The sequence below is a fragment of the Colius striatus genome, chromosome 10, assembly GCF_028858725.1.
Source record: "Colius striatus isolate bColStr4 chromosome 10, bColStr4.1.hap1, whole genome shotgun sequence".
NCBI classification, from domain to species: Eukaryota; Metazoa; Chordata; class Aves; order Coliiformes; family Coliidae; genus Colius; species Colius striatus.
The window spans coordinates 9,751,022-10,039,379 of record NC_084768.1 but is presented as its reverse complement, the minus strand read 5'-3'; the positions used below and the strand labels follow the sequence as shown (position 1 = coordinate 10,039,379).

General features: G+C 36.7%; 5 protein-coding genes across 10 annotated transcripts; 3 read left to right on the top strand and 2 right to left on the bottom strand.

The window, feature by feature from the left end:
* Window positions 1–140,706: 140,706 nt before the first annotated feature.
* Window positions 140,707–242,007, bottom strand: CDC73 (cell division cycle 73). The gene is made up of 17 exons (XM_062003856.1): window positions 241,768–242,007; window positions 236,159–236,264; window positions 235,186–235,255; window positions 234,187–234,249; window positions 234,045–234,097; window positions 232,231–232,319; window positions 229,815–230,031; window positions 219,081–219,179; window positions 217,388–217,466; window positions 207,820–207,884; window positions 155,908–155,965; window positions 153,024–153,059; window positions 152,562–152,649; window positions 146,386–146,547; window positions 144,432–144,532; window positions 142,951–143,092; window positions 140,707–141,678 (listed from the first exon to the last, which is right to left on the bottom strand). The coding sequence occupies exons 1-17, from the start codon at window positions 241,896–241,898 to the stop codon at window positions 141,642–141,644; spliced, it is 1,596 nt and encodes a 531-aa protein (XP_061859840.1). The 5' UTR covers window positions 241,899–242,007; the 3' UTR covers window positions 140,707–141,641.
* B3GALT2 (beta-1,3-galactosyltransferase 2) lies at window positions 182,737–184,116 on the top strand. The gene has a single exon (XM_010205609.2). It carries the CDS (start codon window positions 182,827–182,829, stop codon window positions 184,093–184,095), a length of 1,269 nt encoding a protein of 422 aa, XP_010203911.1. The 5' UTR covers window positions 182,737–182,826; the 3' UTR covers window positions 184,096–184,116.
* A 115-nt stretch (window positions 242,008–242,122) lies between the features above and the next one.
* Window positions 242,123–247,995, top strand: GLRX2 (glutaredoxin 2). Of its 4 annotated transcripts, none has more exons than XM_062004001.1 (4): window positions 242,123–242,260; window positions 244,856–244,925; window positions 245,703–245,879; window positions 246,428–247,995. In XM_062004001.1, the coding sequence occupies exons 1-4, from the start codon at window positions 242,256–242,258 to the stop codon at window positions 246,545–246,547; spliced, it is 372 nt and encodes a 123-aa protein (XP_061859985.1). In that variant the 5' UTR covers window positions 242,123–242,255; the 3' UTR covers window positions 246,548–247,995. The 4 variants fall into 4 exon arrangements, with proteins under 4 accessions (XP_061859985.1, XP_061859983.1, XP_061859986.1 ...); XM_062003999.1 differs by lacking the exon at window positions 242,123–242,260 and adding an exon at window positions 244,296–244,366; XM_062004002.1 differs by lacking the exon at window positions 242,123–242,260 and adding an exon at window positions 244,403–244,509.
* A 2,250-nt stretch (window positions 247,996–250,245) lies between these two features.
* On the bottom strand, window positions 250,246–265,819 carry RO60 (Ro60, Y RNA binding protein). Of its 2 annotated transcripts, XM_062003995.1 has the most exons (9): window positions 265,365–265,818; window positions 259,945–260,544; window positions 259,237–259,457; window positions 258,850–258,996; window positions 257,239–257,376; window positions 256,809–256,925; window positions 256,129–256,242; window positions 255,559–255,705; window positions 250,246–254,273 (listed from the first exon to the last, which is right to left on the bottom strand). In XM_062003995.1, the coding sequence occupies exons 2-9, from the start codon at window positions 260,522–260,524 to the stop codon at window positions 254,121–254,123; spliced, it is 1,617 nt and encodes a 538-aa protein (XP_061859979.1). In that variant the 5' UTR covers window positions 260,525–260,544; window positions 265,365–265,818; the 3' UTR covers window positions 250,246–254,120. The 2 variants fall into 2 exon arrangements, with proteins under 2 accessions (XP_061859979.1, XP_061859980.1); XM_062003996.1 differs by lacking the exon at window positions 250,246–254,273 and having other exon boundaries at window positions 256,136–256,242; window positions 265,365–265,819.
* On the top strand, window positions 265,651–283,903 carry UCHL5 (ubiquitin C-terminal hydrolase L5). Of its 2 annotated transcripts, XM_062003997.1 has the most exons (11): window positions 265,651–266,064; window positions 267,563–267,626; window positions 268,975–269,080; window positions 276,628–276,753; window positions 276,840–276,901; window positions 276,979–277,109; window positions 278,140–278,203; window positions 279,296–279,398; window positions 279,867–279,980; window positions 281,873–281,971; window positions 283,776–283,903. In XM_062003997.1, exons 1-11 carry the CDS (start codon window positions 265,983–265,985, stop codon window positions 283,818–283,820), a joined length of 996 nt encoding a protein of 331 aa, XP_061859981.1. In that variant the 5' UTR covers window positions 265,651–265,982; the 3' UTR covers window positions 283,821–283,903. The 2 variants fall into 2 exon arrangements, with proteins under 2 accessions (XP_061859981.1, XP_061859982.1); XM_062003998.1 differs by lacking the exons at window positions 265,651–266,064; window positions 267,563–267,626 and adding an exon at window positions 272,526–272,609 and having other exon boundaries at window positions 268,999–269,080.
* The last annotated feature ends 4,455 nt before the right edge of the window (window positions 283,904–288,358 follow it).

The window sequence follows — 288,358 nt, the reverse complement described above, 5'->3', positions numbered from 1 at the left end:
AAGTACTCTCCTTATGTTTCAGTCTTTCAGGCAAAGACATGAATAAATAAAAATACTTTTTTCAAAACACAAATGAGATCTCATCTGAGCTATCACACATCTTTTTGATCACTACACTCAAAGCTTATGAATTCAGACTGGAACATGGAACAGGTCAGAGGAATATCTATCTCATAAGAAGAGACAGAGAGCTTTGCTTATTTAGGCTAGCAAAGTAAACACTGAGAAGGAAAAGCTGCTCATCAGGTGGGTAAATGTTAGGTGAAAAAGCTATATAAAACAAATCACAACTCTGGTTCATTCAAGATGAGTACTTAGGAGATTTGGATCCTACACTAAGACTTAAAAATAATTACTGTTAACTGCACCAAAAGTCATAATAAAAAAGGTATGCAGTATTTGTCCCTGCCTATCAAACAGTTACAATTCAGTCCCAAACGAGATTTCCACATTTCTGAACATGAATTAGATGATTTGGGAAAACTGGTTTCGGTCATGGGTACAAGTTGTTTGAAAACAGTCCTTAATTAGACTCATAATATTACTTTATTTCTTTATTCCAATCAATCCCAAGTTATTTCTAAACTTTTATCCTAATGGTACTTAAGATCCAACACTGTACACGTTGGGGAAAATAAGAGAGGGAAATCCTCTCATTTTAAAAGTGACCTTTTATCTTTTCTAGGTCGCTTGTGTTCTACTCAATTAACAGATTCTTTCAGAAACAATGTTTTCTCCTGTTCTGAAACAGGAGCAGGTGCTTCAGGCGATGCCATTTTTGTACAGCGGTCGGCAGGCAGCCCAGAGGCTATGGAGGCTCATTTTAATTACTTGGCACCTCACTGCAATTAAAGTGTACCATAAAGGTTGCCTGTCAGAAGGAAAATTTGGTGCAACTTACCTAAACCACTACCCCTAACCCCTGAACCTTTTACAAATATTTAAGGTGTTTTACTTACATTTGAGACTATGTGAGAATGTCATTCATGATTAATACTCTTCAACTATTTCTTTTCATGAAATTCAGGTCATCATTCACTATTAAGCTAAAAGCATACCATAATGTCGTTTCTTTTTCTATATAGTGCAAAGTTATGTGATTTTTCCCATGGGCTTGGAGACCAAAGCCATTTTTCTTAGACCATAGGAAAAGGGAAGCAAATGGATTTATCCTGGATAGACTTGACTTTTGATTTTCCATGTTATTTCTTGACTTCCATTAATCTCAATTAAAATCAACTTGGGGTATATTGTGCAAGACACATTAACTTCTTGCCTTCCACAGGCTGAGTGCAGTGATCTGCATTTTCTTTTGCATGACATCGCTATGAATGAAAACAAGTGGAATTTACAACATTGTTTTCAAACTTTTTAGTATCCTTAGTCCTTCCAGGAAAGGAAAAGTTCTTGTAAAGCCAGGAGTGAAATAGGAAAGGCAAATATTGCCAACTAACTTTTAAAGTTCTAGGTTCTTGTTCACATACGTATTCTGCTTATAATCAGAAACAACTGCACAAAGTGATTTAAATGCCAGCATTTATCCTTTCACTAATTATGATGTAAGACACCTCTATTTAAAACCCATGGAAATTATTCACTATTCATATTATTATGAACTCTACAGTAAATTATGAGTTCACGAATGTTTTCTAAAAATATGGCCCAACTGAATATCAAACACAAATGTTGCCTGTGGACATTGTTACTATCTCCAGACATAGAAGTGTTACATGCATTAATTTTTTTTTATAAATACTTTAAAATATATTGGTTTATCATCACATTTTTAGCAATAAGACTAGTACACACAAAATTTAACACAACTGGCTGTATTCTCCCTACCAGTCAGGAGATTATAAGTTCAAAGTTCACCTTGAGGCTTCCAATTATTGTTCTTAGAATCATAAAATGGTAGGGATTGGAAGAGACCTTTAGAGATCATCCAGTCCAATCCTCCTGCTAGAAATAAGTCTGCCTAGATCAGGTTGCCCAGGTGAGTTTCCAGAGAAGGAGCCACACTCTCCCTGGGAAGCCTTTGCCAGGGCTCCTTCACCTGCACAGTAAAATATTTTTTCCTGATGTTTAAACAGAACTTTGTGTTGCAGCTTTTTCCCCATCACCCCTTGTCCTGTCACTACACACAACAGAAAAAAGGTGATGCCCCAACCTCCTGACACAACATTTATGTGTCTGTAAATAAATAAAAAGTCTCCTCTTCTCCAGTCTAAACAGCCCCAGTTCTGGCAGTCTTTCCTCATAAGAAAGATGCTTCAGTCCCCTGATCATCTTGGCAGCCCTGTGCTGGACTCTCTCCAGCAGTTCCACATCCTTCTTGAGCTGGGGAGCCCAGAACTGGACAGAGGACTCCAGGTGAGGCCTCATGAGTGCAGAGGAGAGAGGGAGGAAGACCTCTCTCAACCTGCTGCCCACAGTCTTCTTGATCAAATAAATGACAGTGACCATATAAGAATATTAATTGCAAGTGTTATTGGTATCCATGGGATGAGTATTTGTCCCACACATTGCAGAACATAATTTTCATTCAACCCTTAGAACTTTGTTTTCTTTTTTCTTAAAAATCATCTCAAAAATCTCCTTTAGAATGAAGTACTGACAGAGTGATTATTGTCCTGGTTTAAACAATCTGCAAGCTACAATCACACAGCACATTCATTACAACGACAATTCAAGTCTCTTTAATTTTGCTACTGAAAGCTGCATTCTGAAGTACGGAAATATATGGGAAGTTATCTAATAGATAACTTCTGAAAGTATTAAAATGTCCAAAACATTTCCCAACCTCTTTATTACTACTGTGAGTAAATTGTAGTGGGTCTGGAATGGTAGTGATTTCCCACAGCAGCTTTTGCAGTGCTGTGCTTACTGTTGATATCAACATTATGACTGTTGCTTGCACAGCATCAGGTCTGTCCCTCCAGCGTTCCTTCCCCCACCTTCACCAATAGCTGTGGGTGGGCACAATCTTGGGAGGGACCATGGCCAGAACAGCTAACCCAGACTGACCAAGGAGATATTCCATACCATATGACATCAGGTCAGTAATATAAACTGGGGGAGAGGAGCAGGAAGGGGAGGCGAGATTCATTTCTGGCCTTCCAAAAGCAACTGCTACGCGTACTGAAGCCCTGCTTCTCGGGAGGTGGCCGGACATCGCTGCTGATGGGGAGTAACAGCTTTATCTGCTTTTGCTTCACTTCCCGTACACGTGGCTTTGCTGCTTCTTTATTAAACTGCTTTTATCTCAACCCACAAGACTCTCATTTTCTCCCCTTCTCTGGCTTGCTGAGGAGCTGGGAGATAGAGCGGTGTGGTGGGCACCTGGCATCCAGCCAGGGTTAAACTACTGCAACTGTCCATTAAAATACAGATTAATCCAATAGGAAAACAAATACAAATGAGAAAAACATAGAAGAATCCTCAAGAATTTTTAAAGCCACTTACTGGGTTCAAAAGAAACCGAAGTATTATTAGAAGAAATTTACTACTGTAGGTATTGATACCCATATATTTGGTTAACATGTAGAATGTTAGTAACAGCTTGAATTTTGTAAATAAAGACTTGCAACACTCAAGGGCAGAAGTGATAGAGAAATAATGTGTCAAAAATTCAAGTAACAATTAAGGACATGAACAGAAAACTTGACACAAAAAAGGTCCATGTTTTTTTAAGGCCATAATCAGAAGTGCTGCTGTACATGATAAAAGAAAAGCATTTTGCCTGTGGCAAACTAAATTCAAATAATTATATAAGTTTCAGCTCTCTAAATCAAGCTACAGGCATACTTAGGTATGTTCATTATCATCATAGGTTTTTGTCTAATAGTTCCAAAATTTTAAAGCCCTTGGGTTGTTTCCAGGAAAGTTATCACTTCACTCTATTTTGAAGGAGGAGATCAGAAGGAGAATTATCTCTGCCAGGAATCAAACAAATAAAAGGAAATCATGCAGGGAAGGAAAAAAATGCATTAAAAATTCTGTCATATGATATTTTATCGAAATTATTTTCACGGAACATGACAGATGTCAGAAAAGAATCAATAAAGTGAAAGTTACTGATTACTCATAGTTAAGTGAAATCTCACTGTTGCTTTTGGAATGAAAAGTGATCTGTTCATACATATGTTAGTATGTGGTTACCTTGATGCTCTCAATCTCTTTCTCACATTCTGTTACATGCCAAAAAATTATTGAACACCTGCTACTGGGACATGGCTCTCCCAGATTGATACCCTAAATCTTACCAGAGATCCTAACAAAAAAATCAAATCACTACTTCCTTGGTTTGTTAAATCCCATCTTACAGTAAGTTGATTTCTGCCCCATATACAAGTTTACCATTCCCTTTGGAAAGAAGTAACAAGATTTTAGAAAGTTGAAATCACTCAATACCAAATAAGCATTGAAAAAAAGCAATAAATTGACATTATTCTAAGCAAGAAGGAACAAAATTCATTTAAAGTCAGTTCATAGAATCATAGAATTGTAGGCGTTGGAAGGGACCTTTAGCGATCATCTAGTCCAACCCCCCTGGTGAAGCAGGTTCACCTAGATCAGGTCACATAGGAACATGTCCAGGTGGGTCTTGAAGATCTCCAAGGAAGGAGACTCCACAATCCCTCTGGGCAGCCTGTGCCAGGGCTCCCTCACCTGAACAGTGAAACAGTTTTTTCTTATTGTACAAAAATAATTTAAGAAGACAACAATTAATAGGCAGTTTTCACTCAATTTCAAGAAAGAGATTTCACCCAACCAAAGATAACTTGGGATGCTTGCAGAGCTCTGATCTGAAATCAAACCCTTTATCAAAATCCTCACTGCCTTCTGCTTTCCCAAAGAAGGAACAAGCAAGTTACCATGTTCCTCTTTCAGGAAGCATCCATTCACCTTTAAGCATCTCTGTAATCACTTCTGGCTTTCCTTTAACATGTCCTAAATATCTTCTCAGCTTTTGCTTGATTTTAAAACTACTAAAAGTCAGACAGGAATGATTGGACAGAGTTATATCCTTGTCAGGCAATGAACACTTGCTTCTTCCTAGTACTGCCTCCAGTTCTTGAGTCCCCAGTACTAGAAAGGCATGGACGTGTTAGAGCAGATGCAAGATTGCCTTCACAATGGAAAAAATCTAAACATGTTTTCACTGAGGTCTTATGTTTATTTTCTCATCTAGCAGTTAGTTCCCTGTAGTTAACAAATTTTAAGTGTTCTGAAGTTCTGACGTGGCATTAACTACTTCCTCAGCATTTATTCTTTAATCTAGGTATACTCTTGCTTTTCACCTAAACTAAATTCAACAATATTTACTGCCTTCATTTTACATTTTGCTACAAAATAAAAGATCAGTTACATTCCTCCTATACCTATGTTGTCTATTGACCGATTTAATCAATGATGGTTTGAGATGTGCAAAGTACTTGACAAAACATTAAACAAAGAAAAAAACAAATGTTTATGTTCACCTCTGTAGTTTGTTGTTAAAGACGTAAAACACAAACAGCATAAAGCTACTGCAAGCTTCGAACTCTATACCTTCCTGACATCCTTTATTTCTCTTGGTAAAGTTCATCGTTCAATACAAGATAGATATTTCTTATTCTTGTCACCATTTCTGTATGGCAGTTTTCCTCCAGTAGTTTTTTGCTTCATCTGAGTAAGCAGTCAAACTCACTTAGAGCAGCCGCCAGCACCAAAAAGCTCCATTTTAAACAAACCTTTTGTTTGAAGTCCTCCGTTCAGCATTTCAATCCCTATGGGACATCTCAGATTTATGTCATTTTGGATTAGTTTCTTTCCATGATTACATGACAGTTGATAGGTCGTAGCTGTATCTATCACAAAACTTTGCTGATAAACATATTTCCACTACTTTGCAAAGTTCTTTGCAACTCTCTGCTGTATCAGAGCAAGTAACAAAATTCCTACAGCAACTGCCACTCAGTCTTACTTCAATTCATGTAAATTTTCAAAGGATTTGAGGTTTTTGTGTTTTAAAATAAAAGCTGTTGTTCTAGAAGTTCATACTGTATTCTAATTAATGGTATATCTCAGTATTTTCCATATGACAAGTATAACCAGTATATTATTTTTCCTTCAATAAATGCATATGTATGTACACAAAGAAAACCTGAATGTTTTTCCAGTATTGGGTTCACCATACACAATATCTCCACATTTGCTTTTTCAGCAGTTCACAATATTCTTAACTCTTAATAGAAAACTATTACTAGAAATCATTAGAAATTATTTTAGAGTCCTTGCTATGACTTTAATATAATCATTTTTATATTACTTACAATGGGGAGATAAATATTAAATTTGTGTGTAGACTTCTTCCCCTCATTACACTGCAAGGGATATTTCTGGAAGTTATATGCATGTTCACATTTTAAAGAATAGCTGCTTTTAAATTTCCTGGGCATATCCATAATGTTCAAGTCTGTGCTACACTGATCAAAGTGATTTGCTTACTATTGGGCACAGCAAGATGTGACAGTGAGATAACACAGTAGGTAGGACAGTGGCCTTGCCACCCAATGTCCATGCTACCAAACCCAAGCAAAGTGAGCAGAGCATTACATTTTCAGAAGAGCTGTCCTTATCAGCACCAGCCATATGGCCTTTACCCCAGGCAGCCAGAGTCCCCCAAACAAGGACATGAACTTGAGGAGGCCCTGACACAAAGGAACATGACCTCTGACAACAGGCTTTGCTTTCTTCTCTCTTACTAATCTCTTGTCAGTCTGTCATTCTTGGGTTCATTGACCTGTCATGGGAACTAGGGCTTACTGTGTTCTTTCCTTTACCTCAATATCCTTGGACTGGAGGTCAAGCTGCCAGCAGTATTTTTCAGCTCACAGCAAAAGCAGAAAAATTAGTTAATTGAGGTAAAAAAGTGAAACTGATACTTCTACTCCACTGTAGGTAATAATTGGTCATGCTATTAAAGGGTAGATTTTTTATTTAATTTTTATAATATATCTTCCTTTAATAAGGCTTTGTGAAACAAGATAAACAATAATGTCATCACAGCTACAGTCAATGTCCATGAAAAACATTACATCTTCATTACTAAAAGCATCCCTCTTCACAGTAATTCAAACATATGTGCATAAAATTCACTTCCTACTCCTAAAACTGAGTGCAGGTTTGCATCTACTAACTCTCACAGACACACAAATCAAGATAGTTCTTGTTATTAAGTAAAACCAAAAAGAAAGCTTACTGATAATACTCTAAGACCTCACAATGTCTCTTTACTTTTCTTCTGTTTGGATTTTTCCCTAGAAACAATAATTTCATGTGTTACAAGTTGAATATAAATTTTACAGAAGTTAGAAATGATGCACTTGTATACTAGTCCTCAATTATTTTTCCTTAAACAACCTCAGTTCACTGTCCAAAGCAAATGTTGCTATCAGTTATCATATCTGAAAATACTCAGAGTTATTGCTAATAACAGGTTTATGCTTTGTCCTTGAGACCCAAACATGTCTGTTAGTTGGAATATGAAACCAGCGTGCTATGCGGTTTACATTTTGACATGATGAATGTCTGTATTTCACCATGAAATATCAGAAGACAATGTGAATCCTGCCACTGTCTCCTGTGTATCCTTTTAACAATTTCTTGTGGGAAGCACATGGAATGTCCTTAATTTAGAAGCAGCATACTTAAATGTCATTAATTCAAGCATATTATTTCTACAGATTTAACTTTTAATTCTACAATCAATAGCCTCACGATTCCATACAAACTGATATTTTTTATACAAAGTGCAGTTACAAATCTCCAGTCTGTGTTTTCATTCTGTCTTGCATGAAAGAGAGAAATCAAATCTGTAAAAACATATTATAGTAGGAGTTGTTACAGTCTGGATGTTAGGAATCTGCGGCAGTCACTATGTAGCCATCATGTTAGGAGACTACATACTGTGAGGCGGTCTAGAACTTGCTGTTAGAGAACCACAGGTCTCGTCTGTAGAAAAATATGTAGGAATATATCAGAATTCATTCTTTCAAGTCAAATTTATTAAGTTCTCTGCAATTTTGGAAAGTCTCAGTATTTGAATGTTAGAGAAACATTGCAATTGCTAAAAATTCAGTGATTTTGAGACATAAGTGTAACTTTAATAGTGCTGCCAAAGTGTCTGAAACGAAGACAGAGATAACATGGTCCTGAATATGTCTACATATCAGTTCTCATGCAAAATAGTTATTCTGCTTCTTGTAGACAGGTATAGATGAAAAGATTTACAGTGCTATTACATTTGGTTTTGTACACTGGCTAAGATTACTGTTCAGTATTGCAGCACTCCCAATGTTTGCATGATTTCATTGCTTTCAAAAAACTCTCCTGTGGGGGTAGGTATTTCCATGTCTAGTCTCAAAGGTTAATTTGTTTGGAAAGCTGCTGTGAAATACTGTTTAGTTATTTCTCAGAAGCAAGATTTTTGATGGGTTTCAGGAAAGAAAGAATAAAAATAAAAGTTTACAAGCAATTTGAACATCATCTCTGCAGGCTCAGAAGCATCTGCTAAGACTTTAGCAGCTTTTAATGAATCTCCCACTGCTTAGGACATTGCAATGATGATTTCCAGCCTGTCTTGGCAAACCCATGAGACAAAGCTAAAAAAAAACCCCAGATAGACAGGCATTACCAATATAAATAATAATATTAAATCAATCTTTCAAAAATGTAGATTAAAGACTCAACTAACATTCATTACTAAGATTTGTTTTAAATTCTCAGCTGGTGTCTTCAGTTTTAGGTAAGCGAAGAATCTGGCCTGTAGTGCTTACCACTGGGAGTAGTAACATTGATTTCTGTTATTTCACAGAAATCAATTGGACTGCTCCCAGCAGTAAGTGCTGTTCTTAGCCGTAAGCACTTACAGACTCCGTCCTTACAAGTCTATGTTTCTATATTATTTTTATGCCATTGTTCTCACCTTTATTTCAGCCTTGAAAGGTATGTCTCTAGGTAAACAACAAAAGTAGGAATGTATAAAACTTACACTCACGCTGTATCATCTACCTGGATGGGTTGTCATTCCCCTGAAAGACTATGTATCTTAAATGTCATGTCAGCTTCAAACACATATATAATCACAGAAATTATTTCAATTAATCAGTCTTGATCAGGGCTATCCTAGGGTCCCAGACTGCATTAGGAGAACGAGTGATGTTTTTAAAACCTATTTATTGATGCTAGCTGTAGCCTGGAAGAAGTTACATCACATCTCTTTTTGTGCAAGTACTGCAAGAAATTTAGCCAAGGCATTCAAATACTAAGAACTAACTGCCTTATGGATGTGGAAAAGAAGCTGTAGCCCACAGAAGGAATAACATTTTATCCCTAACAAAAGACTTAGTTACAGTCAGATACTTTTCAGACTGCCTTGTTGCCTGCTGTTACTAAAACGCATCAACTGTTACTTGTATCTACAACAATACCTACCTTAAAATTACCTTGAGTATGGCAGCTTGAGCTATACTCACACAGTCATTTTGAATATACATATCCTATCATCACAAGGTCATAGGACAGCTCAGGTTGATCAGAACCTAAGCAGGTTGGTAGTCCACACTCTTGCAGAAAGCAGTGTTAAATCACGTTGCTTACAGCTTTATCCAGTTGGGTCTGGAAAACTTGCAAGAGTTGAGACTGTGCAACCTCTCTTGACAATGTGTTCAAATGTTTGAGTTTCCTTTGGAGTTTCCTTGAACCCAGCCCAAATCTCTCCTGTTTCAGATTATGTCCCTACTTCCTACCATTGTCCTCCGGAGAGCACTAGACTCCATCTTTTTCATAACCTCCTGACAGGTATTGCAGGGCTGCTATGCAGTATGGGTCTCATGTAACAAAGATATAGCAAGCAGGAGGTTTTCACATTAAAGAATCATTTGAGAAATTATCTTTTCATCTGCATTCTCTTGATTAAAGAGATCAAGACTTATAGTATTGAAGGTCTACTCTTGGGATCCACAAAGCAACCCAACTCAGCATGTTGGGTAACAATTTTTTCAATAACGTAATGCAGAGTGTCTGCAGAAGTATAAATCACATACACAGTGAAAGTGGACCAAGAGAGTTGCCTCTGTAAAGAGACATTTGTGTAAAGCACATGCTGTTAAGTGTGTTGTCTTGTAGACTCAAGTTATTTCCAAGTTCATAAATCCTGAAGATAAAAACTCTTCATTCAGTTTTTCATTGCTCTTAGTGAAATCCAGCACTGCCCAGGAGAGAAGCAGGAGTATATATATGACTTAATGTCTTAGAGATTAGGAGCACACCTACATGGCTTAATTTGATGCTAAATTTAAGGTACTTGACATAGCTTGACATTCTCTGCATGGTGCAGTCTAGTGTTATGTGTGCTATAACTGCACAGGTATTAGGTCTGGTCTTTGGAAAAGCATTCCTACAGTTCAGGCTAGTCTGGAGATCCCTGCACTATACGTTATGGGGACATGGTACCCTAAAGCTTTTATATTAACTGAAGAAATGTGAACAAAGCAGAAGACTGAATACCAATGGATTCTTCATATAAAAGGTAGCTGCAACCAGTAGAAACATCGTGTCTAAAGAAGCTGAAATATTGATGTCTTTGCCAATGTATCCAGTTTTGGGCTTCCCAGCTCAAAAAGGACCGGGAACTTCTAGAGAGAGTCCAGTTTAGGACCACTAAGATGATCAGGGGACTGGAGCATCTTTCTTATGAGGAAAGGCTGCAGGACCTGGGACAGTTCAGCCTGGAGGAGACTAAGTGGAGGATCTCATCAATACTCACAATTATTTGAAAAGTGTATGTCTAGGGGATGGGGCAATACTTTTTTTCTGTAGTCTTCAATGGTAAGACTAGGGGTAAAGGGCAAAAGCTGGAACACAAAAGTTCCACTTAAAGAAAAATTTCTTTACTCTTCAGGTGAGAGAGCCCAGGCACAGGCTGCCCAGGAAAGGTGTGGAGTCTCCTTCTCTGGAGGTTTCCAAACCCACCTGGATGAGTCCCTGAGTGACCCAATCTAGATGGATCTGTTTGAGCAAGGGTATTGGGCTAGATGATGTTCAGAGGTCCCTTACAACCCCTATTATTCTGTGACTCTGTATCAACAATTGCACTTTTGTAAATATAACAAAAGGAGACAGGAGGAATTACTCTGCAATTAGCTAACCTGGTCATATTTTAGGAAATGTGCCTTAATTTCCCATTTTTTGTCACCATGTGCAATCACAAGCAGGTCAATTGATCTTCAATCACAACCTTTAGTGCCTTTGTTTCTGATTGTTCAGTCTTGAGATCTGCCCCTCACTCAGGATCTTACATAATGAAATTATTCAAGGTTTGCTAAAGCATAAAATTGTAATTATCATTTGAGAGCTCTAGAATGAAGTAGTGTAACAACTTATAACTACAGAATGAGAAAGCACATTCCACCATTCCCCTACTTAAATTGAAGGATCTGATCCTTTCGGATAACTTCACTTTCCTTGCTACAAATAAATCAGAAGGTCTAGCAGGTGAACTAAAATAAGAACCTTCCTTTTGACTCAGAAAGAGTTGTGATAAACTTGTCTAGTGTGGGTCATTTCTTGTAATTCTTACATCCACACACTGTCAGGTTAGATTGAAAGCTCTGGTTTAGGAAGGGAAACAAGAAAAAGATAAATGAGAGAACTGTGCAGATGAAATGTAGTGGCACAGAACACAGGCAGAGATGGCTTACACATGGAGAGATATATTCAGAGAATCTGACAGAGTTACGCAGTCAAACGAGTTCCAGTGGATATAAGCAAAGTGTTTTACTGTGTGACTTTTATGTCATACTTTTTCCATTTCTGGTCAAAATAAGCTTACTGCTATTCCTAGCCCACAGGCAAGAGTAAATCAAATTGTCCTCCAGTTTTAAATCAGCGACTTGCATATTACAGTTGGATTTGCATAATTTCCACCATTCCAACTTAAAGTAGCCATTCCATGCCTTTTATGATTTCTAATATAACCATACCTGGTTTCTCCAGAGCTATTTATAGTTCACCTTTTTCCCATAAGCAGTATTTTTAAAAAGTAAAAAATTCATTTCACTGTATACCATTGAATTTCAATAAACCTGAACATTCATCAGACATCTATCTAAACCAGTCACTTAAAAGGAGAATAACTTCCCGTTGTTAAACGTGAAAGTAGAAAAATTCAGTAACAGTTGGCAGTGTACACATATTCTTATAGAATTGGAATAATATATCTGCATGTGCCAATACATATATTTTATTTGTTTATACAAAAAGACCAGACAATGACAAATGTGCATTGCAGTAAATACAGCATGTTAGAAGATCCAAGTATCTTCTAGTTCAAATACTGTCCTGAGGTACAGAACAGTCATTCTGTGCAAGAAAGTAGTTTGTCCACTCTTACCATACATGAATGAAAAAATAGTTCTTGTCTAGCTAGAAACTATGATGGATAGAAGGCTATTCACTAGCTAATCATCTACTAATCATCTACAAAAGGTAGTATTAGTGGCAATGAAAATAAATATGACTAAAATTTCAGGTATTAAAGCTAACAGGGAAAACAGAGCAGAAGGACCTAACGGCTAATAACAGGCTTCTGTGTAGACCATTACATGTCCAAACAGTCAATATTCTGCTTCAATTCATAATTATGATTGACAGACAGTACACTTAACCTATCACCCTATTACAAGGCTTTTCACATTTGTTAGCATTACCCTAAGAACCAGCACTGTGTGAACATTCAGGCTGACTTGTATTAATTCTCTTTCAAAGGTACATCAATGGCCTAATTATTTATTCCATTCTAATTTTTAAAAAATATATCTGATTGTGCCCAGAAGTGATAACTTATTAGCCCAGACATACATAATTTTACAACTAGTAATTATAATCTCATGGAATACTACTATAAGCCTCCAATATAAGTGCTTCCTTCTTTTGATGAAGTTGCCGTACTTTCCTACTGTGGTTTTCAGTGCAATTAACATACACATATTAGTTGTAAGAGGAAAACCCAACAGCATTACCCTGGCAAAGTTGGACAAGATGAAATAGAAGTGTTATCGCTTGCTTTATAATGATGAGTTTGCATTTTATCTAATGAAATCTAAAATTTTCAGAGATCACATAGAAACTAATTGTCAGGAAAATTAGGACCAAGTGACTTCCAATAGAGACCTAACAGACAAATCTAAGTTAGCTTTACAGAGCAAAGGTTCAAACAAATTCTAGTTTGTTACAACATGTGGCTTATTTTCCAAAACGAAAAGAAATATTGCTCTATGCTAAATGTTATAAGCTAACCAGATGGCTACTTGATAAATGTCTGTATTAGAGGAACTGCACTGAACCCTTTGATATGATAAAAGGAGAATATGTGTTTCATTTGGATTCCAATCAATTTTAATTCATTTTTACCAGACAATACAGGCAACTAATGATTACTCAGTTAACCTCAGAGCACCATAGTAACCAGTGAATCCCTAAGAAACATGACATAAATGCATTCTGAACCAAGTGAATAACATGGATCAAACTCCATTAAAATAAAATAAGAGCAAGAATAGCAAATTCCCAATGCTATGTATCTTGCCAGCTTCTTTTAACAATAGTTTGCAAAGAAATTGAAAACAAAGAGTGTAATTTTGTGCTAGCGTCTAACTAATAATGCAATGTCTAAAAGAGCCTTGACTTTTTACAGTGTATAAAATGTATGTAATGATTTAAGATGCATCTGGATGTATGTAAACTATGAAACTAAAGTAAAACCCAATTACATTAGCAAAATGTCTGTGGGAGAGAACACAGCAGATAATAAAAGAATCCAACTTCAGGAAAAGGCTGGAGTGACAGATACTCAGTGTCAATTAAACAAAATTAGACAAACAGTAGAGATAACTCACAAGAACAGAAGACTCTTCACTAAAGGCATATGGTTCTGTCAGCTGATTGGGAATAATCTTTTTTTATTAAATCATTAACTACCTGTGAATAGCTTCACTATCAGGCTTTCATGCACCATTTCCTTTCTATGATGACCTTTTAAATTTATTACCTTGAGAAACAGTTGCTTAACCAAGATTACTTTTGCTAGTTTGCTTCCTTCCCCCTTATTCTTCAAAAAAATCTCTCTAATGGCAAGACAGACACGTGGTAAAAGGGATGATAAACTTCAAACCACTTGCAGAGAATTTCACACTAGAGTATTGAACAAAACACAGTCAAAGACAAGGCTAACTCATTTACAAACTGGAGTACAAAATGTGTTGTTTTGTCATTCCTGGGTTCTATGAGGCAGTCCAAAATACATACATGATTATTGTAATACTACAATTAAAATTAATATAGTTAAAATAATATACACCAGACATGGAAAGTTATCTTTGAGTGGTTTAAATTAAAAAGTATTTATTTCCATGTAAAATGCAGGTGGGATAACTTGGAAACAAATGAAAACAGACACAGTCATAGGAGGGAAAAGAAACAATCCAAGGAGATCAATTCGTGTGAGGGGACTGAAGGAGCAAACAAAGTCATTTTCTTAAGGACTCACAAAAAAGCCCCATGGACTTGAAAGGAGAATTCTGATTCTTTCATTATACAGAGAAATAGCTAAAGATTCAGTTGGATTTAGAGCCCTTAGATACACAAATTCACATTCAAGCTGAAATCACTGAGATATGAACATGTTTTCAAAAGGTGACAATATTTTTGGGCCTAATCATCTTCAAATACAGTGATTTCAAGGAGATAATAAAAAAGTGAAAACATAAATATACATCACAAAGTTTGTTCCCTCACTCATTCCTACCACCATTAGGACTTTGAAACTTAAACAATTTTAAGATGACAATTTAGTTATTTTTCCTGATAATAGAAACTTAATTTTCATCTTTCATTAAATGTTTGTTGATTCAAATCTCATTTGTGAACATCATCTCTCAAAGAGCACACTGCTCTTTGTCATCCTTTCCCAAATTTTCAGCAGCTTTCCAGGATGTATCTCTCATCAGCTACCTACTACTACTTCACTGTCTTTTTCAAATATATCTCATAAAAAGAACACAGACTAATACTTCCTTACCTCACAGCTCTAGCAGTTTTCACAGTGACATTTTTCAGAGCATTACTGTAGTTGGTTAGGAAAATTTTAAAAGTTCACACAAACTCACGTATCTTTTGAAGCCTTCCAGACAGAGCAGACATCTCTGTATTTTGTACCTTCTGTTTCAGCAGTTATCAGATATTCATTTAACTGCCTTGGAAAAAAATACAGAAGGTATTCTTTTAAAAGCCTAAATATGTAATAATACACTTAAAAGTCTTTTCATTTCAGGCTTCAAAAGAAGGTTCTTTCTGAGTCACAGAGCAGCATCCAATAAAGACAAGTATCTTTTCTGGCATTTGCAAGCACTGGCAATGGGGATAAAATTCTCTATTTAGACTCGTCAGGTATCACTGCAGGATTTCTGTCTAGAGTTCAAGAAAGATTTATTAAATATTAATATTTTTTCTTCTGTTCCAGCAATCAATCTGCTGTCATCTGTTGACTGTGTCATACCATGTGACTGATCTGTACCATACAAAACTAAAGTTATAAAACTGCTATCATCCTCAGAAATCCTGGATACATGACTTCCATTTCTAGTTCTAGTTCATAGGAGAGATCCAGCTAGTCTTTCCTACCCTCTCCTCTCAACACTCTCCTGTTAGCAGATTGCAGCAGTGAAGATATTCAACATATTTAACCTACAAACAGTTGGTTCTTGCATAGACAGCTAGAAACGCATGAGCAAGGATCTTAAAATATTCAGGTTCCTATTTGAATGTGTGTGGACCCACAAAAGAGTATCAAGATGAGCTGGAACAGATAGGAAGTCTCTCAGCAAGCTATGTATAGACTTTGTCTCAATACACCTCCCTAAACAGCTTTTAAACATTCCAGACTGGCACTATCTCACTAGGACATGGCATTGCTGATCCTGGGCTCAGAAAATACCTCTTCTTCTGCAGTACTTCATGAATTTTGTAATTTGTTAGAAATCATGAAAACAAAGAGTATTTTTAACATGTTGCTGACTACAGGAAGTTACAGTAACAGCTGTGAGGAGTGATAAATGGATGGAATTCAAGAGAACTTTTCTTCCTTACTATTTGCTGTATACTAAGCTCCTACCTACAACTCCACAGTACTTTTATTTGAAGACAGCTTGTTTGGGAAACTAAAGCTGTTTTTTTTAAAGAACTACACTTTTCACCTTCTTACACTATATGAACTTAAAGGCTGTAGTGGTCTTGGTTTTGGTAATGGGGGGCCTCAGGGACAGCTTCTTTAAAGATCTGCCAGAAGCTTCCACTGTAGCTGATAGGGCTAATGCCAGTCAATTCTCAGATGGACCCATAGCCTGACCAATTAGTGACTGAAGTAACACCTCTATGATTAATGTATCCGAGAAGGGGAAGAAGTTACTGGGCAGCTGCTAAACTGCAGCAGCAATGGGGAGTGAGAATATCTCTCCGGACACCAAGGTCAGTGGAGAAGGAGGGGGAGGAGAGTGCTTAGGTCCTGAAAGAAACCATCACCAGGGACCTGTGGTGAAGACCACGGTGAGGCAACTGTGTCCCTGCAGCCCGCGGAAGCCATTGGAGAGCAGAGATCCACTCGCAGCCCATGGAGAACCCCACGCTGGAGCAGGTGGATGCCTGAAAGAGCCTGTGACTCTGTGGGAAGCTCACGCCGGAGCAAGTTCCTGGCGGGACTTGGAAGTTTGTGGGGAGAAAGGAGCCCACATCAGAGCACATTTGCTGACAGGACTAGTGAGGGACTTTTGTTCCTGTGAAGGACTCAGGGTGGAGCAGTCAGTACCTGAAAGACTGTTCTCCTGGTGAGTGACCCACATTGGAGTGTGAGGAGCTGCCCCCATGGGAGGCCCCAGCCCAGAGCAGTTCATGAGGAACGGCAGCCCATCGGAAAGACCCACATTAGAGAAGTTCATGGAGGACAGTCTGCGGTGGGAGGGAACCCACAGTGTAGCAGAGGGAAGTGTGAGGAGGCCTCCCTCTGAGAAGAAGCAGCAGCAAAGTCCATCTGTAATGAACTGATCATAGCCCCCATCCCCTGAGCCACTGGGGAAGAAGGAAAAAGAGTCTTGGGAAGAGGGAGGGACGGGAGAAATGTTTTAAGACTCAGTTTTATTTCTCATCTCCATGTTCTGATGGTTCATTAACTAATCAAACCTTTTTCTCCCCAAGTTGAGTCTGTTTGGCCCATGATGTTAATTGCTGAATGATCTTCCTGTCCTTATCTCAACTCACAAACCGTCCATTATATTTCTCTCTGTCTCTTTTGTCTAGTTTAGGAAGGGGAGTTATATTACAACTTGGTGGACATCTGGCACCCAGCCAGGGCTAAACAATCACAAAGGTTTTCTGCTAACACATTTAAATTATAATCTATCCATCTTTAAAACCTTCAGTAAAAAAGTAATAAAACCAGATCTTATCCCTACCATAATGCAGAACCATGAGACCCATTTAACATATCTCCCATTCTTAACTGCTTCAGAGACTATTTTGGACAAGTCACTATGCAAAATTATCATTCTATTCCCATACCTTATGCACTATAAATACACACTTGAGACTAACTTTGAATTTCATGCTAACTTGATAAAAAAATTATTTCAATATCAGAATCTCAGCCCTAATCAGCCTATACCCATACTACACCTGTTGAGAAAGCAGGAAAGAGAACCTATACCACAATTCAATCCCCTCCAGCCTAGGCAGCCAAATACCATAAAGATACTTTGCATAATTAAAAAAAAAAATCCCTGAAGCCTGCTCTAAATAACAGTAGGAATACAGAGAAACTGCTGGATCAGGTGAAGCTTGCCACTGGCTCGACTCCAGTTTCATTCATCGAACTCTGCAGTGTTATGCTGCATGTAGGAGGTATTTGAATACTGAAAATTGTGTGCTGCAAAGCATACCTGAGGAGTCCTTTTGCATCACTTAAGTAGAGATCAACCGGAAAAACCCCTCCCTCTAAAGTCCATAAACTAAGCATCAGCTCTGTTGTAAGACAACTGCATTGCTGAGGTGAAGCTGCACTGCTGTTAGCAGTCCCTCAGAGCCTGGCTCATCAAAACAGAAAAGCTGACTTTTTCTAGAGCATATATTAAGCAAAGCAACTCACCCAAATCTAATTTAATCCATGCACCTTGCTTTTTGCTACCAAATGAGAGCATAGAGGATTAATTTAGTTCTTTGTTCAGTCCTGAAAGCAGTTATTGAAAACTATAATTTTTACTCAGGTCATCCTACTGCATTAATTTCCACAGTTTTGTCTTAAAACATTTGACACAACGCTTCCTTACATGACCCAAAGGAATGTAATAGAACCTAGCCTCACTGAAAATAGGAAAAGACAAAAAGCCTTATTCTTCTGAGACATTCCCTAAAGGGAAGACTGAAGGAATTGTCTTTGTACATTAGATATTTGTTAATCAAGAGTACATCACAACTCAAAACCAGTACTTGCTGATAAGACACTGAGAAGCTGTAGATCTTCAGTTCGACGTGATGCAAAATCTGACACTCCTGGGTGATATCATAAAAAAAAAATTTACCAGTGCCACAACTTCTGGAAAAATAGCACTTGTCTAGGATTTCAGGGGATTAATTTTTAGTAGGAACTGATGCTGACATGGGAACATGACTAATGGTAATATGCACTTGAATTTGTGCTGTTATATTCACAGTTTCAGTGCATTCAGGCTTAAACGTGTCTTGAGGAGAAAAAAGAAACAAGAGTACCTTAGAACTGTAGGGTGATCGACTGGACAGCATTCCTTGTGACCAACTGATGCACACAGCTGGAAGTGATACTTCTAAAACTGTTTATAGGAGGCAGTGAAGAATAAATGCAAACAGGCAACAAGTTCAGCAAGGCAAGCAACAGAATAAGTGTAAACTCAAATAGACTGCATGAATATTTTGAATCAGTCAAAATCCTGATTAGCCGAGACAACGTGAAATCTCCTTTTTCAGTTTGACAATGACTGAAATTAAATTTAAAGAAAAAAAAAACAAAACAAAAAATGAAAGTTTTAAAACTGTTACTGGAGCTGGGATTCTTTTAGTCAGTCTGTCTTCTGTATCTAAGTTTGCTACACTGTTACCCTGAGAATCCCACTTATTTTTTTGGCTGCCAACATATGTAAAAGAAGCCATTCTTGTGGATTTCACATCCCTTGCTCATTTCAGCTCTAGGTACACTTTGACTTTTGCAACTCTATCTCTGAACACTCATGAGGTGTTTCCATATTCCTCCCAAGCAGCCCTGTCACTCCCTCCTCCTGCGCTCTTGCTTTATGCATTGAAGCTGAGTCAGGAGTGTTCAGTTCATTCATAGCCTTTCTGCCACACTTGATTAACCTTCTACATGTTGAAATGAACTGTTCTTGTGCTCTGAGGAGGCTGTCCTGGAAGATTACACAGTTCTCCTGGATCTCCTTAAGCCCTCCAGTCCTGTTCACCATGAGATCCCACCAAGAAGTCATCCAAATAAGACAAAAGAGTGCTTTCCTGAAATCTAGCACTATAATTCAGCTATTTGTCTTGCACTCCCACTGCCTGACTAGTATCCTGTCAGAGAGAGGTTTCTTAAATGTGCATTTGTTGTAAAAAGACTCAGCTAATGTGAGTTGTTAGATTACAGACAGAAAGAAATATGGAAGAAAAAAACATATTTCTTTTTCATTTGCTTTTTCCACTATAACAATCTCAGACATAATTCAATCTAGAAATGTGATTTATGAGTTTTACATTTCTCATATTTCTTCCCAGCACTACAAAACCTTAGAAAGCAATAGAAAATGCTTAGAAACAAATAGCTTCAAAAATCAATTCCAAGTCCTGGATGCTACAGGAGAGTTAAATTTTCCAATAAGAGCATTAAGGAGATGCATCTGAGAGAGTAAACAGCAGTTGTGCATTGTATTTCTGATGAGACTCGTAGACAAAGCATCAGCTTTCTTATGGAAGTTGCTACTTGTTTAACATCTTAGTGTGTAGGTTTAATAATATCAGGGCTTTATATTATAAATGTCACACGAATAATTTAAAAACTTCAATTACTAGTGAAGAAAATAAAAAAAGAGTTTAAAAAATATATTCAATTATCCATAGCTAAAAGGAGTATGATGCCCACTTCACAGTAGAAGTGGCTCTGGTTTTAAGATAGGGCTCCATAAAATATGCATTGACATGCGCATAGAAGGAAGATCAAACCGCATTACAAATACCACCCAAGAGGAACTATACCTTAAAATTTGATTTCTATCCAAGCTAAAAAAATAATACCCATCGTCCTGGGACTAGAAGGGGCTACAGGCAAACAAAAGCTTTTCACATAGTTATTCAGAAATAAGATGGCAGTTGCAGCTAAATCACCAAATGCCTCAGTAACTGACAACAAAACCACAAGGTAAGTTACATATTAGTCCTAATTATTTTTTTGTACATATAGAAATGTACAACATTTGTTCACTTCACATGTCACTAAAAACATACAAACTTACTCTTGGTCTCAGTCCTTTCCAAAACTGAGGATTAGCCATCATGTTTAACTAGCTGATGAATAAAACTAAAATCAAGTCTTTCAAAGCCAAAGTAGTTTCATTAACTTCAAAATGAAAACCTGAACCAAAGAGAAGAGCTGTAAGGCAAAGTGGGAATTCGCAGGGCCCAGAGACAGATCAACACAATATGTTCACATTCGGTTTCTTAGCTGATTAGCTGGCTTTTAAAAACAGACAAGCTTCACTACTGCTTCTGTCTCCTCAGAGCTACGTTGCCCATGCTTGATTCCTCAAGTAGAAGAACTGTTTTTCTGCAGGTGTTTGGAATCAAGTTAACGGAGACAGACATCCCTGCATCACCTCTGGGATCCCAAGTGATCTAACTAGAGATCCAGATTTTTAATTCATGGAAAGTAAAATGGCACAAACATTGACAATAGACATACTGTATCTTTAAATATGAAAGCATACAAGCACATGAGAAGAAAATTAAATGAGATGCTTTTCGGGAGAGGGACGGGGAAAGCTTTGTCCTGGTTTTAAACACTACAGAGTTTAAGATTTTGTGGTAAATGAGAGTTATTCATAAGTTGTTTACATGATTTCCTGAATAGAACTCAAGAAAGTACAACACAGAATTTTTTTGCTTAAGAAGTTGAGAGAATCCCTGAGAGTGCATCACTTAGAAAGAGGCTTTCTCTACATGAATGAAATTGGAAGGATCAGTAAGCATTTTTACTGACCTTAGAGGAAAATGAGAGTTATATTACAAACATTGACCCTAGGATGCCAGCATAGCAAAATAGGGATTTTAAGCTTACTAACCCCATGTTTAGATGAGGATGATAAACCTAGAAATGTGAATGAATCATGAAAGCCATTATATACGTAATTATACAATAAGGTACCAAGCCCTGAATTTTTCTGTTTGCAGTAGCACGTGCTTGTGAAGTAATGCTTTGGAAAGTCCTGGGGTATCTTTCTTCTCAAATCTATGGCTGCATAGTAAGTTTTCCCATAATTTTCTTTGAGAAAAGTCTTTTAAAATAGTCATCCAAAATTAGCACAAGAAATAATTAGCCTGTAGCAAGCATTGGACCTGCTAGATTTAATACTTAATAATATTAAGCACTTTACTGACTGCTTTCTCATCTTAATTCCAAAAAATTCTTTTCCTCATGTACTAAGAGAAATCTGAGAAAACACTAAAAATAAGATACACTTGAGATAAAACTACTTATAGATTAAAACAACAGAAATCTTATTTTCATCATTTTCACTTACTCAGGTCATATTACCACAGCTGAAAGACTCAAATAATCTAGCCGGCTAGATTAGTTGGCTAGATTTTCTAATAGTTTCTTTAATAGCCTGAAACTTAGACTAGCTTGGCAATGATCAAGAACTAGGCATCTTCCTTAAAAAAATAGGCATATCTTATATTCTCTGCTTAGAATCTGGTACTACTAGGGAACACGCATAGGGAACTACTAAAATTAATAGTATAAATGTTTAAAAAGAGAGTTTCCTATTTCATAACATCCAGTAATTGAATACTGAACAACCAAACAAATACTGCTCCAGATATCTGAGTCTGATAGATGAGCAGAGCTTGACTTTGTGAACTACATGTTGCAGCTGAAGGTTTAGATTACCCCCATGTCTCTCTAAAGATATTACCTCCCTTGCTACTGAGCCATCTAATCCCTTCCCCGTCTTACTGCAACACCTCCTTGTCCCATTCTTAACAAAACAATCAGCTCTTAAAAAATAATGACCCTATGTGGGCTACAGCTATTGACTGGAAACATGTTTCATACTCTTACCTGGTCAACAAATGATATAAGAGTCTCCCTTTCTTCCTATAAAGACACTTCAGAAGTATATAGCCCTGAAGCTTTTAATTTCTGTTTTATCCGAAGCAAAGGACAGAGGTTTTCTTAAAAGATAAATAAAAGTTTCATATTACTCAGTGAAACCCCCTAGCCTATGTCCATCAGGGCACAGAGAACTCACCGGTGGGTGCAGCCTGGGGAGCTCAGGCCAGGCCAGCAGGTCCCCAAAACCAACAGGCTCCAGGCATAGGTCTTGCACTCTTCAGGCAAAACCAGGGAAACAAGTCAGAGACAATCCTGACCCCAGTAATAAACAACAGGGAAAAAGCCTGAGAAGAGGCACACCTGCAGCACAGCTTGGAAAGCAAAGAGAACCCTCACACCTGGGCTTCAACGGAGCTGGCCCTTGGGCAGCAGGTGTGGGGGGGCAGCGTGAGGGCAATCAGAGCTGAGCGCTTCTTATGGCCCAGGAGGAGCACTAAAGTGCTGGAGCAGTTGGTTGTATTTATTCTACTGCTGAATATTAATACATTTTGAAAATATCTATTTGAGAATTAAAAAAATGAAAATAATTAGTCCATGTGAAAGAACCACTGAATGACAGTTATCTGTTCTCCATCAAGAGAGGTGAAACTTGTTAATTTGTCTTATTTTAATCAAGATCAAGTACATATAACAAACTGTTTCAAATCATTGCTACTCGGGGGGTTGATGACAGTCTCCCAGATACATCTGTTCTTTAGTTCATTAGTAAGCTTCCGAAAAAAGTAAAAAAAACAGATCCATTTTCATTTGCTTAAAAGAGACAGTTTCTCTATCAATATATATATATCTACACGCAGAACTGTCCTCTTCATTCCTTTCTTTGATCCTATTTCCCCAGACACAAGAACTCCATTTGTCCAAGGACATTATTCAGCACGGACTCTGTAAAAAGCAGAATATGTCTCCTGGCCCTGCTCATGTCTGAAGCTGCAGCATGTATGTGTAAATAGTGTTAAAAATATCTTAACAATATCAGAAAACTAAAATTCAAGATCCTTCCCAAGAGATGTAGATCTAAGTCATGCAACTTCCTGGCCTTCTGCGGAAGAAACCTCCTAGACTTATCCTTGTGTTTTTCTTAAAACTTCTTATTACCACGTCCCTTGATTTTCATTCTGTATGCCTGTTCTGAAGTCTCACCTGTATTTGACTGAATTCACAATTGTTTTCTTTTACCCTTTCGTCACTTCTATTATTTTCTGATATAATTCAACATATGCCCAGCTTCAATGAAGATTTCTGTACATCTCCTCACAATATCTGGCTTCTGGAATAGAGGCTGAAATAAGTGGCAAAATGCTTTTTGCTTGTTTCTGGTTGTGAACCCGATGTGTGCTGCTGTATATCACTCATATAGAATAAAGGAAACAAACATGTGAACAGAGGATTTTATGCAAAATATTTACTTGCACTTACTGTATTTGTGTTCAGAGTTAGAAGCCAGAAGACATACACACAGCCTTTTTTCAGTTATTAGACTATCTCTGAAAATATGATTTCTTCTACTAATACTGTCCCACAATCTCTCACTTTCATTTTTGTTATGAATTTGCCAAAGTAAAATGGGATGGAGACCAGTCTGGTTGCAAAATTAAGAAAGTTTCTTCTGAAACTGCTGCAAGTTGTGTACTGGGTGATCAAGTACCTCAGAGAAACAAGAATGAAGCAAGAGTCATCTGGTCAAAGCAAAGAGCTGGGTCTCAAAAGGTTGTTCAATTTCTCAATGCATTTAGAGGTTTTTTTCCTGGATGTTTTAATTTAGTCTTTCTGTCACTGTTTCAATTACAGAAGACTAATACTTCCTTTCTTCTGCCTTTAAGATTTTCTTTTTTATTTGGTAAGCTCTTTAAGGTAAGGACTTTTCATACAATATCTAGTACAAAAAGCTTCTTTTCTGGCTTCTGAAGTACTGTTGTAATACAAATGATGATGCTAATCATATTGGTTGAACTACCAGCAACAGGGCATAACGGGGATATAAATCAAAGGAGGGGGGGAAAAAACAACCTTACAAATATGATAGTCTTAAATAAAAAGCTATTCACTTTTTATTCCTCTTTGGATGCCCCATTTAGTTGGTAATGACTGGCAAACTAATAGATGACTTTCAAAGAAAGCCTTTGCATCACTCAATTCTTCATAAATCTTTAGCCAGGTTAGAGGATTTTTGTCTCATTTTTTCTTTTTTTCCCTTTTCCTTAAAACATTATAAATATTTATTTTGCTCTCCCACTGCTTTAAACATTGAGATGGTTATATCATAATACAAAATGACTGGTGTGAGGTTATAGATACACGCAAGAACAAAAGGGCTGATGACTGAAATGAGAGACTGCTTTAAATTATTCAGAGAGATTCTTTTTCCTTCCTTCAGTTTGTGAAAGCAATTGAAAATAGTGATGAATTAATATGAACACTGCATGAGCAATCTGATAGTGTCAGATCCAGCTTTAGTGCCATGTGCATTTTCCTCTTTTGATCACTCAGTTCAAAACTTGCTCAGTTCTTCAATAGTTTACCTCTTTGTGTTTAAATGCAGAACTTTAAGATTGTCCTCTAATTCCACTTCAGACGTTCTTGCAGCAGTACATGGGAATACCTCCATGGTACATACCCATGAGAATCAATGTTTCCCAAACTTTTTTTTCTAATCTAGATAGTATTGTAAAAGACAAGCTGCTATCTTCAAAGTACTGAGAAACCCAGGAGTAAACCCAGAAGTTTTCAGTTCCTCCCTTTTATTTCTTGAATTAAAAAAAAAGTATTTTTTTTTCCTTGGATGTACTATCAGAGTAATACAGCAACCAAAAAGATTGTAAAACATAACGTTAATAACGCCCTTAAAGATGTCATGTCATCCAGAATCCTCAGTTTCTTGAACAAGAAAAAAAAAAGAGGGATAAAGATGTATGGGGAGCGTGCACATGTTCTTACTCAGGTAGAGTTACACATTATGTGATTTGTAGGAGCATAGATAATGAGCTCTTCTTGCTATATGCTCCCTTCCACAAGCAGAGCACTGTGGATATTCCTCTTCTTTTTGTTGGAGACCAGAAAGCAACACTCACTGTATTTGTTCCATACAAATACGTACAGCTTATTCGTACAAGACATACAACTTCCAAAAAAGTTTATTGCGATCACATTCATGTCTCTCTTCTCATGTAGCCATGCCTTCAGAACACAGGAAACATTGGGGCAGTATCAGTTGCCAGAGCTAATCTGCAGAAATGGAGAAAGCCTTTCTTTTACCTGACTGGTAACTGGAGAGAGTCCAAGGATAAGAAGAAGGTTTGAAGCTGGCAGAAACTAGCCCATTAGCAAACAAATGCACTTTAGGGGACATTTTCCAAAGCTTACAGGTTGCTGAGGCACTTTATTCTCCCTGATTTCTTGAATCAGCTGTTCATAAGCTGTTCGAAACTATTTCAGATAGAATAGGAAAGAGAAAGATATCTGTTTAAAGAAACAGGATTATAGAATATTTTTCCTGCCAGTCATATATAAATGCCATTTTCTACATCACAAAAACCAAACAAAAAACCTACAACAAAACAAATCTTAACTGTTACCATTAGATCATAGCAGTGAGTAGAGGGCAAAGGAAAACTGGAGAAACAAAGGATAGAGACAGATATATATATATATATATAAATACAACTGAACATATATGACCAGAAATAATATCTACGAAAGCATTAAAACTGTTACTTATTTTCACTGATGTGGCTAAGGCCACTCAAGCTCAAAGAAAAATGCTCAATTTATAATCCCAGTGTTCCTCCTTTGACTTTTAAGGTTTCTTCTGTATTCCCAACAATGCTATGGCTCAGCATTGAGATGGAAGAGAGATGGAAGGGGTTAAGTTTTCTTCTTAGCTCAGTTTAAAATCAGCACATAATTTGATAAAGAGTATGACTATTAATTTGTTTAGTCTTGTAATATAGTTTTGATACCAGATTAATTTACTTGCTGAAGTTATTTCCTCCCTTCTATCGGAGTATTCTAGTAATACTTTTGGATTTTACTTTCTCTCTGTGCTCTTTAACTGGTTGGCATGGATGGTTATAAGGCATACTGATAGCTTTTGACAACAATTTTCTACCTAGTTTACACAAATACAGTTACATACTTAAGTTGCAAAGAAGCGTAAAGTCAGTCCTTCAGTGGGTCTTGTGATCCCTCCAAAAACACACAGTGATGTTAATTTCTCAGCCCTTTAGGAGTTTGAACTCTTCTCTATTTCTACTTCTGCTTTCAGTTTACTCTCTTGAATCACTGATTGTGCTATGAACCAGATCAGTGGAATGAGCCTAGCCTAGGAAAAATATCTGTTAGCACTGAATAGTAGGTTAGAATCCCTAAAGGAATTTCCATTCATTGTCAATGTGCCTGTAAAGTTTATGAAATGAAAGCATAATGCAAGAGATACCATCTGTGTGTAACAGACAGCCTCAGGACTGCATGCTATAAAGAACACTGTATGCAAAGAAATGTCCATAAATAAACTGTTGGCCTCTGTCTTTTCCTTGTCACACACAGATCATACAGTTGTCTCTTTTTCACGTTATCAGTCCCTGGTAGTCATCACTTACAGCAACTTGCTATTCATCTTATTTAATGTGACTTTGGATCCAGTGCTCAGTGGAAACAAAGAAAAGAATTATCTATACTTCCATGGTTTTGGGTAAGACCTTCTCAGCTGGAAAATAAGATATAGCACGTAACATAGGAAGTACCAGAAGTTTATCCTGCAACAATATTCTGCCTGTATTTGTTGAACTAGTGTCTTTCTGACTCTGGCTTAGCTCTTACGATAATATTTTGTTCCTTCTGGCAAAAAATGTGAATCAAATCCCACCACAATGAAAAGATGAAAACATTGTTGGCTAAAATAACTATAGTTTTGTAGCATTTTTCACTGATAAATCAGTGTAATTTTATTTCTTTTTTCAAGGCAAAAAGTGAGGCACAGTGAAGACTATCCAAATGGCTGACTGCAGAGGCAAAGAATTCCAGAGTTTAAATCCAGGGCTCAAAGGATTGTTTCCTCAGTATGGGACAATCTGTCAATCAGGTGAGGTACTCTTTTGGTTTATCTTTTACCCACTATATTTTCTAGCATAATTTTCATTCATGTTTTATAATATTACAGAAATTATTGCAGTATAAATGATCCGAGCACTAGTGTCTTTTTCCCTTATACAAGTTTTCCTGCCAGAAGATCAATTTTCTTCAAAACCTGTCAAATGCTACCACAATAGTAAGCTGTGAAGACAAAGCTCTTTTCAAGCCCAGGCTAGGATTATTCAGTCAAAAATTACCAGGTTACAAATGAATCTTTCTGCTTACACTTCTTTCCATTTGTTGTTTTGGCTTCATTTTACTTCACAAAGTGTGATTTTGATTGGTAAAGGAGTTTATAAAGGGATAGTTGCTCATTTTACTACTGCATGTAGGATACATGTGTATGTTTCTGAAACATAATTTCTAGGCAGATCACTGACACCTAAGGTATAACTGTATTTTTATATAGAGTACATGCATACTGAAACATCTCATGGGGGCTACATTTCTCAAAATCTATAATTTAATTGAAACGATGACTCTCTGTACAATTCTTTAATCATAAAGCAATTTAACCCAGTAGCTCATTTATCACAGCAACCAGGAATTCGCGCCATTGTTACTCCCCTAAAATTGTCTGATTTCACAGAACATCATTTCAATTCAAGCTCTACCTAACTGTGATTTCTCCAGTTTCTGTCCTTTAAGAGATTTGATTTATGTTAGGAATGACGTTATTCTTTTCTATTTAATGTTTACTTTTAGTACCTATTATTACCCTTTTTGCAACAACTTGAAATCATGCTTGATTAATCATTCTCATGGTTTTTTAAATGATTGCCTGGTGCATACATGTCAGATTCAGGGCACTGCAGAAGGTCAAAGCAATGATAGCCTTCAGGGCTCTGCCAGTGAATGCTAAATTGCCCACTCATCACTCATCACTACCACAAGTTCGTCCAGAAAATACAGCCATAGCATAATGGAAGCAGTGGTTGAATAAGCTTCAGACCTCCTTTTCACCACTCACAGCTTTCCAAATTTTACAGTTAAGGCCTGATTTTCTCAGCAGTAAGTATTCTCTCCTCACCTTGACTTTCAGAGAAATTGCTGTTCGGGAATATAGCTCCTATAATTCCTACTTCTCCTCCCATAACAAAAAAGGCCTGTTACTGGACAGCCTCAAGGCACAGTATTCAGCAGTGCTGTGCATGGAAGCAGAGTATTATAGGGTGAGGGAAAGGAATGCATGGAAACCAAGCTCTAAAATAGTTCATTGTTTTAGTAGTATTCTAAACAGCAGCATCTCTTAGAGTCCCTTACCAGCATAGAAGAGAATTCTTCCATTTGCTCCAGCTTAGGATCCTGAAATAGAAAGTTTGCAGTGTTAAATCTGAAGATATATTGTTCCTTGTGATACTTTTGTTTCCCTTGTTATGAAAACAAGCAACACACTATTTGTTCTCTATGTTTATGCCTGCCACAAAATAAATCATTCTTTTAGTGATCTCCTGCTTTCCAGTGTTGGAGGTGCCCAAAAGAGGTATGCTACAGCAATACAGATAAATAACAAGACCTTTACATCCTTAAATTAAGTTTGTGCTTACACTCTTTAAAATGTAATCTGTTGGAAAAATGTGAAGTTGAAAATGCATACGTGTGAGTGTACATATGTACTATGTATCTCTGATTTCTATATTTCCTTTATCCACATTCTAAAACTTTCTTCACATTAAGCAGCACCTTACTTCACTAAAATAAGCAAGATACTGCCCAGCTTGAACGAGTGTTTCTGAATCTGGCCATATATATAAACAATATTTTCCTTAAACTATGAGTTCCACAAAAATAACTAGACTCTGACAAATGAAGGGAGTTCTTATCACTTAATGCCTAATTACCAGCTCTGAAAATATTGCTGTGCAACTTTCATTCTACAGTGGAGGAGAGAAATCCCATTAGCTTCAGATGCTGCTTCTGGTGACAATGACATGTAGCACTGAGAGGCTAATGGAATTGCGCAGGTGTCACTACAGGCATCATCTGAGACACATGAAGTTGTGAAAGTGTAGCTGAGAGCATAATTTAGCCCACAGAGCATTTGTGGTGAGCATGTACACGATAGAAGAAGCCTGTATGACTGGTAAGATCTAAACTGAGCTTGAAGTGTTGGCAGTTAAAAACTGCAAAGCGCATCATGCTGACATAAGGTATGGAACTTCACAAGACTTGGTGATCCACATCTATCTATGTCAATATGTCATACCACTTTGTGCCTCTTCTCATGATTGAACTATATTTTAAACAATTAAATAGGTGATTTAAAGGGCCAAACATGGAAGTTTAACCAAAACTATAAAAAACATTTAAAATAAGAATTAAGAGTTTTCTTACTTTGTTCATGATTCTAAGACAGTGCTGCTTTCATATTGACAGATATCAATTTGCTCAATGGTTTTTGGATACTTGTTGAAAAAGGAGACATTTCTCCTTTCTGTCTATCCACATATATGTGTATCTCAGAGAACCTAAACTGTAAAACAAAGCCTCCATGGTTTCTTCATTCACAGAATCATCAACTGTACCAAGAGAGTTGCATAAGCAGACATCACACAGTCCCTGCCACGCAACAGATTATTGTGCTGAAATGCTGGAGCAATCCTGGAAGGTTTGCTTCACTGTTTTTCTGTTACCTTCTACTCAAGCTTTAACTTTTGGGTTTGCACTGCAGCATGCTGGTCATCAATTTAAAATTCTATGGGCTCCTTTATGGGACATTTTATTTTTCAGACAAGTGGTAGTAAATGTTCTGGAAATGCACCTACTGTATAACTGATATTACAGGAAACAGCACATATGTGAAAAACAAAAGAGCAATCCCAGAGATTTTTCTTTTGAAAACAGTAAGACAACCCCTCCTTCCTACAATAAGCTAGTAAAATAGTCATTGAAATGTGTTTTTTAAGCTCTTCATCTCTGTGTATCAATTAATTTGCATTTAATCCCATTAATATTTCACTTAGAATTGAATATTTCAGCTTTTGTGGTTGAGAGGGAGCTGTCACTTCAGTGAAGATTTTTTTCAAAACGAAGGTTCAAAGCTGCTGTGCACACTGAACACTTTAATGCAAGCACTGCACTGTAGCAAGTTGAAAGGAAATCTCATTAGGAGAGGATTCCAGGACAAAAAAAAAAAGCATCATCACTGTTAGTGCTAATTAGCAGCTTTTTCTGCTGTTTCAAAGAAGTTCCAAAAGCTGAATGAGCAGACGGATTATTTCACCCCAGCGGTATTCTTCCAGGTCAGGGGTGAAGCATCTTATAAGAGTGGTGGTAGTTCTTGTTCTGATCCACCAGCTTTGCACACAGTTAGTTTTCAGTTCATGTCCAAAGCTGTTGGTCAGAACTTTAAATTCTGACATGAATTTTAAAAATAGTCTGTGTGATATCCTAAAACAATAATCCATTTTAAACACAGTTAGGAATTAACATGCCAGCTACACAGGCAGAACATACACCTACTAGCCACGAGACAACTGAAAGGATGTTGCTGCATGCTGGACTCATAAGATGCAAGGAACAAAGACATCCGTGAGTCTTTGCAAAGGACACTCCCATATCATAGAATCATAGAATCATAGAATCACAGAATCATAGAATCACAGAATCATAGAATCATAGAATCATAGAATCACAGAATCATAGAATCATAGAATGGAAGGCGTTGGAAAGAAAAATACTAGTTTAAACCACCGTCACCTCTTCCTCTGATTCATTTCTGCTGAGGCTATAGAATGGTATAGACAAATAATCAAATTCACAGTATGCACAAAGACACCCACAAATATCAGAAACTACATAATCCATTCAATCTATCAGGGTGCTTGTACCCTGACAGTACAGTAAGAACGTACCTACCACATCTGTTTATGTCAATTTGTTTTCTTAAATCATGTTCAAGATAGCCTATGATAATTGATAAGTCTTGATTTCAAAATCACATACTAACAATAACCATTTGCTCAGTCTTTCTCAGCCTCTTTTGCCTGTACTCAGCACCTTTAAGAAGCACACCAAAGTACTTCCAGGTAATCATTCTACACAGAATCTACAGACTTAAAAGTGCAAAGCACTCCTGTACTACATGAAAATATCTGTAGTTCTTGGAGAGAGAAAACCAGTAAGTCAATGCATCATATTTAATCATGTGTAAATGCTTGTTCAAAAGAAAATGTACAATCAGTACTCCTGTGTTGCAGATGGTTGGTTCCCTAGTCAAAGAAATGGGATGTAGGAAACTGAAAACTCTCTACGTTTTAGTTAAAATCTTTTAGCTATCTTTCCTGTGAATGTCCATGATTTCAGACAATATAAGTCCTTTTCGGTTTGGCTACATTTTTTCTAGCAGGCTTTATCAGATGTAGAGTTCCTTTCAGGAGCTCTTACCTTAAACTTCCCTAATGGGAAACGAGAAGACAGAAGAGCTCTTTATGGCTGTTACATTTTGTAGACAAAAGTTTGAAAGACATTTGCTCCTATATGAAAAACAAATGTGTATTCATCCAAATAAAATATCCTATATTGTTTAGTGAAAACCTTTGATAATGGCATTTAAATGCTCCAATATTTTCTTGGCTATCTTTCACCTTGACAGTAATGCACTTGAGCTGTCAGAGTCCTTATAAGAGCAGCTGCTCTGATATTACTGGAACTTAATTATTGTCAATGTTCAATTAAAAGAAAACAAAATATAACGGTAGGTAAAGGAATGCTCTAAGTTTCACTGAAGTTGATAGAAAAACTTCTACTGGGCTAGAGTGAAAGCAGGTGATGAGATCCTCGTGAGACCTGGAGGTTAGAAACATATTGTGCTATATACAGTTCTCATTTGTTAAGTGCTCTAAGCTGCTTTTAATGGGATTTCTGTCCATCATGTTCTTTAACCTCTTTCTTTTTCATGTGTTTCACAAACTGCAACATATTTACAGGTATATGTTGTTCTGAAATAATGAAGCCATTTAACTATTCAGTTCATTATTGCCTTTTGATTACTCCAGTAACTGCCACAGCCATGCTCTTCCTGAGTGCTGTTGCCAGGGACGGGATAGGTGTAAATGTTTGAAAGATAGAAGACATGAGTGCATTGATTTTAACAGACATAATCAGTAGGGGCAATAAAATGCCAGTTTTGATTAGGAGTTTGAAAGCCAAAGAAAAATCTGCTGAGGCAAGCTGAATATTTCTGCTACTCATAATGCAGCACAGCACTTGTGCATGGTGAGATGTTATAAGAGAGGATTAGCATGACCTTTTCTTAATGAACAGGACTGTAAGTGTTTAGGGACTGCGTGGTAAACAAAGCAAAGAGATGGAAAAGAACAGAAATCACATAACTTTTAATAAAACTTCCTTTGTTTAGCTTTGATTTTTTAAATCTCTGTTATCACTGACATTTGATGTCAATTGTGTGTCCCAAAGCTAGGAACCAAATTTATCGTGTGATCTCATTCATATTGCTTGGACTGAACTCATTTTAACTACTGAAAAAGTAAAAGCAGAAAGCTCAATGCACATAGTCAACTCAGTATATGAAAATACAGTAGAAGATTAGACCATTGGATATGAAATCTGAGATAAAATTTTAATACTTCACGTATCTAAAGATCTAGTTAATTGCATCATTAATTCTCTCTGTGTCATTTGACTAATTACTTTCATATGTCTCTGTTTCTGTGCATTGCAGCTACTGTAACTTGAATGAAAAAAATCAAAATGGCATCTTCAGTCCTTTCTGTAAGGTTTTCAGGCTTCCATACTTCTCTTTTCTCATAGAGAAGGGTGTCTGAGCCATTGCATTGGAGCATGTATCAAATGGAAATTTTTTACACTTCCAAGGGAAATTGATTTCAGAGGTATTTCATAACAATATCCTCCAAATCTCCAACTTTGTGCAGTCTTCCTTGTTCCTGAGCCAAAAAGGAATTTCTTTCCTATCTCTATGCTCCGTATTTAGCCCAAACACCAATGGCACTCAAGGGAACTATTTGCACTTTCTCAGAATTGCACTGTTTGGGCAGAGAAAGCCAGTATTGCCAAAGTTATTGCAGAATGTGCTTGGAAAATCTGACAGTAGAGAGAAATTGTTTTGCAGTGTCTTTCAACAAAGTAGCAGTTTATTTGAAATTTTCAGGACTAACTACAGAAACACTCTGAAGAGATGCTTGACTTAATCGTTTCATCCTTTATATATTTTGTATTGCAAAATGAAGCATAACAAGCAGTTTTGTGAACAGGCATATATGCTTCATGGGAGGCTGTAATGAATGAAAGCATTGTAAAGATATCTTTCATTAAGCAATATAGGATCCTAACATGAGAAAAAAAAATAACAGATATACTGAATTCTCTATTTTAAAAGAAAATATTGGAAAAATAATAAAGGGAATAAAACAAAAATTAAAAAATACTTACATTAAACTCTTTCTGAGATTGGTGCATTCCTAAATTTTTCCTCAACGTAGATTCTGTGGTATGCAACATACAATGATTTCAAACTTCACACTTCCCTTTAAAGAGGTCATTTTGCAGGGTATTTCACAAAATTTGTGGGAATTTAATATTCCGGAATCATTTCAAAATACAGTTAAAAGTCACCAATAAGTTAAAAAATCATTTACAGGCTGATGATTAACATATATCCTTAGGAAACCGGGATAAAAGGTGTAGTGATACTATCAAAAGCACTGCAGGAAGGAATCATTATTTCCAATGATGCTGCCACAGCAGAGTTAATGAGGTCCAAATTAAATGTCCTCCTTTGGGGAAAAAAAGGAGAAAGATTTCAAACAAATTCAGAATTTTAAGTGCAATTTGTAATTTACAAATTTTTTGGAGGGAGATTATTTACAAATTGTTTTTGAAGGGAGGCTATTCAAGTCCTTCAGTATTACTTTTGAGAGATCTAGTTACTGAACCTGATCATACATTTTGCTTCTTCCATCATTTTGTGTCTTATGTTGTGTCTAAAGTTGTCTTTATCTCTAAAACAAAATCTTATACTTTAAACATCAATTTAACCTGCCTTTCTCCTCCAGCAGCATCTCTATTATTTATGGCATTAAAAAATGTATTATTTAGGTAGTAAAATAAATAATATATACATATGTGCTTGCTTTTCTAAAGGCCTCAGACTAATTCATAGATAAATCACCATATGTCCACAAACAGGAAGGAAGGAGAAGATAAGAGATCTACTTATCCACACTTTGGACAACAACAGAATTCAAATCAAGATTTTGTAATTCCTCAACTCTTGCTTTAGCTACTAGACTGGAAAATCACTGGGGAAGAGATCATAGTCCATAGAGAAGTTGTACTTTTCCTTCACCATCTTTGGGAGGAATATCATACCTCTCCATCATAGTGTCCAGGTAAGCATTCATTTCATCTTATATTAATGTTTTTCAGTAAAATAAAAATAATCCTCACAGAACAAGCAGTCAGCAGGTGGCATTTGTTTCTACAAATGGAGCTAATAATAAAAATTAAATTTGAAGCATTTTTATCCCAAAAGGATGGTGCATGCACTTCTTACCGTGCTTTTGTTATACTGCATTAAGGGTGGATGTCAAGCAAATGCTTCTGAAGAACTGCAGAGGACCCTGGACAGTAAGTTTCTTAGTGAGGAAGTCATAGATAAAATTCTATGCAGGTAGGTGAAGAAGATGCCGCCAGGAGAAAAACTATCCTCATGTTATTAAACAATCATAGCCTTTCATCTGACAGTTACATAGGTATGACTTTTTCATATTATAATATATATCTCCATGAAAAGATCATCTCAGTGGTCAGCAGTGGTTAGAAAACAAATCTAGTGTTAGAAATATTTGAAAAGCAATAAAGACTAGAACAGACAATGTTGTTATGCCCCTGCATAAATTGGAGCCTGCTTCTTCTCAAAAACTAGGAAAAACCAGGAATGATCAAATGTGTGGAACAGTTTTTTTCTGTTTGAAAAAAGAGACAACTGAAGGCTGAATAGAAAGAGGTCTGTGATATTGTGAGTGGAAAGCAGATAGTGAATAAATGTTGATTGTTCAGTGCTTCTTCCAATAAAAACAGGGAAGGGAGTGAGAGAGGGGAAGAAATCAAATAAAATTGCAGGGGTAGGATCAGCGCAAATGCCTTTCCACAAGGTAGAATGGTGAAATATTTCTTCATATGAAATGTATTTAAGTTTAGTAGTAGTTCAGTTGCAAATTACTTTCCCAAGAACTCAGTAGATGCTAAAAGACCTCATGGGTTGAAAGAAACATTGGCTGAAATCGCTAAGGAATTTCTGAGTCATATTAAAAACTAAGATCTCTGCCCCAGGACATGTGTGAGACAGAAACCACTCAAAGCTAGAAGAATATTCAGAGGACATCCTGCTACATGCTTGCTCAGGCCTCTAGTCTACCCCAGTACTCCTGCATAGGTTGATGGCCACCATCACTGCACAGGATGCTAGAGCAGACTGACTGGTCTGACTCTCTCCTTGTTTCTAGATAGAAGTTCTTCCAAGATCCACAGGCACTGCACAGCTAGAAGCTGTCTAGTTCTCTTTTTTCCTCATAGTTCAGATTTCCAACAATTATCTCTGACAATTAGTCTTTAAGAGTAAATAAGGTGATAAAAATGTTCAGTAAAACAGTTTTTCTGTCATTTTGTATGTGAAAGAGAGGGGAAAAAAGAGAGAGAGAGAAAAAACCAAACAAAGTGTCCTGGTTTTGGCTGGGACACGGTTAATTTTCAACTAGATGCTACCAGTGCTGTGGCCAGGCCATTCCATACCATACTGATACCACACTGAGCATATGCAGGGAGCTGCTGCGGTGAGGCTCCACATGGGAACTGCAGCTGTTTCACCAGGCTCCAGGCGGTGAGCAGTTCCCTCAGGTAGTGCTCACTTTGTGTATTCCTTCGCTGCTGTTAGGGTTCTTTCCTTGTGCTGTTCTATTAAATTGTCCTTATCTCAACCCATGAGGTTTTACTTTTTCCTCTCATCCCCATCCTTCCAAGGTAGGGAGGAGTGAGTGGTTGGCTGCCTGGTTTGGTTGTTGCCAGCTGGGTTTAAACCACGATAGAAAGAAAGAAAGGGAGAGAAGTGTTTGATGCTTTCTGTAGAATAAAAGTGTGTGTGATCTCCTTTACCAGGAAAAACTGTAAGTCAGATCATCAACTGGGTAAACTGGAACAGTCCTGTTGCAATCAATGGAATGGTACTATTTAGCCTAGCAGCGGATTTAACCTGAGTTTCTTAAGCCTCAGAATTGCTCTTAGATTTCAAAAGAATGTTGCTGACACATAGGACACTGCAAAATTTTTCAGTTTGTGCAGCTGTTTATACTGATTGTAAGTCAAACCTCAGATTCATCTACTCTCTTACCCATTAACTCTGCTCTAAACCCGACTTTCTTTGTCCCTTGACCTGGTTTTGCCACTGTTCACAGTACTTCTTTTTCTCATGCAGCTCCATCTATTTTACAATCTCTGCCTCCTTTCTTACTTCAGTCTATATGTACTATAAAAAAATCCACTAAACTTTCATGTGCTTCATAATGTGCCAAGTTACTTCATGAAGGATGCTTCATAAAATGCTGTTCTGACAACAGTATCAAAGATACTACATAGTTTATATCAGACTAACTTTCTGCTTCAACACATGAACATCAATCCCTACAAACAAGATCATTTTAATTAAGATTTTTATCTCAAGAAATAAAAATAGAATTTGGGTCAAAACAAAAACTGGTGTTGCCAAGGTTGATGCTGTACTGAAGAAGTCCTGAGAAAAATCAACAAGCAACCATTGTGTTAATGGCTTTGCAAACAAGCAGTTAACAACGGAAGGCAGTAAAGCAGCCTTCAGACACTGTCAGTTTACATCTTAAGATCTCATGTACTCGAAATTTTCTTTATGTAAGTCAATGTGTTTTCTACATCTATTTATCACATTTTACTTTGGGAGAAGGTGGTAACTGGAAAGTTTAGTTGATTTGAAATACTTCCTCTGCATCATTCCTAATGTACAAAATACAACTGTACAGTCCTACAGGTTATTATTTTCTACCCACTACATGAGATTTTAAGGTGAGTAAATCACTAAACCAAATTGCTTTGAAATCCACCACAATGATCCTCGTTCTAACGGTGCCTTTTTCAAGGACAGTTAAGGTTTTTAAGGAGTGATGTTATACTAGGTATGTAGTTCTGTATAAGATGTGGCTAAAGAAGATTTGATTTATGGTCCTAATAGGATTAACAAATTTAATTTTAAGTCCAATTGCTGTGTACATCTTCAGTGAATACCATTAGATTCAGTAGTTTTTAGCTAAGAAGCAGGATTAGCTGTTCTAAGAGGCAACAACTACACATTATGACTAGAGCTAGAATGAGGAAATGGGGTGGGAGACAGGGGGATGGGAGAGCAAACTGCACTGCCTGTGAGTACAGCTAAAGAAAATGCAGTCCCAGGGAAAAGAGAGTCCTTTAGCACAAGGGCTGTCACAGTCATCAGGCCAATTGCATTGCTGCCTTTTCACAGGGTCCTGCGGTGCAGCACCATGTCAACTCTCAAGACCTTCTCTTTCTGGTGTGAAAATTTAGTCATTCACTCACTTGTGATTTCATTCCCTTCAAAGTACAACCCTGTAGCATGCCTAAACTGTATACCACAGGGAAGCATACACAGACCCAGGAGGACAGCAGCAGAAGTAGTCCAGATAACAGAAATAGTGTAACTGCTTCAGCAGTGAGAAATGCATGAGCTAATTAATCCTGTTGCTTCTCAGTAGGATAAATTGACCTTTGCAGAGCTCCTGCAGCTAGACTGCACCTCATATCAGGATAGCTTGTGTAGGTGAAGCCTGGTTCAGCAGGTCCAGCAGAGGGTAGGCCCTGTAATAGATTCATTGTGATTTCATACAGTATAAAGCAGCTTCTCTGAAACTCAAGATTAATCTCTGAAAAATATAAAGTCTCTTTTAAAAGCACTGAAACAAGAATAGCTTCTTATTCTTTTAAGTCCTCACTTGCCACCCTAAACATAATTCTGAAACATCCCATTCTGCTTGTAGTTTCTGCCCATTCTGGGAGTTGGATAAAGCATCCTACCTAAACTTTGTCATTGAAGGTCAGTATTTGCTTTCCTATCTATGTTGTTGTTTCCCCCTTTTCTTTTATTTCTGTACCTACATTTTAAGAGCTATCTTTCAGTCAAAATGCACGCTGCAGCACACTGATGTGTTACATGTGCACTATGGAGGGCACTGTCAGTTGTTTTTTAAATTTCCAGATATCTTTCAGGCATTCAACTTCCTGGACAAATGGACAGTTTTCTCTTCTTCCAACATATTTCATTGGAAAAGGTAATCATGTTTACAGAATTCCAATTACATGGTAGCCAGTATCTGACATCCATCATTATTATCCTTTTCAGACTTACTAGGAACACTTCCACTAGCAAAAAACCCCACTGGTTTCAGAGAAAATAGAATGAGCCAGATTGTTACTAGCTGGTAATAAAGACCAGTAAACCAGGGAAGAAAATGAAGTTGTTATCACAGACAGTAGCTCACCATCAAGCCCTTACACTTCTGAATGATTCTAAAGAATATTTAAGATGCAAATATAAACTTCTTTTGCTGCTTGATATTATGAGTCTTCTCAACAGCACATTAGTGAGTTCTTTGTCTAGGTATAGCACACTGCAAAACAAGTTCTACATATTACAAGCGATGTGGAAGTTGAGATAACATCTATTGAGATGCACTAATGACCTATTCTGTGTTTACCATATGTTATCATTCCCTCTGAATGTTTTACAAGTTTCTCCAAATTGACAGTCTTTAGCAGCTACTAAATGCCATGTATGTTTGAAACAAGGATAATGGAATTGCATTTACATCTCAGAAAGAGTGGTATATTATAATAGCCAAACAAGGAATAATGGCAGCTTCAGTTACTGGTAAACACAAGTCTAAACACAAACAAAATCTTATTGTTTCAATAAGATTTTGTTTACCTTTCCCTATGCTATATAGAGGGAAAAATAATATACAAATGTAGGGATCTTAGATTTTCCAGTGCTAATGTGGCAGAGACTTCATTCTGTCCCAGGTCTCCTTGAGGGAAGAGAGGATGGAAGGGCAGAAAAACCTCTCAGAGTTTACCCAACTTGGGCTGGATGGCAAACTCAGCTCGAGGCATGTGTTGTGACTCCAGTGGATCCTGTATGAAGCATCAGTTTAATACCTAAATTCAATTACAAGATTAAATGGGGTTTATTTTTAGTCAACTGATGAAAATACCTGGGGCCAGGTAATATTTTAAAGCGAGTTTTGCCAGCAGTAGGAAGCTTCATACTAACTCAAATATCCCATGCCCCAGAGATTTGACTCACACCTGTTTTGTTTCATGTAGGTTGTCGAGAAGAAAGAGGAAAATAAATAAAATAATATACTTCAGAGTTTAACCCCTGGGTCAGATTACAGGAGAGAAGGAGAAAAAAAATTCAGCAGGTTTAAACAGTACAATAAATCTGTTCTGACAGATATTTGACAGCTATTTTTTTACTTTCTGTTTGAGGAGATGGGAAGGAAAGCAGTGTTTATTGAAGGTCATTTTGGAACAAATAAGTAATAAAAACAATCAGAAAATTGACATGATTGTGTTGCACCAGCTAAGGGCCCATCTGTGTGTTTAATAAGATATGAGTTTAGCTTACTGTGTTTACCTTTCAAGTCTGGCAGACTACTCGCCTACATTTACTACAAATCAAGAGACTTTTAAATACATATTCTATTTTAAATAATTTCTTTCTCTACTAATGAATATGATTATTAAAATACTCCTGAAATACAGTGCCTGGAAGCATTTCTAAGACGCATTTTCTATGTCAGGCAATTACCAACAGGAGTACATTTTAATCCTATATCATTCTAATTGAATATAGCTCCTGAACGTTTCAACAAGCTCGAAACAAACATGGCATTCAAAGAAAAGACTCTGCTCCTGTGAAGCTGTACATCTCATTAAGGAAACATAAATAGAATCTCCCTGTCAGGACTGTTGGTGCGTGTCAGTTGAAGACTATGAAGCGGTAACGATTTATATCAGCTGATGTAAATCCAGATCCTGATCCAGATCCTTAAGAATTTCTTTTTATTTTAGTTTTTGCCAGCTGCATAATTTTAGGTAAAAAAAAAAAAAACACACTGAAAAAGAAATATTAAGTCATGACAGGAGAGAAAAAAATTAAAAGTCATGGTGTATTCACTCTTTTAGTACTTTAGGTAACACTGTAGCTTTACTGTGTCAGTTACAGGATGGAAGATTAAACAACCAGGAAAAAATGTTCTTTTAAAAAATTCCTTGTATTTGTAGATGCAAGGAAAACATAAATGAAGAAGACAAGAATAATCCCACTGGGCCAAAACAAAGGTCCAATTAACATCAGACACAATCCCCTTACAGTTAACAAGAAAAATATACTGAACATAAAAGAGTGAGAGAAGTTTATTTGAATCATAAGTACTCTCCAGCCTACAATTTCCAGCTCAAGGACTTCCTGATTTGAACACAAGCTTTACCAGTTTTCCATTGCATCTATAGCAAGAAGAAAAGACAGCAAATATTTTAGGAACCTATAGCCATATGGCCTTACTGAACAATAGAGTCTAAAAGACAAGGGAATCCTAACGATTCTGGAACACTGACTTTAGCTCCATAACATGAGGAAATAAGAACTTATCTAAGATACCACATATGAAACAACACTGCAGTTTTACAAGATTCCAAGAAAATTAGATACTCAGATTTTGGAGAGCTTTAGGACATCTACCCCTCATTGAAGTATTTTTAAATAGTATTTCTGACACTTCTTATATTTTTTCAGGACAGGAATATACACACCTGACTCTGCTGATAATTTCTGAATCATTTTGCAAACTCAATGTCAAAGACATGTCAAAAAGTAAATTAACATGGAAAAGCCACAACCTCTTTTTCTTAGTAATGGTCCTTCCTTCTTCAGTTTGGAGCTCATTTGTGGGACAGTGGAAGTTTGCACTACAGTAACCATTCTAAAATTTTATGCAAAAATTACCTTTCTGATATTATCAAGCCATCACTTATATGCAGAAATTCTTTCTTTTTTCCTTCCTTTGGTAAAGAATTTTTAGATTCCCAGGAGATCACAGAATCTACAGTACAGAACCCAGAATGACAGAGTAGGAAATATTCCCACAAGGTAAGATTCTTTTGTAAGTATTGTTCTTTAACTGTTATATAAATAGAAGATGTATTTTTTCTAATATCTTTAGATTAAAGTCAGTCTGAAATCTAGGTAGACTTTTTCTAACTGTAGTCTCTTATGGAATATTCTAATAGGTATTATTAAAAAAAAGGCATATATGAGTACAATAAAAGCTATTTTTGTCTCAATTAAATATGAACGAATACTACAATTTCTTTTTGTCTTAACACTGCTCTTTCAATATTTATATCTGAAATTCCTTTAAAACCTATCACTTTGCAGTAAAAACTGACAGATTTAAGAATAGCAAATTATACCGTAATTTGTATAGCTTGTTTAGAGGAGCAAAATCATTAGGTTATAGAGTGTAAGAATTTGGTTACCTAAATCTTACTCTTCAGTCTTGGATAAAGGGGAGAAATTAATCCATATTTGAAAAGTTTTGTATTTTGAGTTGCTTTGTCAGCATCACATTGACATGTAGGACATCAATCAGTTATTTAACAACAGAAATAGTTCTTGATTTTCCAAAATTATGTTTTCAAACTTACTACACAAGTTTCTTCAAAGACTCATTAGAGGATTTGTGATGGATGCAATTTCATTTTGCTGTACTCCAAAGGCTGAAAATTAGATACAAGTGCTCCTTATGCCACATTTCAAAAAAAAGATGGAACACCTCAGGGGATTATTCTGTATCAGGCTACAGTTTATTGTATAATTGTAGCTTGTCAACTTTTTGTCATCATTTGCAGTACTTAATTTTCAGCTTGCACATTTCATTATATATAGCTTACTGTAACCTAGATGACTCTATTCACTTTCTGTCGATGGTTCTTGAGCAGCTTGTAGCATAACTAAAACCACAGTACATGATAAATATTTTATAAAGGCATCTATTGTCGCCTATTTATCATTCATAATGTGTTGTGAATGCACCATCAAATATGTATGAATATTTTACAGACATTGTGTTACTACTAACATATATTTATACACATTTTTAATCCTTTGTAAGTCATACCCCATTTCACCAGTGTAAAAAAAATACTCAGAAAGTTGGTGCATGTTCACAGGATTGGGTCACAAAGCCATCAGTCATTTGAAACTCCCATGCACACCCATTTTGGTTGATAACAAAGTCACAGCATAAGGGAATAGTAAATCTGTACTATGAGACTCACAGGAAGGTGTGATTATATTGTATAAAATCCTGACTGATATACTCTGTGGGGCTCTGTCAGGCTGTGAGACTACAGTATGCCCTCAAGAAAAAGTTTGTAAATCAAATATCAGCTGTGTATGATTTTCACTCTTCTCCTGTTAAAGAAACTTTTTAAGGCTTGATTTAATTCAATTTCAAAGCTTTGTTTTAAATCAATCATACAGCTACATTTGAAATGTCTGTAACTGGGGAAAAAAGCAATTACTGAAACACAGAAATTCCGGACACAAGAGCACACAGAATAGAAAGATTCAATATTATTTAGAAAAAATAAAATAAAATAAGAGAGTAAAAGCAAATGAGTAGAAAGAGTAGAGAAAGATATATTTTTACTGTATGATCTTACTTTTTTGTACAAATATCAAGAGAATTTTCAAATGTAATATATGCAATTAGGACAAAGATACGAAAAAGATAATCCTTGAGAAGATTTTTGTCAAAAACTTCTGACTACTATTCACCTCTCCACTCAAAGTCATGGGATCTAAAGTTATATGAATAATTGATGCTTCAGGTCAGAGTTCTTACTTTCTCTATTTTTCTCGTCCAATGAATTATTCATTATTTTTACAAAGTGGAACACTTTAAATAGGAAAGATTAAGAGAAAGACATCTTCAAATACTCCCTAACACTTGACTAGGAAAAGTAATATACCTATGTTCCCGTCCCTCTTCTGAATTTGGCAGACAGTAGAGCTGAATCCATGTTTCTCAGGTACTGAGAAGGTGCATGAGTAGAAGGAACACCAGTACCTCCACTGTAGTTCTAGGAACTAGAGCTAAGACTCTTAGACAACCAACTGTCAAAAAAAATAAAAATTTTTTAAGTAGTGCTGCTTCAATATTTTCTAGATGTATTACTTTCCTTTTGCCTAAATTTGTTCCTTGAAGTTGGGTCAAGATGGCAAAGAGTTTGTACTGCACCAAAATTCAATTTTTTAATGAATAAATGATTTCTATAAAGATTTTTGCTAGCTCTGATGTGATTATATATTCATTATGAACTGGACTACAGGTGCTGTAATCTTTAAAAATGCTTCATCTAGTAGTGATTTTACATATCTGTTAGCATACTACCCATACTGCTTCCCAATATTTCTTATGAGAAATTACAATACTTTTGTCAGGATGACTAAATGTTGCAGTCCTTAGACTTCTAGTATTCATTATTATCTGAAATCTTAATAAATCCATATGATAGATTAATTTCTAGGGCATTCAGAAAGATAAGATGGAAGATACTGCCTCTTAGATCAGACAGTACGTTGTCTGAATGCTCCTCAAGACCTTCAAAAACAGTGTCTGCTTTAATCATGAGTTTTAATTTATATTTTGGTTTATTTTAAAAATATTACTTGGATCTTTCATGCCTCAGATCTACATTACCTTTAAATATCTTCTTTTTGATAGCAAAGCTGTAATTTCCAGATAACTGGAAATGGAACCACTTAGCATAAATCGTAGTTATTCTCTGAGTGCTATATTTATACACAATGAAACAGTTTTAATAGGAAGAATCAGAAAGGTCCATCACAGAATACTTAGAGACCACAGTCTGTACATTATTTTTAATGAGCAAGTAACAGTAGCTTCAAATGCCTAACGTATATAAATTTAATACTGGTTTAAAATACCCATTGCATTCATTTGCTGACAGGTGGCCAAACTGAATCCTATAAAATTGTCAGCATATTCCTACTTTTTTTTTAGTGACAAATGGCATCCTTACTATCCTAAACCTTTCATTCCTGTTATACTAAAGTTTAAGTGACTATGTTGTCAGAATACAACAGCTCATAATGTATTTTATTACTACATTAAACCTTCTTCAATCTTATCTAAATGGGTAGCAAGGGAATTTCTCTTTCTTTCTCTCTTACTTTATCTTCCCACTCTCAAGCCCCTCCTGCTTCTTTTTTCAGATTAACTCTATGGCAAAGGTCTGTGAATCTTTAAACGTCTTCTAGTAAGTGTAAAACTAAAATGTTCTATCTACTCAAGAAAATTTTTAACTTTTCTCAAAGTTTCACAGTTTACAATGAGCACTTGAACAGTGACAGACTGTATACTGTATCTAGAGAAATACCAGGAACAGAAGATGCCAAAAGAAGGCCAGTGGGCTCTGTAACATCATACTTGGCTGCTTAGCTGTCCAAAATAATATGCATTACCATTTAATTAGCCAGTTTATTTAACATATGCCTTTAAATATTCACCTATGGCAAGTCATCACAATAGCTCAGCTCAGTCTGAGATGTATCACTGCAATATTGCTGCTGCTTTTGAGCATGTAATTAATATTCATCTCCTGAATGGCTCTTTATGAAGATTCACAGCAGCCAGTCTGGACAAGGGACTCCTCCTGAGCTTTCAAGTACTCTTTTATTGTGCAAGTTTACACATGTCATTCACACTGTGAAACTCTGCTAGGAGGGAAAATGTGCAGGAAAATTCCTAACTTTCTGAAATGTTCCTGGTTGTTAATTGAGTATAACTCTAAATAAAAATCTACTTAAATTAATGAAGCCCATTTTATCAAGTTCAACATATTGACTATAAAATAGATAATGCCCTTTAAGTCTACACGTTTGTGCCTTTCCTGATGTGAACCTCTTTCCTCCTCCTCCTCCTGTTAAACTCAAGAACTCAGCAACTTGAAAGAATGGAAACCACATCAAGAAGACAAAAAATATTATTTTATTCCTCTTTCCTCTGTCTTCCTTCCTTGGCAGAACTCACTGAATAGGAAAGTATATTTAATGTTAATGTAATTTTCTCTTCTTCCTTCCAGAACATTACATAGTATGCTCAGCTATGCTTCCATTAACAGGAAACATTTCCTAGGCACAAAAAAAAACCCTATTTTTTAAGGTATTGCTAAAGCTCATCTAAACTACTCTGTTATGTGAGCATGTTATTGAAGTGCTTCAGATTCTGTCATATAGTTATTTTCTTGGCACCCTGTGCTTCAGGGTTACCATTTTCTTCCTTTTACACAGAGGAACTGTTGTAAATTCAAGTTCAAGCAGTGTAAGGAAATGTGGGGCAGTACAGATTTCCGTCCTCAAGCCTGCTTTAGAAGGTTATAGCAATCTGTAATTGTAACAGACTTAGTAAATAACAACCATTTAGCCTAAAGATTTTATTATAAAATCATAGCTTCAGGCTCTGAACTTCATTATGTAGTTTTCATATTACTGACTGTTATTAACTAACACTTATTAAACACACTTCTAGACAGAACACCTGACAACCTATAAAAATCCTACCAATTTTATTCTCCATATGCCTCCAGGAGAAATTATGAGTGAAATAACAAATGTTTCTCTTTCAGAAGACAAAACGAAGCATACTCCTATTCACCTAACACAAGTTACAAATAGTTCAGAAGAGAAAGACATATCCTTTTGCTTTAAAATGGACATAGTAGTGATATACACAGATCTAAGCTTCAGAACAGGAGTGTTTTCTCTGATTTTTTTTCTAGGAGTTACCCGAGTATCTGACTTTCTTTCTTTCTCTACAGGATCTCCTAAGAAACCTATCCATGAGTTTACTGATTCCATCAATTAAACTAGGAGTCTTCTTTGAAGAAGTCACACCCAGACATTGATCATTTGTGTTATCTGTGCTCTAAAACAGTGTCCATCTTCTCATGCACATGCATAATCCGTAGTATAATCCTTTTTACCCCCTCTACATGCTCCACTGCAGACGGGGTTTTTTTCATTCTACTGTAACACAAATTTGTGATAAGAGTGATGAATGTGACTAGTTTCATGGTGCTGCTGTCAGATTGCACATCTCCAAATTCTCCACATTCATTTATAAAAGACTAAGATCCTGTTACTATAGTAACTGCAGTTTTACATGCCCTGACTGTTCTGTCTTTAAAAGCTTTGCCACAATGCTGCTTTTTTTCTCTTTCTTTAATGCTATAAATCATGAGTTCCTCACCAAGCAGTCATATATAAACATTTCCAAACATTTCTTTCATAAAAAAAAACCCTACTCTTTAATCCTGTCTCTCCTGAAAGAGCCAAAACAGTAGGGGAGTGATTTGAATCAGTGATTTTAAATAGCTAGATTTAAAACTGTGTTGGGTCTAAGCTTTATAAAAATAATGTGAAAAAAAATTGCTCCCACAACTTTCAATTTCAATTTATAATGCACCAAATTATAATTTTTAACCTGGCACAACTGATAAGGAATCTTATTTAAATTTTATAAAATTGCCATAAGCAAGATCCATTGCATTAAAAAATGAGACCCAAATCCTTCACAATCTTCATCTAGAAAAAAAGTACATATGTCTAAAGACAAGAACTTCTATAAATCTTGCAGAGTATTAGGAACAAACTTATTTTCATTAGTGACTTTTTGAAGTCTAAACTGGATGCCATTCCAATTCCCACTTCAAAGAAATTCCTTTGGTGTTAATATTTTTTAAATTGTTAACTTTGATACATTTAAACACATGTATGTTATACTATGGGTAGGTAGGAGACTTTGCTCTGTGGCAGGAGCTCACTACTCATCAGCATCAGACTTGCTAGGTATGAGCACAAATGACATTTGCCTGGGAATTCTCCATTGCTTTCCTGATCCTACTATGTAGTATCGACATGTTCTATGCTATGGCATTATCTTTGTCTCCAATGCTACTGCTTGGAGGCTTTTTCCATACCATACAGTGTTAGGAAAAAACACAGAATTCCTGTCTTGCAAGAGGGTGTATGTCAGCACGAATAAACAGAGGGAGTTCTTCACAAATATAGAGAGATAAAATTGCTAAAATCAAAAGAACCATCTCAGAAAAGAACTCAAGGTTCTCCATCATTTCTGTCATTTGGTTTGCTGACTAGTCAGTCTGTATATCTGATAGTGGATAAACATTTCAAGCTCTGGATCCTTTCCTGTTATTTTTGCCTTTTCCATCAGTTCTTAGATTCTCTATGCTGATAAAACTGGCTTCCCATTTACTTCATCAGCACATCAGAGAAACCATGCAGTAATGCAATCTCTTATTGTTTGAACATGGAAACACAGGAACATGGCAGCCTAAAATGAAAAACGAGCCCCTCCGTTTCCATATCACACCTCTGACTTGTGAGAAACGACTTTAAAATTCCTGACATTAAGAGAAGAGGTGCTGAGCAAGTTTTTTTTGCTGTTATCAATCACTGTACACCAATTCTTCCCTCCAAAACAGTCAAATAAAGGTTACACATTCAATATTCCAATAGTTCTTCCTATCACTATAAACTAAACCACTGAGCAATTGCAGCATCTTTTTGGTACTGCTAGGTGCTTTTGGACCAGAGATGACTTATGCTCTGCCTGAAAATTCTCTTCCCACCACAAAGCAATTGATCCAGCTTGCAAGTGTTACAGAGGTAAAATGAGGCCATTTATGTCCTGAGATACTCTGTCTTTATTTGTTCTGGTACATAGTTTAATCACATGGTTTTAGGATACTTTAGGAACCATGACTCATTTTATTATGCCCTACAGAAATTAATCTTTTTCAAACATCCTTATACTTTGTTAAAATTTTAGAAAAGCACAATAGGGATTCCTCTTCTCTCTAGCTGAGATTATTTTGGAGTCACAGTGTGATCAAGTGCCTTGTTTTGCACTATCCTATTGCACAGAAATTGTAGATTCTTACACCTATGTCAACTACTGTATATTTTAGATGTAAAATGTCTTGTGGAGTTTTGGGTCTATCTCTCCTCAACTTCACAAAATAAACTGATTTACTCTCACGTAAATCTAGGCCAGATGGCACTTTTTGCATGGCACTAGATTTGCAAACACAGGGTCTAATTTTGAAGTTATTTTTTAAAGCTTAACAGATGCTACGGCTGATGGAAGTTTTGTTAGCTTGCTTGCACTGCTTAGCAATGACAGAGGATAAATACACAATAGCCCATAAATTCTATTCCTGGTATCACAATTGCTGTGGCAAGTTTTCTTGGGTAGAAGGCTAGAACATCTTGTTTTTGAGCCAGCTATTACTGTCTCAAAGTCAGGCAGCATAGTCACCTCCATAGTCACCTTCTCAAAGAAAATTCTGGGGACACAAGAGGAAGACATTTGAGTAGATGAAAGCCCTGACACTATCTCTTTTTTTTTTTTTTTTTTTTTTGCTTAATAATTTTAATAAATGAAAGATGAGAGAAAATATAAGCACTCCTGAGTGTTGAAACTCTGTTCACTATTCAACTTGTGAGGGATAGTGTACCCTAATTTCATTAATTCTACCTTCACTTTTCCTAGGAATTTTTTGCAGAACTAATACAGAAGAGTTGTTTAGAGGTTAGGAGAAGTACTCTGATATTATGCTGTCTGCTGGTTTTTGTTTATTTCAAATGGAAGAGAGATCTTCAGTCAAAAAAAAAGGCTAAATTGCAGATGGTGGCATAGAGAGATGTTAGCAGCAGCACAATTAGCCCAGCATACAATCTGCAGTTACTCTATCTCTGCGTGCAGAAGCCAGTAGTACACTACATACATAATTTCCAGATATCATAAACTTCATATAAAGCTCATAAAATAGTTTTTACTGCAAATAAAATGTTCACAAAGTTACAAGTGAAGACAGACTTTTACCATATTGAGAATCACAAGCAGGAAACTTGAGTGAAGGAAGAACAAGGTGCATGAGTCATAAACACCTCCCTTGCTTTCTCCTGTTGCCCCAGAAAAATCTTAAATGTTGGAGCTTGTTTTAGGAATAAAATTCCTATTTTTCTCCTCATAATGCTTCCCACATATCAGTTAAATGCAACTGAGTGCACACAGCACTATCAGTTCGGTAACCTTTTATTTCAATGTAGGACAAACTAACCACAGGAAAAAACCCTCAGTTTGTTTGAATCTTATTTCTAAGATTCTTTTAATCTAAATTTCCACTCAAAGCATCCAATTGAGTTGTCAGTTAACTAGGTATGAGAAAACGACATGAAACAAAGGAAGCTGCAGAAGTCTTCATTAATTCTTCACTGTGAATCCAGACTAAATCTCTTAAGAAGGTAAAAAATCTAATTCCTTTTTTTTATATCCATGCATTACTTGTACTTTTTGGTTTCAGATACAATTATTTGCAAAATATAATTCTTCTAGCAGTAACCACAGAAAACAAATTTGAATAAAGGTGTATGTATGAGTTGTCCAAATCGGACATTTGAATTACAACTTAGAGCCATATGTAACTCATGAGTACAAAAACATGAATGTCAAATTGCTATATATAAATTTCTTATCATTTTATATGTAAATGTATCATTAACTAGAGAGTACTATTTGTTTGACGTTTGTGTCCAGAAAGAAGTTAGCATTTATATTTAGAAAGACAAATAAAGTTCTGGGATTGAGGGCAAAGAAGGTAGGTTTGGCCTGGCAATATGAAAGTTTGAGGTAGGAAAAGGTATTTTTGTGCTTTCTTTAATGATTAACTGTCTGATAATTAGCATGTGCAAAATAAAGGTGTATGAAAACTTACCTGAGACACACGCATAACACTTACAAAAATGTGATACTAGTAATTCACAAGGTTTTGGTTGATGGAAACTTTAAACTTTTGAAGATTTACCTAATCCAGACACATCTGCTTATAAAATTGCACTAGTGATTCCACAGCATCAGCTTTTCCCACAGTCGTTTAAGGTTTTCAGTATGTATATTCTAGGACTCACAATACAATTTTCACATCAGTTTGTCCACTTCATAGGCTATTCTTCCAATACTTCATAAAGGGGCGGAAAGACCACTCTCCAGTACACTGACATTTTGTACCCACTTTAATCAGTCTTTCAAAGCTCCTGAGACTTGCTCTTGAATCTAACTAAATAGAAAACCTCCACTTCAACAGCTCGTTCAGAGAGATGAAATTCTGCCTACTACATGATTGAACACATTCCTGATCAAAAAGTAGCAATCACTGAACACATCAATGAACAATGTCATTGTGGAGGGCATTGTTCTTCGTCCTGTCCAACAGACCATGGCAAAACACCTCTTTCATATCAGAGATTGCTACTGAGCGAATCAGCATTAGAAAAGCATCTGGTCTTGTATTCTTTTTCCTACGTGTAAAAATGATTGGGAAAAAAATGAACTTTGGCAACATTCTGCCTTAGAAGTAGAAAATTGATTTAAATTCTCATTTCATTTTATATGGCATTAATGTTCTTTGAATGTTGGGATTGATCATCTTGTAAGCTCTACCATTAGGCCGCTCTTCAGATGCATCCATTGGGAACGTGGTGAGAAAAGTACCAGGGTGATTGCTTCTCTCACATATAGGCAGCCTCATAAAATGAACTGATAAACAAATACATGTAAGTTTGAGTAGAGCTTTTAGACACATCCTCAGGGCTGTTGTCTGCTAAAAAAAAAAAAAAAAAAAAAAAAAGCTATAGTTACATGTTTCCAGAGATTTGAAAAAGCCACATTGTAATAGTTGGGGATCCTATTGTTCTCTACAACTACCTAATGGCAGGGCACAGAGAAGATGGTGCCAGACTCTTCTCAGATATGCAGGGAGATGCTTCTCAGAGTGGAAAGACAAGATTTGGTACACATGGGAAATGAAACTCCATACAATAACTTTTTGTTTTTAAATATATGAGTGAGTTTTTTAACTCGTGTAAGTTCAAAACTGCAACACGTTGCTCAGGGAGGTTGGACAATCTCCACCGTTGAAGACACACAGCATTTGACTAGCCAAGGCACTGAACAGCCCTACTCTAATTAGCCCTGCTTTGAGTGGAAGGTTGAATGAAGTAACCTCTGGAGATGTTTTCCTACCTGGTGATTCTGGGTCTGGCTTTTAAATTTCCTACTTTTCACTCAAATTGTATGTTTCCCCAGTTTCACCACTGAGCACCATTCATGTTAGAAATAAAGACTGATAGTATTCAATTTATGGTGAGAATAATTTATACAAAAAAAAAGAACAAATACCTTGCATTTGTTAGGTCTGGATCTGCCACATTTCAAGTAACTGTTAAGAACTGCATGTTGCTGTGGAGCCTTAGCATGGTTATGGGGACACATTTGAAATTAGAGTCTTAGCCAACTATCACTATTCAATAGCTCTCTGCTCTAGGATTTCCTGCTATGCAGGAAGCTGGAATGTTAATGTCACTTTTCCATTTCTCAAATAGTACTTCCTCATACTAAAGGATCCTTAACAGAGTTACACCACTGTGTGTCTCTTGGTATTCCACACAAAAAGTCCTAAATTGCAAATACTGCATATTTAAGTACTCTAACCACAAGTTAGCATCTTAAAAAGCATAAGGAAACATGATATATAAACGTTACAGTGTTAGCAACTCTCATATTTAGCACTGACTAAAAACATCATGAAAAGGTTAAATCTGGCTCCTGAAATCTACTACTTGTATTATCATTTTCTAGTCTGCCAAATTGGAATTGGAATTTAGCTCCAATGCAATAATATCAACTCTCAAAAAAAACACTTTAAAATGTTTTCACTTTTTCTTCTGCAGCCTACTTTTTTCTTGGATGAATAACTTGCTACACATGAATTATGCAGCTCTCATTGGCATATGGAAGGAGGTAATAACTACCAAAGGATTTAATACTTCTGGTGCCATGGGTAAAACACAATTTTAAGGGGTTGGTTTTTTTCCCTTTTTCTTAAAGAGTGGAAGACGAAGAAAAAAGCAAAATAAAAAAATATCCACGATCTCAAATTAGTTTTGAAGCATCATCATTTCATTTTCTTAGATAATAGTTTAAGACAAGAGAAACTTTAAAAAACCCACAGAATCTTGATTTTCCCCAATGGCTAAAGGAAAGAAAAAGAGATATAATCATGAAAGACTGAGAGGAAAAAAACCCCACAGATGAGAAATGAAAATTGCATGAAAACAAAAATGTTTTGTGGCAGGCTCCAGACCACATCTTTACTTATATAAATTATTGTCTCTACAGTGAATTCAGTGAAACTACTCCAGTTGACTTTACCCAAGGATTCAGCTCTCCCTTTTCACTAGGTTATTTCCCCTCATCTCGCCCAAGGTCAAAGAATTAACAAGTGTCATGGTGTACCGAAACCTCAGCTATATCAAAAAGTCAGGGTCTGACCCAGTAGTGAATTGGCTTGTGTTTATTACTTTGCCTGACGTAATATTTTAGAGAATAATTTTGAGAGTTACTTTTAATGAAAACATTAACTGACTTATTAAATATATGCACTGATGATGCATATTTCCCAGGTTGTATATGACTTTATTAAATATATATGTGTAGATATTACCCCTACGTTTTCTTATGAGAGAATGTAATTGATCAAGTGGGAATATACTTAGTCATTTTCATGGCTTTTCTGGACATCTTAATCCTCATAGGTATAAATTAGAGTGGCAGATATACTGGAGGTTTTCCAAGTTTGTCTTCTAAATTATGAGCTGCTTAGCAAAAGCTATGCTGCTGACTGCTTTTGCACAGAATATATAGTAGAGAGAAAGACCCAAGAAGAGCAGAAGATTGAAATTAAACATATGTGAGTCCACCCTCCCTGCTACTGTCCTCTCTATCTCTATCTCAAACACATATATCGTATACACAGATTACAGTGTAATTTTTAGTGCCTTTATTTTATTTTACTTTTCACTAAGCAAATCTCCAAAAATTATCTTAGATGCAGAGTGAAAAATAAGCATAGACACCTTTAACATAAAATGAGTCATTAATGGTTTGTAGAGCCCATGAACCCTCTCCTAAGCAATCACGTGAAACCTTGCAGAGAGCAAAGTGGCTTACTATGCTAGCAATGGAATAATTTCCCCACCAGTTTTCCTGATGTGAGAAGATGATTCACAGTGGAAAAAAGATGTAAATAATCACTGATCATCATTTGAACTTTTGATATGAAGCAAGGACAGATAAAGAAAAAAAAAAAAGACAATACAATCTGGAGCAAGTAAAACTTCTAAGGTTATGATAAAAGGTAAAACAGAAAGAGAAACGGACCTATGAAAACCTCAGAACTAGTTTGCTATTCTATCTTGTTGTGGAAGAGTAAATAAAATCTCTCATGAGAACTTTTTTTAAAAGCAAGAGGGCTTGACTTAGAAAAGTCTTACTGTAAGCCAAGGCCCTACTTCCCCTGAGCTTTCAAACTTCATGTTAAATCCACTAAGTGGAATATTAGACTTCAAGGGAGAAAAGAAGCACGGGCAAAAAAAAAAAAAAGGAGCAGATAAAGTGGATAATGCCTCCACCACTATCTGATAACCTCTTTGTGAAAAAAGAAAGCTCATGTTTCAGTAAAGAATACCCTAAATACAGAGAAAGAATCATTGCCTTTTGAAGGTCTGAGCTGATGGGTTTGGCTGCATTGTGACTCACACACCTATTTATGTGCTATTTAAATATGTGTTCAGTAATTTTGCCTGCTGCAGGATTGTTGTTGGTTCCGTTTGAGCCAATCAATCAAAAATACAATAAAACATTTGATGAAAGGGCAAGAAATAACCTTTCATGACATCATCTTGGTCACATATGATCTGTTTCCTGAAATTGAGGTCCTAAGTGGCAATTCTGTTCTTGACCTTCTATTCATTCCAGGCTGGACGCTTGTTGTAATAGGCTGCTTTTCTGTCTCTTTGACAGGTCATTACCATTTTCTAGATTTTTTCTGTCCTCACTTCCTGATGCAATAGAAGTCATTCCTTAAATCAGACTGCAGTTATCTGCTGCCAGTGAGTTTGCAACTTATGAAAATGTATTCAAAACCTGTTACTTCCTGCCTTTAAAAAGGAATTGGAATTGAGGGATTTTGAGAAGCAGAATTACTTCTGGAAACACATGGAATACATGGGTCATTTGAAAATAGCACAGAAATACCAGACACAAAAGAATTTCACATATTCTATAGCTGAAAAGGGCTCTAATGAAAGTGTTCAAGAAAAACAGGCATATCCAAGGCTAATGATATAAAATATAATTATCATATATTGTTATGAAATCTTACATGGCCCTTTTCTTGAATTTCCTTTGAAATACAACGATGTTATCTACATCCAGCTTTTGCACAGGGCATTAAGAAGGCAGAAAGGTAGTACTCAGAAATAATAAGACAACTAATTTATAATTCTGTACTTGTGTACAGAAAACTTAGAATTTTAATATTAAATAAACATATAGATACATTTCCCCTTTCACTCTATTTGAGCTTTAGTTCAACTGCAGTACAAGGTCTGGAACTTCCAGTTTCTGAAAACTTGCTAAGATCTAAACAGGAAAAAGATAAAGATAGGGCAAGTGGGTGAACAAATACTTCTCTCTTCTTTCAGACATGTTAGTCAGTGGGAATGAGAAAATGTAGGAGATTATTTGATTTTCTAGGGAGCAGCAGGATGACTGAAGTAGAATGCAGTTGCTACTCCTCTCCTGGACCATCTCTTTAGTTGTGCTTTGCTCAAGCAGAAGCATACTTAGAAGTAGATGGACAAAGACCTAGTCCTTCCTTAGCAAGACAAGGATGTGGTAAACAGCTTTAACAATGCCAGCACATCTTGCCAATCATGTGACGGGAAAATCATAAAGAAAACATCTGCAAAATGTCTTCTTTATGACTGCAACTTGCTTTAACTGTCAGACTTCAAAAATTGATATTTAGATGAACCATAGAACTCAGTAAAGGCCACAAAGCCAAAAAGAAGCCCAGTTAGTTCCTATGCATGTACACAGCTAGATTTCAACTTCATCTCATGTTTAGAAAGAGCTGCCAGACTCATTGAGGGAATCTTGGCATTTAAAATGTTTATAATGTTATGTTTGTTTTCCTTTATGTTCATTCCTAAAGTTACAGAAAAGCTTTTCAAACGTACACACTCCATGGCTGACACACCTACACACCTATCACTTACTCACTATGAGTACAATTGGTATTTAGCCTAGTTGAAGTTTCCAAGAGTTACCTAATGGAAAGCTATAACACAATCCAAGCCTGTTTGTGTATATAAATCTCAAACTATTAAATTCTACATTATTTCACAGAAGTAAATTAGTCCTAGAGTACAGATGAAGTGCAGAGTAACACCAATTCATGCAGATACATATATTCAGCTCAAAGGCCTATACACTACATATATGCAATATTGAACACACAAATATTTGCAGGTTGAAGTCAGATTTGAAGTAATCAGAGTAGCTTTAAAAAACCATTGCTTGTCACAACTTTTCCAGAGTTTCAGTAAGCAGCACAAATGTAAGGTGTGTTTTGCTAGTTAGGTGTGATGGGTGTGATAAATTGGTGTGATTTGTTAGACAGACGTGATAAAAACTCTTCAGAATAAAGACTTGTGAGTTTGGATGCTGAGCACTTAACTGTACCCTCTGGGCTATAGTCCATACCAAATAAAGCACACTGCATTGCCTTGGGGGGCAAAAACTGCTGACCTAAGAGCTGCTCATGTCACTACCATAACTGGAGCTGATCCTTAGGAAGGATTTTATTGCCTGTGGCTGATATATACACAGCATGTCAATAACTGTAGGAAAAATTCGCTTGCTCAGTATTCATTTAGGTATAATTCTTCTACCTAAATTTCTTTCTTAATATGGTGTTAGATAAACATAGGATATTTGTTTACAGAAGGAAAATGCTGCAAAATTCTCAAAAATAATAGTAAGCAGATGTACATTTTAATCATCCTAGATTTTTTTTTTCTGGAGAAAAGTAGCTTAATTAATTTATATCATCAGGATATGTGGAGTACTGTTGCTGATTTTGCAGCTCCTGTATGTAACCTAATTTTGAAGAAATATCTAAAGAACAGATTTCACCTGAATTACTGAGAGCAACTTGGCTTAGTTAGTGCTAAAATGTTACCATAACAGCCAGAATATGTTGCTGGGTTTCCATTTTATATCGAAGCTTTTCAAATCATCATCTTAAATAGAGATTATAATGTCTCCAACTGTGTTAATTTAATGGTAAATTTAATCCTAAATATGCAGAGCAGTGCAGTTCTACAGAAAAAAAATATCCCTAGAGACTCACCTTGGGTGTCTCTTTTAAAATATTATCACATTAAAGTTGCTAGAAAGTTAATCTAAATGGACACACAGCTAAACAAATGCATGTCTGTATCAACACACAGCCCAAATCCATAAAAAAAATAGGTTTTGGTGACTGCAATATATCCATGCATTGAACAGTGACAGTTTTTACTATATTATGTATTTCAGACAGTGGCTTTTTGGCATACTGTTAGATACTGTTCTTGTGTCATAAGAAAAACATTCTGAGTGCAAATAAAGATAAAAACATGAAACCTCATTATCCATCTGATCCATGACGTTGTAATGATTATTAGTCTTGCAAAGCTAAGTGAGAAAAATTCTTATTAATTTTGCATCTGTTTTTGTGAACTGAGATACTGATACCTTATTAAACAAAATAAAATCTTAAGAACAGGACCAACATATAAAATAACAATGTCTGTTTCTTCTTCATCATGTACTCCTAGGAACCAATCATCATCTACTTCCTGTTACTGGGATTAGTTTACAGTTAATAAACTTGAGAAAATATTCATGTCCTGTTTATGTTCCTGGTAATAACATCTCATGTATTTCAATGGCTTACAAAAGCAGTGAAGCACTTTGAAACGTCAAGTTAAGCATCATCAGAGTAGTATATTGGAAAGTTTGAGCCTTCTTCTAAGATAATCTACTTTCCTCTGTGAAAATAATAACTTCTTTTCACCCTAAAAGACCATATTTTATTCAGAAATTGTTTCACTGGTTAAGTGATCTATAGTATTTTTTTTTTATGTAATCATGTTGTACATATTATGTACACAGAGTGACATTTGACAGCAAACAGTAAGAAATAACCACAAAAGCAAATACTGGAAAAGAACAGAAATAATGGATACCTATTTCAGGAAGAAGTGTAAAACATAATAGTGGTTACAGCTCTTCTTAAATAAGATGACATTGCCTTGCACTAGAGAGTCAGTGGACAGTCATGGGGTTACACGACAAGTGCAACCCTCCAGACAAATTAACCAGATCCTGATCTATGTTTTATCTAACAGATTTCCCCCAAATGAAGCTGGAAATAGCATTTCCTATCAACTCCAAAGATATTAATTCTGGACCTGGAGGCAATGCATATACTCACTCAGCAGAAAGCAGCACACTCAAGTAAGAAGAGTTATTGATATCCTTATCAAGATTATGTGAAGAAAAAGACTCCAGGTGCAGTGAGATCTTGAGACAAGGACAATAAGACAGAGGCATCTTAGTGAGTGGGTGTTTTACTTGAGAGCAGAGTCTCCACTGTAAGGGGTAGGTGAATCATCTGAACTCAAGATTGAAAGGTAGAGGTTAGAACTGAAGAAGAGCTGAGGTTAAAAATGGAATGTGAGGAATAGTAAGGATCGAGTCCTGGGGAAGTTCTGTGGAATCAACAGTAAGCTGAAAATATTGAGGTAGAAGTGGAAGAGTTTCCCACTTATATATTTAGTAATGGTAATTCTAAGAACATAAAAATCCTAAAACTGTACAGACTATGAAATATTTAGGTATAATGTTGAAGGTTTTTTATTTACCTTTCTTGTTAGGGATTTATTTCAGCTAGTACAAGCTCAGAGATTCTCCACTTCAGTGTAGATTAAGATGTGGATAATCAAGCTGTATATTTCTTTAGAAGATGCCACGTTCAAAGCCCGCAGCAAAAAAATGCTTCTGAAAGACAGGGGAAAAAAAAGATTACTTAAAAATTCTGCCTTAGAAAAACTAAGAATAATAAAAACAATAATATCCTCTTCATTTAGTAATACAAAAACACACCTAAAATGTTCAAATTTGAACCAAACACAAAATTCAAGCTCACAAAAATTCATAATCCTAGCAATTCCTTCCAAACTGAACAATGAGCTTAAAAACTCAGTCAGTCCCAAAATTATGTGTGCAATACTAGAATACTATAGGTGTACAATATATTGCACGGCATCCAAAAAAAGCAAACGTTGTCATGAAAACTGCATTTCACATTTACAAAATAATCCTATAAGTTAGCAAATGGAAGGTATGGAGTAGTTTAGAATGATGTACAGTACAGCAGGCATGAGTAAATCAAAGTATGTGTCAAATAATCTCTCTTAAAAGAAATCATTCCAATTGATTTGTTCATGAGCACAGACTGAAAACTGACTAAGGGACTATAAACAAAGAGAGAATGATAAATGACAGAGTAGCAGTATCAAGGTACCCAGACATTATTAGACTGAGGCTTTTGCTGGACTTCTTTTAACTTTGTTAGCCAAGATAGAAAATGGCATGAAAAAATTATTCGGTGTAGAGTAGTAAAGTTTTGCATTCTGCTTACCTGCAGAACCTTGTAACAAAAAGCAAACAGCACTTTCATAAAACACATTAAGAAAATAAAACTATATTTTTAATAGAGTTAAAAAGAAAATGTAGTGTTTCTATAAAGACATTATTTTCTTGGGAGAACTGAAGATGTAAACAGAATTCATTCTTGTTTTATCCCAGATTTTCCACACTGAATCAGAAGAAGAGAGGATGGAAAATGAGAATATGTAAGCTGTCATTGCTTCACATAGGTAAATTGAGTACATACAGCTGTGGAGATCACAAAAGCTGTTTCACAGGGTACTAGAGAATACTGCTATTTCGAGTCTGTTTTGGACCTGCTGCTTGTCCGTATTTTCACTATGGCTCCGTTTCACTGCAGGGAAAATGAATAGAAATATAATGTTTCTAAATGAACAAGTATCCTGAACTTTTATGTCTAACTGTCTATAGCTGGGAGTGGAGAATACGAATAAGAGACCCCCTCAGCAATGCATTTTAATTAGGGATGCTAGAGTAAGCACAATCCAGGTAAAATGAAACACAGTTACGGCCACTAAAATGAAACACAGTTATGGCCACTAAAATGAAAAGTGTTGTACCTAAATTCACATTCAGTTGTTTGCATGTTGGGAAAGAAGCGTTAATCATACAGCAAGTACCTTGTTTAGCTAAAGCTACACAAAGAGAAGAACACAGAATATGTAATGCTCTTTGATCTTGAGACAAGCAACCCTAAGTACGAATGCTAAGCTCCCTCTATCACCACTGTGGCAAAATCCCAAGGCTGTCCTGGAAGGACGTATGTCCTAGAACATGAGAACCTATTCTGCCTTCATACTGGCTTATCTCTGCAAGAGATCTGGACTGATTAGGCGGGACACAATCTGTCAAATGCCATCCTCTAAAGTATTTCAGTGGTTCTGACTTCAAAATAAAAAGCAAATGTGAACTATCAAGTCATCCCATGTTACAACATAGGTCTCATTTGTAAGGTGTGCATTAATACCCACAGTAATGACATCTAGTCCTCATTTTTAATGAAAAGATTGACTTTATGTTTTCTGAGAGCTGACTGGAAGTACAGAAACTTTGAAATTTTCCTTAGCACTAATTTTACAGTTTTTTATAAAATCTTCACAATTTTTCCAGCATGTGTAAACCCCATATTTGCATCCACATCTGTGCCTGAAATTTGCAGATGACTTTCGGGATCTCGGTAGTAGTAGGATACTGAGATTCTGACTAGCAACACTAACATACGTGAAAGTATAAGACTGTGTACCAACTCATCATATGATTTTCTATATTACATTGTGCAACAGCAAAACTTTTCAGTAATAATTTATCTGAGGGCTTTTTCCAAAGGAGCTAGCAATAATGTTGATTTGTTTCCATTCGTAATCTTTAAATATTAACGTATTCAGTAGTAAAATGTTGCAGTTTAAGCACAAAGTCAAACACCACAGATCATTTTTGTTGTATTTTAGATAAATATTTTCATTCCAAACTGAGCAGCAGTTTAAAAATGCAAAATAAACATCATGATAGGTCGTAGACTGTGGGATATAATCAGAATTAATTATATTTCCAGTTGAAATACATGAAGCACTATTAGACTATTTCTTGAAAACTTTATTTTTTAAATGCATCAGAAAGAATATCTTTTCCCCAATGTTGCATTAAACATCTTCCTGAAATACAAGTAACTTATAAAAAGCAACTATTTTGCCTCAGCTGACTATAATCAGTGAAATGCAAATTGATGTGTAAAAATTGCCTACAGTGCTTGATGTAAATTGAAATTACTCTTATAAAGTCAGTGTTCAAATTATCTGACAACTGCCGTTGTATTAATTTTACTGCTGCATACATTAAACAACTGCAAATTCATTTTCTCACTCACATCACAATTACTTCAGGTGTTGGTCAGGAAGAACTGCTAAATATACCAATAATCATTTAATATTTAAAGCTGGTTTAAAAGGAGATTAATCTGAAGTGAATGACCTTCCTAGTGTTGATATTTCTCTTCGAAATTTAAAAAACCTTAATGACAAAACCTTCTATAACGTGAGGAAGGTGTATTTCTTTACTAGAAAACACCAACCTGAGCCAAAAGAAGCCTTTGCAATTGCTTACAGGAGTGCAAGAATATTTCCAAACTGCAAGTTAGGGCAACCTCACAAAGACATACATGTACACTCATGCAAATTAAAACAGGTGCATGGTCAAGGCCATGTGGGCAAGGATTAGATACATAAAATGAACAGCAGATCACAGAGGAAGACAGTAAAAGAATTAACATTCAAGTCTCTGAACTGCTACAGTAGAGCCCAGGCTTCTAAGCTAACAATTTTTTCTAGATAGTTGCAAGGACTCTTGCAAGTGAAATTAAAATCACTTCACCCTTTTCATCCCCTTTTACTCTGAAATTTTGAAGAAGCACTTAGAATGTGTCTCCTACTTTTGAGTGTTTATCCTGATTTAACACTAGTTCAGTTCTGCTGCTCAAAATAGTCATCTGTGAAACACTTACTGTATTTAAATGCTGTATTTTTAAAAAACATAGCTAAAAAGTATGTATTTCCAAGGTAATTTTATGCCTAGCTAGTACTAATTCATGGATTTTTGTTTTGCTTAGCAGCCCCTGTGTCAGGGTGCTGCATGGAGAGGTGCTACCAGCACAGGTAGGAAAGAGCAGCTAAATATGACCATAAGGTGGGCAGGGCTGTGCCCCCATCATATGAGGACCCAATCCTACAGCTCTTGAGGGAGGTGAGCACAGGATGCCCAGTGCCAGAAGCAGGTTCAACCATGTTCCAGTGATGGCCAGATAAGTCCACACTAAGGAGACACAGAACTGATGTGCTAAGTAGAGGGAGAGGTGCTTTGACCAAACAAGGGGAGCAATTTTATTGCTAAGTTCTATTGCCATCCCACAATCTGTCCTGGCTGTTAAATTAGGCTTAATGTCAGGTTTCTTGCAAATGTATGTTCTCAGACACTCAGATAAAAGCTGGAGACAAGACACATTCTCTTTCATTTTCTTTTAGCCACAGGGCATTTGAGGAAGAACTGTCAGTAGAAACGTGTTAACTTTTCACCAAAACTGTGTAAATAAAACATTTCATTCAATTATTAAAAAATATATATTTTAACAATTTTTTTCATGTAAACTTCATTTTTCCAGTTTTCCCTTCTTTCAATTTTGTTTTGCTGTTTTTATTGGAAAGATCGGGACAAAATATTTTCTGATGATTTTTCACTATCCCTAACAGTGTTTACGTGCTTACAAATAACTATCATAAGGTTCTTCATTGCTTTGCAATTTTGAACCTTTAGACTGGATAAGATTTATTTACATTATTTCTAGAACTGCATTTCCTCTTTCTTTCCATACCATACCCTACGTTTCTCACATGCATATAGGGTCAGAGATAGTAAAAGCCTTTAGGTTCAGAAACAGATTTTCTACTGAGATTACATATAACATCAAATCATTTCACAGAAAAAAATTGGTTTGCTAATTTCAGTCCTTATGTTCAAGAGGTACCAAATTGCAAATTACTTTTTATGTTTAATAAGTTAATGCAACTTCAGGATTTCTTCAAATATTAACACCTTCCATCATGTGTCTATTTCCTGCTAAAGAAGACAGAAAGCTGTTGATGGAGGTATTTTACATGTATAGTCTTGCATCTCTTTCACAGCCTGTCTGAGAAAGTCTTGCCTTTAACTAAAGAATTCATCCAGCTCACAAAAGAATTTAACACAAATTCTTCAGTCTCAACTGATTTCAGAAGTTTTATTGAAACTGCAGAAAATTACAAAGTCAAGTCACATACCTAATTCTCCACATTTCTCCACCTTACTTCATTTTGGTGCCAAAACTTGTTTACAACAAGATAACCCTGTTTAAAGTGGGGAGAAAAAATTCTATATTCACTATAGGAAGTGAGTGACAAGTAGAGAAATAGACATTAGATTCTTTTTTTTCCCCAGGATCTATCACTGAGTATCAGCAAAGTACTTAACTTTCCAAACCACAAGTTCTTTCTTTTGGACTTTTGTAAATGTTTATGGGGGCATTTGATTATATTTGCTTCTAGTCTCTTACCAATCTCTTCTGCCAGCTGTCTGTCCTTCCACCAACAAATGTTTTTCATCTCTTGTTATCTCAGAATAATCAACTTCAAGGTATATTTGTTGTAACTGCCAATATTGACTCTCTCCTCCCTTCTTTGTCACTGTTATCACACACTCACACCCTTAACACTCCCTCAAATAATTTTAAAAAGCTATAAGTACCAATTACAATCTGTTTCCTAATTGTTGGGAGGGAAACACAACTTCCTTATTGAAGCTTGTTTCCTGTCAATCTTGACAGACTGGTTCTCCTTCTTTTAAATACTGATAAGATTTTTAAGACCTTTGTAGCCTGTGGCTTGCAAACTTCTAAATTCCCACATGCTAAGCTCTCTGCTGGCATAATTCCCTTGATTTCTCTGGATTTAGCTTAGTAGCAAATTTGCCTTTTGTATGTCTTTGTACATTACTCAAGCTATTTTAAAAGACTAGAGCATATGGGTGAACCTGCCAGGATTTCGTAACTGGTCATAATCTGGGGAAACATAAAAGAATCTGCACTTGAAAGGGTAGAAGCAATTTTGACCTGGTGAAAATCAGTAGAGTCAAGTATTCAGAGTTTAAATGTTAAGACTGTTTGCTGAGTTGGTATGATTTAAATGGCAGAGTGAAGGTTTGAACAAATATTGTTATTATCCATTTTCCACAAAGAAAAGTTTACATTCTTATTGCATTTAAACTTAAGTAATACCTCTAATTTCAACAGTATGTCTAAAGTTGTTATTCTGAAAACGCTGCTACTCTTTTCTATTTCTATTCTTTAAAAAGTCTTTTGGCTTAATTTAACAATGCTAGTGAAACAAACCAAGCAATTAGTTCCCGGTTGCTGTAAATCAACATGGACCTTCTGAAGACAGAGAAGTAACATCATTTAGGTAACACTGCTGACTTCCCTTCTTTTTTAGATTTTCAGGAAATTCTATCATGATGTTGGGGCAGAAATTTCTAGATATTCAGTTTTCCCCTCTTTGACACAAGCTTTGCATTTCAATAATGAAAACTGGGGGAACAAAAAAGATACAAGTGTTTTGTATGTAGGGTTGGTTTTGGATTTTTTTTTTCAATACCACACACACCATATTTATCTTCTAAATGTCAAGGTAGATTTTAAATGTGTTGTAATATATACTAAGTTTTTTAAGGATGAACAAATTAGTAATTATCTTTCCTAATGAAATGTGCTGTAATTTCAGTTGGATTTTAAATGGAGCATGACTCATTTGAAAGGACCATTGCATAAAAGCCTATTAGTTGCAGTTTAATGAGTTAGTGCCGAACTCACATTTTTTCCTGTCTTTTTCGACATGATTCTTATAAGTTTTTCCAATACAAGGGATCAATTTGGTTTTTTCAGATTAACATGAACCATTATAAAATGAAATTATTGATCATTGTAAACAGCAGTGTATTTCTTGCTAGTCCCTGCCTGTAATTGAATGCAAATAAGAAGATTGGAAACATGAAAGCAGCAGAACCACACAGAATTTACCAGTTGCTACCCAAAAATAATTACATTGTTATCCTGGTAGTGGTAAAGTGCAAGTCTTCATTGTTAATAAATCTCACAGGGCCCTTATCTTTACAGGGACCATTGCTTTTAAGTCATTCATGTATATTGTATTTGCAATGGTGAGTAAACAGGATCAATCCCATTCTGCGTCATATGTTACCCTTTGCACCAGAAACTGCCTGTGTTTAATGGCTTTCCTCTTCCAGTGGCGTAGAAAGCACTTTGCTTCTCAGTTAATTACTGTGTCCCTTGGTTTGCTTGATTTGTAATGCATAATGTCTCACATAAAAAAGTGAGAGTTTGAATACATGTCCAAAGGACTTAAAACAGAAATGGACTTCAGTCTATGTGTGTTTAGTTGAATTGTATCTATAGTACTTGTTGAAGGGTAGGTGCTTGACGTTTGCCTGTCTGTCCCTCCTGGGGACTTGTATTCAAACTAGTTTTGCAGAGTCAGGGGTTAGGATTTGGTTTATGAGCCACAATTTCAGAAGGCTTAAAAAATAGATAACGTATTAAGGCAACAGAGAACAGATTGGAGGCTGCCATTAATAAATGCACGCACTGCAGTAGTGCTCATATGTGATAAAAAGGCAGCAACACTGATGCCAGGGATCCTTTGCCAAAGAGCAACAAAGGACAGTTCTTACCAAGAAAGTATCCCTGTCTTGGGGGAGAAAGAGGAGTACAGTCCATTCACTGTTTCCTCTAGGTCTCCAGTCTCTTTCTCACATGTCTATCTCTGAGTCAACTTGAGAAGAAGTAGAGGGAAAGTGCTCAAATGGCTAAAAGCTAAAATCTTTATCTACCTCTCCTAGGGGCCTTTTATACTTGAAACCTCTCTGCCTCCTCCGTGGGGTGACTTTTGACATGATTTGGATGGAGAGTTGAGAAGCTTAATAATATATGTTTAGCATATACTTCTTTTTGGTCATTATCATATTTAGAGGTGTCAAAGGGGTGTTAACTTCAATATTAATATTACAGTTAATTATGAAAAGTTCTCACTCTGGGCAATGTGGCCATGCTGAAACTGTTTTGAACATATTTTTCTGCTTGGTCCCACAATTTATAGCCAAAACAGGACTGTCCTGCCTCCTTGACTCTGCAAGGCTCCCTCCCTCTTGTGCTTCTCATGCTGATCTCTCAAGCCTCCATCTCCCAGGTCTGCACAAGATATAAGATGACACTAGCACTTTTAACCCTGCACGTGCAATTCCCACTGTATTACATCCCTGTAAGAAAGTAGGAGAGAAAACAGGTAAGGGTGGTTAAGGTATTTCCAGTATAGCAATGTTTTGGAGCCATGATGCACATTCTTTCTAAACTTCTACTTTATTGTTATTACTATTTTTTTATTCTTCACTGACTCACAAAACTGTAACAAAAGGAAAAAGTTCATGACAGCAAAATCAAGCCTTAAGTGCATTCATCATACAAACAACTTTATCCCTTGCTATTTTATGCTCTAATTCAAACAACACATCTGTTCATAATTGCGTGCATGACTCAGTAAGATTACTACAGGCTATAAATTTATGTCAATGAGTACTGCAAATATTGTAGGAAGACAAGGACAAAGCATTTGAAATGGGAGGGCTTTCTAAATAGTACATAGAAAATACAGTTTTAGATGTTAAAATATATCTTCACATTTTCTTTTCTTGTTCAAAGCCGAGACATTTCTGTACCTAAGTCTGTACTGATGTACTATCACACAAGCACAGTAAAGAATTATTCCCTTAAAAACCTGGAATTTTAATCTCCAAGTAATCAATAAATAGATAATCACCATAAATTCCAGCTTCCATAACAATTTATGTCCAACTCCCTCTGGAATAATCCTAGTCCATTTTTTTTCCTACTAAAAAAAACCCAATAACCTTTAATATGTACATCTTAGGTCTACCAATTCAAAGTTTATTCTATCTCATCTTAAGGCTGAGAAATAGATTATTTATTTCAAAATACTTAAATATTGATGAATTTACAGGTCTTCCATTAGCACTCTCAAAATCCTCCTTCCCCCATGAAATTACATACTCCTCCCAAGATCTAGTGGCACCAGTATGCAAATGGCAGCTGTGCCACATCATACACTTCCTGAAAAGATTAAGTAAAACAGAATAAAACTAGTGGAAAGCAGCTTGCACGCAAAGTATCATGAATATCCTGAAGAAAGAGTGAGATGGGAACTATGTCAGGCAATGGAGCATAAACTTTGTGCCTATGACTCAAAAGGAAAACTACCAACAACTTTCAACAAGGGCTCTGTTTTGACCAAAGAACTCAATATTGTGAAGCTTCATTGCATTTATCATTCTCTCCTTTACTGCAAATCTGCTAAGTTTATATTAATGCACAAGGAGGAATTTACAGGGCTCATACACTCCTGAAAATTATGTCTGTAAATGAAACATAACTATTTGATGTCAGAGCAGTGCTATTGGTTAATATAGCCCTGAGCACACCCGAAAGTGTGTCACCAAAAAACAAAAAGAAAAAGCCATACTATAAAACTGTAATGTGTCATTTTTTCACTTTTGTAAATGTCTTGGAGTGTATATTCTTCCACATTATGCCTCTAATACCTCCTCCATCATAACAAACTTTCTGACTGAACTGCTGACCCATTATGTGGCACAAAATAAAGTTATTTCAGCAGAATGAAAAATGAAACTCCTGTCTTTTGTTTTGTATCTGTATGTAGCTTTCCAGCCACTTACAGGAGTAAGTTTCAATTGAGTGAGATCCCTTTTTCCTTGTGCAACTGTCACGCTCACAGCTTCACTTAAAGCAAGGACATTCTTGTGTGTAATAGACTGTAAAGAACAGAAAATGTCTATCCATTACCATTTCCTGATGACAATTCCAGATATAATAATTTTTAACTTGACATTACAATGAACCCAGGGGGTCTCTAAACACCTTTTTCCAATTTTACAGGACCAACTGAATTTGCTGAACCAAATAGAGATACCTACCATCATCTAACATTAGACTGACTTACATGGCGTATTCACAAGAAGTAACAAGAGGTCCCAAGGAACAAGGAGTCCCTGGTCCTGGAAGGAGTGCTATTTCCCTGTTAATTTTTACCTATATATTGATAAGGAGTCAAGTAAATTACAAATGGTCCTGCTATATCTAAACTAAAACCAAAAAATTCTCTTGGAGAAAAAAGTTGGGAAAATATTTAGAAAAAAGAGAAAGCTCTTAAAATTAAAATTCCAGAGCATCTGTTAATAAATAAAAACATTTATAAAAAGATTTTTCATGGAAAACATTGTTCTCTTAACAATTCTGTGAGGCCCTGTAGGGTAGCTCAAGGTATAAAGCTGATTTTCTCAAGGAGGAATTGGAACCTCATTACTTTTATTCTACCTACACCTTACTCTGTTTCCTTGGAAGAGAATGGAATAACAGAAAATTAAAGCTAAAAATTAGCTTAAGAATCCTACAGAGATCAGAGATTGATTTTTTTTCAAGGCAGTTAAGTCTAAAATTGAAAAATCTGCAGAAAACTTGAGAAGTTTAGAAGCCTAATAAAACACTTCCACTCAGGGCTGAAGTTTTTATGTCCTTGAAAACGCTTTTGTAATGAGATAGATAGCTTTTCCATTTGAGCAACAGTATCTGACCTTTCAGTTAGCTTTGTCAAGGATTTTTTTTATTCCCAAACACTGTACTAATCAATAGTTGTTCAATAATATACATGATTAGTGCAGTACATACAACACTGTTTTCTACCTTCTAATGTAATAAAAAGCAAGTATAAGGAAAGATTTGTTAACCTCTTTTGGACACTATTCCATGAAGAATTTTATTAACCCTTTTAAGCTTTATATGTTTTAATTTATAAAGCTCAACTATCTAAACATGAAAGTGATGTTTTTCTGATTTCTTCAAATATCAAGAGGTGCATCACTGAGTTACTGAATGTCCCAAGGAGTCATTAATAAATTACAAACAAAAAATTTAAAAATCAAATTCCTTACATGCAACTTATTTTTCATAAGAAATCATTACTTTTAAATAGATAAAAGGCATTTTGGAATCATATGAGAGAATAATTTCCACAACTAATAATAACTTTTCTTAGGACTTTGTCTACTTCTGTAACTTGGATATCCCAGAACTCTTCCTAAAAACACGCATTAGACTCATAACTTTATGAGATTAGTAATATCAGTCCTTTTATAGTAAGATGTTTAAACATTTGCATTCACAGGTATAAAGTTAATCAGTTACTTGATTATTTGGATCCACTACCTTCATTTTACCAACTGCAAGTAACGCAGGAAAGATACACGGTGTTTATAAAACCAATCTATGTCAGAGAAAGATGAATTCAAGACATCTAATTCCAGGACTCCTTCTGGAAGTTCCTCACTTCTTGTTAATAAAAGTCAAATAAGATAATTTCAGCTCTTTCTTCCTCTTAGACATTTTATGCATTGCTTTCCAGGGTGCAGAGCCTATAAAATAATCAAGTACAAGGTATTCCACATGGTTTATCTAAAATGAGTGCTAAATCAATGCTGAAGTTGTCATATAACCTTGTGCACCTTCAGTCAGAAAGTTTACACTGAAATAATGTCTCTAAGATGCCTGGAAAAACAAATGGATACTATCTAGAAGTCAATGAAGCTCCTGAACTGAAAGGGCAACCTTCAAGATTGGATCAATGTATCATGTGGTGTTATAAACATGATGGTTGTTGCCTTTCTGTTTGAGATAGGACTGTATTAATCAGAAACAGGAAAACAAATAAGCAACTATTTAGTAGCACAGAATCTTTTTTTGAGAAAAAAAAATATCCACTTTTGATTAAACACTTGTTATTAACCAGCAGTAACAGAAGTGGAGATCAGACTTACAAAAAGTGACTGATTATATACGCACACTCCCACAAATGTTTCAAAAGGCTTAATTGACTTTTAAGAAATTAATATTATAGGAAATCGAGAGAGAGGCTGAATTACAAAAATAAGGCAATGTTTGGAGAATACATTCTAATCCTAATGTGAACTTTTTTCATCTCTAAGGTGTTATGCATCCTAGGCTATATACCATGAAACTAAATTAATATCCATCAGAGTCAATGAGACCACTTCTTCCAACATATATGAATTTTGGTTCAGGCTCTGTTTTCAGTGCAGAATGTGACAATGGATAAAAACACAAGAAAAACTATTCAGACATCCAGTGTCTGTTCCTACTTTAGTGGTCACTCCTAGGTACTCCTTCCTTCATTATGCTTTAGTTTCCCCAACAATTAAGCATTTCATCAACTGGGGAATGTAAGGCACAACAAACCCACAAATAAGTGTAGAGGCTCATGTGATAACTTCTCTTTGAACTGGGTTACTTGGAGATAACATTACCATACATAGCGATGAAAGGACAAGCATTTCAAATTTTCACAATGAATAAGAACCAGCTTGTAAATAAAATCCTTGCTACCAATTAATCAGCTCTTGCAGACACAGTAAAACTATGAGGTTGCTGAGTCTAACTTCCACGCCAATATTTTCATCTCAGCATTTAAAATACTTTTGACTCCCAGTCATGTCAAAAATAATAAAAAAAAATATTGCTAAATATTTGCAATGACAATCACATTCTGCTTCCCTGAAAATGTTCAATTAATTCAATTTTAGCAGAATTTAAATTATTAATTTCAGGTTAGTTAGATTTACCATAGGTACAGAACCGTCTCTCTAGTTATTGCCAAACTCATACACCAAATCAGACTGTCTGATCTAGAGACCAAACACTAATCACATAAAGAAGTAATTAATCTTGCTTTTGGTGATTGCCAGTTCCCTTTATATATGCCTGTACCTATATTTGGGAAACTTGCAATATATCACTGAAGCACATGAAATATTTCACATATTCTCCTCTCCAGTCACAATTAATTGTACATAATTCATGGATAAAGCCCTGAGCTTCAAGTAGTCAAATCTCTCTCCTGTCAACAAGAGAAAGCAGCGTCTCTCCTGCAGAAATGTACTGGCCTACAGCATTGCTCTGAGCCGTCTAAGCAAGTCATTTCGGCCGGAGGAACACAGCAACAAACAACATGCTTACATTTTTAAAAGTTTCAACGTATCACTGAAGCATGTGAAACATTTTATTCATTTTCCTCTCCAGTAACAACTGTACAAAATTCATGTGTAAAATCCATTTTAATTCCTCTTGGTCTTTGTAAAAATCTGATAAAAATTGATAATCATATGTACTGTTGTCTGTATGAGCCCTCAAGCATCTCTTTTCCCTTCTGATTTAGTTTTGTTTTTCTTTTCTGTTGTACAAATGTGTTAAAGACTCACCAGTGCATGGGCAGCCCCAGATAGTCAACATAAGAAAAATACTCCTCAGACACCCTCAGGAAGAATTACAGAAGTTCTGATTTTCAAAAGTGTTAGGCATTGGCCATTTCAGCTACAGTCATCTAAAGAGTATATACACTAGAGAATGCTGCGTCCTGCCATTGCCACCTCTCATTATCATTATCTTTGCAAAAGGCACAGAATTTTTTTAAAAAACAATCAATTAACACAAGTTCAAATGGATGCACTGACATGTGCAAATGGACAACTTTTAAATTGTGATTGATCTCTCCTATATGTCTATGTGCCCCCACAGGACCAGCACTAATGCATTGTCAACAAGTGTTTCATCATTTGATTTTAAGCTCAGTGAGAAACCAGATGATGAGTCCTGACTCTATCCATCTTTCTTTGCAAATGTAACAAAATTGTTCAGATTAAAAAATTGTAGGTAGTTAATTTCCTTAAATCATTTGTCTAATTGTAAACATGGACATTTTTATTGTTTCAAGCTGATTTGCTGACACTTCTTCCTTTGCTAGTCTTTAAAAGTAGAAAGCACTCACCATCTTATGAGTGGGTCTGCTTGTATCTGCAGAGTGAAGAGAACAAAAGTTCTCATTGATTGTTATTATTACAAAATAAAGAACAAGTAAAACCTTTGTGAATTTGTGAATTACAATCTGAAAATAGCAGTAAGGTCCGAAACAAGTAACAGGTTCTGTCTAAGGACTCTGTTCCACTCAGTTGTTTACATATGCAACACCATTCACACTTTTTGACATTAAAGAATTGAGTGGACAAACATACATAGTTGATGCAAATAGAAAGTTTACTGTCAAAACATTATTTCACAAGCAATGTTAAGATCTATACTAAAGATGTTGAAATTTATAACTGTCAATATCAAAAAAAAGAACCAAACAAAAAGCTCACAACAACCATCCAATTAATGACAGAGATCAGCTTTGTCACTTCAAGCATCGATTAAGTCAAAAATATCTGTTAGCACTGAAAATGATCTTCTGCCACAAAAAAACCCATATTTAGTGTGATTAGACTTCAGTAAATAGATGCATACTGAGCAAGGCATACTGAGAACACAAGCTCAAAACCTAGGGGTCATATTTTGACAGAAAGAGCTGAATAATTCCAAAAGCTTTAGTTTTTCAGGTACTAAAAGTAACCTGATCTCAGAGCATTTCATGGGGTTAGGATGCACAGTCTTCTGAATAAGAAGCTTTTGGCAAATTTGGTTTGGAAGTACAGCTCTTCTGGTTTTTAATCTCTTTCTGTACACATCAGCTTAATTACACATAGTCTATTGTGAGCAAGCCTCTTTTGCTCAAAAAAAAGCTCCACTGTGACTGCCAATTTCCTCTTGCCTTACCCACCCATTCAGCACAGCACAAGATGGCAGCCAGATTTCTCTCTCTTTTTTATTGTCAACAAGAGACAGCAGAACCTCTCTTGCAGAAATGTACTGGCCCACAGCATTGCTCTGAGCCATCTAAGCAAATCATTTCAGCCAGAGAAACAAAGCTCTTAAACACAGCAACAAACAATATTTCACAGAGAGAGGAAACCTGCCGAGGACAACAATGTGAGCATTTGTGATAGTGCCAGCTTATGCAGCAGTGAAAAAGACAAAAATTCATCCATAAAATAGAGTGCAGGAAAGATGCTCTGTATGGGATGAAACAGAGAGGTAGAACTTGAATGCAAGAAAGCAACATGCTATAGTGGTTGGTTATTCATACTAATATAAAGAGCACATGAAACAAACTGAGGCAAGATGTTTCTGAAAATATTACTGTACTCGTTTCCCTTACAAACTGACAACTAGTCTTGTGTTAATGTTTCATCCTGAGTAGTGCAACTGTTTCCTTAAATAAAAATACTGACCTCTATATGGCCCTGCTCATACTCTTTAAAACTTCTTTTGATGTGCAAGCTTTCTGATGAGCAATTCAATATACATGCAAGATCCTGAATTTCTGTATCATCAGAAATATAATATAAGAATTCATTCTAAATAGTAAGGTCATGGTAGAGGTAAGAATACACATCCACTAATTTTGCACAGCCAATATCACAGGTAAAACTATCTAATCAGACAGTAGACTAAAGCACCTACTCTGTTTTCATCATCTCATAATATATTCCTTCCATGAAGAAAGGAGCTCTCAAAATCTTCTTCATTCTGATCTGACATTTGAATCATGTGTTTTTGCACTAATTAAGTCTGCCTACATATCAATGACTTCATCACATAACCACATTCAACCTGTATGCTTATGACATATTTCTTACTCATGTATTTTTTTCATCTCAATCTGTTTTAAGGATGGCCTCTTTGAACACATAGACTTTAATAGACTTCAACAGACTTGTAGTGTTGATGCCACTTTCATGTGTGTGTATATAAGAAACATGTGATTACAAGATCATATTTTTAAATCACCATTTTATATCTTTTCTATGCTTAACTTGATCCTGTTAGCAACATTTTGTGTAGTGTTACTCTTGCACTGATATCACTGTGTGTCAGGTCTTGCCATGATCACATGGATGCAGTTATCTCCTTCCCTCATCTAGGTCATAAATTTATTCATTCCAGACAGTGGTGGCCAGGTAGTTATGCTTTAAAAGTTCTATCTCAAGATATGTTCTCTTGAGGAAAAGAGACATCTATTTCTTTCAATACTGTAAAGAACACTAACAACACAGAGTCATTCATCTCTCTCTCACACTTTGGAATTTCTACCCACCAGTGGTTTACAGATCCAAATCTGAAATATTTCTAAGTCAAAAACACTAATAAATATTTCTACAATATCCAAGAGCTTGTTTATTGTACAAAAATCAAATAAAATCTATGCTGTTTATAGAAAGGCTGACCTACAGAAATGTCACTTGTATTCTCAGTGCTTCTAGTAAACATAAGCTGCTCTCTGAACAATCTTTTTTCATTATATGAATAAATACGTCTCTGCCTTTCATTGTGAAGCAAGGGCAACTTAACTATGTGCAACAATGTCTTTCTTACTAGAAGCAAATGAGAAGAGTAGGAAATGTTTCATTTGCATTGTCTCCTTTTCCTGCAGGCTAATTTTCTTCTCTATGAGTCTAATGTGGGGTAGTGAGCAAGCTCTGAACATACACAAATACACAGTTATAATTCTCTTTCAGATTTCCTGAGCCAGAAGCATTATGGAGAAAGTTGCAGTTCTTACATCTCTCCAGCCCTCTATGAGAGAAAAAATATGAAATTGTATTGTTTAAAAGGTAGTACAAAGGATGAACTTAACAAAACAGAGAAGAGTCTCTCAGGCATCATAGAAAACATGTTGAGCAGAAGTTCTAAACATTCCCAAGGATGTCCATATCTGCTGCTCTTAGATACAAACTAGTATGGACACTGAAATCAGAACTAAATTGATTAAAAGAGAAAAAAAGAACAAAAAAAAAAAAAAAAAGAGTGTCACATTTGCAGAGCCAACATGAAAGTGAGGGATTCAAAAGAAAAAAAAATAACTGCAATGACAGTTTGTGCTTAGGAAAAGCATTATTAATTATAAATCATGTCTCATGACATCCCTAACCAACATAACCTTGTTGGAACAAATCTGAATACTAGATGGATTCCTAAGGTGAACAGAAGCACTTTGGGCTCTATATATCTTCTTCCATTCCTTTACCAAAATACTCCCACTCACACTAGGTAATATCTTATTCAGCGCATAAAATTACCATCTCCAATGGGTCTCCTTCACACTACATGAGACATACTAACAAGGCAGGAAGATTCACACAACAGCCCCTAAAACTCTAAGGAGAGATATCCAACTGATGTAAAATGTCACAGCTCCATTGACTTCAAATAGAGCTATGCCACTATATCCTAGCTGAGGATGTGGTCTGCAAGCCTTTAGCTATCCAGCAGGCTAACTTATCACTCAGACAAAGCATTAATGTCATCTGTTAGGTTTGCTCTGAAGAGTATATGGAAATTGCAGCCTGTAAGCCAGCAGGAAATCCGTGTTTTTACAAGCATGAATTCATAGCAGAACTGCTGAAATGAAGCACTGAGTTCAGAACAGATCCCTCCATCAGAAATGATACCGCTTGGAACATGCTGCAAAACCAGCTCCTCCAGGGCTTCTCTCAGGAGGACAGGCTGAAGGGGTAAGAGGCAGTGTGAGGAATACAGGTGAAAAAAATCCAGTAGTTTCTGAGAGACCTTTTTTCTCAAGAAGTATCAGACATAAAAAGGAAAATAGATTAACTGTCAAAACAGTCTTTTAAACATAAAAGGGTAAGAGATACAGCCCTACGGAAAGGTATTAGGAAAGTATGTGCAGGGGCTACTTGAAGAGCACTTTTAAAGATTAGTTGGCCATAAAAAAATCCCATTCAAAAACAACAGGTTTCTATCTAATATTGTTCTTAATAATGCTTCAAATTATGTAACAGTAATTTCAGGCAATGATTCATGGAAGGAAAAAAGATAATCAAATTTCTCAGTTTATTTTATGTGCTTTGTGGTGAAACTTGCTTGGCTGTTCTCCATGTGTAGTCAGTTTGGCATCAGTCTCATGAAACTGAGGTTATTTAGCTAATAGGAAGCTAAGACATGAAGTCTACAAATGCATGAAGGCGTAGGTACTTTTAGAAAGAATATACAATAACTAAGAGACAATTCTGGGCCATGAAAAAATGACTGTACACTGGCCATTACATTGAGGATCAGAATTATTGATAGGTTTGTAACCATGAAAGGAGAAACATCCTGGAACTGTCTTCCATTTGGATTATCAGGAAGAAAATTTAGCTTGCTTTCCATTTAAAAAAAAAATGCTTCCATTTCAGCTGTTCAGCATTTTTGGAAAAAATGCTGCTTGTTCTTAAATTCATCACTATCTGAAGCTTATTTTATCTGAAAAATAAATTTCTCTAAGGATATTTTAAAATTCCAGGGTAAATACAAAACAATATTAAGCACAAAAAGACAATTGGATTACATACAGGTGTCTATAATATAGACTAACACATGTAGCCTCATCTCAATGCCTCTGACACTTCAGTCACATTTTCTAGAGTCATCAAGTCTCTAGTTAGATATGTCTGCCTTGTAACTTAGGCAGGTTTGTTTCACACTGTGCATTCTTAAGTAAAACTATTACTAATCGAGGCAATTGAGTGTTTTTAATTTCACGTGGAATTTAGTACTTCTCTAAGTATGTTTAGGTTTGCTTGACAACAGATTAGTCAAATATTTACAATTAATACATTTTAAATAATGTGTATGTTCCTAATTTCAGGTAAATTGCTTGCAAATACAATTATTGCTTCAATTAAAGTACAGCAATTGAATAGAAAATGCATGAATGCTGATGGATAACTTGTCATGATCCCTTTGGCCAAAACTATTGTAACTTGCTTTTATTCTCAACCAAAAGTTTGTTTGGGTTCTACCAATGACCAATAGAACATGCCTCTAATGTAATATGGCACAATCAAATATTTCTATGAATTAAAATGCAGGGACTTAGAACACCTCCAGCATCTTAGTACAGTTTAAGGCACAAATTCTGAAAGAACATTTAAAGTGAATTCTCCAGGGATTTGGCATATATCAGAGAAGATACTTGTGACATCATTTCTGGGATTAAAATCTTACAGAAGGCACATGTGCCCACACAGAGATACTTCCTGGCATCTGGTCTAGTCAAGACCAAATAATTCTAATATTGCTAGCTTTTTTTTTCCAGTTACCTCTGATTTTTTACTAATAGATTTTTATTTTCAGAAACATATTACCAAATAAGCTTGAGTTTCACTCCAGACTTGTAACAAAGTTTGCTACACAGTACATTAAATAAGAAAAATGGCAGAAAGTCTCAACTGAAATATAAGTGGAAATGCCAGAAAGGGACAAAGGAAAGAATTCCAGGCAAAATATCCATTGCAATTCAGTGGATATAGTACAGAGAAAATGGTAGCCTTGGTTGTTGGAATCCTACACTGATTATTTTGTTCCCAGACTCCATTTTTGCTTCCATCAGATATCTTTTAAATAATTGAACAAAACAAAAATTTACCCTGGAAGAAAATTCAATGTTCAACTTTTACAGCAGAGGCCTTTCCACAATCACACTTCTGAGATATTTTAATTGTATAGGAACCAAATCAATAACATCAGCCTCAACAGTTTTATTCACTACAAAGAAACAGGATAAGGCCAAGGGGAAGAGGCAGTATTTGTCTTACAAAATAAGCAGGGAATTTTTCAACAAACATTTAACGTAAAGAAGAGGAAAAAAAATCTGGATTTGAGCTTTTAATTTTTCTTTTTTCCCCAGTTGAAAATAACAGAAGAATCACTTCTATGTCTGCAAAGTGTTAGCAATATTTGTCAATAGCAATTCTAAGGCTTGTATGACTGGAAATCTCTTTAGTAACACATTGTTTCCTAATATTTTTACCACCTAGATTAGTACTGATGTATTTCAATTCTAGGCACAGACAGTACAGCTTACAAGCAGATACTGATTAAACTCTATGAAAAGTCACCAATTAGGTAAACAACCACCACCTTAGCCAGTATTTTTAAGGAAGGTTAGGATGACGATGTCCAAGGTAAATGTGCTGGGCAGAATGGGAGTCAAACTTCAGATTTTACTTATTCCTTTCAGCCTGATTGATTCATGTCACCTATTTATTTTCACAGAAAGTAGTAACTGTCTTTTTCAATGGTTAGCTCTCAGGAAAACATAAGATCTCTCAGTATTCTGTACTATAATTATTGTATGTACCTCAGAAATAACAAGTTCGGTATTTTCATTCATGGTAATTTGAAAGAAATACCTAAAGAATAATGTTATATCTTGTGCTTGCATGTCAAAAAATAAAGGTGTATGAACAGTGAAATTCATCCTGGTCCTAGGAGTTTTTTGGTGCAATGTTGTAGTGTAGACTCCTTATTATGAAGTTAAGAGATTATTTGCAAGCCAACTCAAGTCCAGAATGAGGCCTGGATTTCAAATTATAGCACATTTTGGTAGTGTTTTCGTCAGAGAATATCTTAACCTTTATATACAAAATTAAATAGATTCTAGAAAGAACATAGCACAATTATTTTGCCCCTACAGTATATCAGCTTGGAGATTTCTCAAAAATCAATTACTCTTTCCCCCCCCCCCCCCCCCTTATTCTTTAGGCAAAGCAAGAGAATAATCAAATGACATACAAATACAAATGCATAGACTTCTATTCAGTCCAAAGCAAGAACGGGAGACTGAGTGGGTCATAAATAATTTTACCTGTTCCATATTCCATGAAGCTAAATCTGAGTAGCTCAGAATGAGCTGGCTGCAGCTGCCTCTTATGAAACGGCAATATATTTGGTAATTTAGGTCAAAATATCTTCAGGCACAGATTAAATCCAAACACAAGGACATATATCATTTAAGTTTGTCTTTAATCTTCCATATTGCTTCCATGCATATTATTGCAGTGCAAGAATTTGAAGCCTGTCTGTATAATACCTGTGAAAGACCTTGAGAAAGCCAAAATAATGGGAAATTTTATGCCTCAATATTAACTATAAATCAATGCACAGAAGAGAGAGACATTTTCCAGTATTAGGAAGTGGGCGCAAAGGCATGACTTAAGTAGGGACTAAGTGAAGAGGATGAAAGTTATAAGGGTGCTCCATAATCAACACAGCTGTGCAATAATTAGATTTCCATTATAGTGACACTATTTAAACATGTCCTGCATATTGAAGATTGAGCACAGTACATAATTATTGATTAGTTATAAACCATTTGTGGTTTATGTTTATTTCATCTGACAATAATTATCATACATTTGCAATAATTAATTCATCATCTTTTATTACTGGAGCTGAAAAGGTAAGCAGCATGAAACAGCGAAAAGGGCATTGAGAAGAAAAGTAGGAGGCCCTGAAAACCAACAGCACTATTTACAATATAATACTACAATGATGTTCTTTGCTTTTTCATTTTTAGAACATAAATAGGGGCCACTGATTTGCTACTTGAAATTTACTTGAAATCACTAGGAAATTGCTCTCTAAATCATGTTGAAGTGAAATTCATCAAATATGCTGATGAGACCTATCATTCATTGTTAATGTTCTTTTTTTCATGAGGGTCTGTGAAACCATTGGTCATTTTGGAATACGTTAGAAATTGTGCAGAAGACTGGCTGGCTTTGGGAGCAGAAGTCCTTACACTATACACCTCATACAACAGCATATTGAAAAGTTTATAAAATGAAGCAGCATAGTGTTTTACGAACTAATGTTAACTCCCTAAATAAGAAAGCTTGCATTTTTACTGATGGATGGCTTCAATTTGTATTACCATTAGTGTGCAGCACTGATATAAAAACACTGTGCAACACCGTGTGGTGCAAACAGCCCTAAGCCAGAGCACAATGAGAGATGGTAGATAAGCAGACATGCATCAGCATAGCATTGCAGCTGAGCCTTATCAAGAGATGGAATATATTAAATAGCAATACTAAACTGGTTTTATTTGCAAAATCCGAGCTTGTAACAAAGCAGCATTGCTGTACAGAAGAAAGGTACAAACTGGCCTATAGCTACACTGAAGATACATGACGCTTCATTGCAGCTTGTGAATACCTCTAAAAACTATCAAGTCAGCAATAAATAAATTAGAAGGTATGTAAAGGTATTTGAACTTTTCCTCTTTGTATGTATACATAGTATGATGGAAAGCCATATGCAAAGAGCCACCATGCTCTTCGGAGGCCCATATGCCCATTCCTTTGGAGATATGCCCAGATGACAGTGAAATTAAACATTACTCTGTTGAGCTCTCCATGGTGTGGAAAAGCCAAGGGCAGGCAATGATGTGAAAGTTTCTGTTAAATACATGCTGGAGGGATGGTGAGCATGATAAACAGCATGCAGGGTGCAACCCAGAGCTCTTATATGGGTTATCACTGGAGATTTGGCTAGCAAAGCCATACACTTGCTGTTATTAATTATATGCACCACATATATTTAGTCTACATCTTCCTACTCTGTTGGTTGCTGTATGTTTTCAAAATGTGAAAGACTCTGCAGAAGTGTATAGTGCAGTTCCTCTAAATTACATTTCTGTTACTGGCTGATGATTGAAACAAACTTCAAAATTATGTTTATTGCAAAATACATCCATTGTGTATTTTACTAACTAATGTAATGCCTTTTCACAGACTATAGTAGTAAACCTATCGTGTTATGCGAGAGAGGTGCATACTGAACTGGAAGAGTTCACATTACTGAAGTGAGGGAAAGGCAATTTCAGACCACTGATCAATAAGAATTTGTGGTGATGAAAAGAAGTGGTCAAAAAAGTTTCACTCTATCGAACTCATACGGTCCTAGAAAAGATTTTTCTACTTTTATATCACCTTTTTTCTCAGCACATCAGTCAGGCAGACTGTGGTGTTCTTAAGCATCAGAAAGCAAACAAATTACAAGAATTTTGTATAAAACCTTAACACTCTAGAAACAGCAAGCAATTCTTCTCACGCTTAAATTTGATCTTTAGGGAGCAATAGGATAAACTCTCACAGAACAGTCTGATAACAACAAACAGAACCCTTGAATAAATGGAATTTTGAAGATAAGACTCACAGAAAAGCCAGAAATCATGCAGCAAAATGCTACTGAATAAGTATCTAAACGTTTGAGATAGCCTCAGAGAAATATACATCACAACAATTGTCACTTTCCTTTTTTGTTTTGGTTTTTTGTGGCAGTTTCACCCAATTTAAACACATTCTAAAGATTATTTTAAGTCCCAGAGCTTGGTTCAATACTTTTGTATTTAGGATATTCAAAGGCATACTTATGGTACCCCATTTATTGCGACTGATGAGACACTAGTGTTTTCTTAAGCACACACAAACAAGGCAGTGATGAATAGATCACTTATGTAAAACAAGAAATGTGACTTAATCACTTGTTCCAGCCCTCAAGTTGTGAATGATGCTGTACCTCTTTTACATACATTCACCTCCCTTTCTGCCATTTTTCTCTCTATCAATCTATCGCTGACAAAAAGCTTCATCTAATACCTGACAGCCATTCGTGTTCCACTGATTTCTCATTTAAATTCCCAGGCAACTCCTCTTTCTTCATACTTTCACCTCCCTCACCAATGATTTCTCCTACAAACTTGCTGACATTCCTGGTTTATACACTGATCACCTCTGGAGACACAAACAAAGCAGCTGTCCCACATAAATTTCCTAGGTAAACATGAGACTAAGTCCAGGAAGCATTAAACATCATTTTATCCAGGGTGATTTAGGAGCTCACTGGTATCAAAGGCAGTAGCTGACTTATCACCTGGAACTGATTCAGAACAGTCTTTATCTTCACGTGCGCTACAAGGTTAAGGCAATGTGTTATTGTCCCCGTAACTGACAAAAAAGTCCTAAAATGGAAAAGTGCTTCTTCCAATGGTGTTAGAAGTAATGACTTATAAAAAAATCATATTTGCTTTTGAAGTCTACTTAACACAATGAAGAAATTAAGGTGCTGTTGTTTCCAGTGATTGTTTCTTTTCAATGGTACAAAAAGAGAATATGGCTACATTGATTCTTTCATTCATTTATTATTGATTTTCACACTGGGAACTCCTGTAGCAGTATGTGAAATGTCATTCACTAAAAGACATACTCAGAGGTGCTACTTTCTAAGCTCTTTGTGTAAGCATGCAGATTTCATTCTTGGATATTTAATATTCTCTGGAAAAGGCTTGTTTCACCCCATCATAAACAGAATGTGTAAGACAGAATAACCATGTTGTCATCAGAATATTTGCTATATTTGCAGATATTCTTGTTTCATAGTCAGAGTAGATATCCAGCATAATACTAAATATTTCCTTATAAAGTACATTTGTTCCAGGATAAAACCCAACATAATTCAGCAAAATGTCTGAGAGAAGGGGTTTGCAAATTCTTCAAAATTTTCATCAGTCTCCTCAGTGCTGATATTTTCTGTGTATCTTTTCACCACTCTAGAAAGAGGCAGTGAGTCACATACCCTACTACACAAATACCATCACCCTGATGTAGAGGGTTAATGACAATCAAAGCACAGTATAGCACGACTGAAAAATGCATTCATCCTTCCCATTATTATAATCAGCAAGTTGATTATCAATAGCAGAAAGACCACTGGAGAATGCTTACCTGATATTAGCTGGGCAAAGATAAAATCTAGACAACCATTATTTCTCATTTTTCCATCAGACACTCTGACATTCCTAAAATATAATGACATTTATTTTTGCTTCAGAACTCTGCCCTCATGAAAAGGAATTGTGCTATGCTAAACGCACATGTAAACACACACTTGAAAACAACTAGAGGTGTACAACATGACAAAGCAGCACAGTAATGGGAAACACATCATATTGTTGACTTCATTTTTACACCCGAACACAGAAGTCAAAAAGGAATTAATTGATTCATGCATAATCAAACAAGACATTTCTGGCAGTCTTTCCCTAAAATGAAACCTAACTGAGCTGTAATTACAAGCCATTTCAGATCCAACTGAGAGCTAACACGCATCATCTTCTAAATTAACTGTTTGTAATGCTGTTCAGTTCTTTTAAAAGAAACTGGATGTGGCTGTCTGGAATGGCTGAATTATGTCTTCTGTTGACCCTCCTGCAACCCTGACTTCTCTTACCAGATTCCCTGACACAGTTTCACTGAAAGTGCTGTGTACACAAATTCAATAAGTGAAATTTTTAAAAGTGATTGGTTTATTTTATGGTTAACTTATGGAAAATCAAACAAGAAGCTGTTGATACATCATAAATTGGATCACAATTTCTAAGCTATTACTAAATAATAATAGTTAATGAATTGTTTGACGGTTAAATGTCAAGAGTAAAAGGCCAGTGAGTTTAATGCTATGATAGATTGCTGTTAACTATATCAGCAAATAATTTTGCTGTTAGAACTTATCATTACCAAGTAAACAATAACCAGTTTTCAAAAGAAAAATACTACAGCTGACCTATTTGTGGCAGGATGAGAGCCAGGGATTGTATCTAATCTTACAAATAAAAATAACTGTGGTACAACACATGTACATTTAGCTGTTCTGCAATAGACAGTTTCTCTCTACATCTACCAAATCAATGAAAAGATGGTTATTCTAGCTTAAAAAAAACCATAACCTTAAAGTATCTTTTTGTCTTCCCTCTGTTGCTTGATATTATGCAATGTATCATTGTTTTTATATGCTACAACTAACCTGGTATAAACTAAGCTCTTCTGGAGAAAATTCTCTAGAAGAAGTTCAGACACAAGGAATCTGCACCAGAAGTTTGTATGGAGTACATTTACCACCACTATAATTTGATACAGTATTTAAATACACCAGAATTCTATGAACCCTGGGCTCTGTCACTACTTCTGTGTACCTTCACGCCAAACAAAATAATTGCATGTTAATGTGCACTGCAAAGATAACCAAGGCAATTCTGACTTAAATTGTTTCTTCTACTGTGTGAAGATCAAAATCAGTATTAGAAAGAATAAAACTTTTAAACTTGTTCAAAATGCTTGTATAACAAAAGCTAAAGTTATTGAGTTTATAGAAACACATGAATAGTTCATACAAAGTATTGACAAAGCCCTTACTAGATTACTGAGAGTGGCTCACTGGTTCCAACCTCTTTTCACATATGTAGCTGATAGGAAATGATATCATATCACACACAGCATAAGGATGAAGCCAGCTCTAACATTGCCTTTCAACTGCTTTCCTTATAACAGTCAACTGCTTTTGTCCCTCTTTTCCCCAGGTAACTATGTGCAGAATCTCTTATGTGTATATCCTTAGAACTTGTCTGTAAATTGAAGCAATTCAGTAGGATATTGGGGAAAATTATTCATTCACCATCTCCTCACCTAGGGTTATCCAGTAATTACTTTCCCTAGGGATTAAACACAGAAGTGCTTCAGAGCCAACTAGTCACACCTTTGCCCTGAGACACAGGGAAGTGCTGTCCAGCAACAACCCAGTCTGCCCTTTTGCTTCAATAAGGCGAGTATGGATTTATTTTAATGCAGCTGCAACCAGTCAGGCCCTGAGGTCCATTAGTGATTAAAAAACAATCATGCAGTGTGCACCCAGCGTAAAATTCTTTGAAAAGTGAGAAGAATGTTGGTATTTTACTACAGTTGCAAAGTCAAGCCTACTATAAATACCTTTGTCAAATAAACTGTTATTGGAAAAATACTATATTCAAAGATGAATTGAATATCTGTTATCCTGCTTGTAAGCCTGAATTTTTAAAATGTAATTTCATGAAACTCAAAACATTTTACAAAGTGAGGCTTTATGGAATTCAATTTGACTTACACTTGACTTTGATCAGTCAGCACACTTATGGTGATTGCCTCCATTGTCATGCTACCTTCCTATTTGACAGTCTTCTGGACTAAATGTAGTCTAAAACATTCAATCTCCAACACTAGCTTGCTAATACAGAATTAAACAGAAAAGTAATGTTTAATTGCACATAAATTGGATCATTCTGCACTCCATAAGGGATTATGAAATAATCACTTCTCTTCCTTGTCCTCAGGGGGTGAAAAGGAAAATGCACAAAGTTTGCAAATTCCATTTGCCAGACATAAAGAATATTCTAACAGATGTGGAGCACTCGGGTTTGCAGTAACTGCAGTATGTACAGAGTGGATTGCAGTATCTGGCTTTACTGACCAAAGAGAACTACCAGCAGCTTTGCAACTGCCCTTCCTGGTCCAGTTCTGTAGTGAAAAGTCCACAGATATATTGTAGTGGAAAATACAGCTACGCACTAATGCATGTGTGTATTTCATGGAACGAGCAATGAAGACTAGAAGCTGAGCTAACAGTTAAAATTATAAAAAGCAGTTCTCCAGTTGTCCAAATGAAGCTCTGGAAAATGCTAAATAAATGTCCAGTTTAGCAGACTCTAGTGATTAGAAACAGGAGGCTTCGGCTTCCTTTAAGATACTCAGTTTCAGCCATGTTAAATATAGGGTTCCAAAAAGGATGTTTTGGTTTTTTTTTAATTCTCATAAAATAGGTTTTTTTATAAGGTGATTTTATAAAAATACAAATTGTATAGTAATATCATCAGATCACGTATTTCTGATTAATAGTTTAAAGAATTTAGCTTATCTAGACATAAATAAAAAGTGAGTCTTAAATATTTTTACTGTGACAGGATGAAGGAGCTTTTTATCTTTTTTGAAATGTATTACTCGAAAAGTAATCAAGTATTCCTTTAAGTAAAGAGTCAAATAAAGTTTTTTAAAGTTAAAACCAATCTTTTTATTTACTACTTCTTTTGTAGCATCTAGCAGGTTTTACTCTGAGATTTATCTGGTCATTGAAGAATAATGGATGAAAGCCTGCTTTACACAAATTTTATCAACTGAAAAACATTCCTAATTCACATAATACATTGCACACTATTTGCAAGTGCAACTATTGACTGTGCCATTGCAAGTTTATTATCTTATTAAAGTTAATGCTGTAATTGCTTCTGGGCCATTGCTTTTTAAAAACTAATATAGGGCAATGGTGTAATGAACTGTGTGCAATCCAAAGAAGCCCAAGTGAATCCTTAGAGCTTCAGGATTAGTGGCATATGTTTGTAAAAAACGACTTGGAAGTTTAGATTTGAGTAATCTGATACATATGGGAGCAAAAATATTTATATGCAGTAAGACAGCAGAGAAAGAGGATGGATTTTTCTCATAGGTAGCTTGTAGGTAAGGTAAAATCAAGAGTAAATACAGCTTATTTTGAGATTATTTTGAAGATGTTACCATCCAAAAAACAGAAAAATGTTAAAAAAGAATAAAACTCCATTTCACCAGCTGCCTTTGCCACAGCTTCATTTGGACCCAATACTTCCAGAGTTGAAACTAGAAGAGGAGACATTCTCAATATGCCTGCAAGTGTAGAACCTCATTCCAGCTTGTCACAACAGAAAGAAAGGCAGCATTATTCCCAAGAATGGTTGAGAAAGGACAGTGTTCCCACGTTTATCTTCACATAAAGATTTCACTCAGTACTCTCAGTTGTAGCACTACTCAAAATTGAACAGTGAAAAAAATCCGGTGAAAATTTATCAAGTCAGGTCTAATACATAAATATGTCAACAAAAACTAAACAGCATCAGCAAGGATTTTGTCTCCCTTTAAGAATTTACCAGTTACTCAAGTGATTGTGTAAGGTGTTCAGACTAACTTCTGGTCACACAAGTAGATTGTTATACCAAAATTGCTCTTTTCACCCAGGCAGTTGATGGGAAACATGACAATGCAGCACACATAGCATAAGGATGAGACCAGCTCCAACATTGCCTTTCAACTGCCATCCTCACAACAGTCATCTCCACTTTTCCTCAGGAAAAAACAAAAGCTTTGCAAATGTTACTGGATTTTTTTGCCTGTAGGAAAACATAAAGATAGGCAGGGAAATGCTTTTTCCAGAAAAAAAAGGGTGGCAGTCAAATATCCTTTTGCAGGTCAGATGGGTAACTTAAGTAAAAAGTACAAACTATCAAGGTTTTTACCTTCTTCTAATTCATTCAGGTTACCATTTTTTGACCTCACTGCTCAGACACAGCAGAACATTTTATTCCACAGAGAAGCAGCGTAGATTTCCTTCCCTCTGTCGCTGGTTATTCAAGTGACCAGACTTCCAAGCACCTGAGAAGGTGAATACTTCTTATCAGCTACTATTTAGATAACCTCCAAAATCTCATTTCATGACGGATTACATATTTAAAACAATGGGATTACTAAAATGAATACACACTTGGCAGCTGAATAAAGTATCCAGAATCTGGGCTAAATTTTATAACAATAAATTTTATAATTTTATATCACTTTAAAAGTTTACCTTCCAGATTTACATGTTTGGGAAATTTAAATTTACCTTAGCTTAATTTTTTTTTTTTAAGTGTTATTGTGAGTATTTTTACCACAATGCAAGAATTTAATGTCTTCCTTTACCCCTCTAGGGTGAAGCATGAATTTGCCAGGGGTACAGAACAAGTAAGTGAAGATGCATTAGCTCTTGTATGACGCTAAAACAGTAGCACAGCTCCCTTTTGCACATCCCTGACACCAAGAATTACTCTCGTTTTAACATCACTGACAATAGTTAGGTCTCTACTGCGGGAGTAACAGTTTAAATAAACACTGCACAGAAGAGATTTTAATTCAGAGTCAAGATACTCCACTTATAGAGAGAGGGTTGGCACCAATAATTTAAACAAGCATGTACAGAGTTGTAATAAGTGCAAGTGTAGCATAACATACGAGCTTACTGCAGGACATCCTTGTGACTTTGTCCTTTCATTTTAAGAGCATATTCCCGAGTGGATTGCTTCTTGGAGACTCTAACAAGGAGGTCAACCAAGCCCACTTACTATTCTAAAACATGTCCTTACAAATATATTTCCACTGTCAGGTTCAGCCTTGCTGAATCCTGTGCTTGAATCAAATTAAATCATTTCAAACAGAAGAAGCCATTATCAGGAATATTTCATTTTTCTGCTCAGTCTAGTCCTACATTAGAGCAGACAGGCATTCAGTGAGTGTTTAATCAAGGAATGTTTATTAATCTACAAGTTTGTGCAGTTTCCAGGGAAAATATAAGAATAGAAACATACTCTACCTGTCAGTCAAGACAATTATTTTAATGATGCCACTCTTAGTTTAAAAAAGTTAGAAGCAGCTGAGTTCAAGTATGTACACTCTATGTCTCTTCACTATACTTCCATACCATATTAATCTTTTGCATCACACTCTGTCTAAACTTTCATACTGAAATTGCAATTTTTATTGTCCTACATCTACAATGCCTTCAGTAATTTTGTCCATAGACTTCAGCAGACTGATTATTCTTGTAAACAAAGAAAGGTTGGAGTAGTTCCTTTTTTCTTATTTTTTTCTAAGAATTTCTTAACAATAAGTGAACTCAGAGTTGGAATTTCATGGGTCTTATGTAACAGTATCAAAGAATAAGAATAGCTGAGCTCTGCATTTTGTTTTTTAACTTTGAAGGGAGACAAGAGAAGATTTGTCACTAGAACAAAACAAGCACAAGGTAAAGGCTGGACTGAGGGGGAAAATTAAGAGAAGCTCTGGTGCAGAAAACCAGGATACAATAGCAGATAAAGTAATTTATATGAATTAGCTTGCTTCCTTTTTTCTTCTTCCACCATAAAAAGAATCAAGAAAATAGTCATAACTGAGCCATAATTTGTTCTGTGGTTCACACCTGAGTTATTGCGATTATCTGCCGTCACACCTTCCCACCAGGCAGATTGCAAGGCTACAGATTAAGCCCCAGGATGAGATGTTCTGCACCTCTCAGTGGATACAAATTCACTGTACCTGAATACTCCATATGGCCAGCAATGTGGAAGAACAACCACCAAGTCACAGGAGTTTGGGAAAAAAAAAAAAAAACAAAACACCAAACCACTTTTGAGATAATTAGGCAGGGAGAAGCTCACATTGTATGCTTAACACTAAATGACATTTACTGTATGCCAAAATTAACCTCTGAAGACAATAGTGATGGTCAGCTATTTACCAATAAAAGAATTTTTCACAGAAGAATGCATTTAATTGAAGTTTTGATGACATATTTATTGAACATTGTTCCTTGGATCCAGAATGGAATGTCTGGTCAAACAATAAATGCAAAACAGAAAGATCAGTTTTAAAGGGGATCTTAACAGATTGAGAAGGTCTAACATTAGGATCACATTCATTCCCGTTGAACCTCAGAATATGAACTCTAGTTTCCTATAGCAGATCAGGGCAGCAGACTAGAGAGAGCAATCCTCTGTAGCACAACGTTCATCCAGCTACAAAATTGCTCTGGCAGGATCAAAGCTACCTACCTCACAGAAAAGGTAACCTCCTGGTCCCAAACATTCCTGTCTCAGGGAGGTAGGGGAAGGAGAGAAGCAGGGGTGTGTGGAAAATTTGGAACAGAGTTAGATTCACACCTGTACAGAGCAGGAAAAGTTTAAATCTCAAAAAAATTCACAGAACAGGAAAATCATTCATCTCTAACCTCAGCAAGAGTTATTTTTATTTTATCACAAATGTTTATATACAACAAATGTAAGGATAAACTCCAGTTTTAGTATAGGTAAAAAACTGTGCATAAGGCCTAAAGTCCAATTTACAGGGGATTTTTTTTATATTGGATTAAAATAATTAAATTATCATCTAGAATATCAATTAATGGTCAACCCAATATTCTGATAAAAACCCAAAACTTGCATTAATCAAAACTACACTGAATTAGTTGTAAAATATTCTAAAAGAACATGAAGTTAAACTCGAATGAAGAAAAACAGTATAATATAATTTACAATGAGTAAATTTCTTGTTCACCCTCATATTGGCATATCTAAATATCACTCAAGACATGACTTTGAAAGCATCCATATATTCATGGTGTAGTAGTGTCATATAAAAAAACAGAAGTATTGTAGGAGTACTATTATAGAAATCTCTTTGAATACTTCATTTCCTTACGTTATCTGAGCCTCAATACATCAAATATAGATGGGAAAAATAGCCTAATGAAGGACAAATAGAAGAAGTCATAATGCCAGCTGGCATGAAGAGGTTGCAGACTTCAGTTTCATTCCAGAAAACTGAGAAGAAATAACAGGAGGATACATCTTAATATTTATACATTCTCATAAATCCATGTACTTCTACTCAAGTTCACAACTGCTGAACTTTTGCACAATTCAACACAATGAATAAAAAAGTCTGAAGTTATTCATTGCTCTATCAAAGATGACAAAATCACTTTTCATTCAGTATTTCACTCCATAGTGAAAAACTAAAGACTCTTGAGACTTTTGGCCTGTGCAACCCTACAAGAGTTAAAACCAAGAAAGGACAAGGTCTAAATAAATCATAAAATCCGCTTTCTTTTTACAATGAGATCTGCTCTAAAGAACTGAGATTGGAAATAACTACTAAAATAAATATTCTTACTTTTTCATCAGTTAAAGTACATTAGAGTGCAGTTTAAAATGATTTGCACTTCTTCGCAAAATGAAATGTTCACCAGCTACTTGCCCTTCTCTTGCTGGAAAATCCGTTCTTCTGCTCTTCGCACGTAGAGACATCATTAATATCCCCTAATGTCTTGTCAGGTATTCAGCATGTTCAGGCAGGTTCTGAAAACTGAACTGTCAAGTTCTCTAGGTTTCAGCCAACTGACTAAAATCAAAGATCAAACACAACAGAAGGAATCAAAGTTCCTTCAGCAGCAAAATTTCCAAATCCTCGTTTCCCATGTTTTTCCTCTTTGCAGGTTCTCTGCTATCTAACCATATGCTTGAGCTCTTGCTTCTCTTTCCTTCCTGAGAAAATCAAGGTAAAAATCCAAACCTCATTGACAACAGAAATAGAGATTTGCAATGGATCTTGAGATTATCCAGTAGGGTATCTGCAGCTGGTACACATCTCATGTCCTTTCCCTGGACTGTGCTCAGAAGGAAATTTCCAGATTCAGTAGCTTCATCTAGAGCCCAACCATTTTACATTAGATCTCATATTGTAATTGCTCCTTCAGAGAAAAGGTCTGAATTCTATTCCAGACCTCTACTGTGCCTCAGCACTGATGTGGAGTGTCTTCACCATGACTAGAGAGATACAGCTTGCAAGAAGATGAGCAAAGCATGTATGAGGAGAAGGTACTAAGGAGCTAAAAAGGAACTAGGGATCAATGAAAAAGGGTCAAAAAAATAATCAAAAGACCCCCCACAAAACCAATACCAAGAGATCTGAACCAGAATAATTCCAAAATATGCAAATCTGCTCTCTCCTTTATGGACTTTCACGTTTCTGCTTCCAAATCACAGTAACTCCAGGTCCGTATTTAAAAGCTAACTGCTATCCAGAAGTTCTTTTTTTTTTCCTCCCTAGAATGTTAAACTGTTGTTTAACTGGGCACTCAAATACCCTTTTTGTTTTCTTCTTCATTAAAAAGTAGTTTTAGGGTTTCTGGTAAACACAAGAAAGGATGTCTAGCAGAGTACTGGCATCAATATATTTCTTAAACGTTGTTTTCTCATAAAAGCATTTTCATTTGCAGCACTTTCTTTCCAGTACAGATAAGCTGCTTCTAAGCCATAGCAACTGAATTGGGATTTACACATTTCACTCTATAATTTTAACTATCCAAGCTTGACTACTTGCTGCTCAGAGTCAACACACACTAAATAGGATTATTTAAAAAAAATAAAGTATACAGGATAATTGCTGGAGTTTACACAAGGCATTCTTTTCTTTATTGAAACTGTAAGCAAGGTAAATAGTGCTATACTTTCCAATGCTAAGATTACAATCCATTTGCAGTTAACCACTACAAGGAAAATATACTCTAAAGACTTTTGACTAGCCTAGAAATGTAGCACTGTTACATTAAACCCACCAGTGTGTCCATCACAGTGGTTCAATAACTAAGCCACTAGCTGTGGAATTTGATTCTAGGCCAAGCCAGCTTCTGTCTAAAGGTAGTGTAAAGTTTCTTACTGTTACAGTTATGGAAGGAAAACTTGAATCTATAGCTCAGATGACAACCCAATATAATAGCAGATTAAACTATGAGAGTTTGGGTTCATTTTATTTCATTATGCCTGAGCACTTGGATTGGCCATGATGTACCCAAGAGGTTTAAGGTTCAAGAATGATGAAAGATCAATGCTGAAATTACAGAAGCTAGGTTCAAAATATGTCTGGATCAACAAAATGAGATTCATTGGTAAGGACACATGCACAAAATAGCAATCTAGACAGGAAAAATAAAGCTCCAAAAAGATGACAGGCAATTTTAAACTCAAGATAGAGTACAAAACAAAAACATTAAAGTACTGCTTTTCTCTACATTTTCCCACTGTGAATGAATGCACTCTGAACTTAAATATATTCTGTGTACCTCATTAGTACAAAGAGATTAGTAAATCTAAGACAGAGAAGAACAGCAAAGTTTAGATATGTAACTTAGAATTAATAATAAAGGATAAGAAAGAAGCAATATACACACAGTGATTGCTTGGCAATGTACTCAGAAAGGGAATAGGAGAGGGGAAGAAGATTGTTTACAAATATTTTAAAGTAGCAGGAGAGAAGGATAATTAGAAGTAAGAGAACAAAGGAAATTCAGTTGTGATGGATATCATGAAACACAGTTGAACAGGGATTCTCTTTAGCTCTTGGAGATTTTTTATTTAATTGGGTTTTGTCCACTTTTTCTTACTCTTACAATGAGGTGAATTTTACCATAATTTCCAGGCAAGAAGAAAAAGTATAGATTCTGGAAAGGGGAGGGGGAGAAAAAGCACCTTAGCTAACCTTGCAAGTGAGCTAATTAGTGGATGTCCTTCACTTCAGAGTAAATCTGCCAACAATATTAACTTACAATGCAAACATACTTCAAGCAGGCTGAAGAGTTAAAAGTAAGCAGCTATGAAAATATTGAGGGCGACTGCCTCTCTCATCTCTGAAGAATCAGTCAAGTTCAAAAGATGCTAACATTTTTACTTTTAATTAGTTGCCATTTTGATGTCAGCCTCTAGATAGCATGAAAGAGAACAGAGCCTTGATGGGTGGATGTGACAAAATCCAAGATATCGCCTTTCTTTCCAGATTTTCTAATAACCTTTGTTACTTTCAGAACAGTGCTGAGATTCAAGAAAGTTACAAGCTCAAAAAATCCCCAACCTCCTTCAGTACACGTCTTTTTTCTTCTTTACAGCTGCAGTGAGGTTGTTCGCTAAATAGCAATTCAGGCTCTAGGGAATAAGCACCACACTAAGCGTCGCTTGGAAAGGAACACAAACTCCCTAAGGTGTGCCCCATAGGCTCAGATAAGAAACACAAGACTGCAAGCTGCCAGTGTTCTGTTGGTTTTTTCCCAGGAAATGAAGTAAGTCAAGGAGAAATAACATCTGTCTGAGGCAAGAACACACACACATTTAAGTGCTTTTTGAGGGTGGAGAATGAAAGAAAGGGGTTCTTTCCTTTTGACTTATTTAAGCTCTCTGTGGGTTTGTATACTGTTCAAGCTTTTAAAAGAGAGTCTGAGAAAAACAGCAATCAATAGTGTCAGCTAAAGGTGACAAACAGAGCAGAGGGTGGCTACTGGAGGGACACACTGTGAAGACAGTGGCTGGGCAGTGATCAATTGCATTAGGAGATGAAGAAAGACAGAGGGAGCAAAAAGAGGAATCGATCCGGTCTACTACATCTGCAGATATAGGCATCTAGAGCAGATAGCATGTGACAGACAAGGGTTAGTCTGTCAATAATTCATACTGCTTCACTGCATAACTTTTAGCAAGAGTCTGCCTTGAAAGCAACAGTATTGACATATGTTGTATGGTTGAGTTTTACTACAGCCTGGCATCTCCAGTCAAGAGCAATTCAAAACGCAATACTCAGGATCCGGTCACCTTAGTGAGTCTTTCTGCCCAGTGAGTCTTAGGACCAACTAAAAAGCCATTTCAAATACTGATTTGGACAAAAAAAACCCCAAAAACAACAGAGAAGCACTTCCAAAACTAGACAGACAGGGGAAATAAAAAAAACAATCTTTCTCTTTTAAATGGGTCATTCAATCCAGCTCTATGCTGTTGAAAATGCCATTGTTCCATTTGGCCAGTATGCCTGATGTGGTATGTTAATGAAATGACCATGATGTGATATACTAATGAATTCAGCTGATTCTAAAGGCCTGGAAATTGGAATGGGAAGAATTATCTAAAACATCTAAAAGCAGAGGCTGCAACTGCAAGATGATTCCTGGGCCAAGGGAAAGAAAGATGCTACCCACAGCTTGGATTATACACAGTAGCTTAAAGGAACAGCCTGTATTACTGACTTGTCACTAGTGGTCTAGTACTTAAAAGTGGCTATTTCTCCATAACCTAGATATTCAACTATACCAACTGTAAATTAATATGAAAAATAGAACTTTAATACTCTCAGAAGAGCACAGGAATAAGTCATCCATAGGTGAGTAATAAGCATCATAACAAAAAGTTGATTTCATTTGTAAAAAGGCAATTGAGCTAACTTTTTAATAAACCCTTTACTGTATTTTCTCAAGTTCCTGGATTTATTTACTAACTTCAATATAACCATTCTTGGGAGAAAAGATTGGTCCTTTGGTCAAATGATGTCATAATTGTCAATCTTTTACTAATTTATTTCAAATCTTTGAAGTAACATTCAGTTGGTACTTTATTTATTGTCGTAGTCAAGTAGCCAATGTTATTCAAGGTCAAGCCTTTTATTAATTGCATCTTCACTGCTGAAGATGGAGAAAAACAACTAGTGGTATCTATTATAACAAAATCCATACAGATCACTACAAAGTCTTAGTGAAAACTACCTTTACTTTTTTCCATAATTTAAATCTTGGGCATTTATGAAATCACTCCTAAAGATTCTGAATTATCCTTCCACATAAATACTGACATATTTAAAGGTAAGAGTTTGGGTCAAGGAGGCATACACATTTTAGCCCTGGTGACATCCATTCCTGAGTGTATTTTAAATAACATCAGTCATTTCTGCAAGAAGCTGTCATCGTGGTGTGAATTGTCTTTCAAACCATAAGACTTTTCTTCCTGGCTGCTGACAAAGGCTCTGGTAAATTTTGTGACCCTCAACTGAGAACACTACATTAGATGCATCTAAATTTGGTTTCTCTAAGAAACTGTTTCAAACTGCTGTATTGAAGAGTTTCTAAATCATTTGTCCACTGCTTCTTTTAAGTCTGATGTATGGTGATTAATTTCGGACATGGTTAGTAATTTAGAACACGTTTTAGTTCTCTGCATATGCTAAGTCCATGTTACACCACCTCTCTCAGGTGAGCATGCTAGACACAAGTCATTAATTTGGTGGAGGAAAGTTCAGACTACACTGAGCCACAGGTCTCTCAGGCCACTTGGCTGCTATAGTGAAGTCTCTAGAAGAAAGAAATTATTCCGCATTCAGCAGAGCCCTAAATGTTTCAGAAATCTGTTTTCCAAAGCCATTGCTGGTATCCTGACACTAATACTTAGGCTTTATACAATGCCTACAGATAAGTATATTTCCAGTCTCATTACAGTGCTATCAACAGAAGCCAAGCATTTAAAATGTTTTATGCATTGGCTGAACCATATTTTAGTTTAGAAAAAACAGGTAAGATTTGTTTCATTACAAATAGGCTAGACATTAAAGTAAACAGATCAACATTATTCTATGCTGTAAGATCAAAGCAAGTATCGATTGCAACATTCCACTGCTGCTTACCAATATTTCATGAAATTAAACAGGTTGATTTTCTCACTTTTATTTTTTGCAATTATCCATCCTTTCATTAGCCCCAAATGTAAAAGCATCATGTTTAAGCCATGATGCCTGTCAAAACAAGAGATAGAAATAACAGTCCCTTGCCCTCAGATGAGCACAGCAGGTTTTCATCTCCTCAAAAATAAAGGCAGATGCAATAAAGACTGCTTGTGGTGTTCATGTGGTATGGTACATAAATCTTAAAATGTTCCATGTCATAGCCAATCTATAATGAGTTAAACCTGCTTCATTAAGTTTCAGATGCTCAGTTACTCTGATCATTTCTGGGTGTTCATTTGCAGTTTTCATATCTCCCCTCTCCAAATCAGACCTGTCATAGAATGGTTTCAGCTGGAAGAGACCTTTAAGATCATCAAATCCAGCCTTTGTCCCAGCCCTATCAACCACTAGACCATTTCCCTAAGTGCAACATTCACCCGCCTCTTAAACCCCTCCAGGGACAGTGACTCTAGCACAACCTGAACCTGAACCCTGGTGCAACTTGAGGCCATTTCTTCTTGTTTTATTACTTGTTACTAGGGTGAACAGACCAACCCACAACTTTCTACAACTTCCTTTCAGGTAGTTGTAGAGTGCGATAAGGTCTCCTCTGAGCCTTCTTTTCTCCAGGCTAAACAGCCTCAGATCCCTCAGCCATATGAGACATACTCCAAATCCGTTACTAGCTTGGTAAAATCCAAAGTGTCACTTTTTTACCATTCAGAAATTGAGATTCATGTCCAAAATTACTAGGCATTAAAAAAAAAAAAAAAGAAAAAAGAGTAGAGATGCTCAGTGCTCATTTCACAGGACCAAAGTGAGTGGGAATGGCACGACTTACATAAAGGCTGTATAAGAACTGAGCTGCATAAACTTCTGATATCCTCATAAGAATTCAATAATTAGCTATTCTTCATTTATCACTTGCAGTATTGTCTCTCCAGATTTGTTTCTTTTTTTTTGAAAAATATACTTTTGTGGCCAGATTTTTTTTTTAAATCTCTCTTACAGAAATCTTCTCTGAACAGAACAAGTTTTTCCCCAAGTAATTCAGTGTCTGTGCCTGCAAAAAAGGGGGAAAAAAATGGACAGGAATCTTACAAGTTGAAATAATTACCCTGGAACACAAAAATTAGCCTGTCATGTACAGAACAAAATTGTGTAAAATGCATTTCTGCAAGTTGCACTCTGATAAGACAGGCTTTTAAAGGACAGAATTTGTTCTAATGATTCACCTGAAAAGTATTTTTAATTCAAAATTAGAACTTTTATAGAGAAGTAATGGAGTATTTCTTTTTGATAAGCCACTTCACAGAACAGGGATCAGAATGCAAATTACTGTTATTTGCTCTAAGCGATTTTCCATTAGAATGGCATTAATATGAAACATTTTCTTTTTCCATTTCATCAAGACATTTCACAGTATTTCTGCTACCTTTAAGACATGGTGTATTAATTTAACAAAATTATATATAATCTTGGGTGTATTATGTATGCTTCATTTACTTGTTGTAACATTCATTATCTTATTTTTCATGTTTGAACCTGTCATTTGATACACAGCTACATCTCCTTTCAGAAGATCAGGTTTCAGATCAGAGAAGCAAAGTATAATTACAATAGTAATTTGTGAAAAATTGAGGGTTTTATTAAATAAAAGGATGACATAAGCCCTTGTGTTTAATAGTCCAAAATCTTGTAGGTAAAAGCTTTCTCTCTTCTTTTTTGTAATCTAACTGATAAATGTTTGGGGCTTATTATTCTAGTGCAAACAAAGGGTACTGGCACAAAGATGCTCTAGTATGAGTGGTCTTTCTCTCCAAGGATATACATAGAAATTATTGAAGATGTAAAAGCAAGAACTAACAAACTTACCCATGGCTTTTTCCACAATGACTATTCAAAGATAATTACACAAACTGTCTGTGAACAGTGGGACATCACTCGACAACGGGTAATCTCAAAGAACATGTATGATCAGCAGAGCACATACCGCATCACCCTTTCCTAATGCCTGAAAATTGAGGTTTACCAGCTGTAGTTTTAGCTGCAGCACTTGTGAAAATTACTTCAATTCCCATCCCACAAAGTATATTCTTTCCTATTTCTTACTTGAACAACAATTTCTGTGGTTGTGCAATGAAAATAGATTTGTAATAGATCTAGGTTAACCTTTTTCTCTGGCTTGCTTTCTGTTAACCTCAATTTTTTCCCATATGTGTTTTCAAATACAGCTGCACAAACTACACTATGTGTACATACTAAACGTGTGCAAGCTGTACTAGCACAGCTCAGAAGGTCAAAACATGCATGCACATACAAATTCTACTTAAGCTGATTCTCCTATAAAAAGGTATGCTCATTAAATAATGTAACCATGAGAAATGGTTCACATTAAGGATTCCTTTACAGTCTTCATATTCCAGGCCACTAGAAAGGTCATTGAGTAACCTGTGTCAGTGAAGCTTTGAACCCTTTGCTTTCTTCACACCAAAGCATCAGAAAAGCTTGTTTTCCTTACTCCTCTAATCTCTAATACTTTCCAAGAATGGGGACCCACCTACAGCCTATAGCAAAGAAAAACTCAATAAACAAACAAAACCATAAAAAAACACCACCCAAAACTCACTGGGTGCCACCTCAAAGATTACATAAGCTTTTTGTCTTCCACAACAGCATACACAACGTGTCCTACATAGGCATAAAAGCTAGGGGAAATATACAAAATATAGAAAGATATATATATATTTCCCCTATATATAGAAATATAGGGGGAAAATATAGAATCAATTACCTGTCTTGTTATTTATGAAAATACGAAAAAGAGGGAAGTTATTTTTCATTTTTCACCGTGCCAAGTGCAATCACTTCCACAGTAATGCGCAGAAGTCTGCACTTGTAAACAGAGCACTTCGCACTTCTGGATTCAATTACTAAAAGGAAGCTTTTCATTTTGTGATGTTATAATTTTTGTTGCCTAGCCTCAACCCTCTGGCTTTGTGGAGAAAACTAAGAACAGCCCAGTGGAAATTTCAAGCACACACTGTGAATCACAGTCCTACAGGTCTAATATAGGTCCCAGCAAAGTCTACAAATAAAGATTTTATAACACAGTACTCTTCAAAAAAAACGCACACACTGGAAAAAGGGAAGAGATATCCAGCAACACATCTGTGGTAATTACCTGCCACAAAAAGTTGTGACAACTATTGGTGAATACAGAGAAAAGACAGCAACAGCAAATGTTCTATTGGAAGAGGTGGACAAGCAACAGCACTATAGCATGGAGATAATGTCAAATGAAGGAAGAGACTAGTGGAAACTTGTGTTCTCTATAAAAAAATGTAGAAAAATTAAGACAGCAAGTGGAATGAAGAAAAAGGAGTAGAACAAATATTCAGGATGATGAGTAAAGAGCATGTTATTAATAATTGAAGTGGAAATCCCTGCATTAGTGGCCATCACAGACATTTAACTACTGGTTTATTATTTATTTCAATTACCTGACCAGAAGGCAAGCCACATTAAAAAAATCATTATACGTCTTAACATTAGGTTTCAAGGGGATTAGCTCTTTTATAACCTGTGTAACTAGTTTACAACAGCCATAATGTGTTTTATATATATTGATTCTGTGGCTGCTATGGAATTGGTCTTTCTTCATCAGTTGGCTATTGATTTCTTATCAATCTAAACACCATACCATTTCTCCATTTCTCTCACATGTTTTCCATTATGTTTTAAGATCATCTCAGACATATAGTGGGCAAAAATTGGCTTTTTTTTTTTCCTACATGTAGTGGCTGCTACCTATATAACTCAGTCTTTCTTCCAAGAAATCTACCAGAGTCAAATCCTCCAACTGCCTTATGTTTCTCAAGTCATTTGTACCACTGTGATCTATACATAAAACATCATGAAATCAGAAAATGAAAGATAAGTAAAAGAATCATGTCTGAGATGGCAAGTTCTGAGCTGAAATACTTTCGATCACTCTTGTCACAAAACATTTTCTGTATCATATTTGTTTCAGTGAAAGAAATGGTCATGTATTTCAAAATGCAGCCCATAAATATTAAATCCAAAATAAACTCATAAAATACAATCTTTGCAGTGTCTAATTTGCCTCAGACAGTGAAGCAGGGATCAGTACAAATCCCTATGGCAGGCAACAAGTGTAAAAGGCCAACCTTCCTCAGTGAAGAGTTCGACTTTATCTCAGTTATCATCCATTGCTGTCAGCTGGTCTCAGCAACTCACCTAGGCTTAAACATCTTGATAGACTCTCTACAGCCTTGGGCTATGGGTATCATTCATTCACACTATCATCATGTAATAGGTAGACTGAAAAATTCTCCAGCAGATGCAGTCAGATTCAGGAGAATGATTTTATTTCAACAGCTTAAGTTATAACTTATTTTAAAGCCCTCTCTTGTTCTAGTTCTTCAGTAGTGTGGTTGTGCTCATAAGGCAGCCTCACCAAAATTCCCACGCAACAGCGTAGAAAAGGAAGGTATAAATGTAAGTAAAAAGTCCCATTTCTTATGCAACATTTAAGAAGAACCAGAAAAAGCAATGTCAATTAGCAGTCTCATGTAAAGATGTGCCTTTCTAGGTGTTACCATAAATGAACCTCAAATTATTCTGGATGCAGCCACAAAAATGTAACTGGACAGGATAGACTTAAAAGCAGAAAGATAACAGAAAAAAAAAGCCATATTTCTGCATTGAGAAAAATATGAAACTTCAGACCAGTACAGAGTTGCAAATTTTGAGAGAAATATGTGCCATTTTATGGCATTTCATAGATTCAGAATCTATTTATAGGCCAGAATCATTTAACTATCTCAGAAAATTATATTTTCCTGCACTAAACTGGCCTCATCACTGAAAAGATTAAGGAAGAATACATCTGAAATATAAGTGTTTCTTTTATTGGAACAGAACCGAGATCATTAAAAAATGTCATATAAAAAAAGTCTATCAATCAAGTTCTCTTACATGTCTGGTTAAGGTTATAATCAAACCTTTTTAGAGCCAAAGCTCTCTAGTCAAATAATTGTTTATTTATATAAAATAGGGCCATGCTAATAGGAGATACTACATGAAAGAGATCAGCAGACTTTCAAAATGATATCTCACTTCTAAATCCAATGATTTGCTGCTGCCAAAGGGGAAATCCACCTTCCCAAACCTCCCAGGCCCAAACTGCCCCCTTTTCCTTTCCAAGAACTCTGGCACTGTTCAGTGAGTCCATTCAAATACATAATTTATTTTTTTTACAATGTCTTTGTCTTCTAGCTTAGGAAGACTTGCAGGCTCTCCAAGGAGTCAGTTGAACACCAGAGTTCACATAATAGATTAGGTTCATAGAAACAGGAGAAGAAAGACCAGCCCTATCTTCAGTCATGGACTGTCAGTTATCTCTTGAAAACTTCACGTTAGTTATACTGCCCTGAGAAAAATGCAGCGTACAGACTGAAGTCTCTATTTTAATTAGACAGAACCACCATCTATATCCCAGGAAGGTGTTCTTCCTACTACAGATCCCTTCTGCAGTGAATTAGTCTGTTTCTTCTTGAATTTAAGAAATGCCTCCAGTAAAACATTAACGAAATTGTGCATTTCTGCAAAAAGATTTGATCGTACTTTATCAACAACTTTCACCTCTCAAACATAATATATAAGCAAAACGACATAGCTAGTTATCTATGGGATTTTTCCTTCATCCTGTGGAGTAATTTGTGGGGAACATATGACAGCAATTAGCTCAAATATATGTCATGCAGTAGGGCTGAAATAGTATTTCTATAGAAAGACGGTAAATTTGACATTACTGTTAAACTCTGAAGTCCTTCTAGGACCTGGAAATTGCTCTTTAAAAGGAGGTTGAATGGCTGATTAAACAGGGTGGAATTTCATTACCTTCTAGACATAATTGTCCCATCATCATTATACTCCTTTGCCCACTTTGAAATAATTATGGCACCTAAGAATGTTGGTTTAGTACATCATCCTTTTCCTGTTTGTCTGTCACTGCTTCTTACTAAGCTGCCTCTAATAGCAATAACTATACCATACACTCTAATTCTGCACTCCTCCAGACAAATTCTGTCTTGTAATGATAGATAAGCAAAGATGTTCCAATTATCCCTATTTATTAACCGTAGGAAGATGCCCTTTTAAGTTGGGAGGCAGCCTAAATTCAAGACTCTGTAATTGTCTGGACTGATCTGCTTGCAAAAGAGGAAGATGTGGATTTTAATGAAGCCAGAAAAGCAACCAGTGTTCTGTTGAAGGGTCCTAGAGAGTGACTGACCATCTCATCCAGGCATCAAAAATACATGTCCTTCTAAGTCTTGTGACAATTTTCAACATGCTAAAAAGGGAACTAGGTTTTAAGCATGCTAAATTGTTTCTTCTTCTGTGTCTAAAAATAAAAAAGAAGCATTTATTTCTCACTGTTCAAAAGGATTTAATTTATATGCTGCTTCTGAGGTGGTTTCCACAAGAAACTACCACAATTCCAGTCCTAAGATCATTATCAATGTTAACATATAACGTATGCTTTGCTTCATGAATATATTAAAAGTATTAAATATGCAGAAGTGTGCTCAAAATATTGCTGCTAGAATCTATGATTGGTTTTGCGCTGTTGGACACAGTCCTCAAGCTCAAAAAATGGGAAATGATGCATTTAGATACACTAGTTTGTGTGGGTGACCCAAGCATCCATCCATCAGGAAGGAAAGATCATATAAAAACAGACTAATTCTCTCCCAGATAATTCTACTTACATCAGAATCAGACCATAAATATAAATGTGAGTGCATTTCAAGTCAGAATCCAAATACTACTACTAAGAACAAGTGGAAACAGGAAAAACAATCGGCTCCTTTGCAAAGGAAAATACTCCTTGGGGAAATTTTGTATTCTTTTATCAGAAATATATGAAAATTTATAATTAAAAAAATCTCTTTTGCCTGGTTCTATAGGACAGAGTTCCCTAGTGTAATAGCTCACAGGGCTCGTGTGGGGGGAAGAAAATATCTGCAGCCATACTATATCTCTCAGTGTCTGGAGACTGAGAAAGTGAGATGAGAACAAATGGGTACTTTGCACATCAGTACATGTAATTGTATTGCTTTTGCAATATCATGCACTTTGTTACCGTTTTCATGACACACCAATGAGGTTTTGACAGTAGCCAAGAGTTTGATGCCAACTACGTGCCAATAGCTATCTATTCACTGCACTGCTTTGCATGCATATTTCAAGACTTTTTGTGGTCCTGCAGATCTCCTTTTGAGGTTTTACATCCACTCACAGCACACACGGTCTGCTTCTGCATGTGGCTCTCTGCTCCCTCTTGTTCAATAAAGATCAGTTTTACCTGTGATATCTCAAGCAGACACATGACTGCACTGTTCTTAACTTTCAAGGACAGATTTCTGTCCCTTAGAAATCATAAAAGCTTCCTGTTGAACTGCATTTCCTTTTATGTAATTTGAGTTTATTCCTTCTTGTCACAGACCTGGACACCTGTGTTTTACCTGCAATTTCTTCAGTTTAGATTTTATAAGATTCATTAAGATTTTTCTCTTTAAACACTCCTAGATTGTCCTCCTGATTTTTTTGCCAAAATTCCATTACTCCTCCTAGGTAATGTACTATTTGTATCAGTGACAATAAAAACCACATTTTAATCCAATATTCGTTTTCACTCATAACAAGGTTTTCAACAAAAAACAGGTTTAGTAAATTCTGAACCATGTGATATTCATCAAGGAACTCAAAGATTAAATTTTTGAACAACTGACAATAACCTTTTCATTAAAACTGTCTCTGAGTCACAGAATATCTTGAGAAGGGTCTCAGTCTGTTACAGAGAATGGATCAGCTGAAAAGACTGATAGCCTTAATGGGGAAAGGGGTAGGAAATGAAATACACAATATCTTGCCCATGGACATATGGACAAAGGTGATACCTGAAAGGAGTAAGTTATTGGCAAAATCTTGCCTCACAAGTACATTGGAGCTACTTGAATGAGTCTATAGGTGTAAAAGGCGATACAGCCTGAATTTCTGAAAGGCTTTAAGTAACACATTATGAAAGTTGGTCTTTCCAGGTAGATAACTTGTTAAGAAACCATGAGAGTATACTATGCAAAGTTATGGTATTTGCACTGCTCTGGCAGGAAGCTCTATGTCTGAATTTTCAAAGGTTTCCTTCGAGATTCACTGGACCTCCATTAGATTAAGTGAATACCTCCTCCACCTTATTTCAGAAGCCAGTAAATTCTCATTCTTTATATGAACTTAGTTCCACCACAGTTCTTGGGAAAACTGATTTTTAAAAGATTCAGAGAAGGCAGCAGTCCTTTTTTCTTAAGAATGCTTGATAAATGTCAGGAGGTCGGGGCATCTCTTTTTTCTATTGTATCTAGCAACAGGACAAGAGATAATGGGATGAAGCTGGAACACAAAAAGTTCCATTTAAACATAAGAAAAAACTATTTTACTGTGAGGGTGAGGGAGTCCTGGCGCAGGCTGCCCAGAAAGGGTGTGGAGACTCCTTCCTTGGAGGACTTCAAGACCCCTCTGGACACATTCTTGTGTGACCTGATCTTGGTGGGACCTGCTTCTGTAGGAGGGTTGGACTAGATGACCTCTAAAGGTCCTTTCCAACTCCTATCATTCTATGATTCCATGATTCTATTTAGAACTCACACTACAAGACAGGGATTTACCATCAAACATACTGAAAAAAATCAGCAGACGTTAAAAACACCACCCATACTAATTGCTGAGAAGCACAGGTCCCCAGTTTAAGAGAAATGCTTCAATGATTAACAGGAATCTTGCCTTCTGACTCATTTCATTTTAATTATCCTCCACCCATAGTCTTGCATTTGAGTCTGCATGTAACTCCAGTGTTTACTCAGTTATAAAAATTTAGGCTTACTTAAACAGACGACACTAAACAGTGAGGAGTTACTAATATTATCACCTGCCTCATCTTACAGTAAAGCACTTTAAACTACAATTATTTTTATAGATCATAAAATTAGGATCTCTTGGGACTTAGAGGCAGTTCTATACAAACCTTAGAGATCTCAAGATCAGGGTTAACTAGTACAAAAGACATGTGTATGAGTAAACAAGTAACCTGTAGTTCATCTGCAAAGCGCAAATTAGTATATTAAAGCAGATTAGGTTGTTTTCTTAGTTTAGTATCCTTAGAGTTTTTTATTTTAAACTTATTTTTATACTGTGTTTCTTTCATCTGAAAGCTTTGTACTAGCAATTCAGCTAGTATTATGCATGTATACTGGATGATCTCTAAAGGTCCCTTCCAACCCCTACCATTCCATGATTCTGTATTAATAAAACTCTATAAAAAGTGTAATGGTACATTATAAATACATACTGGAATATGCAAACCTTGAGAAAAGGTCACCTTTGGGTGTTGGGTTTTTTTTTTAAACTTGCCATCAGGCAATTTTTTTTATCTTTGTGAATAACATTTGATATATGCTCTTTCTGAAAAATAAGGTATTTCTAAACAGTAATTGATGTTACTGAGAATTTTCCTCCCCAAAGTCAGCTCATTTGGATCCTTTTCCAAGCGATCAGCAAAGTTGGAAGGTAATTGAACTGTCTACACAGGGAAGAATCTTTACCCTGCCTCTTTCCTGATTTTCTGAGCAGATAAAATCTCTTACCAAAAAAGTTTATTTCCAAGCTAGGTTGTTTTGTTCTTTTTTCCTTTCAATTGTCACAGAAATAGATTTTATATAAATTACTAACATAACAGTACTTATAATTTTGAAAAGGTTATATGGAAATTGTACTAACATCAAAAGTCACATTTGGCAAACTTTATGACAGCTTTTACTATGTTGTTGGCTGATTCAAATTTTCTTGCAGAATAGCAATCACATTCCTACATTTGTAAAATAAAATATGAATAAAATATGAAAGTTTGACATTAATAAATATTAATTTACAAGCCTTTCTTCAGTTTTAGTCCATTTCTGGCAAGTTCTAAGTAAAATGCTAGTAGGCTCACTTCATAAAGTTCCATTGACCTCTAATGTTAATGGTGAAATTTGCTTTTCATAATGCTCTTTCACGAGCAGTCCATATGAATTTTATGTTGAATAAGGTTTACATTTAGCATGTGAACTGCCTTTATGACAGCTACATAAAATGTTTATAAAAATTAACTTAGTAAGGAAAGAAAACATAAAAGATGTAATCAGGCCTTTGCAATATGGTTTTTAAATTACAATTGTAAATTTAATTGGTGATAATGACATTATTTCAATACAACTTCAGTGTATTTTGTTATTAAAACTAAGTGCAAAACATGGTAATGAGAATTGTTTCTGTTTTCAATGACAATTATACTCTGAGAACTAATAGGCTGAAAATCATTCATCATGTAGTAGAAGTGCAGGCACTATATGAACAGTAAGAATAAAACAAGATGGCCAAAAATTTGTGTATGAAAAACTGAATATTGACAGAATGTCAGATGGTACAAAAATACACAGCAAATATTAGGGAAACTGAGTTATCACTTTTCTGTACCTAGTGATTCCCAAAATACATCAATGAATTTATACACACTCCTTTCTACATTATTTTTCCTATGCAGCAATTGGACACCATGTTGAAAATGGAGTATATCACATTATGAAAATATAACCTTACTGAAATATTCAAAATCAGCTAATGTTTTTTAAATGTGACTGCATTAAATGAAATCATTTCTTCTTTCAATATTTTTTTCTCATATAATTCATTCATTTTAACAACAACAAAAAAATCTTTACAGTCATGTTTTAGCATTCAATGTTATTGGAAATGTAACATTTTTACACTTTTAGATTATTCCTTTTAGTATTTGTGTTGTGAAATGCAGTAGAAATGTTGAGCAACATCTTTCAGAATAATATAAGGTAGCAGATCTACCCTTCTAATTTCTACTGAAAAAAATGAAGGTTAAATAAAATGAATCTGAATTGAAAGAATCTACTGATTCTGTAATGAAGAATGGACAAATAATTAATAATTAATAAGCCACACTGAAAATTCCTTGTGCTGTTATGTACCTTGTAAAGTAACAGACAGATTCACAAGCTTGTCAGACATAGTTCAAGGCCAAAAATATCCAAACTTGAGGGCTGGCAACAGAAGTGAGCTAAGTCATCCTCTTGCTCTAATTTCTGCTAAGCAATGATAAAATGATAACCAATTATGTCAGCCTGCACAATCGTTTTTGTTACCATTCTATGTGATTTGCTTCCATTCTATGTGCTTTTGGACTTCTGACAAATGGTGAAGTTTGATTGTCAGAAGCAAAAAAAGGAACGGTGACAAGATGAAAACCTGAATTCTGCTAGTTCAAAATAGAAATTAAGATATAAGCGAAAGGTTGGGGGGTTTTTTTAAATGTAAAATTGAAATTAAGCATTAAATCAACATAGCCAATAAAGAAATCTGTCCCTAATGGAATGCTTCAGAGGAATAAAGACAGCTCTGAAAAAGATTGACCTTAAAAATTAATTTTACTAAAACAAGCTAGCATTGGCTGGAGACTATTTTTTTCCTCAGCTTTGTATGAAGGTCAGTCTCACACTGACAAATTAAACCCCAGGTAGCATAATAAAATTTCAGGATGCCAGTCTTCAGAGGTCAGCTTGGGATAACATTACAATGCTAAGAAAATACAGTTTATGATAAGAAGGGAACAAAGAAATCAAGATGTCAGGATATTGAAGATTGTTGCTTCTCTTTTTGATTAGAAACAAAAATTTCCACTCGAAAGTAAATACTCATTAAATGATTTGAGTTATGAGTTTCCCTGATGATGACAAATTTTCCTTCCACATTATATTGAGGTTATCATCCTGAATATGACAAGGGAGTGGAAGAAGTATGGACAGAGGTTTACTAACTCTCCAAGACAGAGGAATATTCATCAGAGTCTTTCATACCTGTTGGTGTTTCCAAAGCAGTAGTAACTCACTTTCTGCTTGGCTGTCAAAAGAGCTACTTTTAACAAAGAATAAGGGATATTTTTATTCATATTACGTATCCCTACATGAAATAAAATAGTGATGTAGAATTGCATAGGCTCAGGAGAGTGTTATAAACTCAACAGAATTTTTAGATTTACTCTAATATTTTCAAAGTTTAAATACATCCAGATACTGAAAAAAAACCCCAATGTGGGCACTCAACCTAAATTTCTTTTCACAGCTCACATTTCCTCACAGGTGATAGTCTAAAATTTCCTAGCAGAATAGGACACAGAATTCAATTATTGTTAGTAGCAACTGCCTCTTTACTCTGTCACTAAAACATAAGATTAATTCTCATTGACCCTGGCTTTTCCTGTGTAATGAAAGCTACAAAGAGCAATAGCTAGTGGAGCAGCCAAGGAAGATTGTGCTATGCTGTCATCACTAGAGATTATAGATTTTTCTACATTCACGTTTGATTACAGAATAGCCTACCTTCAAGAAGCAGAAAGTCCAGAAGAATCAACATTTAACAGCAGAAATAACACCTGATAGAAAGACAAAACTAATTAGTTACTGTCCAGGACTTTTCATGTTCCTTTCCTCCTTATCAATACAAAACTGCATAGGTCCACTGTAATTGTAAATCAAACAAAACTTGCAATGTTTGTTTAACAAAGCAACTGTTCACATGCAATTTACAATCAAACAGGCAAAAAAGCAAAAGTTAGCAGGAAGGTAAACTATATGTTAAGAGAAAGCTCCTTTTCCCCCATTTTATAGCATTTCTACACAGAACTTGTCACACTTCTCACTGCATCCTGATACATTTGTTTGATTTACATATAGACATACTGTCAATTAGAAATACATTTAATTACACAGATAAAGTCTGGTTTTTGCTCCTGTACTTGAGACATACTTGAATAATAAAGCAATCTCCAAATTTATCTTTCAGACAAAGAAAGCTCAGAAGTTCCTGAAGGAAAAAGAAAACCTTTCCTTCAAATCACTAGGCTTATACAGAAGTTGTTTTCTCCTAAAATATCCAGCTTCTTTTGCAATGGGTTGTGTCTGTTCATATCTCATTGAGTGAGGTAATCAGGTAAAACTGGTGTAACCCAGTATGAATCATCACAAAACACATCGGTTAGAAAGCCATGTAAGAAACTGTTCCTGTCATGGATAATAAACATATAAAAGTATAATACGTTACAGAACTTGCAACGATGCAGCCAGTGGCAAGATGACACAGGGCATTTCAGCAAAGTGCCACCTTCATCCTTTCCTTTCTGACAAGTTTCACTGATCATTTCATAACAGAAGCCATTTTACTCCAACATCTAGTAACTTCTGGTTACTTTAAACTTAAACAATATTTTCTAATTCCTAAAATCAATAATATTTGTATCTCTACAGAACAGTAAAAGTAAATTCATCCACGTCCAAGTTTAAGATGAAATACACATCCACTTTAAAAAGACCATCTGCATGCCTGTTTAACAAAGAACTCCAACATGCAATAATTTTTCACTAACGCTTTTGCCTTTGCTAGTCTCAGGCTGATTTAAACACAGGGCATTACTACAAACAGACTCCTGGAAAATCTTTCATTTGAGTTACCTGCACAAAAGATTGCATCATCATCTGAGATGTTCTTCAAGACCTGGTTGTAATGTCTGTGCAAGTTACTCTTAGGTGAACTAATATGATCTATAATGCAATTCCCCAAAAAGATGGCACTGTACAGAGTGCAAATTCACTAAAATGCTTCTATCAAATAAGCCCTGACCATAAGCCAGGCTCATAAGCTTACTTTTTTCCTTTCATTTGTTAATCATGCCAGAAAGCCTCACTCTTCCAGCTTGGAAAAAAAAAAAAGTTAAAAAAAAGTCAACAACAAAAATTCAACTCACACCAACAAAACCAAAAGTAGTTCTCACAGGGCAGTCCTGAAACTGATATCTCACTGTATACCTCTGTAAAAACTGAAAGCCTTAGATAATCAATTATAAAGATAACAGTAGTGGGTAATAGCTATCTTTGCATCCCTTAAAAATCCTGGATTAATATATGTACCAAATCAATCTCACAATACATACCATCTGTAAACAGGCTACAGTTCAGACAAAAAAGTGAAGACTGCAGTATCGGTCTTCAGTAGCAAATAGTGATCTGTCTTAATGGACCATAAAGCAAACTTAAATGAAAGAAAATGAAAGAGCAGTTTAACATTGTTTTTTGCAAAGCCTTTTAACAACTACAATATTTGCAGCCCACATACAGAAACACAGATGTGTAGAATATTAATCTGCCAAGATAACTTTCCCCAAACTTGTGGTGGACTTGTTTGAATTAAGGTTTTGTTATGATATGATTAATAATGCTATCCAGGAGTACAGGGTCAAACAGTGGCATGGCAGTAAAGACATGGGTAAAATTATTTATTCAGCAGTGTAAAGATGTAGATTACTCTTTTTTCACAAACAGGAAGCCCAGACATCACTACATATAGTTTTATATCATCTGTCAACTCTTTCTACTGAAGCGATGGACTTATAAGCTACATTAAAAAATTATCCTGACTGAAAGACCTGATGTACTACAAATATCAAAGAGTTTAGTGATACTGCAATGGATTTGTGTTAATTTCCACAGTAGGATGAGGGGAAATTGGTGCTTCTTTGTGCTGTTTTTCAATAAACTAGTTTTTATGCTTCATAGGTCAGTTATTTCTAGCAATTAAAATTAATTTTGGAAGGTAGCGGTTTCCCTCCTCAACACATTTCCCTTGTTGTGCCATATCAGATATTTCAAATTCTCAGAATAAAGTACAAATTCCTTCCACTATTTGTTCCTGTTGTGCAACCGAGACTCAATCTTACACCTGTTTACAATTATGTTTACAAATGGTTATCCTAGCAAATTCCACTTAAAGATACAAAAGCTTGACGCAAGCCGTTTACGTGAGTTTTAGAAGAACTGTTTCCTGGTTTAAATTATTATAATGCACTCCAATATTTTCCTCTATAACCATCTGATAATCTGTTTTATAAACTCTTCCTCAAACATGGCTCCAACTTATTGAAACACAAGGTAAAGGCCATACCACACAGAGTTTAGGTCATTCTCTTAAGCCAAAAAATCTATGATTACCAGAGATGTTTTCAGCTGTATGGTGTCGAGGTTCAGAATTCCTGGGGTAAAAAGTAAAATGCAAGATTTTTATTGTCTATTTCAAAGGATGCAGTAATTAATTGTTTTTACAGTACAGTAATGTTCTTCATGGATGTTGTTGTTACAGTGACTGTTAAAGGATTGCTTTAATGTGAAAATGAAGGCAGCTTGACTAGAAACTTCAGAGGAATATTTTTCTACAAGGGTCGGAGATAGCAAGCGAAATATAGGATAAAGCAGAAACTGTTGTTGTAGCCGAGAGAGATTTTTCTTTTCTTTCCCTTTCTACCTTCTTTCTTTTTCATCCTTCTCTTGATAATAATCTCTTGAATAAAACTGTTACAGTGCAAATTTCAACATATCAAACACCTTGAAATGTTTTAGGATGTCAAAGTAACCTTGAAAAATTTGATACTATTTCCTTTTTGTCTTCCCTACATGTCTTTTACTCACAGTGAGATTTGAGGCAGAAAAGCTAGAAAATGGGAGGGAGGAATACTTAATGATAAACTTTGATCAGTGAGAGACTTCAACAGTAAAAATATAAGAAACAAAGCAATGATGGTAACTATAACTCTAAATAATGTGTCTCATTTCTATGTTAAATTTGAACTTCAGGATGAAACTTCATGTGCTTAAAGCATATACTTCAACTCCTGGCTGGGTCAAGAAATTTATTTGTAAATTAAATTTTTCCTGGAACAAGAACTGCTACAATAGTTTCTAACATTTCTTGGTGCCCAGATGGAGAATAATGTGTTTGAATAGCAACATCACGCTTAGATTTTTCTGAACAAGCAATAGGATGCTCAGTTTTAGATTGTGGTTTCTGTGGATGCAAATAATATAATATGTTTTTATAAGCAATATGGTTCTCACAATGGTGCTATTGAAAGCACTATCAATAGAATATAACAGATCTGTATCTAAGTCATACACTCTACTTCTACTTTTAAAAAATGGCATATTTTACTCTTTTTTTTGGTCTTATTTAGGAAGACTACATTTCTTAGCTCAGACAACAAATTTATACTTTCAGGTCATTCAGTCTTTGCTGTCAATGATCCAATTAGATCCAAAATTTAAATACACTGAACTACTAATGTGATAATAATTATCAATAATTAACAGTGGTTGTATATATATATCAGTATATCAATAATTATCAGTATATACATCTATATATCTCAATTATCAGTATTATAAAAAATTGTATATTATTCTTTCTTTTCTATGAGCTGTTTCATACTTTTCCTTCTACATTCATGCGGTAATATCTCCATTTCCTCATTCAGAGCTTTGATTTTAACTTGGCACTGAATGTTTGCATTGAGATAATTAGTGTCTGCTTAAACATTCTGAAGATTGTTGTCCTCCTCCACATTTTTACTATTAAAAAAAAAAAATTTAAAAAGAAATAAAAAATAAAACCTTGGGAAAAAAAGATCTTTCTGAATGCTGTTAGTATTTTATAATTATTCTTTCTTACATTCTTGTACAAAGAAGTGAGATCCCTATGGACAATCAAACATCAAATGTTGATTGTGCTTAAAATATTATTTGCCTTAGGCTCTGTCAGCAAAATTAGCCCCTCTCGATGATTTCCTGACTTTTGAAGCTAGAAGGGTTTACACACGTTTTCATTAGAGGAAACCAGCTGCCTCTTTACCCTTAAAGATTCTTGCTCTACAATGCCTGGGCAGAGATTCTGCACGAACACAAAAGTCCCTCAAGATGAATTCAGTTGAGATTGAGTTTATAGCAGTAGACAACAATCTATAATTTTTCTTATACTTTCTTTAAGATAATAAACACCATCACGTGGAAATAAAACAAACATGAAGGTGCTCCAAATGTACCAGGGAAGTCTGCAATGCTCTGGGTAGGTACACCTACGTGAAAGTATTCCTAACAAAGTTGCCTGGTGACCCTGAGAAAGAAAAAATGTGACTACAAACTGAATTTATTCCCCATAGGACACAAATAGGACATACAAATACAAGTATGAATACATTCCTCAGTTTAAATAGCTGGCAAGAAACACAGTTTTCATCTATTCTAGAATTTCTCTGACCTAGCTTTCCCCTCATATATTTAAAATCCATTTTTAGAGCTTTATTCTGATTTCAGACATTCAGTCATGCATGTCATGATATTGCCTGGAACAGGAACTATTACAGATTTTGGCAGTAGATTCTATACCATTCATTTACTTCCACAATTAAAGGCAGTAATCATTAAGTCCCTAGTTTTCATAGACAATAATAGCCAGGGCAGCCGAACAAGCTAGGCAAAAAACGTGTCAGCAGACGTGAGACCAGAATAATACAAGATATTTGTACCAAGCTGTGAAGAGTATGAATTATGGTTATGAAGTATGGAGTTAGGAAGAGTATGAATTATGGTTATGAAGTATGGTTAGTTTCTGCCTCCTGAAAAAAGTATTGTGTTTGAACATTCTTGAACTTATGACTTCAAAGCCCATGGCTGGCAGGCTCAGTTGCGTGGTCAGATCCACCCAATACTTTTTTGGGTTTTTTTAAAAAAAGGACTAAAAAAGGACTTTTTTTCCAAACACAGGACTTGGGGTGGGGGACACATTGTTTCTTCAAAATATACACAAAAAACTACAATAAAAGCTTTAACCTAATATTTAGAAAGACCTAGATTAAAAGTATTACACTGTCTCAAATTGTCATCATGATCTTGGGCATTCCTTTCCTAAGGGCTTAATAAATTGAGTATTGTATCACTTCTCTGCCTCACAGTGGAAGCCATAATATTAGAACAGCTGTGCCAAAGCCCTGAATCCTGACTGGAACCACAGCAGAAGATGCTTAAGGAATATGTTTCACCACTGTATTTTGCCCGTTTTAATCAGTCTGCTGAATCAATTTATTTCATCTTCCTTAGATCTTGTATGGTGAGAAAGAGTAAATCATTTTCTCTACTCAGTCTCTCCAGGCAATTCATAACATTGCATTATTTGCCCTCTGGTTTTGTTTTTTTTTTTTTTTTCCCAAGCTGGAAATTCTGTACATGTTTAAATTCTTCCAGCAGAGAAGCTATTCCACACATTCCACTGCTTTATTGTCCTTCTCTCTACACTGTACAAATTATACTACTACAGATTGTCGATATTGTCCACATTTTGAGCTGGTAGATTAAGCCAGATTTATACAATAACATGAGAACTATTTGCTGTTCTCTTCTCCATTACTTCCAAATAATTTCTAACATTGTATTGGCCTTGTTGATTGTATTAGCAAAATACTTGAGTCACATCAGAAAATCTGATTTTTCTTAAACACATGCTCAAATATTCTGTCAAATGCCACTGCTAGCAGAATGCATTACTATCCCTGTGTTGCACCTCAAAGGTCCCAATATGCTGAATGACCTGAATGATTTCATTAAAAAAAAAAAAGAAACCTATTAGTAAATTAGTCACTCAGATAGCCTCAGGATAATTATGGTATTAAAAGGCAGAAATTAAATTAGAAAAGTGAAGGACTAGTTTGAGACTTAGCAGCATTCAGCAATGCTAAATGTCAGTTCAGGTCAGGAAATTAAAAACACTATGGTCAGCTGAAACAGAGAGAGTGGCACAGATAGATAAAGCAGGCTCAAAATCGACTCTTCTAAGGCACAATCAGGTATTGATTGACTTCATCTAGTCAAAGCCTCATAATTTGAAAAGATACATGAAAATAGTATCTTTGTTAGCACAGGCACTTCTGACATCAGAGAAGTACTATGAGTTCTGCTTTGTTTTAATGGTCTCAAAGAGAAAAACATTGTCTGATACCACACACTGGACTTCACTCTTTTTATACTTTTCATGCTTCATATACCTGCCATTTCTGAGGTGTGAAGATGTCACAACCTAACGTAAGAAGGCAACGAGTAACTTAGGTATTATCACCAAAACTTCACACAGTTCTGGATCACAAATGTTCACAGTGTGCAACTAGTTATTCCACATGTACTTGTGAATGTGCTGATACTGAAAAACTATTAATAAAAATACATATAATTTAGGACAAACACTCAAGAATTTTTACTCCTCAGTGGATTCTCAATTGGAAATAAAAGAATATAAGCCCATTTCTTTACTCATTCAGAAAGCACTTCCCAGAAGATAAAGATAGTGGGTTGTGCAGGCAACATATTTCAGAGTAAGGAACTACTCTCTGACTCACTCTTCCTTCTAGTACCACATGCTCACAACTGTCATGAGGAGTGAGAACCAGCTAATGCCATGAACTTTGCCTACCGATCAGACACCAGCACGATTCCTGGCAGAGCAGGCCCCAATGGTAATTTTCTGAGACAACACAGTAATTTGTGTCTAAATTAAAAAAAAAAAAAAAAAAAAACAACTGATTGGGACATAATTGAAATTTTTTGTTTACATTTAGGATTGAGAAAACATATTTCTAAATAATAACAAAATTTCATGGTCAGTTTCCTGCTGAAGTCATCAGGCAACCTACCATCACACACTGTAGAGAGACCATTTTAGTCGTTATGAACACTTCATTTATGTCATAAAGCTAACTTCAGTTGAATTAACATTCTGACTTTACTTTTCATTATTAAAGTTACAGTAAACTTGTATTTTAAAGTTCAAGTATTGTACTTATTCAAAAGCAGAACTACACAAAAGCTCATTAATTAAAAAAATACTGATTGAAAATAAACTCCAGCCATTACCAATGACATTCTAACCCCCGCATTGTCAATCTCATAACTTCTTCCTTTTTATTCACTCATCTGAGAACTTCTGATATATAACAATGTCCAAGCACAATCAGAATTAGTCCATTCATTGACACGCTAATAAATTCATAGTTGATCTAATTAATCAGTTGCCAAAATAGCTAGATGATACAATATTATTGCTTGGATATCATCATTTTATTCTGTGAAGGCAGTTAATTTCTAATCTCTGCACAGATCCTTCTGTATGCACAGTCACCAGTTTGGCATGCTGGCCTCATTAGCCCTGTTGCCTTGCTTCTCCAACCCTAATGTCATTCACTTCTGGGAGAGTCCTCCTGTGTATTGACACTGTTTTGTTCCTGTTTAGTTCTATTGTATGGCTTCAAGTTTCCAAAAGACAAACAGACTGAGGAAGGGTGAATGTTTAAATTGTCCTGAAGATGGATGTCATCTGGTAACCTTTTCAGATGGGTAAGCAGAGCTAAAACATCATCAGCCAGTACAGATAGCACTGAATCCCATTCAGTTAAGGTGTGGATGATGTTCAGATCTTTTCTTCCCCATTTTCCTTTCTCCAACACAATTGTCATCCTGAGGCTCACAACTAGGGCAGAGTTGAAATTTGCACCAATGACACTGCTTCAGTGTTCTTTTCTTTTAGCCTCCCATTCTCCAGGAGAAATTAAAAAAAAATAAATGCATCTGTTCTTTTACAAGTTGTTTTCAAAATACATAAGTAGGCTACTCAAACTCACTACTTGTTTATATTTATAACTCATATGGTATGTTTGGATTAAGTGATATTTTCTTGCGACCACTTGTTGTAACACAGTTAGCAGCAGCAGCAAAACTGAAGAAAAATTGTTTAGAAACAACTACCTGCTTTTGATGCTTTCTACTAAAAGGAATCTGAAAACTTACTGCTTTAACCTCTTCTTTTTGCCTCTTTCTGTCTGTCCCTCCCCTTCGTAATCCAATTTTTGGATTTCACAAAGACAGCTTGACTTCACTCCTATGAGTGGTAGGAAAGGGAACCTTAATATTTGAAGTTAATGTCATACAGTATGGAATTGAACTTTCTGGTTATTAAATGATTAATGAGAGGAAACATAAGATTGGGTACCATAAAAATGCCTACTGTAATAAGTTCATATTTATTTTAAAGGTATGTTTACCTTTAGATTTTCTGAGCTTAGTACTTTTTTTTGTGGACAGTTGAAAAAGATTTGAGATTACTGTTGTTCTTAAATTTATTTTTATGAAACAAATTGTATTAAAAAGGGAATTAAAATTACCCTGAAGTAGGAAGGAGATTATTTTAGAATTTGTAAGATTTGTGTTCCCTCTTTATGTTTTTTTACTTAAAATATGATTTTGCAGCAAGGAAAAAAAATGACCCATTTCAGGACCTTCTTCACTCAAAGCAAAAGTATCTGACAGTCTGAAGACAACTTTTGGATGGGTTGAAAAAGTCAAATGAAAATAGATTCAAGTGAAATACATCAGACTGACTCTCATATCTTATTAACAGTGAATTTTAAAAAGAACATGAAAGCTTTGTAAAAGCTAGGAAATCTTTTAGCAATCTAAAGAAACAAAGCACTGAGTTTTTCCAATGAAAAGGCTTATTTAACCTAGGAGATAATATTCAGCATCATTGCAACAATCAGCATCCTCAGAGTCCACAATATTTAGCATCCGCAAAGCTAATGACTAGAAGGTTACACTTTCTTTACCCCTGAGAATAAAATAGCTGCTGAAACACCTCACCAAAGCATACACTGGCATCTCCATTATTCAGAATTTTAAATCAAGTCTGGGTTTCTTTGTGAAAATATGTTCCAGTTTACCCCCTAGACTAATTGAAGGTAAATTCTAGGGCTTAAGTTGCCCTGTGGATTAGCTTAGATACAAATAACAGTCTTTATATGCCTTAAACACCAGAAACAAAACATCTCATTGTTACTAATGGTAATAAAGTGGTCAAAATTCAAGGACACAGAGGGAAACACGCTACTTCTCAACTATGTTACAGTTACACTAATACTTAAGAACTTAGTACAACATAGTTGGAAACACTCTGCTGACAGGTTTTGAAACAGTTTTCTATCAGTGTTATATGTGCACAAATCCATGAGAAAAAGTACAGGTGTATGGATATTCAGGAGTTTTTTCTGAATAGCTGATACTTAAAGCATAAGACACAGTAAGACTGGAGTACAGATTTTGTTAGACTTTAAAATCATACTTTGTAAGTTATTCAAAGCATGTTGTGATCCCGACATGTTTGAGAATATTTGGAAACAGATGAGAATTAGAACTGACAAACCATGCAAAGAATCTAAGTGGACTGTCATTTTTATTTATAGTGTCAAAAAGGACCTCTTCCTATGTTACTGACATTATGATTAGGAAGCCTGAGTACTGCTACTCTGTGCATTTAACAAGTTGCATTGTAGCACTGAATGACCTACAATTACTGTCCCTTAAGTTTTAGGATGGATGGAGTAATCCTAACAGAATTACAAGCATTAGCCTTCTTACTCATCATCTTCCAGTTCACAAATAAAAGGCTTTAGTTAACGGATATCCAAATGTTTTGCTTTAAGTCTAAAAACAAGTCTTTCACAAAGGCAAGAATAAATCTTATCTCTATTAAATCCCCTCACTGCAAAAGAAAGCAAAGGTATTATTTCGGTTCTCCAACTAGGATATTGGGGCATGTTTAACAAGTCCCCAGTTCTTTATGATGTTTGAGTAACAAACACATAACATAACATCTTCAGGTGAATTAAACAAGGGAAATAAGAAGAGTAGCCTTGGATCTGAGATTTAGTGTGTTTTGCACATGCATTTGGAACAAGCTTCAGACCTGCTAACCATGCAGTGCATTAATGGAGATTTTTGATGCTTAGGACACATAAAATTATGAGAGAAAATATTTGGCATTGCCCAGCGCTAACGACTCTAATTCACCTGCCTTCCAAATCTCCATAATCTGTTTCTGCTGTTCTTGCATGCCATCCTCTCCCAAACTTATACATTGTTTGAGCCCCAGTCTCTCTCCCCTCTTCAGGAGACCTCCTTTCTCTGTCTATACAGCACTCACCATAGCACACCTACCTGCCTCCACAACTCACTTCTGGTGGCACTTATCACCTCCAGCACACTAAGACGTTTCTCTCTGAGTCATGCCTGTGCCATACTGAAAAGAGGTCCTTAAGCAATCTGTCTCTAACAGGAGTCCTTTCAAACTCCTTCTGACTGGTGACACAGACAGCAACAGCAGAAAATGACTCTGCCTGTGGCTGGCTGCCCTGAAGAGTTGAGCTGAGGCTTCTCTGTCACACCTGTGCACCCAGCTGCAAGAATTTGACTTCCTGGAGGGGAGGGAGGGGAGCTATTTCTGTAACCTGTCATGGCAATCACTATTGATGCATGCAGCACGCTGTCCAAGGAGACGGGAAATTTACTGGGGGATGGTTATTCACATTTAATCCTACCCTGTCTACACAACATGCTACATTTTCCCTGCAGCAAAGTGATGGTGAGTCTGAAGTGCTTGGGGTGTTACCCTCCTTGGCTTGTCAGGCTCCAACCCAGGACTCCTCCCATCTCTGTCAGACACAGGTGGCTGCTGCAGACCCCATTTGTGGGTCTGGCCTGGGGCAAGGCTGACCATGGACACCAAGGCACAGATAAACACACACACAAGTTCAGTAGTGAGCCTATATACACACAGAAAAGAGCACACTCATTGAGAAAATAAGTCAGGAATAGAGCTTAGTAAGAAGACAGGTGAGTTGTGGTGACAATGGGCTGTGCTCATCCAGGCAAGGGTATTGACCAGCAGCCTGCTTGCAGTTAAGTAGCCCTTGTAATTCCCTCCTCTCTATTTTTCCATGTTCATTCATTCCTCATTAATTTTGATCCAGTCTTATCTCCTCCAGATGAAAAATCTACTGGAACAAAATTTTTCCCACTGGTCCCAGTTTCGCTACATGCATAGCTTGGTGTTTCTGATCCTGTTATCCAGATCATCTAAGTTTTCTACCATATAGTGACAGGGTTGCCCAAGTTCTGTTGGTATTGCAAGATTTCACTCCTCCAAAGGCTATAAATACTGCCCTCCAATTATCTGTGAAGTTCACTGTCTCTCACCTAACTCCTCATAAATCACCTGTGAAATCCATCTAATCTCATAGCCCAAAAGCCAGTATTTCTGATCCCACTACTGAGGCCATCTCTATCTAACATTGCTGATTTGGCTGCCTAGTTACTACTGTTGGCTTTGCAAGATTCCCTGTCCCAAAAGGTCTCCTTTGCAATTATCTATGAAGTTATCCCCGTTATCATCCTTCGGATCTGACTTTCCCTTGGGAAGGGATGGTGTTGTAAGTATGTTTAAATATATTTTATACTCCACCAAAGGATAAAGGAGTCTTTTCATTTGTATTGATGGTTTTCCCTCCTTCAGTTCCAAGAAAAACAGTCTCCCTCACTTTTCCTCCATCAGGTTTTTTGCCTCTGTTAACAGGAAAAGTCATCCATAAGAACTCTCTCCAGCAGATGTCAGCTCCTACTTCTTGTAATGAGAATTTCACAATGAAAACAAGCAGAGAAACGGGGATGATGAAGCAGTGTTCTTCAGCATCAGGAAGATGAAAAGTTTCCCTTCCCATTTACTAGTGGTGTAACAGCTGAGCTCCCATTAGTTTAACTCATGCACTTGGGATTCATTTCTTTGCTACCATTAATCACTTTATCTCTCACTGAGAGAGCAGAAAGGCACAGAGGATTCTGCTTTTTGGGATCATGACAAGATTGCTCTGATTGAATAAATTACAGAGAAAAGAGTGAATAAAGCATTTTTTTTTAACAAAATTGTCAAAGACTCTTAATGTTGGTATAAATAACTATGCTTTGAATTTTGGGGATGTTTGCACATGGCTAATGCATTCATACAAGGCTGAAGCAATTCCAGGAAGAGTAGTCAAATTAAAACCCTGTTGCCTGTATCACCTTTTGCTCTAATCTCCTCAGATCACATACTAGTTTGGTCAGTTCTGTTTCTCAGCTTTCCAATTTCCTGCAACATCGAAACACAATTGTGATCCATTTATACTGCAGAAACACCTGCCAGAGAACACTCATTAGCAATTGCTCTTACAGTAAGCAGACATGTACAACAGAGCTTTAGCAGGAGCACCAGAGTTTTGCCATAAAATGAACATTTTTGTAAGTGTCTTTCAGCACTGTGCTGCCGTGATTGACCTTGTTCTGAGCAGGATACATCACTGTGTCCTCTCTTTAAAATGGTATGTTGTGGTCCAAGGCGGTCTCAAATCAAGAAGGGACCACCCTGATCACCAGTAATTCCTGGCATCCATGCAGTAAGTGTCTCTATAAATAAGGCTCACATAGCAAATGCCTTCAACTTGTTTACAATAGATACAGCTTTGTAACTACAGAAACAATAACTCAACACCAACAGAACAGGTAGAGATTAAATCAGTGAGGTAGGAAGTAACTTAGAATTCCTAAAGAAGGAATTGGGGAAAATAAGCAAATAAATTGCACTCAGTTGTCGTTTTTGTATTTAAATCAATAACAGTTGAAGAAGATTCCATCTTATAGGCTAATGCTTTGCTGAGAAATGTCATTTTTACAGCATTTGATTTTGGGTACATTAAGACCCCTGAAAGCTGCTTTCCAGAGGATATAGAACATCTAATTTCTGATAATTAGCACTCCTACTTCCAAGTATAGGCAGCTAAAAATCAGTTCTTGAAAAACCACAACATTCATTATTAAGGCACAGAATATTAGTGATCAATTCACTAAGTCAATACAAATTCTAAAGAATATTAATTCATTCAAATGATTTCTTCAGAGTCAAAACTGACACTTAAGACATTGCAATTTCTCTCTATTTTAAATGTAACCATAAAACTAATGGTTAAAGGCCAGTTCTGAGAGTGAGGACTCCCTGTTGTGAACATTGTATAAGATTAATACATTACAGAAAAGAGCATGCAGCATGAGCAGACAGGTCAAATAAAATGTGAAGAAAAGAACATAAGCACCGAGCAATCAAAAATCTATTCTTATTTCTTTGGAAGAAAGAACAGGTTAGCAAGCTAGGAATAAGCTAAACAAAGACAAGTGCTGAAAAAGAAGACACTGACGGTAAAGGAAATAGAGAGAAAGTAAGATGGGCAAATGTGGAACAAAACCAATATGAAAAGTAATCATAGACTGAGTGGACAAGAAAGGAAGGATTGGATAACACGATCCATTGTCACTAAAGACAGGTAGAAAGAGCCCAGGAAAGATACTAGAAGTCCAAAGGTTCTTGGTCTGCATATCCACATTATAACTGAATTTACTATATATGTTGTCATTTGCATATGTTGAATAATTTTTTGCTCCCTTCATTACCCCTAAAACTGGTTTTATGCACCTCCCAAGGCTGCATTCCTTTGCTGACCAGTATCTGACCATGGGCTAGTTGGTTTTCAGCCTTCGAGCCTCTGGTATCCTCATGTAGCTGTACTTTCAAGTCTGCTGCCCATGCCTGTACTCCTGTGCTCTGGGCTAGGGTCAAAGATAGTTCACTCTCCACAAAATAACTGCTTGTAATTACTTTGCTTTAGCTTAAAAAAATATCCATCATGTTAAGTATTATGCCACTTAAGTGTACAAAGCTAAGCAAAAGCTAAAATGAGGTAGGTAATAGTCCTTTGGTCACTAGATAATAATCTAGCAGCAATTAGATAATTGCTGTTACAGCTAAATAAGCTAAAAAAAAAAAATCTCTAGGCTGGTTGAGTTTGAACAAAGCCTGACAGATGCTGAAGTCCACAGTACTGGTGAAACATAAGACCCTGACCAATTACAAGCAAGGGCAGCTCCACATTTCCTGGGCTGTATAGATCAAACAAATATACCCATTGCAGTAAAAAAGACTTGCACAGCTCTGTTTTCCTGGGTAGCTCTGCAGATGTGTAACAGGATGCTGTTAGCTGATGTGGTTTTAATTCAATGATAACAAAACTTTATTTGGTAAACTTGCTATCTTCAATTCCCTACTGCTTTACAGTTTGATATTAGGAGTTTAGATAAGATATTAGCTGTTATTTCTGCTTCTGTACCACACTTACTCTAAAGACCATCTGTATATCTGGTTTGGTTGCATTTTTTTTTTCATTAATATCCACCTTTCCTTTATTCTTTCCATTAAGATGCAAACTACATTTCCAGAAACCCAGCTGAATAATATCTGAAGCAGTCTCTCATTCAAGGACAAAAAAGGCTTTCTATTTTCACAAATTGAGGATTCATCTCAAAATCTACATTAGGTATAGAAAACCTGAGTATATGTGTAAATATTCAAGCATATGTTCTTTAAGAAATCAAAGTGTTTGTCACTTCCAGCTAGTTCAAACAGGGGTAAGACTAACACAGAATAAGATTATCTGAAAAGTGGAACTGAGCAAGCTTGTTTTGATTTTTATGCCTGAAAAATAGTTTGTGATCCTATAAATTATATTTGAGTCATATCTGCAAAACTATCCTCACAGTTATAATGGCTCAAAATCCTCATGAATGTGCTCTAGGAATTTAAGAATTATTAAAACAAAGACAGTGACATTAAAATACTAGAATTAACTTTCTAGGAACCACAAGTCTGTAGCAAAATGAACAGGCATGGGAAAAATAGTAGGCAGGGATCTCATGGATTTTTCTCTATGACTCAGGCTATAACCTTGAACATTGAGTAGCATCTGTCATTCTACTGCACTTCCTGCTGAAATCCCTTTGAAGATTTTAAGATTCTCATGCTCCTTCCAGTGCCCTCAAAACTGTCTCGTCATTTCCTTATTTAATGTTTGTCTCAGAGATTTCTCTGCAATTCTTGAATAGAGCAGTAAAATCATTGTAGGAGTTTTTTTCATAAGATACAGTCTTATGGGAAATACTTTACAATGTTTTTCTTTTAAAAAGTACTTATGGGAAAGTTTCCATAGTTACTTTCTAGATCTTGGAGTGAAGAGTCTACCATAAGTAAGAGAAGTCTGGAAGAAACAACATGTAATTGGTTTCCATTAACACAACTAGGAAATGGAGATGAAATTTATATGATGTTATACTTTGGGAATTGATAAAGAGCAATTTTGTTTGAAGAGATTATGGTAGAGACAGGTTCCAACATAAGAATTTTCCAGTTTTGTTGGAGTGGATGTGGGAATACTAGTCTTAGCAATAGGTCGAATTTGAGTATAGCAAGAGGGGTGACAAGAACTCAGGTGAAAAAGAAGAATTAACTATTTTTGTTTTCCCTTCCTCTACACCACATTTACTTCAAATCAAAGGCCCTCTACCTAAGCCTTTCTCAAAGTTACCCAAATGCCTTGGCTGATTTCTGTTGGAGGTTAAGACAAAACCAAAGCATTCCTAGGGAATATGACAATTTCACAGATGGAGTGTTTCCTAGCAGAACGGCATTCTTCCACAAGACTCTGAATATTGTGAATTTTAAATATCAATATCAGTATTGGCTCAATCACTTTAGATTAGCATTTCAGTCAACACTTCTGAATTTTATTGTATTAATTAATTTTGCTGCTTTTCTCAAAGTTCAAATCCTCAAAGCCACAAATTTCTCCTTATACTGAAAAGTGTTTCAGAAGTGCATTTAAAAACCTCAAAAGGAAAGGAAAATAAAGAAACTTCCCTGCTAAACTTATTGCATATTGAAAATCTTGTGAGTTGTTTTTTTACTCCTTAAGTGCTGGAAAATGGAAATGACAACTCATTAGAATCTCCAGCAGAGAAGCACCTGACATACACAGCGTAAAAGTAAAGGTTTTCTACACGACCTCTGCAAACAGAAAAATCTCTCCAACTGCAGTAAGAGTGCCTATGCCTGATTTCATTAAAATGACAGTTTTGCCTTTTTTCCTCTCAGTTTTTTTTTTATGTACTGCTTCTTTCTTTAGGTTTCCTTAGTTTTTAGAGAACATTTGTCTGCTTATTCTTGTCTGAATACTCGGAGGTTTATTATGTCTTAGAGGAGTATAAATACAGCTATTAAAAAAACATGCATTTTTCTCTTCTTAAATCTCAAGGAGAAATTTATTTTCAAACCAGATATGTCCTTCATTTCTCCTATTCTCCTATTGTTTGCATATGCTAATTTCTATGCAGATCAAAAGTTTGACACATTCTAGTGCTTCAAGTTCACAATCACAAGACAACATATAAATATGTGACACAGTGGTGTCCTCAGTTTTACTTCATATGAAAAGCATATGGAAAAAGCCACAGCTCCAATATGTGGCAAGAGTCAAGGGAAGGCAAAATTTTTCTTTATGTTTATAGAAACTGGATGATAAAATAGACTCTTTTTTTTCCCCCTTCCAAAGACTGAGAACTTCTGCTTAAGAAAACAAACTGTTCAAATAAACTGTTTGCCACTGTTCTAAAGAAAGAATTGCTTAACTTCCACAGAAATTAGGGGTGTTAAATACAGGTATATCCAATAAAGGTGTTAACGAAACACATCAGATTACATTGAATGTAAAGTTACCTCAGTTTACAAAGAATAAAGTGATAATCTTTGCCCAACAGAGCTGTTCTTGACCCTGCAGCCTTTAATGGTGCTAGCTGAACCTGCCTCACTGCAGTCCACAAAGCAAGGCTGAGGAGAAATAAATTTAGACCCTATGCTCTTTCCTGACTTTTGCCAGCTACAGCTGTGCCTGACATTGCAAAGAGTTTAAAAGCACTTTCTCTCAACATAGGATGACTGGATATTTTAGATCTTCATTTCAGCTTATTCACATCTCGGTAGAGAGTGTTGGGTTGGCTTCATCTAATCATGGTGTTGCATCAGACCATCCCATTTGGGCAGGCAGTACACAACTACACCTTGTTGTTTGGTTATGACAATCACTATGAAACTGATAACTTAGCAAAAACCTCACAGAAACAAGAACTGTTCAAAGAGCAATTTTTATTGTACCTATGTGAAATAACCAAATTTAAAATGCCCTATAAATGATCCTACCAGTGAGATGAATCTTTTGGAAGCCAACTAGCATGTCAATATGAATTCTTTATGTCAAAGACCACAGATTTATGCAAAGCACACAATGTCTATATTGAGGCAAGACAGTGGCCAGATGAAGGTGGAGAGTTGGTACTTTAAGGCTGTCAAAGGCAGAAGTGAGGGAAACTGCCCTTACAGTATAGAAATGGCTCACAAATAAAGACAAATGCACTTCTGGGTATTTGCAAGTTCTACAAAGGCTTCTGAAGCTGAGGTGTAACTGGAACACAGACTGAACCACAAAGTTGTGGGTTGGTGGATTTGTGGTTTGGTTTATGATTTCTTGTTGGTTTGCTTTTTGTTGCTTTTTTTCTTAAATGTATTCACACTGGCAGAACAGAAAAGCTTTGTCAGCTTTGAATTCCATAGAGGAATTAAATGAGATAAAAAATTAAATTACATAAACTGCTGTCATTTAAGAAAGTGTTTTCCACTGTCTGTATGCTCCTTCTTTAACTTTTCCCTGAGAATACAGTGCCAAAGGAAAAGCCCTGCAGCCCTGGATTGATAGCCTCAGAGATCAGGAGAAAGAAGTTATCCTAAAGAGGGAGAAACTTGTGGAGATACAGCCAGGCACAGACCCTCCCCATTCCTCTTCTTGAATTTTTAAGATCAGCCTGAGATTTCAGTGGAGCAGTTTCCAGCTATCAGGATAGCAAAATATTTATAAAATTGATTTGGGGCCCTCATGTTAGGATACCACACAGAGTCTGACACTTCTTTAGAAAACTGACTCACATTAAATCACTTGTCTCTGGCAGAAATTATATTCAAAACATATGTTGCTAGAATAAAGTGCTGGTTTTATTTTAGGAAGAGATGAATCTCAAGCAGTCCACATTGCACAAAGAACTACCAATATTGCCATATGTATATGATAAAGATTTGGTTCTGAAAGCTGCCTTTTGCTTCTGAAGGAAAAACTGCTTTCGGTCTCCAAAATGAAGTACAATAGCACCATCTCAACTGAGGACTGCTAGATCCTATTAGTATAAAAGCATGAGCTATTTTCCAGTATAAAAGCTCATTTACCTCATGACTCAGCTGCAACCCATCTTTGGCCTTAGCTGCCAATGAAGCTCTTTCATCTATTCAGATGCAAACCTCCCATGATCTGAGTAATAAGGTAGAAACCATTCAGGGGATAGGGGCGACCTAACTAGAAAATATCTTTCTGGTTACAACCCAACAACAAAAACATCTCCTCCCAGAGAAGTCGGCACAGTATTATATTACACTTGCACATAGATGTTGTTAAAGAACTCCTCCAACATTCTTTAGCTATGAAGGGGCCCTTCCAGATGTTACACATCTCCATCCTACGTTTCTGTGTCTGTCCTGCCTCCTTTGACCTGCTCACTGATTATGTCCAACACAGAGATGCACCGAATAACCAGAAGCAGAATTCAAGCCCTAACAAAAGAAGATCTGTTGGAGCTGAGAGCTTTTTAGCAGCTGCATTTATCAAATGTTTTGAAGGATTCGACTTGCACTTTTTTTTGAAAGGCTCTATTCTAACCGAATATTTGGAAAAAGGAGATTTGTATACAGATAAATTGGAGGTAAAACTAATAGAGCAATTAAGAGGTAACATATACACCTGTAAAGAACCCTGCTACTCAAAACTAACAGTTAATAATATTCAACACCAGTAAGAGGTTAAATATTAGTCATAATTTCTATTTGCCTCTGAAGTAGAGCACACATCAGGACTATATCCCTTTACAAAGTCTTCACTGTGGTCAGAGATAATTGATAGTTTTCTAAGGATGATTATGTCCTCTAATCCATGCTGCAATTTATTACGGCTTGGTTGTTTTTCTGCATCATGACAACTACAGAATTCCAGAGCACTAAAACTTTCTTGACTGCTGCTTTTTATCAATTAGAAATATGTAACAAAAGACCTTTGCAAAGCTCAGGGAGGAAATTACTTTAAAATACCGTATACAAAGACAAGACATTAGGCTGTTAACTACTGTAAAGGAAGGACAGCACAACTTCTTTTCACCTCTAAGACTTCTACTTCAAGAACTAAGCAAATCATATTAGAGGTATCAGCTGTAACCCAAAAGCTAACACCCAGAATCAAAACCGGTGTCTCAACCGCTCTGTAGCTGATAATGAGCTCTGGAAAGCTAGAAAAGGGTCGGTTCATTTGCAATGGGTATATACCTTATGCTACCTTCCCACACAGGAATTCACTTCATTTTAATCCTCTGCACTTCCCTATAAGGGGAACAGATTATCCTAATCAAATGAGCGAGCTCTGGAACCAGTTCAGCATCTTTCAGGGGCAAGACATTTTCAGCAACTGTTATTTTTAACATGTATGAAGTTGTACTACTGAATTTCCTTATAGCATTGTACAAACAAACCTGTCTGATTATGTAAGTGTTTCATATGTTCTGCTTTTTCTTTTTTTGGGCTACTTTGATAGCAAATGATGTTCTTGTGACAGCTACAGCAGACTGTATTTTCTGGTAAAAAGAAACCGGGTCTCCAAATTTTTTTCTATGTGGTAAAACAAACCACTCTTAAAATCACTTCAAGGCTAGATGAGATTATGATGATCATCCAGCCTTCCACAGAACAAATCAGAGAATTTCATACTGTACGGGCTGCATTTAACTCGTCTCTAAAACTCATTATTCTATGTGCACCTTGAAGAAGCTCATTCTTCAATAAGCAACCATCTAGAGCTTAACTTTTCATTTGGACTAACAGTTTACATACCTGTTTATGCTACAAATCACTGCAAGCAAGGATCTCACACTCATATTTATCAGACTGGGTATCTTAGTGTACTTCACACAAACAAGTGTCGAAGGACTACTCTATCAAGCATTGAATCCTGCTTTGGTGACTCAACAACAGTAGAAAGCCTCATGAAACCCCGAATTTATCCTGAATAGTTACTTTGATGTTGGGAATGTGAATGTTTCTCAGGAGCTGCACAACCTCACCTGAGCTCTGATGAAAGGTACCACAAAGACAAGAAGAGGCTCCATTTAGTAGCCTTGATGGAAAAAACTGCTATGCACTTGTGAAACAAATCCAAAATCACAGCCATGTCAGAAGTTTATCAGCTAGCAACACAGTTATCTGAAAGACCAATTTCTACAAGAGAAAGCTTTCCTGGCCTCCCTTGTATGAAAAGCTGAGTATTGAAGACATATGCTGGGGAAAAGAAGGCAAATTAATTCCTCGAGTAATCAGGAAAAGCAGAGGGACACTGAAGCACAAAAATGTATGAGGATATTTCATCTGAAGAGATTAAATTGCCTCAAATACCTTGTTAGAGGTGACAACTGTGAAGAAAGATATTACAGAAAAGTGCAACAGCAAGGTAAGCAAGTAAGTTACCAGTGGTTAACGTGAAGGCCCAACAAGTACCATCAGATCAAGCTCCCTCACAAGACAACATCTTGGTAGAAGTAACTTCACTGTTAACCTTTTCAGTAACTGTAAAATAGGGTAAAAAAACAGATGCTTCCTGAAATTGGCAGGATGAAAAGTAGAAGAGCTCTATTAAATTTTATTTGGCATACAAGGGAGAAATTTGATATCTCTAAACTTAATTAATCCAAAGCATTCAGTACTCAGTTCCAGTAATGAGAAATGATGAAAAACTGGTTCACTTGGTGAGGTATATGCATATCAGAGATCTTTTTACTTTTAGTGAAAAGCACTTTTATTGACAAGGAGCAATAATATTTGGAAAAAGATTAATCCTGTGAGACAAACCACAGTAAGACCAGATCAAGACCTCTGTGAGATTCAGGAGCAGAAGATAAAACCTCTGAATGTTTGAAAAATGCATAAAACTATCTGGACAATAGATTTTTGCCTTAGGTCTCTCCCTAGCCACCAAAGCCACCCTCTGTCTTGCATCAGTCTATACCTTCAGCTGGAGGGAAAGAAGGCATATACCCTAAATCAAGCTGGGAAGATAATAGGCAGAGAGATTACTGAGTACCAGGCTTCAGATTCAAATTCTGATTACCTTGTTACCTTGTCAGAGACAAACAGAATTCTCAGAATAATCTGAAACCTGAGAAAACATGTCCTCAGGATAGAAGAATCACTTAGGAAAATCACAGACTGACCAGTGGTTAGAGGATCAAAGAGGTAAACTGATAGGCGGATGGGTCTAAGTCTTTGTGCACGAGTCTCAGATCTCAGCTTCTTTCTGTCAGGGAAAAAATTCAGGCTGATTTGTTTGTATTTCACCTGAAAATCCTCAGACTCTGGAATGACCTGCACATGGTTGATTGCTGCAATGTGGTTTCCCTGAATACAGTTCTCATCCTAGAACAGATGGAGCAGTGGAAACAGATTTGGATAAGGAATCGAGGTGAAAAGACGGCAGTTCTTGCTGTACCCCACCACTGTGACAAGAAGCATCTCTCATGCACTTCAGATAGATCCCTAATTTCAGTGAATACCAAAACAGTACAATAACATGTCAAGGCTTACCATCAGTTGGGAGGTAGGCAAACATGAGCAGCAGTGTGACCCAAAAAAATGCTAAGAGACTAAAAGGGTATGAAAAGGGTATAAAAAAGTACTAGGGAGTATTTGTAGCCAAGGATTCCAAAAGACCTGCTCCTATTTTCCTATCCCTTTTCAAATTGGCCAAGCAACACACAGGCTCACAACACACATGTATGTACGGAAGTTTTAACTTGAAATGGTCTCAGCAGTTTGTAGGTCTATTTTTAAACAAAGAAAGTTAATTAATAGAGTTGATATATATGAATTGGGCAGAGGGGGGACTGGAAAATAAAATCTTTTACCTCTTTCTTTCAGCTAACTGTTGACCACTCCAATCTCTCTTTTCACCTCATTCCTCTAGATTTAACCCCAATTCACGACTGGTTTCTCTCACCAGTGTCATTTTTCCCCCCTAAGTATGTTATTCATTAAAAAGCATTCAGCATTGATCTGGACCTCAAGTTAAAAAGTTTAATTCACTTTTGTATCCAAACAGTCTACTGGTCATGTGGAAAGAGTTATTTTTCCTGTGAATATAAATACATGAAGGAAGTGAAGGGCACTTACATCTCCCACAACTACTTCCAGCAGCACAACTGGCAGAAATACCTACTTCAGTTCTACTATTCCTGTGAGAAATCCTTATTTTAGCATTTTAGCAAATTGTTTATGTTTCTAATGTGAGGGTTATAAAAATATATGAGGACTAATTATATTGGAAGTTGCTTTCTAAACCATTTTGTCAACTCTGAAAATAGATGACATTTCAACAAAAAGCATGTTTAAAAATGGGGTTTCATGGTGTGGTTTTGATTTCCACAAATAAAAACCACAGTGGTTTGAGGGATAGTTCATAGAACAACTCATTTAGAGAAGACTAGAAACACTGTGATTATTCCTAAAAAGCTTAGACATCAATTAAAAACATGGTTGTCTCAATAATGGAGGTGAAAAATCACAGGTAATACTTGAATAAAGGCAGTGATACATTTTTTCACTATTATGGGTACAGCCCTGTATTCCAATCACACTACTAAAACCGTCTTTCTCATTCTCAATCTGAAAAAAATATAAAACCACCCTTCTAAGTGCTTTTCTACTTGAGTTGAGATAGGTGTAAATTAAGCAACACTACTGTCAGGGGAAACAATCAGCAAATAAACTTTGGTGTTAATATTTACATAGGAAAATCATTCTGGCCGTTATTACCGATTACTCAGAATAACATTTAAATACCACCATCCCATGCTAATTACAAATCAACTGATTAAACCAAGGAGATAACTGAAACAGAGTAACAGGCATGAAGGCCAAAACTCACTGCTTTCCTCTGCAACCCCCCCGCCCCGTGCCTCCTGCTCCCCTGGAAGGTTCTTCACCAACACAGTGACAGAAGAGAGAGGGGGAAAATACCTTTGTTTTTGTTCAGACTGCTAGGAGGGCTGTGGGGTTGGTGGCCTGTGTGAGAGACAAGCCAGAGAGGAGGCTGGAAGGGATGAGGCAGGGTCTGAGGAGGGAAGCAGCTGAGGCCCCCGAGGCTCTTGAGACCGGAAGCCAAGGTGTGAAGCCCTCCCGGCACCTGAGGCCCCGTTCACCACTGCCCAGCAGGCCAAGCCCCAACCCAACAGCAGACGGTCAATCCACTGCCACTACTCGTGTGAGGGAGCCAGTCTTGCTTTGAAGCAGCAGATATTGTTCATTTTCCCAGGAAAGCACCAGGAAGTCTATTGTCATGGAAGCTGTAAGGACTATCAACATGTTGACTAACTTTTTGCAGTTGCGTCTCTCTACCAGATATGACAACGATCAATGGCCTTGAAGTACCAAGAGATAGTAAAGAGATAGCTCAGGGGATCTGAAGACTCATGTAAAAGCCCATGGTTTTGGAGACCCACTGGTCAAATCTTCTCTTACAAGCACAGTCACCATGTAGGTTATCCACAGCCCAAGTAAGCCAAGTTTTGAGTACTTTCAGTGAAGAATAAGTTTCTGCTACTTTGCAGCCAATTGATCCCTTTGCTGAATTGCTCTAACAAAGATTTTCTTTCCTTTTCTTTTGTTCAGACACAATTTCCCCTCAAGCAGCTTGTCCCTGTTGCCTCCCGTCCTGTCACTTTGCACCCTTGTGAATAAAGAACTGTTGTCTCATCTATGGCTACCTTTTAGGTACTGGAAAACACAGTCAATGTTCACTAAGCCTTCAAAAAAAAAGGAAACACGGTAGTTTTTCTGCCAGTGATGAAATAACACTTAAGTCAGATGGAGAGTCAACACAGCAGAAACACTAGATAAACAAAAGAAAACAAACAAAACCAAACATACTGCATTCTTAGAAAAAAAAACTAACACTGACAATATGTATCTGTACCCCTGGAAAGTGAAAACAAAGTAATCTTGACATTGAACCATCTAAATAAAACCTCCATTTTAAAAATTATGTCTTGTATAATAGGGAAGTCAAACTCAAGATGAAGGCTACCAGACCAATACAAGTTTTAGGTCAAGACTGCAAGACTTTCTCTTATGCTGAAGGCTTAGAAGATCCTTCCACAGCAACTGAATCAGCAGTTGCAAATAATTTTCACGGATAGTTTTCATGTAATGTGTGTTGGTCACTCTTGACTGTCTATGGAGAATCTAGAATGAGCTTCAAAGTGTGCACCTAAACTCATGTTCCCACAGAAAATCTGAATGCTCCCTTTCAATTTGCTGGCACTCTGTTGTTGTATGCTACGTCGACTTTCCACATCTAATTTAGATAGAAAAATGCACTTTAATACTGGAAATATCTGATCTAGAATGATTAATTTTCCTTCTTCATGCTCTTTGGCAAGCATAATAGTTAAAAAGACATCCGTGGAAAATGATAGGAAAATCTTATTAGCCCTGCAAGACACAACCATACTAGGGTTTGCACTTTATCCTGTAACTTTGGCTTATCATTCTGATGAAAGATGTACATATTACTTCCAATAATTGGAGTTTAAAAGGGTGTAAGACAATGGTAAAATGCACAAGCCACACCATTTAGAAGCATTAACTCAACGGCAATCATTCATAGTTCCCAGCAGACAGAATTTTTCCTTCCAGGCACGTATGAAACGATGTTTGGACTTGCTACCTTCACAGGAAGGTGCAGAAGTTATCAAACATTGGTGTCACTGGGTAAAAGCAATGAATTTCCAGAAAATGTTAAGTAATCCCTCTCAAAATCAATACTTGACAATATCATTTATATCAATCATGTTATGGTATTGCTGATGGAAAATGAATATGGCCCTATGCAAGCAGCTGTTTTCTAGGCACAGGTGTGAACTTAAAGCTTTTTCCTTACTTTGACCTCAAGGTAAAAAAAAAAATAGTACTTTAATTTCCAATAGTGGAAAAAACTGCTGTCTTTAGCAGTTATTAGCTACACACTCAGCTAATGTACAAGCTATGTCAGTTTACCTCGTGACCTAAATTAGGGTTTTGCAGGGTCAGCTAGCTTACACAGGGAGAAAGATGCAATAGTTAGCTGACTCAGGCAACTGTTTCATTAAGATTGTTTCAGCTGTACATTTTAATAAAGGAAATGGCATGATGCAAAAGTTGTAGTGGTTTTCAGCATGCAAATCTTAACCTGAAAGTTCCCATATAGACTTTATCTGACATTTCAGATAATAAACTTCATATCACTTCCTCTAACCTCCAAAGTCTAAAACCACAGCAAAAACAAACAAAAAGTAAAGCAAAGATAAATCATGATTGCCTGCAGCCACTGCAGAAATATGAGTCCTTTGATGGTCCTGAACCTCCTCACCTTTTCATTTTATGACACAGCGGAACCCCCATTTCTCTGTCTTGTTTCTAAAAGCTTCAAGGTTATTGCTGGTTTTTAAGGAGTCTTATAGTCTGCAGACAAAGCCATACACTGCATTGCTAAGTGTAGTCTGGAACATTATGAACTGCATTAAAGAAAACCAGACATTTATCTCTGTATTTTAGATATAAACTTTACCTCATGTTTTAGTACTATAAAAGAATATTTGATGTGGATATAATATGGGCTATGACTGTTTACAAGGTGAGCAATACAATACTGGGCAGTTGAACTATTTTCACAGAAATAAAAAGTGAGCAGGCACTGGAATGGGAGAGAAAGATGGAGATTTCAGAAAACAAGTTGAAATAAATGCTCTGAAAAAAAATAATGGACGTAAGAAAACTTGGCTACAGGTTGTGATAGTGGGAATAACGGCTACGTATGGATTAGTTTTGTTGTTCCTCAAAAAGCTCATTATTAATCAATGACGGCAATCTATTTATTTGTCCATTTTTCTGTTATGTACCTCTTCCCAGACACACTACCACCTGCAGCAGACAGTATCTCCTGTTGCAACAGACACTGTATACTTAAGGAGCAAAAAAAAAAAATTGGAAAATATTTACACCCAGCCCCTCCCCTGCTGACTGGTAACACAGCTGAAGGCATTAATCCCAGAAATAACGGCATAAATCATGATTCCAGACTATCAGAAACACATTAAAAAATACAATGCACAAAGAATTGTTGGGCTAGTGATGGCAAATTTACAGGCTGGGTGAAAAATGAGAATGTTTTGAGGACACTTGTGTGACATTCCAGGATCATTTCATATTAAATGGGTAAATCCCTGACCATTCTATGATTCTATGATATTCAATGCAGTTAGCAGATTTTTGGCAGGTTTTTGTTCTGTTATGTTCTCAGAGGCTTTCATGCTTTTGGGAACAGATAGAGAACAGTCATCTCCAGTCTGCATCAGTGTAAAAATAAGCTTCCTGAGAGGCAAATTATTAAATGCACAGTTCTCCTTACCCATAATTTCTTATCTACCTTACCTACCGAATAGTTCATTGTTTCATGTTGTATGGCCAAATGTCAAATTTGTTCTGAAAATAAAATTAAACATATGGAGAGCACTGTACTTCAATTTTGATACATTACAGAAGTAACGATCTAAAAAATTACAATGTGTATCACGAGGGAGGCACATTTATTCCCATTAGAATAACAACAGGAAGTTAGATGCATATAAACAGACAATTAACTAATTTTTAACTTATAAGATCATCCAGCTGCCTTGGTATTTGAGGGAAAGAAAAGGATAGATCAAAAGGCCAGCAGCTACTGACCAACTCCAGAAAAATCAAGACTAAAATTGAAAATTAACCAACTTCAAGAGATGTTCTCCATCAATTGCATCAATTTGTGGATAATTTGATTTGATAAAGCTGAAATAAGACCATTGCAAAGGTAATTTGAGGCATTAAACCACTGAACACAAGAAAAAAATCATCCTACAGAGACTTCACACTGAATTGTTATAAACTATTTCAGTACAGTTATTTCACTTAGGGAAGCTTTCCTGGGTTTTTATTTGGGGGGGGGGGTTGGGGGGGGGGGTGTTGAGTTTTTCTTTTTCTTCTTTCACTTTTAATGCCATTATTTCCTTTTTATCAGCTTTTCAGCAACCAGACTAACGGCTTCTATCATGCATGAAACAGGGGTTTTATTAGAGAATAAAAAGATCTCTCCAGTGGAACCTGTAATCCATGTTTCACATAAGATGCAACAAGAGAACTTAAAGTTAGGTCAATGAATGGCTGAAAATATCTACCATACAAAGTGGCTATACAGGACATTCTAAAGTAATTAAATTAATCTTCCACTCCAGTGTTCTTCACAGGATCCTCATCAGTGATGTTTGTCACAAGAACAAGTGCAATGCTGCAAAACTATTTTATCCCATTCATTTGGGTTCTGCTTTTTTCAAACCCACACATACCTTCAGTATCATGTTAGCACCAACAAAACCACACCAACTGGTTCTCAGGAATATCAGAACGAAGAATGTACAGCTGACAACCAAAACAAGGTCCACAATAGTGGATCTGAATATGCAAAATATCACCTCCTTCCTCACCCCAGCAATAATGAGTGGGAAATGCCTGAATTAAGGAAAAGGTCAGCCAAGCTGTCGCACTACACACAAAGCAGTAGCTGGTGAGGGACCGTTCAGCTACATTCTTTTTCTGTGACCATGTGAACTTTTCAAGGACATGCTGCAAAATTTATCAATACCTCACAGCCCTAGAAAACAATCAAATCCACACTTTCTGCTCTTGGGACTAGTATTAATTGCTGTGGTCACCTCCCAGCTGTCAGGGAATTGTAAATAGCTCTATTACAAGTGTTGGATGGCATTTGAAAAACAAATATCAATTTTTTATTTTCTTCACTGCTTATAATTTTGTTACACAAGATCTGACTCTCACAAAATCAATAACAATGAAAACTACTGTGGTGCTCCTCAAATCATCTGCCAGCTGCCCAACAAAAGCTGTCAGGTAATTCACTGTTTAGATTTCATTCAGTATCAGGTTAAGATTGACCCAACCTGGTGAGGCTCAAGATAATCATTCACCATTCTGCCACTAGCTTATCTGCAGTAACAGGGAGAAATCTAAAATTGAAGATCCTCAGAGAATAACTAGAGACATAGTAACAGTTAAAGAAATAATAACTAGTATGCCTCCCAATATTTTTATGTTCAAAACCTCAAAGTTTCATTACACAGTGACACATGCGGGAACCTTGTGAAGTAAATAACTACTTCTTCTGAATTTGAGATAAAACAAACTAGAGCAAAAGTATTTACAGGTGCAAATAAAAACCATAAACCAAGATATTTTGCTTACAGACTTTATGTACCACCACATATCTTTCAGTTTTACATGTTAATCAGTCTCTGCAATAAAGTTTCAAGCATTGGAGACTGTTCTTTGCATTTGCATTCTTATGAAAAAAAAAATAGATAAAACTTTTGTTTGAAGAAAAATTAATACAATAAGCCAGTGTGGATTGATGGCCTGTCATTGTGTGCTACTTACCAGTGAATTTTGAATGACTAAATCTCATTATCCTCCAATTTGCCCCCTATGATAGCATCACCACTGAGAATGATCTACACACAAGTCAATGACAGCTGGTCAGGGACTGGGTATTACCCACTGGATCACAGTCCATTAAGAAATTATCTTTATCTTTGTCACGTGCACAAGCTCCTCTTAAACAACCTAATACTTCAAGTGATCTATTTGCAATTGCTGCCTCTGAGTTCTTGTATCGTGTTAACAGTCTTAGTGCAAAACCAAACCAAAAAAGGTAAACTACACACTTGCTATTTAAGTATGGAACTGTTCAGAAAGCAAAAGCAAAACTGCTATCACTCTTCAAGAAAAATCAATTCAGTAACAAATGACCAACTCGGAATATGACATTTGGAGACTGCAGCTGGTGGCACATTTCTCCACAGATCAGTTGAACTCCTGCTTGGCCGACAGATTCTTCAGGCAAGGATTTTAATTTTTCATGAACACATTGCTCTAATAAAGTACTTGGCATTAGTTATGGCTTTTGTATTAAAATGCAGTCATCATATTAAATTTTAAAATCACTAAAGCCTTAATTTTGACCAGCATTTTCTTTTTTCACAAGATTTAGCAACTAAGTTCATATTTCACCAGCAAAAGAATTTAAGCTGTACTAATAAAACTTACTTTTGCAGGTCCCTGCAGAGAATGACAATATTTTACACACTGACTGCATATCAAATGAAAGCCAAAACCAAATATGCTGTTCTGACAAAGGCTTATCTGTCAGGTATCACATAATACTTCAACTTACGATCAAGGGCAACACATAATCTGCTATCTACATTTTCTTCTGTATTCAGAAATAAAAAGGTTTACAGCATTGCAGAATAGTTCTATAAACTGTCTAGCTCAAGCATTGACTTTAGTACCTATTTGCAAAACTGTCTTGCTACAAAAATTTCCAGGTAATACCTAAATGGCTGAGCCTACTCAATTCAAGATGCTGATCTGCAATTTCTTCAGGTATGCATGTCCCTGTGGTTGCCCTACTTTACCTTACAAAAATTTCTCCCTTAGTCTGCTTCGTTTAGGCTAGCATTCAGAAAGCTCAAAAAGTAGAAATCATCGGTGTTTAAGTTTTTAATATCAAGTCATTACTTCAGATATATCTCCTGGCCCCTATGACCTTGCTACTAAAAGAAATAATCACCTGCTGACAGTATGGGAGCCCAACAGCAGACTTCAAACCAGATTTCATCTTCTTTTATCTTGTTTCACCTTGTTCATCTTGTACTTCAGAAACAGTGCAGATGTTTAATAGAAACACCCAATTTGATACCCGATTCCCATGCTAGCATCGTTCCACTGTTCAATAAACTACAGTCAGTGAAGTAGCTCAGTTTTACTTATACACTTTAATTGAGTATAATTTACATACTTTATACACCTCTAAGTAGTGTGTCAAATTTGCCCAACAATAAGAATGCAGCTCACTAAACCAGATGTCTGATCCTCTGGCTTCCCCTGCTCTTAGTATCAGTTTTCTTTATTACTCTACATTAACTTGTAGATAAATTAAGCATAACATAAGTGTCTAAAATTCCAGCTGTGTCACAAAATGTTGCCTTAAGACTAAATTTTTAAGTCCAAGTAGTTTTATAATCTATGTGCAGTTATTTATGAAGGCAGCAGGAATGCTATTCTGACAAGCTAATTAAGCTTCCAATAATGTCAGCAGGAATCTGATTGCAAAATGGCTCATTTTATAAACATCACTACTTTTATGACTGACAAAAATATGCACGATCAGGTGCCAGCTCCTTCACAAATACATATTTTACAACTTCCGTTGTAAATTGCTTGCAATTACAAAACTCTAAGGTGTTAAAGGTCTACACTCAATTCATAAAAAATGGCATAGTTCATACAAAGATGTCATGGATTTTCCTCATCTGCCAGTTTCACATCCATGTAACTTGATGAGTTTCAGGAGTTACTCCCAGTATATACAAAAATGTACATCTAAATTAAGCCCTCTCCTGTATCCCATGTTGGACCTGGGATTACATGTGTTTAAAACACAAGTGAAATACAGGATAAAGAGAAATGGACCTTTTCCGTTCTAAGGTCACTATATAGTCTATATATCACGGTGCACATGAAGCACACATTTCTCCAGAATTTTAAGTTTGCTGTACAAGTCTCTCTAAAACTGCAAGGACCATGAAATCCTCATGAAGTCTAAAATAAATCTATATTTCTAATTGGAAATGTTTTGAGACTTCAAACCATACGTGGTATCTTCAATGCTTAAAGCAGTAGTGAATACTATATCAAACCACTTCATCATGGTAGAGACGGCTGTGTTGACAGCCATTAAGGCTTTTCTAATTGTAATACAGGTTAAAGCAAAGTATCGAATGTTTTAACTCTCTCTTGTATACATGGACAAGGATTCATTTATAATAAGCTTAAGTAATGGGAAAAAACAGTCATTATGTACTGACCAAGTGTCTCAACAAATAGGAAACCTTCTAGTAGCTCTGTATTGCCTGTTCTTGTCAGTTACTTGGCAGAATCCATTCAGAAATCCAGTGTCAACTTCTTCTCAAGTTGGAGTCACAGGTTTTTTGTTTGGTGGTTTGGTTTTTTTTTAAAGTTTCCATTAAGAACATTTGAAAACAGTAGTCTTGATACAGCAGGGACAGAAACGTACAATTAAAAGTCAGACTTCACAGTCCTCAAAAATGTAAGACAGGTTTAAAACCTCTTAAGGAGATGTGCCTTCTGGTTTTATTAAAAATGAAGGTAACATCAAATAAAAAGCAAAACTAAAGAAGAATAGGTAGAACATTTTACTTATGTCAAACCTTAAATGTAAAGTATATTTTAAAAAAAACATGGTTTGGAATTTCAAGAACAGGTATATAAACATGTATTTTCTATCCCAGAAAAAAAATCCATGCGGGTGTTACAGTATTTGATCATTCTCTACATCCACTGGTATGCAACATCAACTTATGTTATTAAATAGATACAGAGAAACCATAAAGTCACACAAATACCAGGGTCTTCCAGCCTCAGTTATATCCTAGATCAAGCAAATCTTTTCTTTGGTAAATTTAGTAGGCTTATTTTCCATTCCATGCAGGACTGTCAGGAGGCCACGTTAGCCACTCATCTCAGAAAACTGCAACTCCTATTGCAGTCTGGGCTATTTTTGTCAAAAGAAAATAATATCAAAGGTAGTATTAGAGGTATAAATGCCAAGAAGTTGAAATTATTCATTTATTGTGGTGGCTGTTTCAGAAAAAGAAAATCCATACTCTCTCCTTCTCTACTCATTGTTTAATGTAGGCAACATTTAGACTCATATGTAAAGGTACTTAAGATAGATGGGAATGTACACATGCACACTTTCAGTTTAAATTAAGAGACCTGTGTGGAGAATGGCAATTGAAAGTTAACATGAGTTGAAGGTATTCCTACAATAAAGTTCAATGGTTTAGTAAACTGGGACATTACAAATCCAAAAAAAAGTGTTTCTAGATTTTTCATCTTCCCTTTTTCAACAAAGACTGACAGAATATACATATACAGGTTGACATTTGGATTCATCCAAAACAATTTTCACTTTGCTCAATTCCCGAGTCCTATCAACTAATCATTGTGTAATATCATTCACAACAAAATATTTTCAGTAAGTGAAACAATAAGCGAAGAAAACCCAAACTAAGCTCAGAAGCTAAGTGGTTTTAAAAGCCTGGTACTGTCTATGTGTGCATAAGTGTGTCTATCCTTTGTTATTTTTTATACATTATATATATAGACACACCCCCACACAGATATTTACACACCCCGGTGTGCAGAGGCGCGCACACACACACACGCTCATTTGTAACCTGCAGTGAAGATCCATCTCTTTTCTAATAAGGAACAAAACACATTATTTGAAAATGTGGCTAAATTTAACAAAACAGAGAGAAACTGCTGCTATCAAAATATACAATTTGGATTGCAGACTAGGAGGCTAACAACATTAAAAAAATAGTTTTAAGCAAAACCCTTTTGCTTCTGAATAAACAACAGGTATCAACCTGCCATAGCACGAAGCATCCAAACAAGATTTTATAAAAAGTTTAAACTGTGACCCTTCTTCATTTTTAAAGTTCTTGACATGTCATATAGTGCGAGCTCTGGTCTCCAAACTGGATTCCCTTTCATTTTTCTCAATCCATGCTTCAGGAAATAAATGGCAGCTGAAGGATTCAGAATCTCAAGTGAGATTTGTGCTTTACCATATACCTGAAAAAAAAAAATAACAGAAGACAATGTTACTACGCTTTTGGTATTTACAGAAATTTTACTCTCAGGAATAATATGCACAGGCTTTGCTAAAACAACATTCTTAGAGAATAAGCAAGTTGCCAAAGAGATGCAATGGTGTATATGCCATATACCTCTATATTATGCAGTATATTTGTCCTATACTAAAAGACAGTCAGCTAGAACCTTTGCTTCAAAGAAGAATCATGTTTTCCAGGGTACCATGTGACTTCTAACACTGAAAGGGTGTTGTTAAAGAAAACTAGTTGATTCTGGGAATTCAGACACATAGTTTAGCTGAGACTTTTAAATAAGAAGCCACAGAAAGTTTGTTGCTTGGACTTATGTTGACAATTTCCCTAGGATTTTTCTTTTTGAAGTTCACTCAGTCATTCAAGTAGTTTGCTGTGTAATCAACATGAAAAGATTGAACATTCATGAAATACATGGGCTTCTCCCTTCCTTCAATATTTCTTCAACTGCTTCATGATAAGAAAGTTTCTTCTCCACAACACAAGTATTGCAACAAACTTCCTATTCAGACAAGGTTCTGAACCACAGAGAAGCAGTCAGAAGCAATGCTGCTCTTGACAGAGCTGCTGATGCTCCGCCATCCCTCATTTCTCATGAAAGGTATGGCTACATACTCGGAAGGCCCTTAAGATACAAAAGAATCACTAGACCAAAACTCATGTGCCATAACTTTTTTTAATTCTTCCTCTTCTACCCAGGGCTGTGGACTCAAGAGCATTAGGATAAGATAATGCTTCATGGCTCTTAAGGTAGTTTCTCACTGTTTCTAGACTGTCACATAATCATTTAGGTTCTAGTAAGGTGGTGAGAGAAAGGAAGAGAGCTTGTATGCTCAGAACTGCGGCCTCAGAGGAGGGCTGAAGGGAAAAAACACCACCACCTTGCTTGCTCTTCATTCCTTGCCTTCTGCCTAAAGGGAGGTGAATCATGGTGTCAATCCATGATTAGTGGTAACTATTCTTCCTTTAAATTCATGCAAACCACATGCGGGAGATTATTATTTATAGCCTGTAATAAAATATAGTATAAATATAGTATATATAAATATACTATAAATATTAACTGTATCATCAGAGAAAATCTAAGAAAGCAATGTTTCCATGCTAAAATATTGTTCAGATATCTAAGTTGCAGGCAATTCCCTGGTTGCCATGACTTTTTATTTCCATCAAACATCACAGAAGCATGAGCATGAAGGATTTTCAACAGGAAACATACCTGTCCAAAGTTTCCCAGAAGCGTAGAAATACTGGCCTGTCCAAGTGTCTTTTGTGGTAGCTTAGTTCTAACACTGTTACATCCCATTTCTGTACATTTGGATCCAGACGTACTTCATCATATTTGAGATGAAAAGCTTTAACTAAAGGAAACAGGAAAATATGCAGTCTATGAACATGATGACTTTACAGTGTTTAATTATTAGTAAAAGAAAATTCCCACCCTGCTCCTCTTTCAGAATAGAGCCTGAGAACAAAATTGATGAGCCCATCTCAAGAAAGTTAACTAGTTGATAAAGGGCACTGAGCTAAATATAAGTGGTTAGTGGTCACTATTAGGGTCTCATGCTATTCGAAGTTTAAGTGAAATGGCAGTCCCAATTTTTAGGTGTCTAGATTCCAGAAAAAGGGCAGAAGCTCACTGCCAATTAAAGTACATTTTTTGCTTTTCACAATTTCAATTTTCACTTCAAAGTGTTATTTTCTTCTTTCATTAGCTTCTTGTAACTCTCCTGTGGTGCATTTCTTCTTTCAGGTTCTTTCACTCTCTCCCTGTTCCTTCTCAACCTTCCCTTAAGCAACTATTTTCTATCATTCTGTTTTCTTGTTCACAGATCCATCCTTAGCCTTTTGTCCTACGTTTGATTTTTTTTTCCTCCTTAACCAAACTCGTGTTTTCTTTCTGGGTTCTATTTCACGTACCAAATATGTACACACCAAGATCTGATCAAACCTGTTTCCTCATTACACTGTCTGGAAGAGGACAGACAGAACTAGGGTGGTATTTTTGTTTGTCTCAGTTTTTTGCTTTTGTGTGCATGCATAGGTTTGAGTTTTTTAATCTGTAGCTCAGAAACCACTGGAAAAACTATAGAAACCACAACAAAAATCTGTGTATTCTAAGGTAGCTTCACAGTGAGGCAACAGAGAACAGAAGCTGACAGTTGCTTTAGATATTATCGTATACCTTACAGTCAGAAGAGTGAACTGCTTAAGACAAGTGCAGCCTGTCTCAAAAGCATACTGGCTGTAATTGTGGTAACTCAAAGGAACCGTTCAGATCTATACAGTGGTTATGTCTAGTTCACAAATTGAAATTATTTGAATTTTATTAAACTTTCAAGACATCAGATGATGTCTATCTATGAAGCATTATAATATACATTGTCTTTTTACATATTTTTAGAAGCATGTAAAGCAAATTTATATACTAGCAATTTCTGAACCTCTTGTAAAGATGCCAGCTCTGAGATGACAGCTCTGAGAAGATTTCCATGAGCTTCCACAGGTGAAAACAGAACAACTGCAGAGGGCACACTAATATCTGCCATCTGTGCAATGACCTAAACCTCTCTGTCTATCACCCCAGGCCCACAGCACTTTGTCAGTATTTGGCAGTGCGTTTCCATAAGCATAAACACACACACAAAAGCAGAGTAACAAATCCCAAAACACTTAAAAATCAAACCAAAACTCCCTTACTTTTTGCAAAGATATCAACAGGTGATCCGTCAGGCAAGAGCCAGGGCCAGCCTTTGAACTGCCAGGCAGGACCCTGCACAAACACTGCCACCACACGATCCCTACAAAGACAGAGATGGACATGTTGATGGCCATGACCACTTAAATTACATGCTTTCTTAAATAGGAAATACACTTTAATGTAGCTTCTCATTTTCCTAACAGCACTATAGCACATTTTAACAAGCACACCTCCAGCAACACTGCTTTTGTTCTGCTCAGCAGAAGAAATTATTCATGGGATTTTTCTGGACTTGTAGCTCTGTTCCTTTGCAGATTGCAGCTCAGTTTCTCAAGTGTTTTTGGTTTTTTATACAAGAAGTGAGCCAGTGTTTATTTGTGGTCATTATTTCTTTGCTTTTAAAAAGTGCTCCAACATTTAGAAATAATCTTCTACAAACAACACCATAAACTGAGATGTATCAATTTAAAAGCCTTTACTCTGAATACTGTGAACGTCCACTCTGAAGTATTTATTAGAAGAGACAGCTGCTACATTTCTGTAAAGTGCATCATTTATTGCAAGGGTATGTAACCATTACTTGTGGTCTAAGAAAATAAATTTGTGATTAGGATGAAGCTTTTACACTGATAACATTTTAAAAAACCCCACACACTTTGGGAACAAATGACCTCCCCCATACAGCCTACCTTTTTCTTGATCATTTACATCATCCAACCATGGTTCCTTCTTATTACAACAAATAATTACTAATCTAATCCCCAAATTTAATTCACCATACAGTCAACCAAATCCCAATGGAAAAGAATAATCAAGTTCTGTGGTTGAGGGGTTTTTGTTTGTGGTTTGGTTGCCTTTTCTTTTTTTTTTTAAGAGACTAAAGCTTTGCCATTTAAAATGATGATGCAGGTTTTGTAATGGCTGATAGTGGTGACATGTTAATTTCTAAATACTAATACTTGATTCCGACTTGGATAAAAACCAGCTAAAACACTCACATCACTTCATCTCTTCTGTCAGAAGCACTTTAGGAACATTTCAGATGGTTCTTAAAGGTTTAATCATTAAATATTTTAAGTGCTATTTGATATTTAGGATTTCAAATCCACGGATTTCTGATTAGTTCAAGTTCTCAATACAAAGAACAGTTAATTTAAGAGCAGCATCTTTCCAAAGTATTCCTCTGCATCAGAATCTAAACTGGAAGTTACAAAACCACCAAGTATTTCTTTGCCTGTGTCTAAATCTTTACACTTGTGAGGAAGAAGTAAAAGTGTTACCTAATTCATTACATTAGAAAAATGTAATGAATGTAACGTTTCTCCAGAATTTTCCCGATCAAAGAAAAATATGTTTTCATATCATCAAAAGATGGGCTACAGACAAAATAAACTGTTTCCAGCTTTGTCTTGAAATTAAAAGCTATCTATGATCCCCCTTTTCCCAACTGAGGCTCTACCTTCAGAAATAAGCTTCCATCATTGAATCTGATTCAAACGAATCTGATTCAATATTGAAATCCTGGCTCAGTCTTTACTCACTGATGTGTTTCCTGCTATTTAAACAGTCAGAATGTCAGATGCTGAAGGTCTGTATACATTTTGCTTTCAGATCATATTTCAGTGACTTGTGCACAAACTTGTACCATGAACCAGAAAACTGATATGAATAGTCCTATTCAGATTTCTGTGACAATTCAGGCAAACCTGATAAAACTGGTTGTGCTGCTCATACTGTTCAGATGTAGAGTGCTGAGATTTCTTGAGGTCTTTTAAATAAATTTAGTTTCATATTATTTTCACCTGAGGAAAAGACTTCTATACAATTAAAAATCAAATCCATTCTCATATCTGTATCTTCACTTTTCAGTGAATTTAGTAACATTTTACTGGTCCTATCCAAATTCTGCATTCTCTTGCCTAAGAAATCTTGTAAAAGAGAAATCTATCTTACCAGTCTTGTGGCATAAGTTTCAGAGGTTGGTCTACTACACGATAAGGTACAGTAACGCTGACTGTAGTTCCCCCAGGCTGTATCTGGTCCTTCCTTCTCTGTATTAGAGTTTCATTCTCTCGTTGACAGCCTTGTTTCTTTTTTTCATCTGACGGTACAAACCTTGGGGAGTAAAGAAACATTAGGTAGACAAAAGCAATTTATTTGATGTAATCAGCAGTAAAAGTAACAGCTTTATCAGAATTTGGCATTATTGGCAACAGTCATTGAAGTCAGATCATTTTCACTTTGTCAAGCCTCCATCACTGCTCACCCACAACAGGAAAAACAAAAAAGAAAGAATAATACGGTCTTATGGTTAAAAAAGTCATCCTAAAAGCTCCTCTATCCCTCAAAACTACAGCCTGGCCTGTTCTTACATATTTGTGGCATTCCTTGCTGATCTTACTCAATACATTTGCAGATGAGAATTCAGCTCACAACATGCTAAGTGGCTAATATTGTTTTTTAGGGACCAAGGGTAACATGGGGAAACTTGGATCCAAAGAAACAATTACTTCCTAAAGCAAATTTTAGAGGGTTTACTCCTAGAGTCATCAGAATTATACATTCTCAAGACAGCTGGGATTTTTGGCCAAAAAGGTTTTTGAGTGAGGGTTAGTGTTTTTTCTGGATGATGGTGATATTCCATTATCAACAATTCATCTGGTTACTACAATGCATGGATTTTTTGTTGTTGTTGTTTTCTAAATCGCTTCTCTGACGGATTAAATGCCCAGAAAAGAAGGATAACGTGATCTTCACATTATCTGTCATCTCTGTATGACAAAAACAAATGCTTAAGATGCAATCCTCACAAATGATTTGCAGATCTCTTCTCCAGCTTCCCGCCACCTTAAAATTTAAACACCACACAATTCCCTTTGAAGAGTCTCTTTGCCTGGGTGATAGTGAAATAAAATACACAGTTCCCAAAATCTGCATCATAAATGTGAAAGCAGTGTAAGCCTTTTTTACTGAAGAACCCACATAGAATTTGTCAAAAAGCAAAGCTAACAAAATACTGCATTTTATATGACTACATTTCCAAAACTTCTGATAAGAAACAACACAGTGTTGCACTTCATGGTGAAAGTTACCATGAGTATTGGTGCTATGTTTTCAAAACACAGTACTGTGCATAATTTTTAAGAATTCTCTTTGTTACAGTGCAGATGGCACTTCTAAAAAGTTGACTACATTTTTTTCAGGGAAGTTGTCTGCACCACTTCTATTTGTTCTCTTCAGCTGATTTCTACTGGAATACCAAAACCTAATTTGAATGGCAGACTGCACTTCCTAGCGATGCAAAAGTAGAAAAAAGGAACGGAAAAAGAAATGAGGAAAAGCTCATTATTCAGTCAACTTGAAATACTGGTTTTTGCTACTGTCTTACATCCAGTCAGAAAACAGCATTTTCAGGGAAAAAAAAAACCCAAACAAACATATTTTAAGGTAGCACATGCAAACTGACAATAAATATTCAAGCAAAACTACTTTACTTTCCTAATATAAATAAAGAGATGATGCTCCTTTATATTCTTCATGATTGAACAGTTTCCAAAATAAGAAGTCACCACCAGTTTCTCAAGTGTCCAAATGCATAGAACTATACTGCAAAACTAAAAAATATCACACTGCAAATGACTATCAATATTGCCTTAATGTTCACAGAAAAATCATTACAGATGTTGAATTGATAAGCTACAAATTGAATTATATTTATCTAACATAGGTAAAATAACATCATTCTCAAGGAAATACATCCCAAAAAGCTATACAGGATACACTGGGGAAAAAGTACACTTAGGTCACTTATAATATTATTTTTAAAACCCTAATAAGACAGTAATTTCAGTAACTAATTAGAAAAGAGCTAACATTGACATATCTCTTATCTGCCACAACCAACTGACGTGTGCAATTGTGTGCCACACAGAGAAGTGTTCACCACAGTTCCACTTTGGAAAAAGCTACCAAACATGACATCAGTATTAAATATTTCAAGTTTAAAAATCACTGGTGAAGTATCCTAACGGAGAGGAAACTGTATTTTATAACGAGGATTTGCTTGGTGGTCTGAAGCTTTTGAGAAAACCATTCATGAGTTTCAGAACTAAAGAATTTTGTCTATCAAAGTTAAAGAAACTGGGCTGGAAAGTTGGAATTTTTAATTATTTTAAGTAATTTATCCCAGTGGTAATGTTTCAGAATTCTGATCTTTATTATATATGCCATGGACTAAATGAGAGTAAACTCTTACAGAATATATAAATACAAAACAACCATTCAAACATTACAGTGATAATCAAATATTCATATTGAACAGCAATCTAAAAGGTCACATTTTTAATTGAATTTGTAAATGTGAGGAAGCAAATCCATTTTAAATGGAAACAGGAAACCTAGCCACCTCTGCCAAATTAGACAAGAAACAATACTGCTGTTCTACAAAGTCTAACAATTTCACTGCTGTACTTGAGACCCCTCAAATTCAGCTGAAACAGGTATTCTCAATTCTGCTTCTAGTTTTAAATGTTTCCATGTTTAGGAATTAATTTTGACACTAGTTTATCAACATTGTCCCTGCATTTCAGGTAGAAACTGTGTTACAGCCATTAAGGCACCATTTGTTCATACCTCAGTTATGTATCTTCTAGACAATAGCTTCAGGTTTATTTACGATAAAATTCCAAATGTTATTCAACACACCTTCCCAGGCCCACAGATAAAATATCTTGTTACCTGAATTTTCTCAGGAAACAATATCAATGAGCAGATTCACAAGGACCGGTAAAGAAGAGGACTGTCATAAAGAAGGCACTGAAGGAATGCCTCACATATATGTACACACCGAGAGTACAAGAATGACAGCTTATAGAAAAGCATATGAAATATATACTTGTATTTCTGGGAACCATTGATTCAGCAAGTATAATAAAAGCCATGTGCTCAAGAATTGAGAATCAATGGAAATTACTTCATCATAAACATAACTATGGCTTACTCCATCACTACCTGGACATAAAAGACAAGCTTAAGAAATACAAGTAGTAAAGAAAACACCAAAAAGTCCATCTTCTCTTGGGAATTATTTGCCACAACACTACATCTGGAGGCTTACCTACATATTGGTACTTGATACCTTTTTAATCAGCTAACACAGTAAAAATGTGTTCTGAAATCCATCTATGCAGAAGCTTACATTTTTTTGTTACTTCTCCAGATTACTATTCTCTAACTAGAAAAACCCAATAATAAAAATCCAGATCTACTTAGGATCCATGTTTATATCCCTACTAAGAAATTAACAGTACTAAATTTGCTTGTTATTAATTGCCAAAATCATTATTGTCAGAAAAACTAGTGCACTCTCACTTCACAAAGACAGCCAAGTCCCTTTCTAAACTAACAGACAAGTGATTGAAGAAGACCAAATTATGGGAGATAACTGGTAAAATACTATCTGCTGAACTGCCAGAGCTGCTCATGCATAAGCTCTAAACTCACATCAATTGCGACCATTAACTTTAAAACACTTTTACTGAGGTCAAGTCAGCACTTTCTGGCCTCCAGTGCAGGCATACTGAAAAATGCATGAACAGAGAATAAGGCAACTCCAATGCTGGACCGTAATCGAGATCATCATAACATAAGTTTGATTCTGCTCAGAACTAGACACTTATTTTTACAGTCATAGAGTCCTCTCAATATTTTTGTCAGGATTACCGTATCAAAAGCTTCATACATCTATTTTTTTCCAGAGGAACAAAGGGGTTTTTTTTGCAATGCATCATCCTTGAATCTTTCAGAGAGTTTGCTGGATTAAATCTCAGTGAGCAGCCTGGCCACATATGGTGAAACATATCATGAGCAAAAGCATCATCATAATAAAAATACATAATCATCATCTAATCATTTACATCTGCCTGATATAATTCCTGCCTCACTCTTGTTCCATGCAAAGCAGAAGCACTGCCTTTGAAAAGCTGAACTTCAGATACTCTCAAACACTTAGTCTGGAAAGACAGATTTTACACAATAATGATGATATCCACTGTTGCATTCAGATACTGAATAAAGACTATTATATGAAATACTTTTTAAGAAGCTTCACAACATACCATAAACTACTGCAGTTCTGATTTTAAATGCTATTACAAGCAGGCTGATTATCTCTAGAAATATGAGAAATTAAAATCTACCTGCAAGTTTCTCAGCAGGGATAAAGTAGAGAATATTAATTTAGTTGTGGTTTGTTTTTTTTTTTTAATTTGGACAATATTTCTTTATTTCAAAACTTGTGGCAATGACATGTGCCTTCCAAATCTCTACTCTTCTGGGAAATTGGGCTCAAAGTGGGGCATGAGTTAAAGAAGCCAGTGACTTAGAAGCAGAAATTAGATAATTCTTTCCTTCGAAAGCCATCACGTATCTATCAATCACACTCTACGTCAAGGCTAGTTCTACACTCTGCATACCTGAACAGTAAAAACAAACCCTGCAGCCATTCCTACACAAACTACCACTGTAAATCTGAATGCAAAAAATACACAGGCCAGGTGGTATATATTCTACAAGACTGACAGAACCGTTATGGCTAAATTAATATTTTGCTCTTCTGAATTCTGCTATTGCACTTCTGATTCATTAACACATCTTGCCTCTTCACTTTGTCTTTCATACTTATTAACTACATCATTGTCCTCCTTTGAAGCCTTAAACTTAATATCACTTTTTTCTGGATCATATTCTTTGCACTCTAATGATCAGCCTCCTCCTGAGGCATCTCTTGAGAACTGAACCGTAGCTCTACCCCAGTGGAGTGATGAAGACAGGGCAAGCCTCCTAGCACAGACATCCTGACACATGACATATAGTTGCTTTATTTCATTTCAGGTACTCCTGTACCAGCAAGCCACAAAAATCCAGAGTTTTAGTCATGAAATTTTTTCTTAAACACAAAAACCCACCTGAACAGGCAAATCAGCATCATCTGTCAACAAAATTACATCAGTCCAGTAACTGCTTGCACATTAAACCATAATGTTAAAAGCCAGTCTTCTCTGATTATTTCAGAAGAGGCACCAAGAGTCCAGCATGTCCACTGGATCATTGATATATAGTAATCGACTAGCAAATAGAAATTGATGGAGATCAGAAGGCACCTGGTATCTCACAGCACAGTTTTAAAAAATTCTGGGCCAACTCCAGTGCAAGTCGCAGTACCACAATGAGGACAGACTGTGGAGAAAATGAGTGTAGAGTCTCATACAGGACAAGCAAAGTGCTGAAGGTGGAAGAAAGAAGAGCTGTCCACTTTTTTAAACATACCATTGCACACAATCTAACACTATTTCTCTGTGAAAAAACATGGCCTGTTTCAGAACAATTAACTAGTATTAACTGATAGGCAGCTCTAAAAACCATGATCTCTTGGACAAGAAGAGAGATGGGTTGTTTTGTATTATAATAATGAATGTTACTTTATCACGAAGAAAGTAATTTGAAGCATTGATTACATTCAAGCCACAATGAATTAAATCTCAGAATCAGATGCATGACTTAGTAAGCCCCAGATCAATTTGCATCAATACTTAATGACAATTATTCTTACTTTTGTTATATATGAACTTAAAGAAATTTGTTTATACAACCAGGTGACCTGGTCAGCTGATATAGCTGTTTATCCAAAACAGAGGCCACCCTCTAGTCACTCTTTCCTTTACAATAACTGTGGTCATTTTCCAAAGTCTTTTCAAAGCTCCATAAGCGCTGCCTTTGCTCATCTTGTCTAAGTGTTCTTCTACCTTAAGGGTCTGCTGATCGGTTATACACATGTGCATATATGTTACATGGAAGAAAACCACTACAGACATTAGAAATGGTACTGCAAGACTTATTTCTCCATCTGCCCATTTGTCCCACAGGTGTCAACTGTGCAAAATCTCTGAAAACAAGTTTCTGCATTTTTTCTACTGTTCAAGGGGTATTAATTTCTTTTATACTCTGGTCTGTGAAAACAGCTTGTCATGAGACAGTAGATAGTTCCTCTTGCTTAGTTACTAATTTGATACTAGTATAGCTCTATATCTGAAAGCAGTTTTTAATATAATATGCTCTAATCAGTTACTTACTTCAGATCTTGCAGAAGGTCCTTAGCATTAAGCATTGTTATTAAAGAGGTCGTGGCTGCGGGAATAATGACTATGGGAGTTCGAGAGCCTGTAGAAATAATAAAGTTACATTTGTCTGGGTTGTTTTGTTCATTGTGGTTTTGTTTGTTGAGGGCTTTTTCCCCTTTTTCTCATTAAAGGAATTGTACATAAATCCAAAATTCTTGCTTAACAGATCAAAACTGTGGAAAAACGTTCAAGGAAAACTGTAGTGAATGTTTTCTAAACTGAAGGTTTTCATTCACCAAAAAAGAATACCCCTGTAGCAGGAGTCTAAATATGGGAAGGATCCATATTTAGCAAAACAGAATGCTGCCTGCATTCCACTGCTTGTTTATATTGGTGCTTTTGGTTCCAGCAAAAGACCGAGTGGGCATATTTCACACAAAAATGAAAAGGATCGTGTAACTAAAATGGACTCACCTTTTTTCTGATTTGGGGGTGGTCTTGCTTGAGAAACTAAGAAAAAAACAGAAAATATGACAGAATGACTAACACACAAATACAAACATCATTATAAGGCACGATTGCAATGTTTTTGGTTGCAGGCATGAACAGAGGAGAGTCACACTATAGTCACTAGATTATTTTCACAGATGCAATACACCAAGTTGAAGAAAGGATTTGTAATTTGTGTCTCAGTATTCAGAGACAAACAGCTTCTGACTGTCTGAAACAGATGACAACTGAGTCAAATTGAGTCTCCTCATTTTACTGAAACTAGTCATCACTCTCCATTCCCACCAAAAGGTTGGGACATGAAGAACTGGCAAGAACTGCACATCATCTTGAAAAAGTGTACGTCCCTTCCAACTCTCCAACTTAAATCATTCTGATTCTGTGAGTACTGTGCATGATTTCTGTAGGATTTAGCTAACCTTGACACATATAGAACGTTACACAATCAAAATACGAATTTCAGGCTTACTCAAGTTAATTTTGGATTGCAGTTTGAATTACATGAACACTTTGGGTGCCAGTAAAGCTTGACAAATATAGTAGCACTCAGAAAAAAAAATTCCCCCAAAAGCCTCAAAGCCACCAAACAGAACAGTAAAAAGAAACCAAATAATTCCTCCTCTCTCCATCCCACAATAAAATGTTTCGACTTCAGTCTTCCAAGTTGCGACCTCTTCAATATGGGAAATATTTCAGTCCAAAGTTTTAAAAATATATATGTCAAATTTTGTTGCTATTACTGACTGAATAACCTGTCTTCCGTCAAATAAACATGCTGTAGTTCAGTTTTCAGGAGTCATAACTTAAGGAAATAACTATTTTCTTGATAATCATCATCTTCTGTGTTTATTTTAATTCATAAAATCAGAAAAGGGTGAGTAGTAGAAAGACTGATGCAGACTGACTCGAAGTCTCAACCGCTACTATGCATGACAAATTTCATTAATTGACTTCCAATTTCATAGCACCAACTTACTCATGTTTATTTATGACCAACTGTTTCAGAAACTTCCCCAAACAGTATAAATATTCACAACACATAGTTGCCATTGTTGAAATATTGAGACCATATCTTTAATTATCTTTTCCTGACACTGTCAAATGCACAGATATAATTGGCAACACTATATTGAACTACATGAACTTGACCTACCCAAAGATTTTTTAATTATTTTTTTTAAAGTTAGGTATCTCCTTAATGTAAAAAAGGTCCTGAAATATATATTTATATGAAAAAACACGGTGGTGGGGGTGGGCAGGGAAAGGAGCTGTGATAGTTAGTACAGTAGAAACGTGCTTTTCATTTCACATTCTTTTTCTGCATTTCTCAGATATTTTACAGTACAAATTTGTTTGTATTGTACAACTGTTTTGTACAATTTGACTAATGCTTGTGTACAAAGCATCATCTTCCTGGAAATGGCATGTGATGTATTTGGACTGCTAGGAACAGAACTACTGATATTTTAAAACTTCCAAATCTCAAAATATCCTAGAAGAGGGAGATTGATGATTTTTTTTTGAATGATGCAGTATATACTTTCTTTAGACTATACTTCTCTCCTTTGTTCTCACTTAAACTTACAATACAGAGGCAAGATAATGGATTAGATTTGCCTTAGAAGAGCAATATCAGTATAACCTATTTAATGCACAAAAATACACTTACTGTCAGTTAATATCCACAAAGTCACAGCTAGAAGTAGGGACCTGTGACATCACAGTCAGATTTCTATTCTTGCCACTTCTACCCTTTTCATACTGCTGTCTGTCAACTCCATTTTGCATTATTATGCTTAACGAGACTAGTGAGATAAGTTTGACAGGCAGCATGACCTTTCTAGTACCAAAATAACCAACCAAAAGAATCTGTGCACAACAGCATTTAGCTATGCTGAAAATGTTCAACATTACAATAGACTTTTGAAGAAGAATCATTTTTACAACATTAATTCTTGGAAATAATCCTACTCATATCTCCAAGAATTAGCAGGGCACACATAGTAAGCATTCAGTAGTCTCAACAAGAACATACAGTACTCCAGCAGTGCTTCTGGAAAAGTATCTTCATTGTAAAAGGTAGCTTTGATTCAAAAAATAAACAACCTCAAAACATTCCCTTTCTACTAACATCTTAAATAACACCTTTCACTTCCATCAAACCAGAAATTGTCATAGTGTATAAACCAGGTGCAGATACGCACATAACTGTTTGGAAACACTGATCTTCTCATATACTGTGTATACAGTTTATTTTAAAACCAAATCAAAGTACCTACATAATTCCATCTTGGAATCTCAATTAGAGATTCAATCTGACATATAAAAATTACTTGGTAGCTAAAAGTCAATTAACTTGAAATTTAAAAGCCAGTTGATGATTCTAGCCCCATTCCAAGTCCCCTATGTGCTAAAAAATGTGAAGAAGTAATGGTAACACATTCAGAGAAAGACTTACTTCTGACATATTAATAATAGAAGTAATATATCTCTTCTTGAGATTAGCTTTTCTATTTGGGTTGTTTCTCCTTGGAGTATTAACCAGCTCTTTTTCCATACTTGAACTGGCATTTGTGAACTACCAAGTCAACAACCAAGAGGTGGATCACTGTTTTATTTTGCTAGTGCACCCTTTCAGTGGGCTAACTGGGCAACACACTGAATACAACAAACTCAAGCCCCCTGGTATAGCATTAACCAAAAACTTCTGCATCATTTCCAATCCAGATGCAGTTAAAAACCATGAATAAACAATCCCCACATCATTCTTCAGCTAACTAAAGTTTCAAATAGTGCTTCTTCGAAACTCATCTGCAAGAGAAGCAGAAGCGATATTAGGCTACCTTACCTGGTCGTGGTACAGGCTGTGCTGCTGGAGCTTGTGTTTTCCGAGCAGATGCACCTTCCTTTTAAAAGACAGAAGAGGTAAGATTAACTGTTGGCTTTCCTGTCAGGTACACATGTTTTTTCAATCAACACAGAGCTACAGAAGGTAACAATGCAGTTCCATTAAAGAGAAGAAAGAAAAACAACGAAAGTACTCAAAACTCTATAGATTTGATTTTAGACTTGGGGAGGACAACCAGCCTCATAAGCTTTTACAGGTTTACATTTTAACTGTCAAATGACAATCAGAAACTTCCTTGCAATATTCAATTCAACTTTTTCTATTTACAGTATTGTTTAATTCTACCGAAGACCACTTTCACCAAGAGGTAATGTAAATGTAAGCAACTGGCTATAGACATTTCAAGACAAGATCTGCTTATACTCTGGACGGAAAGCCAGGACCAAGAAATTGCAAGCTATTCCTGCCTTGAAGAGTTCTAGTGCCCAGAAATAGCAGTACTGTGATAATTCGTTCTGCTCATGCCTTATCCAATTACCTTAATGTAACAAAAGATCTGCACTACTATTTATTCTTGTTAACTCTGCAGAATCAACACACTACATAAAAGAACAGTGAAGTCACATGTATCTGGTTCCAAAGCAACACAGAATTCCTGCAAGAACAAACTGCAACCTCAGTGCTGTGAAACCTCAATGAAAAACCCCACATATTAATAGCAATATTGCCAACACTGTAAAAAAAATGCTACAGATTCCAGCCACTTCCATTTCCAAGGCTGACAGAAATCCTTTTTAACATGAAACCATGAATTTTATCTGAAAATGACTTAAACTCTACAACTGAGGCACACAAAGGTCAGAGATCTCACTCTGGGAAAAAACCTGTTGGAAAGGACTCCATTCTTGCTATTACCACATTTATATGTCCACACATAAACAATATGTTTTGCAAATAAAAAATATAAAAAGCTAATGAGATGGAGACTATACATGAGCAGCCTCAAGTTCTATGATTTAAATAACACTTAAAGAAACTGCTTTTAAGTGTCTGTCATGAAAGTTAAAAGTTTTTATCTCAAGAACTGTGAAGCACAAATGAAGAGAAGATCATTCAATAAGTCCACAGAAAACAAAAATTTCCTCAAAAAGTCTTCAGTCAAAGCCATCCATGATCAGCTACAATAGGCTGCAGTTGACATTTGGTATAGTAAATAGCTTTGGTAATTTTTACAGTCAGCAACCTCCTATTAATCTCCAGTACAAGGATTTAACTTTGCATTGCAATAAATGAATTCATCCCAAATTTTACTGTACTCTTTTCTGACTATTAAACTACCATCATCTATGTAGGGCACTTGAGTCAGTAACTGTTATTTTAAGACTTATTTCTAGCATATGAGAAAAAGGTATTTTTGCCCATGTCCTTTCACAGTCATTGCTCAGAAAATGATAAAAATCAAAACAGTACACTGTAAAGGAAGAGCAGCAGGAAAGGCTGACTACCTTGGAGAGAAGCCTTTCGACTGAGAAACAGCAGTTATTTGAAACATCACTTATTTGAAACACCACCTTTCTTTTAGCCAAGGAAGTGGAAATAAAACATTTTGCATCTGTTTGTATAGAAAAGTAATTTTCTGTGTGAAAAGACTTCTTGTGGTGCACTAATTACACATTTTGAAGAAATGCCAAGAGTTCTCCCATAACATTTCCTTAAATTTACAGAACTCGATGAAATGAAAAGAAAAACATCAAGCTGAGGAAACATCACTTCCTGTGATGCTAAATTTCAAGTTTCTAAATCTAATACAGCTTGCTTGGATGCTTAACTGTTACTGACTGCAGTCCCACAGGTCCATTCCTCTTTCCTCCCCTACACAATCAGCAATGCAACTTTTCTGACTCTCCTCCCACTGTGCCTCCAATGTCTCAGACAGACTCTGCAGGTCCTATGGCAGCTGCAACAAAGTGAAGGAACCGGGAGCTGCTTCAGACATTCCAAAAATTCTTGGGAAGAATTCTAACCACATTATAACCAAAGCAAGGCTCTGTTACGGACAACTTGTGCTTGTGATTTCTCTCTTTACCAAACTGTCCATAAAGCATCAAAATATACATAAAATCAAGCCTAACAAAATAACAGGCAAATTATCTGTTTGGGAGTTTTTCATCCTTTTCTCTGAATTTACTTTTCTGCAGTGGTTAATGGGAAACTTAGTGCAGAAGCCTAAAATAAAACGTCAGGGCTTTGAGAACATTGCAACTTAGAACAGGCAAACAAATAAAGCAATCTCAAAACAAACAAACAAACAAACCCCAAAAAAGCCTAATAAAAACATCACATGAAAATGTGTGATTAATGGTAGGAAAGAAATTCATTTAAATGAGTAGATACACAAGACGGTTATCACCTCCATTTCTATGACCTCTTTATTGATAAGAGAAATGTCTGCAAACCAAGGAATTATGGAGGTCACAGCCTTTAGTTCTGTAAATCACTGCCTTTGATGGTGATAATTTCATGGATGAACCTCAGCTCACAATTCCTGATACTGTCACCTTAGCACTGAAGCTCAATTGTCACCTACTAGAGACATAATAACATCTGTCTTTTGGGGCTGATTTACATCTCTCTCTCTGATCATCAGTATCCTAGTCATCAGCACCTATCATGTAAAAACTGCAGACTATGTAGCAAAAGAAGCTCTGGTCAATACTTCAACCCCACATTTCTTAAATGATTTGTGAGGGGAAAAGCATGCTACAAGGATGAGGGGAAAAAACTACGTACAGAGCAGTGATGGTCAACAAGATAAACTAAGCGGAGAAGAAAACTTTCTTTCAGTAAGGAAGTCATTAGCAAGATAATTTTTTCAACATTTCACATTGTCCTGGAAACAGCAGATGCCAAATTTAGATACAAAACTAATTCTCAAAACCATTCAGACAGAAGAATAATTTTTTCCTCTAACAACACACTGATCTATGATACAAGCACTGTGTATAAGGCAGATATAACCACAGAGAACTAAACCCTAAGATTTCTATCAGAGGAAAAGAAAATCAAGCTGACAGAGTTAACTTCATAGTTGCCTCATTCAACTGCACAATGTAGGTGCTGCTGGTAATTTATGGCCTGCTGGCTACTTGGAGGTAACTTCTCTTTTGTATGCTCTACCTCCTTGGAAAGGCAGCAGCTTATTTCTCAGTGAGAGTACAGTAAAATATTTCAAGTCTTCCCATATGATGTTTTCATGTAAAAGTTACTCCTAAGTAACTAGCAAACTGCAATTTCAAACTCCTGCTATGGGAGTTTTTGTTTGTGCATCTGTACCCTCAGCACCAAAAATCACTGTTTAGCTATTTAAAGAACATTCATTTCCTCAAAATTTCTGAACACTTAACAGTTTTGCTTGAAGATGACATACCTAATTCTTATGCACATGCTGTTTGACACCGTTAAGGAGTAAGTTATGAATATTCATAAGTTGAAACTAATTTAGTAACAAAACCATGTAATTTGAAAAATATAAATCTTCTTTAAGATGAACACTTAACATATTTTAATCAAAAACATTACTTGGTTTAGTTGTGTTAACTTACCATAGAAGGTTATATATAGCTTATTTATGATTTACATTAAATACATGAGTATTTAACCACTTCAAAGCAACAGCTTGACACAGAATGAAAACAGGAAAGCGGGTATTGAAAGCTTCATACTTTCCATTTTCTGTTTTAGTGTATGCCTCCTGCTATTTAGCACTGTCCTACCTAAACACCTAACAATAATGGGTTTGCAAACACACACATGAAGAGAAAACACATTAGTACTGGACTTTTTCCACAATTCCCACTTATAGTCAAAAGAAGCAAACAAAGCTCACATGTGAAGGATGATCAACATCTACTACTACTGCCCATCCTAATAATCAAGATTTTAGTGTTTTCTTCCCTCATTCACTCACATAATTTCTATGTTTGTCTTCAAAATTCAGGCACTGCTATGTGCTCTGTTAAGTTTTGTGAGTGTAAAATACATTTACAATAAGAAGCGTTAAACAAAAGTCCCTTAAATTGGTATGTTCTGTATACAGCTTACTTCACACCACTCCTTTCACACGTGCATTCATTTTCACTCCCCTGCTTGCACATTATACAGGCAAGTTGCAATATGTCATGAAGAATCAAATTATTGTGCATACATTCTTACTACACTTTTCTGTCCTCCAATATCTTGGATCCTCAATCCATTTTGATGTAGGACATTTAACAACTTCTAAAATATCTATTTCTTGCAATACTAAATCTGAGATAGTCCATTTACACAGACATTAAACAGAATAAACTACAGCCAAACTACAGTTGCATTCAGTTACCCAACAGTGGTGGTTGTTTTGGTTGGATTTTTTTGGTTTGTGGGTCTTTTTCGGCTTGACTGGTTGAGGGGGTTTTTTTGTTATTAACAGTTGACTGGTTGGTGTTATTGTTAAAACCTCCTGCACCATTTGTCAAACAAAGTTAAAATGGTAAATTTGTCATTCTTTGTGTTAATTTGCAAGAGTCACCAATTATCAATACTCATCTCATACGAGGGCCAAACTGGTGGTTTTGTAAGTTTAATACAAAAAAATCAATCTGTATTTTATATACCTAGTAGTTATGTCTAAACAAGTGTTGACATTCAACATTAAGTTACTTTCACTCATTTCTCAAATGTCATCAGAAAGTACCTGAACATAAATCATGCAATGGTTTATGAAATGAACCCTCATCTTTTAAGTAATAAAAAACACGTTATGTTGGTAGAATTGGAGATATGTTTCACATATACCCAAGTTATTTTACTCTCTCAAAGCACAGAAAATGTGCTAATGCTAATGTAAGTAAGTTTCTTGTTGTGCCTTTGCAAGGTACAAATAAATGAAGGGGAAAAAACCCAGATCCAAAACCCAACAATTTCACTGCACATCCACCATCTCAACTGGTTTCTATGTAGAGTTCCCTACCATCTGTAGTATTTGGACCTTTAAAAATTGCTAGGAACAATGGACAGAATTGACAATTTGATGCCATCTTGTGGCTTTCTTAATTTAGCCAATTAAATTTCTACCTTGTTCCTTTATCACATTTGAATTAGTAAAGATGTTTATCCCAAAATCTAAAAATTATTAGGTTACTTTAATGTTCCTGCACAGAAGCAGTTCAAGTAAAAAGTAATATTTGATTCTGTATTAACAACTGCATGTATACAAAATGCAACGCATCTCTCAGATTCACCATCCATGGCAGAAAACAATTCAATCAAAGACTGTTCTGTCCATAAAGATGAACATCATAAAAGCACAACACTCTTATGTCAAATAAGAAAATAAATACATGTGGATGGTAAGCTTGTAAAATTATCTTTAAGAATAGATTTCAATTTATCCATTCAATTTAAGGCAGAAAAGAAGGAAGTCATTGTAATTACCAGCAACTATATTATCATTAAAGTATTGAATCTTTTTTAAGTCTAGTAAAGTTAGCCTAAAGAACTATGGCAAAATCTAAAACATCTCCATAGTTAAAAGCATACTAGGTGGGTTTTGTTTAGAAATCAAATGTTGTATGACAAACAAAACAATGGGATGACTTCAAACCCATGTATCTACCAAATGATCCAGATATCCTACTTTAAGCTTGACAGAGACATCTATCTATTTCATATAAATAGCTCGGATTCTGGACAGGTTTTGTTCTAAAAAATTCAAGCCCTTCAAACCCTTGAGGGACAAAAATCTTCCAAAGAATCAAGCAAAAAATCCAACAGAGTTGCTCTGCCTCTGCAGTATTCCTCATAATTCTGACAGCTGTGCCTATCGAGAAAATATTAATAACAGTTTAACTAGTGTCTCACGTCATCATTCAGTTTACACATGAAGCTGGTATCGGTTATTTGCACACTTCTACGTACACCAATCTTCATATGCAGTCCTCCAAGACAGGTATTTAAATAATAAATTGCAAGCTTTTAACTGCCTTTCTAATTCCAAACTATGCTGTAAAAAAAACCAAAAAAGAAGTCGATAACAGGATCTTAACTATTGTGCAAATATTAGAGTAGTTTTAACTTCCATTCCTTGTAACATTAATAAAAAGGTCATTTGTACTGTTTACATTGTGTTCAACTTCCTTATAGTCTAGAAAAGAGAGTGGGAGTTTAAGTAGAACTACAGATATTTCTATAGAATTAATTTGAAAAGGGGAAATGTTAACCGTTGTTTGTCAAGAGCTTCTGATACCAGCTGCCTAAGGAAAATAACACCATAACTTCACTATTTCCTACTCTGACAACTAAAAAACTGATGTGACAAGACCTAAGGGGTAGTAAAAGTTAAATAAATAATGTTTATTTCAAAATGCAAAATTGCTTATCCTGAAGATCATGTCTTATCAAGCACAGTTTGAAGAAATATACCAATGGAAGACTCCTAAGCCTCAAATTCAGTTGCAAGAAAGAAAACTCAATGCCTATGCTCTTAAAAAGATAAAGTAAATTTCATTTTAGTTTTCAAAATACTGTTAAAGTTAGTATATAGAGCAAATTTGTGAAGAAAATCAGATGTAGACAGTGTCTTCCTAATGAGAATACAGCATTACAGTGATGGAGGAGAGGGAGAAAAGAGAAGTAGGAGAGGGTAGCAAAAATAAAAGTATACTCATGTCATCAAGGCACTAACTGAAACTCTAGAAATACTAATAATTGATCCACAGCATTAAAATTAAACTTTTGTTTACAAATCTGGTCCTTTATTAATCATTACAGAATTCCAACTGACATGATTACTCAAATTCTGCAACACTGACACAGCAAAACATAAGAACAGGACTGAAGGTTTTCTCAGTAGCAAGTTATGCCTGGAGATCAGTTACATTGAAAGACATGGAAAATACTGTAACTTCTTGTTCTTTACAACCACCTTCAAAGAAGTTAGGTTTAAACATGGAAAACCATGATTGAAGTAACTTGGACTGCTTATAGATGTAATTATCTTTGCTGAACCAGAATATTTCCTAAGCAACACAAATCACAAGTGAATCTAAATAAAAGCCATCTAAATATTCTAAAGTAATAGTGATAAAAATTACTGGAGATACATTTGAAAAGAGTTAATTAAAGAAACAATACTGAGATGCCTTAAAACCGACTCCCAAAGCTAAGATTTCAAAGTGTTCTTGAAGAGTCTTCAAGTGTGCTAGAGCTCCTCCCATCTTTATCCTTGCACAAAATAGCAGGAAAATTAAGATCTTTTGTCTTGAATTTACATCAAGTCATATAATTTCAAATTGTTGCTATCGAAACAGCAATTTTGATTTGAAGAGAAACGTTGGTGACAAAATCAGATTAGACACGTAAGCTCTTCCATTCAGGGATAAATTATTTACATCAACAATTCCACCTCGGAATCCTGGGAACTCCAGAGGTTTGGTTGGTTTGTTTTAAAAAAATCAAGGCCTGCCTTTAACATATCTATGTTTATTTAAATGACTGATTCACTTGAACTGACAAGACAAAAGTAGCTATCAGTAAAACATTATTTTTGCTGAAAATTCTTTCCCTTAGGCTTGATTACCTGAGCTGGCCTCGTGCATATTACTTGGCCTCACTAAGATTTTTGACAAACATAGTTTGAGATTAAAAGGTTTCACCTCTCTCAGAAGTCAGGGGCAAAGGATTATATCCTGCTGTGTTTCTGTATACTAAGATTAGAACACGCCATACCGATCAAATAAAACTAAAATTTGCATTATTGTGAGTGTACTACAATTTACTAATGTTTTAGTGTCCAACTTTCAGCTTCACCAGGCATTCATAAATCTAGTTCCAGTACTACCTCTAACCACAAGCACCAATTACCGATGTTTTTTCATCAGAATCGTCACAGAATATGGGCTTAATTAATTTGCATAAAAGCACTGCCACCATGCAAACCCTACACATACATTGAAGAGCACTGTTATTTTTCAGATCATGCTTTGGAAACGGTATTCAGGTGAACAGTCATATGCACATCGACAAAAACGTGGCCTGGTACAGAGCAACACGAAGATCCCACTTACACTTGCATTCAGTGAGCAACAAACTTGCTAAAGAAAAGGCTTAAAAGACCTCAAAAAGATTCCTTTGCAACTTCTGGAAAGGTTTGTGAAATGCTTTGTGTGAGAAGAATATGTTTAAAAGCTCTGCAGGTACCCAAATGAACACAGATGCCGAACTCAGACCCAGGCAATGGATTAACTTTGTGTGATGCTGTTCAACAGCTCAATGCAACAGAAACAGATGAGGCTTTTTCCAGACTCCCCTTGGTTATATTGAATCCAGTTGCTAAACCAGGGGATGCTATAATATTAGAATTCTAATACCTAGGAAGCTATAAAACACCTGAGGGGTTTTCATGTTTGCTTGTTCAACAAATTATCCAGCACCATTTTTTCCCAGCTGTACTTCACCCTGATGTGATCATCTCCTTTCTAGTCACTGAAAGGAAGTTTTAAGATTGTTCTTCCATACCTTACTTGCTTTTTCACAACCCTAGCGCTATGGTTATCTATTACATTATGTTACAAGAAAAAATAATTAACATGAGTGGTCGTGGTCAGAGAGACAAAAGTAATTTACCAAGTCATCACCTTGGAAGACTTAAAACATCACAAGAAAATTCTCAAACTGTATTGCTCAAGGAACCAATCTACCAAGCTGAATAGTGGAGTGATGAACCCTTAGTTGTTTGTGTTGCCTAGAAAAGTGACTGCTGAGTTCAAAACCAGCACGAGCTTTTTCAGTATCAAAAGCTTTAGCTGCAGCTATAATAAATTGTAATAAGCAAGCCAAGAGATAATAGGGCTCATGAGATGGCAGTGATGGTAAGAATACAATGGACTAAACCAACTTCAACATGGAAAGGGCTATTTTGAACTGTCATAGGCCAGGGAAAGTCTAGAAAAAATATTCTAATTGCAGACTGGCTTATACTCAAGGCTTCCCTTATGAATAAATGTTAATCTACTACGCAAATTTATCTGCAAAAGAAGAGGTAGAGGGTTTTTAAACCATAAAAGGCAAAGATCTTAAGGTCTGCTGTACCTTGAACAGGTTGCTAGCAATACTAAAGTACAGATCTGTGCAGTCAGTTGAGTAATATTGGTAATGAAATGTATGCTCTCTCAAATTTTCTTCTTTTTTGTATTTCTCTACTTTGAGAGTTGTACACTAAAACACCCCAAGAGAGTCTTGTTAGACATGCACTTGCTTCACCAGCTACAGTCAAGTTAATTGGGAACAACTGCACATATAGGAAATAAAGGACTATAATTGAGGCGCTGGAGCATGTCCAGAGATGGGCAATGAAGCTGGTGAAGAGTCTAGAGAACAAGTCTTATGAGGAGCAGCTGAAGGAGCTGGGGATGTTTAGCCTAGAGAAGAGGAGACATGATCTCTACAACTACCTGAAGGGTAGAACTTTTTCACTGAGAGGTTTATTAAGCATTGGAACAGGCTGTCCAGGGAGGTAGTGCAGTCCCCATCCCTGGAGATATTTAAAAGATACAGATGAGGTGCTGAGGTTTAGTTCAGTAATAGGCTTGGCAGTGTGAGGTTAGGTCTTTTCCAACTGTAATGATTCTGTGATTCTAAAGGAAGAGTGCATTTATACCAGTTATCTGTGACATTTGCAAAAAGAAGAGTAAACCTCCAGCATAATATTTGCTAAAACCCTCATATCAACAAAGTGTCCATTGAGACAGAGCAGATTCACTACCATGGGTGCTGGTGATAAAAATATTGGCAAAATACTGAGACACAGGAGATATCTGTACAATGTTAGATGAGGAAGTTAGAACAGTAATTTACTGCAAAAAATTCTGAGTTTAGTTCAGCATGAAAGTCTCATGATCTCTGGATACGTATATGCTGCCGTTATCCACATGCTGCAATTCTCCCAAATGGAGAAGTCTTACAAGATCACTGTAATGCTGTCTCTAAACATTTGTCCTGCTCCAGCTGCAAAATTGAAAACAAACCAGTGAACTAGTCATATTTCAGGAATCAGCAACAAAATATTCAGAATAAGCTTTTTGCAGTAAAAGCACCTCTAGCTGGAGGGATGGGATGGGACGTACTCAGGTTACTGCTCTCCCAAATTCTGTTCCCCATCTCCTTTCCTTGCAGGCAACAACAGAATCATCTTTGTCAACAGGTTAATGATGTGTTCAGAAGAACTCATCTACACTCAGTTTCTATCACAAGAAGCTGGGAAACCCGACATGTAACAATCTGTCCCCAAAACCAAAGTTACTGATCATCTTGTGAATAAACTGGGATTTCACTAAAAATACTAAGTCCAAGAGAAACAAACTATTTTGAACAGACGCGACACACTTTCAATCTACAGGCTTGCTATAAAGCCCCAGATGAAAAAGCACTACTTTGAAAACTGTTATGACTAAAGCTGACATTTGATTGCAATGTTTCTTTCTGCATGATTTCATACACTTGTATCAAGAAAACAAAAATATTTCAGTAGGTATAACTTCAAAGAAAACACGTTTATTATTATATCAAAACGTTTACATTCATATTTCAACAAAACAAACAGATCCTTGGAAACATTTTCCCCAAGTTACGGCACTGAGGCAACATGGGACTCAAAAGAATATACATACCAACTTAAAGAAACAAATGTACTAAATTCATGAGCAGTGTACAAATAGAACCTCAACCTTAATACTAAAGTTACATACTAGAGTAACATAGCACCTAGCTTCTCATATATTTAAAACAGTGAAACACCATGGAAAAAAACTCGCACTCTTTAGTATCCTCAAATGGCTGCTCCCACCACTAGTAAAAGTCCTTAACATATCTTTCTTGATATGATATTCTGAATCCTGAGCATTTCCAAAACTTACAATAACAGCATCCCACTTAAAGCAGTCACTGTAGCTCAGACAAACTGTCTTGTAGACAACCTACATCTTTTCCTTGAACTATATTAAGTAAAAGTTTCACACACATCATCATAATTAAACACCTAGAATAAAAATGCAGTGGTTTTGGTACTTATACACCAATTACGGTCGTGTTCTCCAATTCCCTCCCCTACCATCTTTCCCAGTGAGATCTATTGCACTACACACTTTTCATTCTAGAGCTCTCATTTCAGAATTTAATTAAAATATGATTTTACTTACAATTATGAAGTACCATTCAAATTAGACCAAAATATTTTTTTTGGTTCCCTACTCTGTTCTTTCTCCAAGAAATTTTCACTCAGTGCAAACAGGAAACTCCAAAAGGCCTGAAGTCTCTCCCTCAAGGTCCAGATGCAAACAGATGCAAAAGTTATATGGTTTTGCAGGAATCTCTACTAAGCAGCACTAAATCACACTACTGCACGTCAGCAGAAACAGCAAGGAAGATATTTGACCCCAAAATTCTCTATTTCCTACATTAAGTCTTTATATTTATCCAATAGATTCCAAGATAAGAAAACTAATAATTCCCCAAATACAGAAAAAAAATTAACCACCTGTTTTGTAGACAAAAGACAATTGTACTTTCAGTGCTTTAAGTGTGTTCTAAGAGTCTGTTTCTGACAAAAGTTACACAGTCTTTAGATAGGGCTGGTTTACTTTAAAAAGAAATCACGTGTGTGAATTCAGTAACAGAACCATACATTAATCATCATATAACAAAGTCATCTGGGACACAAAAGCTATTTTAGTCACACATCATAAATTCATATGTTGAAGACAAACATAGAAAAGACATCATATTTGCATGACGGTAACACTGCTTTGTATTTGTGTGCTTTTTCACAAGTATTTAGGTTGAAAGAAATGCCTTCAAATTTTTTTGCCCTACCATGCATGCAACAGAATTTGTGTATTATTGCTACAATAAATATTATATACCCAATAGATTGTGCAAAGTGCTATTGGTGTTCATATCCTGAATAAACATATCAGTCATACCACCCCACTATAGAATATAAAAGCCAGTGATTTTCTACACCTTCGTCAAAAACTAACTGTAATGGCAGTAGATCACGCATTAAGCTAAAATATAGGAAGGATTCTGGCTCTATCACAGAAGAGGAATTTTTCCATTTGGCCTTCTGCCTCTACTTTCAGCTTCCTTTGGCATTATATCTAAATTCCCCATTATTATTCTCTCTTTAGTAGAGAAGATTAAATTAAGCCCTTCTCAAAGCACTAAGATGACAGCATTCACCTTCTATTTTTTCATTTTATACACAATCCATACACTACATGGACAATCTCCAAGCTTCTACCTATGCATTATGAGACCTGGTTTTACAATACAGCTATTCTCTGCAACGGCAAGAGCACAGCTGTATTTTTGGGAGCACAGAAATGCAGTCATCTTAAACGAAGGTCAACTGTCAAGGTCTGATTCATACAGTCTGAGGCCATTCTATTCAAAGATAAAGACAGGATAAGGGCTGTACAAAAACTCTACAAATTCTAGGACCTTTCTATTATGCTATTACTTTTATGCAGTCTTCATGCAGCACTGCAGAAAAAAACAATTCTCGAACTAAATGAGAAAATTCTAAAAGCATCTTTTAAAACATGTTTTAAATTTCAAATGACTGCTTCTCTCACTCTCTCTATATCCCCCCATGTGTGTGCACACACATGTACACCCATATAGAAATTTATCTTTAAGAATCAGCAATCTCAAGGGCTAGAAGGGACTACTATGAATATAACATCTAAGATGACAGACTATGCCTGTCAGTACAGACACAGGTGAGGTTCACTGTATTATTTCTGCTACTCACATGTTAGCAAGTATCAGTCAACCATAATGATCCCACGGATTTCACAGTTTATCTGAAGGAAATCTGCCTTAACCAGCGGGACCTCTTCACTCTCCTTTAGCCCTCACATCTGTCCTGTTACTTGAAATGGGTTTTTTCGCCTTTGAAAAGACTACTGTCAGTGATAAAAAATAAACAAGATGATTTTTTTTTTTTTCTACAGCAATCTGTTGCAAAGTAAGATCCCCTAGCTGGAAAACTGAGCACTTAGGTGGCAGGAAATAAAAACGAGTAAGCCACTAAAAGCACACAATGTTTTGAAATAGAGTTCAGCTTTCAATGCCAAGATCTCCAGGAGGAAAAAAAAAAACAACACCAAAGTGTAACAAGATTCCTCTGTTATGACACCCTGGAACTTTCTGTACAAGCTTAGGAGGGCTTCACCAGTCACAAACAGATTCAGTTTCATAGGGACTCATCCAATAACTTCCTTCTCTTAATCTGCTGGTACTCTACTTTTATGAGAAAAACACCAAAACAAAACAGCAGCATCACCTTTTGAGAAAGGACAGTATAGTCATTTTACGTGTAGCTCAAAAGCTTGGTAATAACTACAGAAATCTCACACAGTTCTATTTATTCTCCCTCTTCTAAAAAGACATTTTGGAAATAAAAGGGAAAAAACCCAACTATTCAAGATTTAATGCCATAGTACATATTTCTTATTTCTGAGCTTCATATTCCTGTGTAAATGAACATACCCCTGTTTGGAAGAAAAATAAAACCCCTTGATCTGCTCAGACATTTTTGTCACTGACTAGTGTCTACTTTAAAGAAAAACATCTGGAAATTAGATAAAAATAATGAGGCACTACCAGTATGAAAGGTGTTCTAAAAAAACCCCAACAACTTATTATTGTCATCAGATCTCTATCAACAGGGATCAGATACTCTAGATAGCACATTTTCCATTCAAGATGACAGAGGTGCCTTAGCTGTAGCAATTTCATTAGCTCAGGGCAGCTTCACGGAAGCACAGCTAGCTTCCTTCTCAGGCCAGCGGGGTTTCAGAAACAGCACTGCCACACAGCATGGAGCTACTATTTATAAATCTTGCAGGCATCTCATGTATGCCACAGCATTGTTTCAAGAACAAGCAAGCAATTCTACACAGAGTCATCAGAGCTTATTAGCTCCAGCCACATGGGACCTGAACCGGCTCCACCAGACTATTCAGAGTAGGCTGATGCATCTATTCCCTAATGGTCAACATTCCACAAGGCTTATTAGATTGTGTGCATTATCATGTGAATACACAGATTCAATTTTAATCTGGCATTGGTCCCAACCAACCTGCTAGTGAGAGCAGTACAGAGATTCAAGAGACCTGCTGTAACTTTCTCTGCTTTATCAAACATTTCCCACATTACTGACGTATCTCTGTGTCCATTCCCCTCCCCCAGCACACCTCCGATAATTGAAAGTTAATTACACATAACAAAAAAGCCCTCTTCTTGACATGAGGCAAATACAGCATTAAAGTACAGATCCTAGTGCATAGTTCCAGACTCTGCCATGGAGGGTCAGCAAGAAAAGAAAAGAGTAAAAGGGAAGAAAAAAAAGGCAAAGAAAGAGATTGTTTTCACGGCAAAGAAATCTTCATACAAGGTGACCTAGATTCTCAAAAGAAAAAGGGATTCCCTTTTTGTATTGTATCCAGACCTCATTAAATTAATTGCTCTGCTTGCTTACCTAGAAATGCAACAGAAGTACAAAACGACTGTTTTCTTCTTTGCACTATTATGCTTCCTACTGATATTAAAAGAATTACATGGCATTTGTCAAAAGAAGTAACTCCAAAGCAAACAGTAAGATGAAGATGCAAAGATCCAGAGGGGAAGGTCAGACTTGGTCTTCATGAACTTATTTCTTGTCTTCTGCAATGTAAACTATAACACTCACAGATTAGTAAAGCACAAACATGCATTAACCAAGAATTACAGTAGCAGTTGTAGAAGTCTGAATGCTGAGTTACACAAATCCTTGAGAGGAGAAGACTTAAAAGAGTTTTCAACATGCAACCCATCATCCAAGGTCATGCGATTTGTGGCTTTAAGAGTTTAAGAGACAGTTTTTTAAGGGTTTTTTTAGATAACAGATACTCCCTATGAATTTACTTTGGTAAAGCAAATCGGTGATAGAAATCTTTGCAGATGGTGATTAAGAGTTACATGAATATATATCTCTTTATTAGAAAAAAAAACCATATTCTTTTTAATTTTAGGAAAAAAATTATGAATTCAGCATTATTACATTAAATATATCCAGTATATTTTTCTGTTCAACATATACCTCCCTATAATATGCATTAATAATTCTTAATATTATCCTGAGATGGACAAGATGAGCAAAATCTGGGTCTGATTTCTTCTGTTAAAAGTCATTAAACCACAAAAAAAAAAAAAAAGGTAACTGGAATTTAAGTCAGAAATATATTTTAAGATGGTAGAGAAAAGAATAAAAATTCCTAATTCTGAACTAATATTCTTTGTCAATTAACATACCAAACACAGTTGTAAGGATCTGCACTAGATCATGCATTTGAGCACTGGTTCTGGTAGCTACATTAGCTACAATCTACATTAGTAATTTACATGAAAAAGATTCCTTGGGTTCACAAAATTTATCTAGAATCTTACACGTGATTTTCACAACATAGTTTTCTTGTCCTTGGACACTGCTTAAAGGATGCTATCATTTAATTTTAATGGGAATTTCAAAAGTCGAATATCTGCAGGACAAATCAGCAAGTAAAGCTATGAAAAGTCATTTTGTATAGCAATTTGATTTCTTTGTTCATCAGAAGCAAATACAAATTAATATTTACATACAAAGGATTTTTTTGCCACAAAACAGAATCAGCTTTGAAATAATCAAAAAGTAGTTCGATTATGTTAAGCACACTATATGATAAAACTCAGCACGTGTTGAAATCAGCTTATCGTTCATATACACTAATTGGAAACTACCTCAAATTGATGGACATTACAAAAAAAAGCAATGCATGGAACATGGAAAAATGAACAAATATTGCTTAAATTTATTACAAGGAAAACCTCTTGGATCTCTGGAGGAAGGATTTTTCCACTAATTTAATTGGTTTTCCTTGTTTAAGCACCTATGCTTGAAGAAAAGGTTTCAGGCATTTAAGATACTTACTAAACCTCCTCTCTTATTTCTGTTGTAAACCCTGCACGTCCCACAGCACTAGTTGTAAATGAGGATACCTACAGGATGGAACTGCAGGAATTCATGTGCTGAAACTACTGAGGAAATGTAACAAAGATTCAATACGGCTCTCAACTCCACAAGTGAAATTCTGACAGCTCTGATAGTCCAGCTCTACAACTTCATGTTATTTAACACAAACTAAATATCTGTGTCACCAGTTTCAACTTCAAAACCTGGAACTTCTTAGGCCGATAAAATGTCTCCGTATTCACATACAAGCCATAATACATAGGGGAAAAAATGTACCAAGAAGGTGACCAGTTGAAGCTGCTAACCTTTTAATCAGTCTTACAAAAAAAGGCTACATAGCTCATCTAGCAGTCCAAGGAAGAGTGCTGGGCAGGAGGTCTGCATCCTGGTGACGAAACTGATGGGCCAAGACACTTTGACTTATTGGGAAAGAAGTGCTAGATGCCTCAAGAGCCTAAAGATAGTCTAAGGGAAAAGCATCTTTTTGGACCTTTTGCATGAAGGAATCAGGCAAAGAGAAGTGGCTGGACAGGTGGTAACAGTTTGAACAACACATTTTTCTCCTCAAGCATAAAAGCTGGTGGCCTATTGACTCTCATGGATGTCCTCTTCCTACCTGAAGAAATTCAATAGGTATTATCGGTTCTTCTCCAAAGTCTCACTTCCCATAAGAATATAAGTTTTCATTTACAATTCTCATGCAGGGGGTGTGAGGGTGGTTGTTAAAGGTAAGTCATAAGGCAAGGGGAAAAACAGAAGTCTATTTTTTCTACAGTTGTTCTTCAAACTGCCTGTGAACATTTGGTACTTCTGCTGGTTGGCCTTCTCTCCCCCTGCTGTGCTGAATCAAAGCTTCAAAGTCTCTGCTCTTCTCAGAATGCAAAAGGAACACTTGTGACAGGCAGAAAATATTTCTGCTGGCACTGGATTGCTAGTTCATCAAGGAAGAATAGCACAACCAAAAATTCTGCATAATACAAATGAAACTAGTTTGTCCACCCCCCTGGAAAAAAAAAAATATCTGCATTTAGCACTTGAGATCAGTAATAATTGGATGCAAAGCCTGGAGGAAGACATGTAAAGGCAGAATACAGAAGTAAAGCAAGCAGCAGATTATCGAGGACAGAAATGTGTCTGGACAGTAGTGCAATACAAAACGTTTGTCTAACACTCAAACCAGAAATAAAGTAGACAGAAACTATTTTGTAACTTGGCTTTTCAAATGAAGTTTGAAGCACACTCCAAACTTGTGTTCCTCACACGAAGCTGTGATAGCACATACTGAATTCCAGTTGGATACCTAAAATATCAGTTTACATAGAAAAATAACATCTTTAGAATCATGAAGCATGTTTTTCAAATGTTTCTTAAGGCAGACAGAATAAGAAGCACCCTCCTGACTTGAAAATAGCACTTGATCTTTTTTGTCTCTCACAACTTTGTCAAGTGAGGCAATGTGCTTCTATACCTTGTTGAATGATATAACAATTATCAACTATTCATTATCAAACAAAAACATGCATGTTTCAGAATAACTGGAAACTTTTTCCAGTCCTTTCACTATTTCAGACTGATCTATGTTGCTGTATTTCTGCTTAAAATTTAAGACACCCAAGAACTAATGAAATTGCTAAGTTTATAGCTTAAGTGTGATTAGAATAGAGTGCAAAATCTTGACCATTTAGTAAAAAATGTAGCAAGCATAAGCTGAGTTTCTGAAATAGCTAAGCAACTGTGAAAATCTGCAAAGGAAAATAAGGTAGGCAATACTGACACTTGTGGTCATTTCTAGATTGCTATTTCTCATTCAGTTACAAACATGCTTGTGATAGTTAAGAAAAGTGTTGGGATCACAAAGCATCCAAGAAAATCACAAATATTCCATCAACCCTGCCCTCTCCACTCCAAATAACTTATGGAAGAAAGATTCTTTTTGAAACAAAGAGCAGAGTGGCCACTGGTCATATACACAGTAATTCTTACACAAAATTAAAAGCTGTTGTGAACTTCTGTATTAAGTACATTTCCAGAATGCAGCTTAAAAGCAAAAATAACCTTGAAAATGTTGCCATTAATAATTTTGAAATGTCAATTGAAAGATTTTCAACATATTACAGCTGAAATAATACTACATTTTACTACAACAAAATGGAACAAGTCTTGGCAAAGTATTCACAGATTACCAAGAAAGGAGAGTCACAGAATAGTAGAGATTGGAAGGGACCTTGAAAGATCATCTAGTCCAACCCCCATGCCAGAGCAGGACCACCTAGAGCAAGCCACACAGTCCATATGGGAACATTCCGTTGACAGATCAGCTTTATGAAATACATCCTTAGTTTCATTTTTGTGGGACTCATGGCCACCAGGCCACACCACACACACCTGACTATCTCAACCACTCTAAATTCATTTGAGAAACTCCTGTTAACAGTGTCAAGAGAGAACTTGATTTAATGGCTTAGTCTTTGGGTCTGATTTCTTTCCAATCAGGCAAGATTCTACTGATACTCTCTAAAAATGACACACAGGTAGCTAAAGTTTTTCAGACATTTTCAGATAATATTCCCAACTTATACACCTTTGTTAACTGTAAGTACACTTTGCCTAGTTCAGAGTTGTCACATGCACAGATTACTCTATGACATCTTTTCTGACTCATTGCATCTGCTTCTAGCTTTGCAGAACTCACTGAACAGCCAAGCTTGCGCAAGCCATGGTAGCTCCAAAATGTTCCTTACACACACGTTACACATCTTCACATCAGGGTAACTCCTCCTTAGTCTTAATAGATGGCAGCATTTGAAACACTAACACTGCAGCTTCTAATTTAAGAGGTAACCATAGTAACATTACAGAACATACTACTCCCAGGATCAAGAACAGGCCGTCCACTGACCCTTCACAGTGAGATTTAGACGAAATAATGCTCATTCTGACCTCCAGCCCAGCAAGATTACTCAAACATTCAGGTCATATTTCCAGTACAAAGTATGCTCTGCTCTCCTGATATATCCATAAACATACAGGATCATATAAAAGTAGTAAATAATTAAGCTCTATAAAAGAAAAGGTACTTCCTCCTCTAAGTTTCGCTCTCTGAAGTCACACCCAGATAGAAAGTAGTAGAAAAATCAAAGCTTTCCTCACTTTCCTGTAAGATGAGAAAAGATCTGCTCACCCTTTAAAAGCAAAGAATGAGTGAACAAGAGGAATTGTTTATTATGATTTAACAATTCAGTTTGTTCATGTCAAGACAATGAATTTTACAGAAAATAACAGGTACCACCTGAACTTAACAAGCTATGCACATATGATATAGTCACATATTTAAAAGCCAAAGCGGACGTTTATTACAGTCTAAATTTACTTTAAAATGGATATTTAGAAAAAATATTTAATATTTACTATTGAGCATTTACAGAAAAATAACAACAGCTCTGCTCATCACAGTATGTAAACATACTATATGTAACTCACAAACCTCTGAGACAGACTTCAGGGTAGTACTAAATAAAGTAGAAACACCATGGAGTTTAATAATAATTTTGTTGGGATTTAGACTAGTTTCTTGAATACAATGTTATATGCCTTACCTGAAAATTCAAAAATCAGAGGCAGATTTACATGCTGGCATTCAGAAAATCATTGCTTGTTTCTATGTAAAGCAACACGGGTAAATTAATTACAGCGATATCTCATTAGATTTTCTCCTTGCAGCCCAGAATGCAGTAAATTGACAATACTCCTAGGCAAACTGACACATATTTGTATATACCCAGAAACATATTGTATAAAGTTCTGTATATTACACTACATAGATAAGAAAGCTTTGTATGCTTGAGTGGAAAATGCAGTACACAGAGCACACAGGCAACCTTTTAAAGCACTGATTCTCAATTATTCATAAACGTCCCAGAGCAGTAAGTGGTGCTGCACATGGGTGTCTCCTCTCTCACTCTGCTGCCCCGCTGACAGACATATACACCCACCCCCCCCCATCATTTTTTTCCAATACCAAATTTGATGAAGGAGATACAAGTCTTCACTGGTATGCATGTCATATTTATAATTAATACTTAGGGAATATGCTCATGGTTCTAAAATGTCCTCAAATCGGATCACAGGAATTGTGAAAACTATCATTAGGAAACAAGCACATTAAAAATAGGACTAGATTAATAGTGTACATAGATGATTGAGTCAGGAGGATATAAATCTGACTATATTTCTAGTATATTATGAGAATATGCATCGAGAATAGTAAAACACACTGACTGCCTGGGGAAGACTTATTTGCCAGTAAAGGACGTATCTACCCTCAATTTTACTAATCAGTTACAATATGATTGAGCAATTATAGCTTCTTTATCCTTTGGCAGAAAAAACACCCAACCAACCAAAACCACCAGTCTAAAGAGCTAGTCACTAACTTCTCAAAATAAAGTGGACAAACACAGTGACTAATACATATGTAAGTAAGTTCAGTGGTATCTTTCTATTTTCTGAGCTATCTGTTGTGATCTTGTATTTATGAGATATAGGAAACATAAAAAGATGTTTCAGCATAGAAGGGTCAGTCATTGAAAGGGCAGAAATGAAAGGAATACAAGTTTCATTATGACCAGAAAGGCAAATTCTCTAATATAGGTATGCCTGTAGCAGATGAAAGACATTTTAGATCCATCAATAATTGAAATCCAGTGCCCCCAATTTTGCAATACCAGACTGAACTTTCCCAAGGAAGAAAGCCATTAACAGCAGAAAGGTAGCTTAACAGCATATGCTTCTACATTAGTGTTGTCCATCTTAACTGACTGCCCTAAGATTATGAAAAGCAGCTTTTATTGAGCAAGCACGTGTTAAGGAAGTACAAGCAAAGTAGTACAGTTTCATTTTTTCTTTGGCAAGGATGAACAAAAGATTTATCCTCAAATAGAGCCAAATGGGTTAAATCAAGCTTCAGTGTTTAAATGCTTGTAATTCCTCTGCACTGTAGAACAGCTTTTGGAATACAAGAATAGAATGTCTAGCACTAAAAACCCCTTGGAGAATCATAAGTTACAGTGTCAAGGAAATGTGAAAACAATTTGAAAAAAACCTCAATCATTCATTTCATAATCATACAATTTTTATACTATTCACCTATCACTGTGTATGAACTGAGTGTGTATCATTTATCAAATAGGAGCAGGAGCCCGTAAAGCTTCCTGCCTGCCTTTGGATTTAGTCAAAATGAATGCAAACAATCACGTGGGATCCAGCCAAGCAATGACGTTAAATTCTGCTCTGTCAGAAGACAGCATCTGTCAAAGCCCACATTTAAACTGCTGCCTGCCTGTGCAGCAGCTGAAGAACTACGGAATGGATTTTATAGACCAGAATCTTCGGTTAAAACAGCTCAAAACCTTTTCTATTACTGCCTAGCAACAATGAAGGAAGGAATAGAGGGAAATCCTATTACCGAAGGCAACTGAACCACTACGCGCTAGCACTCCCTGCTAACATTACCATTAGAAATATGGATACTGAGGAGAGGAGAACACAGCACTGCATTGTCCGACAAGGGAAACACCAGATGTAACGGCTCTAATACATCGGCCGTGAACACCAGACAGCCCCGGATCAGAACAGAAACAACAACTACTGTCCTTTTGTTCGAAGGATGAACAAAAAGCCCCAAGACAAGGGCAATACTTATGAGCAAGGAAGGTAACACAGCAACGAGCAGACAGATGGACAGATTGGATACTGTGAAAAGCAATCGCAGGAAGCAGACTGTTGGGGGATGTGCGCATGTTCGATAGCATCTTTTTTGCTGAAGTGATGGCGTGCCAAAACTATTTTCTGTGGGTATAATCCTCGCACCATAAATGGCCTGACCAAGGAAGGTATGTCAAATCCTTGTGTGTGATTATTCATTCAATTGTCTGTTACCTTTTCAGCCATTACAGATAATGATTGTTCCTAATTTGCAGAGCCCAGAGATAACATGTCTCTGGACAGGCAGAAAGAATTCTAGCAGGTTTTAGTCTCCCACAGCACAATGTCACTACCTCAACACTTACTAAATGCATTTCTGACAGTCTGCACGAGGCTGGGGTGGCTAGAGAGGAGGGATTAAAGGGATAATGTTGCTACTGTAATGACTGCTTTAACTGAGAAATTAAAAACTCAACCCCCACTCAATACACGAAAAAACCCACCAGAAATCCCCTCAAACTAGGTCAGAATTAATCCTTATCTGAAGTAATCTTAAAGCACTGGTAAAATGTTCCTGATGTGACATACTGACAGCACTGAACCATCCAAAACAGTCAAATTATATTATCTTAAAAGTACCTTCAGACCATTTTACACATCCTTTTTTCCCCTCAAAACACACGCAGAACATCATCAGACTAATATCAGCCAAGCATGAGCTGGGAGCGTGCAAAAGATTGGACGTGACTTAAACCATCAGTAGTGCAATCAGGCACCACGTTTTACAAGTAACATCAGACTCCCCTGATATCCCGAAAGGAAACCTTCAAACACTATACACTCAAAATGGTGAGCACGTAACTTATCTCATGCCATCATTACAGTTTCTGTTTAATATGAAAACACTGACTGTTTAACTTGGATTCCAAAATGACATTCCACCTAATTGCCTTTCATTTCTATTTATTGTTGAAATTTAAATACTTCCTCACTACCAGCAAACAATCGTGATGAATACTTGCAATACAAATTTAAGACCTAAATCTATAGCAATATAATACACCACAGAAATAAAGTGCTTATGTGCAGGAGCTAGCAATAAGCTACAATAAATCATTAACAGTCAATAAAAACATGCTTTTTTTGCCCAAGGCAATGCTAATGTGCAGTAAACCAACTGCAACCAGTAAGAGTTCACATATCTTATAGATGTAGCATACTACAATCACCCATTTCAGATTACTTTCAAGACATTTAGAAGGTAAAGTCACTTTCCATAACTTTTAAAACAAAAAATTGTGCCCTCAGGCAATGCTCCTGCAGAAGCATGCCTAGCTAGTGGTGTGACTTTCATAGCTGACATGTAAAAACCTGCACATCAAACCTCATCCCAAGTACTGTTTTGTGCAAAAGATTAATGCAGTTTGTAAGTGAACTCGGGCACGTTACACAAGGCCTTATATGCAATCCTCACTGCTGCTGTTTATCAGAACACCGACTCGGGCTGCCTTCTGAACTCTTCCCTCTAATTAAAGAGTTTGCCCACACAGCTAATCAAAATATGAAAATCCAGGACATGTGCATAGGAAGTTGAATGCCCCAATTTGCAAAGCTGTAATTATAGAACAGAATTGAAAGTACAAGAAACCAAAACACAGAGTGGAGCACAGAGCACAAATAAAAATTCAAGAGGCATTCACAGTTTATGTATTTGGCATTTCATAATGCAGCAGTGACTGCACAGCCCAGTGCCAAAAATGAAGCAGAACTATTATAAATCCTATCTTCAAAATGCAGAGCTAAATGCAACACCACACTTTCAGAGGAAAAGGTGATTGCAGAGGGATCTTTTGCTACAATTGGGCTCTCTTACCTACTGCCAATGGTGGGTGCCAATGGTCATAAGGCTTCTGTGAAATTAAGTTTTGAATATTTTGCAAAAGCAGGTTAGAGCCCTAATCGAAAAGTGAGATTTTTTTTTTTTTAAACATGAAACTATTTGATGGTGGCTTTGGTAGATATCGATAGCTGTTCACATTATTTTTAAACAATGCATCCTAGCATGTAGCACTTTTTCCCCAAGGTGTAATTGCCGTTACTGTATTTCAAATGCTTTGAAATGTTTTATACCTGAATTACAAAGAATTTGGACATAAAGTTATTTGTTTTTTCTATTCAATAGTTTTAAAAAGCTGAGGAGTGACTGTGGGTTCTTCCCATATCCTTACAATGCCTTTTCAAAGGGCAAACAGACATTGAAGATTTTCTAGGAAACTCCAACCTTGAAAAATCAGGAAAATATGGAAGTGAGAAATGACTCTTGAAATTTCTTATTAATCTAGTTCTATCTGTCATTGTAAAACGCATTTTTATGTGCACAATGTGAACAGGCAACCTAAATTAAAGGTTTTGGCCATTACAACTACCTTTTCTGGGACACTTTCTCTGTGCATCATGGAAAGATAGCACCTGAAAACAGTTTCAGTTTACACAGATATTTACATAACTTAAGATTCTCCCTTTTGCCTGTTGCCATAAGAAAGTAGGTGCCCAACAAAACACTACCTCAATTAAAAATTAAACACACATTAGTAGTGCAGAGCAGATTTGCTGAAGTATTTGCACTTAATGACTGCACTTTTAGAAGTGGAACAATTCTGTATGACAATTTGAGCTAACAGTTCCCCATTTGTGAAATTCTGGGTTTCACTTTCTTCCTATATTGTGTACACATGCCATAATATTCCCACTGTTGCCCTCCAAACTGGTATCAGACAATTACCTCCCCTGAGATCTAGGACACTGAAATGACATTTATGTTTGCTTATCTAGAGATATTCTTCCCAAACAGCTGAGTGTTCCTTTAAAACTCTACACACTGCAGAGAAACTAAAAGTTCTCAATTTTGAGGGCTAGTTTTTATTTTCTCAGCATGCAAAAGTAGGTATGAGTGGTCAGATAAACATAAGTCTTCCATGCTAGGGGCTTATTTTCTTTAACATGAAGTTAGGGTCTGAGTTAAACCAGCATATAAAGAGTAGTGTGGAATTTCAGGTTAATTCTCAAGCTGCATACTTTAGACACACTTTTAACAGAGATACACATGTTCAACAGCTGTAGACTGGAAAATAATATTTAGAAAGATAGTTCAGTCTCCAGTGAGTGGCATCAGTCCAAAGTAGTTTAAAAATAATAATAATAATACACTAGAAATACTTTCTGTGAGCTTGAAAGGAAATTAACGAACGCTGTGTAGTAGCACAACGACAGGGAAGTGCTCAACAGATCACTGGGCAAACGGTTTGCCGTTTCTCATATAGAACGAAGGAATTTCTTTCAGGCGGGTTGCCGCCGCCACAACCCGAGTGGAAATTCCCCTTCCCTGCTCCTCCTGGCGGAGGCTGCGGGGACAGACAGCCGGGCTCGCTGCACCACCGCCTCCCCTTGCTCCCAGCCACTCCGAAGCAGTCATCCTCTGCATACACCTCATTTTGTTTATACATAAACTGACATATAGTAATTCAAATAAACGTCGGTTATACATCTCTCTCTACCCCTTCGAAATACAAATTTTCCCTTACGTGAACCAGGCAGATTGAATGTTAAGCCACACACATACAGTTTAATAATACATTATTCCACTGCCATCTCGGCTTAAATTACTTCCTTACCACGTAAAATCCTGTAATTTCCCTTGCAACACGTAATTTAGTTTTTAGAGTCAGAAATTAATCCAAATATTGGGTTTAGAAGATAACAAGCAATTAATAAATTAGACATTTATATTAGAAAAAGCATTTTCTATGGACTCTTGTTGAACTGTCATCCTTTTTCCTATACAAAACCCTAGGGCCCAGAAATAAATTAGAGCAAATTGAAAAATCACAAACGAATTGCTACTGTGCAGTGAAAGGTTCATTTAAGAGATGATGTGATCAGTTTTTAATATGCAGCATCATGAAGCTGCCATATAGACTCTGTTCTTGCATATGAAAAAAAAAATTAAGAGAAAATGAAGCACAGACTACTTTGGCACTTTTCCCTACAGTTACAGCTGCTGGGAACAATACTTGAAATTTCTGTATAGTACCTGAACTGTAGTATTTACATGTGTATTTATAGAGTGGAAAAAACCTCAAAATCATGTTCAATTGGATAGTTGGGCGTTGATATGAATATTTACCCAAGACCCCTGCCTACCAAAAGTCAACAGTTTGATTTTAATGCAGCAGCATATGAGCTTGGCACGCCAGCCAAGTGCTCCATTCAATACTTCCCTTTATTGTGGAGTATAAGGTTAAAGGTGCCTGAAAGGTGACCGAAAATGTTATCCACTGTTATCATGCGTGGGCTGTGCAGTGAGGTTACTGGACCCTGAAAATTAATTTTGACAGGTGCAACTTCTCATTGACTTTCTGAACACAGTCGGGGCCGGTGGAAACACGCCAAGCAGTGTACTGTGACTAACACAACTCTGCCATAATCAACCTTGCGCCGTCTGTCCCACCACCAATACATGACCATTTTACAAAAAGGGTTTTTAAACTCTGAGCCATACTAGCCTCTGCATGTCAAATCAATTTTAATTAATGCCAATAAACCTTCCATCTGGTATCAAGGCCTTTTCATTCAGTCCTTCTCAAACACCATGCAAGGATTTCACAGTCACTATACGTGAAGCAATTTACCTCTACTTCACACTTTTTCTGCTAACATGATCAATTCAATTTTTTCCGCCTTTTTACTTCTGGAACTCAAGATTGTCTAAAGTTTTACCATATAAAAAGCATTTTGAAAAGACAACAAATCAAGTCAACTCTATATCATAAAACAAGCTTGGCTTTTACCCTGAATCAAACCTTGTTTGTATTAACATGGGCCGTTTTTATCAAAGAAATTACACTCAATTTTATATCTAGTTTCCCACTGTAACCCTTTATAAACAAGTGTGTAAAATTAAAGATTTCTGACTTTGTTTTTTAAAATCTTTGCAGAGAGAGCCATTTGCAGACAAATACTCAACGAGAACAAGAGAAAATGAATACCAAAGAATAGCAGCGGATTCAAAAACAATCAGAACAGCATTTTGCTTGGGCGTTGCCTCATATCCATCATTGGATTCCTACAACATGCTTCAGTGGAGAAGACGACACTGCTGCTTTGTAAAGATGACCTGGAATACTAAAAGGTCTCTGTTTCGCACCCATCTCATTGGCCTGATCTCTCTCGTATTTCTTTTTGCTATGTTTCTGTTCTTTAATCATCATGACTGGCTGCCAAGCAGGGCTGGATTCAAAGAAAATCCCATGGCTTACACGATACGAGGATTTAGGTCTACAAAAAGCGAGACAAACCACAGCTCTGTAAGGAATGTGTGGAAAGAAGCCGTACCTCAGACGCTCAGGCCTCAAACAGTCATCAACTCCAACAACACGGATCTGTCACCGCAAGGGGTAACTGGATTGGAAAACACTCTCAGCGCCAATGGAAGTATTTACAATGAGAAAGGTACCGGGCATCCGACCTTATATCATTTCAAATACATCATCAACGAACCTGATAAGTGTCAGGAGAAGACCCCTTTTCTAATATTGCTCATAGCTGCAGAGCCAGGCCAGGTGGAAGCTAGACAAGCTATCCGGCAAACCTGGGGTAACGAAAGCCTGACACCTGGCATCCACATTGTTCGGATTTTTTTGCTGGGGTTAAGCACCAAGATAAATGGATATATCCAGCGTACCATACTAGAGGAAAGCAAACAGTACCATGACATCATTCAACAAGAATACTTAGACACCTACTATAATTTAACTATTAAAACTCTGATGGGAATGAACTGGGTTGCATCTTACTGTCCACATGTTCCGTATGTTATGAAAACTGACAGCGACATGTTTGTCAATACTGAATATTTAATACACAAGCTTCTGAAACCAGAACTTCCTCCAAGGCACAAGTATTTTACAGGTTATCTAATGAGAGGATATGCACCTAACAGGAACAAGGATAGTAAGTGGTATATGCCACCTGATTTGTATCCAAGTGAACGTTACCCTGTATTCTGCTCTGGAACTGGTTACGTTTTTTCTGGAGATTTAGCAGAAAAAATCTTTAAAGTCTCCTTAAGCATCAGACGTTTACATTTAGAGGATGTATACGTGGGGATCTGTCTTGCCAAGCTGCGAATTGACCCCATGCCTCCACCCAATGAGTTTGTCTTCAATCACTGGCGAGTTTCTTACTCCAGCTGTAAATATAGCCACCTAATTACCTCCCATCAGTTCCAACCTAGTGAACTGATCAAATACTGGAACCACTTACAACAAAATAAGCACAATGCCTGTGCCAATGCCGCAAAAGAAAAAGCAGGCAGGTATCGCCATCGTAAACTGCACTAGAAAGGCAACACTCCCTCTGTCAAATGTACTCCATGTGCAATCTGTAAATACTGCTGAACGCATGTACAGTGAAAACTGACGAGCTTAACGGGACAGCCTTTAGGGAATCCCCATCACACAGTGAAGTCTGAAAATCTTTGGAGTTGAAAAAAAAAAAGCTCCTATAGCTCTTGATAACACTAATAGTACGAAACTATAACCAAAAGGTTTTCCCAGCAAATTTGAGGAAAAATAAAAAGATGGTCTCTAATGATTTTTGTGTTCCTGTGCAATAATACGCATGCACACTTTGGTGGTACAACTGCTGATTTACGTGCCAATAAAATATAACTGAGCATATTTTCCACACTAAAATTTTATTTTTAAAAATGTGTTCCTAGCTCTAGTTCAATGCAACAGTTCTTGTTATCTACAACTGCTACAAAATGAAACATTCAAAACTAAGGAAATGCACAAAGGGCAGATCAGTTTTTATCTTCAAATAGCACATCAAAGTTATTGTATGCGTCTTTATAATACATGTAGTAATGTCACCTTTACAAAACTAGTAAGACACTGTCAGTGAACTCTAAAACACTGAAGTACTCCCTTAAAAGAGGCCCACTTTTGGGGTGGTTCCTTATTTTTGTTACAAAGGAGGGATAAATTAAATCAAAGTTCAGAAGACTGCTACTTTGTACATCACCTTCAGAAACCCAAGCAGTGTTCTAGATTCAACTGCAGATCAACTAGATTCTCCTCAAAGAGATGACCATAATTTACTTAATTCTCTTGAATTCATATGGCAAGCTCCTAAAATCTGGTGCCAAGTAACATTTATCTTGGCATCTTCCCGCAAATTCATTGAGTCCCTTATTAATTTCCTTACATAACTCTAAGGTAACTCAAAGGCTGATCAGAAAAGCAAAATGGAATGTCAAGTCTTTTATCAGTCTCAAAAACATGTCATTTTGTGGAAAGAGGGAGAAAAACAATGAAATCTTTCTTGATTGCGCTCTTTCCTGCTTTCCTGACAAAGCATGAGGATCAGGCAAGTGAAAATAGGTCTTTCAGAGAAAATTAAGCTACACACCTTACTTCATAGGTGTGAAAGACTAGGTCATGAGAAGATTTCCAGATAGCAATATGGTCGAGAACAAAATCTGCTATTTTAGAAAATAAAGCCACACGTGTACCACTGAAAACAAAGTGAGAGAAGTTAAATCTCTTTACAAGTCTCCGGTTTTCTAATGGACACAACTTTTAAAGCTTATTTTCCAACAGAGTTACAGCAGAACTTTATCAGATTCAGGTTATTGCTGTTTGTCACAGTGCCAGGGTAAGCAATACCCACCTCTGACTCAGCAGCAAATGACAGAACTGTGATTAGTTTTCTGTTTGACTGGGACTTTTTAATTGGATAAAATACAAATATTTGTTGTACTTTTATTTAATAAAATTGATTATATTTATGGTCTTCAGACTTCACTTCTTCATGGGAAAGCTGCTCAGGAAGAGAGAAATTTCCACCTTTAGCATTACTTTTCTAGTGTTCCCTAGTTCTTAAAGCCTAGCTTTCATATCATGCACAACACAGAGATCACACTAAGTTGTTTTTTTTTCTTTGCAATGGAAAGAGAAATCATATTACTGAGCACTCTCAGCAGCCCTAAGGCTGTCTGTATGCAGAAGCTTACACACATAAACAGACTGTATTGCACTGGACTAGCCCTCTGAAGAAATTCAAGCAGCTCTTATGAAGATGAGTATGGGAATCTCCTCATTACCTTTTTTAGTGATTCTCCACTAAATTTTGTTATCTGCTGTATTTGAGGTATGATAATTATACTTTTGTGCATTTCCAAGATACCTCAAATGGTACAAATGTCCATTTCTGGGTAAAGTAAATGTGTGTAAAAATAGTAACTCTCTGAAGAAATTACTTCTCCAACTAGACCGAAAGTGCATTCACTTTGTTTATATGATCACTACTGATATTCATGCGACACAGAGATGCAAGTTGCATTAAAGAGAGTCTTTGGGAGCTTTCTTTCAATACCCATTTGTAGTTTTCTTCACACTCAATTTTGTCTGCTTCCTTCCAGCTAACACTGGCCACAATTAACAGCCCAATTGAAAGCCACCTGGCTTAACTATATGCAAGCTTTACACAATAGTGTAAGTTTTAGACAAGCAGTGGGAATGTTCAAAGCCAGCTTACTACTCAAGGGTATTCAGACAATTCCACAAGTGGCCTCTCCCCGAGTCATGCTGGCCAAGAACACAGTCTATCCTTTCCCTTGGAAAGTTCTTCAACACTGTTCCCTGCCTTCAGCACTTTCAAGCAAGACTGTCATGTACTCTACTTGGATTTTACCAACTCTGGCTAGTTCGAAATGCTGTTACTCGCTTCTGGGTACAGTCCAAGAGGTTAATAACTAAACCTTAAATAGTTTGGCACTTGAATCATAAAGTTTGGCAGCAAAACAACCTCTAGGGTACTCCACTTTGGAGATCGTGCGTGACGTCAATCTGCCCAAGCTTGGCAGAATTGTGATAAAATGCCTATGAGTTCAGTATATCAAACTCCTTGCTAGTTAAAATATTAGTGAGGAGTATAAGATGTTAAATTTTAATGCCATTTTAATATCCCCTTATAGGTCCAACATAGTGAAAAAAAATTGTAGTAATGTTTGGGTATAAGTTGAAACTACAAATATATTTGAATCCTTATGAAGGTAGCCAAAGGCTACCTAATTTGTATTCAAGTATTCTTCTCGCACATTTCATTACAAATCTTCAGAAGCAGGAGGGACAGTTTGTATGATGAAATATGCAATCACAGAATGAAGGATCTACATTCTATTCTCTGAATGTTCTTACTGTTTTCTAGCTTGTGTTTAAACTATTTGTTCACTCTACTAGAATATAAAACCAGTTCATGTTAAAAACAGTGCAATAATTATTTGTATAATTAAACTCTTTGACAAGTTCTCTCATTTCATTTCCCCATAAAGAGAAAAAAATATTTCCTTGGCAACAAGATACAAGCTTGTATCTAGAAGTCTAATGTGTTCGCAATGAAGTAACAAGAAAACCCCTCCATCCAAACCAAACCCCAAACACTATTTATTGAGCTACAGAAGTTTGTACATTTGCTTCAAATGTTTCTACTTCTCTGTGTCTGTTTCAGGTTGAAAACAAAAACAAAAAAGTCATAATGACTCTCAACTTCTTATAGAAAAAACAAAATAATGCAACAGCATCTGTGCCATCATTATGGGAAAGAAAAATGTGGTAACAAATTGGGATGCCATAATTTTCTCCTATTTATTTAACTTTGAACTAAATAAATTATTGAATATTTTGCATATTCACCAACAACAGAACTGTTCGCTTCATATCTCCAATGAAACCTGTGATGTGGTTTAGTTGCAGATCACATATCAATAGATCAGAGTAGGAAAAATGTACAACTACAGGTTTCCATGTAATACAACTGATTCTTATCCCGAGCCACTGACAGATTTTTCACGGGTAAAGTTCAAGACTTCTTCTAGTCTGAAACAAGTTACAAGTAAAGTTACTTCCAAGCTTCAGTGGTTGGTCTGATGGAAAATTCTGTGACTATTAAGATCTTCACTTAAATATTATAAATTCTTTTTATGTCCTAAAAATTTGAAATGTTATGATGGCAGTGCTACATAAGAGATGACACAGCCTCGCTTTCAGGTTAACCTTACTTGAATAGTAATTTAAGTTTTCGTTCTCTTTGCAGTGCAGTCACATAAAATGTTTCAGTCCATATTTACAAAACATTTTCAGAATATATTAACATGCAAGACATACATTAATTGTCTCAAAATCCACACTAAATCAGGTACTGGAGGGGAAGGAAGCATCAAGGAGCCATTACTTTAGACTGCCTCCCCTTCCACTATACTAATTTTCTTGATATATTAACACAATCCCCAATCATTCTTCAATCTAAAATACCTACATAATCCCACAGTGCAAGAAAATCTTACGTCTTGAATGAATACTCATTGCAATGTGTGAAAACTTCCCAAGAGGGGATGAAAGGGAGCGGGAAGATGCTAGTACAGAAGCTACGACTTCTGAAATCTACACTATTAGCAAGAACAGGCTTGTAATAGATTTGCAAAAGCATCAGTAGTTGTTAACATATTTTTCAATTTTAAAACCCACTCCTCTATCCCCATTGTGTGTTCTCAAATAGCACAAATGAATAAATATTGGACAATTACTTAGTTACACTACAATAACTGCATCTATCAAATTTGAAGAGCATTACTGTCCTTTTCATTTGATCTTTCTGGTAGAACAGCATGCAATCTGGGTGGCATACAGTCCCATCCTTGCTCAACACAATTATTTCAGGTTGTAGATCATAACTAACAGACACGGTATTTGCTGTATTACTACAGATTACATCTCTAGCTCATCCAGTCCTGCCTCCCTTCTCCAGCTCCGCTTCAGGAGACAGAGCTGTGTGTGAAGGGAGCAGGGAGGAAAGGAGGGAGGATGGGAAGCTGCACCGCCAGCTATGCAATGCTGCACTGTACAAATGTAGGTCAGAAAGCAGATAACACTGTCTTTGCTTTGTATCCCACAGCAAGACTGAAGTCAAAGGCTTTCCAGTGCAGGAGGCTGGGGAAAGGCTGTGGAGAACTACTTTGTACAGTAGGTCAGTTAAAAAAGCTCTCGACTCTTAGAAATCAGAAGAGTGAAACTAAAAATGCAGCAGCTGATCAACACCACACAGGTTAAAAAAATACAGGGTAGGCTCAGTGATAAAAGTATGAATAGTGAGGCCAAATTAAAAGCTGTTCTCCCATTCTGGGGGAAAAAAAAAAAAAAATCTATTAGGTAAATCCATTCTCCTAACCAAACTTTTAGCTTGTGATCACTGTGCATGCTTTTTGCTATGGCCTGAACCAACCAATTACAAGACATAGCAACACCATGAACAGGAGGTCAGTAACTCCACAGAGAGTATTTTACATACAGGACTGTAGGCGCACAGTCAAACCAAAAGCAACAAAACTTAGATTACTTGTATCTGGGATCTACATTTCATTGTCAAAGAAAGAGTTAACTGGAGACTAATGAAGACTGGAATTAACCCAAAAGAAATCTAGCCTGGTACAATATGGTACCTTCTTTTCACAGTTAAATGACTGCAAAGGAATTTAGCTGAACATGGGATGTGGATGAAAACTACCATGCTGCCATTCTGATATTACCATAGCAACAGTTCCAAGAGCTCTCTTAAGCATTTAAATCTGACAGTTTTCATGATAACACTAACTGGATGATAGTAATGATGCACTTTGGTTCATGAGCTAACTGCTGTATAACCTAAACCACAGGGTACGAGTTATTCCCTTTGCATTTCTCAAGATTGTGCTTATGGTCAAAATGTTCTGACCGAGACAGTAACCTTGAATTACTACTCTTGAAAAAAAATAAATAGAAGTCCCTCCAGCACAGGGAGTACTCATGGCTTAAAGCTTTCTGTATTCTCAAAGGCTTCCATTTGAATGTTTAAGTTGTGCACAGCTGGTGTTCAGGTTGAAGTCGAGACTGCTAAAATCTTGGACGCGATTTTTCTCCAAGGGCTTCCATTTGCTTGGGAAGGCTTCAGAGAAGAATACTCTTTCTAAAGAGCACATTGAACTGCTGCCGGTATCCTCCAGGTATCATTTGCCCAAGACAGGAGGAGGAGGAAATCCAGGGTTTTCAATCTTTATCAGCTTGTAACCAATATACACTCTTAAAAGTAAGAAAATGCTGCCAAGCTGCTTTATCACACTGGAGGTCAAAGTGTACTGAAGACAAGTGCATCAGAAAGAGCGCATCCATTTACTTTTAGCCCGTTTAACTTGATCTAATATTAATTGACATTTCAACTGTTTAATGTGAATATTCAGTGAACCACTCTGATCTCCCACATACTCAGTGTGGGCATAATAGAGAAGTCTCTTTTTCTTTACCTCATTAGAAAGCGAAGTGTGAAACACATTCCTCATGCTAACATTTTAAGGATACCAGCTTTGATACTGTCTTGCACTGAATTCAGCTGAGAAAGATGAAGAAACTGAGGACACTATGAAATCCTTACAGGTTTACAATTTCCCAAAATTACAGAAATCAGACTAGAGGAAATATCCATGCTTGCAATGATGCAAGAGATTCATCTTTTGAACATTAAAGAAGTCTTTCAAAAGCTTTCTCAGTTCTTTCCGTCTTAACACTTGTTGAACATCCATGACACCCTAAAAACACCACATCTTTCCGCTCTTGAAAAAGACCACTTCACCACGTCTTTTCTCTTGCAAAGGCCAAGTGTCTCCACGTCTCAGTAAGTTCAAAGCTTAAAACAAGGAAAACCAACTGCTACAAGAAATCATTTCTCTACTAAAATAGCAAACAAGTCACCAAGGAAAACAAAAACTTCACTGGTTACCTTCATTAAAATATTTAGCATATCCTGCATTTAATCAAGTTGAGGTCTAAGAAATATTTTGAGAATGAGGAAGAGAGTCTAGGCTTCATTCAGGATTTCTATGTCATTGTCATCAGTTCCAACAGAAGAGTGCAAGAAGTATGGGGGAAAAAAAGAAAGCTACGTCATAAATCAAGCCTGTTGTGCCATAACATACCAGTTAATGTAAGACGGTGAAAACAGTGGAAAACACCATCTGTGACACAGTCAAACAATTTAGTACCATCATTTAATGCAAATGCAAGTCTTTTTATAGGCATTCCTCCTAAGTCCACCTAGGCATTGATTTTTGTAGACATAAAAATTGACTCAATTATCGAGCCTCCTGAATCAAGAGAATAGCCAATTTCCCATTGTATCATCTTTGAATAATTTAAACTACTGTATTGTATCAATTCTTTTTTAATGTAGAAAAGGCTAAGAGTTTTATGTCCCATTAAACAAGACTGCAATTCAGAGGTACTCTTAACATTACTTAAGACTCTAAAAGTAAATATTATATACATACCTGAGGGGACAACAAACATCTGTTCCTCAAAAAGCAAACTACAAAGCTTATGCTGTAAGCACAGAGACATATCAAAGTGAGGGAAGAAAACCCCCCAAAACCAACACATACACATAAAATACACTGTTGCTATATAAATGTATCTTAAGTAGAAAAATAGTTTCAATAATGTCTCTAATGCTACATAAGAACATTCTGCTTCAAAATCCGGATTGATTTTTCAAAATTGATGCAGCAGATTACTTCTATAATTTCACCAAATTTGAGGTGGTTTATCTATTTTGGAAGTTAATCTTATTACTTAAAAAAGCTAATCCTTCTCTTGAATTCTCTAAATGGTAAAAAAAAAAGAAAAAAAGAGGAACAATGACAGCTATCACAATTCTTTTACCTCAAAAAAATATCATTTGTTCAGATTTAAAAGCCACAGTTACTATTTCATAGTACCTAGCTGTGAATTAGTCTCCTTTAAAAGTGGCAATTTGACTTGTTACACCTTGTAAAGGTATGACTTACTTCCTAATCAAAATTCAGTTGAGAAATGGATGCTGCAAACAACTTAAGGTATCCAACCTTCATTGAAGTTAATAAAGGAATGACAGCTTTCTGCCAATAATTTGGAGGCTTTAGGCCTGAGAAAAATATAATGCTGCCATACTCATTAACAAATGCACTGTCTGGATCCCTGAACCATCTTCTTTTTTTTTCCCCCTTCCATCATTTCTTCCATTTTCTACTAGAAGTAGTTAAATAGTTCAAATGATTTATTGTCCAAATTTCAGGCTAGCAGACCAAAATGGAGAAACTAGAATCAAGTACACAATTACACTTCTTCCCTACCCCTCCTCCTATTTATCAAAACACTTTATCCACACAAACACAGGCTTTCTCCAGCATCCTCTGCACACACCAGATTTCAGAAACACTACTCCTGTTGCATCTAAGGCTCTTTAAGAGAATCGGTCTAGTATTAATATTTTACCTTTTCTAGTTTTCTGTAAGAGAAGAACATCCAGGAATTTTGCATTTATTATTTTTAATGTAAAAAATTCCACACAGAATAAAGAGGATTTTTACCCCACACTTCATATCACAATATTTTCTTGGACTTTAGAGTACTAGCACCTGAAACACTAATATAATACTTGGATTCAAAATAACTTGATTGACTCAAGGAACAGATAAATCCTAGAATGTTCTTGACAAAACCGATCATGAGTTTTAAGTTCCTCTTCTTTTAGTACCTTCTCTTTTCTCACCATCCGTGTACAACTGACTTACAGAAAGCAGTATGTGCCATCATATTCTAGCTAGGATCTAGCAAGTACTTCTGTATGAGTTTAAAGTGCTGGAAAGAATATATTTGCTGTTGTTCTTCACTGGTACAACTATGATCCTGTTTAAAGTTAAGATAAATTGCAGAGGTAGAAGGAACTCATTCTTTGAAAGGATGGACCGATTCAACCACATCAGAAGGTTGAGTAGCTGGCCTTCAAACTGTTTATCATATCCAGATGTATAATGCAAGGTGCTGGATAATTTCCATTTTTCTCTCTGACACATAAAAGGCTCATGGGCAGAAATGGCTGAACATATTTTACACTGGCTTTGTCAGTTACTTGAAGTGAAAAATTATCACAATGCCATAGAAGAAAAGACCTGACTGCCTCCAGCCACAGCCAGCTAAAAACTTTGGCATTTCATTGGTTTCAGTGGCCAGTACAGACACAAGAATCTATGTTCATAGTTTGTCTCTGGCTTTTGGAAAGTCAACAAAAATGGTATTTTATGATGGTCAGTAAAGCTGTCTTTTCCCGCCTTCCTATTTTCCTTTGACATTTACCTCTTCACAGCATTTCCAAAGCTTATTATTAAGTCCATTAGACATCATCACAGAATTGGTTATACATTGCAGACCGACTGATTGCTTTACAGTGGCATCAGGTAACATTAGCCCAAATCGAATTTACTTGTTCCAACAGTTGCCAATGTACAAATATAGATATTAAAAACTCCAACAGGTACATAAAAATGTTGATTAGGACCTGTTATTATCAAAAGTGTCTCCCTAAATAGTTGATAAAATATATCCAACAATTCAATTACTTGAATTTCCCCATTTACTGAAAAATCCAAGGATGGAACACAGAAATATATCTATACAGACTCATAGGGATGGTTTTATTTGAGACTATACCATCCTCCATATATGCAGCATGGGAGTAGAAATTATTGATACATTTACTGTGCTGGTGCTAACTACATTAAATGAAAAATACACAAAAGCCAGTAGAAATACTTAGCAATTACTGCCTGGTTTTCTACATTTTAAAAATTGAGGCACTTCCAGAAGAGTTACATAGTACACCTCCTTATTAAATAGATAAAAGATGCAAAGCCAAGGAAAGCCATACTTCTGGGGAAATACGTGGGCAGGACAAGCACTGAAGAAATTGTAAGAGAAAATATTCTGCCCTAAGCAGCTTATGTAAGTAAATGAGAGGATGAATTTTAAGAGGTAGGCTTATCAGTTTAAGTACTGGAAAAGAGTGGTTTTCCTTGTGTAATAACAATTCAAGTAAAGTGTGAAAGGAGTGACTATGCATTAAAAATAAACAGTCACTCTATTAAATATCCACACAAATTTCATTTCTTAACCTCTTCTCACCTTAAAGACCCAAAACATGCTATGTAAAACTGAAAGCCAAATCAATGACCTCTGTAACTCTTTGTCTTTTTTTAATGCACAAAGTAACTGCATTATGAAAATCTTAAAAGGTACTGAATTAACATGAAATCCAGACATTCTTCAACTGTGCATGCTGCAGAGGCTCACAGTCTTTACAGGCTAGCTAATAAATACCATCCCGGTTTTGTATAATCTAGCCATTACTACCTGGGCTGAAGAGCAATAGTTCCATTTTAGTTGTGGCTCTGGTTTAGACCAAATCTCTAATTCCACATGAGCTCATAGTGAACATGCACACAGCACTAAGAAATGGGATCTCAGCAACAAGAGCAGCAGGGAATGCACGTGACAGTCTGGGAAAGCTGTGCCCAGACTGAGTGGGCTAACCAATGACCTAAAGATTATAAAGACCCAAGTAAAGGTGAGAAGTCAGGGCATATTAATTTAAATGCATTAAATTCCCCCATGAATTTTCTATGCAGGAGCAAATTGGCCTTCACTCATTGTAAACCAAGGAAATTAAACTACAGATAACTAAAGTAATTTTATTCCTAAAGACATCACCAGTCAATGGCAATTTAATGCACTAGAACTTATGAATGTTGATGTTGTACACTTTGGTAATTTGCTTTAATTTGCTTGAGTGCCTTGATCTAGATACAGCCTTAAGGAATACTTGTATATTGCCATATTAGATTGCATCATCCTTTGTATTCAGGAGAAAAGGTTATTTCTGAATGGTAGAACTTCGAAGCATTTGTTTTACCAGGGAAATTGAGATGACTGTCGAAGACTCTTAACTTCCTAACGCTTCTGGGCACGCACAGGTGGCAACAGCTTCACCCTGGAAAGACTCAAGATGTTTAATTACAGACAAAAAATAACTTAAGATTTTAACCTCTTAAGACCAATTCTGTATTGGAAAGCTCAAGAGCTACATAAGAAGGCTGGAAGGAAGTTCCAGAAGATCCTCAAGTTCCTGACCAGCACTGACTGAGACTCAAAGGCTACCAGGAAGAAGAAAAGTGTCACAGTTCAGACACAGGGAAGATTTTTTTTTCCCCCCTCCAAGCTACACACAGCTATTTTTCTTTGACTAACATTTGCATAATTGCAAAGGAGCTTTCAGAAGTTTATTTTTATAATCAGAAAATCCCTAAACAAGACTGAAATACAGGAAGATCTGATGCTGAAAAAGGCATATAACTTGTCAACTTAAACTATTAAATAGATCTGAGGTCAGCAGCATGCTGGAGGCTATGACTGCTGGATGACAGGCTACAGTGGTTATCAATCAGTTTATATCAAAGAGGGCACACCTGTGAATACTGCTAGAAAGCTCACAGGGTCCACCATGAGTTTCTTCTAGAGCAGTTTGCCAATGAGAAGTAAGCATGACTCAATCCAGGACTAACTGAACACTAACTGAGCCCAAGTTTAGATAAATGTGTACCTTTCTATGTAGAAAAGTTCCGAGTTGAAAATATTTCACAATGAAAACCAAAGAATTAAAAACCAAAATATAATTGACAGTAATACCTACATTTATAGTGAAGTATAACAAATTCCCTACAGATCAATGTTAAGAGTGAACAAGCTATTAATAAGTAAAACCAGAATAAATCTTGCACCTCCACCAAGATAATGCCACAAAGAACAAGATGTTTAAAAATAACCGAAACCCCCCCCACCAGAAAAAATCCCAAAGCAAAAATGCAATTTAACAAAAACAAAATATTTTCCCCCCATCTTCTTCAGATTTGCCAGAGAAGCTTACTCTACTGCCTTCACCCCTGAGAAAACAAAACATCTGCCCACCCCATCAGCTTTTAATCTTCTTATGGACAGAATTAATTTAGCTTCCTTCTGAGGAATGTGTTAGGAGAGGAAACTGGCCAAATCTACTTGAGCCAAAGTGAGTCTTCTGTGTTGGTTTGTATTTTTTTTTAAAAAGGAGGAGCGGGCAAATAAGCCTCCTAACATTTCTCAAACCTGTGAATATTCTTTAGTTATGCCACGTTTCTGAAGTATCAATGTATCTCTCTGCATTTTAATTTAGTTTAAATATGGCTTCACTAGAGAAACATCACTTTACTGAACATAAGGCAGAAACTCCTTGAAGTTTGCCAAATATTAAATGTCAGGTTTATCAATCATTTCCATTCCACTTACGAGAGGCATCAGAAAAAGTTATATTATTTCCTTAAAGGTACGATTCGTATTCATAACTGAGAACTTTCACAAATACTAGTATACTCATAACCACTGTTTAAATTTAATAAATTTTTTATCTTAACCTGGAGGATGTGGACTACTTATTACTTTTTATATTCTTTTCTTCTCGGCTCCATATAAAGGAATGATAAAATAATACTTGAAAATATTTTCTGTGTATTGTAAATGTCAGTCCATAAAATGCTCCCTGTGTATGGATTATTGTTACGGTATTCATGGCTTAAAAGGATCCAATACCTACACTGGTATTGGAAAGAATTACAATTCACACTGTTTGATAATACAAGCCAACTACAGGCAGCTTTCCAGAGAAGAAAATAAAAGGACATTAAGATTCTTGCTGAGAACTGCCAGGGGAAGGAATACAAGAAACATATTGAATATGTGGTTTTGTCGTGCAGTACAACAACAAGCATTTGAAAGTTACCCTTATTAAATATTTAGTATACCCAAATAAAGGTGAGCAAACTGCCTGTGCAGCCTATTCTTTCATTATTTGAAAGGCAACTGCAACAAACAAGTAAACATAATTTTCAGGAGATTTCCAGTATGACCATGGAAGTTGAATTTCACGTTTGAATTTCACACATAAATTTGAGCCAGCTACCCCTGAAAACTAGATGTAACACAACACCAGGCAGTCCAGACTCTCTTTAGATTTAAATTTCTAATATAGTAATATGATCCATTTTGTACTTTAATATGTACTTTACTACTTTAATCTGCATTTCACCTGCTGTTCGTGTCCAGATATTTTTGGAAGCTTTTCCATGACATTATTTTCCAGACCTAATTATACACGTGAAACCTACTATAAAGTCAGTGGTTTGTTAGAGCATACAATGTTACATTAAAATAGTTTTATAGACCAATATAAGGTATCTGTATATATATATTATAATATATTGTATATATTATTAGTTACAAAATATTTGGCTTAAGGCCTTAAAGCACTATTCATCCAGAAGTATTCTGTTCTACTTAGTAACCACAATAAGCCACAATTAATCAGGTAGGTTATCTTTCTTAATGACAGCTGGATCCCATTTTAATTTCAGTAACATTGCAATCTGTTTGTCTGATTTACATCAACTGCTCCAAAGATAACAAGCAAGTAGGACTGATGAATACTGCTGCATGACGCACCCTCAAGTCTCCTCATTCCAAAGAAAAAAGGAGAGGGTTCTCCCCCTCCCTCAGGAAACAGATTTGTTAGCCTACTTCAGTAACACTCCTCCTTCTTCTACAGGATGTTTTGAACCTGCCTTCCAAATTCAATAAAACGTGCAGAAAGTTAGTGCCTTGGTAAATTTTTACGGAAACTGACAGCCAGGGAAATGAAGCCCTCAAGTCAGTGCTCCCAAGAAAAGAAAGCTAGGTAATGCCTTCCCTTTGGCTCCTCAAAATGTCAGCACTGAGCCACTCAAAAGCAAACCTTTCCATCTCATCAACTGTATTTCCTTCCAGGTCAAGGGAGGGTATGAGGAGATATCCACCTAACATAGGTAGAAGATAGACTTAGGTGATTATACAGAAAATATACATTGCTTTTACTCCCTATGAAGAAAGCTACAATTTAAAAACAATGCCAACATTCCAAATGAAAAGTATTTCAAATGTACAGCAACTAGACTGACAGTTAACTACAAGCGATCTTATCACATCACTACATCACTTTGCTTAGTCACACAACATTTTGCTTCACACTAACTGAATTTTATATCTGTTGCTGATGCACAAAACCCACTCATATACCTTTAAGGAGAGGAAGTGTCACCTGCTTTTAACCTCTAAGAGCCAAGAAAACAAGATATTTTCATTGCAATAATACAGACTAAGCGTCTTAAAGCAACAAACCAACACAGTCCAACTTCCTAAATCTTAGATTACAACAGTAATGTAAGGTGAAATAAGAACATGCTTTGTTACTATTCATGTTGTATGAAGTTTTATGTCTAAAAGTTTTATGTCCTAGATAATCAAAATATGTATTTAAAAAAAAATCCAGTTGTTTTCCAAGTTACTTTATAATTTATTTCAATTTGCCAACTGCTTTAGATAAATTTGACATTTTAAGTACAGTGGGCAAATCCGTATTTGAAACGGAGGACCGGAGGTTAGTATGAGCATATAGTAGCAAATAAAAATCTCAGAGTCACTTTTACACTTGAAAAGAAAATCAGAATGTTTGATCTCAAACAGTTTCACCTTCACACATTTATCGCATTTATCGACTCATGAAGATTAGAAACCAGATGAGCTTTTTTTCCCCCCAATCAGTATCTTCAGTGCTAAGTCTCAAATCATATATATATATATATATATATATACATATATATATATATATATATATATTTATATGAGGTTCCTGTGACTTAGAAAATCCCCAAACCAAAAATCAAATCTCCAGAAAATCCAACAATCCCTTTGGGAAGAAAGAGGAGCAAAATAAAAGTGGCAAATGAAAATTAAGACATACATATTTCAACACTTACCTTCATGCACTTTCATACATACACAGGTCTCCCCTTCACTCACTTAACTATATCTTTAAGACACCTTTTAAATAAAGGTCAAAGAACCATCCCTCCAGCAGCAGTGAGGCAAGTAGTTTCTGTAATTGCATATTGTTCAGAGAAAATATAAATATCACTTCTGATGGCAGCTCAGTGTCACAGGTATACTCTGGAAGGTCTGATCAGTATTGTCTAAACGTTAGTTGAATGAGCCATAACTAATGCATAGTTCATTATATAGTCTTCTCAATCATTTACCTAATGAGAAAACTATACTGAAATAGACTTTATCAAGGACCACCAGTAGCAAACCTGAATAAATAAGGACTTACTTGGCTTATAGATTGTCCTAGCAAAGATAAATAAAACTCATTTTAATATCCTGAAAGCAAGAATATAGATTCAACAGCATTTGGTTGCATTAAAGACACAGGCAGATTAATACTCAGATTTAGACAAAACAATAAAATCAGCTAAAGTTAGAGGCCAATATACAGTCAGCCTTAATCAATTACCCTCTTACATGGTGCAAGGACTTGCCTTAAAGGCTTAAAATGTCACCTATTTAGCTATTCTAACAGGACCTTCTCATTAATGATGTTGCTGTACATTGAAATAGTGCTGAACAACATCACTTACAATCTATCTCCCAAAAGACTGATAAACAGAGTTTTACCTTAGTATTTCATTAACAATTGCCTCCAAAGATCTTTCTCAATTCTGAGCTCTGAAGGTTTGAGATGCTTCAAAAATATTATTTTCGCCTTACATGTTCTGATGCAAGACCTCAATAACACCTGCCTTTAACCCACTCTTGTAATAACTGCACATCTGTGAAGTCTGCCACACTAAGATACCCTCTTCTTGGATTCAAACATTAAGAGACATATATAGAAAGAGAGTTCAAAATAAGGGGGGAAAAACATCAAACAAAAAAAAAACCCCAAAACAATCCCATAACTGCAAGCAGAAGGAAGGAGGCAGATCTTTGGAATAGCAACTGCAGAACACATCCACAAACTGAAACAGGCCCTAAGAATGTTCATAGAGCCTTAACAACAAAGATAAGGTACAGAACCTCTAAAATAAAATAAAACCTCATAAAAGAGAATTTGTTCTGGTTTAACGGTAAGTAGCATGAGCAAGACCTATACGAGACGGCACTTTGAGGCATGTTCCCATGGATGTTGCTAGGGTAACAATCAAGCTATCCTACTTTTCAAGCTAAGAAAAAGGTATGACCATGATGCCAAGTTACTTAGATGGAACTATTACAAGCAGAAAACTTGCTTGCACAAATTATTGTATGTTACTCCATTAAAAACAAATAACTCAGTAGTAAAGTGTCAGATGGCCTAACAACAATGGGATAACCTCAATAATTGAACACGGAAAGAAATGTGACTTAATCATCTCAGGTTAATTACACAAATGATCATTAGAACAGCTGACCACTAAGTACTTGAATTGTAACTTGGATTTAGTTACTGTATCATGAATCATAAAGTGTGTTAGAAACCACCAAAACTTTCTTAAAACTCTTATTCAAAGACAATGAGATGGCTCCCATGTGATTACTTTGGCAAATGTAGATAAACTTGCAGGCAGAAGTGAACTGCCTTCTGGTCCCTCATCTGTCACAGGCTCATTTCTACTGAGTCTGTAAGACCTTTATACTGCCTTCAATAGTTGAGAAGAAATTACAACACCACATAATGGCTAAGTTGTTCTTTCCTCATTAGAAGAAATTTGATGACAAACTGCCAGCTGAAGATGCAGCTATTACAGTAGATGTTTGGTGATAATTTGTAGGAGGACAACATCACTTATCATATCCCTCTGTGGAGCACATGATGTTTGATTCTTCAGAATAATTAGGAGAAAATATAAAAATCTGTAGCTTAAGTTCAGCTGCTATTATCAAACAATACCCCATAAAACTTTCATTAGTAGATATTATGCAAAAATCTTAAGAACTAAGAAACGTAAATGAACCTAAGCATACAGAGTTCAAGTAGCAAGCAGCATTCAAGCAAGTACATCCAATTCAAAGAACACAAATGAACTTTCACAGAATCACACAACAGTGAGGGTTGGAAGGGACCTCTGAAGATCATCTAGTCCAATCCCTGTGCTAAGAACAGCTCCACCTAGATCAGGTCACCCAGGAACACATCCAGGCAGGTTTTGAAAACCTCCAGAGAAGGAGACTCCACACCACCTTGTCAGCCTGTGCCTGAGCTCCCTCACCTCAACAGGAAAGAAGTTTTTCCTTAAGTGGAACTTTCTGTGTTCCAGCTTTTGTCCATTACCCCTAGTCCTACTGCTGGACACTACAGAAAAAAGTGTTGCCCCATCCCCTTGACATCCACTTTTCAAATTCTTTTAAGTATTAATGAGGTCCCCTCTCAGTCTCCTCCAGGATGAACAGTCCCAGTTCCCGCAGCCTTTCCTCATAGGAAAGATGTTCCAGTCCCCTGATTATCTTGGCGGCCCTGTGCTGGACTTTCTCCAGCAGTTCCCTGTCCCTCTTGAGCTGGGGAGCCCAAAGCTGGACATAGGACTCCAGACGAGGCCTCACCAGGGCAGAGTAGAGGGGGAGGAGAACCTCCCTCTACCTGCTGCCCACACTCTGCTTGATGCCCTCTAGAATGTCATTGGCCTTCTTGGCCATGAGGGCACACAGGGTGCATGTTTAGTTTATTAGCAATCAGCACTCCCAGGTCTCTCTCCTGGAGCTGCTCTCCAGTAGGTCACCCCCAGCCTGTACTGGTGCATAGGGTTGTTCCTCCCAAGGTACGGGACTCTGCACTTGCCTTTGTAGCAACGCCTAACTTCCAGACGCATTACTGGTTATACAACATCCACTTTTCTTGCATTTGCAGTTCTTAGTCCCAAAACAATATAAAATCTCTTACGAGGAAGAAAACAGACAGTTCTATCGTATAATGCAGTACAACAGTAAGATATCTTGGCACAGATGTACATGATTTACAATTACCAAGAGAACGAATGCAGCATTGTTCAACCTAACACATTTTCTTGAAAGCAGTACTAGGATGTGATTTTCCTTGGTCTGTATCAGTTTGACTATTTACACTAAAACTCTTTACGGGAGAGTAATTTATTTAACGTTTGAAACATGACTGCGGCAATGAAATGCCAAGCACTGAAATTGGTGTGTGGACCTTAAATAGAAAATACAGTACTGGTTCTTTGGAAACTTGGTTGCATTTCATACACTCTTGTTAAAGTAATATAGACATTCAGAGCCTTAGCCTGACAGTCTGTTACCCCAGAGTAGTGAAACATTGTTGGCAGACTGTTCTGGGGAAACATCCATTTCTCCAGCTCAAGGATTCTTTGAGTTAGTGGTAACGTCCTAGCTCTTAACCCTCAATTACAGTTACAATAAATATACTTAACATGAAAAAAAAAAAAGAAACTACAAACCCAATGGGAAAAAAAAGTCTCTGCTTCCAGCACCATCTATGGAACACCCTACTAAGAGAATTATTACGGTTTTCCTCACCTCCTCTTGATGGTTAAAAACTGTACAGTATGCACACATAGAGAACACTGCTCAGCCCACAGAGGGGAGCAGGAGGTGGGTTGGTTGGTGTTACCCTCGAGAATAATGACTGGCTTATGCACAGACTGCATGAAAATCACTCTCTGCTTCAAAGCCTGTTTCAAAGGCTTTCAAAGAGCTTGTTGTTTTGTTGACTCCTCCTTCAATACCAATGCTCTCAAATATTTTAATGAGATTAGGATATGACAAAGAAAATTGGTGACATGTCAACAAGTAGTTCTATCTCTCCTATTTAAGATATTTATATTTAAGATATATTATTGTTGTATTTAGTGTTTTAAGTGCTCTTTCTCTGTATATTGAAAGACAACATCCAATTCCACCACATGCTTCTGAAAAGTCATCTCAAGTTTTGGCACTGAATCATAATCTTAATTCCTCAGAATACATTAAAAAATGATCTCATGGGTTTACTTACTTACACAGAAGCATAACAATTTTCTGAAGTTCTTTTATATAAAGTATGTGCATACGCCATTTCAATTGCTTCTCCAACATGCTTCCTCTCCAATGGCCCAGTCTCGAAGGAGCCGGAAACTTAGCACTTCCCTTTATGTACTGCACACTAATCCTTTGAAAATACATTAGAGGTTAAACAACCCAGTTGTTTTTAAAATAAAGTCACTGAGACTATACCATATTCAAAAGGTTTTGAAAGCAAAATAGCAACATCATTTGATTGCTCAGTATCAAACACTGACCACAATCTGATGAAAAACATGGCTTATCTTTCAGGTGCTGAACCAGTCTTCCAATTCTTCTGAAGTTAAAGCTGCTTATACTATGGCTTACATAGAGAACCTCTTGCTTTATTATTTTTTTTTTCTAATTGAAACTACGGAATGTATTTGATTGGACTGAAACATAATGTATTTTCTTTGATTACTGACAGTCTCATTTGTTTACTCAGGGTAATTTTACAACTGAGAGAGTCTTGTAAAGCCTGGCAGTTTCACTGGAAAAATGGATGTTACTTTTGTTGATTTGTAGGAAAAACATTATTGCTGAACTCAGAAGCACTGAAAACTTATACAGAATTTGTCACTAGAGATAAAACATAAATGTCTGAATACACTGCAGAAATTTGCATTTGAGTTTGCTACAAGCACAGTGCCTCAACTGAAACCCTCCCTAACTATACTAATCCTTCAAGCTTAACTGGAAACTATCTGGTAAAGTTATCATCTCAATACCTAAAGAGCTGTTGTGTTCACCTGGTTACTCAGGAGTAAAAGAAAGAAATGCTAACAGTAGTTCTGCCTGCTCAGGAGCATAGACTATCAACAACATTCCATTACTAGCAGCAAAAACAAAAGACAAAGGAAGTTTCTGAGCTTCCGCAGCCATGAATACTAAAAGAAACCAGAAATTTAAAACAGAAGAGCTTTCTAGCAATTAGGAAAAGCAAAAAACGAATTTCTTCAAAGGACTACTGCAGTATCATGTTTGTAACCCAAGTTTGTAACCACACTACAGCACAGCTTAAGACCAGTCAGGACTCTCTGAACTCAGAGGAAATCATTTCTCAGAACTTCACAGGCTATATCACTTTACTCCTTTCTTTAATATGAAAGTCATGAGAACCTAAAAATATCACAAAGGTAAGTAAAAATAGCACCACTGTGACTGGTATTGTCATGAAGAAACAAATACTATTTGCAATTGCAAACAGTTAACACAAAGCACAGCCTCTGGTTGGAAGAGAATACTGTTTAGTACCAATCTATAAAAGCCAGTTTTAACAGACGCTCACAGAATAAGCAACTTCTGCCACATTCCAGTATATATGCAGGTAGCTAGTTCTGATCTTCACATCTCAAGCTATAACAACTGTTAGCCCAAAAAACAGTAGTCGAAAATTCAATTTCATCATATATAAAAGGTCAGATCCACTTCCTAGGCTTCCTCTAGAAGACATTGGCTTAAACTCCAAGTTATTTTTCATCAGAAAAGGAGAGGGCTAATGCGTTAAATGTGTCAAAATTACACAAGTAAGAAAGAGTGCGTCAAGAATATCACCTTAAGATTCTCTCTCAGCATTCCCTCACACCGTTCATGTGATCAAACACTAGCATACTTATCTTCCATAGTTCTTATCTGATCCATCTCAAACAGCAAAGTTTCCTACTTAAAAAACAAGTTTCCCTGCTATACAGGAGATGATGCTTTGAAGCGAAGCCTGCAGGTGGACTTGTAGGTTTCAGTATGTCAGGCTGTACAATTTGCAACATGAACTGATGGGTAACTAGACAGTAAAAGCCACTCCCACTAGTCTGCTGATTTCCAAACCATCATCAATCCAGGCAAACAGAAAGTGTCACAGGAATTCAAAAGGGCTGAGAAAGATGTCCTGCTATAAACAATTCCTTGTCCGGAATAATGAAATCATGCCTTCACAATAAAAAGTCATTAAATAAGTCAGTTCTTCCTAAGAGAAAGTAAGCATGCCAATTAAGCAAAAATTCTGTTACAGGGAAGAACTGCCAGCAGCACAAGTTATTTTAGTTGACATGACTTCAGAAAAAGCCCACCATTCACCATCTGTTCTGGCACAAATTTTGAATGCTAAGAAAGTTTCCAGCATCACTGATGAAAAGAAATCAGTCAAGATGTAGAAGTTCTCATTTTGCTGTAAAAAAGAACAAGCATCTAGGACAACTCATGTTTCGGCAAGAACAAACACAAAACAGAAGTTTTGCATATTTCCTAAAAAATCATTACTTAGTATTACAATAAGGCAGAGTGCAAGTGGAAGACGTAGTGAATATAATATAAAGTAAAATTTAAGCTTCTTACAAATTTGACATGAAAAGCAGGGGGGCAGCTCCAGGATTGGGTCACCGTTTACACTCCAGGTAAATAAGCACATATCTACAAAGTTGATTCCAATTGCTAAGAAGAGCAAAACTTTTGGAAGCTAATGGCTCCATCAACCTTTTAAAGAGAAGACTAACCATCAAAATAACTGTTTCAATTCAGGCAAAGATAAAAAAAGGACAATGTGCAACAAGGAAGCCAAAGGAAACAACGTAACAGAGAGAGAACAATCAATAAGGATAAACACTCAAATGAACCACTGCACTGAGGTAAACAATCTCTTCCAACAAGTAACTCATAACCAAAGGGGAAACCAGACCAAAAAAAAGAAGATGCAAAAAAGTGATAAACAAAGATAAAGTAAAATACATAATTCATTCATCTCAAGGCAGTATTTATCATTTCAGACGCAGTAAGACATTCTTAATGCCTTTTTACAAATCGTTGGTGAGATCTCGCTTGAAAGACTCCATGAAATTTTACTCCTCCATGCTCAAAAAAAAAGACGAATTCTAACCAGAGCAGCTAGAGAAAGAAAACTCATATGGGAACTGAAAGCTTATTTCTCAGTAAGACTTGTTGAGCCAAACAAAACAAGAAGTTTTAAGAGAATGGCTGTTCTCTATAAACACATTAATGGAAACAAATACCATCAGAGGAATCACCTAAGTCAAGGAGAATAACGCCATAAAAATGAACCTCCCGAGTTTCACCATTCCTCTGGAAATCAGTAGTCTGAAGTTTGAAGAAAGCCTCTAACAAACAGCTACCTAACACTTCAATTCTTTTGAAATGTTTGATGAATTCACAGAAGGGATTGTAGCAACACTATTAGGACAGAAAATGACACCATGTAGGTAGAATGGAAATCCAATGCTATCCTCCCTGTTCTGATGTTTTAACCAAAGAAGAAAATGCAATTTTCCATTAAACATCTAGGGGAATAAATTACTTAGCCATTTCATCTCTAGTTTTGTCTATCTTAAAAAATAGGAAAAAAAATGGCAAAAAAGAGAAAAATGTATAACAAAGTTTGCTGACAGCTTATTCTATACAGAAAAAATTCTGACGATTGTAGGTCAGAACTATGGTGGTCCATCACTGTGACAAAGTTTAGAGAAAACAAATGAGCATTTCTGTGCCACATTATTAACAGATTTTTTTCTCCCTAATCTGAAACACAAAATCAGTATGTAATCACAACTTATGAATGAGCTGAAGGCTCATTCTAGGGCACCTTTCTTAAAAGAAAATAAAGCTCCAAAAATCCCTTACAAGTTCTTTCTTAGAGAAATTCTAATGACAGATGGAGTTTTAATGTTTCTCATGACACCAGATGATGCTTTATGTGCAGTCATGCAATATCTCTTAAACAGTTATTTCAAAAAATTCTCATTTATGTTGCAAAAAGTAATTTAATCTCAGTTATACTTTCTTTCTTAGTGGAAGAAACCAGCATGGACAGTTTATTAATTTTACCTCAAAGCTCTAGGCAGTATGCTGAATATATGAGCTAGGATTCCTAGAATAAACATCTTAATTATTTTTTAATGAACTTAGAGAAAAATATCATTTTTGGAGTTACTGTGCATTCCTTCACCTCTACAGTTTTTATACTGACAAGCTTAAAACATTTCAACACTTCTACTTTATTATAATCTTGCCTTTCTCTCTACTTTCCTTCTTTTTTCTCCCCAGAGGACAACTTAAATAGAAACTATTTACTAAACCATTTCAAGTCACTATCACTTGAAACAGATAATTCACCATAGAAATCTTAGTTTGGTATAACATTCCTGCATGATCCCTCACAAAGCAGCCCTAAATTCATGCAAGGTTCAAGAAGACATCTCCAGCCGTAACAGGTTACTTTCTTCCTTCACCTAATCAATTTCTGAATTAATCTAGAAGTAGATGCCTTCCTTAAAATATTCCCTTATTGTATTCCTTTTTTTTTTTTAGTATTTAAAGTCTAGAGAAGGATGGTAATGAAAGACTTGAGCAAGAACTTGTATCCAACAAGAAAAATCTCTGATTTTTTTTAAAGAAATTCACATTCAAGACACTATTTCATGTTGAAATTAGGAGTGCAAACTAGTAGTGCATGAATTTAGGAGAATGTTTAGTGCTGTCTATTCATCAGATTTATATAGGTATGCAGATGGCAAAAACCTTAATGAGGGCTCTACGTTAAGTTTTGTAGCATCTGTCCTACTTATGAGCTGATCAAAACAGCATTTGATTGAGAGCATTCAACCCACTTCCACAAAAGCAGACAAATATCGGCCAAATAAAAGAAAGGAAATCTGTTGGAGGGTCTCTCTTTCTCATCTTGTGTATGTAGCAATTCCCACAGACAGTACTGTAAAGTTGTGCAAAAGAAGTCTATCTCACTAGGCTAGAAAGCTTCGACAGTAATGCAGAAGTCAAATTCTTCCACCACTAAACAATTTTATTGTTATTAAATGCAGAGTATGAAACCCAGCGATAATCCAAACTCTAGTTTTACTGCTTCAGGTTTTTTAATATAGTTTTACCACTTTTGATTATGAAAGATGCCCTTCACAGAGAAATACATAAGGCTAGCAAAAATCTGGCTATCCTCAAGCACAAAAAGGCTGCACATCCACAAGAAACATCTGCCAGCAAAGCTTCCCCAGCACACCATTTAACTGCAGAGAAACTCCTTGAGCAAAGATCTCCAAAACATGCAGACCAAATCAAAACACATTTTATCATTTCACAAAGAAGAACTATCACCAATTCTGTTAGTCCAGTTAAGTGACCTTCCATATCTTAGGCCAGACTGATGAGATACAGACACTCATACAGAGAGGTATCTATAGACTTTCAGCTTACCGTTACAGACTTCAGAGTCATTCCATGATAGGTGCCCATGGTATCAATTTTAAAGCCTTCCGTTTCTGTAAAGGAAAAACAAACCCTTATAAATCATTATGAACATAGGGATGTCACATCTAAATGCACATTAATGGAAGTATCTTTGAAATTGCTTTTTCAAAGAATGCATCTTGCAATTGGTTGTAGTTTAGGTTCTGTTCACAATGCAAAACCTGGTTAGTAATTAGAAAACCTGTATTTTCTTTAGATACAGGTTCATTTGGTATTTCTGCGTTCTGTAACCAGAGATAACTTTTCCTGCTGCATGGAAACATTTAAACCACTCCAGAGAAAGAATATACATTTAAATCTCTGTGAGAATTCCTTACATGCAGTTTCCAAAATTCTCTTCCCTATGAAATGGGGAAGTACCTCATGTTGCCAGAATGCATTATAATGCCACATATTCAATTATAGTTGTGTTAATGGAAAAATATACTTCTAAGAAGCGAGGTTACATGCTGACTGTAAAACCACTCAGCTCTGGAGTGCAGAAGAACAATGTCATTGTCGTATGACACAGAGGATAGAATCTACATAAATCCACGCTATGAGAGTAAAAGTAGATTAAAAGGGTTGTTTTGGGGTGGGTTTTTCTTTTTTAGTAGTTTTGATCAGATTGAATTTTTGCTGAGTGCCAGGATCCTGCAAATGCCCAGTGACTAAGCCTGCAGCCACTAGCCTTTTTGCTTTCGAATGCTCCTCTTTTGTCTTTCTATTCTCAGCATTCTAAGTTCAAAGTCAGCTCCTGATTATTGCCCGAATACTACCACCAAGACTTGGAAGAAAACCTTTCTTATTTCATAAATTCCCTAGCCTCATATGCCTGTGAGCTGAAGCCATAATCCAAACACCCAATTAATTCAGACGTAAAGTGGCATGATAATCACCAATCAAACCATGATAAGCAAGCATTTATCTAAACCTAAGCAACTATTTCAACTAGACTTGGGTAAAGGCAACTGCTACTATGCAGAAGCAGCTATTCAGAATTGGAAGTTTTTTTGCTATTTATTACACCACCTTCATAGACTGCAGCAGCAGGAAAACATAAGAGACTAAAAATAACACAGAATCAAAGTAATACTCACACCTGAACCTACAAGAAGTCCAAGAAAAATATTAGATTTTCAAGACTGTTAGAGTTTCTTGCTGTTATCATGAGTAAATTAACTTAAATTGAAACTCAGACAACCTTGAAAACAATGCAGATGCTCTGGGAAGCATCTATGGTCGCTCATCCTTTCTTCCTTAGATGAGGAAGATTATCAGACACTTACAGGAAATGAGGCAGAAAAGTTCCCAGATTTAATAATTCTGCAGTGCCTGGAAAAAGACACCCACGAGTTGAAAACTGATCATAATCCTCTCACCACAGAGATGGGTATCTACTTTCTGAACCATGCTTTGGGTTTTAGCTTTCCCCCCTTCGCCTCCTTGATAACGCTACCAGACCTACCACCAACTACCCAAGTGGAGAGGCCTTGTGTTAGTGACCATCTTTACAAAAAGTCACCTCTTCAGCTACACCTTTCTTCATACTGCCATTAAGGCCACTCCTCTCCTTCTGCTGGATCTAACACTTCTGAACTACACAGTTGATGCTGAGAAAGCAAAATGCAGCTAGAGACAGACATGAATGCAGTTTTCCCTTCTAAAAAAAGAATTATGAGCCTCAGGGCTCATACAGCCGAACTGGAGCTAAAGATAGCAAGATTGCATCCAACCAACACTTCCATGGGTGACAGTTTTCTCTGTGACTATATAGGCCACTGTTTCTGGGCAAAGAACATATTAATATTGCAGATGGTGCCTGAAGCCTTGCAGAATACTTGGTAGAGCTCCCCTAAGTTGAAGAGATACTTTTGCTGACCTGGAGTGACATAAATCAGAAGGTATACAATATAGGCTGACAGTTGTTTCTGAATTTCAGAAGGTCACCAATAAAGGAACACTTCCACTTTCCAGACTAATCTATTATGGGTTTCTCTTCCCTGTGACATGGAGAATTTCCAACTATTTCAAGCAGATGTTCTTCTGAAACTTCACATAACACAGACACTCCTTCACAAGACCAGCAAAGCAGCATCCCTTGTTGTGCCTGGCCTACAAGGGTTTCTTTCCTCTCAGCACAAATGCTGCTTCTTTAATAACTGAAACAGGGAACAAACATGTAGAGCTATCTCTTTCCATTAGATTCTTTTTCTACTTTTTTCTTCTAATAAAACTTTGCACTCCTTCTCAATTTATTAAAAAACCCAAACTCAGGTCCCCATCAGCATTGCAAAAGGAATAAAGACTATTGGAGCCAGCAGCACAGAAAGTAAATCAAAGGGGAGAGAGGCACCTGGCAGGGAACAAGTCTCTGCTCAAAAGCCAACAGTTTCATTTTCCGAAAAAATCTCCTCAAATCTCAGATAAAATCTGTCCTAGTTCACTTAATGAGCCACAGGAGCCACTAACCAGAGCTCTGGCTTTCTTGCTCCCAGCTTTGTGCCAACCCTTCCTCCTAGCAGGAGGAGCAAACAACTGGGATCCTAAAGAGCCACCTGTGGTTTCAAGCATGAGAGTGGTCACTCTTACCTGATGAATGTTTAACAGCTGTTAATGTATTTAAGAGCTACTCAGGTAGTAAATAAAACAATTCTGATAACTTGTACATAATGGCATTGTACTTAACATTCCTGCAAATAATTACTGCAGTCACTTTAAGATCTACTGTAGATCCCAGGGCCTGCTACCTGCAGGTAGGCTGAATGGAAGCCACCTCCCAAACTACCCACCAGCTCTTAAATTCCTGCCTCAAACTCTCAAGCAACTGGTGAATGAGAGTTACAGCATTACCAGCTTCAGATAACCAGAGCAGCCCTCCTTTAACTAGTAACAGCACAGATACACTTTTTCAGAATATAGCTTTTTTTGACTCAATCCTCTCTCACTGACCATGTGACACTACCAATCAGTCACAGGAAAGAGCACTGCTACAAGTGATCATCCTGCTACTCGCACTTTTGTGCCTCTTTTTAAGGTCTCAGAAGCTTGTACATTTGGCCACAAACAGTAGTACCTTCTGCTCCAGTCACTGTATACAGCCTGTGCAAAACAGAAAACAAAAGCCTCCAAATCAGGGACTCCACAGTCATGGCTGCATTCCCACTTCAAACATTGCTGAGGGTGTTAGCCAGGTTAATGCAGCTGGTTGTATAAGACATTCAGGGACCAGGCTGGAAAGTGGAAAGGCACTTCTTCCAGAGCATTCTTTGAGGGCAGTGGCTGACCCTGATGCAGCTGCTCAACAGCAGACCTGGGATTCAAGAGGAACCACAGGTCATGGTAAAGAGGAGCAGAACACCAAGCAACCTGGAGCACTGGGGGACATATCCCCAGCATACATCAGCATAAATGCTGTACCACATCCTCTGACTAAGAACACAAAAGCAGTGTGTTTCTCCCCTCTTTCCCAAACCAGCTCAAACCTGTGCTGCTGAATCATGTACCAGCACAGACATGAAATATTAATGCCTGGCCAAGAATTAGTTTTTAACTCACATTTCAAAACCCCAGTTTCACTGATGGTAACAGAGGAAGCAGTTAAAATAAGCCATCTATTAAGAAAAAGGTATTTAAGATGAAAAAAGTCCATGAGGGTAAGGCTTTGGACCCTTATTTTTAAACTTTGAATTAGATGCACAACTGTTAAAAAAAACCCTTAAAGAGTCTTGTGGTTTTTCAAAACTGTCATACACATTTCCATTAGGCAAAAAGTAGTCCATATTAAACACCTTAAATGTAGGTCTAACCATAAGGAGTAAAGAATACATGCAAAGCCCAACATTAATGTATTGTGATTAACTGTATTGCAACTTGCTCTGTTTGCCAAAGATCATCAGTTTTATAAACATATAAGCACTGTTAACAACACCAACAAATGCGTTAATAACTACATCCTGAGAGACTAAACATAACAACTAGTTCTAAATAATCAACCCTAATGCTTCAAATCAAAAACATAAACTTATCATCACTTCACATTAAGACTATATTTTCTTCTCCAGTCATTGCATGCATTAAGATAACAATTTCCCAGTTCAATGACTCAAAGACTGTCAAAAGAATCTTACACTTTTCCAGTATTGTTCATCACTAGTTACCTTTCTAGCATAACCATGCATAAATCTGAGTGCCTTCTCTCATTTAAAGAATTAAATCTGGAAATGAAAATATGCACCCTAATGCATCAGCATATTGGACTGATTACCACAGAATCGTTTTGGCTGGAAAAGACCTTTAAAATCATGGAGTCCAGCCTTTGTCCCAGCCCTATCAACCACTAGACCATTTCCCTAAGTGCAACATCCAACCATCTCTTAAACACTTCCAGGGACAGTGACTCCACTATCTCCCTTGGGCCTATGTTCCATTTCCCTGCACACAAGTATTAATGTTCTAAGTGCCTCCAGTTTGCTTAAAGCCCACTGTTCTACATCCATCTAGGTCACTCTGCATTTTGATTCTGCACTTGCTGCAGCTCTAGCCATCCAATCCGGGTGCAAACTTGAGCACTGATACAGTATCAAAAGAACAATAGCTTTTAAAAGACTCAAATCAACCTGAACTTCTGGAAGGAAATCCAGGCAAACAGAAACAGAACAAAGGAGCATGTCTCTGAAACACTGAAGAGCTCAAGTTAAAGACTTTGTTTGAATTGTGAATGTGTAAGCTTGAATAACCACTTCTTTTTTCAGCTGTATACTCTTCAGACCTCAGATAGCAACAGCTCTGCAGACTGCCTGGAAATGATTCACTATGCCACTTCACACCCATGGTAATTAAATCAACTGACACTGAATTTCATTCTACATAAGTTTACTGAACACTCCTTTCAGTACTACACCCTAACAAGTGTAAGTTGTAAGCTTCACGCCTAAATTTCCAAGCTACACTAATTAGTTTACAAAATTCCCTGCACAGTTCACATATAACAGCTCAGTAATAATCTGAGAAGTAATTAACACCAAGTTCTTAAAACTTTCTTGCAGTACTAATGAAAAAAATTAAAGCATGAATCTGTTTTCTCCAGCACTGAAGTTTATATACTGAACTGAAAGTTATCAAACTACCCATCCACCAAACCAGAAAATAGATAGACCTCAATCAATAAGTGAATCTCCTGCACATATTCTCTGCTTCATATTCTCTTCCTAAGAATCAAATTATATTTGGGCACAGGATCTTTAAATCCTGACAAGGATTTAAAGCTACTGCAAGGACAAAATTACAAAAGGAAAAGTAGAGAAAGTTTAGCATAGAACGGAGCTCCATGTTGTTGAAGAGAAGATACCATCACTGATTGCCAGTATGAAAGAAACAGAACCATCAGGAAGGAAACAGCAGTCAAAGAAAGCAACTGCAGGGAGTTCACCTCCTCACCTCAGAACCATTTGAACAGTTCAGCATAATGAGTGCACTGCCAAGTAACATGTTCTTCCACTGTGGAAGTACCCAAGATGTACAAGTCCTACTGCAAGCGACATTCTAATGCATTTCCCATGGCATTTATCACAGAACTTCAAGTATGTCAAAAGAAATATCTCTCCTTTCCACCCTAATCAAAGCTGCAGTAACAAGACACTCGTTTGAGAGAAAGCTACCAACTACTGACTCAGGGTTGTATCAACAGTTCCATTAACTGCAGGTGTAACACTATTTGCTCTTTAAGAATTACATTACAATCACCAATCCCCATACATTTACTAGTACAGCAATCTAAATCCTTCTAGAAGCAAAGCCTGTCCCATCTGGCATGAAAATTTCAAGGAAGCCAACCAGAGAGGCATTCTGATACATCACATCAGAAACAGTGATCCATCACATGCAACAGAGAAATTTGGCTGCAACTCAGCAGTTTACTTAACGCATCTCATGTTAAAATTCCTAGATCTTAGCTCTATGAGCTTTGAATTGTTTATGTTAAAAACAAGAATGTTAATGGGAAAAAATCTGTATTGAACCACACAAATACTCAAGGAAAAAAAAAAACAAAACCACAACAAACAGTTTACCTCCTGGCTGCCTAAGCTTTAAATCTTCGAGAATACCATAGCATTGTGTCAAACTGCAGATAGACAGTAAGCTGCAACCAGGAGAGGACTACTGTGAATCCTTCCTATAGTTTCTGTACCTCTAAGGAAAGAGCACAGAGGCGTGACAAACAGACAATAGTTTAGAGTTGTTGCCTCTCTTGACTTTGATCAGTCCTTTGCCAAAATCACTACTACACACATTGTTACACACATCATACAATCCTTTCTTTCACAATCTCAAGCCAATAGTCATATATTGTAGGACCTGGAAACCCTGAAGGGCAACACAAATCTACAGGGTTCAACTTAACCTCAGGCATTATCCATCATTACTATGAAATGTGGTTATCATGGTATAAAACCTGCAAGTTGTTATACCTAGAACTTACATAATCATCCATCTCTTCCTTCAGGCTTTCCCAAAATCCCCAATACTGCAAGGTTTCCATAAACACATGCAATTCCAAATTTTTACTAGCCTAACTATAAAAAAGTAGTCTTTAAGGATCAAAAAATGCCTTATTTCATTGATGACTATTTCTGCTTGCAATCTCACTTCTGGCTCCCCAGTTTGGGGGCCATAACTTAATTTTGGGAGCAATTAAACTAAAAGTCCTTTAAGGAGTAAGTTCACTTGTGATACAGTTGCAAGTGATGCACATAGTTCAGTTCCAAGCAAATCACATTACCAGTGTTGAATGGCATAGGAAAGCCTTAATGCCTAATTATGGTTTTTAAAAACTTACTGAACTGTGAGTTTCAGTCCCACTAAAATATTTAAGCACAGTTTTATAACAGAATACCCTGGAAGCAACTATCTGCTATTTTCTAAACATGATTTGTAGACAAAGAAAGTACCTCAAATATCTCTTGGTCCTCTCCTAAGAAATCTACCTGTTAATTATTAATTCTATATAACTTCCATAAATGCTATATTTCTATCTTTTGTAAGTCAACCATGTATTTGAATACATTCATTTCAACATCTAATTTGTACTCCCAATACTAGTCCACACTTATCTAACTTGTTATTATACCTGTGTTGTTCTTAAATCACGTATTTCTTTAAGTACACCCAGAAAACCAAAGTACAAAATAAACTCCACATGTTACTAAACCAAATATAAGAAACTGGAAAGTTAAGACACACTAACGTGCCTTCAAAGAAGCAGAGAGATAATGACAATTTCAGGCATTTCACAACCACGTCATCACAAAACCTTTCCACTGGAACAAGAACTGCAGTCTAGTCCATTTTGGCATTGACAGAAACCCCAGGATCACTATCTCAGAATCACTTAACATACAAGCAGACTTTTCACCTTTATTAACTACATGCAGAAACTTTTTTTTTTCTCCTCTCCTAGCGATCACTTTTTATCTTCTTTGATTACTGCTCAGAAATTTCTACACTAAATCCACGCTAGTGAGCTGTTCAACAAACTCTTCTGGTTCTTTTTCCTGCCATGAGAAACCTGTTATTTTCTGCTCCCTCTGGAACCACACATGTGGTAAAAGCACAAAATACATGCACCTGTTTAGTGCAGATGTCTACATGGGAGGTTCACTACAACTATGTAATTTGTCTCTAGAAGATCAGGCTAAATTTCTTGTTCTAGAAGAGTCCACAGTGAATTTTAGACATTGGTACATTTGAACTCTTGCATTTGTCCACAAATTTCTTTCTCCATCTTTTATTTCATGCTGTCCAGTACAGATATTTACTATTTTTAACTCTTATTAGGAAATGTTAGTAAAAGGAAAAGTACTTGGCAAATATCAAAGTCTTGAATTTTTAGACCATTATCATCAGAAGCAAATGAAAAAGGGCAAGTAAAAATATTCATGGAAGGATTGGTTTGGTTGGGTTTTTTCCTTCCTTTCCCAAATTCCATTGGTTCTTGATGTAACAATTAATTCTTCATGGATGCTGTCTGTCAATTATTTTTCAATGAAGAAAAAGCCAGTAAATATTCTGCCTTGACTTGTTTACTCCCACTCCCCCATGCAATTCTCAATGAACAGTAGTAAATAAAAACCACTGCACTAAAATAAAAGTATATTGAGTCCAACAGGGAATGGACTCCATGAGGATATAGAGTATACAATCAAATTTTCTATATAAAGTTTCACACACACACAAAAAAAGCCCCATAAACATAAAAGATGTGTCTACATGAAAGTGCATATTTACAAAACTTTTAAAACATAACTTCAGGGATGGCTACCGTCAGATTCTGAAATTCTCGTACATTATCCAGTATGAGGTGAATGGAAAACATGACCTTCATAAATTTCTTATGGCAGGAAATTCTCCCTGGTGTTTTATTTTATATTTTTCTTTTTCCAGCTACCATCAGAATTGAATATCCAAGTAGTACTGTAACACACTGTTGCTTTTTTGTTTATATAGGAAAAACGATCATGTCATTTCAAAATAAAACTGCCATCAGCTACAGTACAGCACTTCCACAAAATCTGAGTATTCACATACATAGCACATGAATGTTATTCAGTTTCCCCTGAATAAAAAAGGGTGCTAACATGGACAATGCCAAGTACTCTAAAGAGGCAAGCTGAATTGCTCATCTACAGTTTAAAATGGCATTTAGCAGCATGTAAGTTCCTGCAGCAAGAAAGCCCTTACAAGTTTCATTAAAGAAGAGAATTCAGTTGTTTGAGAACTAGAAGGAAGAGGCAACTCAAAAGTGTAACATTTGCCTTGCCCTCTACAAGAAACATAAAAACATTCAGCCACAACAAACACAAGATTTTTAAAATACAAACACAGTCAAGACACAAACATGAAATAACTAGAACTTTTACTAAAACAGTATATCACAAAGAAGCAAGGAGGACAGAAGAAGAACTGAATTAGAAAGGCAAATCACCACTCAAGTTCAACTTTCCACCCTGTTTTAATGTAACTGATAATTCTTAAATACTGTAGATGACTTCATCTTCTCTCCAGAGCTAGCTAGTATTCTGCACTGCCATTACTGGTTTGTTTGTTAATTTAAAGAAGTATAACAAGCCAGTAATATTTATTTGTAATTACTGGAAGCAACTTGTAAAGTAATTATGATGGTTTGAGGACAAGCAATCTATTCATTTTATCTGCCTGACAGTTATATTTGCAGTTTCTGCTTTTTTTATTAATTGCATAGGACCTTCCCCAAACAAGTAATTACTTTTTCACCGAGAAGTTCTGGTTTTAAGCTTTCAGTTTGCTTCCTAACAGGTGGTAATAATTTCTAATAAATACTAGTTTTTGACTTGTATTACTTTGAAAAGCTGTGTTTAGGCATAGTTATAGCTTTTTTTGTTTTACTTTTCTTAGCTTTGAAAAGTAAGGATATAGAAAATCCCAAAACTTCAGCACATGTCAGATTGACTTCCTTCTTCTCCTCTTCCTTCTAAAAGCAGCATTACAATCAACTTACCCTCTTTTCCTTTGAATCTTTCCTGATCGTATCTGTTGTAGGCAGCTGGAATAGGTTGCTTATTTCGTAAAGTGGGATCCTAAAACGGGTTAAGATAGATTTGTAAAATACACTAAAAGGTATTTGAACATTTTTGAACTTCATAAAGTACTACATGGAACTGCTCAAGAGTATAAAATAAGTTTACTTCTGTAAGAGTTTCAACGCATTTGAAAACTTCTGACATGTTTCCCTTCAACATCCAGTTACAGTCTTAGAGACAGAGTTCAGAAGTACATACTGAGAGCAATGACAATAACTTGAGGCAAGGGTAAAGTAGCAGTAACAAAAAACTTTAGCTAAAATCTCTAAGTTTTATGAAATCATTGAATGTTTGTAATATCTCAAAAATTAGCAGGGGGAAAAAAACCTGTCAATCGACAATTCCTGATTAAGCCTTCAGAGACACACACAAAATGTTCCTTACCAGTCTGATTAAGCCAAAGTGCTGCTAAACCTACAGGATAAAAACAGATTTGGAGGCCAAAAAAAAAGGCATTCTGGGAAAAAAGTTTGAAAAAGCCCCACTCTGGAGGCACACTAAATACCGATTCAGTCTTTTTTGTGGGTAGCTTAGTTATGTATTCACAACTGTTCTGAACGGGCCATTTGAATAGTCCCATGCACAATTTACAAAATTCAACACAAAGTAAATATTTAAACGTTGGAATTCATCTTTCTATTTAAATCTAGTTCTTCGTTAAATGCAGCAGCAGCAGCAAAACCAAATCCAAGTATGATTAAATAGCTTTTATAGCAGACTGCCACCAAGTTCAAGAATATATTATGTTTAATAGAACTCAATAGTAAACACAATACAAAACAAATCCTACCTAATACCTAGACAGACTTAAACAATAAAGCTCTAAGTCTGTCCTGATTTATTACAAGCAAAAGTAAGCTGGTTCAAGCTGTTCCCACTCATGAGTCATGTTCCAGATTCTTAAACATTTGCTACCCTATCTGTTAGAAAAACAGCAAAACATTGTTTGAAATGGCAGCAGTCTCAACTAATACATTTTTTTCACTAGTGTTTGATGGATGCAGAAGCTGGCACTAGTAGTTTAAGTAACACGAAAATACTGAACAAATTAAAACAATATATTCCACTCTTTAAATACCAATAAATGTAATTTAACTCAAAGAATATAATAGAATCACAGAATGGTAGGGGTTGGAAGGGACCTTTAGAGATCATCTAGTCCAAACCCCTGTCAAAACAGGTCCACCTAGTTCAGGTCACACAGGAACATGTCCCATCCTGTCCACACGTCCAGGTGGGTTTTGAAGACCTCCTGAGAGGTCTTTCACTGTCACCTCAACAGTAAAATAGTTCTTCCTAATGTTTAGGTAGAACTTTCTGTGTTCCAGCTTCTTTCTATTACCCATTGTCCTGTTGCTAAATACAACAGAAAAAAAATGATGTCCCAACCTCCCGACACCCACCATTTATATACTCATAAATATTAATGAGATATATTAATAAGATCCCCCCACAGTATCGTCTTACCTCGACTATTTTATCGATGACATTATGCCTGGAAGTTGTGCATTCATTGAAACTACACCAAAACAAACTTCATATTTAACAATGACAAGACACTCTCACTTTTGGCACCAAAGCCTTCATATTCATCCTAAGTGCTGCTCTTACCGTTGGTGCTGTGTTTGGTGCAGGTCTCTGCTCAGGTGCTCGGCCTTCTTCTCTGGCTTTTACTGATTGAAGGATTGCAAAAATGTTCTTGGCAAAATTCTGAAAAATATATCAGATACACCATGAACCTTGATGACTCTATTTCATCTAAATAACAGCACAGGTAGAGGACACCATTTGGTTAATAGAAAAGCAAAACATGTGCACCAGTTTTCTTAATATATGTTTTCTGATGATTCTTCTGTGACAGGATCTGAACATAAACAAAGTTTTAAGGCATCATTGCTATCTCCTATTCTTCAAAGGTCAAGCTTGCTAAATCTAACTGGCTTTATTACACCACAGAGTAAACCAACCTTTTCACAAAGCACTTATAATCTCCTTCTACCCTCTTGCCCATTGTGCCCTTACAGTCCCTTTCATATAATCACAGAACCATTTTGGTTGGAAAAGACCTCACTCTGCTCTCAGACTTCCAAGCCTGCCACTAACCCATGTCCCTCAGCACCTCATCTGTGTGTCTTCTAAATATCTCCAGGGATGGAGACTCCACCAGCTCCCTGGGCAGCCTGTGTGCCAGTGTCTAACAACTTCTCTCAAGGAAAAAGTTCTTCCTCATATCCAACCTAAAATAAACCCCTCTTTGTACTGCAGCATATCCTTTCACTCAAGATTTCCAAGACAAGTCTCATCTCTGAGGCCCTCGTCTGTATATATCAACCAATAAGGGCCTGTCTGCTCACTTATGACCTCCTGAATCACGCACAGATCCTCTCTGTCTGCTTAACTCTGTGCTACAGAAAGCTTTCCTTCACCTAAGCATGGTCAGCTACTCTTAGGGAAGAGTCCTCACAAAATCTTTAGAGGCTTTCCCTCATCCTGCAGGGAGTGGCTGAGGCAAGGCAGGCAGCAGCCACCTCCTGTGCTTTCCAGTAAGGTTCTTGAGCAGAGCAGAACATGCTTTAACTGGTTGTTATGGTTCACAGGCACAACCCCGTCACTTTGTGGTGCAGCTTGTTCAATACTTATCCCAAATTACCACTTCACTCCACCTGGCACCAAGTAATTTAAGCAGCAGAGCCTTTCATTTTAAGTTGGAGGGAACCAGTACAGAGATCACATTCATAAACCCTTGACTCAAGAGTGATCCGTGAGAATTCTAATAACTTCATGCAGTGTTTTGTCAGATAACCAAGCCATGGAGGCACAACTGAACAAATGACAGCGATTAAGGTTTTTAAAACACATTAGCAGGGCTGCTTTATTCTAAACCAAATTGTAAACACTAATTTAACTTTTGAAAGGCATATGCTTATTACATTACTACTCAATAGGCATTTTAAGCTACACGGATATGTGTACACGACGTCTGTCATTACTGTTAACTTTCAGTAATGGTTCACCTGTAAAAGAAACCTTTTATCAACTTAAGAAAATGGGTTTTTTGCTGGCTCAAAATAAAGTATTCACAAAATGCTTAGATCCTGCCAGAGTATTGTATATTAACACTGAAGTGCTGTTCATTAAACACCACTGGCATGCACGAAACAAGTGCATGAATTACAAACCAAATATTTCTGGTGTGAATTTTGTAGAAATCGTTTAGAGAACACTGTAATGCAAAGCTTCCCTGAGTTTGTTCACTTGATCACAGTCAGCATGTTATTCAAGCTGCTTCAAGCCAGATAGGCAGGAACTGGAAGACCACCAGAAACCACTTATTAAAGCAAAGCCATTCCTTGAGAAAACCCAGCTCTTTTCACAAAGGCTGAAAGAACTCACACAAAACTGTATTTGAAGTTCTTTTCAGCCACAAAAACTCTGGACAAAAAGCACCTCCAAAGAGCTGTGAGCCATGCACATATCAATCACATGAGGATGCTCAAAATTATCTCTGTTCTTCATAAAGTAGGTCTAAACTACTATTTTTACTGGGAATTTAGAGATTTCTCCCAAACTGGGAACTGGACAGTATACAATGACTCTTGATATTGCTGTGCTTTAATCACATTCTGCCTCTGGAAATGGACAAACTATTCAATCTTTTGAAATTCAAGAGGAGTTAATTAATTAAGATGATGAGGAATTTTATACAAGTGTTGATGTAGAAGCTGAATCATCTTTCAGTCACAAGGAAGCTACAACCAGCCTTCGTGTCCATATTTCATTCATAAAATCCACAGTGAACTTACTCTTGAAGTGAGCTTAAATTTCAAATGAATTTTTCAAAGGCATTGCAGCATCTCAGATTTTAATAGCCTGAAACAGCATGTCCTGAACCAAACTTTTAATTCTTTCAGGTTAAAAAAAAAAAAAAAACAACACTGGATTTTCTCCCATCTGCTGAAAAGAAGTCACTAATAAGCATGGAATTACAAAGTGTTCTTGCTGATGTCTTTTACAACAGCATGAAAATGCAGGTTCCCCAAGGCCAACTAATATCTATCTGGAAGGGAAAAAAAATCAGCAGTGTTTTAACAAGCACTCAAACTAATATCATCACCTTGCTGTTCACTGGCTTGGTCAGGGACATGGGACTACGTTACTGTGACAGAAAAATGATTGAGCAGGAAGTCCATCGCAGGTACAAACTGATTTGCAAAGCCCTGCAGAGCTGCAAGACCGCTACATTTTCATTGTTCATCCCTTCAGAGTTCAAAACATGAATATCCCCCAGCTTCTGCCCTACATTTAGTTAAATTTAATACCAATGCAATGTTTTTATTACCAAAAACTTCTTACATGGAGGACAGAGCAGAGAAAGAGAGAAATAAAAAGGGAAATACCTGTTTCTCTGCATTAAGCCTTAAAAAAAAAACAACCTGAATGTGCTTTTTTTTTTAAAGTTGAAGCAAATCCTTACTAAGTAAAAGGACAATTCCAACAATTCTTATTGTTAGCTGCCTACAGCACTGCTTCTCCTTTGAAAGCTGTCTTAGTTGATTCCAACCATGTCTACATCTCATAATAATTCCTCATATTGAGCAAACTAAAAAAAAAAAAGATAGAGGCAAAACGTTTCAGCAACTATAAAATTAGGCTTTTGATACTATCTTAAATAAAGCCCTATTGTAAAATATTTTTCAGCCCATCCTCACTCATGCCTCTAAAAAACAGACTCATGTATTAGATGTAAATTGGAAGGAAAAACAATGGTAACCAAAAGACAGTCAGTAACAGCAGCTATGGTCAGATAAACATAGTCAATCATCTTGCAGAAAGAGAGTCACACAGGTTCTTTAGTAAAGTCTGCAACAGTAAGTAAATTCTCAACATTTCCTGGCACTGATGCTCTATCTCTTGCCAACACAGTGACTAACATATACAAAGTCAAGTTACTATCGCTGGTGTTGACACCAGGCTGTTTGAGGAGAAATACCAGGAGAAGTAAGATGAGTCTGCTCTGATGGGGAAGACTTAAAGAAATTACAACACTAACACTCCTTTTGTAATAAAAATACAGCTTCAAATTTAAAGCACATATTTAAATCATAGCCCTTCATTTAAGGTATCACTCTCCCACACGTAAAAATCTGTATCTTCAACTTGTAAACTGTTTACCAACATTGAAGATGATGTCTCTTCCTTGCTCTTCTAATTTAAAGACAGTCACAAAGCTCTGCATTTTATATTGTGCACTAGGTTGCCCTCAGAATCAAAGGTTGGATATATGCAAGATTGATATATGCAGGGGCAGCCACGAGCAATGGCAAGCATGCAAATATATTGCTAGAACAGCTATGTGAATTATTGGTATTCTCTGCACTGTGCTTATTCAGATCATAAAAATTTCCATCGTTTCTAACCCAGTATCTTTCCTCTGCTCACATAAGAACCCTCCAGAAAAAGGCCACAGCTAGAAACAAGATCTTGAATTACAGCTGTGATAAAGTAAAGCCTCCTTTTTGAATGGCATACATAGGCCTCTACCATTTTTTTATTTGCTTTCATTTGAATAACATGCAAAATGCACAAGATGCTCAGCTGCACCAATAGGCATGTTTGCAGAGCTCTTGGTACCTCTCAAACTACTCTCCCCACACTTTTGACCTATAAATACCATGCTACAGTAAGTCATACAACCACCATACTACCACACACATTTTTAAAACATCATCTTAGTTGCGCTTTCGAGACAATAATAATTTAAGAAGTTTGCTTCAGTTGGTTAGCTATATAAATTCCAGTATTTTATTGCAAAGTACGTGACAAATCTTTTTAACCTCTCAGATTAGGGAAGCTATAAAAAAAAAAAAAATTCAGAAAAAAACAGAACTTGATACTAACTGCTGGGAAAAAAGTTAAAAACCAGAGACTTTCTTTCACAAAAAGTTACTCTGAGAATCAAGCAACATTTCTTTATGTTACCATAATCTGCTGTACTGAACACATAGTTATTAGCCCTGTATATTTGTGGACTGTGTTTTCAGTAAAAATGTTCCACCCCTCACTTGTTTCATGTTGTCTTCACTAACTTTTTATAGCAAGAGTATTATATAAAAGACAACTGAAATATTTAATGTGAAAGAGCACAAAGGGTCTTTCAAACTGTTCTATAAAAGAGAAGCAATGCTATAATATCCTGAAGATACAGCACAGTATAAAATTCCTTTAATAGATAATCTGAGTTTATTTCTCCTATAAATGCAACATATGAAATACATTTTTTTTCAACACTTACAAAAGTAGTGTTTAAGAACAGTGAAGTTCCCTTACAGCCAACCTAAATTTTCTTTCAGGAAACTTAACACTCGATTCTACTGATTTTTCTGACTGAGGTATCTGTTTACAAAACAAGATTCATTATTGCTCAGTATAAACACAATTACCATCTGGCCCATCTTTCCTTTAAGTGCTGTGTTCAAAATATCTGCACTAGTGCACAGTAGCAATATAATAGTCTTCCCAGTTTTACTAAGCAAGCTAATATAGGATAAAGTCAAGTTTGGGAACTGAAGCTATACCATGTAGTTTCACTTGTGCCAAGCCATTCTAAAACCACGCGCTTGTTCCAGTTGAAAGCACTAATGAGGACACCAGTTGCTGTTAACCTGGCACACCTTCACCTTCTCAATTTTGCTGTTAAAATCTACCGCTAGTGTGGATTTCAGGAACATAGGACAATCCTGCCACCTAGAGCCCAAACACAAAGTTGTCTTTTAAATTTTACTCTTGACCTTTCTACTAGCCCTGCTATAACATAATTTAAATATTTTCTGGTTACGAGGCCAAATAAAAGTTTACCGAAATTGTGGTAACTGCAGTGTTAATCCCCTCACAGGTGACTTCTCTAGTAAGAATGCTCAAAAGTTACCAGAACAAAGCAATTTGTCACAGCATTACTTCAAAGATGCTAGGTTACTGTTAAGAGGATCAATCCTATGAATAAGACACAAATACTTAAAAAAAAAAACCCCACCAAGTATGCAAATATTAACTTGCAGTTGTAATATTTTCCAGGTGAGAACATTAAAAATATTGGCCACCACCAAGATGAGATTCCTTTGGGGAAAATACAAAATCCTGCTATTACGTACAAGAACAGAAAACACAAGGAATAACACTGAAATAGTTTAGAGCAAGATACTATATTAGATAAACTGGGGCTGGTCTTGTTCAACATCTTGATCAACAACCTGGATGAGGGGACAGAGTGACCCTCAGCAAGTTCCCTGATGACACCAAACTGAGAGGACTGGCTGATTCACCAGAGGCTGTGCTGCAATTCAGTGGGATCTTGATTGGCTTGAGAGTTGGGCAGAGAAGAACTTCATGAGGCTCAACAAGGACAAGTGCAGAGCCCTGCATCTGGGGAGGAACAACCCCATGTACCAGTACAGGCTAGGGATTGACCTGCTGGAAAGCAGCTCCAAGAGAGAGACCTGGGAGTGCTGGTTGACAATAAACTAACCATGAGCCAGCAATGTGCCCTCGTGGCCATTCTGGGATACATTAAGAAGAGTGTGGGCAGAAGGCTGAGGGAGGTTCTCCTCCTCCTCTACTCTGCCCTGGTGAGGCCTCATCTGGAGTCCCGTGTCCAGCTTTGGGATTGCCAGCTCAAGAGAGACAGGGAATTTCTAGGAAGTCCAGTGCAGGGCCACCAAGATGATCAGGGGACTGGAATGTCTTCCTTATGAGGAAAGGCTGCAGGAACTGAGGAGACTGAGGAGGGATCTCATTAATATTTACAAATATCGATATGGTTGGTAGATGTCAGGAGGTTGGGGCATCACTTTTTTTCTGTTGTATCTAGTGACAGAACAAGGGGTGATGGGAAGAAGCTGCAACATAGAAATGTCATTTAAACATAAGGAAAAACTATTTCACTGTTGAGGTGAGGGAGCCCTGGCACAGGCTGCCCAGGGAGGCTTCTTCCTTGGAGGTCTTCAAGATCCACCTGGACATGTTCCTGTGTGACCTGATCTAGGTTGACCTGCTTCTGCAGGGTGTTGGACCAGATGATCTCTAAAGGTCCCTTCCAACACCTACCATTCTGTGATTCCACAATTGTGAGTTACATCCAGGGGAAATGCTACATGCCAGGAAAGCATTAAGCCTTCTAGGTCAACCATAAACTCCAGTCACCTTACTCAGCTCTGGACCTGGCACCATGCACACAAGGAGAAGCTGAAGCTGGAGCAGTAGAGAGGTGGGGAAATAAAAATCAACCTTTTGGAATTCAATACATACAACCCACAGTCACAATCTATACAATCAGTCTATTCCCTCCTGTGTAAATGTCCTTTTTTTATGGATACACAATACACTGGGCATCATCAACCTTTTTTACCCCATCCAAGAAGCACAGCAAACAGTATATAACCAGTATGGACTCACATATATTAAGCGTGTTTCACTGTTGTTCCATCCTCCAAATACATCTGTGAATGCTGAAACTCTTGCTTAGACTACTTTAATTTTCTCCTACAGGAAAAGTTCAGCTGCCACAAACACATTTACAGTAGAGATGAATGAGGAGGCTTTTGCTTCAGAAAAGACTGCTGAAGCCTGCTACAGGAGATTATAAAAATCAAAAGATTATTTAGGAAGGAAAGAAAGACAGGAAAGCTGGATATGAAAGAAAGGAATCCATTTCAGTTTGAACATTCTTCTAGGTCTTCAATAGGTTGTTTTACAAAATAACCACTCATTTATCTAAAAACATGTACATAACATAGCTGAAACGCAGTAAATCAAAACTTAACACCCCAAACACAATGGTGTGGAGTCAAAACTACTGGAGAAGAAAGCCAGTTCCACATACAAAGGTTATCCCAATAAAGAAGTAATTTTTGCTACAGTTTTCCTCTAAAATCTGCAGTTTCAAAAGTGTCAATACTAATTCTAACATCTCTTCACCAGATAATATTTCAGTTCAAATTGATTCAACACAAATAAAAATCTCACAAACTTAATCAGTTCTCCAGAAACAGAATCCATACTCAGTGGCATGACTACATTATCAAGAACTGATTCATATCCTTCCAAGGTAATGTAAGCGCCCAGAATTATTATGTCTGCTTTATACAAAAGTCCCAACAAAAAAACGCAATGAGGCACTTACTGCAGCAAGAAACTTTGTCCAAGTATCAATCTACAGACTAAATAATTTTTATCTTTTCTTCTTTAAGCTTCTCTGCCCAGCATATTTATCTGCATCAGGTCTGAAGACAGTAATTTTGTGTTTGTGAAGACTGAGAAGGACTACATAAAGAGTAAGAACAAACAGAAGACATTAATTTCACAAAGCCTCCAACACCTGTGGCTGTTAAAAGAACGATAAAGGAACTCAGAAGCAGCTCTAGCAGCAAGTACTTTCAAACTGCATTTGAAATTTGACTACATTTTCAGTTGGTTAGACTGTCAGCTGACTCATCAAAACAATCATGTTATGTTGCATGCTTTTAGTCCAACTTGAAATTAAATTGCTTTGAACAATATATCCTCTCAAATATTTCTAAAATTAACCTACAAGAGGAAAAAAAATCCTCTTAGATTAAACAGATTCAGCTTAGCTCTGAAAAGTGATTACATAAGAATGTCACATTATTCATAAAATCTAGAAGACTACACTACAGACTTGGGGAAGGCCAAGGGATGTTTAAAACACACAGTGCAGGATGACTCATCCACTAGCAATTAAATCAAAGAGTATCTTTTCAAAAGATGGTAGAACTGCATAATAATCAGGCAGAAGACTATGGAAAAATACCTAAACAATAAGTTCTAAGCAAAATATAAAAATAAGCAAGCAAGCACTCAGATGAGAGGTAACTGCTGAAGAATATTCTACAACAGGAGTGTCAATGCATCCAATCCAACATTATTGTAAACAAAAAGCCCTAGAGCTAGGGGAAAAAAAAACCACACCACCATAACTTCAGCAAGGGGAGCTACAAAACAACGAAGGTCATTTCAAAAGATAATTAAAGCAGCATCTAAAAGGGCAGGATGCGACTATCATGACAACTTCTAAAGATGTCGAAAGAGAACATTGAAGAATCACTGGAGACTTAAAAAAAATATCCTGGAACAGTTCTATAAAGCAAAAAAGACTATTTTAAGTAAAAAGCAAGCTGCAGAGTCAGAAAATGTGTCCAAAACAGGAAAGAGTAAATACAGTTAAGATTATTGCCATCTACATAGAACTTTGAGGAGCTTCTTGCTGAAGGAATCAGTACTTTTTTCAAACACATCAAAATCAGAGGAAACCTGCCAGAAAACTCACAGGAAAAATAGATTATTTTCTTTTTGCTGTGGCTTGATCTTCTCAGTGTTTTCCTTTTGCATCTCAAGCTATCGCTGCGTCTTTATTTTTTAGTACAGAGAACACTGGGAAAGTTCACATACAGGAGTTTTTCCTCTGTAGAAGACAGCTGGAGGAGTTGCCTCAAACTGTAGCAAATTTTGAAAGAATAATCAAACTGAAGTTTTGGGGTGCTCACTCTTTGTTAGCATTGAGTTCTAAAGGAAATCAGATGTTAAGAAGTCAGATGCTACATGGTATGTAAACTAATGCTGAAGTCAATTTTGGTTTTAGCATTCTAGGATTGAAGAGACTGCAGATAAATCTACACCTAGCAGGTAGTGAAAATTTAAAATAAAAAGAATTACCAAGGAAATTAGCAATTCAAGTATCCTATAGGAAAGTCAAAACAGCATTTACAGAGAGGCAACATGCTGCTTTAATCTACAGGTTTTTTTAAATGAATAGACAAGTAGATAAGTAATCATATGCCTGACAGAACATACCTGAGTTTCCCAACACCTTTTGAGAAGGTTCTCACAAAGGTCCTTTAAAAACCAAAACCAACCAACCAACTAACCAAAAAAACCCACTTAAATCACAGCCCTGGGTAACAAGTGATGCTTCCCCATCTACTACACTGTTACTTGTACAAAAATACAAACATTAACATTCCACGATTTCTGTTCATGCTACCAAGAATGCTCCTGAAATCCTGCACAAATAGAAACAAAGACTTGCTATTATACCTATTATATTCATAAGGCCAAAGCAATAGCATGCAGGAGTCCAAGAAGAAACTTGATATCTTGCTTGTCTTTCTCCCCGTGGTAGGTTTTGCTTAAAATCACTCTCTAATCTCACTGCTGTTAAAAGGGTACTACAAGAAAACACTCAGCATGTAACTCTTTCCCTAGTATCTGGGCAAGTTTCCTTTGGAAGACAGGTAGACATAAGTGCTGTGAACGAGTCACTGAAGGAAGCAACACGATGCAGATTCTTCCAGTACAAACATTTTCAATGACTACAACATTACCAATTTATCAACTGTTCAGCAGCAGGACTGCTATAAATCTCTCAGATTCAAAGCAGGAAAACTCACCCAGCATGTATCACGCAAGTACGTGCCACATACCTAGTAATTACCCTGTAATTCATGAATGAACTTATTTTACCACTTAATGCCATGAGACCAGGTTGTGAAAACGAGCAGTACATGAAATGCTGTGTAAGACAAATGGAAACTGGGATCTCATTTACTTCTAAACATTATTTTCCTGTGACAGTACTTAAAGAAGTAGTGAAGACAAAAGATGCAATTTGCTAACAACCTCAGGAAAACAGACATTTATGGTATTTTACAAATTGACTTACTGCGTCCTTGAGAAATTTAGTGTCATGTATCATTGCAATAAAGCAAGTCTAACTGTACAAAGAGAGCAAGCTGTCAGCTGTGCTCGCAACCACGTTCTGGATGGCACATTAGCTGCACTTGGTCAAGACATGGATTAAAGGAGCATGAAAGGACAAAAAACACACAGAAAAGCCTCCTCATGGTAACATTTCCTGGTTTTATTTATTTCAGCATTTTCTCTCCTAATTTCCTTGGTGTCTTCCACAGCTTAGCAGCCTTTGGGCTTTCAAAGTACACGTTTCTACTTCTATCAGTTACTCCCTGCTTTTGTTCACTTCAAACTCACAGGTACTTCCATACAGCCCTCCCAACTGTAGGGCTCCAGACAGCTTGTTTAAGAGCAATTACTTGGTATATTTTAAACAGCTGAAGCAAGTATTTTGAGATACTTCATTCCAGTAAGCCTAAAATGTATTCATAATCTGTTTTGTCACTGTGCCCACAGCCCTCCAAGCTTACCTCTACCTATATCCCTAAGAACAATCATCTATAGTTAACAAGCTAAAGATATAGAAAATTTAAAATGCAGTTTGGCATTTAGACCATAAAAATAGCTTGGTACCCAGAGCATTACCTTGCCTGTGCTTTGTAAGATTGTAGTTCTTGTCCTCCATACTCTCTCCCTGCTGACAATATCTCTGGTTACATCCACTTCAGCATCAACAAAACTTCTCTGTTTAAGAGCAGTTATGTCATCATCCAGATCAGTTTTGATAGTAGATCTTTTCTTTGCCATGATTTTTGCTTTGATAGCAGCAATTTTTTCCACTGACATGGCTTCAGACAAGGATCTAAATGAGCAAAAATAACAGAAGAAACTGAATAGTTGCACAAACAATTCTTCTAGAAGAACTTGTGAATGAGTAGCTTCACCCTGCTTGACGTTTAAGGCTTTGCCATAATAAAACAGTTACCTTACATATACTTGAAGATGACATAAGCTTCGCATTGCTGTTTTGGGCATGAGAATCAAATTTCTGATAAAAGACTCCATCCCAGCATTAGCACAAAAATATGTCGAAAAACCCCAACTATAACAAGCAGAAGATTACAAATGTAGAGCATCAGGACTAACACTTCCACTTACAACATCATCTGAATTTCATCTCTCTGTTATTTTTAATGTATTACAATTTTGTGCCCAATCAATTCCTGGCTGCTCTAAGGCTTTCAAAACATTAATCTAAATTTGGGCTGAGTTGTTGTTACACAGACTTGGCCACTTGGAAAACGTGTTACCTCTTCAGAGCATGTGGACCAAACAAACAACAGATGGTAGTAACTTTGTCCACATTAATCTGTGTTTGAGGTTGCCTAGTTTAGTCCAAGAGTGCAACATCTTTATATCTTTATCTGTTTGCTTTTAATTGTAAACACAGAATTTCATTGCCAAATGGTCAGCCCTATTGCTTTGCAGGTGAAATGAAGGAAGATGAAGGACTAATTCCACAATCCTCACAGCACATACCCAATTCAATTTTACTTGATTTTTTTTAATGAAATTACACAGAAAAATTAATACAAGTACTCGTTGTAAAGTATTCTTCTTTTACAAGTAAGCTGTTGGAAAGGAAACTTTTTGTGCTGCTGATAAACAAAGCAACAACTGTAACAAGCACAAAGTTCAAACTCATTGCCTGGAAATGTTAGCTGCTCTTTCTTAAAATAGGCAGTCTTTTACATTCAGCATTTAAAAATCTGTAAATATAGATTACAAAATAATTGCAAGTAATACTCAGTAATCGTCACTGCAGGATTGTCCCAACTCCAAATGAAGTGTGATACACTCAAGCTACTACCTGAATTACCAGTTTATACAAAACAATGTGTGTACATTGTTTGATCCTTAGACTTTCTGATTTTAAGTCAGATATGACAACCAGATGTGGGGTTTTTTTTCTCTATAGTTTCCTTTAAAGTACATCTATAGAAAAGATGGTGAGGAAGATGACATTCAAAATATGTATTTTTTATGTGATTAGGTGTAATTATGGGTCCTATAAATGTCTCAACTACGCTATACTAATTGTGCCAAGTCTAACTTTTACATTTCATCCCAGGAAAAAGCAGTCAAGCATTTGCAGTATTGTTTATGCTCAAGAGAAATTTCTCAAGAGTGCAGTTGGTCTATCAAGAGAAACTACTTATCTCCAAAATCAAGTGTAGACAAAGGAGTCAGTTCATTCTCACTTGTACACATTCACTGGAGGATGCATGACTTCCACGTTACAAGATGGGAGCTGACACGCTAAAGAAATTTAGCTGCTACCTTTACTCAGGTTTTTGAAAAAGAGCTATTACAGCCTGGTATCCTACTAAGCTCAAGACCAATCTTGCCAGAATTCCACTTCCTCTCTGCTTGGCTTTGAGAAGACATGGTGTAAGACTCAAAACCAGATGTCCTTCTTTGTAAAATTCTGGAAAAGGAAAGTTGATGAGCAAGTTTTTAAGCACGTGAATACTGATTACTACTTCTGGCAATGACAGTGCATTATCCTCTGGTAGACTACTGCCTCTTCAGAGGCAAGTTCACCTCTGTAGGGAGTCAAACAGAGGTTAGGTTACCCTTTATCAGTTCTCACAATGTTTATCTCCCTTGGCCTGCAAGATACTCCTCAAAACAAGATATTTTTCTTAGAAACAAGAGACATTCTGCTTCCCCTTGCAGTTCTGCTCATTGTATTTGACTGCTTAGATAAACACCATGACAGAAAAAAGCAGAAATGGCAGACTTGGTGGGAGGAAGAGACAACAATCTGCTAACTCCTGAAGACAAACCAAATCTCATGCTATCTAAACTTCCACTCAAGAACAAGGGTCTGACCAGGCATGAAATTCTGCCTCCTCAAGCATTGCTGATGATAGCCCCTAAGGGAGGGAAGACTTCTATTGAGAGCTGTTGGACAAAAGTATAACTGCTGCCTTGAATAACACACAAATTGTTAACAGCCATTTAATTAAGTATTATCCATAAGAATAAGTATTCCTACCTGATCTGCTCCGTTTGCACAATACCTTCTTTGTGCCCTTCCAACCGGGCTGCCAGCCGCTCCTTGTCAAGGCGCACACACTCTTCATCCTAGCAGTAACAGTCATGGGTCATTGTCATGTTTACATTTTCTTGAAAAATAAATAAATATAACTAGAAATTAAGCTATTCAGATATTTCTTTTCCACATTTGCAAGGACAAATGTGTCCAATTATTTTTTTATCTGTACACTAGCATTAACTGTACAGTAACATTCTGGAAAACTCCTCTCCAGAGCCACAAAGTGTAATTAGAATAATGAAAAGGAAACTACCATTCCCTCAAAGAGTTTTGCTCAAGCAACAATTTAGAAGAATAGAAAAAACAGTCAAGAGAACTTGAAGCTGCCAAAGAATGACTATATTCAGGTAGGACAATACATATACAGACGTATATATATTTTAAGGTAAACTTACCAGACACTCAAATTTGCCCAGATATTTAATCAGTGAAAATAACTGCTTAGAATTGTTATATCTTGATGTAGCAATTTGCTAAATGGCATTCCTAGTAAATATATTTAAAAAGTCAAAAGTAAGGAAGCCTACAGTTACTCAAGTCAGGTTTGAGACAGACGTGCAATTTGAGAAAGCAGCAGAGAGATGTAATTTTATGCCATCTTTTCAGCTTCTTAATGCTGGTACCACCTGTGTTCAATCTGTCTTAGTTCACCACAAAGCCTAAATCAGTATCAAGCCTGTCCTATTGCTAGCAGCTCTCTGGAAAGGTTGAAGGAAGGAAAACCAGTCATGCTCATGTATCAGGGGAGACCCAGAATCTCTACACGGAGATGATCTCAAATAGCTTAAAACAGACTTTACAAACTCTGAGCTGCTGGAACAGCAAGGAAATAAAAATAAGCTCATGAGGTTCATACATAGAGCTCTTGATTCTACAGATTATGATGGTGAAGATTTACAGTTTCAGAACATACTGGCACAACAAACACATCAGGTAGTATCACCAGTAGGTCATCTCACACTAATCATCTATTTATATGCCATTAAGAATGAATCAAGTTTTTAGGATTCAGGATTTAGGATTGCAGTCATAGCTTAGTACAAACAACGTTCAAATCCAATTCCTGAAAAAGGGAATTATCTATGTCGATATTTCTTCTTCTAAGAAGAAATCTAAAGCCTCAGTACTCTGAATATATACAGCTGGATTGATAAAAACTTCAGGGAGGAGACAACTAGATGAACATATATTTTTTCAAAAATTAAATAAATCATGAAAACCAACAGATCAGTTTTATAACCAGGCAGAGTTAAGTGATACATGTGCATAACAACTAGACACACAGCTTCTATTCAAAAGGTACTTGTGAAAATACACTGCTAAATTAATTACCTAAGACAAAGCTTGAGAAAATAGTTATCACAGAGACAGGCTCATATACTGCTACAGAGAGACTGAAATAGCAAGTAAAACCCAGCATTTCAGTTATGTCAACTCATGGTTGGCAAATAACCATAACCAGTCATTAAACAGCATTTATTCCAATCCCATAGCTCTTATCAGGCAGGTTATAATACAGCAGCCACTTACAGATGTGGTCAAGCTTTCCCCTTTCATCAACATCATCTAGCAACTAAAATTCCAAGTTTAAATCAGAGGCTTAAATTCTAACTCCTTCCGCTTCATGTTCACACTAAGAGAAGTCCTGTGTGACCCTAGAGGACGTGTAACCCAACTGAATTGCTACAAAAACAGTTAAATACTGTAATTTACCACCACCCCCAATTTGTAATGATGGCAGTTATTGTTATTACCTCTATCCTTGGTTTCTTTGCTTCTGCTAATATTTCATCTGCTGCTCTTTTAACTACAAGAAAAGAGATGGCATGAAAAATGCAGGATTGTAGCAGCTTTTCATAAAATAAACCTCCAAGTTACTTTTTAGTCACACTGTACCTTGAGTGGACCTTTGAAGACCAATTTCAAGTGGAGCACTTCTGTCTATACTCGATGAGGTTGCTGTAATCAAACACAACATTTCATTTAATTACAAAAGATTTGCAAAAGTATTCTAAGCACAAAAGGAATAAAGACAACAGATAATTGCAACAATGGAAATTCTAACTAATCAGATAGTCAAACACTGGTACTGGAAATATTCAGAACCTGATTGAATATGAAGTCAGATTAGGTTGCTCAGGGTCATTTGGCCCTTCTTTGAAAAAGAGATTGAACCAGATAACCTCCTGTGGCCCCTTCCAACATAAATTAGACTTATCATTCTATGATTCTGTGATCTGTAGATACCATATAGAAAAGTGAGTCGCAAAGATAACCCGGAATCATGATCTACTAGTTTGTCTAGTTTCTGTAAAAAAGACAACCTGCTGGTCCCTTTAAAATATATAAAAAACTACTGCTCACATTACAGAAATAATCTCTTATTACAGTGAAATTCTACCACCACCTACAAAGCAGAGCAACTTACAAAAGAATGCTATATTTAGCTTTCTTTCAGAGAAATCTCTTTCCTCTGACTATAGTTAAAAAAATGTAACGTGATACATTTTACTACACTGAAGATTTTATCCCACACACTTGTTACATCAAGAGCAACACACTACTCAGTTTCCCACAGTCTAGAGAAAGAAAAAAATCGAAACACTAAGCATTCTAATATGACTGCTAACCAAAAAGGTGTTAATAATAATTAAAAAGTATCTCACTTCTAAAAATGCATGTAGAAATGCAGCTCCTCTCTAAGTGCCATAAAAATAGTTAAGTTCAGAACAAAACGAAATTAAAAACAAAAGAAGAAATCTTAACTCTGAGAAGATGGAACATTTTCAGTTAAGCTGCAAACAGACCATTGTTAACCATTCCCCTTCACTTGTCCCATAAATATGAAGCAATAAAGCACACTATGTGTCCAACTGAAAAGTAAGCATCACTCACATGTTTCCCCATTTAGGTATGCAAGTAAGTCTTTCCTATCAGGTCGTCTTACCACAGGAATGTTTTCAGTCTGAAAAGACAGTAGACTTGATGTTAAACTGTTATTCCCTCAGAAAGCCTCTTGCTGAACTTTTATCGAAAACTACTCATTCACAAGAAGACAGGAATGTGTGTTCTGCCTACCAAAAAAGCATAAGCTTGATAGTTAAAAATAACATTACTTCCTAGAGGATGTTCAACTACACAAAATGAAATATGCTATCTGCTTTAAAACTGAAAGGGAAGATGTCTTTTCCCTCCTTCGCTTCAAGTTGCAAATAAGATTAAGAACAGGCTTTTAAAACACATTCTTCTCTGTCAGGAGTCAATGTCTGTATGCAAAAGCATTGTATTGCAATTTTGTGGTTCCAGGCATGTACACCACATGGCACTGCTCCATCAAGTAACTATGTGGCACAGGAGAATATCAAGTGTGGACTCATAGAAAGCAGTCAAATGGAAATCAAGAGTACTTTCAGAGTTCCCCTGTATTTATTTATAGAGCTTATCCAGTAATTTCTGCAATTAGATGGCATACTTCTGAGTCCATTCCAAAGCTATTGTGTTGCACTTTGTTTTGTAGATCCTTACAATCTCAGGCACTAAAGAACAGCTAGACTGGGATCACACAACAGAGAACTGATGGACAACGGCACTTTTGAAACAGTGCTGAAGACAATTACGACAGCAGAATATCAAGAGAAATGCTGCTGTTATTGCCTGGTGGTTTGAAGGGATAACCTACTGGGAAACAAACTGGCAAGAAAAATACTCCACCTTTATAGGAACTGTCATTTGATCCTTATGTACAGGTGGTCTTTTTAAAACACACATGCACACAGAGAGTTGCATATCTTGTGCCCTTTCCCCAGACAAATTTATACACTTAAATGTCACTATCATTGCTTGAACTATGCACACATCATCTACTTACCGCAGCCCGGCGGACATAAACAGGGTGTGAAAGGTGCACATTATTGAGCAGGAACAAGATAGAATCCAAAGTGTAGTATTCCCTGGGTTGGCCCTCTTTCCCTGTCCTGTAAAATCAAGAAATAAAGATTTAAACAACTAAACTCTCTTTTCTGTCTCTGCACAAAATTTTTTAGAAAAGTTCTCTTTTGTTTTTTTTTCAGATAACTGTTAAAAAAGCAGTAGATCTATTATCAGGCAGTCACCAAACCAGTGACCTATCAGTTGTGTTAACAAACATGAGTGTGAGATGCATGTTCCTGCAGCCCCTCTATTGAATTAATTATAAAAACTGGCCAAAATAATCCAAAGTATGAGACGGAAGAAGCAAGACTTGGAAAACCACATTCTCCCACATCTCAAAAATACTTCCTCTGACTATCAAAGGAACTGTCTACCTTGATTGCGACAGCTAGAGGAACATAACTGAACTGCAAATGAAAAAGTAGTATGATGTTCTCTTCAGGTACAACAGGAAGGAGTTTTCACCACTACAGAAAATACAGTGAAGAACTCACAATACACAAATCCCATGAAGTTTAGAAAGCAAAAGGTTAAACATTATTCTGAAAGGTCGATGTAAGGAGAGACTAGAAATTAAATATACACAAAACTAGCAAAACCAAAATGGGCTACAGAATCACAACCAGCTCTCATACTGAAGTCTGACTACATCAGAGCAACATGACAGCATCAAATTTCATCTCAGCTTCAAAATAGTATGTTTGAAAGAGAGGCCTTTTAAGTCTAAAAAGGCATCTGTTCTGTTTAACAATTTGGAAAAACAATCCCCCAAAACAAGGCCATATGCACCAAACATAATTCCTTGATTCACCCCTTGATGCTGTTACTAGATTTTGTAGGGGAAGCAATGCCTGTCCCAGTTTCAAAACAAAACCTGATTCCTAAACACTTCAACTGCTTTGAGTAATGGCCCTCTCTGCCAATTTCACAGCCCCCAGTGGGAGCAGGGAATAAAGCAAAGCTAGGATCCTGCTGCCCACACCTGGAACCCACCAGACCCTGGCTCCAAGCAGCACAGGGCTCCTGCACACCACCCAGTCCTCAGCCTCAACCAGCTACCTCAAAGCCTGAGGAAGATGACCCACCTATAAAACAAGCCAAAATTGTAAAATTTAAGACTGTCACAGAATTTTAGTCAAATCAGAGATTTAAGGAAGAAATACTACCACTTAACCCCTCAGAAGGAGTTTTCCCTCCAGCTACAGTGGGTTTACCCATTGCTCACCATCAGCATCGGAGCACCACGTATGTGCCAACCTCACTGTGAGAAAGGAGAGCAAATAAAAAACCACTCAACCGTAACTTATTTGAACCTGAAAGAGCTAAACAATCATCTACCAAATGAAACAGAAGTGTTAAGTGTGTTTTCTCCTTACTGTGGATATAATGCTACTGCTGCTTTCCTTGCAATTACTGTTATGAAATTATCTAAACTGAAAGCTTTCAGTAAGTTGTTCAGAACTCATTACCGGCAGTAAGGTTGAAAACATTACTTTCATAATGATGCCTGAGAAAACCAATACATGAATAACATGCAGAGAAAAGTGATTCAAAATACCAGGAGAAGGATAAAATAAAGGATCTTTCTATCACTGTTTCTTCCTTCCAAACACTTAAGTCTGCATGAGGTGGGACTGTGTGGGTAGGTTTTGTTGCTGAAGAGCAAAGGGAAGAGACATAGTATCTTTTAGCTGCTAAGAAGCCAAGTCTGCCTCAATTAAAGCCAACAGAACGGGGTTCCCCAGCAAAGAATTTGAGTGTTTTACTGTTTCACTACCTTTGATAAAGTGGCATCTAAACATACTCAGAGTACTGGTAGAAAGAAAAGCTTCCTCCACTTGGACTTGGTTCTGAAGTGAAGCCTATGTCACATGACACAGTTGTCACTTCATTTTAAAATTAACATTTTAGATGATCTCACTTCAGAATACCTCATTATTTCTTTAAATCGGGCCATATCAACCAAACATTCTATAAAAAGTCCATCTGGTCATCTATGCATGTTTTTAGTGATCTCTGGCAATAAATGACATCATTTAGAGAATTACTGAGTAGTTATCTATTAATTTGAAAATATGGTCTTACAAAGCCTCAGGCCTTGCCAACGCACAGCTGGTACTCCATCACTTAAACCACACACGCAAAACATCCCCACGCTCATTATGGTTTTAAGAGGATGTTTTATTACAAGGACATCAGATGGACATGTGATTGTATGCAAGGAGAAAATCTAAGCCTAAACTGACATTTCAGCATCAGTTTGTGCTCCTTTCAGATTCTCCAGATACAAAGAAACTGCTCAATAGAGAGCTAAAAGCAAGCTGCTCTGAAGGTAGCTTATTTCATTCAATTTACAAATACCCAAAGTGGCAAAAAAAAAAAAAAATCTCTTATCTCTCATATTTAGAAATGGTGCCAGTTGCTTCAGAAAAAAAGGTTAAAATGCTAAGATTCAGATCTTAGCTTTTGCTTTAATGGTTACTAAAAGTTGCATCTCTTAAAAAAAGTAAAGCTCCATCTTAAAAAGTGGAGAAAGTGTTCATATACTACAAGGGAGAAAGATTTTCTTGCTTGTTTTTAACATTAGAAAACACATTTACCCTCAACTTGTGGGCACCAGTTCTTATTCATTTTTAACTGCTTTATTTCCTCTTTCATGTTTCAAAGCATGATTTTTTTATAGAGGTACTGAAGGCCTGCGTCTCATCCACAGAAGAAAGTAGTTATTCTCAACAACACAAGACTAGGCATGCAGAGTATCACACAAATTACAATACCAGTGACCAGCTGCTCACTGTTTAAAAACTCCTCAGCTGTGCACACAAGCCCCTCTGCTGTGTAAATAAAGCAAATAAGCTTCTCTGTTAGACTGATTCCTTCCTTTGGTTTTGAAACAGATTCTATAATCACTCTTCAAGGGCCACAGATCGGCATTAGATCAGAACACACAAAACACTTCATATTAGCTGCCTTCATGTGGCAGCAGAATTACTCACATAAATACTATCTAGAAAGTAACCTGCATTAAAATTAATTTCTACTTCTTGTTTTTAAGTTTGGTCATGTTGTGCCCATCCACATCCCGCCATCCCTCTGAGTTACTTTTAATTTGGCTTAGTTCCTCAGACCAATTTACTCTTTGGCTGACACTTGTGCTAGCACAGAGAGAAGGTGGCGCTAGGCAGCGCTGCTGACTTCTGCCAGCTAAGCTGCTCAAGGAGTCAGTGTTAAATGTCTAGCAGGGCTACTTCTAATTCTAGCAGGGACAGAATGCCACCACCGCTGTTCAGACTTGCATTACTCTCTCCAGACTGGCAGCAGAGATGCAATTGCAGGAACTGGACACTTACAACAGAAACCAGGATTTGCTCCACAAAAGGCTAAGCCACTAATGACTGCTCAGAGCAAGCATCAGTTCGATCCCATCAAGTGACCTCAATATAAAAGAGTTTGAATCCTAGAAGTTTATGAAAGTGTTGCTCATAAAGTCTGGTAATTACATAAATTAACAGCTCCTGAACTGCAGTGTCAAGGCTAAGGAGCACAGCTTTCAGAGGTGATCTCATTTGTACAGTGTCTTCAATTTAAATATTACACACATGTAATTCCACAGGGGCTCACAAGAAACACTGTGAACTGACAGCAGTTTGATCCTAACAAAGGTTTGGGCTAAATCAAGATTTACCAACTTACTTGAAACAAACAAACCAAAAAAAAAACCTCTCCAAATTCTACAACACATCTATTATGAGAGCCAAGGATATAAACAGCTATTGCAGAGTTACTGCTGCTGTTCTGCTCAGAGGATCAGCTTGTTCACCCCCAGTTCCAACTTGATCGTGAAGACAACGCTGCCTGAACATATACAACCGAGTTTTTTTTCTCTCCAGCTGCTGTCTTTTCATTTTTTGTTAAAAATTTCTGGGCCTAACTCAAGCTCCCCTAAGCAGTAGCAGAGTTAGGCTAGTGTATCAGTTTCTCTGTACCCTACAGAAGAGCAATGAAACTTGTCTGGCTAGTTAACCATTACTTGTTACTGCTCAGGATAAGCAACTTGTACCAAAGAAACCACCACAACTGTCTACACGGTTGTTCAGCAAAAATAGCACTAAGACTTTTCAAGAATTTTGAAACTTAACTGCTTATGCAAATATTTTTCTCCTCAGTCTCCTCAGAATCCTCCACTCAGCCAGAAAGAGCAAACAAATCTCAAATGGCTTCTGAAATCTTGAAATGGGTAATAAAATAGCACATTTCTAGTTTCAATTAAGAGTACAAAATAAAACCTGTTTTAAGAGATCTGTCTACAAGTTAATAACTAAGTTTCTTTCCTTTCTTGCCTGCATTAGAAGTCAGGATATTACATTGTTACTATTCATATCATAACTATGAAAACTGGAAAACAAACTGCAGATTCTTATGGTTTTCCATCCAGCTTCACGGGATAACACATTCTCTTTGAATAGAGCCCAAAACATTTGCTATCCGGTATTTAATAAGCAGCATTCTTTTCTCCTGGGTTTAAAAGAGATACATTGAAATCCTTTTGGTTAGGAGGATAAAAGCAAGCAGCTGCTAAGGTCAAAGGGAAAAAGAATGAAAACTAACTCCTTTGCACTGTAAGCAACAGAGATCATACTAGAAAATTCAACAGGTATAAAACCCCGGGGTTTATAAGTTTTCTAAAAAGAAGCACTTTACCTAAAAATCGCTTAAGCAACAGAAACATTACCTCTACTTGTTTATCATGATAAGAACAACTAGGAAACAGCCTGTATCATGTCCAGCCCAGAAAGAGGCCTCCGCTAGGAGCAGGCTGAGCAGAAGAGTAAAGCACCCACATAGTTCACAAGGGCTCACAGCTGACCACAGCGGGAGCGTCGGTTTGGATCTCATCGACTCCCCCACACCAGGACAATGCTCCGGGAAAAGAGAAGTAGCCCGGATAAACGGGGGCTGTAAGTATGTCACGCCTGTCGTTCACCTAAAACCCAGGAAAAAACTTCAAGCAGCTGCCACCTGCAATCTCATCGCATGAGACTGCAACATCCGGCCCCGCTGCGACCCTCCAGTCCCCCCGGGTCACACGGACAGGCCGATAGACGAGGAAAGGCCTCGCCCCGGCCCCGCTGCTCTTCGGGCCCAGGGCAGGGGCTCCGGCCGGCCGCTGGCCGGGCGAGATGCTGGGAACCTTCCTGAATGGGCCGGCGAGACCCCCCCAGCCTGACCAGGCTACCGGCACCTCGGAGGAGGCAGACACGGCCCACCGCGGGCCGCCCGGACGCCCTCTCCCCGCGGGCACGGCGCCGAGGCGGAGAGACGGCGCTCGGCCCCGGGGCGCTCCCGCGGGGCCCTGCGGGACGCGGCAACCAGGCCGCCCGCCCCCACCCGCCGCGCTCCCCGCACCGCACAGCCAGCGAAGGGCGGCGGGACTCCTCTCCCCGCTTCCCCCGCTCTCCCCTGCAACTTCGGGGCAACTTCTCCGTCTGCCCCGCGCCCGTCTCTTCCCCCGGGCGAGCGGCCGCCCGCCCCGGCCCCGCCGCTCACCCCCAGATGACATAGTTGGTCTTGACATTCTTGGGCCAGGAGAACTCGCCGAAGATCACCTCGTCGCCCTTCACCACGATCTCCTTCTTCTGAGTGTTGTACTGCCGCAGCACGCTCAGCACGTCCGCCATCTTCGCTCCGGAGCCGCCGGCCGCCGCCGCTCGCGCTCCGGCACGGCCCCCTCTGCCAACCGCGCCAGGACCCCGCCGCCACAGCCCACGGGCCCCGGGGCTGCCCGACGCGAACGCCTGAGCAGCGCCAAAGTCATGACGTCGCTCTCCTCCAGGGGGCGACGGCCGAGCCCGTTGCCATGGAGACACGCGGCGCCGCCCTGCCGGCGCCTCGGCCGCGCCTGCGGGCTCACGGTGCACTCGGCCGGGCGAGACCGCGGCGGCGAGAGCTTAACGGGACGGGAGCCCTGGGAGCGCACGCCGAAAGGAAGGCCTCGGGAAAACAGCGCAAACGCTCCCCGAAGTTCCGGTTTCGAGATGAGGTAGGTCTGGGGTACTTTGTCATTTCAGACGCCTTCATCAGAAGCTTTAAATGGGAGTTTACAAAAGTTGCCACGGTTTGCTTTGAGAACAGCGGTGAGATTATCAACTATCGCTTTCAGCACTAAATCAGGATTTGTGATGGCCGGTGATAGGACAAGGGGCAATGGGTACAAGCTGGAACAGAAGAGGCTCCAAACAAACACAAGGAAAAATTTCTTCCCAGTTCAGGTGAGGGAGCACTGGAAGGGGCTGCCCAGATGGGTTGTGGAGTCTCCTCTGGAGACATTCCAAACCCAGCTGGATGAGTTCCTGTGTGACCTACTGTAGGTGATCCTGCTCTGGCAGGGGAGTTGGACTGGATGAGCTTTCAAGGTCCCTTCCAACCCTTACCATTCTGTGATTTAATAAGAGATATCATAGAAAATGCTTTCACATGTCATTCAAGTCTCGTGAGAGAAGAGCAAGACACATTGTGTCTGAAGTACACACATTCATTTTTATTTATACATGAGCAAAACCAAACCAATGCATGTTGCTTTATTTCCTTGCACTGTTTTTTTAAACATGAGACTGGCTACTGAACAGTGATGCAGAGCACACCTTTGCAAAACTTATCCTCTTAATAAAGGGAGGGGCACAAAAGTTTTGACAGCCTTGAAATCCTTGTTTATCTCCAGTGGGGAGATGCAGAAGACACTGAACAAGTTATGCTGTGCCAAGGACGTAGGAAGCTGATCAGTGATCCAGGCTCCATAGCAAGTTATGTGAGGTTGAAGAGACCGTTGCCAAATGGTGCTGATTAGAGGGAAGAAAAAAACAATACCTCCCCCCCGCCCCATAATGGGAAACCTGAAATTTGTTAATTCTCTAGGAGCAGAACATGTATTTTCCAGGAATCGCTATAAACCATTCCACATATTATAGCATTAGTCGAACACACCGCAAGCATAACTTCCCAGGTCTCAGGGCGAGTTCATTATCCTTCAACACACTACTTGTTGCCTGGAAATGCTCCTGTTTCATGAGTGAGTTTCTGACTGTTTGAATAGTGTACGGCAGGAAAGAAACATACAGAAACCAGGCAACATAAATGCTGACAGAGTAGACTTAAGGCTGTGGGACCTGGGGTTATTTAGCTTAGAAAAAGTAAAACTAACTCTTACCAGTACCTAAAGGGTGGGTGTCAGGAGCATGAGTCAACACCTTCTTCTGCAGTGCCCAGCAACAGGACAGGGGTAATGGACATAAGCTGGAACACAAAAAATTCCACTTAAACACAAGGGAAAACTTTGGAGTGAGGGAGCCCTGGCCCAGGCTGCCCAGGGAGGGTGTGGAGGCTCCTTCTCTGCAGGTTTCCAACCCCCCCGCCAGACGCTTTCCTGTGCCCCCTGATCGAGGGGAACCGGCTTCAGCAGGGGGGTGGGCTGGATGAGCTCTGGACGTCCCTTCCGAGCCCACCATTCTAAGATTTTATGATATAAAGTTAGTTTTACACGTGACAGAGCAACAGCGATACCAAACTGGGAGTCGGTCTCAAGAGGTGGGAGACAACTACTCTCAGAAGTCGCTCTGGGGCCTCCAGAGAAGCCAACTCCATCTCCATCTCCTCTCCTAAGCCCAACTCGCTGACAGGAGCGCTTCGGAGCGCCTCTAGAACCCGTTACGGTGCAGCTGTATAACTTTTTCTCCTCAGGAACAGTGTCTCACCACCCGGGCCCCAGCTGCTGCCCGCCCGCGGGCCTGCTCCGCAGCGGGGGTTCTGCTCGCGCCCAATCGCCGCCTCTGGGAGCTGCCCCCGCCGCCGCACCGCTCTCTTCCCCGCTCCGGAGGCGCTCCTCTAGGCCGGCAGCCCTCTCCGGGCCGCTCTCACCTCCCGCACCGCCATTACTACGGCCCTCACTTGTGTAGGGGGGGATCCCTCTCCCCCCTCCTCGGCGTACCGGCAGCGCGCCGGGCAGACCCGCGGACCTCTGGGGGGCGGTGCGGGGACCTGCGAGAGGCGTCGGACCGCCGAGAGGACTGCTAGGAGCCCCCGCCCCCTTCCGTGTGTCTGTCATGGCCCTGCAGAGGGCGCTTCGGCGGGCGGCGGCGGGGCTGCGGCGCGGGTGCGGGGGCAGCGCGGCGGAGCGGGGCGGGGGGAGCGCCCGACGGCACCGCCACTGGGGCCGGCAGCGCCTCTGTCTGCGTGCCCTTTGAAGGCACAAAGCTCCACGGAGGAGCGGAGCGGCAGACGGCGCCGCCGCCCGGGGTGGGTCGGGGGAGGTCCTGCTGGCATCGGGGTAGTTAGGCCGCGGCTGAGGGACCCGTTCCGCTGGTGACTGCGAGCGGGTTCTCCTCTGTTGGGGACGGGTTCTGACGCTGAATAGAGCCAGGTGTCAGACGTGAACCTTGTATCCGTGTTATCGCTTTCATGTCCCTGCAGGCATTTCAGAAATGGTATGACTGTAGGTTGTGCAGCTGAAGGAAACTTACGTGCAATGGGGAAATCACACTAAATATTTAACAAAACAGTACCAAGCCAGCCTTTAAATTGTGACCTATAAAGTGTGTAATTTGTCTGAAAACTAAAACGTGTGACTTTCATTTATTTTTAGTTTTAGAATGGGTAGTATGCTGTCTGCGTCTGGAGGACTGTCAAATGATGCTGTTGCGAATCAAATACAGGTAATATTACTGAGATAATTCTTACTTATTTTCAACATTTCCAAAAGCCACAGTTACTAAGAACCTCTTCTGAGTTACATGAAGAAATTCTGTAAGTAGTTCTGCATGTTGAACCTGATTCTTCTGCTTATTAAGTAATACTGGCAACAGTTTAGCCACAGCCCTGGTACCTGCACCCATCTTACCTTTTTAAGACTTCCCCTGAAATTCATCCCTGCTGTCAACAGTGGAGATTAAACCTTGTAAAATGACTGATAGCCAGTAAATGTACTGACATGAAGTAATCACCTTGAATGTACAGTAAAGTAAGAGGAGTATTTCTCTCTCCCACTCAGAACCTTTTTTTGTCATTCTGCTTTCCTCCAGCACATCCGGTTTGCCTGACAGGCAGGGAAAGCTGTGCTAAATAATTCAAGGAGACACAGCTTGTTTGGCAGACTCTAGGTCTGTGACTGGAGAGCAAGAGAGGGTTCAGGGTTGGCACCATTGCATGGCAGCCATACCACACGCTTCAGAATCATTCTCCTCAGTTTTGGAGTCAAGTGCAGGTCATACACAGCTTTGTGGGTGCCAGCCTGGTAGCTGTAGCATGTCTGGGAACAACCCAATTGATCCTCATAAAAATACCTCAGAAAGCTTTCTTCAGAGAGTAAATTGTTAACATAATAGCAGATTTTCACCTTCCCTGTTTGTTTTCATGACTGTTCAACACTGTTTAAATACCCTGACTTAAAAACCAAAGCATTCTGACTTGACTTGTTCTTTTGGAACATACAGGAGATTGTTTCAGGCAACTGCGTGGTGATTTTCTCTAAAACAACATGCCCCTACTGCAGAATAGCAAAAAAGCTTTTTGAGGATATGAATGTTGATTATACAGCTGTAGAACTGGACATGAATTCAAATGGCAGTCAGTTCCAAGACATCCTTGAACAGATGACTGGTGGCAGAACAGTAAGTATATTTTCTTACAGGTAGCAAGCAAAGTAAGAACTTGGAACTACACACGTTCCTCATGGGTTATGGCCATTTCAGGTGTGGGGTTTTTTGTTTTTGAGATAAACAAACTTGGGGTAAAAGCTCCTGAAGTGAAGACCATGTACTGTAGAAGGGCTCTGTGCTATCTCTTCCTCTTGAGCCCCTTGGGCTCTCCCTCTGAAATGACATTTTCCGTACTGCTGTGAAAATAATTATCACAGTTCTCATTTGCATATATTTAAATCCACTTATCTTGAACTTCCTTTATTTTATATAGCCTTCCTTGACTCAACTGTTGTAATTTATTATGGACTCCTATAGAGTGACTTTATCCCACCTTTGAGGGGCACGTGAACCAAGTTTCCCACCTCTGTAAATACGGAAAGGGAGGAGTTGTAGAGTGATATTAAATATGCAAGTGTAAGAACATAACTATTGCGTGTATACTGGAGACCATGGGGGCCTGCTTAGATTTTTATCTGTTTTCCAAGAAGTAACTAATGCAATTTTCATGTTCTTTATAGGTCCCAAGAGTGTTTGTCAATGGGACTTTTGTTGGAGGTGCTACAGATACTCAAAGGCTTCACGAGGAAGGCAAACTGCTTCCCTTAGTTCATCAATGTCAAGCAAGAAGCAAATTCTGAATGGCTGTCTAGCTTAGCATAGTCTTCCTTTGTATAAACAGCATTTCAGACAGGTCAGAAGATGAAAGATGCACCACATCAGCTGCACACAGGAACTTCAAGCCATGGATTTATGACTCACAGACCATTCTCTGACACAGACTTTATGAACCTGACAAATTACTTGTCTCCTTGCCTCACCTTTACCACAAGCAAAATGGTAATAAAACACATTACGTAACTCTGGGAGCATGAATTGTGAGATAGTAATGTCACTTTACTGCTAGTACATCCCGATACCATGCTTCAGAGAAGTATAGATTGTACAAAAAGAATCCTTTTGGTTTTGTTTTGGGGTTTTTTTCTGCAAATTAGTTTGCTTTTTAGCTGTGTTCCAACAGGTACACTAAATGGGCAGTTTAATAGTTTCATTAATCTCAGTTCTTCTCTTAATGTCAAAGTGTAATCATAAAGGAAGTGTGAAGCAAAACAAGATCATAGTGATATTGCTATAAGCATGTCTGCCTCTCTTACATTTCAGTGTTTAGACATCTAGCTAGCAAATGGTATGTCTAGTTGCTACAAAAAAGGAATAAAGATTCTTGCATCTTCAGAGAGGGTAATTGCTTTCCTCTTAACTCTGCACTCTGAAGTACCCATCTATAGAGTGTAATTCAGACATATCCTCCCAGGGGAGCCAGACAGCTTGCTGTCACTAAACTCTGTGGCTACAAACAACACTATGATCAATCCAACAGTATCATAAACCTTAAGACATGGGTCTAATAGGCGTAGAGTTTATTTAGTATTTAAATTCTACAATCAGAATGCAGTTTACTAGCAGTTTTAACTTGCAGTTAAAAGTCTGAAAGAAATGTGTAAGATTCAGTAAAGTTGGTACAATGTACTTTCAAAGCCAGACCAGGCAATGCCAAGACTCTTGGATAATTTCAAGACAGATCATATGCAAATAGAAAGTAATCTCATTCTTCAGTGAAAAGGACCATTACACTTGTAAAGGTGCACAGTTTAGAATAAAAACATTAGTCAATGAATTTTTACTCACTTCTTATAAGACTCCTGTTACTTCCATTCCTTTCAGTACTGCACTCACCTAAACTTTTTTCCCTCCCTTGATGGAAAAACAGCAATCACATTTCTCTTCAGATAACTCAGACTGTAAGAGTATCAATTCAATTTGGCAGCTTCATCTTTGTGATGTGGGTTTGAAAGCAGTTGAAACCGCATCATTTGTAGAGCATCCTTAGTAGACAGTTCCCCGCACTGTGCATCTTCAACATGTAACGTTGACCTCGCTACATCTTTATTATTGCAGTGTACTGATTTTTGCTGGTTTCCTCACTGCCTTAGTAAAAATTTGTATAAAAGGACACAATCATCGTTGTAAACATAAATGTGCATCTCTGCCTAAATTTATACTTAATAAAGCAATTTCTTTTGCACATACAGTGCTAACTGTGTATTCTCTTTTCTGTGTAGAATTCTTAGTCTGGTTACATTTTCTTAGAAGATTAACTAATTTAGCACCTCTAATCTGGTAAATCCATCATGTTAAAATAATACTATGTAAAGGAATTTTTCAAATACCTTTTCATTTTGTTTCTTATTTGAAAAAAGAAACACAAAACCACAACCGAAACCCACAAACCAGTAGTCTAATCCTTTAGTTTCTAAGTTTCAGAAATCCCAGGGCATTGTCACTTAAGGCAATACTATGTCCCAACAGTTGAGAAAACACAGTGTATGCCTGCGGATCCAAGGGAGTGCCTGGTTATTGTCTTGAGGCACTCAAAGGGTTAATTATGTTCCTTTTTAACCACAGTAAGGCTCCCTATCCAAATAGGTTCTTGTTAATTTTGTATGATGTCATAGAAAGTAGCAGCAACACTGTCTCCATTATTGAATGGCATAAAGCCATGTTAGGTTGAAGTTATATAAACATGGAATGGCAGTTAAAAGTGTGGTTCTACTCTAGAGAAAAAAAGAAAAAAACAAGGGAGAGACTCAAAAATAGTAAGTTACTAAGTTTCCATATCTTTTGCTTAGCATTGTCTCCATGACAAAGCTGTTCATCTTAATGCTTGCCCTGGGATTTCAGTGTTAAAAATTATCCACTGAAAGGTCTGTCCTTACACTGAAGACATACCCAGTCACCCAGCTTACGGAAACGTGAGAAGCTGGAAACAAACACCAAGTGACTGAACTAAAAGACAGAGCTGTGAATGCACCCATCTCTTGCTTCTTCATATTGAGTTATTTTTAAAGAGTAGAACTGCACTTTTATTGGAGTACATAATATAAAAGACATTTTATTTGTAACTACTTGTGCTTAACTATAAAAAACTGGTAACATTAGGAAAACAGCTACTTATACTCATTATTTGTTATCGGAGCATTGGTAAAAGTTCTCAGCATACCACATATATATATGCAAATATATATATTTAAACTTAAATTCAGAATGCAGAAATAGCTAAAAAAAAACCCCCACACTTTACAGTATCAAAATGATAAATCCAAAATGTAAGCACGTACATTGAAAGCCACCATGCCCTCTGCTGAAATTAACTCGTCTTAAACCTTGGCTCTCAGAGCACCACATACATAATACACTGTTTTAGTTTTTTTACCTTTTGCTCCGTAACTCCTACTCAGTATTTTTGTATACTACAGCATATCAGAGCAAGATGAAATCTCTACCATTCCAGCAATAAAGTCATTAAAGCAGCTTACTTACAATCTATTTGTCCACTGTGAACCACTGCAAATAGCAAAATAAACATATAAGCTGATGAAATGCTTAAAATGAAAGATAAATAGCACAAAGACATGATTCTTCCCTTAGGTTTACTTCTGCCTCCTAGTCTTTGAAGATTTTATCTAATCAGTACTGAAAAAAGCTGCCCATTTATGCAGAATATTAATGTAAATGTTTCCCTAATTCTGCATGTAACAGCAGCTTTATGACATTTAGAAAATATCTAATTTCTAGTATCTAGAAAAAAGCTTGAAATCTGAAAAGCCAATTTTAAGCAGTTACTTTATAAAAAAATGCCATTCCTAGGCAGATGTTAGATTTTTGTACATATAGTATACTTCTACCACTGATCTTCACAGGAAGTTTTACAAAAATCTGATAAAAACAGCAAATTCAGTGTTTTATTAGAGATTTGTATAATCAAATGGGAAAAAAAACCCACCCAGTTTTAAAAAATTAAACCAGTCTTGACATTGGTTCTGGTGTAAGTTAATTTAGCCAAGCCAGCACACTCAATGACAGCAAGAAGGCAGAGGAACAGAGGCAAAAAAAACAAGGAATCGATAAGAGCTTGTATGTGAAAGAGATACAAGTACAGGCCTGAGATGACAAGGAAATGGGAAAGAGGAAAAAGACGACATTATCGGAGAAAAGGAAGGGCACAGCAAAAACGTAACACAAGTGGCAAAATAAATGGAATCAATACCAATGCTTGTGGTACAGTGGCTATGAGTTAAGTATACGCTTAAGCACAATATGTTGCAATGGTGGAAAATATTTACCTAGTGTTTTTACAGACAAAGCTATTATTAAAATACATTTCTGTAACTGCTGGTGTATTTATTTTAAACCAAGAATAAATACTTTGTTGAATGGCCTTTTAAAGCCATGCTCAATTAAACAGCAACAATGACAAAGAACAACACAACCCCGCTAATGGTTCATGTTTAACAAAGAGGTTTAATAGTGGTTCTAAGCAGCAAGGGATTTTAGGGCCAGTTATGAGTGGCCCTCACACAGTGGGCACTTAGACTTGGCCCTGGTGACTTCAGATCTATACCTCCTTTTAAACATTTTTAATACATAGCATTGTAGGTGAAAACCCCATATTTTGCCTGAAATCTAATTCTACAAACATCCTAAACTCTCCTCCTCCTTGCTACAGGTCTAAAACTCCTGACATGACCTACTTCTTGCTAAAATTTTATTCTCTGTTCAATTTATCACACGATGCATTGCATGATGTTTAAGAAACTTTGAGGGCTTTCTGCCCTCTCCATATTCTTACCAGTATCCCTTTCACAAAGGGAAACACCTTTGATGTTTGCTCATTATAACCCTTCATTACAGAAGAATATTTCACCTCTCCTGTGCCTCCCACCATTACATCCTTCTTCCGTAAAGCTCAAGTGCCTGAACATCATAGTCTTAGACATGAGGCTAACACTTCAGAATTTAAGAGGTCACAGTGCAATGGCAGTCCAACTGGAATGCTGTTAATTCTGTCAGGTATCAGGAAACCTGCATTCACCTGATCTACTGTTGCACTCTGTATTTAGACTTTTTTTTTTTTCATTAATCCTTTGAACAAACAAAAATCCTCTGAACTTGTCCCTGTTCAGTTTTTATGGTAAACTACTGGGCACAATGAACAGCCCCATTTTTGTTCTTTTAGTCAAAGTGTTCCTCCAATGCAAACAACACTATTAACTTGAAAGAGTCCGTGTTTCCTCTTGGGTGAAAGGGTAAATTATTTACTGTATACTGAACTAATGCTTTTGCTTAACACCTTTCTTTTGGCTCACTTCTTTTTTTGTTTGGGTTTTTTTGTTTTAATAAATTACTTTAATTATTGCCTCTTTACATGACTAGATACTATTTTGAAGTTATCAGTTAACTAACTACAGACTATAATCAGGACAAATTTATGTTATGGCAAATGAGTCACATTGTCCCCTAAAATTCAGTATATGAGCAGATAAGATCCACTTTACAGAAATGGAACAGGCAGCATCATTCTTCTATGTCCCCTATTTCAGTAAGAGAGCAATAAAACCAGACAGAAAACAGCAGTAACAAGGGTCACCACATTATAAAGTTTCAGCTGTCAGCATTTACTTCAGGTTCCGCTCTCTGTGGAAAATCTTCAAAGGAGGAGCAGATGACAACACGATCTCATTATTGCTAGTTTTACATCAGATAACCAAATCACTTGTAATATTCTAACTAGACTTTTTTAGTAGAGAGATAAGGTAAATGTTTAGGAGCATATTATGTACTCCAGCATGGACAACTAGCTTTAACACAGTGCCTAGCTATCCAGTGTCAATAGATACAGGGAGCTACATTTCCTATAAATTCTACTGAAAAACTTCACCTTCACTTACACTCTAGTTTAAGGAACTGTATTTTAAACTGGACTGCTTTCAAAGATGCAACACTACCATAACCATTCAATCTGTTAGTAACTAGTCTAATATTTTACTTGCAGTATATTTATGGAATTAATTTCACAAAGTTAACTGAAATACTTAAGTTTTCATTTTATATTTAGTCCAAAATATTTCCAATTACTTCACAAATACTACTCCAAATAAGAAAAAGTACTTGCAGAAGATACTCATCTATCCGTTATTTTCAACATCCCTAGCTTAGAAGGAAACACCTAATCAGATGTTTATCTATCATGTCATTTCAAACACATCACTACCAAAATCAACCCCAAAACATCAGTGCATTTACCTGAAATAATTCTTAACATGTATTGAGCAAATGAGTTCACTCCTGATACTAATGGTGTTTATTCAGAAAGGAGACTGAAAGAGGTAAGAAGTTATAAGAAACGGCTCATTCTCTGTTTCAAAAACCAAAGTGCTACATCTCAGCTTTTGTAGGAACACTTGTTGTTTTCTTCTAGATGTCACCTGACAAGCTGGTGGCAGTCCTGTATTCTTCGAGCATTCAACTAGAGCTGTATCATAAGAGCAGTGATAACTCAGAAGTAACTACATTCACGTCCACTGAAAAGTAACATTCCTTTAAGCTCTGGTTTTAGTGTCAGAAAAGCTTCACTCCCTGTTTCGATTCACTCATGAAGGTAGAGTATAAGCAGGTAGCAGAACACCTTTAGGAACATGTAGCTTCACGTTAGCACCAAAAGAGATATCTATCCTACAGAATGTGAGCTTTGAATTTATGATCAATATGTATGAGGCATAATGAGTAGTGTTACAAGTATCAAAAGTATAACACCAACTTGAATTTTACATTTAAAAGCTTGGATTTTCAGCAGAAAAATATGGTCCCAATATGTCTATTACCATAAATGGGTTATTTGTATAAATTGTAATTGCCTTCAAATTAACATCAAATTCACTGTTTAAAACAGCCAGAATTAGCATAAAAGAGGCTGACATACATATGACTTAGGTGAAGTTGTAAAAGCATCACCAAAAAAAACCTCTCTCATCCTCTATGATTGTGATCTACTAAAGAGATCTTTTAACTTCCCCCCTATACACACGCACACAGAGACATAAAAACGATACACACACAATTAAATACATAAGCACAAGAATTACTATCAATTCCTGTTCCAAAGTGATAAGATATTCACCAGCTTTCTCCTTATTTGCTTAAAGTCTATCAGACTGAAAAAAAAAAAAAGAATGCAGTTTCAATCACTTCCTAAACAAGACTTCCAGAACATGAAGGAGGCAACTGTACATTTTGTAGAAGTTTGTAAGAGTTGGTCACTATAAACTGGAGGTAGTTTTGAAAAATGCTAGCTTGAATTAACTTATGAAATCAAAAGTAACGTTAATCTACAAAAAGATTTTTTTAAATGAAATACTCTCCTGTTTGGAAGATTGTTTCTGTAACATTGAACACCTTCTTTTGAATAAAATGTATCTCTTTGTTTCTGGTTGTTACCACACAGCTTTCAAGACACAGGCACTTGTTGATCTTCCTCACTGAAAGTGTGCAGATGCTTCCTGAAGATGTAACACCGACTGAATGAGGCTTCCCAGCTATTTCCAAGGCCTTTTTTCCACTAAAACCAGCTTTTAGAACTTCCTGTAAAGTGTAAGCTTCTGAAACAGCACCATACAGGAACTGCCACTCAACTTACCTAAAGAGAATTACACTTTAGTCATAAAAAATCCAGATGATAATCTAGATTGAAAAATATCAGCATCTCAGCTCTTCCACTTTCAGTTTTACCAGTATAAAATTTCACTGGGTAACTTTTACGCTGCGTCACAGTCACACGGTCTCATATGTGCCAGAAAATACATCTTTTGCAGGTTTGAAGTGTAACAATGGAAACTGTTGAACCTTAGTAATTTGTTTAAAATACAAAGATTAAGAAAAGGCCAAAGAGAAATCACTGTCAACCAAGTTGCTGTTAAATTGACATTGTTAAAAATACTAAGACCGCTTTTTTTTCCTGCCCCATCTTAAGAGTAATTCATCGATCTATTTTTTCAGACAAGCATTCCATAGCAACGGGGTGGGGGAGAATTAAAAATCTCTCAGTATTTATACTCTATTATACATAAAATTAAATTATGTATTATGTAACCCTGTAGCTACTTTTAGCAAACTTCCCACTGTTATTTGAAATTGTGTGCAAGTGGAAAAAGGAGAGAAGAGATTTTTCATCTGCTTTTTTTGTTTTCCCTTCACAAAATGGTAACATTTTGATCCGTATATAATGTGCCATCCTCTAGTAAAGTATATTTGGCTGGGAGTTCCCAGGGTGAAGTCTGTCATCAGCAATGGACCCACTGGGAAGAGCAGATATCCAGAAAATTAAATCCAATCCAAAGCGAAGTTTCGAATAACATCCAAAGCTCCTGTATCAAAGCCACATATATCCAACATGCCTCTGTCATTTGGATCTGCGATTGTAAAGCCATTTGAGGTCATTCCACAAACAATCAGCTTAGCAGGAATTCCCATTTTCTACAGGAAGGAAGAAAAAAAATAATCATAACACATAACTAAAACATGCCAGAGGGCAAAACCTTGCTCTCTTGCTTGCAGAAACCACTGTCTGAATAGGCATACCGATAGAAACTAGGTGTTCCATAATCAGAACTGCCAACTGCCTATGCTCAACCTGCAGAAGATGTATTTAAATAAATGGAAATAGTTATAATGAGGTACATCAGCACAACTTTCTTGCAATACTAAGATTCATAGATTACTTCAACTGAACAAGTACAGCAACTGTGCCCTGCACAATTCTACTAAACAAACTGAATTTGCAGGTTAGTAACCTGTATCGTAAAGCAAAGTAAGAGGCATGAAGGTCAGAGTACAGAAACTCTGTTTAGCAAACAAATTTAGGAATAAGAGCTAACTCAACTAAGGAAACTATAACACAGTCGGTAAGGTAAAAGATTTTTAGTAGTAATTTCAATTGGGTGGACACGATACAAAGATTAATGTCCACACAAACACACTTCATAGAATCATAGAATGGTGGGGGTTGGAAGGGACCTTTAGAGATCATCTAGTCCAATCCCCCTGCCAAAGCAGATCCACCTAGATTAAGTCACACAGGAACGTGTCCAGGTGGGTTTTGAAAATCTCCAGAGAAGGAGCCTCCACACTATCTCTGGGCAGCCTGGGGCTTTTTGGTTTAATAAATAGTTCCTTTAAAGCATAAAAGATTGTTTGCTGATTGAATATGAATTTCTAATTGTAGTGTCCTTGGAGAAGGTATTTTTGTTAATTCCACTTGAAAATTATGGAGCTGCACAGCTTAGAGTAGCCCCTTGAAACCATAGTGATCTTTCCTCACAAGATACTATCAACTCACCCTGTTGACATCTTCCCTATTTCATTTAAATTTTGTGGTAACTACTGCAGACATCCAAGTTAAATTTAGGTCTACAAGCCACATTTCATTCTGCAAGAACTATAAACATTTATTCAATCAATTATATATAGAATGCAGAAATTACTCTATTCCCTGAATACTAAACACATCTTCACTGATATTGCAGTAGATCATGCATGGTAGGATAATTACAAATCCTTTTAGCCAATTCAGTGGTTTTAAATATGCACAATTAGTGCAATATGTGCACTAATTCTTCCTAACTGCAGAACTGGCAGTTTTCAATAATAGATAATTATTTACTTAAAAAGCCACAACTGGTTTAGTCTGTAAGAGATTTTTAGTAGTGGTATTCATTTTGTACTGTATTCATTAATTATAAGCAGTCAGAAGCATATTTACCTCTCTGTATTCTCTGAGAGCTGTTGCAGGATGACTATTTCCAGCAAAGGTCTCGTTATCTGTAAATACAATGAAGACATCAGCAGCCGTCTGAGTTTTTAAAGCCCATATCATTGGAAGGGAACAATCGGTGGTACCCATTGGAATCTTAAAAGAAAAAAAAATGAATACAAATGGAACATATTAATACATAAATTAGTAAATCATGGAAAAAATAGTTTTATGTAAGCTTCACGTTTTATCACACACAGCACTGCCTTTTTTAAACAGCAGTTCACACATTTTCATTTTAGTTTTGTCCAAGTTTTTTGTTTGTTTTCGTATTCATTCCAAGCTAACTCTTTGTGACCTAACATTGCTATTATAAAATGCAATATTTAATATCCAGCAGCTGAAATAATGACATTTGCTGAACTTTCTCTAAACAAAAGTGACCCAAAAAAATTGCTAGACAGATAACAGAGTACTAGAACTGATTACAAAGAAAATACAATGTAACTGCTGAGACTTCTAAATTGATCTTAGCAACAGCTACTTCCTAAATTTTTAAGATTTTTTTTTTTTACATACTTCATACATTTTCACTAATACTTGAGGTAACGTCATATCAGCCGTCACTGGGCAAGGGATTACTTCATGTGAAAAGGCAACAATATGGGAATCCTTCTCAGTACGTGCTACAACCTGAGAAAGAGGAAGGAAGAAATAATTTAGTTCTGTTATTCAGAATATTATGCACAATGTCTGAATGAAGGCATTCTCTATCAAACACACAACATATATTCTTGGTGCGTTTCAGTCTCCACAGCTCCCTGTTTGCACTAACGAGTCACCCTACGCTTCAAATATTCTGTAATATTACTGCAAATAAACATTGCAAAAGTCAGAGTTAAAAACTGTAACTAAAGATACTTTCATTTTTTTTTCTCTCCATTATCCCAAATTACCCCAAAAGTTCTTAATACAATCTGTATTATTCTATGAATGCTTCTGAAAAAAACTAAAATGTATCTTCAGCTAAACTAAGTGAAAAAGCCACCTTGACCTCTTTGATTTATTCTGGAAACCAGATTGTCAGTGCCTTTAAATGTGTCTTCTACCAGTGAGGCACAAGGTTATATCTTCCATACTCCTAAAAATGTTGTATGTTAAGTTTTCTTCCGATTTCCTACCAGCTTTGGAGCACCTTTATATCAAAAGGGCAGCTCAAACAGCAAACAGTTACAAATAAAAGAAGTTTAATGCCTCACCATACACATCACTGCTGCAACTGTGCTAGCAGTGACCACACTGCCCATAACTTTTTGTGTCATTGATGCACTGACATCAACTGCAAGCAGGAAGCGTTTTCCTGTTGGTTCAACCATCTAAAAGAAAAAAAAAAACCACACAGATACACATAATTAATAGATTATTTTCTAATTCCTTCTTCTAACTTTGACCCTAGAAGTAGGGTTTGGTTTTAATTGTTTCTGGGATAACATTACGACTGTAATGTTGCCAAAAGGTGAATATATCATGAAGTTTAGCTTGTTTGTTTAATAAAATCTCAATTCCTAAGATTTTTGTTATGAAGTTTCAAAATTGTTATCCACCCAACAAATTTTGCTTTATAATCTTATAAGCTTTCAAAAAACAGAGAATTCTTAAAAAGCTTCACAACTGGAACAACCGTGTTACCTTGAAAGTTTTGTAAAACGAGGCATCTAAAGCTTCTAATATGTCTTCATCAGGACGCCACCAAAGCTTCCCTCTGCTTCCATGTCCAACTTTGTAGGTTTCTAACGCAACCAAAATATGGAGTGGATGTATTCTACCCTACAGCCAGAACAAAATCAACAGTATGCTTTTGAAAATCTGAACTCCTTTAAAGAAAAAAAGTTGCAAAGTAAAACTAAGATCCTGCTTCAAAAATCTCTGCTTTAGTATCCTGTTACTTTAAATTTGTTAAATGTGAAGAGTTCATGCAGTCTTTACATAGCTGTTGAATGAACTGATACTTGTCAGTTAGTGGTAATGGACTCCACTTCCTTTCAGAATTCTCCAACAAACTCCAAATATTACCTTAAGCCATCACCATAATTTTGGTGAAATTTTACAACTCTATCTGTGACTGTCCAGTGATATTTTCTATCACAGGCTTACAGTTAGAGAAAATCCCTGTCCTGCTTGAGAGGAAAGGAGTTGAGCTAGGAAAAGAACAGACTTAAAACTAGTTTTCTATAAGATACACTACAATTGGACAAGGAAACTATTTTCAGAATACAGCACTCATTTTCCCCTTGCTGTAAGAAGACAGGCCAAACATTTTCTCCTTTTTTTGCTTTCCCTACATGAACAAAATCAGTGGCTGCCCCATAGTAAGTATTCTAAACCACATCTTTGTTTTATCAATTTATCAACATTTTGGTGGGTTTTTTTTTTCCTCAAAGGGATTTTCCATCATTAGCCACTACCAGCAGCAACCCGTAGCAAATCTGAATGTCTGCTTTTACTTCCATCAAGGTATCACACCACAATGTTTGCTCTCCCTTCTCCAATGCCTCAGTAATTGAACTTAAAAAAGAAATTCAGTAACTTAAAGAAGAAACTAGAATATGGCAAACACAGGGGGGTGAGAAAAAAATACCTCAGACCTACAGTTATTTTTGTCAAAAGTCCTGAAGAAATGAAGCATCCTGATTTTAATCTTCCCAACTCACAAAGCTATTAGAAAAAAAGCCACTTCTCTATCTTCCATTAAATTACTAAAAATTTTGTTCTCCCTTTAGAAAACTCTCTTTTCCTGCTTATTTTCTGAACTCTTGGATGGACAGTAAAGCAATCTGAAAGGAGAAAGTCTCCTTGTTCAGTATTCTTTTGCCTCTCATCTGCTCCACTAGTTTCTTCATTCACTTCCTAGGATCCTACAGGGATGACTTCCACTCAATTTTTAAGCTTGCAATTGAGAATCCGCACTACAACACTCAGGATCAACCAATGAACCCATCAGGCAAAGTCTGGCATAGCCATATTTAAGAAAAGGTCCTAGTTGTCAATAGACTTATTTGTAGGGAAGTTTCAGAAATAAGAGGGAAAAAGAAATCAAATAAGAAATGATAACTAGAAGTTTTAAAATAAAGGTGCAGGTAATCCACTGCAGTGTTTTGAAATAACAAACTTCATATTTCCTCCAAAGAACATTCCCTCTATTTTGTAAAGAGGTTGCCTGAAGAAATACAGTTTAGGAAGAGACTAATAAATAAATAAAGAAATCACAAAAGATGGCACTGATTATGAAAGAGCTCTTACCTTTTTTAGCAATTTCTCATTTCTCAGTCGTTCGCATACTATTGCCACTTCTGAACCTCGTGGTTCAAGCACTGAATTTGCTGTTAGCTTGCCTAAATGTCTCAGCAATACGGAAATTGACATATCCTTCAGCAAAGCCTTCCAAACCTAGTCAAAGAAAGAGAAATGGAAAAAAACATGAGACTCCCAAAATATAACAACTGACATCTGTACACTAAAGAAGTGTACTTTAAAATGAAGTTATACAAAGATCTTCATTACTTGAAATGAGCTACTTGGGTAAATAACTTGAAAAAAAGCATATACACAATTTTTAACTGAAAGAAGACTTAAGACTCTAAAAAGTGTAACTCTGAAGAGAATACAAAGCTAATGAAGTTGACCTACCTCTTTAGACTTCAGATGGTTTGTCAGGAGATGCTCTCTAACTAGACCATATTCCTCTATTAAATGAGTAACTTCCAATTCATCTTTTGTGCGTTTTATTTTCTCCACAGCTTCCAGATACTTTAGGAGTTTTTCAGTCTCAGTAGAAACTTCTTTGTCTTTATAAGCCTCTTGGACATCTTTCCACCCTTTGGTAATATATTTAGTGACTATAGCAATTCCTATTGAAAAGAAAAGTATTTTCCAAACAGGATTATCACCTTTATACTGCCATTTATCATTCAAGCAAGCAAATGAGATAGCAGGTTTCGTTCTCAGATCTGCCAACTATAAAAAGGTCAGCCACACACAACTTAAAGCAGTAGTTTTTGCTACTGTACGATCTTAAGTATTTGAAACCAAGAAATTTTCCCAAAGCACAAAAAGGTGTTATTTCATCATTTCTAAGCAAATAAGAATAAACTGAGGGAATTCTAACATTTTATCTTCTCGGGACATAAGGAAGTAAAAGAAGGAACAAACTCTGTTTACCTTGAAGATAAACAGGCCAATGTTTATAAGACCACTCACTTTTTCAAGATGCAGTTTACAGGACAACATCACTAAGAAATCATCAGTCTACAATGACACTTGGGTTTCAAAAATAGATCCACAGTAAATATAAAAGTTTTAGAACATGGTATTCTCAGGTAAATAAAAATTTATTACCTTCACTGCCAGGTTTTAGGTGGGACAATCTCAGAAGATCTTTATGAGACCAACCACTTCTTTGTTTATATTTTGTAACTGCTAAAGCAACTGCCATGCCACTCTTTCCATTGTACCAATCTGCAACAGCTTTCCTCAGTGCACGGCCCCATATGCCACATTTCATGCCCTCCTTCAGATCTTTTTTAAATTGGATGAAAGTAAAGAGATGGGTTGGTATGCAACACACCTCAGGAACAGCTTTAAATGCCGCTTGTTTCGTTTTTGCGTCAGCACACTGTGAGCAAATTGCAAGAGCAAAAAGCAGAGGCTCCTGCTTTGCTGCTCTGCCTTCTTGACTAAAGGTCTTTATTTCTTGAACAACTTCACAACCTCTACCCTCTTCAATCAGTCTTATTAGAGCTTCTGCATTTCCAAAGCCCAGCTTCTGCTCCTTGATGTGATAAGTACCACCTTCAGAACCAAAACACAAGAAACGTTGCAGTCGGTTCATATCGGTGACATGCCACACATAACCACTCTCAGAGCTCGGCACCTGCTTTTCATTCAGGAGTTGCACTCTGCTTTCCTTGTCCTCCATTGTTTACACTTCCAAGAGGTCTGTTGAAAGAATAATAGTTATTATATATATTATATATATAATATATATAAGATGAACTGAAAAGTGAAAAACCTGATGATTCTACAATTTTATCACTTCTTTGGAGAGCAAATCTATTTTATCCACATACTTCCAATTCTTCTTTCATAAATTTAATACGAGGTAGTACACATTAGTTAGGGGATAAGAAAAAAAAAATAAACTCTGAGTTACTACAGTGACAAACTTATTCCCTTAAAATCAACTTAAAAACTACTTAATCCCAATAAGTAGCACACAGAAAACATGGCTGGTGTCATGCCCTTTTATCACTAATATATTACACCACTTTCTTAAGCAATCAAAAAATCTGTCTACTAAATTGCTCAAAACTCAGATCTTGCCTTATTCTATTTTGCTGAAAAACTGGCAATACTGACCAACATGAAGATACATGACGCTAAAATAAAGAACTAAAATACTGTAAAACACTTTAGTCAGAAAACTTTGAGTTTAAATATGATGGGTTTCGGTGTGGCATAGACAATAGCTTTTTAACAACTGACACTAGTTCAAGAAAAAATTATTGCAAGCTCAGTCTATTGTTTCAAGTGAGATCCAAGAGGACACACAAATGTAACAATGAATTCTGTACTGCTTTACATTTGAGGTTAAGCAGCAAAAAACAGCACAAAAATTCACAATCTTTCAGGTCTTTTTACACTCTGGAGTTACAAGAGAATCCAGCTGTAATATTTTTAGGCAACAAAAATGCTCTTACTGGGAAAGCATCTGGCATAGTGAATGTCATGCCATAACATGTAAACTGAAATAAGCGCAGGTGAAATTAAATCATCATGGTAAGGAGGTGAAAACTCATCATCATCACCATCACTGCCTCCAAAACATTAATATGACAATGGTAAATTCAGTTTTCTCAGTTCTCACTAAACAATAAGACAACATTAAATAGCACCAGAGGTCTTATTAAAAAAAAAAAAAAAAAATCAAAACCCCAAGGCAACACTAATCCACTCCATCAAACTGCATCTAGATTTTACATACACACAAATGACACCTCAAAGAAATTCACTAAATTAAGTATTCCAGATACCTAATTCTGACATGCCTGTTTAGATATTGGAATACAAAAGCCATTTTGCTTCATTTACCAGGATAAGTTAGCATAAATAAATTGAGCTCACGTAGACAGGGCTGGGGCTTTTTTCTAAGTTTAGGTAAGTAACATTCTGATTTACAAACAACATCCCAACTTCCCTTTTGACATAGCATTTTCCTTTCTTTGCATGTGATGAGAAACGTTATCCTTCTGCCATGCTTGCCTATCTGCAGTAATGTGCTGTCTGCATCCAGAATTAAATAATCATTAGTGCTACCATTATACTCTATATGCTGCTAAAATCGGTAAAAACAGAAGGCATATACTGATATCTGGTTTTAAAATGCAGGTTGCAGTCAAAAATTAACTAAGAAATATCTGTCATTGTATTATTCAGAGTACCAGTGCTCAGGTTTTTTTTTCTTAGTGCTTATATATTCTAATCAGGTTTCCTGCCAAGCCAATTTAAATACACATCATGGTTGAGCTGACTTGTTCACTGACATCTGAAGTATGTGAATACACTGAAAATAATAAGGGTGGTATTTGCAATGCCTGCATACCATATCAGTATGTTTTAACTTCTAAATACATTTCAGTTAGCAGGTTTCCTTAAACAGTAGGTAATGTTTTGTAATAAATACACAAAACTCAAAGAAAAAAATCTGAAATCAGAGTAGCATTAATTAGTTTATTTGGCAGGAAAAAAAAAATGACAGGTTGAAAGATACTGGAAAACACCATTTTCTTGAAGTACAAATATTAATGGGAGTCGTAAAGGATCATGCATGAGTAATGAGATCTCCATATATATGGAATATTGAGAATAATTTCTTATTGCACCTTTCACACCCCTGCTATAAGAAATTTTGGTACATTAAAATGGTAAGGACTGTGCCTTTGGTTGACCAAAACATTTATGACCTCACTTTGTTGATCGTAATAAGAAACACCAGCAGTACTTTGAAACAGAATCACAGAGTCTTAAGGGTTGGAAGGGACCTCAAAAGATCATGCAGTCCAACCCCACTGCCAGAGCAGGACCACCTGAAGTAGGTCACACGAGAATTTGTCCAGATGGGTGTTGAATGTCTCCAGAATATCTTTTTTCCTACATTTTTCCATTTGTATCCTATATGTCCATTTTTTTAATTCTCACTTTGAGAGTTTCACTTATCCTCATACACTTAGTTTTATAATCATTAATTCAAATTAGCTACCATTGTCATCATCACCCCGAGAACAGGAACAAGACATAATGGAAATAATAATAACATTTTAGAAGTTACAAATAATATTCATCTGGTTTAAAAACCTAGCTTTATTTACAAAATAACACCAGGTCAGTGTTACCATCAAAGGTATCATCCTGAGAGGCAAACAGTTCACTACATCATTATGTATGAATATGTAGGGTAATTTTAATTGTATTGTATTAAAGATGAAAGCTAATCAGAAAAAAAATATTCTTCTGCTGCACATCTCTATTACACCATGCAATAAACCTATCTTATGGATGTTACTAATGGATAACGCTTGTGTTTACTTTTGTGGGAACTAGGATTTCTTATGGACACTCAGCACTGAAAAGAGGTATGTGCTAGCATCCATAGGCTACTGAAACAAATGTGCACTTTAAAACAAGATAGTTGCAAATGTATACATTTAGTTTTTCTGAAGTTTCTCTCTTTAATTTGCCTTCTCTAGGAATATATTGAGACAAAAGATGCTGTTAATATTTCCACCCTTCATAAGGTTTCGCTTTCACTCTGCTCTCAAACTGGCCTTCTCAGAAGGAACACAGTATTTCATGGGATGAATTAATTGCAGCACTTATCCCATTAAAAATGCCTATGACAAGTCTCCTGAAACCTTTAATGAAGTTATTAATCCCTTCCGATAGGCAATCTAGGATACAAAACAGGCTTTTCTCAAATGGCTTATTGCTATCTCAGGGAGAGCTTCAGACCAACATAATCTTTTGTATCCTAACACAAATTACAAATTCTTTAACATCAGTTTATATTTAAAATTTAAATTTGCAATAGCTGATCAAAAGCAGCAATTTCACTACTAAACAGCTACACTAGAAGTATCAAAACTGAACTTCGCTGGGATCTACTAGGAAAGTACTTAATCGGTGTCAAACCACTTAAATCACGTTGGTCATGATTTAAAAAAAAAAACCCTGTTTTTTATTTCAACTCAACAAATTCCCAAATCTCTTCTTTCCCTCTTAACTAGTCCCTTTCCTATGCCCAGACCTCAAGCTTATTTTGTCCTTGAACAACACATAGTTCTCATCCTCATAGATGGATAAATGCAAATACGCACCTAACACATGCTCTACCATAACCCTACCCTTCACCTGTTGAACTGCAGCAGTGAACCTGAATTTCAAACACTCAAGGAGGATTTATCGATGATATTCCTGCTTCATAAGCGTTTGCAATTTCTCAGCTACCAGAATGCAAATAGCCATATGAAAAGCCTTGAAAGTCACAGACTAGATGCTTTACAACAAAAAATTAACAAATTAAAATCCATAGTTGCTCACTATTATTAATAAATGAGAAAACACACTTTTTAATATTCCAAACATCATTATTATAACCCTATACATCATATAAAATCATCCATGACATTGAAATGTGACAAATATGACATTGAGTGGTCTGAAAGAGCTTACATAGCAGTTACATCTTGATCAGTAAGGCAATAGTTTTAAGTTGCTGTACCATAACATGACTGAGTTTTCTAAGTTAACTTCAGTTATTTTCTATGGCTTTCACAAGTCATCTCTAGTTTTCCAAAGAAATAAACTGTCTTACAGTACAAGTTTCAGGTATATAAGACAAAAAAAAAAAAAAAAACCACAAAAAGCACAAAGCTTTAAAAGAACTAAAGGTTTTAACTGAAGTTCTTTAATTATGTTAACACGGATGAATCAAACTTTGTAGTGAAAACATATAGAATTGAACTTTAACCAAGTCAGATATTTAATGACAAAAATGCATCAACATTTTAAAGATGACACTTCAAATTGTCTTCAGATACTTTAAAACTGTATACACTGTTCTATGATAAACTGCACTCTGCTCTCAAAATTGCATACAAGCACTAAACTGAAGAACGTTCTCTAGTTTACTGAGCAGATTTGTAACAATCAGACTGAGCTACAGTCGTAACAAAATACACCTGCACTACAGCAGAGATGTGACAACAACCTAAGTCCTCACACTTTAGAAAATAAGCACCTCTACGCTAAGAAAACATTTTCCAAATCACAAATTATGTGACCATTGGCGTGACAATATCGGAAACACCAGACTCTATGAGACATATACTCGCTCAAAAATCTACTATAGAATTTGTTTAAAGGTCTATCTGCTTACAAAGTTTATTGACCAGAAGGAAGGCTTAGCTGACAAAGAACAAAATTATGAGGAAAAAGCACCTACAGCGGATGCTCGAAAATCTGCGAGGTTAGTGGCCTGTTTATTCTATACCAACGCAGACGAATAACCGCCAAGAACACGCCCTTTAATCCCTTGACGGGGTTTCCACCGCCCAGGTGTCAAGCGGGAGGTGGCCATTTACACAAACTGCCGCTCCGCGGACCTTGAACCCCAGACCCTCCGGGGCTGACACGAACCGGGGGCCCCACAGCGCCCGCCCGCCTTCCCCGTCCCCGGTGCTGTCCCGGGAGGCGACACTTGCCTGTGAGGCCGTGGCCTGGGAGGGGCCGGCGGGGCAGAGCCTGCCTGGGCCAGCGCGGTGTCCGACGGCCGGCAGTGACACAGCCCCAGCGAGCTGCGGCGGCGGGCGATAGGGAGGGGAGAGGAGTGCAGTCAGGATGGCAGGCGGTAGCGGCTCCCGGTTCGGAAGGCAAGTCCCACTCCTGCCGGCGGAGGCTCCGCGTCTCCCACAGCCCGGCCCCGCCCCACCGGCGCCCTGACAGCATCGCCGGGACCCGGATGGGGCCGCACCCCAGTGCCCGGATGGAACCGCGCCGCCGAGCCGGAGCTGCTTCCCGCCAGGGCGCAGGGCTTTTCTCCACCCGCTGCCCCTCCGCCGTCACAGGAGCGGAGCCGCGGGGCGGGGGCAGGGTCCCGCCGGGGCTGGGGCCGAGCCCGAGGCCGTGCCGCTGCTGGTAGCTGAGCGCTGCCCCGGATCCACTCCCCGCCGCCGCTTCCTGCTCCTGCCCCGCCTCACCATAGAGATGACAGGCGCGGCGTGGGCCGCGGAGCCTGCCGGGAAGGGAGCGGCGTGCGTCGGCCTCGCAGCTCAACCGGCCGGCGGCGGCAGCCAGCCTGAGGCAGCGTGCGGGCCGCCGCCATGTCGGGAGGGAGCAGCGCCGGCGAGTGGTGCCTCATGGAGAGCGACCCAGGCGTCTTCACGGAGCTTATCAAGGGCTTCGGTGAGGGAGGAGCGGGGCCGAGGTCGCGCTGCTGGGCAGGTGGTGGGGCTCTGAGGCCGTGGCCCCACCGGTAGCTGTGGCTATCCGCATTCGAGTGCGAGACCGATCCGCCTGCCGTGTCTGCCGGGGAGCTGCCCCGTTCCCCAGCCAAAGGACTGTGGCCCCAGTTGGCCGAGCCCGACCGCGGCGGGGAAAGGGAGGTGCGGCAGGGCGGAAGGGAGGCTCGGGCCGAGGTGTAGCAGCTCAGCAAGCGCTGCCTCAGGGATGCGGGAGTGTGGTGAAACGCACTCCTGTGGAAGCGGGCGATGTGGCAGTAAGCGGGCGCGGGCGGGAATGTACATATCTCGTGTGACCTCTGCGCCACCGCCCCGGCCTCGGGTCACGCTCGCAGCGCCCGGTGTTTCCCGCTTTGCCGCGCTTCACTGGCAGCCCGCGCACACGCCAGCCGCAGGCAGTGGCCAGCCCGGCGGCTGAGGGAGCGGTGAGGGCCTCGAGCCCCAGCCCGGCGGCTGAGGGAGCGGTGAGGGCCTCGAGCGCCAGCCCGGCGCCGCACAGCCCCGCCGCGGTCCGGCTGTGTTCGGCTGCAGGGCGGCGGATGCCCAGTCGCCGGGCGGGCTGTAGCCGGGAGCATATGTGCGCTGTTGGACGTGCCGTGTAGGATGGAATCCCGGTATTTGTAGAGGGTTTGATATGTGTTTGGGACGTGTACCAACTGACTCGGTTCTAGAGCCTCCAGGAGAAGAGGATGTTACGGGAAAGGGCTGTCACCAAGCTGAGCTGTGGTGATTAGCAGTATAGGCTGGACAGCCTGGAAGGGGCTGCTTTGGCTTTTAGATTACACACGTTTATGTTGAATTGCATTTACTGTCTTTGGCAATGTTGTGATTATATGGTTATAACAATAAATAAGTCTAGATAGGATTTTGGCCAAAGAAGCAACGTTATTTTATGCTAGGTTACGCTGTTTATAATTTGTTACATCTTTTTTCACAAGTGAAGTCCAGGTATGGCTTCTCCTTTCGTGTTTCTGTTTAAGTAATAGATTCATCTTCTAGATAACAACTATTTGAACTTGCTGAGCTCTGATTTAAGCAAATGTGTTGTTTGAGTATGTTGTTTACAGTGTTCAATCTACTCTCACGGGTCTTTCTCTGCAGATAGGCGTGTTAAGTTTGGCTTTGAACTGTCTTTAAGAACAATATTCAGTTGAGCAAATGAAATGAGATTGATGTATCTTTGGTCGCCTCTTCTGCTTCACTTTTTAAATTCAGCTCTGTGTGTTATAAAGACATCACCATACACCAGTGAAATTGCTGAAATAGTTTTCTTTACCTGTCTTGTTTGGCCTTGTAATGAAGATGCATTAAAGTAGACTTTTCCATAATGTGGAAGTTTACAAGTTGTAAATGTTGCCTACTTCTTTCATGTGTCTGCCTTGACTGTCTGTGTCCTTTTTACATGAGGTAGTTGAAGAAACTTGTATCTTTCCTTGTTTCAGGCTGTAGAGGAGCACAAGTTGAAGAAATATGGAGTTTGGAACCAGAGAACTTTGAAAAGTTGAAGTAAGGCATTTTAATTTGCATGGGGTTTTTAGTCGCATTTGTCTGAAATCACTGAAAGAACATGTACTTAAGTGGGGTTTTTTCTGTTTTTTTGGGGTTTACTGACTTCTTGTTGTGTTGTGCTGGGTTTTTTTTTTCTTCAGTTGCTGCATAAATTTGGTATGGTTTTTATTTTGTCGAATACCTGGCAATTAAATTACTTTTTATTAATGCTTTGGTACTTAATCTAGCTTTTCTGATTTTGAGAAGAGCTGCTAATAGCAGCTAGAATGGGAAAATAGGTTTCTAATGATTTTGTCATTAATTTGCGTTATATCCGTTGACAAATTTTGTGAAAAACATCTGTTCCTTGCTTTATCTCCCTTCTTCCTCACATAACACTCTATTGCATCTGTTGCTTTACATTAATTTACATTACTTATGTACTTTGCGACTTGTTTTTCCTGCAGAACCACTTCCGTATGTGTGTAAAGGCCATTAGTCATACAACTGAATTCATAAAGTAACAGCTTTGCTTGCTTGTACTGTCAGATGTATATCTTTCTGGTCTTGAGTCAGGACTGTCTTCCTTCCCATGCACATATACATTATTTTAACTGAAACTAAGAGTTAAAGAATGTAACAGCACGTAACATTGTTCAAAATCTTCAGTGGAGCCTCTGTTTAAAAAGTTGTCTTAGACTTATGATCAGAGTTCAGGAAAGGTGTCTCATCCAGTGCAGTAGTGTGTTTAGCTTTTGAAGATGTATCTTTGGGATGTTTTTGTGACATGACCCTTTGTAAGATTCGTTTCCCTTATAATAGTTTGTTTGTTTATAAGAATATTAAATGCAGTGCAACATGCAGTAAAAGCTGTTTACTACGCAAGATGTGCAGTCTAAAAACCAAGACACAATTTTGGTAGAAATAAAATCTAGATTTCTCCTGATTTTCAGAGAGAGAACTGAAGAGCTTCTCTTTGTATATTTCTTTCATACCAAAGAGGATTACCAAAACTTCAGTTCCAACTCATGTATATGACTGACAAATGTCTTGATAGTTTTTTGTCACTGATAAATGAGTGTTGTGCAACTGTACAGTAACCAGGAAAACTGGGCCTGGTTTATAAAAGTTACTGACCGAATGATAATTCAAATTGGAATTATTTACCGTATACAGAAAGAAGCCTGAAGTACGTTTTGCCTAGTTAAAAGGCTATATCTGAAAATTTCACTGCAAGTTGCCTATATTTATAAAGAAATAATGGAATTACTGTGGCAGCATACTGTTAAATTATAGTAGAGATTTCTGGCTTTGATACTTTGCATCAGCACAGGTGATTTCATTTCCTATCAATTTTATTTTTTAGGCCAGTGCATGGGCTGATTTTCCTCTTCAAGTGGCAGCCTGGAGAGGAACCAGCAGGTTCTGTTGTTCAGGATTCCAGACTGGATACAATATTTTTTGCTAAACAGGTATGTCAAGTTCAATCTACTTCTCACTGAAAAATAAACTCTTTTCTTTAATAAGTACACAAAAATTAACATTTTTACTAGATGAAATAACTTCAACAAATTCTATAAGAGTAGGAATTGTGTATTGAAAGATCATTAACAAAGCAAATCAGATTGATCTGTAAAGTCCTGCAAAGAATATAATCTGGTATGGAACAGTAATGCTGTTATTTGCCAGGCCTCTCCTGTGAGAGTAACTCTTATGTGCAGCAAGCAATTACATGGCAAATGTACTCAGCAGAATGAGCAAATTATTATTTTGAAACCACTTTCAACAAATTCTAGGAAGAAATGCTTATTTTTGTCCATTTTTTTTTCAAGTTCTCTGCAGCCAAGGCAGTGTAACTCAGGATAACTCTTTCCTTTAAGAGTTAGCAGACCATTTTAACATGGAAATTTTACATATTTAAATCCAAAAGGCGAGTTTAAATTAGAAATTACAGGAAAAAAATGGTTTTGCTTATGGAATCCTTTGTGCCTTATCAAATACGAAGTAGTATTGAAATTTTCTGTTAGCTTTGACAGACTGCTGTGTGTGTTATTTGCAAGCAAGAAAGGCAGAAGAAAGTAACCAGAATGAAAACATTAGAGTTTATATGTCTTTTAAATGCTTTTTTTCAAGACGTGCTTCTTAAGCAGTGATAAACATAACAGCCCAAACAAGAAGGTAACTCTACGTGTGTTAATTGCAAAGCATTTGTATCAAAGGGTAAATTAGACTTTCTGTAAATATTGACATATAGACTGGTCATAGGGTTTGTGTTTTTTGTTTTATGGTGTGTTTGGGTTTATTTTGGTTAGATTTATTTTTTTCCACAAATGTAGAAGTGGGAAACTTCCCAAAATTCAGTGTATAATTTCAGGATATAAAGAAGTCTTTACACACTCCTAGCTAAAGGTTTAGAAATATGGGAAACAATGGGAAAATAAGGTGTATCTATAACCTTCTTAGCTACTCTGTACTTGTGCTTCTGCTGTGCAGATCGCCATCTTTAATTTGTTTCTTTTATAATCATCTTACTGTTTCATGCTATTGTGGATGACTTTATTCCTTGGTCACTTTTAATAGTTTTCTTCATTTTTCCCCTGGTGCAGCTCTTGATTCCTACAAAGCAGTGGCCACTAATCTCATGACACAATGATCAGCAGTAGTTTGCCAAATGTCTTTATAGGTTGACAGGTCTGATAGACTCTGATTTAGGTTGTAATTAGTACCTGATCAAACATAAGGTTAACGATTAATAGCTGTACCTGTGGCTACAGAATAGCCTTGATGCCCAGAACCTCAGGGAAAATCCTTGATACAACTCTCAAAGGATAGTTACAGAGCAGGAGGAAATCACTCTGATATTAATCTATTTTCTGAGATGAAGGCAGATTTGTCCTTATTCAAGGGATTTCATCTTCCTTGTTTCCCATGAGTAGATGAGGTTCTTTCAGAATTACTGTTCTTGTGGAGGCTGAAAAGATTCAAAGCCTCTGTCTGTTTGCTCCATTCCTTTTGCTGCTTTTTTCCCTTTCAAATTCCCTTTTTTTAGTGTGATGCTGTTTAAAAGCAAGTGGCTTTGTTGAGCTTTAAGTTGGAATTACAGAATGTACATCAGAAAAATTAAATAATGTTAGACTTGCTGAGAAAAGCAGAAAATCAAAGACTAACAATGACAATTCTTCTTTATTTTGTAGCTTTCTTTGAAACATTTTTATTTCACTGTTCTCTTAAGTTTGAAACCTGTTTGTGGAGGTGTAGCTCCAATCTTTCCCCTCCTTCACCTGCTTGGTTTAAGGAGGATGTGCTGGAATGACTAAGAATTCATTAATTTCAGCACGGAAAGCAATTTCTAGAAGTGTTGAGTATTATTTAAAAATAGCAGTACCTAGTTATGCCACTTGATGGCATAGAATACGTTTCAAAAGTAACTTGCAAGGAGTTTAAGATTAGAGTTGTTTTAGGATTGTCTGTTAGTCAAATGTAGTGGTTTAGCAAAACCAAACTATTTAAATGCTTCTGTTTCATGTCAGTTCAGTTTTGCCTGCACTGAAGTATTGTGACCAAACAACTAGTGAAATAGTCACAAAGAAATTAAAAACAGATACATGAAAGAAACTGAGTTTGATATTTTGGGAAGATTTGTAACTCTAATGACTTTTACATTCAAGTTAATCATAGTTAGAAAATCCAACTTGACAAGCTATGTTTTGAGGCCTGATAGTGCTTTCTCAAGGAAATGGATCATTATTTGGTGCTGCTAAGAGCAGGATGCCTTTGTCCTCCCAGCCTGCCTCCTTTCAAGTTTATGGTTATATTTCTCTCTTGCAATGACTCAGCTGCTCCTAGAACTTGCCAGCGCAGCTCATCAGCCATCAGTTTTCTATAGCTTCTTCGTGCATGTTTTCTGGCCTGGTCTTGTACCACTTTGTGAGATGTGTTTGTTCAGTGAATCTGTACAGGCCAAAGCTAGTGAAAGGTACGTGAAGAGAGAACAGGAGTTTCTTTATAGTAGGCCTGAGGTGATTCTGTTTCTTGAAACCACAGTCTGTGAATCCGGAGTCACCCGTGAGCATAACAGAAAACAAGCATTAATATTAAATGTTTCTACTATAAAATTGGAACTATCCTACAACTGGGCTCATGTGCCTTTTTTATTTTCTCTGTGCATGTTGGTGGCTTTGAGGGTAGTGGTTTTTTACCTTGCAAGAATCTTTTTCAAATGTCAAGACTTTTTCTTAATTACCACAGTGACGAGTAAAATAACATATCTTCATTTGTAGACTGGAACCCCAGAACAAATAGATTTGTTTTCTGGATTAGCAAAATTTTTGTGGCACTTAATATTATTGTTCTGGAGCCTTACAAATCTCAAGAAGTCTTTGTTTCTCTTTCCCATAGGTTTTCTTTTCTTTTAAGTGTTTCCAACTAAAGAGATCTTATACAGTCCATTTTCCTACAGAACAGTTACAAAGTGTCCTTCTGAATCCTGAGTGAGCAAGACTAACTGTTCACATGTAACAACAATTTAGTGTGGGGAATAAATGATGCTATTACAGCATGGTTCTGTTTTAATTAACTGTTCCATCTTAAAAATTGTTTCATTTGAGGGAGGGTAGACTTTAGTTAGATGTAAAAGGCTACAGCTCTCAAACTGTCTAGCAAAACATATCTAAAATTGCATTAGCAAACCCAGTTTTGATGAGAAGCTCATGTGTTCACATTTTACTCGTATCCACTTTCACAGCAATGTCGTTGAATTCCAAATGACAAATTCATCTTATTCAAAGCTGAATCACAAGTGTGTTGGGGGGGGTTGAATTTTAAAGTCTAATGTGCATGCATGTTAAAGGGTTTTTTTTTAATAATGGTCACTTCTATGTGCACTCATGTTAAATTTGGCCTCCCTGTTATGCCTAGGTATGATTTGGTCCTCTATTTGAGGCCAGAGAACTCTGGATGATCTTTCATACCCTTTGAGCTAGGATACCTAGGCACAATGAGGTGAGTTAAGGATACAATTTCAGCCTTAACTCGGAATTTCCTGATTTCTGTGTTGCTTAAGTAGGCCCTCGCTGTTATTTTTACACACAGTGGCTACATGATTGTACCACTCAATGTATTCAGCCATCTTCAGCACTGTTTTGAGCAGCTGTATTTTGTGCTGACTGCTGCAGAAGTGAAAGTGTCTCTTCACAAAAAGGAATGCCATTGTTGCAGACTGATTAAAAACATTTAGTACATAACCTCTTCAGGTTTTTTACTGAGGTATTAGTATCATGCCTTTGTTTTGTGCTATGTATTTATTTTGTGCTGCATTGCAATGATAGAACATTACAGTTCGGAAACATTAGCTTCATTAGTTTGGAATGAAACCTATACACCTCTAAAGACCTTCTAAGTGATACTGTTAATAACAAAATATTGATTGTCAGTTATCTTGATGCTGCTAATGGAAGCCTTTTAAATGTATTCTTGAAATTTACATTTCAAGTAGTTTAAGTACTTTAGTTGATTTAAAACTCCACATTTGTGACATTTTCAGGTTTGGTAATATTAAGGTAGACCAGGTATTTATGTTAAAGCTAAACTTCTGATAGCGTAGCTTAAAAGAAAATGAACTTGCAACAAATCTAATGGAATTTTGAGCTAATAAATTGAATATAACTGTAGGAAGGTCGTATCTTTATTTTAAAAGAATAAAAATAAATTAATAAATTGGGGCTTTTAATCCTAAGTTTTGGAACTTGGTCTTAATGCTGAATTTTTCATGTTGAGTCTTATAAAGCCAGCTGTTCTGTCACATTAGGATGCTTAGTAAGTCAACTCCAGAGATTTGCTGGTTTTGCTACCAATTGCAGCACAGGGTAGTCTGAAAACTTTTTAAAAAGAAAAGAACAAAATGCTTAATCCATCAGATGGAAGTTGCAGGTCAAGAATTAAAGTGCATTAGTCTTAAGTTGATCCAGAAACAGAGATTGGATCCTTAAGGAAAGGTTCATGCTTATGAAATTATGCATCTTAATTGAAGCATGTACCAGATTAACTTATTCAAGTGGTTCCTGTGTTTGTTTTAAGCTAGGTTTGACTTGGTGATATGACAGTCTTCTCAGGTTTTTTAAGATGATCTGACTAATGTGCATATATTTTTGTATATATATTATTATTATTTACTTGCATATATTATTAAATACACTTTGTAGCTTTGCTACCAAATCTTTTAAATATGAGTATGTCCTTTAAGGTGGAGACCTGAGTCTTGATTAATCAGATATCTCACCAGGACTTCCTGGACAGAAATATACAAGCCAGCTTTGAGATTTCTGGACAAATGCAGAAAATACTCCAAATTCGTCAAGTTAAAAGAGAAATCTTTGTGGAACAACCTGCATACATTCTCATGCTATTTAAATGCAGAAAATGTTTTCTGCCAACACTGAGACACCTAAAGTACATGGAAAATTAGGGTATACTGATGCATTTCTCTCTTGAAGGACTCACAAACTTGTGTGCATAGCAGTGCTGGACTGGCTGTGTGCATTGATAGAATGCCGCACCTGTGTGACAAATAAACCTTGCACTCATATATATTTGGTACTGCAATCACCTCCTCTTCCTTCTCACTCTGTGCTTTTCACCCTACCCATGAACTACTAGTAGCTAGGTACCACCTTCTCCCACCTTGGTAGTTCTTTCATATCGTTTAGGTTTGAGAGCACTTTTTATGTCTATTACCTGTACTTGCTTCTGTTATTTTGCTACAGGACTATTCTTCCTGCCTTTTCCTTACCCCTTGCCTCTCACTTTTGAAAGAGTATTTGTAATTCTAGAATGTATTTCCATTTCAACAGTTGGGATCCGCTGGTCTAACATCTGCATTCGTTGCTTATTGCTTTCTAGCAGTGGACAAGGTTGTTTAGTGTGGACATTATGTTCTTAAAACATATAAGTTTAAGTATAAACAGTTACTTCTCACACTGTAGTTGGAATACAAAAAAATATTTATGCTGAAAGGCAAATATTTGTTGAAAATAGAAATTCCCTGCCGAGTTTAATTTTTCCTGCCACTTTTGCTGTTGTTTAAAGCTCTTGTATGCAGCTGGTCCAACATAACTTCTGGGTTCCTATTGCCTCTAAGCACAAAATCTCTCCAAATGTCCCTTCCCTTTTTTGAAGCCATAATTAGGTTAGTGGTCTGACAGAGGAACTGATTGTTCCATCTTGTTTTTGTCAGTGAAAATGATTACCACTTAGTGCTGTCTCTCCCTATAATGTCCTGTGTTAAACTGCATTTAACAGTGCAGTTTGCTGTGGTGACCCTCCCTCCATTGTAGTAGTACTGTGCTAATAGTTATTCACCACAGGTCTCTCCACCTCTTTCTCCTTTCTATATCAGCTTAATTACAGTGTTTTGTAACTACTGCTTCAGGATAGCCTGCTCTAATCTGCTTAGGATCTTCCTGCTTTCATCCTAGTTACAACTGCCTCTGATACCATTCTGTAGCCATATCTCAGAGAATGTTCAGTTTCTGATTCCTTTTCCTATGTTGTAGTATTGTCTCTCAAATTATGTCCTTCTATTGGTCTGTGGGTTTTAATTTTTCTGCTGTTCTTTATTTCACTGCCATTGATGGAGATTACTTTCATGTCCTATGTTTTCCACTTGTGTGAACTCTAGCCTTTAGCTTGTGTACCTGCAGTTTGTTTCATTTGAATTTCAGTTGCCATTTCACTTGCTGTAATCTGTTCTACATGTGTAGTTGACTCCCTTGAGTACCATTTAAAATCAACTAGATTCTTTTTTTTTTTCTTAAATTAACAAATGCTTTATTATTTCCTTATCTGCACTACACAGATATAATCTAAACTGAAAACACCCTGGTGTATAGAAAATAAATATGTGATGTGGCTCATGATTTTCTTTGTTGCTTCTTTCTTGTTGGAAGTGGTTTCACATTCACAGCCCTGAACTAATTTTCACTTTAATACAAAGTCAACATCCTCTCTCCAAGTTCTACGTAACATTGTCATTACAAAGCACCTCATAAACCAAAGATACTTTATTTTTCCTAGCCTGTAGCTCACTGAGGAACAAACTGCTAATATGAAGTCTTTCTTGTATTATGGACTTATACCATTTAACTACTGTGCTTTTGATTGAATCTCAAATGAAATATAATAATCCTTGTAGTCACTTTCAATACTGTATTTTAGTGTGACTATTACTAAACAACTGTCAAGACATGACTGTTATGTAAAGGGATTTGTTTGTGTTTTCTGAAAATGGAATATTGAATGCTAAAGTCTGAGGAACAGTGTCACACAAACTAATAAATGTTAGGTTGAAAAGGATAATTACATTGTAAATTAAGAAACAGATGAAAACTCTATAGTTTCATTCAGCAAACAGTCTTTTAAAAACCCTTGCATCTCGGAACACCTCTGAACTCTAATAATTTATCCCTAGGATGTTTACATTTTTTTGGCCAATTCAACTTTTTAGTAGAAATTCTAGGTTCCATAATGTGCTGTATTGCCCCAAATTTTGAGCTCCCGTATCTGTTAGGAATTGTGATTATTGGAAAGATATTGTCTTTGGGAGAATTGGCTGGATTTTTTAAAGACCATAGATAGAATAATGTAATTTTGGCAACCTGTTTGAATAGTACTTTATTGGATTTTCTCCTGAGATCAGAGCATTCTTGTGTTTCTTAACTCTTCTAAGTCCTTTATTCAGCACTTTAGGGAAGTGGTGATGCAGTAGAATGACAGTTTCTAAGTAGAAGTGCGAAATATCTGTTTCATCAATGAAATTTATCTGACAGCTATCCAGCATTCATTTGATTAGTCTCCTACAGCAAAGGCTGCTCTGTCGCTTAGGCAAGATTTGTTGTCTGCCTTAGAGTGAAGCTCTGATGTGAATCAGCATAGAAAGTGTATGTGTGTGGCGGAGAATGTTGCCCACCTCAAAGCAAATCTTTATCACCAGTACTGAAAAAATTCTCATCACTTTTTCTTCTAGGTAATTAATAATGCTTGTGCTACTCAAGCCATAGTAAGTGTACTATTAAACTGTGCTCATCAAGATATCCATCTAGGAGAGACTTTGTCAGAATTTAAAGAGTTTTCACAAAGTTTTGATGCTGCGGTGAGTGCCTGCTATTTTCTGTATTTGAAGTATTGTAGTGGTATTTCTGTGTTGGCATGCAATTTAGTTTTGTTACTTACTTTCAGATGAAAGGTTTGGCACTGAGCAACTCTGAAGTGATTCGGCAAGTTCACAATAGTTTTGCCAGGTAACGCATGTTTTATATCTAGGCAAAATTTGAGCAAATTCTTTTTTATCTCAGACACTATGAAATTCTCTTTGCAGACAACAAATGTTTGAATTTGATGCAAAGTCTTCAGCAAAAGAAGAAGATGCATTTCACTTCGTAAGCTATGTTCCTGTTAATGGACGGCTGTATGAACTGGATGGCTTAAGGGAAGGACCAATTGATCTAGGTAATATTTTATGTATTTTATGTATTATATGTATTTTAAATTAACATTGTTCATTTTAGCAACAGCTTATTGCAACAAATTGGTGATATGTTACATCATCAAACCAAGTAATTTGTTAAAATGAAACATAGCTTTCAGGTTTTCTTAATGTGCTATTGAGGCTCATGCTTCTTCAGTCATTTATATTGTTTTATTTTTGTTGATCTGAACATGCAGGTTTTTTCCTTCTTCTTCCACCTTTCTTTATATCTGTCTCTTATTCAGTAATCAAATGAACAGGCCATGCAATCCAATGCAGTTTTAATACCCTAATAGTTCTGTTACGAGTTTACATAGCACACTTCTTGTGGATATTGGCACTCCTAACCTGAGAAAATAAATTGTTGTTCTGAGGTACCTCTAAAGAAACTTGGTAAAACTATGTAATCATTTTGGCTTGCTGGTAAATCTCACCTTTAGACTAGCTAGAGGAGACTTATACAGTCTGCAGACCGATCAGTAACATAACTTTTATGGTCACTAGATCATGCATCTCTACATTTCCTTTAAGGTCTTAAATTGTTAAGGACACATAATCAAATTATGAAGTCACCTTCGGTTATTCTCGTTTAACTTAGAATCAAGTTAACTATCATATATCATTTATATTTTTCTGAGTTTTTACCCTTGTCTTGCATCTATATAGTAGTAACTCTTTGTAACTAACTTTTTCTTTTCCTGTCCACTTTTATAGTCATATGAACTAATTTCTTTTGTGTTATAAGAATCTAACGTACTTTTTTCCTCCTTTTGTGTTATCAAGAAAATAATTGTTAGGTTCTTCTGTTCTTATAATTCAGTTTTGCTGCATTCCTTTGGTCAGTACATTGTATAAATAATGTAATTAAAGTGTGTCATCCTCCTTCTAAAAAAATCTGGAACTGCAATTGCCAAGGAAAAACTTGTTGCTGCATAACCCTCAACTATACAAGTCTTGAATTTCTGATAAACTTTGCAAAGATTAAAGTTGCGTTCTTTCTGTTTTTTCTAGGTTCATGCAATCAAGATGACTGGATAAGTGCTGTACGACCTGTCATAGAGAAACGTATTCAAAAGTAAATGATCATGATGCTTTTAAAATATAGTATCTTACATATGTTTAAAAAATCCATATTCCTAATTTCCTTAAATTAAAGGCTTTCAATTGAGTTTCTAAGGAGTGACAGTTAGGCATCCTTTTTATGTGCATATCACTGCATGACTTAAGAACGTATTGCCCAATATGAGCTAAATGTGATGACAGATAAGTGTCAAATACACTGTGTTCCTCTATGATTAATCAGAGTAGATATCTGGGAAGAGAGATCCTAGTAGTATACCGAAAAAGGAAGAATGAAATGGTTAATCATGTTAGACAGCTATGAGTCTTAAAGTGAAAACTAAGGATGCCATTACTACGGATAATGTTTGAGCATGTGCTTATGGTTATAAATACCAAATACTACCTATATCCATACCGCTGGTATTTACAGAGAGCAAGTTTTCCTTAGGTATGTGGCATGTTTTAAAAATATAAGCTAGAAAAATACAGTATAGAAATTTTACAACTCCTTAGCTCTGACCCTAAACTGCAGATCCAAATATGTTACAAGTAAAGTTGATTTGATGCAATTTTCACTTGAGAAGTTGTTTCGCTTTCACTTTTTTGATAAGCAGAAGTTTACTGCTAAATCACATTTGGAGAATTTAAACTATGAAAGGCCTACAAGTCTAATTGTTAAATGTACTTTTCACATTGTATGAAGAAGCCTCCAACATTTTCTAACAAGTACCAGTAATGAGAAAGTGAAAACTATTATGTGCAACAGTCTTGTACAAGTTTTCTTGTCAATTATATCCTCTTTTGTTTTCCTTTTTTGACAGTTTCAGTATTTTTTTTCTTGTGACTACAGACAGAAATAATATCCTGGAAGAGGAGGTTATTAAGAGTTACTTATTGGATAATGCTCATCTGAAGTGTGATTTATTTTGTGACAAAACTGGATCTGTACCACAAATTAATTTAATGGCTCCATTTAGGTTTTTTTTTCCATGAAATACATTCTGTTATAATGAACTCATGGAAAAAGGGATTTTTTTGAGTTGCCATGTTAATCATGAATTTGGAAAGTGAGTTTCTTCTGTGTTTTATTTTGTTCCTCATTTAGATACAGTGAAGGTGAGATAAGGTTTAACTTGATGGCTATTGTATCTGACAGAAAGATGATATATGAGCAGCGGATTGCAGAATTACAGCAGCAACTTGCAGAGGTAGGCCACAGTATTTCAGTTACTGGATTAGTTTTCTGATAATAATTCTGTATCTTTGTTTCTTTTCTCACCTCCTCCGTTCCTTGTTGCAAATGGAGTATTGCTAAAAGAAAACAAGAAAGGATCACTATATCTTGGTCCAGCACAGTGCAGTGCTGCATGGATGCACTGATGCAGCTCTGGTTAGTTCTGAGTGAGCTAATTTAAGCACTGGGTACATTGTGACCATGTCAATGTGGCTCTGGACTATTTGCTGTGAGAGTGGAGCTGTTATTTTCCTAGTACCTGAGCTAATGCACTTATAACTAATTGTGGAAATTCCTTGAATGTTCCTGTAACCCTAAGCAAAACTGATTTTTTTTTCTGTGGTAAAAGCAGTCTTGTCTTAAAGAGTATTTCTAAAAGCGGCTTACTGTTGTTAAAAAAATGCAGTAACATCACCCATTTAACTTTTTTCTTTTATGGAAGGAGGAGCCTATGGATACAGATCACAGTAGTAATATGTTAAGTTCTATACAATCAGAAGTTGCAAAATACCAGATGTTAATTGAAGAAGAGAACCAAAAATTAAAAAGATATAAGGTATGTAACTTTTTATTTTGTGATGAAACTGTTGGAAAATTGTAAGAACACAGCCTTTTATATCTGTGAGAGGCTATTGCAATTCATCTGAAGGAATTGGATGGGTACTAGAAAGACAGTGTTTTGTAAATTCATGTTGTGCTCCTGAATTTCCAAGTTAATTACCACTTTGCTTTCTTTTAGCTAAAGGCTTACAAGTCAGTTTGTAATAGTCTCTGTAGCTCCCTTTTTTTTTTTTTTTTTTGCAACTTATTTGTGTCTTTCTCACTTCAAAACATTTTTTTAAGCATAATGAGTTCTAGAACTCCTACAAAGAAATTACTCTGTGCCCCAGAAGGTTGAGCAGTGTTTTCTTGCCTGAGTTGATTATTACACTATATGTAACAGTGGCCTCTTAGTAAGTAGAATATGTTTTGTTTGGTTTTTACTAGGCCGATTTTGACATATTAGTGGTAACTTTTTTCTACAAAGTGTTGATATAAGTTCTTCCAGCTCTCATTGTCACATGAGGAATGTTGGTACATCACTTGATTAATGAAGGCTAATAGGGAGATTCTGTGAACTTCATGTATAGATGCATTCTGTGTTTGCACATACATCTCCTAATCTGACATATGGGTACTTGCATTGCTTTTAGTAAGGAATCTCTCTTAGGGTACTCAAATTGTTCTTTTGTTACAGTTTACCTGCTGTCTTTTCCTCTGTGAGAAGCAGAGAAGAGATAATTGTCACGTTCTGCATTTTCCTAAATAGATGCCTTATGAGTGTGCACTGAAAACATGTTGTTCCATGAAATGACATGTGGTTTCATGGCAATAAGATGTAGGAAAGTTTCTCTGAGATCATGAATTGCAACTTTTTGGATAATTCCCTAGTAATTTTAAAGGAATGTCTTGAGGGGAGAGAAAAAAAAGCTGGGTAACTTTTTTTTTTCCTCCTTTTTTAAATCTCTCCACTTATTTTTGGGAGAGTATAGAAAGTGGTTAGATTAAAAATAAGTTTTAAAATAAAGGTTGTATAAATTGAAGGATCAAGAAGTGGAAGAAATATTTTCACTAGTTTCTAAAAGGTACAGGTTAAGACTTCCATATTTCTAATGATAATTTCAAATATATTTCTACAGTACATATGTGAAGCTATAGTGTTACCTGTCTCTAAAACAGTGTCACTACTTTGTGTTCTACAGCATCAGGATGCAATTTAAGAAGCTATTAAAAAAAACCCCAAAGCATGTCTTTTGCCAAGCCTAAGAATAAGCAAACAAATGAAATTGGGTAGCAAAAAACTGAAGTTCCTAATTTCATGTGGAACTATTCTGGAAAGTTCTTAGAAGGTTTTTTTTATGGTTGAGTATCTATTTGGGTTAATGGAGATGATTCCTCTCAGCTGAAAAACCAATCAGTCTCCTGTGTTTCAGAAGGATTGAACCATTGTAGAAGCTGTTATACTGTATAGTATAACCAAAATAGTTACACTTTTGCATTACAGAAATGTTTGATGTCTTAGGCCTAGGCTGAAGCCACAGCTATGCAAAGGACTATAAAAATATATACCTGAAACTCCAATTTCAGTTGAGGGGAAAAAAAGTGAATGGTTTAGATAACAACACTTGTCAGTGTTACAGCAGTGGGTAAAACCATTTAACCTAATCATTGAGTGATATTGGGCTAATATGTCAAAAGACCCTAAGGAGAATTTGTCTCTTAGACAATTCATCTAGCATATACTTTCTCACTGCATGCTCATAGTTTTATTGCTTGGACTTCATTTTTAGCTATCTGAGATTGAAAAAAGGACTCCATCTCTTGGGGTGGAAATGGACAACGATAGAGATGGGGAAAATCCTCGGTTTAGCCATATAATAATTGTTAATGCTTTTAATTTATTTTTAGATTGAAAATATTAGAAGAAAACATAACTACCTGCCTTTCATAATGGAATTATTAAAGACTCTAGCAGAGCACCAACAGTTAATACCTTTAGTAGAAAAAGTGAGTATTTCCTAGCTGACTTTTAAGAAATAATTTCTTACTATAGTTCTTCATACCTTCTGCTTAAAATTAAAAACAATTGAGTATCTTGGAAGCATAAATGATGTGGATTGATTTATTTAAACTCCTATCTTCAGATATATTGCTAGCTTACCTGACAGACTCTTGCAATTCACAAGAGGAACAGTTCCAGTGGGAACTGGAGATTGTGGGATTGTGCAAAGGCAAACTGTATTTTCCGTTTGATAACCTAAACATTTTTCTAGTGATACTGAATTGCCTCTTCCTGTATCAGCTAAATGATCACATTGCAGTGCATAAGATGATACAAGAAACACATGATTTGAGCTTTTCTATATGGGAAATTAGAAGGCCAATTAAAATTATCATGTGTAGCTGTAGTTAGTATATGGGAGAGTTCCCTTTTCCGAACTGAAGGCTATTTAAATGTATACATACACTGAAGTGTATGTACAGGTTAGATCCCTTTTTGCCAACCTGCATTCTCAATACTCAGTTCTGTTGCTTTTTCTAGCTGCCAACACTAGATGGCAACCTGTGCAGGGTTCTGTGAGTTTAAGTAGCTGAAATTTATTCTCTTCACTTTCCCTGTGTTTATACTGATTTACTGGCTCATTTTTTTCTCCTTTTTGAAGTGTCTAGCTATTAATGTTGATTTACTATTAAGTTTTGTGTTAAGACTTGTTTATTAAAATGTGTCTGTCACTTTGGCAAGATTACTGAACCATATGATTAGTCAAGCAGTTGACCTATAGTAAGGTCAGTGCTGACTTGCTTACCTACTCAGGTGCTATTTTGAACTTAAACTGAAAAAGTTCTCTATATTATTACAATGAAAAAAGAGCTCAATGTTATTTAAGAAGTATATGCTTAGGAAAGTACGTTTTGAAGCTGGTAGATTACAAGGCTGTAACTTCTGGATTAGGTTTTCAATCTTTTCCTTCTTTGGGTAGCTTGTGAAGTTTTAATCCAGCATCATGTCAATAGGAGTTACTTGTAACACCATTAAGCTTTTTTGAAATTTACTGGAAGTAAGTTTCTGGTGGACCTGAGCAGCCGATGATAACAGATCTTAATTTGAAGTCACTCAATTATATCCTGCTCTGTTAAGTAATAATGAGCAGTCTGATTCAGAATGAGCCAAAGGTGAATTGTTCTGTCTTCTTGCCTAGCCCTTTTTCACTAAATTCATAGGGAAGAAAATGCTCAACTTGATTTTTTTTTATCTGTCAGTTTGAATTATGTATCAATTGACACATGTTAGATGAGAATCTGTTCACAAATACCTTGGGTGGAACTCTTTTGGGTTTTTTTTTTGCCACTCTGCTCTTTTGAAAGATTAAAAAATTGAGGTCTTTGTTGCTTCAGAGTTTAATTTATGATAATCAGTATATCTGAATACAGTATATTCTTGTGACATCATGTGTTTTCATTAGGAAGAGTTATTTCTGTGTTAAATTAGTATGGAGATATGAAAAAGGAAGGTTAAATTATGTTTTTTAGATAATGCTTTTTTTCACCCCTCTTTTTTTCACTCTAATCTTATAGTTAATTTCATATGATATATTTAAAACTGTATGTATTCCTAAAGGCTTTAGTTATGCACCTAGTAAAATAGTAGTAGGATACTTCTGAGGAGTCTAAATTTACATTTAAAATGTATTTCTATTTCTATAGTACATGTTGTTTAATGTTCAAAAATCTACTAAGTAGTTATTCAGAGCTCCAGAAAGAAAGATCTTTGTCTTACCCGAGTTTAATGTCATTTCCCTTTGTTTTCTAGGCAAAAGAAAAACAGAATGCCAAGAAAGTTCAGGAGGCCAAATAAAGATGACTTTGCAAAATACATACAATAATGTGCTTCTGAAACTATTTTCATGACAACAAATAAAACTTTTCATAAACTTTAAACTTTGTCCAGCACACGTTTGACAATTGTAACAGTTTGTCTTGTACTGTATGCACGGGTCTCATTTTCTTCCTTCCCCTGCATCTTGTGCATGTAGTACTGCTAAGTAATGTTCAGGTTATCTTGGTCAAATTCAGTATTTAACAATCTATCTGATTTCTGAAAGCTTGGGTGATGAACCCAAAAATGTGCAAGGGATATGTACTCATGTTGTCCCACTTGAATATATGGTAATGATACAAATGCCAGTTTAAGTATAAGCATGAGCTTTCTTTGCTCATTCCTACTAACAGTTATAATGCTACCCAATTGTTCAGTGACATACCCTGTGTCTTGTTTTTATGAAGTACATGTCTAATTTTTTTACAAAATTGAAAAGTATGAATTTAGCTGTAGAAACATTTGCCAAGACCAATGTATAATCTCGAAAGATCTGCATTGCTTTAGTAGAAAAGATAATAAAATTCCCATTTTTATTTTGGCAAACTTTCTTCTGTGGTATTTTGTTTTTTGGAAAAAAATGAGGGGGATACGTATGGGAGGTATCAGCTTTGTGACTGAGTAGACACATTCTAAATTTGGAGTAGAAGGAAGGTATGTTATTGGTTTGGTGGTTTAATATTCTTGGGTGTGAAGTACTGTTCTAGGGTATGTTAAATTTAAGTCTTAAAGCTTTTTAATTCATCTTAGGAGGTAATTTGATATACGAAAACACATGTGTCGAAGATTCTCGTTGATAACAGCATTGTAATGGAAGATGCTTGAATTGTAGTTGATGGAGCAAAGGGAATGTCTGGGGAATGGAGCTCACCTGGTGTCCTGCTACCTTAGTGCTACTTGCATGTGAACTATGAAAAGGCAAATCCATCTGGTAAAGGTAATTACAGACTGTTGTAACAAATATCTTATTTGAAATACTGAAATCTTATTTGAAATATTGGAACACGGTTAGTGTGTAGTGTTAAAGTAAATGAACTTTGATTGGAAGACACTTAATACCAGTAAAAGATATTTGTTTCACTTACTTTGCCTATAGGCATACTTCACTGAACTTTGAGGTCCTTTGGTCTTGTAGGCTTGTACGATGAGAATATTATTATGTGGAGATTTTTTTGAAACCCCAGTATGAAACAAAATCTGTTTTCTGTTGGTGCTTCACTTATATTATGTATATATTGACGGGATAAAGTTTTGGCCAAAGAAGTAATATGTGTGCTGTGCTTTACTACTACTGAAAAGCTCCACTTGAGTCATTACTGTTGCTGGAAGGGTAAGATCTGTTTCAGAAAAGAACATGAGATCCCTGTCAGGGCTTTTTGTCTGTGTAAAATTAATGAGGTTAGTGACAGCATAAATTAGGGGAGAATTCTCTACTATAGCAGTTGATTGTAGCAGTATTGTTTAGGGGAAGAGAAAGACTTCGTCTGTTAAAAACATTTCTGATCTTGAAATTATACTCTTAAATTCTATTTCAACCCATTCAGAATATTTATCTAACTCTTTAAGTGATCACCCAATGATTCCTGCTGCACTCTGGCTTTCTTAGAGAATTTTAATACTTTCTACAACAAAATTTGACTATTCCGTAATAGGTGTGAGCTAGCATTCTGCTGAAGTTGTTCTATTCTCCTCCTATTTGCATACTTGAGCCTGTTCAAGAGGAAAAGCAATTTTCCTAAAGCAGCAAATTATCTGTAGTTGTCAAAAATTGTTAATAGTGGATTTTTTCCTAGAAATTAAAATAACATTGCAAGCAAACTTTCTGAGTTTGTGCAATGTAAATAGGATAGATGTAAGCATGAAATTTTAACAACTTGTTAAAATTGTGAGTGAAAAATGTGGTATTTAAAAAAGGGTATTTAATGCAGAAGTAGAACAACTCAAAACTATTTTCCTTTTTATATTATAGATCTAAGTTTTCCTGCTCAAAACCCATATGTTTTCACCAAGTTTGTAAAACCACTTTTCATAATGTGTGTCTTGATTTTTAAAGGCAATTATTTGTATGTTGCCTACTTTTAGGACCATGTCACAGGAGTGTAAAGCTAGCTATGAAGTTGATAAATTACCAAATTAAAGGTGCCAAAAAAAAGCAAAATAGATTTGAGCCTTAATCCTTCTTGTAGTTTTAAGATACTGTATTTTACTGTATGCAGAATGATGAAAGGTTTGTGTTCTGATTTATTTCAAAGGCTGCTGCTTTCTTTTGGTATAAACATATGATGTGGCATAGCTCTCAGGACTGAAGCTTGTGTATAATGAGAATAAACAATAAGTTCAGTTTCTATGAAGGATTCTGCCATACAGCTGCTGTTTCCTCTTGCCCAAAAGAGGTCAGTGTGTCTCCCAATTGCTAAAACTTTGTTAACAAAATCCCAATGGAAAACTTAGGTGTGATCTCTGTGTTGTTCTCTGGCTACCAGTCTTAACATATAGTACATAAGACTTTAAGAATCCTGCTGTTGTCTAGTTTCTTCCTTCACGTGGCAACATTTTGTATTTTGAAATAATTACTGTACAAAATATACATTTTGGATACAGATAGAAATTTGCATATTTGATAGTGTTCTGATGTATGAGTAACTGCCCAAAGGCACATGAAAATGCCATGGTCTGTGTTTTAGTCAAGAGGATGGGAAGACAGAAGTAAGACCACTAGATCCATCAAATGTTTACTCCAGAGGAAGTTTTTTTTTTTTCCTAATGTATTACTCCAAATAAAATTTATTTTTATCACAGATAAGTCAGATAGAATGAACTTGCATCAGAAGAGTTTATTCCCCCCGAGCAGAGCAAAGTATTAAAGATTGAATGCAGATGGTTGTGGTACTGGTGACAGTCTTTTGCTCTCTGAAAGGAAATGGAGTGATTTCGAAAGATAATGATTGGCAGGCATATGAAAGATCAGGGGGTTTATATCTTTAGGTATTTATACTTATTTACATCTGTTCATGAAAATGACCTCTAACTGGCAGTTCTTCCATTTGAATTTCTACATCTAAAACTTCTACAGAAATCTTTTATTTAGTGGAAGTGGTGATAATGCAGAGTTTTTCCCACAGTTACAAGGTTAAGTGAAGTTGAGGTAGGTTTCTTTGTTTTGTGTTAATAGCTGCAAACATTGCAATAACCAGTTTAGCCAGGGAGTCTTTTTGTCTGATCTGGATAATCTCACTTCCCTCTGTTAATAAGATCTAATAGGATTTGTTATACTGAAGGTGCTTTGCAAGTCTAGCTAAATGTTTTGCCATGATAAGCAAGTATTTTCCATATTTTGTACAGTTTGTTTATGCTTTAGTTACATCAATTGGAGATTAATATTTGACTTTTTTTTTAACTGTACACATTGCTAATTGCTAGGGTTACGTCTCTGACCCTAACTAAGCAATCATCTGCAACTTTATCAGTATCTGACATTTACAGTTCAGTGAATGAAAAATAAAGTATGCTTTTAAGCAAATATTTTCATTAATTTCTGGATGTTATTGGTAGCAGTCTGGTACCAAGGTAATTGCTGTATCCCAATTTAAACAAGAAAACATTAAGTAACTGTAAGATACTTCTCATGATTTCTTGATTGAGCATCCAGTAGCACTTTATTTTAAACATTCCCTGCAAATGTACACACAAGTGTAGATGTGATTTACCATTTCTTCACAGTAAATGCTGAAACCTATGTTATGGTTACAAGTCAGATTTCTTTGTCCTTAAATAGGCAATATTGTACTATGTAAGGCCAAAAAGTTTGTGGTTCAGTGTTCCTTGTCAAGTCCATTAAGATATTACTAAGCTATCGTGCTTTTACAGTTGATGGAAAAGCAAAGAGTAAAGCCTTGAGGAAATAAAACGGGTGTATAATTCTGCCGATGGTATTTAACCTTCTGAAAAGTCTGGACACATTTGACTTGCTTCATTGTGATTACTATGTGGTATACTTCAAAAAATAAAACAGCATCATGGCTTATGAATTTTGTTTCTCAATAGAAAAATTGTTTTTCAAGAGCGGAAGAGACTGTGGTGAATATTTCCTTGTACCAAATCTTTCTCATTCCATTTATTTTTTTTCCAGTAATGTTTTAGTCATTTCTCAATCACTCAGAAATCTACAGAGCGTTTCAGGAAGTTTTGTACTCAATATTTACTTTGATGTGGTAGCAATGAGAGGTGATCTAAACATGACTACAGATTCCTAGATTATTGTTGAAAATGCAGTTTGATTTTTAAGGGGAAAAAGAAGAGATTTTGAAGTTGAAGCTTCTTCAGCCACTTTCATTTATTTTTCTTCTGTTCCATCTTTTAAATGTCTCTCAGACCTCTAGCTCTGTATCCTTATTCATGAGAGAAGAGAGAAATTCTGTCAGAAGTGATGAAGCATTGTTGGATATGTGTTTTTAAGAGCTGTATATGTCTGAGTGATACTTACTTTATTAGGAAGGTGCAACTAGCCAAACAGACTG

What these genes read in the sequence shown, in the direction of transcription:
- B3GALT2 (XM_010205609.2), top strand. Translation starts at nt 182,827, where the DNA reads ATGCTTCAGTGGAGAAGACGACACTGCTGCTTTGTAAAGATGACCTGG.
- CDC73 (XM_062003856.1), bottom strand. Translation starts at nt 241,898, where the DNA reads ATGGCGGACGTGCTGAGCGTGCTGCGGCAGTACAACACTCAGAAGAAG. An exon ending in TTTATGTCCGCCGGGCTGCG is followed by an intron (nt 235,256 to 236,158) that starts GTAAGTAGATGA and finishes CTGTCTTTTCAG; the next exon opens with ACTGAAAACATTCCTGTGGT. An exon ending in ACCCCCAAATCAGAAAAAAG is followed by an intron (nt 152,650 to 153,023) that starts GTGAGTCCATTT and finishes TTATTTCTACAG; the next exon opens with GCTCTCGAACTCCCATAGTC.
- GLRX2 (XM_062003999.1), top strand. Translation starts at nt 244,317, where the DNA reads ATGGCCCTGCAGAGGGCGCTTCGGCGGGCGGCGGCGGGGCTGCGGCGC. An exon ending in CTGTTGCGAATCAAATACAG is followed by an intron (nt 244,926 to 245,702) that starts GTAATATTACTG and finishes TGGAACATACAG; the next exon opens with GAGATTGTTTCAGGCAACTG. An exon ending in AGATGACTGGTGGCAGAACA is followed by an intron (nt 245,880 to 246,427) that starts GTAAGTATATTT and finishes TGTTCTTTATAG; the next exon opens with GTCCCAAGAGTGTTTGTCAA.
- RO60 (XM_062003995.1), bottom strand. Translation starts at nt 260,524, where the DNA reads ATGGAGGACAAGGAAAGCAGAGTGCAACTCCTGAATGAAAAGCAGGTG. An exon ending in ACCATCTGAAGTCTAAAGAG is followed by an intron (nt 258,997 to 259,236) that starts GTAGGTCAACTT and finishes TTCTTTGACTAG; the next exon opens with GTTTGGAAGGCTTTGCTGAA. An exon ending in ATGAGAAATTGCTAAAAAAG is followed by an intron (nt 257,377 to 258,849) that starts GTAAGAGCTCTT and finishes TTCTGGCTGTAG; the next exon opens with GGTAGAATACATCCACTCCA.
- UCHL5 (XM_062003997.1), top strand. Translation starts at nt 265,983, where the DNA reads ATGTCGGGAGGGAGCAGCGCCGGCGAGTGGTGCCTCATGGAGAGCGAC. An exon ending in GAGAACTTTGAAAAGTTGAA is followed by an intron (nt 267,627 to 268,974) that starts GTAAGGCATTTT and finishes TTTATTTTTTAG; the next exon opens with GCCAGTGCATGGGCTGATTT. An exon ending in TAATACCTTTAGTAGAAAAA is followed by an intron (nt 281,972 to 283,775) that starts GTGAGTATTTCC and finishes TTTGTTTTCTAG; the next exon opens with GCAAAAGAAAAACAGAATGC.